This window comes from Engystomops pustulosus, chromosome 7 (assembly GCF_040894005.1).
Source record: "Engystomops pustulosus chromosome 7, aEngPut4.maternal, whole genome shotgun sequence".
Taxonomy (NCBI): domain Eukaryota; kingdom Metazoa; phylum Chordata; class Amphibia; order Anura; family Leptodactylidae; genus Engystomops; species Engystomops pustulosus.
In genome coordinates this window covers 143,030,145-143,318,502 of record NC_092417.1, presented here as the reverse complement: position 1 = coordinate 143,318,502, position 288,358 = coordinate 143,030,145, and the positions used below count along the sequence as shown (strand labels likewise).

The 288,358-nt window shown below is 43.0% G+C and overlaps 4 protein-coding genes across 16 annotated transcripts; 3 read left to right on the top strand and 1 right to left on the bottom strand.

The window, feature by feature from the left end:
* Positions 1-7,841: 7,841 nt before the first annotated feature.
* Positions 7,842-38,007, top strand: MOB2 (MOB kinase activator 2). Of its 4 annotated transcripts, none has more exons than XM_072118082.1 (5): positions 7,842-8,005; positions 34,758-34,918; positions 35,360-35,453; positions 35,647-35,771; positions 37,001-38,007. In XM_072118082.1, exons 1-5 carry the CDS (start codon positions 7,989-7,991, stop codon positions 37,291-37,293), a joined length of 690 nt encoding a protein of 229 aa, XP_071974183.1. In that variant the 5' UTR covers positions 7,842-7,988; the 3' UTR covers positions 37,294-38,007. The 4 variants fall into 4 exon arrangements, with proteins under 4 accessions (XP_071974183.1, XP_071974182.1, XP_071974180.1 ...); XM_072118081.1 differs by lacking the exon at positions 7,842-8,005 and adding an exon at positions 23,781-23,833; XM_072118079.1 differs by lacking the exon at positions 7,842-8,005 and adding an exon at positions 27,952-28,128.
* A 9,859-nt stretch (positions 38,008-47,866) lies between these two features.
* BRSK2 (BR serine/threonine kinase 2) lies at positions 47,867-183,951 on the bottom strand. 9 transcript variants are annotated; one of them, XM_072118068.1, is made up of 23 exons: positions 183,851-183,951; positions 147,533-147,627; positions 142,423-142,786; positions 99,317-99,411; positions 81,865-81,950; positions 80,123-80,263; positions 79,911-80,027; positions 78,342-78,375; positions 78,167-78,235; positions 74,527-74,673; positions 72,525-72,556; positions 72,009-72,173; positions 70,716-70,813; positions 70,473-70,623; positions 70,330-70,390; positions 66,395-66,905; positions 65,117-65,165; positions 64,723-64,761; positions 64,246-64,369; positions 63,956-64,136; positions 62,937-63,026; positions 57,604-57,651; positions 47,867-52,005 (listed from the first exon to the last, which is right to left on the bottom strand). In XM_072118068.1, the coding sequence occupies exons 3-23, from the start codon at positions 142,514-142,516 to the stop codon at positions 51,782-51,784; spliced, it is 2,556 nt and encodes an 851-aa protein (XP_071974169.1). In that variant the 5' UTR covers positions 142,517-142,786; positions 147,533-147,627; positions 183,851-183,951; the 3' UTR covers positions 47,867-51,781. The 9 variants fall into 9 exon arrangements, with proteins under 9 accessions (XP_071974169.1, XP_071974170.1, XP_071974171.1 ...); XM_072118069.1 differs by lacking the exon at positions 147,533-147,627 and having other exon boundaries at positions 183,851-183,950; XM_072118070.1 differs by lacking the exons at positions 147,533-147,627; positions 183,851-183,951 and adding an exon at positions 142,970-143,004.
* Positions 183,952-184,002: 51 nt separating this feature from the next.
* On the top strand, positions 184,003-213,666 carry TOLLIP (toll interacting protein). 2 transcript variants are annotated; one of them, XM_072118077.1, is made up of 6 exons: positions 184,003-184,160; positions 206,154-206,303; positions 207,450-207,632; positions 208,109-208,261; positions 208,839-208,929; positions 212,862-213,666. In XM_072118077.1, exons 1-6 carry the CDS (start codon positions 184,128-184,130, stop codon positions 213,071-213,073), a joined length of 822 nt encoding a protein of 273 aa, XP_071974178.1. In that variant the 5' UTR covers positions 184,003-184,127; the 3' UTR covers positions 213,074-213,666. The 2 variants fall into 2 exon arrangements, with proteins under 2 accessions (XP_071974178.1, XP_071974179.1); XM_072118078.1 differs by lacking the exon at positions 184,003-184,160 and adding an exon at positions 205,849-205,999.
* LOC140070948 (lamina-associated polypeptide 2, isoforms alpha/zeta-like) lies at positions 191,582-193,674 on the top strand. The gene is made up of 2 exons (XM_072118066.1): positions 191,582-192,289; positions 192,376-193,674. The coding sequence occupies exons 1-2, from the start codon at positions 192,248-192,250 to the stop codon at positions 193,672-193,674; spliced, it is 1,341 nt and encodes a 446-aa protein (XP_071974167.1). The 5' UTR covers positions 191,582-192,247.
* Positions 213,667-288,358: the final 74,692 nt, after the last annotated feature.

Sequence of the window (288,358 nt, the reverse complement as noted above, 5' to 3'; positions counted from 1 at the left end):
CATCCGGCGAAACACGTGTCGGGGTCGCACAGTGTATCCCTTTCCCTACGGTATGGTAATCCGATTATAGCTGACGTTTGTACCTCTTATTTACATACTTATGTGTGCAGTTAGCTGCATGAGGCCAGTCATACCCATTATGCTTCCCATACCTGTCTCCAGTGTCTGTTGTTGATACTTTTCTTTTTTCCATTTGGGAACACACTGTTTTTAATACTTGGTGTCCATTCTTTGCTACCTTCTGAATTTTGTAATTACTATTGTTTTATATGATGAATTAATAAAATACTTTTTGAATATGTGAAGCTATTTGTGTACGTTTAATATTCTTTTTGGACATGATACATTATTCATTGTAAAATCATCTATTCTTTATCATGTAAATGAGGCTGGTCACATGGTCAGAGGCAGTGATGTCACCTCTGTTCCCCCTCCCCTCTCCTCCCCCTGCTCAGGTCTGTGTGTAATGTATAGTAAAGCATGGCTAGTGTGTTTGCTGCATCTGCTGACATGCTGCATCCTCCTAATATACAGAGACGCAGACATCAGCTACACATGAATCTGACATGTTCTGCTGTAACATGGCTGTCTGGAGCTGTTGTATCCCTCCTATACACACACACAGGCTACAGGGGGCGCCAGCACCAGGAAGCACATCATTATACAGCCTCACATCATTATACAGGCTGTCAGTCATGCACTGGGGGTGTGGCTGTACCTCCCACTCATGAATAAGGTGGACCTCATTGCTTAGGCATGTCGAGGGACAATGAAGGGATAGAGGCAATGCTCTCTAATGGCAGTTTATGAAAATATATTTAGTTTAGGGGGGTTATTTTGCATGACAGGTTCTCTTTAACAAATTATGGCAAAACTTTTAGAGAATGAGTGGCCAATCTGTAACCCAAAACCCACTTATTTATCATAAAATGCCAACACAGCAATTAAAGCAGCAACTTTTTGCTAACTTATTGCTGTTCTTTGGAATGGATAGAATAAATTTCATCGGCGCACCCCTGCTGCTCTCCATAGTAATATATGGTCACAACTCCGTATTCCGGCGAAAGATAGTACATTACCTATCTTTCTCCCGGCTCCGGAGCGGTGCCAAACGTGTGTGGTACCGTACGGCTCCTGTAGGAGGCCGTGCACCCATTGCCGTGTGTGAGAGACGTATATACGTCCACCGTATATAAGTCCCCCATACGTTTGTGTGAGTGTAGCCTAAGTGCAGATCCCACTGTAGTGACTCACAGTGGCATCTAGTGATGGTACTTGATGGTAGTTGGCTTCCAGCAGTGAGCTGATGATATATATATATATTGCTCTCATCCCAATACCCACTGGGACCCAGGAGATGCATTAACCACCAAACACATTACAGAGACTCATCTAACAACAAAACCAAAGAATTGTTCCCTATAATATATAATGCAATGTTGTGCACCTCCTCATTAGCAAACAAAGATAGCAAAAAGGAAAAGGAGAGCTATGAATTTTAAGTAAAAAATCTCAATTTTATTACAGTTCAAATACACAAAAATTCATAAATATATATTACATTATTTGGGACAGTCTAGACACAGGAACAGAATGCCCCCCGTTGGAATAGGGCAACCAAGAAATACATAAGCCTCCCCTTGTATGGCCAAAAATGATCATATAAGCCAGTGATGGCTAACCTATGGCACTGGTGCCAGAGATGGCACTCAGAGCCCTTTCTGTGGGCACCCAGGCCATCACCAGAGATGACTCCTGGTATCTTCCTGCAGTCCCAGACAGCCCAGGACTTGCTGTGCACAGAGCTATATTAAAGTGACAGCTCTACCTGGGACTATTTTCTGCCTTATTGGTGTCCTCAGGGGCTGGTATCAATGAAAACTGTGACAGAGAAGGGAGTATAAATCACAAATTAAATTTCTGTGTTGGCACTTTGCGATAAATAAGTGGGTCTTTGTTGTAGTTTGGGCACTCGGCCTCTAAAAGGTTCGCCATCACTGATATAAGCCATATCATATCAGTCATATAAGTCAATGCTAAATATAGCAAGGTAATGCTGCCAAGGATGTAGTAGTTATTCAGCAGTGTATATAGAAGACCAGCGGTACCTTCCAGCTCCAATGTACCATTTCATCTGAAAACTCAAAGATCAAAGATGGTCTATGGACGGTCTTGGGGTCCAAATGTACACCCCGACGCGCGTTCCGCACTGATGCTTTGTCAGGTGGTGACTCATCTAACCAGGGTCGGACTGGGGTGCCAAGGGCCCACCAGTGAAATTAATTCTGGGGGCCCACCAGCTGCTTCATCGATATGTGCGAGCCACCCCTATGTATATTTTCATTGCGTTTCTGAACATGCTGCAAATGCAAGGTGTGAATGCAGCCTGTGGCCATGTTCACACATTGCGTTTTTTGTTGCTTTTTGAACGCTTTGGAAAGACGATCTGTTCCTCTTCCATTTGAATGTGTGAACGCAGCCCAGGCTTTCTGCACACTACACTTGCGCAGGCTCATTTGCATACAGGCTTTCATCCAGGTGGCAACATATTGCGATGCAGCTATATTGCTGTAATTGGTAGGACGAGAAGCCCGTGTGGTCTGCAAATACAGTAAAAGAAGGTCAGTGGGACCCCTCGTTTTTACAATCTGCACTGAGACCCCGATGATCAGTAAGTTATGCCCTATCCCGTGGATAGGGCCTAACTTGTCTTCGTGGGAAAACCCCTTTTAAGACATTTTTTTTTTTGTACCAAAGGTTCATTTTTTATATAAAAACTGAATAAAAGCTTTATGAATTTGGTGTCCTCGTGATCACACTTACCCAAGAAATTAAGGGGATGTATGATTTGGAGCATACAGTGAAAGCCGTACATACGTAGCCCACAAAAAAATGGCATAAGTATGTTTTTTTTGTCAATTTTACCCCATTGGGATTTTTTTCTGCTTTCCAGTACATGGCATAGAATATTAAATACCATCACTACAAGCCTCATACAGCTCTGTACATGGAAGTAACACAGTTATGGATTTTTAAAGACACATAGGTAAAAATGGAAAATCAAAGATGAAAATGGTCTGGCCTTTAACTCTTTAAGGGTTAATATTCCGTGCATTGTACTAGGAAGCTGGAGAAAAATTCCAAATGTGGTATAAATGACAAAAAAAGTTGCATTATTTTTATTACAGGCTCGGTTTCACACACCTCTTTTTTAAACTTTAATGTACGGAGCTGGAGAAGCTGACGTTTTCATTGATATCAGTTTGTGAAGTGAAGAACTTTTTCATCACTTTTTATTCAAATGTTTGTGCATTGAAATGGTGATGAATCTGCAATTTGGACATCATGATGGGTGTGGGGGGGGGGGTTGTTGGTAAAACTGAGGCTGCGGTCACACGTAACGCGGGGTATGCTGGTAATACTGAGGCTGCGGTCACACGTAACGCAGGGTATACTAGTAATACTGAGGCTGCGGTCACACATATCGCGGGGTATACTGGTAATACTGAGGCTGCGGTCACACGTAACGCGGGGTATGCTGGTAATACTGAGGCTGCGGTCACACGTAACGCAGGGTATACTAGTAATACTGAGGCTGCGGTCACACATAACGCGGGGTATACTGGTAATACTGAGGCTGCGGTCACACGTAACGCGGGATATACTGATAATACCGACGCTGGGGTCACACGTAACGCGGGGTATGCTGGTAATACCGAGTCTGCGGTCACACGTAACACAGGGTATGCTGGTAATACTGAGGTTGCGGTCACACGTAACGCGGGGTATGCTGGTAATACTGAGGTTGCGGTCACACGTAACGCGGGGTATGCTGGTAATACTGAGGCTGCAGTCACACGTAACGCGAGGTATGCTGGTAATACTGAGGCTGCGGTCACACATAACGCAAGGTATGCTGGTAATACTGAGGCTGCAGTCACACATAACACAGGGTATGCTGGTAATACTGAGGCTGCGGTCACACGTAACGCGAGGTATGCTGGTAATACTGAAGCTGCGGTCACACGTAACGCGCGGTATACTGATAATACTGAGGCTGCGGTCACATAACGCAGGGTATGCTGATAATACTGAGGCTGCGGTCACACGTAACGCAGGGTATGCTGGTAATACTGAGGCTGCGGTCACACATAACGCAGGGTATACTAATAATACTGAGGCTGCGGTCACACATAACGCAGGGTATACTAATAATACTGAGGCTGCGGTCACACATAACGCAGGGGATACTGATAATACTGAGGCTGCGGTCACACGTAACGCGAGGTATGCTGGTAATACTGAAGCTGCGGTCACACGTAACGCGCGGTATACTGATAATACTGAGGCTGCGGTCACATGTAATGCGGGGAATGCTGATAATACTGAGGCTGCGGTCACACATAACGCAGGGTATGCTGGTAATACTGAGGCTGCGGTCACACATAACGCAGGGTATACTAATAATACTGAGGCTGCGGTCACACATAACGCAGGGTATACTAGTAATACTGAGGCTGCGGTCACACATAACGCAGGGGATACTGATAATACTGAGGCTGCGGTCACACGTAACGCAGGGTATACTGATAATACTGAGGCTGCGGTCACACGTAACGCAGGGTATACTGATAATACTAAGGCTGCGGTCACACATAACGCGGGGTATGCTGGTAATACTGAGGCTGCAGTCACACTTTACGCAGGGTATGCTGGTAATACTGAGGCTGCGGTCACACGTAACGCAGGGTATACTGATAATACTGAGGCTGCGGTCACACGTAACGCAGGGTATGCTGGTAATACTGAGGCTGCGGTCACACATAACGCAGGGTATACTGGTAATACTGAGGCTGCGGTCACACGTAACGCAGGGTATGCTGGTAATACTGAGGCTGCGGTCACACGTAACACACTGATTCCTTCAGCCCTTGCATTTGGACAATACAAGACACTGGGTGCCGTTACCGATCGCATGCGTCTGCATAGAAGCCCACCCTGCCCCCGAGCGCTTTGATTCCATTTCTAAACACAGTCAGCGCGTTACGTGTGACATCACTCCTTATTCTACAGCAATACTTAATACAGTCAAAGCAGTACAACTTTCAGCATCTCATTCAACTGCTGGGAGTTGTAGTTCTTGAGTCCACTGTTATTCTCTATGTATGTACACATTGCAGGGATGTAATGAGGTGCACTGTGTGTGTGTAATGTGATGCACTTTTATTTTGTACCTTTTTCTTGTGCTGGAAGCCATCAGCAGCTCCTCATCCATCCTGAGCTCCTGCACATGAGGGCAGCCTGTGCTGTGCCAGGGGGAGGACACTCCAGCAGCAGCTCCTCATCCATCCTGAGCTCCTGCACATGAGGGAAGCCTATGCTGTGCTAGGGGGAGGACACTCTAGCAGCAGCTCCTCATCCATCCTGAGCTCCTGCACATGAGGGAAGCCTGTGCTGTGCCAGGGGGAGGACACTCCAGCAGCAGCTCCTCATCCATCCTGAGCTCCTGCACATGAGGGAAGCCTGTGCTGTGCTAGGGGGAGGACACTCCAGCAGCAGCTCCTCATCCATCCTGAGCTCCTGCACGTGAGGGAAGCCTGTGCTGTGCTAGGGGGAGGACACTTCAGCAGCAGCTCCTCATCCACCCTGAGCTCCTGCACATGAGGGCAGCCTGTGCTGTGCTAGGGGGAGGACACTCCAGCATGACCAGGAGGAAGGGGGCCCACTGTGACAACTAGGGGGCCCACGTCCTCTGGTCTGTAATTAGTGACAGCTCACTGTCTGCTCCTCCAGTGAATCAGGGGCCATGTTCTCCTGCAGTGACACAGGGGCTGAGGTGCTCAGTGCAGTGAGGAGGAAATGTCTTACTCACTGCCCCAGCGCTGCTGTGGGAAGAGCAGAGAACCTGTCTCTCCCTCCTGCAGGACGTCATAGTCCCCCCTGCTACCCCCCTCCTCCAGCCTCAGCTGAATGTGTCTGCTAGCAGACACAGGCAGGAGATGGAGACTTATGATAAGGGCCCACAGGGGTTTTGACCAGTATCCCATATCCCGGCAGGCCAGTCCGAGCCTGCATCTAACAATACTTTGGTCACAGTTAATGAGACCATATTGGGATTCCAGTATCCCGTACCTATTCATACCTGTACCCGCATTCCCCCTGCCACTATACTTCAGCTCCGATGGGGGTGGTAAATTCTTCTACCGTGGCTTGAGCTATTAGTTTATATTGCTTCAGATTTTCTGGATGTAACAGATTTATGTAGGTAATCACATTGTTAGATTTGAAAACAATGGTTTTGGGTGATGAGTCAATCTAAAAAAACAGAAGCAAGAGAGAAAAGGGCGACTGTGACCACCCAACTAGGCCTTAGCATCAGGACCACACGTTTTCTGGGCTGTAGGTTCACATTACCTGTATGGCCCTGGTGGGCACGCTGCACCGCCAGGTATCTTGTGGATATGTCATACATACCAAAGATAGAGATACCCCTTTAAAGGGGTATTCTCATCTTGGCATTGAAATTTCATTTAATTCATTTGCCTTATGTAAACATTTCTTCAATTGGATGTTATTAAAAAAATGTTCCTGTGTGAAGATAATTTCTCATAAATGTTGCCACCTCACATTTTGGCAGTAGTGGCCAGACATGAGCTATTGAACCCTGCCTGACCTCCTGGATTCAGCAATCATTACCACAGGACGGCTGTGGGACCTGCAGTAACTTCCAGACATTTCATATACAAAAACGTTTTGTGTCTTTGTGCAATCCCTCCAGCAGAGGTGGTCGTATCCAATGACACAGTCTTGGTTCTAAGGGACCATATGACTACATTTATGAGAAATTATCTTCACACGGGTAATTTTTTTAAATGACATCTAATTGTAGAAATGTTTATATACGGCATGGTGGCTGAGTGAGTAGCACTTCTGCCTTGCAGCGCTGGGGTCCTGGGTTCAAATCCCAACATCTGCAAAGAGTTTGCATGGGTTTTCTCTGGGTACTCCGGTTTCTTCCCACACTCCAAAAACATACTGTTAGTTTTAGATTGTGAGTCCCATGGTTACAGGGACCAATATGACATGCTTTGTGTGCTATATAAATAAAGAATTATTATTATATGGCAGATTAATGAAACTGAATGTGACTGTCCAGACAAGAATACCCCTTAAAGTCAGCTGATAGGGTAGTAATAACATGCAGAATACAGAGTGGCACATATTAGTTGGACCCTGTGCTGTCATATAGAAATATACCCAGCACCACAGACCAGAAATCAATATATAAGAATTAAAGGCACGCTCCAGTCACAACACAGATTCAGCTTTTACGTGTTTGCATTAATCATATTGGGAAGATGGAAGATGAATGTAAACAATGCATAACACATGTAAAACGCAACATGTAAACACAGCCAGATCTCAAAAAGTTCTGTAAATGATATTAACCCCAGATCAGGCTTGAAACGGTTAAGCATTTGTTATAATAAAAATAATGTAAAAACATCCATAATTTTATGTATGTGCGCACCTCATTCCCCTACAAAGTGATCTCTGTACCTGGGAAAGCTGGGTGACAACCAGCATTGTCCCTATGGCAACTCTCACAGGGTTGTCAGCCAGTTTCCGTGACTACTGCCCACAGAAGTTATGTTCATGGGAAAGCTGGGTGACAGCCTCTGTGACAACTGTAATAGTCAGGTTGGAGCCATGACTGTGCAGATTGTCATAAGACTACAACTCCCAGCATGCCAGTAGCTGAGGGGCCAGGGACAGGAGGCTCCGCCCACCTCTCCGCAGCTGTCACTGTTCTTCCCACAATGCACCGCGAGCGCTCTCGCCCACCTCCCATGCTGCACCGCTCGGTGACGTCGGACCCGGAAGTGTGCGTACTGCGGGCGGTGCTGTGTTTACTTCCGCCGGAGCCGGAGCCTGAGCCGGGGAGCGGGAGACACCGAGGATGAGCTGAGCCGGAGGGGAAGGCAGACATGGAGTGGCTTATGGGGTAAGACAGGGGAAGTCTCTTATGGGAGGGCACAGGTAGCACCAGAGGGATGGAGCAGGTGCAGGGGTAACATGAAGGGCATGGGGTGACAGGTGGCACTGGTGGCAGGAGCTGCACGACACAACCTATTGATGGTGGAGGGGGAACATGAGAGGTATGGACTGCTAGGAGGGCGGGAGGTGACATGGAGGGCAAACGGGTGACTGCTCCTAGAAACTTCATAGGGCGTCCTGACACGCAATGAGGCGGATAGGTTATGGGGGTAAAGAGGGGTGGAAAGGGCAAGATGAAGGGCAGGGCTATGATGAGGTGTGGATATGTCATTAGGGCAGTGGAATGAAAACTATTAAGGGGGCATAGGACATCATGGGGTGATATGGGGTGACAGTTGATGAGGGCTGTACAGGACATTATGAGGGTAATGATATGGCAGGTGATAATGGGGGGTGGATAAATAATCATGTGGGGTAGCAGGTTATAAGGGTTAGATAGGGCATCATGGAGCAGTGGGGTGATGGTTAATGAGGTGTGTATATTGCACTATAGTTGGTAATGGGTTGTTGGATAATGAGGTGTGTATATGGCACTATAGTTAGTAGTGGGCTGTGTATATGGCACTATAGTGGTAGTGGGGTGATGGTTAATGAGGTGTGTATATGGCACTATAGTTAGTGGGGTGTGTATATGGCACCATAGTTAGTAGTGGGGTGTGTATATGGCACTATAGTTGGTAATGGGGTGATGGATAATGGGGTGTGTATATGGCACTGTAGTTAGTAGTGGGGTGTGTATATGGCACTGTAGTTAGTAGTGGGGTGTGTATATGGCACTGTAGTTAGTAGTGGGGTGTGTATATGGCACTATAGTTGGTAATGGGGTGATGGATAATGGGGTGTGTATATGGCACTGTAGTTAGTAGTGGGGTGTGTATATGGCACTATAGTTGGTAATGGGGTGATGGATAATGGGTTGTGTATATGGCACTGTAGTTAGTAGTGGGTTGTGTATATGGCACTATAGTTAGTAGTGGGGTGATGGTTAATGAGGTGTGTATTTGGCACTATAGTTAGTGGGGTGTTAGGGCACCATGAGGGCAAGTGGGGTGACCAGTAATAAGGGTGAGATAGGGCATTGTGCAGGATGACTGGTAGTGGATGTACACGTCAGGGGGATGACAATGGCGGTGTCTGATCTCTCATGGTGGGCAGTGCGTGAGATATTGTAGTAGGATACCATGGTGTAGTTGCTTCATAGAGGCATGGGTGGCAGTATAATAAGATGCCAGCTTGGATTGTATTGTTGAGGGGCATATTACTTCTGGGTCATGCTGATAATAAAAGGGAATTGCTATAGATCCGCAAGAATATGATTTGTGGGTAAGAACTTTGCACAATTATGATTGGTTTCCCTGATATTTTGGTGTGATGTTGCTATAGGGGTAGCACTGGCAATGCAGGGGGCATTGTAGTGAGACCATAAGTATAAGCAGGGCAGCTGGTTTTATCATATTGTATAATCATCTTTCTTATTCGTCTGATGCTGCACTGGCACAACCCTTCTTGCTGCCAGAATAGGAGACAACTGGAAAGTTGACATTTATTTTTAGAAAAAAATCCTATTAATAATGCAGGCTGAGATGGGAATGGCATGACACGAGTGCTGCCAAGTGGCTGCCGGCTCCCTATGCTGTCAGCAGGTCGTGAAACTGAGGGGTCATTTGAGACAGACTGGTTGCTACGGATATACCACCAAACAACCAGAAGTAATGGTCTGTATAGGCTCTTCACTGAAAAGATGGCACAGATCCCAGGACCAGGATAGATACTTCATGATAACATTAGTAAAGTAAACCCTCAGCGGCTAAAACCTTCACCTCCTGCTCCTTGGTTGTCATTGGGCATCCTAGAGAATCCAGTAGTAGGATTAGTCCTTTCTGTCTAAGGGGACAGTAATGTGTAACATGCAGAGTGACACAGAAAGGATGCGTTTCCTTCCATAACACCTTAAACAACCCCCTGTGTGCGGGAACCTGAGGCTGTGGTATTATAGCAGGTTATTTTTCTATACTTGGCCGTTTCCTTCCTCATCCGCCAGACTTTAGGCTTTCAGTTCCATTATTTATGGAGAATGCAGAGGACTTGCTGATGATTGAGAATGAACAAGCGCCGTCGCTCAGGAAATACCACAGGACTCCACTGAGGATAAGAGCGGCACGTGCGGCTTTCAGTTTACTTTATGAGGAGATCTTACATGGAATATCATCCAGATATTCATCCGAGTATGGAGAAAACTCGCTGCAGTGCAGTACTATTTCATCCATCTTTACCCAGCACACAACATTGTGACAGGTGTGACCTTGTGTGTCCTAAGGCAATAAGCCTCTTGTCTCTTACCACCTTATGATTAAGGGATTTCCATTTTTATTTGTACATCTAAGATATTGACCTGTCTCATCTTAAAGGCTGCATGAGATAGTAGTTGCATACTTAGTATGGAAAGCTAGACATGCTTGGCATGCCACATGGTGGGGGTTGTCACTTCACATGGATTTAAAGAAATCTACCATCAAAATCCATCATGATAAACCAGGGAGACTTACTCATAGATCCAGGCACAGTGACTGTAGTAATCTTCTTATATTTGATATCCATGGCCTCCATTCTTCTAAAATCAACTTTTAAAATTATGGTCATGAGTCAGAGGAGGCAAGGGGGTTTTACCGGAGCCCCTTCTGGTTGGGGTTTCAGAGGATTACTATTTCATCCTCCCTCTGTAATATCAAATAATGGAAGAGCTCGAGCACAGATGGCTCTGGTAACCCCCACAAGAGCCATTAGGCTCATTAGCATCATTTTAAAAGTTGATTTTAGAAGGATGGAGGACATTGATAACAAATATAAGAAGATTACCACTATCACAGTGCCTGGATCTATGAGTAAATGTCCCTGTTTTATCATGATGGATCTTGATTGTAGATTTCTTTTAAAGGGAAGCATTTTCTTAGGACAAACTCTCTTATATTAGATAATTTGGGGCACCCTTCCTGGACGGCTGCTTGTAAATTATAAGCACTCGCCCTGAAAGTGTCTAACAGTATGTGGTGCCAGTAATGGCAATTATAGCTCTGTAATAGTTAGTACGTTGTGTATTAGTCCACTTTTTGAGTGCAGATAAACTAATTGGCTGTTTTTATCCCTGCCCTTATCCCTACTGCTCATCCAGTCTAGTAACAGCTCACCCCATTGTGTCAATGACTGTCTCTTTCCTTAGGTTTTGTATAAATGATGCTGTCACATGATGCTATAGGATGAAGGTGGTCATATTAAAGTCTTCATATTGCTCCATCCTTACAAATCCCATCTGTGTGACTACGTATATGATAACTAGCAGTCTGAAAGGTGTATTCTGGGATGTGTTTTTCTTGATCAGTAACTCCGTATACGTGATGAATGTCAGATTGTCCGATCTTCCATCAGTTTCCTCCATACTTTTACATTCTTTGTAGTATTAATGTGGTAATCCTTTGCCAGACACCTCCAAATGAACAGACATTTTGAAATCACCACCGACCCAGAGCCATCAAACACATCAGCTGGTTGGCTGAGGATTCCCTCCTGTGTGTGTGTGCACTCTCCATGCTGTGGGTGTCTTCTGAATCGTATCTGTTCAGAGTCACATCCTGGAGCTGAGGTGTGTACACGGTTATATAATGAGCTGTCTGCACATATGTCATAGACAATGGAATTGTACACTGCTTAGGGACAGGCTCTGTAATTTTTCCACCCATATTTAGAAGTTGATGATGTCCATGGATGTCAGTCTGGGCTGTGTTGAGAAAGAAACGTGTGGTGCAGATATTTCTTTGAATACTGAACTTGATTGTTTTTCCTGACCTGATGCTTTCATTTAAAGGGCTTTTACCCCCATAGATAATTATTCACAAACCACTGTGAGCAAAGGACGGCAATTGCCCCATGCCATGGGTTTCAACATGCGTTATCTGACAGCTAAATGAATCTACAGTGAATGTCGAGAGATGATAGTCTTTTCATATGATAGGTGGAGGTCTCCACAATCTGAAAGGAAACCTGTCACCCACGTTTTCACAAATACAGCGGCCTATTAAATAACAACCACCTTCTTTCCTTTACATCCCCATAAATCAACTTTATCTTGCATTACCTGGCATCAGATGGGGTGTGTCTTGCTCGGCTACTCTGTCACCTGTCCCTGCCTGACTACTCCTCCCCATGTCCCATTGCTCTTCTCAGCATGTTATGTGACTAGGATGATGTCATCTAACATTACATCTTACATTTGAAACTTCTACCCCATGTATGTTTCTAATCACTTGAAATCACAGCAGCCTCCATGGACTTCTACTCCTCCCCATCCTTCATGGAGGCTGCTGTGATTCATGCGATCAGATACATATATGGAGTAGAGTTTCAAATGTAACGGGACCTTAGATGACATCACCCTGTTCGAAACTCAATCCACACAACAGCATGTCCTAGCAGTGAGACCTGTCACTCAGGACTAAGGAGGCAGTGCCTCAGGTGATTTTTGTAACATTGCAGGCATGCAAAGGCAATGATTTTAATCATAGTTTTTAATTAAGTATTTATTTTGGGTGGGTTCATTTAAGTGACAGGTTTTCTTACAACCCATGGTAGGAGAGAAAAGTTTTTAGGACTCCCTAAAATGTATATCCTATACTTTTGGCACAGATGCCTTTACCAAATGTCAATTCTTTTCATATTCTGTTCCTGGGTTGTACTGGGGTCACTATCATACTGTATGTGTAGTGTGCTCTTAGGTTATACCAGGATCACCATCATACTCTATGTGTAGTGTACCCCTGGCTTGTACCACGATCACCATCATACTGTATGTGTAGCATGCTCCTAGGTTATACCAGGATCACTCTCATACTGTATGTGTAGTGTACCCCTGGGTTATACTGGGGTCATCATCATACTGTATGTGTAGTGTACCCCTGGCTTGTACCACGATCACCATCATACTGTATGTGTAGTATGCTCCTAGGTTATACCAGGATCACTCTCATACTGTATGTGTAGTGTACCCCTGGGTTATACTGGGGTCATCATCATACTGTATGTGTAGTGTACCCCTGGGTTGTACTGGGGTCACCATCATACGGTATGTGTATCCCTGGCTTATACTGCGGTCACCATCTTACGGTATGTGTATTGTACCCCTGGGTTATACTGGGATCACCATCATACTGTATGTGTAGTGTGCTCCTAGGTTATACCAGGATCACCATCATACTGTGTGTGTAGTGTACCCCTGGCTTGTACCAGGATCACCATAATACTGTATGTGTAGTGTACCCCTGGGTTATATTGGGGTCACCATCATACTGTATGTGTAGTGTACCCCTGGGTTATACTGGGGTCACCATCATACTGTATGTGTAGTGTACCCCTGGGTTATACTGGGGTCACCATCATACTGTGTGTAGTGTACCCCTGGGTTATACTGGGGTCACCATCATACTGTGTGTGTAGTGTTACACTGGGATCACCATTATACTGTATGTGTAGTGTACCTCTGGGTTACACTGGGGTAACCATCATACTGTATGTGTAGTGTACCCCTGGATTATACTGGGGTCACTCTCATACTGTATGTGTAGTGTACCCCTGGGTTATACCGGGGTCACCATCATAATGTATGTGTAGTGTACCCCTGGGTTATACCAGGATCACCATCATATGGTATGTGTATTGTGCTGAGCGCATCATTACTGCGCCCATCACTGGAGTATAGAAAGGATCAATAGTCACAAGGTTGGATGTTGCCGTAAATGCTTGTTATGGACTGTAGGCATTGATCTGCTGAGATCACCAGGATGTCTTCACACTCACAAAGCCCTTTCATGATTTTAAAGGGAACCTACCATTCAAATTATCCCACCCAAAATAAGTACTTCATAAAACTGATTAAAATTGCCCTTATCTCTAAATGGTTAAAACATATTCTTTGTAAACTAACAGGTATATGAAACTCTCCTGATGTCCACAGATACTGCTGCAGTCCAGCATATGCAGTGATCCCTGCTCTGCCTCCCAAGTATTGATTGATGGGTCTTATTGCTACCAGTACTTGGGCACCGTCTGCCAATATTCAACTACAGACATGTACAGCTCTGTGGTAAATACTGTCATGTTTTACAGTGTCTTCCTGGAACATTGAGAGAGCTCTATTACATCATTCAGGACCTCATCTAAGGTCCTTTACCCCCTAACATTTGCAAAATGTACCAGTGTTTGAATCTGATCACATGACATGGCATCCGCCTCCATGGATTTCTAGTTCTCCTCATCCACGACAGGGGCTGCTGTGATTTCATGTGATCAGATACATACATGGGGTACATTTTGCAAATGTAATGGGGTAAAGGACCTTAGATGACATCACTGGTCACATCATATTAAGTGCTGAATGATAAGGGGCATGGGACATGGGGAAGAGCCTCTGTACTCCGCATAGGAGGCCACACCCCTTTTGACTCACAGCTCTATGCTAGGTAAGACAACAAAGTTGATTTTACGGGAATGTGAGGGAAACTTTTCACAAGATGTATTTGTGAAAAATGTGGCAACAGTTTTTCTTTAAAGGGATTTTCTTAAATGATGAAATGTACCATCTTCCTTAGTGAGGTTTCCTTACTGTAGCTTTATGTTTGCAGCTCCAGGATATGTTCTACACAGACATGTGCGACATCTTATGTGTAGACCTCCTGTGTTTATTAGCTTGAGCGGATTAAAGGTGCTGATATATATTAGATGACTTGTACATTCCATTTAGGGATGTTCTGACCCCCTTGGTAAAAATAGAAGGGTTTGGCTGCTTGATTTTTGGCTGTCCATTTAGTTTAGATTAGTTGATATTGCAGGGTTGTACCAACTATTTGAATCATCCCATTTGCACAGAATAGGGCAACTGTGGTAGGGGGTCTGCCTGCTGGGATCAGGAAAACGGGGACCCCAAAAATCGCATTCTCTCCCTGTCACTCCTTTCAATACTATTGAAGCGTTGGAAACTGGAGAGCACAGGGCTCTCTCTGGCACTTTCATTGAAAGCTTATGTGAGTGCCAAGATACCTGAGCACTGTGCTCAGCAATTTCCATCACTACAATAGTATTGAAGGGAGTGAAAAGGCAACTATGCATAGAGGCCCCCTATTCCCGGACCCTCACCACTCAGCTGGCTATCCTCTATCCTGACAAGGGATCTAGAAGCACATTGCCTTGTCTACTATGTAACATCTATGGTGGATAAGCTGCAGGATTTACCAATCTGAACCATAAACTGCTGAACTGAACTTGACTCTTTTCTGGGATCACTGGTGTAAGACCGGCCTGCAGTAGGGAAACTGAGCTGCATGTTTTGCTTGGATGTAACATATTCATCGGAGGCTTCTACTTCTGGCCCCATTACCTGTAAAGGGCCCTGCATCAAAAGGTTGACTGATAGGGCGGCCCAGTTGTCAGACCCCCAGTGAGATGAGGACCTACCTTACTGTAATGATTGCTGCTTTATGGTGAAGAACAAATTATCCTGTGGTGTAGTGATCACACGCCTGACCTCTCAGTTATTAGGAAGGGCTCCCCATCTGCTATAATCAGACCTTACTACACTGATACAAGGAAACGCAATGGTGTAAACTAGATGTGTGCAGAACATGTTGAAACATAAATCCTATATTTCTCTCCTTATGATTATTATTTCTCTTTTAATTGACGGCATGTCACAGCCAAGGTAAGGTAGACCCATACCTGCCCTGGGCTCCTGCTTTATTTATTCCTGACTACATGGTATAGCTGAGGAGTACAGGCACGTGTACCCTGCAGCCCCACCTGCCTGACAAAATATTTGGACCTATCACACAAACCCATTTAGCTAGGGCTTGTGTAATCTGTCCCTTAAAGGGACCTGAGGTTTAGAAACCAGTGAGACACTCTACCTGCTCTTTCTATTAGACCAAGCAGATGGGGCAGGTTTCTTCTGCAGCAGGCGGCTCCAAAACCAGGCATCCGATTTTAACATTTTGGAATGTGTTGGGGGTTAAAAAAATTAAAGGGCCTCTGCAGACTCATTGAATGCACCATGTTATGCCTAATTCAGGGCCTAAGGGAATGGGGAATGACCCTGGTGTTGGCTGACACATATATACAGCAAATAATGGTTTCTTAGCAAGGTCCTTCTGGCACCATATTTACAAAGGCAGATGGCATGACAGTAGGGCATCACCAAGTGATTTGTTTGCTGCAGACCGGGACCTCCACAATTTTTTCTCTTGTTACATGGGCAGCAATGGTGCTGTTTTTGGGTCAACTTTTTCTATAGGCCCCACGTGTAAGCTGACTGCCTGGCCCCCAAAAAGTGCAGGTCCTACAGGAAGCACAGTGGCTCAGTGGTTAGCATTACAGCCTTGCAGCGCTGGGGTCCTCGGTTCAAGTCCCATCCAGTTCAACATCTGCCAAGAGTTTGTATGTTCTCTCTGTTTTTACGTGGGTTTCCTCCAGGGCCCCCTGTTTCCTTCCACTCCAAAACATACTGGTAGGACTGATTAGGCAAGCTCTGTGGGCGCTATATAAATAAAGGAATTATTATTATTATTCCTACATGACTTTGCGACCCAGGCAGTCTTTTTCTATTGTCATCGGCAGGACAATGGGATAACGTGTAGGCCGCATTCATATATATCTTAGATTTCCCCCCTGATTACTGGTTTGGCAGCAAATTATTGGGCCCTAGTAGCCGGGGAGTATGATGCTTGGCATTGTGTGACTAGAGGAGGATGATATGCACTTTGTATACTACCTAATCACTATTGTTTACTGATAGGTTTGTTATTGCAGTTATTCCAAAGACTTGCATATCTTTTAAAGGGGTATTCTCATCTTGGCAGTCACATTTAATGTAATTCATCTGTTATATACATACATTTCATAAATTGTATTTTATAAAAAAAAATGTACATGTATGACGAGAATTTCCCATGTTATCCCTTAGAATCGAGATTATTGTCCTTAGATATGACAAACGCTGCAGGATTATATGAGCAAAGAAATAGTTTTTACTTCGGGAATCTCTGGGAATTGCTGCTTGTCCCATGTCAGTCCAGAAGTAATGAACGACGAATCCAGGTGATCAGTCAGGTCTCCATAATGCATACCTGGCCACTGCTGCAGTATGGTGGTCATATCCAAGGACAGCTATCTGGTTTCTAAGGGACCGCATTTATGGAAAATTATCTTTATACAGGAACTTTTTTTTTTTTTTTGTTTCAACAGAAGTTTTATTATTAAAAGTAAACAGGACCTTACAGTAGGTCAAGGCGAAATATATACCCCCAATATTTGTAGAAATCAGTACAAGTCCAACAGTTGTAGCAATTAAAAAAATAAAACAACGGAGAGGGAAAAAGGTTGGCGGTCACAGGGTATTAGACTTTTTTTTTTTTTTTAAACCTTTACCAGTCATAACCTGTAGACACCTAGCCAAATATATTTACATGATCCAAATAAATAGCAAGTGTTGGATTCAGTCGGAGAATACTTAAACACTTTCAATAACGAGTGATCCCTGACAATCCACTGGGTTCCAAATTCTTCTGAATAGTGGGGGTGTGTCCGACCTAGTCCCCCCAATTCTCTCGGACAGCATTACATGGATGCCATAATCCTATTTCAACTGCGATAAAGGACAGGTGTGACATTCTCCATTTTCATGCTATGTGAATCCTGGTTGCTAAGGTTATGAACTGGACTAAAAGGTGTTCCCTATTCTGGACTTTTGCTGGTTTGTCTCCTAGCAGGAGCACAACATGGGGTCACCAATACTGCGCTTCCCAGATCTGAGCGTATAAGGGCTTTCACATTGCTTTAGAGGGATTCCACCAAATGTGTCACAGCGGACAGCGCCACCAAATGCATCACAGCTTCGGAAACAAGTGTTAGGCACATGCGTTTAGATATTAGCAAGGCGGGCGCATAATACTCTCTATGTAGTAACCTAAGAGAAGTGTGAGACCTGGTGGCTACCGTTTGATAATGTGGTGCAGCAATGTCAACGTCTTGCCAATGAGAGCTGACAACCCAGATTGGACTCCTACTGGTCCATGAGGCGGGAGGTTTGTAGAGGAAGAGATAATAAGGAATTGAGCTTCTTGAGCAGCTTTATAATAAAGTCGGGAAGTGACATCCCACCCACTTGGATGCCTGTACATGGTAGACACAACTTCAGAGAGTGGGGGCGTGCATAAAAATTTTTCTTCTGAGCCAAGAGGCTCTCCGGTGACGTAGCCCGGAGCACCTCCGCCTTTTTAGCATATTTTTATAAGTTCTTTTTTATGGGCATCCCGCAGCTCCTGGAGATTAGAAAACTTGTCCCTTTGCGTTTGTTGAGGTGTGGGGTGGGTTCTAGGCAATTCAGCTGCTTCTCTAGTGAATACTGCACCTGATTACGTTGCCTCTTATGTTGTGCCACTAACCTGTTTAGCATTTTATTTCATATGTTACAATGACCCAACCATCGGTTACCTACAGGTTAGTTAGATGTTGCAGTGGATCGAAAGTATGAATTAAGTTCTATCTGTGAATGGATAGATTGGTCCACTAGTAGCGATTTGTTCACCAACGATAAAGGGATAAGATTTGGGCGCCAAACGTAAAAAATGTAAAGTTTTATGTAGTGACCCTCCGAGTCAGAGTATGTGGATAGAGGCTCTAAAGGAAAGGATATTTTAAGGAGAATGCCCCCCCCCCCCTCACTTGTCTTCTGACCATATGAGTCTAGGTAAAACCTCCTGACTTGAGAATGAAAGTTTTTGGGGCTTGAGGTAGTGGAGAAATGTCTCTTGTAGACATATGACAACAGGCTGATGTTTATAGTAATCGGTTATGGCTCTACACCTTTTAGAAGGGGAATTAAAACTCTCTGCACATTAGAGTAGATATGTAGATCATCAAGGGTGAAATTAAGACCGGTTTCGTATCAATCCCTCCTGTGTGTATAAAAAAAACAAGGGAAACTTGGGGAATGAGGAGAAAATAACCGGGGAAACGACAGACATAGGAAAGACATACGAGCGTTTAGGATGTCAATCTCTTGTATGGTGCTGCAAGGCTATGGGCGTAGACATCTGCAAAGATGACTGAGGTATTGGCCCTTCAAGGGTGTTTCTGCAGTAGGGGCAGATAGCAGTGGTAACTGAAGGTCCTTCAGAGATGAAACGAGTCTCCCTGATGAGGTGCAAGATCCCTGGAGGTAGTCCTTATGCTGATGAAGGGTGTCAGGGCCAGCAGAGGAAATTGAAGCCGGGATTCAGCTGCAGAGTAGGCCTTCAGCAGGACTGCTTCACCTGGCACTTTAAGGGCAGGCTAGTGCAGCACTTGGGTGCGATAGGCCTGGATACTGTGAGTAGCTGGGCCAACGGGGGGAAAATCCATAGGCCAGCTGCCGAATGTATACTCTCTGGTCTGCCCCCCGGCGTTTTGGTACAGGAGCAATTCAAGGTCGGAGATTCAGGCCAAACCACAGGAACTCCTCACAGACGACTCCTAGGAAGAATGCAAATATATTTTCCAGGGTGGTAAATGAAAAATAATGCCTCCTTTTGCTACCTTGAAACGCAGCCCCCTCAACACCAAGTATGACCTACAAGAAGTTTGATAACATCTGGGATTCCACCAAACCAGTAAATTTATTCCAGAAGGAACAGACTCCCAACTGTAGACAGGACTGTTTCCACCTGGTTGGGTCTCCTCAGTACAGTGTAGGGAACTGGCTTGGCTGTGTGAGAGGCTATTGACTAGGGTCAGGAAGTTCTCCTTATGGAGAGGTTACCAATTAAGGCTGCCTTATAGGTATGTAGAGACTGCTACTAGGTTATCCTGGACCACCAAAACGGGATCTGGACAGGTGGATGGAACTTGAGCCAGGAAGCAGATTGCAGTGTGGTTGGGGCTAGGAAGAGCCCAAAGAGGCCGCAATGACCATTGTGCCCGGTGGGGGTCCCATTACACTGTGCTGGTAGCAGGAACATACCACCATGCATCTGTCCTGTTCAGTGACAAGCCACGCGCCCCCACCCCTCCCCCATAGGACTTTTTAAACTAGCACTCAATTGGACAAATGTATGCATATGGCAGATGAATTAGATTAAATCCTGAAATTTTTGCATCTGTGTCCTTGACTAAACTAGCATTTGTCCCACCTCTGTCTGATATGTGTGGTTTTCCTTACCAATCGGTGACACGTAGAGACATATAGGGTCCATTAATATATTTGACTGATGATACTGCCCTGGGCTTATAAGCAGGTCCGTACATCCCTTCTGGACCCCAGATCAGGCAGCAGCCCCCGTCGTCTTTGAGGTTGGAAGGAAGCCCTCTGCGGGCGCCATTGTTACTACACAATGCATTGTTTTTCTTTGGGTTTTTTTTGTGCTTCAAAGATTCAGGAAGGGCGGTGGATTCCCAAATATGTGGAATAACTTTGATTGTGTACACGATGGTCAGTAAGATGATGGGCTTAACGGTGATTTCTTGTACCCTGCCAGGTATATACATGTGCTGCCATGGCCACCTATAGACTTGTATTGTAATAGAGAATAGATTATATTCAGTATATACCTCTGATTAAAGTAGTAGTAGTATTGTTTGTTTCAAGGGTTATTCACCCCCCCCCCCATTGTTTCCATATGCCAACTCATTGGCTGTTGTGTAATTTGTGTAGGTTAAAGGGATTGTCCCATATTTCTATGTTATCTGCCGCCTAGGGGATAACGTGCAGCTGGCTGGGACCCCTAGTGGTCAGGAGAGCAGGGGTCTGATTCCCTCTAATACATGCAGTATGTGCGGCTGCTCCATTCCCGGTCTATGGGACAGGCAGAGATTAGACTACAGGGCTTGGGATGGCTGGGACATCTACCCCACATCTATAGAGTCCCATAGTGTGAGGCTTTTCTGGATCAGGAGTACAGGGTCTCCATACGGACATAACACTTATCCAAGACTGCTCTTCGTTTTAAGCCTCTGCCGGTATTTTTCGGGACTTGCAGTTGTAGCTGTATGGACTTGCCTAGGAAGGTAAGGGCTCTGCTGTCCTGCCTCTCCTCTCCATAGAAGAGAACAGAGGGTAAGTACACAATGTCACCTCTGCTCCATGTATTCTGGGGTGCGGGGAGAAGTCTCATGTATGGTATAGCTCCTATACGAGTAGCCTGCGCCTCTATGCAGGTGAGGCTCTCCATAGCAGAAGCAGCTAGACGCTATTTATAACTTTTCCTTGGCTTTATAAAGTCCTGACAGTGGCTGATCTCATGGAAAATTCTCCCTCACAACAGACTGAGCGGTGATTCAGAGATGTTTGTGCTGAGTGAAGGTGTTGAATAGAGCAGATTATCCTCCCATTTCCCCGCAGGTCTGTGTCTGCTGCGCTCACCCCCTGGCTCTGCTCTTCTATATTTTGCCTGCACAGTATTTATAGCAGGTGGGGTGTGGCGCCCTCTGCCTGGCACTGCCTCCCTCCCTCCTGCTTCCTGCCTCCACATATTAACTCTATGTGCCATGCCGTGCCCTCCCACACCTAGCGCTGCGCCTACTATGTAATGACTTGGGTGCTGAAGATGAGACAAAGAAGGGATTATAGGAGCAGACATTTCCAGGCAGACCTGGTGCCACTTAACCCATTGAAGAACGCTGCAGTCGTCCTGTCCTCAGCTTGAAGTGGCTGAAAACAGATAGCAATAGATTGCTTTTGGATGCACAGGAGATGTAGATGAAGCTCGATACGCACTGGATCTGAGACCTGTGCTATGGTATAGAATAGGAAAAGCTCCTGTTGTATATGTTTACACATAGATATATCATTAGCTTCTTCAAGCAGAAAATGGTTCACGACTCCCACTAGTTGCCTGGCAAAGGGTAGAGCCTGTATGTTTTTGCAGTTGTTGCATTAGGAATCCTACAGGATCTATAAAAACGTTATATTTTCTGCACAGATTACAGTAACTTTGAAGTAAATGAGATATTAAATAAGACCTTTCACCAGCTCACACGTGGACATGAGCACACCATTCTGCAGGGCAGTGGTGGCGAACCTATGGCACGGGTGCCAGAGGGGACACTCGGAATACTCTCTGTGGGCACCCAGGCCATCACCCCAGCACAGAGTTTCCAAACAGCATTCAAAACCTCCTCCTGCTGTCCCTAGACACCCAGGAAGTGCTATGATTAGTGCTATTTTGAAACTATACATCCTAAGCTGCCTGCAACTACACGGGGAGCAAGGAGGTGCAGCCAGGGCTGCGTTATTGTTGGAGCTTCTGCTCTGGGCCCCAGCGATACAATTAAAAGCCGTGACAAAACAGGTAGCAGCATGTTACTGCTTAAATTGCCATGTTGGCACTTTGCATTTAAATAAATGGATTTGGTTGTAGTTTGGGCACTCAGTCTCAAAGGTTCACCATCACTGCTGTAGGGGCTACATATCAGCTCACACACGGGGCCTTGTGCATGAGCCCTAAGGCCGGCGCCACACGTGACGCTTTGTCTGCGCACGCAAACGCAGACAAAGTCGCGCCCACCGGGGCGGGCCTCGGCCCGATCGCGTTTCCATAGAAACGCCGATGCGATCGGGCCGAGGCCCGTCCTGGTGGGCGCGACTTTGTTTGCGTTTGCAAGCGCAGACAAAGCGCTACGTGTGGCGCCGGCTTGAGGGCGCTGTCACACGTTGCGTTTGCAAACGCAGACGCAGACCAAACCGCGCCCACCGGGCGGTCCGCGGTCCAATCGCATCGGCGGTTTCAATAGAAACAAAGAGAAACGCCGATGCGATTGGACCGCGGACCGCCCGGTGGGCGCGGTTTGGTCTGCGTCTGCGTTTGCAAACGCAACGTATGACAGCGTCCTAAGGGTGATGTCACACATGTCGTTTTTAGGCCATTTTTAGTTAGTGTTAAAAAAAAAAAAAGTGTTTTTGACAGGTTTGACCAATTATCTTAATTCAAACTGGTGAATAACACATGCGTTTTTTACTATCTGAAAACACACTAACTAAAAACGGCCCAAAAACGCCATATGTGGCATCACCCTTGCACAGCCCACTTGGTTCTTTGTATATTGCCTTTAGTAGTTTGTTCATTTTTGCTTTGATTAGCTGCCATCGGCCTGTCACTTATACATTTCCTGTATTGCATTCACCTTGGTATTTACTGGGCAGTGTTTAGAGAGGGGTCGTACGGGGCGACAGCATTCTGGGATTATCAGGTGCCACTGTCCCCCCGATATCTTTACTATTGGGGATCAGTCAGGCTGCATCCCCTTTCTTTTTAAGTGTTTTTGTTGTTTTGTCCGATTAGCGTTTTTCTTATGTACTTGTATAAGTGATTAATGAAGATTTGTTTTTTTACTACTGGACACATGACTTTGTGTATCTCTTGTGTAGTTGGTTCCTCTATGTGTGTAGCATCCAATATTCAATTTCACTTTTTGTGCCATGGTCCCGTTTCCTAGTTTACATTCATATCCACTGCAACTGCACCAAAGACTAGTGCTATACTCAGCGTGTTCCTCCTTTCCCTGAGTCTTTGGTGTGCTTTTAGATGAGTTTTTGGCACTTTGCTCCCTCCCATGATCAGGTTGGTTCATTAAGCACAATTAGCGCAGCAGTGAGGACCTGACGTGGTGAGGACAGGACAGAAGAGGCTTTCACTCTGGATCTCCCAGCCAAGTTGCTTAGTCTTATTATGAGCATCAGGCGCAGCGGCTCCTATAACGTCAGCAAGTAAGAAGTAACCCGACTCATTCATTCAGCCTGATGATACAGGGATATAACAGGGCTGTCATTGTTATGTGTCACCGCTCAGATGTGATGGGCAGGGTCTTACACTGCAGGTGAAGCTAATATGAATCGCAGGTATTAGAGGCTTGTTCACAGCTTTTGATTGTAGTCAAGGTCCAAACCTCAATGAATTTCATATGGGGAAGAGTCCTTATCACCAAGCTAATAGTAAGATGCACATGATGTAGTGTTTGCATGAGATTTTAAAAATCTCCTCGCCCAAATCTATACCTAGTCCCTAGGGGTGATGCCACATGGCGTTTTGAAGCAAAACACATGCTTTTTGCTTAAAAACAGGCCAAAAACTGTTTCAAAACGCCATCTGTGGCATCACCCTAAGGAAAGGTTGCAGGATGACTTCTGCAGCCAGTGTACTGCATGCTCTGCAGCTAAAGGACGCATTCCTGCATCATGTTTCTATAGTGCAAAGACACTGGGGAAAAAAACTGCATGCTTTTAGGGTGATGCCACACCCAGCGCTTTGAAACTGTTTTTGGTCCGTTTTTAACCGTTAAGACCTGCTTGTGTGAAAAACGCATCCGTTTTCAAAAGGGCATACGGTTTTTGGAAACGCATCAGATTTTGTCTGTTTTTAATTGTGCAAATTTGTAAAACCTGTAAAAAAACGCATGCGTTTTTTTTAACGAACTGCTTAAAAACGGACCAAAAACTGTTTCAAAACGCCATGTGTGGTATCACCCTTAGGGCGATGTCCCACGTTGCGTTCGCAAACGCAGACGCATTCAAAACCGCGCCCACCGGGGCGGTCCGCGGTCCGATCGCATCGGCGTTTCTATGGAAACGCCTGCGATCGGGAACGCAAAACACCGGCGGCTCGTACCCGATCGCAGGCGTTTCCATAGAAACGCCGATGCGATCGGACCGCGGACCGCCCCGGTGGGCGCGGTTTTGAATGCGTCTGCGTTTGCGAACGCAACGTGGGACAGCGCCCTCAGGGTGAAGACACGCGTGGCGTTTTTAGGGTGAAGACACACATGGCGTTTTTGGGCCGTTTTTGGGCCGTTTTTACTAAGTGCGTTTCCACATAGTTAAAAACGCATGCGTTAAAAAACGCATCCGTTTTTTAAAAACGCATGCGTTTTTGTCCGGTTTTTCGAAATTGCGCAATGAAAAACGGACAGAAACGCATGCGTTTTCAAAAAACGCATGCGTTTTTAAAAAACGGATGCGTTTTTTAACGCATGCGTTTTTTAACGATCTGAAAACGCACTTAGTAAAAACGGCCCAAAAACGCCATGTGTGTCTTCACCCTTAGGCCGTTTTAGATCTTAAAAAACGCATGCGTTTTGGACAGGTTTGACCAATTATCTTAATCCAAACTGCTCAAAAACGCATGCGTTTTTAACGATCTGAAAATGCACAAACTAAAAACGGCCCAAAAACGGCCTAAAAACGCCACGTGTGTCTTCACCCTAAGGGTGAAGACACACGTGGCGTTTTTGGGCCGTTTTTACTAAGTGCGTTTTCAGATCGTTAAAAACGCATGCGTTAAAAAACGCATCCGTTTTTTAAAAACGCATGCGTTTTTTGAAAACGCATGCGTTTTTGTCCGTTTTTCGTTGCGCAATTTCGGAAAAACGGACAAAAACGCATGCGTTTTCAAAAACCGCATGCGTTTTTCAAAAACGCATGCGGTTTTTTAACGCATGCGTTTTTAACGATCTAAAAACGCACTAAGTAAAAACGGCCCAAAAACGCCATGTGTGTCTTCACCCTAAGGGGTGTGTGTATAACACCTTCATCATTTTCGGTGTTATACACTGAAATGTCGCCACTTCTTCAATAAAAGTTCACCTTTTATTTTGAAATTGGAACCACAGAGTGCTTCCTGCTTTTTACTTTATTTATCTACAAGAGGATCTAGCCAGAACCTTTGGGGGCGCTGCACCCCTCCTTGTTAGGAGTCTATAAGATTGTGCTGGCTTGGACTTTACTTTATCTATCTATCTATGCTGTTTTTCTCTCTTACATACATACATACATACATACATGTGCACGAAATCCACAATGGAAGTCTGTAACATACCGGATGTGCGTTGGATTTGGTAATATATCGTTGAACTATATACTGGAAATCTTATGCACCTAGCCCTGCAGTAGTAAATCTTCAGCATGTGAATATAACCTAAGCCCGTGTTCACACATTAAGTTGTCTTTTGAAAATCCATTCCAAGCACATCGGGGAGCAGTAGCCCCTGAAGTCCCACGTCTTTACACCTAGACGCTTGCAATCAGGAAGTAGCGTCTCATACTTTGCCTTGTTAACCCGCAAAACACGTGTTGCTTCATTCTGAGCGGAAGCTTTCAGGTCTAAACGCATCTCCGAGTAACTCCTCCCAGTTAGCGTTTCAGATCTTGAGGTGCGTTCGTACCAAGGGTGGTGCCACACGTGACGCTTTGTCTGCGTTTGAAAACGCAAACGCAGACAAAGCCGCACCCATAGGGGCGGCCCGCGGCCCAATCGCATCAGCATTTCCATAGAAACAATCCATGGCACCAACCTTGATGACATATTTCGGTAACATAGCGTTTCCTTCACGATTGCAGATACTAAATCCATTTGTGCTGCAGATTTTTTAATGCTTGAATGGGATTTGTATAGCAGCCTCCTGCAGAAGTCATAGAATCCTGTTCATCAGATATGAGTTTTTCTGCAACATTTTATTTAGTTAAGTTTTTTTCACTAAACACAGTGTATGGCACAAATTTCATCTTAACGCTGCAAAAAAACTCTGCAGCGGAAGGTAGTTTACAGGCTGCAGCTGTCAATTTTTTTTTGCTAATGCAGAATCTGATCTTTGCAAACCTGCGAAAGCTCAACATATTCGCTGTCGATGTCACCTGCTTTCTGCTGCGGCTGGCATGACTAATATGTAGATGAGACTAATGAGCTTAATAAGACTAATGACAATCTCCTAATGAGACAGTATTACCAGAGCCCCCCCATGCTGAAGATTCACAGGCTGTTACACTGTCTCCCGCAGCACTTCTAACTTCCCTCTACCACATATCTCACTGCAGCAGAGGAGGTTTTAGCACAGTGGGATGGGGCAGTGTAATAACCTGTGAATCGGAGGGTAACACTCTGGTGACACTGAGCATAAGTTGATTTTAGAAGGACGGAGGCCATGGATAACAAATACATGTGTCCTTCAAGCATTGCAGGGATAAGATCTCTAGTATGGAGGGCAGTAAGGCCTGTGTGAACTGAAGATACATTGGGGGAGATTTATTAGAAGTGTCTGGAAGCAGAACTGTTCTAGTTGCCCATGAAAACCAATCAGAGCCCAGCTTTCATTTACCCGCAGCGGTTTATAAAGTTAAAGCTGCGCTCTCATTGGTTTTTCATGGGCAACAAGAACCGCTTTACCTCAGACACTTCTGATGAAGATACATTGGGGGAGATCTATCAGAAGTGTCTGAGGTAAAGCGGTTCTTGTTGCCCATGAAAAACCAATGAGAGCTCAGCTTTAACTTTATAAACCGCTGTGGGTAAATGAAAGCTGGGCTATGGTTGTCATGGGCAACTAGCACAGTTCTGCTTCCAGACACTTCTGATAAATATCCCTACCATTATGTCCTGTTAGAATTAAGCTTCTGTATGGAAAACTGCGTGTGTGAGCACGGCCTTAGTGGTGAATTCTTGTCTCTGGGGAGCACAGGTCTCTGCACCTCAGTGTGAGTGTGAGCTCGGCAGCCAGCACTTTCCTTTACATAATGCTTTGTATAAGTGAGCGTTCCTGTGCATCCTGTTATTATACCGCCTTGTGTGTCTACACAGTGGGGAACATGTGTGTCCTCTCCACCTGAACACCGCCTCCCCCCAAACAAATATTACAAGTTGTCCCAAACTTTTTTTTGCCCTAGTGTTGAGAAGGGAGGGGGTGGGGGGGGGTCTTGGACGTGAGCTGCTTCTTCTCTCTATGAATAAGACCTTTCAGACTGTTTGTTTTCCTCCTCGCCTCCCTCCCCTTCTCCTCCTCACTCCGCCATTGGAGGAAGCTCTGGGAGGGCTTGGTTTTCCCCCTCTTTTGCTTAGAAGTTTTGGAGCAGGTCCTGTCACTGTGCTCATCCATCGTGAGGTAGAAGGGAGACCCTGATGTGAGAATGCTGGGGGACCCCGCACCGCTCTCTGCAGACAGGACCCTGCTTGTGGCCGGCAGCAAATCTGGATTTACTTGCAAGATGGTCCTGCAGGCGGTGGGCAGAGTGTTAAGGTAGGACGAGCGCACGTAGGTTTAGTTACATCGTCCTGTGAAGAATTCTGTGTACTTCCAGTCTTCAGTATTAACTAGTTACTCACTGTTCTGCTGGATCGTACATCTACAGTTCTTGTGTGTTCTCTCCTGGTCTGGGCTGTTGTTTTTTTCTGTGGTTCTTTGGCTACTGATGGCAGACAAGATCCATCATGTCGTAAACTCCTCAGTAATGGATAATGATTGACGATCGATATGTCATGACAGATCCTACATGATCCATCTGGAACGGGTTAAACTTTATAGGAGTTTATAGAACTTTATAGGAAACCGTAAACTGAAACTTTATGGTTTCAGTTGACTTTGTGATCTCGACTAAGACCAAAAATTCTCAAAAAACGTACAAGAAACCAGACAACGTGGTGATAAATCTACCCAAATGAGTTTACTCAACAATAGCAGATGCAGCCATGTTGTACGAATCACACAGTAGCTTCAGTAGTCAATCTACTTGGACGTTGTCCATGTTGGTGTCATATGCTACAAGCTTCTCTGATCTTGCAGTTCCTGCAGATACCCCAGGTCTGTCTATACGGTTTGTTGAAGCCTCTGTTAGAAATAGGCTATTACACTATTACAGGTCAAACAGTGGAAACCCGAGTAGTCCAGTCTTTATGGGTTGGTTGACGTTTGAGAAGTTCTTCTCCAGTTCCACAGATGTGGATGGGTAGGAGCTTGCGTTGTCCTTTGCGTCCTGAGGTCTAGGACACAACATCATGTCCTCAGATTAGAGGTTTTGTGGATCCTATGTTGGTCTCTACCATGAATTTTTTTAATCAAAGTATGTGCAAGGAGAACAAACCTGGACTTGTACTGGAAGGGAAAAGACGCATCCGGTCTTGTGGAGACTCTGTATAATGGACCTTGTGTGGAGGTACAGAGCTACTTGTACCCTGTGGATGTGCGCAGCACTGGACAGGAGTTTGTCCCTTCTATTCCATTTTTCTTCATCTTTATCCCAACAATGTGTAAAATTTGTCCCCATAGTATTAGAAGTGTAAAATCGTCCTGGTAGGAAACCAATCTGATAACATTTTATACCATGTATAGTATCATAAATTTACCTTCTTACGTTCTATGTGTTCTCAATAACTGTTTGATTTAACATAAATTTATCTTCTAAATGGAAATTTCTAAAAGGATTTGAAAATCTTGCTGCTCCCGTGATGCCAGGAAGCTGAAACAGTATAGTTGTAGATAAAGTTGTAAAGATCAAGTCTTAAACAAGGTGAGACATATGATGTGCCTGTACGCCTTGGAAGAATACAGTTGCCCATAGTGCCTTCAGTGGTGTCTTAAAGGGGTTTTCTACTTTCAGTAAAGAATTGATCTGTTTGTGTGGGTTTCCTCTGGGTCCTCCGGTTTCCTCCCACACTCCAAAACATACTGGAAGGTTGATTAGATTGTGAGCCCCATTGGGGACAGGGACCAATTAGGCAGCTCTGTGCAGCGCTGTGTAATCTGCATACTTTCTGTATCCATTCCTCATGGTTTTCTAGATCTCTGCTTGCTGTCATGGACTAAGTCTTTTGGATTTCAGCGGGCATGATCCATTGTTGTTACAGAAAATAGGATTAGATAGAGAATAGAATTGCCTATTGTCTGGCTAAATCATAGTTGTTAGTGATAAACTGAACACTGGGACTGAAAGTCCTCTGTACCCCTGGACGCATGGCCGCAGTATGGAAGGGTTGACTAGATCAGTGTTCAAGCAGGTCCAGATTAGATGGTCAGGTGGCTACCAGTCCTCTAAGCTAGTGCCAGCCCAGAGTGCCAACTTTAATCCTATATGAGGGCACCCTATCGTAGGCACAAGTATGCCCAGATGACTGAAGCATGCATGTGTATTTCAGTAGTGGTCAATATTATTTGACACTTGGTATTTGTATGGGCACCAATGAATAGACCGTGGCTATAGGGGAGATATGTTTTGATGATTAGAAGGTGGTACTCTATAATGGGTCGGACGTTGACTTACACGGCATAGGTGGCTTTCTTCACTAGTTTTCAAAGCTGATGGTAGGAAGCCAATATAGAAGAGGTCATGAAATGGAGACATGAACAGTAGAAGATGCGTAGGGGCCACAGAGGTGTGATACCAGCTTACTGCATGTAGTGGAAGTATGTAGCTAGATAGGGGAACACACAATACATTCACATTGGAGATGGTGACCTAGACAGAGGAGGATTACACCAAGTGAATATTGGTGAGAACTGAACCCCTTGGGGTAGTAAACCCCTGGAATACAGCCCTGATCTGTGAAGTATTACGTGACCCAATAAGTTGTATCGGGACAGAAGAATGATGTAGAGGAAGTGAGTAATGATTAGTAATGTTCATATACACACCTATTTATTTCTATAGAAAGGTTTGTAGTTCTCATCCTTCCCTGACATTCTGATATTATGGAGGGGAGAGTAGCCAAGCGCGGTGATATATAGGTCTATACGGGATACCTCGTGTAAAGCATGAATCCTGACAGGACTCCTAGGAGACAGAGTCCAGCTCTCCCTGGATCACTGTGTGGGTGCACAATGGGGGGGGGGGGGATGTATTCAGACTGGCACACTGTGTGCAAACTCCCCGCCCACCCGCTGGCAAATCAGACAGCCAGACTTGTAATAAATGTGGTGCTGCAATGTGCGCCAGAATGAGATCTGAAATGACTTGGGGGGGGGGGGTAGAAGCAGTAAAATAGTCGCCAAGTCTTGTGTAGTGCAAGAATTTGCTATTTTGATGGCGACTCCGCCACGTCTTTGCCCTGTGAGCGTACAGGGGTGCGGCGGGCAGCTCCCTTACAGTGCCTGCGTACTTTTGAAAAACCTTCAAATTGAAATTCACAGGGATTTTTTTACGCAAAGGTCGTTGTTTTGCCTGGCGGCCATGCCGTTCACTGGATACATAAAGAGGCTTACACCCCTTGGGGTATCCAGCAGGGCACAGGGGACTAGGGTGCTATCATACACCGATGCACAATAAATCTCCATGGACTCCACTCCAGTTTACCTTAGTTACTGTAAAAGGGGTGTTCCCATTTCAGCAAATGTTATTGTTTGTATTATAAAAAGTTATACAATTTTCCAATATACTTTCTGTATCAATTCTTCGCAGTTTTCTAGATCTCTGCTTGCTGTCATGCTATGGACAGCTTCTATGTTTGCTACCAGTGGACATAAATCTGACCATGGTCACATAGGTGCACGGCTCGTTACATCATAGAGAGTAATCAGAGCTGTGTGATATAACGAGCCGTGCACCTGTGTGACCATGGTCAGATTTCTGTCGATTGGATGCAAACACAGAAACGGCAAGCAGAGATCTAGAAAACCGTGAGGAATTGATACAGAAAGTATATTGGAAAATTGTATGACTCTTTATAATACAAACAATAACATTTATTTGCGGAATTGGGAATCCCTACTTAGGGATAATTCTGGCTATCAGGGCTGTGGAATTGGTAAGACAAGTTCCCTTACTGCGTCTCCAACTCCAATTTCCCTGACTGTGACTCCATCAAAATGTTCACTGAATCCGACTCTGCAACATTGGTCTCCTTGTCCCTCTAGCAGTAAGATACGGGCATCCCTTTCCAGCATCATTTTCCTCTGTAACGGAGGCGCTTCACTACTGAGCATGTACATAAAGTGCAGTACACATTCCTCTCAACTAAAAGCCTAGATCAAGGGTGCACAACCTGCAGGCAACAGGCCACCTGCACCGTGGGAGCGTTCGGCGATGCAGCTGAGACGTCCTCGCTGCTCCACAGTATTATCTGCTCTGAGGTCTCCAGTATTATTAATATTGTCTGGATAATAATGGGTCTCCACTATTATTGTCCACTCTGAATGCAGTATTTGGTTTCTTGGGTGGCTTTTTGTGCTGTAATGTGGTTGTTGGTGCAGGTTAATGGAGCAGCCCCTTAAAGTTGAGCAGTATTACAATGTGACCCTGGATATCTGTGCAGCGCACTTCCCATTGTAAACAGGGCACACAAAACGACCAGCCTTAGGGGAAATCAATGGGAGTCCAAGCAATGAGACCCACATTGGTCAGATGTTCATCTTGTGGTTGGGCGGTGATTCCTTGACAATGGAAAATTTCTTTTTATGTTGAATTCTGAGGTCTTGTTCAAAGTCCATTCATTGAGCAGGGAGAGATGTTCAGACGTGGATGGTGAAAAATCTACATCTGCAAGTGTTTCAAGGATGATCTCTCACCCCTGCGCTTTCTGGTCTGCACAGCCCCTGCCTCAGTGACAGCCCATGAGGCCAGTTGATCACCAATGATTGAGGCCACTGATTGTTTAGTAGTCATGTGATCAGTGCAAATTTAATTTTGAAATCTTTGAAATGTTCTTCATTTTTGTAGGGGATTGGCCGGTTTCAGAGAGATCTGTCTTGTGTTTATTGCATCCCCCTATTAGGACTGGTTTTGCCCACTATTCCTATAGATCTCCATAATGTGCTGGTATGCAGTGAGTGCTGGATACAGAAGTGTATAGGGAATAGGACTGGATGCTACAAACTTAGTAAGAGGGTATTATTATTTTGGGAGATTTCAGTACCTCTTGCTCATCTGCGCTCCCTTTTTTGGGAGGTAATGGAGTGTTAAGTCTATTGATCTTGTAAGGAGGTGGAATCCTTTTGGGCTTCCTGTTCTTTGTCCGTACCTGCCCCCGGGAGGAGGGCGCTGGGGTCCGGCTGCAGGTGTAGTGGAACGTTCACAGCCCTAAATTATTACATTGCAATATCAAAGTCTGTCTTCACTGTGGGTGGCGCAGTCCTGATAGTCTAGTAACAGTGTTCGGAGGTGTATCAGCGGCCACTAAATATCTGCACATGTAAAAATTACAACGTAAGAAAAAAAACTCAAAGTAAAAAAAAAAGTTAAAAATGTAGAAAGTGTCGCTTCTAAAGTTCATTTAAAGGAATTTCTCATACTGACTACAATTCCCTAGGGGCTCATGTGAAGATCCTGGAGCTGGAGGCGGGGAGGGGGGGTTTCCAAACTCTTCCTATATTACATGATTGACTGTAAAGCTGAATATCACACGTTCCCTGTGTATGGGGCGGGGGGCAGCGGAGGGTGACCCCCATCATTACTGTATGACGCACTTTGTTACAGACTCGTGAAGTTTTTTAGTTTTGTTAGTGTTAGTGGTGAGATAACATCTGCAGGATTTCTGCATGTGGCTCACACACTCCACAGACTTGTCCGTACTTGTAAGGAGACATATTTTGGAGCAAAGCGGCTAAATAAGAGGAGGATTGTTTGTGTAAAATTCTGTCAGTGAGTATTGCAGTCTTAAAGGAATACCTAGAATATAACATCCAATATCGTGCTAGTAGGGGCCTGATACTGAGCACCTGTACTCATAGACATATCCCGTCTGCCTGAGGAAACCTGGAGGGTTGTGGGGAAGCGCAGCTCTGTGGTACGTTTAGTGGCCAGGCCAGGTAACTGCGGCTCTTGAGGACCGGCTGTATTGGCTACTGCCATCTACTGGTCGATGATCTCTCGCGCTCGCGTCTTGAAGACTTCTTGAATGGTCCGGTTCATTGTCTGCCTATACACGTACAGGTGCACTCAGAGGCCAGAGCAATGGTGGCTCTGCTACGTACAATGTCTGTGTCACCTGTTCTCCACATGTCTACTAGTAAGTTATGCCAGGTGGACATGACTGGTGTAGATGCCAGGGAAAACCAAACATAGACATCACATTTCCCCATGAATTTGGTTTCCATCTATGCATTATAGTAAGACGTGGCATTGAGGGCCATTCATGCTATAAAATGAGGTGTAGTGTATGCCAGGCACATGGCAGCCGCCCGCCGGCTCTATTATTGTCTGTCTCCATTGTACAGGACGTCTGGTGTCTGGGCTGGCAGCGTCCTCCCTGCCCTGGTCCCCAGTGTCTGCCTTCCTGTTATCTGTCCACTTTGTTTTTCCTCTTTGTGACACTGGTGACATAGGACCCACCCTGTGCCAGTCTTTCCACCCTACCCGTCCTGTATCCATGCCCGTCTGTTTCCTGTGTGTGTTTTGCTCTAGCTATGGTATGTACAACATGCCTGGGCACTGCCCCTCGTCTCCCCGTCCTCCCCCTGTCTCCAGGATTCGGTGGCAGCTCGGGTATTCCTTTTAAGGCAAAGACTCCTCCGTGAGAACAAGAGCATGGGAAAGCCGGGCTGGCAAGGGATCTCGCTTTTCTTAACCCTGTTAGTACCAATTCCAAGGTGCAGGAGACAACCCAGGGAGCACGTCACCCTCTGTAGGGCAGACGGAGGTGGCATCATCTGTCACTGTCCTGATCCACCTTCTAGTTCCTAAATATTCCTGCTAGTAGATTCCCTAATATATTCTGCTGGGTGACAATTCGGCAGCCGACCCCAGACATCTTTGTAATGGTGCAGTTACCACATTGCTAGACTGACGTGGTATTCAGGAGCACGGGAAAGCTGGGTGCTTACTGGCGGCCATATTGGCTAGTAATCCTGTATATCTAACAGCTCCTGTGTCATATGGGTTTTCCTGTTTTCTGCTTTGTTGACTTTTTTAACATTTTTTTCCACCTCTTTATTTCTCATAGAAAATCAAAGACTAAGCCCAATGGTAAGAAGCCGGTGTCTGAAGAGAAGAAGTTGTACCTGGAGCCAGAATACACCCGCGTCCGTGTCGCTGACTTTGAATTCAAGCAACTAGTGACATTACCACAGGAAATCGACCTCAACGAGTGGCTGGCCAGCAATAGTGAGTGTCCTACCCCAACATCGGCGCCCTCCTGGACCCCCCAGCACAAGCTCAGTGGGCCGCAGGCGAGCGCCAGCGTAGGCTCTATCACCAGTAGTATGGAAGAGAGCGGCACACATGTTCAAGGCAAAGGGTAGACCTCTGTTCACATGTATGATGGGAGGTCAGAGCAGACACTCGCCTTCCAATCAAAGGTTTTCACCCCTTGGTATACGGTGGCATATCCCTGTATTCTTCATTGCGCGGCACTTTACTACTCATCAGAAGTAAGGAACCTTTCCCCTGTATTCTGGTAGTCCCAAGGGTCCGGACCCTCACAATCTTTATTAATCTATATCAGATGTTCTACAATCTCCCTAGCCCACCAGGATGATGAGTTATTACAGTGTTATAATATCCTCTGCACTCGGCTTATTCATCATCTCTCTGTGTATCTTTCAGTTACCACATTCTTCAACCACATCAACCTTCAGTACAGCACCATCTCCGAGTTCTGCACAGCGGAGACCTGCCAGACCATGGCTGCCTGCAACACGTGAGTACCCTGCCAGGTTACTAGATGCGTGTGGTGCCCTCTGTGCAAGTTGTATCTGTAGCTTATAGCGAGTCTGCTGTGTGCCAGTAGAGATTCATCATGAAGTCTGTACAGCTCATGCATTGGGTAGAGGGCTCCAGGACACCCCAGTGTATTGTCTTCTAAATCCCAAACTCCTGCTTTTCTGCTACAGACAGTACTACTGGTATGACGAACGGGGGAAGAAAATAAAGTGTACAGCCCCTCAATATATCGACTTTGTCATGAGTTCTGTACAGAAATTGGTGACGGACGAAGACGTCTTCCCCACCAAATACGGTAAGTGAAAGCTGCTTCTATTCTATAGATTTAATTACACTCGCCTGACTCAGGCCCCTGCCCCGTGTGATGCAGTGGGCTTCACATCCTGGTGGTTAAAGGAAATCTACCATCAAAATCCATCATCCTAAACCAGGGACACTTACTCCTAGATCCAGGCCCTGGGACTTTGGTAATCTTCTTATATTTGTTATCCATAGCCTTCTAAAATCATCTTTTACAATTGTGTTAAGAGCCATGAAGCTTCTGCTGCAGCTTCACAGGCTGTTATACTGTCTTACCTACTCTCTGCTCTGTGAGCACTTCCCCTCTGTGCACTCGAATGTCTCTGCTGCAGTGAGATTCTATCAGGCAGACGGAGCAGGGAAGTGCTACTTACACACTGTAACAGCCTGCAAAACTGCAGCATAGAGGGACTCTGGTAACACCCCCCCTAGAGCATTTGTGGCTTATCAGCAGAATTATAAAAGTTGATTTTAGAAAGAAGGCGGCCATGGATAACTAATATAAGAAGATTACCACTGTTATGGTGCCTGGATCAATAAGTAAGTGTCCCTTTAATGAATGGAGAAGTAGCTGCTTATTTCTGTGAAAGCTGGGGGAAATGGTTGCTTAGCAGTTTGTAAAATTTGAAAAGTATTGAGAGCGAGATTACCCCTGTCACCCTTGGGCTCCCCTCACATGGCAGTTTTTGTGTCTGCAGCCTCCTCTATGGGCTCCTGCATGGGGCAGTTGTTTCCATTGCCCTGTGTATGAGCCGACTGCCCTCAGAGCAAGTTGTATTCCTGTCTGCGTGTACGGCTCGGTGCTCGCAAGCCAAGTAATGTAGGTCTGCAGGCAATGCACAGTTGTTCGCAGCCGGAGACCTGCACACGTGCGCTTGGCCTTATTTTCCATCTTTTGAGGTGTCCAGGGTATTCATACAGGACATGAGTAGGAATATATTTATCCTGTATATATATGTAATATATTTAATAAACTTTTTGTCCTCGTTTTCAACTCCGAATAAGAAATGGGGAAGGAAAAATCATGTGTCATCAGAACTATATAGATTTAAGGAATTATTATTATAACCCCTCTATCTCTGTACAGTGGTCTGGTCTGCATCTACTTGGGCAGTGGAACAGACCACTACAAAGAGATTGGGGGGGGGATGTATAAATCATGTGGTGCTGATGCGTCTCTGTCCCAATATCTGCTGATGACTTGTTTCTTGTGTCCATTGACAGGCAGGGAATTCCCCAGCTCCTTCGAGTCCTTGGTAAAGAAGATTTGCAGATATCTATTCCATGTTACTGCTCATATTTACTCAGCCCACTTCAAGGAGATTGTCGCTTTGGAACTCCATGGACACTTAAACACTCTCTTTAGTCACTTCCTCCTCTTTATTCGGGAATTTAACCTACTGGACACCAAGGAGACGGCCATTCTGGACGACCTGTCTGAGATGCTCTTCAGTGAGGACAGCAGGGAGGCCGCAGGGGCCACAGGAGGGGCACAGAACCATGTAAAGGAGAGATGAGTCCCCCTCCGCATCCCCTCCCCTAAATGTCCCTCTTCCTCTCCTACCACCGCCCCCCTCCCAGCGTGCCCTACCCCCCTATAAAGAGCTGGCTGACCTACCAGCTCACAGCACAGGGGATATGGGGCTCTAGGAACTGCGCTGCCGGTTTTGGAGTAGGGGAGAACCATGCCTGTACTACCCCAGCCTGAAGGGGAGCAGACCTCGCTCTTATCTTTAGCAGGATGTTGCACCAAGTATCACCTTATTTTATTTGTGTCTTGAGATTTTTTTTTTCGTTTTTGTTTTCCCTCCTTTTTTCTTTTCTTTAATGATCTCCTACTTTACCTTCTTCTTTACGTCCTTTTCTTCTCCCCTTTCTTTTTATGGGTGGCACTGCCGTTTCTGGCTTAAGTCTATTATCCTATTGAGAGAAAATATTTTGCTTTTTTTTTTTTCTTTTAATTTTATTTTGCCGTGGCTTTGGAAGAATGTTAGTGGCACCTACAGTGGGGTGAGAATAAGGTGGGCTGGGCTGTCAGAGCATAGAAGAGGCCACCTGCAGCCCCCCGCTCTGGAATAAATCAAGGCTCCGTGGACGTCTGCTCTTCCCCTCTCCCTCTTCAGGAGGATTGCTGGGTGCTCACCCCTTGTTGGGGTGGAATGATAACGTTGGCTTCTTTTAGTTTATCTGTTAAATAATGATAATATTAATAATAAAACAGATTCTATCGACCTGAGGAATGGATTTGTGTGTTGTCCAATCAGCCAGTTCCAATGTAGAGTCGAGCAAGATTTGCTATTACATCTTCTCCATAGCATTCTCCTGACATTGGGCCTCGTACACACAGTCCTAGTCACAGGGTCTTGTCTCAGTCACAGCATCGTAGTGATCTGTGATTTCTATAAGGTTCCAGAATGTCTTCATATCTACTTGCAGGATTTAAGACTCTGAATCCAGCATTAAAGGGAACCTGTTAGCAGTTTAGATCATATAAAGCTGTGTTGGGTATCATCCCTAGTGATCCGAGTAATAATAGCTTGGTGTGTGTCGCTAGTAGTAGCAGGACTTTGAAAAAAATGCAATTTCCAGGATTGTAGCTGGATGCGGGGCACTCGTGTGCACTGGTGTGTGAGATCTCTTCAATGTACTGTTGTAGCAGTCAAACCTGCTATAGCACAGGAGGGATGGGTGGGTCCAGGACAGAGAAGGATTTACACAAACTTCTTAAATAAGGAAGAAAGGCAGAGGAAAAAGACACAGGAACACATTTCGATAGTAAAGTATATTACAAAGTTTATTAAAATTTGCACTATTCATTTATGAAATTTCAATGAGTGTCTGGTAGTCTGGACCTCAGATGATCAGCTGATCCGGTAGTGGCTGGTTCCAGGAGTATGAGAGGTTAGTAGACAACAGAGCGGGTCTTCATTATCTCAGAAAACTACTTAAAGGGAACCTGTCACCAGGAGACCCATTTTTAGCACTCCCCCAGTCCCCACAGAGCATAGTACATACACTGCCAAAGTGTTTTTGTATAAAAAAAAATAGGTTTTACAGAAAAAAAAGATATGTTTTATTGTACCTTTCATTAGCATCTGCTGTGTGACTAGGCAGTTGCCAAAAGGGAGGAGCTGGAAAGGAGCAGTCCCCTCCCCCACCCTTGGGAAACATGTGACCTTTTCAAATATATCAATAACTCCCCACACTCGAGATTGGCTGTAGAGGAGCAGGGGGCGTCACTAAGCCCAGTGATGGGTGTTTTCATATATTTGAAAAGGTCACATGTTCCCCAAGGGTGGGGGGGAACTGCTCCTTTCCAGCTCCTCCCAAAAGGCAACTGCCTAGTCACACAGCAGATGCTAATGAAAGGTACAATATAACATCTTTTTTTTTTTTTTTTTTCTGTAAAACCAATTTTTAATTAAAAAAAAACACTTTGGCAGTGTATGTACTATGCTCTGTGGGGACTGCTAAAAATGGATCTCCTGGTGACAGGTTCCCTTTAACACCTTGCCGACCGAGGACGAACTATATCGTCCTCGCGCGGCAAGGGGTGTATGGAGAGAGCTCACGAGCTGAGCTCTCTCCATACACAGCGGTTAACGGCTGTATAATACAGCCAACACCCGCCTGTCATTGCCGCGGTCGGTGCTGGCACCGATCGCGGCAGTTAACCTGTTAAGTGCCGCGGTCAAACCCGACCGCGGCACCTAACTTACAGTTAAATGGCGGCCGCCATCTTGGATTCCCGATCGTCGCCCCCTGGAACGTCATCGGAGGGCGGCGATCGGTTGCTATGGCAGCCTAGGGTCTCATTGAGACTCGTAGGCTTGCCAGGTGCAATGATTTCTAATAGCCACCAGAGGGCAGGCTATTAAAAATCATTGCAAAATAGCTATGTACTGCAATACAGTAGTATTGCAGTATATAGTATTAGCAATCAGACCCTGCAGGGTTAAATTACCCTGGAGGATCTAAAATAATGGTAAAAAAAATTATAAAAATTGTGAAAAAAAATATGAAAAAATAGTAAAAAAAGTAAAAGTTTAAATCACCCCCCTTTCCCTAGAACTGATATAAATATAAATAAACAGTAAAAATCATAAACACATTAGGTATCATTGCTTCCCAAAATGTCCGATCTATCAAAATATATTAGCGATATTTCCCAGCGTTTAACCCCGTAACAGAAATTGGCGCCCAAAGTCGAAAATGCCACTTTTTTGCCATTTTGAAAAATATAAAAAATTTTATAAAAAGTGATCAAAAGCCCATACAGTCCTAAAAATGAAAGCGTTAAAAACGTCGTCAAAAGTAGCAAAAAATGACACCACCCACAGCTCTGTACACTGAAGTATGAAAAAGTTATTAGTGCCAGAACATGGCAAAATGAAGAATTTTTTTTTTTGTACAGAAGGTTTTAATTTTTTTAAATGTATGAAAACATTATAAAACCTGTACAAATTTGGTATCCTCGTGATCGTACCGAACCAAAGAATAAAATAGACATGTAATTTTGAGCGCTCAGTGAAAGCTGTAAAATCCAAGCCTACAAGAAAACTGCGCAAATGTGTTTTTTCAGCATTTTCGCTGCATTCTGAATTTTTTTCCTGCTTCCCAGTACACGGCATGGAATAATAAATACCATCACTATGAAGTTTAATTTGTTATGCAGAAAATAAGCCCAAACAGAGCTCTTTACATGGAAAAATAAAAAAGTTACAGATTTTTGAAGGTGGGGAGTGAAAAATGAAAATGCAAAAACGAAAAAAAGGGCCATGTCCCTAAGGGGTTAAAGGACATCTACCACCAGGATGAAGGATTGTAAACCAAGCACATGGATATACTGGGTTCAAGTCACATCTGCAAAGAGTTTGTATGTTCTCTCCGTGTTTGCGTGGTTTTCTTCCGGGACCTCCGGTTTCCTCCCACACTCCTAAACATACTGGTACTGGATTACAGTGTGAGCCCCATGGCGACAAGGATTGATCTGGCAGCTCTGTGCAGCGCTACCTAATCTGTGTGTGCTATATAAATAAAGGAATTAATATTAATGTACTGACGTGTGCACCTTCTGGCAGGATCTGCTCTTCTTAAAGCTTCCTAAGCCCTTGTTTTTAAGAAACAAAAGGCTTTGAGAATTCTACAAATGAGCCTGAGGGGCTCCAGGCTTCATTTAAACCTTTGGAACCCGGCGCCTTTCAAGCTAATTTGCATAATTGTAAAATGCATTTTTTTTTTTGTAAAAAAAAATTTGCATAGAAAGCTTAAAGTTGTATTCCTACAAACTAGAGTTAGTCTCTATCCACGGGATAGGGCCGAACTTGCTGATTGGTGGGGGTCTCAGTGCTAAAACCCCCACAGATAGCGAAAACGAGGGGTCCGTCAGACCCCTCGCCACTCCACCCCTCGTGGTTAGGGCCTAACTTAAAAGGTATTTCCGCACAAACTAAAGAAGAGCAGATCCTGCCAAAGAGGGCACACACCAGTATGTATGTGTGCTTGGTTTACAATCCTTCATCCTGGTGGTAGATGTCCTTTCTATAACTTGGGAATACAGATTAACCGTTTTAGCATAGAGAAACAGCATAGCCCTATGAGATGAGGCGCAATACCAGGTAAAGTCCATGGACAGATACGGTAGGGAGAGGTACATTTTTATTTCCCCACTGACGTACCCCCATGACGACTTGTTTGTTGTCAAGTATATTTCAATACGGCCACTTTAGGACACATGTAATATTAGGAATCGGCTTTTATTATCTTCTGTGTGTGTTTTTTCTTCTTAAGTAGGAATCACTTTATTCTACATATCTTTATGATTAATGCAAGACCAATTTTTTTTTTTAATTATTTGAAAGTTTCAGGCTGCTTAGATTTTTTAATAAAGATGGACATCCCCTTTAATTCTCCCAATGGGCAGGAGTCTAGCCATTTTGCCCCTGAGCCACCAGGAGTTTGGAAGATGAGATTGTCTTATCATTTACATAATGGGGGTCATTTACTAAGGGCCCGATTCGCGTTTTCCCGACGTGTTACCCGAATATTTCCGATTTGCGATCGGATTGTGGCGCATCGGCACTGGCATGCACGCGACGGAAATCGGGGGGCGTGGCTGAACGAAAACCCGACGGATTCGGAAAAACCGCCGCATTTAAAACAAAAAAAATCGGTCGCGGAGCTTGCACTTACCTTCACTCAGCCTGAGCCGGTGAACTCCAGTGCGTTCCGATGCTTTTCAGCGCAGCAGCGCCACCTGGTGGACGGCGGAGGAACTGCCTTAATAAATCCCGGCCGGACCTGAATCCAGTGCAGAGAACGCGCCGCTGGATCGCGAATGGACCGGGTAAGTAAATCTGCCCCAATGAGTTGGAGCACATGGCTCTCCAGGGCGGATTTGCTGTAGGTTTCTGCGATTGTCCCAATTACTGAAACAGAATGCTATGATACTTGTCATGCAGCCTGTGCCTTATAGTATTGGAAACCAATGGACAGATCTTGGCAATAGCCCCTGGCAGTCATGGTAACCCATTAGCACCCGACAAATATTCTGTAGGGGTCATGTTAGATATTATAATTGATATTGAGGCACATGAGGGGCCCTTCACGTGTCCCATTTTGATGTAATTTTTTGTGACCTTGTTAGAAGTACAAGCAGTCCCGGGTTACATACAAAGTGGGGTCCATAGGTTTGTTCTTAAGTTGAATTTGAATATAAGTTGAAACTGTATATTTTATAATTGTAGATCCAGACAATTTTTATTTTTTTTTGCCGCAGTGACAATCGGAGTTGTAATAGGACCAAAGATCATCAATAAAACTTCATTACACTTTACAGCTAATCATTGCAGTCCAGATGCAGATGCTATAGTAAAGCATCCAGAGAGGTCACAGTGGGCAGAGGGGTCCGTATTTAACTCGTTTGTAAGTCGGGTGTCTTTAAGTAGGGGACCCCCTGTAACATGTAAGGTAGGTAAAGATGGGGACAAAGGCTAAAAAAGCAGCTTGAGTCTCTGTGAGCCTCTTGTTCAGTTTTTTTTTTTTTTTTTCCCTACTAAACCAAGTGAAATGTATGCAAAGAATGTAACAAACACGTGTGATTCCCAGCGAGGGAGAGACCTCCTGTGCAATATTCTCCGGTCAGAAGATGGTGTAAGGGGGAGGTCATATATACTGAAAACATTGTAAAGAAGCAGCACAAAGACCTTCACAGAACTGTTCCTATATAAGCTGAAATAATGTGTGAGATTTGTTCCCCTCTTCTAAAGCCCGATGCCCATTAGTGAGTTTGGTCTGACAAACACTGGGCACTTGCGCCATTTATCGGACGGAACCTAGAAGCACTGAAGTGATCAGACCTCCTGCGCTCACTCCAGTAAATCCTGCAAGCGCATGGAGACAGTTTTCCAGACCAAACCCCCTTGGGGGTAACAGTATCCTTTCATATCCCTTGGATACTTTATCCCCAGTGGACTGGTAACTGCAGTGGGTGCGCTGAAATTGGCATCAAAACTACTGCCAAGAGGTCACGTGACCAGCGGTGTATAACAAGTCATCTTCACCAATTCCCACTGTTCCTGAGAAATAACCAATATACCAGTTAGACTTTATTGTCAGATGGGTCCAGCCCACTTGTCATCTTTGGACAACTCATTCACTAATATTTCTGTATGAATATAAGGAATGTGTCCATCTGTGAGCAATATACTCCGTATCGTAAAAGATAATTATTTATTTATATAGCGCACACAGATTGCGCAGCACAGACCTTGCCAAATCGGTCCAGTGTAAGGGGGGGTTGCAAAAAAAAAAATTTGAACTAAAAGCCTTGATAAATATCCCCCTGTATGTGTATGCAGGTCTGAATGTAGAACTGCTGGACAGATCTCTACATTACACTTCAGTAGTGTGACATACAGACCAGTAAATCACACAGTAAATCCTGCACAATCACCCTAAAGTTATTGCTATTGGACAATTATTAATTATGATGCTGTGGATAATCCTGCCTTATAGAGGACCTGTGGTAGTCCATAAGAACCTGTGGGTCGTTTAGTGTCCCAAATCGCCCATTATTTAGTCCCTCTGCGGCCGCCAGTAAAATTTAAAAAAACTTACAGCGGTAGGGTGCATTGTGCGCAGGGAATCTGGCGAGCTACATCGCAGCTTTACAGTGTATAGTTGCTTCTGCAATGAAGTTGGGGTGTAGCGCTCCGGTTTCATTGAAGAACTGCAACGGCGCGGGACGCACAAGAGACAAATCCAATGCACCTCACCAGACTCGTCTCTAGGTAAGGATAAAGTTTGTTATTTTTTTTCATTGCGGCCACGGTGGGATTTGGAAAAGGGCGATTCGGGACACTAAAACACCGGTCCATGAGGAAGTGCCATGACAGATGCTCTTTAAAGGGAACCTGTCATTCAAATTCACCAACACAAAATAAATATTTCATAAAAAACTATGATTAAAAATCATTGTCTATAAATTATTCCTTTCCATGGCTGCAATCAGTTTGTAAAGTTATATGCAACTCACCTGATGGGACCAATGACAGGGATGACTGCACATGCTGGATTCCATTACTGCCTCCCTAGTCCTGATTGATGGGTCTCACTGCCGTCAGCCAATATTTAACTATAGACATGTACAGCTCTCAGCAATTCATTTCATGTGACCAGGGAGATTTCATCTGAGGTCCTTTTACCCCCTAAGGGCGCGTTCACACGTTCTGCTATCGTCTCGTTATGAACGCATGAAATCACAGCCTGCCCCATTGGAGGATGGGGAGAAATAGGACTCCTACATATGTGGGGAAGATTTTGCAAATGTTAGGGCGCGTTCATAACGTGACGCTAGTGCACAGTGGGCGGGGCTCGGGCCGATCGCATATGCGTTTCCCGGGAAACGCATGCGATTAATAACCCGATCGCATGCGTTTCTATGGAAACGCATATGCGATCGCCCCAAACTCCGCCCCCTGTGCACTAGCGTTGCGGAACGTGTGAACGCGCCCTAACATTTGCAAAATCTTCCCCACATATGTAGGAGTCCTATTTCTCCCCATCCTCCAATGGGGCAGGCTGTGATTTCATGTGATCAGATACATTTTGCAAATGTTAGGATGGGTAAAGGACCTTAGATGCCATTACCCTGGTCACATGAAATGAAGTGCTGAATGGTGAGAAGAGGCACGGGACATGGAGAGCTACACAGCCCCTGTCTCGCTGCAGATGCCAGATAAGAGATGGAGTAAGGCCTCTTCCACACTAGCGTTGCGTTTCACGTCAGGGTGCAATGCGTGAAAAACTGACGTTTTTGGCTGCGTTTTTGTTCCATTTTTCCTTGGAGTAATTAGCGTTTTTGCGTTTTTCACACGCATGTTGTTAGCGTTTTTTTTGCGTTTTCGGCGCATTTTTCACGCGCGAGTCAATGGGAGAATCGAGCATTTTTCAAAGGGACCATGGTTTGGGATTAAAATGGGTTATTTAATTAAAAAATAATGTCTTCTGATAAGTTGCAAACATCTGCGATCTATTCTTCACTGTTCCCCGTGTATATTATCTCCCGACAAGTTAGCAGATGTGAAGAACAGTGAAGAATAGAATAAAACCAGTGAACACAGTGAACACAGGATCATTTAAGAGAAAAACACAGTGCAGAATAGATTACAGATGTTCGGCACATCTGCTTACTTGTCGGGAGATACGCGCGGAACGGTGCGGCCAAAATAGCATGTGAAGAACAATATATATGTGTGTGAAGAACAAATTGCAGATGTTTAAATACATCTGCAATGTATTCTTCACACATATATATTGTTCTTCACATGCTATTTTGGCCGCACCGTTCCGCGCGTATCTCCCGACAAGTAAGCAGATGTGCCGAACATCTGTAATCTATTCTGCACTGTGTTTTTATCTTAAATGATCCTGTGGTCACTGTTTTCACTGTGTTCACTGGTTTTATCCTATTCTTCACTGTTCTTCACTGTGTTTTTTTAATTAAATGCTCGATCGCGAGCAGGGGAAATACTGTTATTCTGGTCACCTAGCAACCCTTACGTTTAAAACGCATTGCACTCGCATTGCACTTGCAATGATTGCGAGTGCAATGCGTTCTTGATGCATCTCCATAGACTTGAATGGGGCGTGAAAATTGCGCGTGACTCGCAAAAATAGAGCATGCTGCGATTTTGACGCGCGTGCAAACGAACGCAAGCACGCGCGTGAAAAACAACGCTAATGAAGAAAGAGCCATTGAATACAATGGGACAGAGTGCAATGCAAGTTCTGCACGTCAAATGCACGCGCAGAACTCGCGCGTGAAAAACGCCAGTGTAGAAGGGGCTTTAGTTGATTTTATGGGGAGGTGAGGAAACAATTTTAGCTGAAAGAAGAGTGGCATCTCGTTAATAGGGATCCTTGGGAACCTGTAACTAGCTGTATTTGTGAAAAATGTGGTGACGGGTTCCCTTTAAAATCACAGGTCGAGAACACCACTGTTTGGTCTATATTCTTCAAGTGTGTTCCTGCTTACAAACTATTAGGACATCCCTCCTGCATTACATGCTATACACTTCTATGTTCATACATCACTGTGCCTCCACTATTATCTACTCTGAGGTCACACTCCTAAAACCCTGTTAAACTTTGATTCAACTGTGCCACTGCCCCCTATGCCACCCCTCCTCCTACGGCCTATGGCACTATGAGGGAGGGGATGCCCTAATAATGGCTGGCGCATGTCTTCTGTATGAGGCGCTTTGTTTTTGGTTCTGTTACTGGAGGCAGAAATGCAAAGAACTGTAGAACCAGAAGTACTACTGGACCTTCTGACTGATTTTAAAGTTCAATAAACAGACAAGCAGCAAGGTATCTCTGTTAGGTCTTAGGTTATTTTGAGCCAAAACCAGTAGTAGTAGAACACACAGAATAGGGACAAGTCTTTCCATTACTGCTATGATCCCTGGGCTGTATGAATATTATATCCCCTACAAGTCTGGAATCACTTCCTACATATGGTACTAGAATCAGATTCTTGGGGATCGGAGGATGAGTCCCTTCTGCCTGAAAACAATCTTTGGTTTCAGCACCTTTGGAGGACCTTCAAAGGTCCTGTAATGGCTCTTGTGTACATGTATAGTATCACTGAATTTGCTGCAAACGGTAAATATTAGGCAATGTAAAACATAGTTTTTATTTGTTGATGAATAAGAACGATGCACAATAATTGTTAAAGCCAATGTATAGACACATAACACATAAATGACATATAGTAGCAGTGAGAGTTGCTCATACACTGCTATGACCTGACATATCCTTGTCTATGTTAGATCACAGAGTATGTATCAATGGGTCACCTGTGTGTACTGAGAGTATTAACAGATGTACTAGGATTTCATGGGTGAGGGTCCTTCTCAGTATAAAATTTGATGGATGGCTATGGACCCCTATAATCCACTACCTTCCTCTGTGTAGACAAGGTGTGACGGAAAGACAAGCAGCTGTTCTGTGTGTTCAATCACACCTGTCTTTGGCGCATAATAACTGAAGGCGGAAATGTGAATTGGCCCTAATTCGGCAACAATGCACGTTCTTTTAGGTGCAAACTGCTTGCAGAGGTAACCCTTAACCCTTTTTTGGCGCAGCTGCACTAGGCATCACATGAAACAGATTAGGTTCCTTTCCGCTGCTCAGTTGGACAAGACTTCAGATTTATCATGCAAAGTCCGACAGAATTGTGTTGCATGTTCTATGTTAAAGGTGCACTAAAAAAAAAGTTGAACTCTGTCGGGGAAGTGCAGGGGTGCCACATTCATGAAGAACATGCACCAGAAATGCTGAATGTGGCGCCCCCTGCACACTACACAGGACCCTGCACATAGTACAGACTGTACTGTGCCCCAATGACTACACATAGTACACATAACAATATAGAGAATAGTGTCTTTACAAACTTTTGTGTGCTACTATCCTTGTCATGTCAGGACTGGAGGAGTTTTACTTCTTTGTTGTAAAGTGAGATGTTCACAGTCCATGAACCTGCGTGACGGACCCACATGAAAAAAAACCACACCAGACCACATTGGGTACATACTGAACAATTTTATTGGCTGTTTTCAGACGTTCATTTTTTTTTTTTCAGAACGCCAATGCGGGTGGGTAACATGCCGCAGTGTGCGCTCACTGGCTTTACAAAACACACAAGGGGAATATTGCTGTCCAGATGCCTACCACCCCCACTCCTGCCCCGGAGCCACGAGTGTCTGGTGTCCGGGAGGTTGTGGGGTGTAATACTGTAAAATGTGCAAGTGTAGAAAGGCAGGAGGTCAACAGAACATTGGCATTAACTCTTTCAGTAAACGGGTAAAAGAGTTAGTGTGGGTCACATGCCCTGCCCTTACATCTCTCCTGCCCCAGGAATTCAGCACCTCATAGTACATAATACCCTCTGATCATTGTCATTTTGTTTGTTCCAACATATATACAATGGATTAGATATTAAAACAGTGGGGACAAGAGAGAACAAGGAGGGAGCTGGGTGGATACCAGAGATTGAGGCCTTGTTTTATTTCTGAACCTTGAGACGGTGGCAAGATGTGTTTTCTCCTGCTGTACCATAGATAAGTATTGTGCTGTCTCTCCCATTCACAGGACATATTCTCAGAAAATCTGATTATTTACATACCAATGGAATCATTCATTGCAAACATGATCCTCGTACAGCTAATAGCTTAAATATATATATTTATATTGTATTTATAAATAACAGAGACTTTCACACCACGCACTGTGCGAAAGGCCTGCGGAGCGGAGAATGCAGAGTGTGGGGCGGCAGGTATACGGGCTGCGGAGCTGTATACCATGCCTTTATAGCATTGCATTATTGTGTATATACATGCACATGGCTGAGCCCTGGGGGGGGGGGGGGGGAGGTTACTGGAGGATGATCCTATATTAGAGGTGCAACTCAGCAACCAATAAACAGGACCTTCTCATAAGTGGTTAATTCTTCTATGGCACCAGAACTGGGTCAATAAAGCCCTACATGGCACCCATTAAAATGACTGACTGCTCTAAGGCGTTCTATCAGCGGATAGCACGTGGTCCCATGTATACCTAAGGGCACATACACACAGACTGTGGTTTCGGCTATGTGTATGAACCTATTCCTGCCCGTGTCTTCACATGCCGATGACACGCGGTCCACAAACAACGGACCCCGGAGAGCAGCTTCTTTTTAATACAACCTCTCTTATATTACAGGTACATTCCACTACAACACAGTATTTAGTTGGGGGCGCTGTGAACTGTTGTGCCACCCTTTTAAACCTCTTTTTGAACTTTTTCCATAGAATTCCAGGGATTTCTGGAAACTCCTGAATAGTTTGCATTACTCCCTGTAGGGGACCATTCTGTTATGAAGCTCGAACAGATGAAAGTGCCTTTGTATCTCACAACAACCAATCACAGAGCAGCTTTCACTGCATATTCTACTCTAGGGAAATTGAAGATGTCCTGTGATTGGTTGCCATGTTTTGTGCCATAACATTACATTCACTATGACGGGCTGGTTTGTGATAGATATGATTGATTACTATGGCTATATGGAGGGTTTATGTGAGATGCTCCTATAATATACTTTTATCTCACTCACAGGTCTAAGGGCTCAAAAGTATGACTCTCCAATGAAACTAAAACCCCCCGGGGAGTGTATTTTATACAGCAGGTGGCAAAGACACACGGTTGGAATAGATATTGAAGGAAAATGATATGGCCGCATGAACATGAATGTGTCCATATCACGGGCCTCATGTCATGGCTGTTTTATAATAGGAGAAAAGGCAGGGGAGATATTTTGGAAGTTTCTGAGGTAAAACTGTTCTAGTTGCCAATGGAAACCAATCAGAGCCCAGCTTTAATATTATAAACAGCTGTGTGAAAATGAAAGCTGGGCTCTGATTGGTTGCTATGAACAACTAGAACAGTTTTACCTCAGAAACTTCTGATAAATCTCCCCCAGGGCCCATAGAAGAACATGGTGTCCCCAAACTACGTTCTTGTGCATGAGGCCTGTCTGTGTTACCACTAGCAAAGTGCTGTATAAAAAATGATTGCTATAGGCAACAAATCGAGTTTCCTAAAAAAAAATAAATAAATAAAAAAAAAAAGGATTTATCCCACCACACAATAAAGTAAAGTTTCAGATGTGGCGGTGTTTTGGCGCCACGTGTGGTGAGCCCCCCTACAGAGCGCTATGTGCGGATGCATATACATAGAGAAACATATGTAAACACTGTTTGCAATGCTTGTGTGCTGCTCGGCTCTGCACGTCTCCCCCTACCATCGGCGGCGGTCCACAGGCCAGTCTTGCAGTTAGCAGTTAATAATTTAAACACAAAGGATTAACACCCAACCCCTAAACTTACAAACCTTATAAAAATAGCCCCAATATTTCACATTATGCAACAGGACATGCCAAACCCCCCCCCCCCCCTTTGTTTACATCCCCCAGAAACCATTCCCCACCCCCCATAAGATGATGAAGAGCTGGACACCAGGGCACTGCCCTATATGGGGGGTTTGGTACAGAACGCAGCTCCTCTTTTAACCCTCTCTGGATGTAGCAGTGTGTTCTTGTGTACTTGTATGCGTGTGTCTACGTGTAAACATAATGAACCCCTTAAATACATTCAGCATTTAAAAACCCTTAATATAATCTTTTAACCCCTATTAGCCTGAAGAGCTGCACAAAACCATAGGCATTACATTATGGTTCTTGGTTTCTTAAGTGGTGCAGCTAAGCAGGTCTACAGGAGGAGGGTTATCATTAAGGTAATATCAGCTTGTATTTTTTTTTCTTTTGTTCCCATGAACAGCGACCTTGGAGTATTACAACTTGATGGTAACCCAACTCCTGCTCGCGTTATTGCCCATCTCAGTAGGAGAGAGGTCCCTGCCGCAGGCTTTCCGGGAGGATGGCGGACGCAGGGTTGAGTCAGGGTCATCTTCTGGCCAGGCGGACAAGAATAGGAGGAGATGAAGGGCGGCTGGTTAGCTTTTTGGGATAATTCCTGGGGGGGTAAAGTGAGGGAGAACACACATGCGAGAAGGGAAGAGAAAGTATGGCGAAAAAAGCAGAAAATGGTGGCAATTAAGTGACCAAAAATAGAGAGATGAAATGGGAAACAAACATACAGGACAGAGAAGAAAAGTCATTAGTTTGGGAAAGTTGAACCAAGCAGTCAGCAGCCAGCAATGATTGTGCTCCCAGCTCTCTATATACATATTTATAGCCGTATATACACAAACATTCAGTGTCCAGACTATAAAATGATGCACTGATAACTAGTCGTAATACTGATGTGTGCGCCAATATATACACACTTCTATAGATATTTACAGAGCAGAAGATACATACATACATATATATATACTTAAGATAAATCCTTGTTTCACAGTCCATTCCTATCTACATTCTGGTATAATGGAGGAGGGCCCATATCTCAGAGCTGTATTGTGTGAGATGGATTGATGAAGATGATGGTCTGGAAATGGTGGAGATAACAATAATGAGGCGTCACCCTGTGCCCAATGGATATTGCAGTGGTAGCTACTTAAAGGCAATGGCGCACGTCAGGGTAAGGCAACCCGTAGCTCTGGCAGCTGCTGCGGTACTAGAAGTCTGGCTCTGGTTGCTTTACTCGGGCACTTAGGTCATGCTTGGACTTGTGGTTCTACAGCAGCTGGAGAGCTGGATGGTGCCTGATGATGAAATCACAGCATGGCTGAATAATGTCACTGTGTGTACTACAGGCGTATGGGAAGTGTACATTCTCCATGATCATACAGAAGGTCCATATTCATTGTCGCTAGGTGACACTACAGGTTTTTCTTCATAGAGAAAATTCCTCTAGTATCCCTGGTGGTACATTGCAGGGCTTACTCCCCGTAGTATCATTGGGCTTTAGTGACATCTTCAGGTCACAGTAGGAAATTCCTCTGTTATGTGCCCTGTTTGCTGGGGGAAGCAGGGACGGGGGTCTCCTGAGTGATGACGGGGCTGGTTTTCCTGGCTCTCTCTTTCCCGCTGGCTCCCAGGGGCCCCTGCTCCTTATTATCAGTCGGACGCTGCTTGCTGAGGGGCCCGGGGGCGGGAGAAGCGTGACCATTCTTCTCGTCTGAAAAAAGTTGTTTAAGTACGTCAAAGAAGTTACTGATTGGGCGGCCTAGAGATAGAGAGAAAAACAGGGAAGGGAGAGAGGGGGGGAGGATAAGAGACAGGCAGAGAGAGAGAAAGAGACAGAGACAGAGAGAATGGGAAAGACTCAAAGTAAACCTATTGCCCATAGATACCGGAGGCAGCCATTTTGTCTTCCATTAGAGGTCATTTTCTTTATGCGAAGTAACTGGCTGCCTAATTCTAAGTGACATTTTTAATAGTCGTAACTGAAATCTCAAAATGGCTGCCACTGCTGTATGTTGGCAACAGATCCACTTTAAAGAAGAGAAATAGTAGGGAGGTAAGGTTGAAGGTTGGGATAAGATGTGTGTAAGAAGATAAAGGGACTGTTAGAGAAATGATGAAACAAAATGATAATTGAGGCAAAAAAAAAAAAAAAAATTGGGAATCAGGGTCTATTCACACTGATGTTTCTCCCACTGGTGTCCAATCTACTTCAAAAAGTGGAAATATACATGTCTCTTTGTGATCATCTACTACTGTGCCTGGTGCTACATTGACTCAGTAGTAGTATAAATTACATATGATGCCTCGGGCACTCTAAAGATGGGAAAATGCGCAATAATATTGCATTCTTCATCCCATTAGTTAGTAGAATATACAATCGGTGGGAAAAATGGTAAAAAAAAAAACAGAGAAAAAAAATGAAAGAATGAAACAACTACTATAGAGCTCCCTCACTATCCATCTACTGAAATTGCAACTAAACTTTCAACAAAATTGTATGAATGAATAGTGCGGATGATAAAAGTAAACTTTGCAATATAATTTATTAAAGAAATATGTTGTTCTGTCCTTCTTTTTCCCCTGCCTTTCTGTGCAACCCAAACTTCTAATTAGTGCAATGAACTCAACATGTCAGTTCATTCCAGTGATTAGAAATGAATGAAAAAATGCTTTTAATGGATCGTTTGCACAGCTGATTTTCACTTCCATTTGCATCTACACTAAATCTGTTCTGTTCTCTAGTGAGAGCTGACCTCAGAGAGCTACCATGTGAATCTACACCTCCTGTCCTGTTCTCTAGTGAGAGCTGACCTCATAAATATTCTCAAGGTGTGGAGTCAATGATTATCTGTCTGAAGTGGACAGATCTCAGATACATTGCTCAATGCAGGAGAAAGAAGGAGCAGAATCAAGGCACAGAGAAGTTGCTTAACTTAATAAAGTATATTACAAAGTTTACTATAATCATCTAATTCTGAAAAATTCCTATTAGCTTTAGTTACTCTTTAAACTCTTATTTGGTTCAGGAAATTAGATGCATTTCTTGTCAAATAAAAAATAAAAATCAAGCTAAGATAAAAAAAAAATCGAAGGAAATTGTAGGAGTATGAAATAGAGGGGAGAAGAAGGGGGAGGAGGAAGAGAAGGGACAGATAGATGCAGGAAGAACACTGATATGCAGAGACAGCCATAGACAGATGTGAGACAACATGGCACAAATCATTAAGAGAATGCTGAGCGTGTAACATTCTACAAGCCATCGTTCAGCTCTGTAGTCAATGGACGGTGCAAAATGCTGCAGCCTTTAGAGCCACTGAGCTGAATGACACATGGAGCGGATGTGACAGAGATGGCGGCATTATAAAGGAGGCAGGAGGCGCGTGGTGGCACAGGGAAAGAAGCAGCAAATGGGGTGAGGAAAGCGGAGCAGGAGCTGATTCTACAGTGTCTTGTCTATGTTTGTGGGATGCGGTTTAGGACTTCTGTTCCATAAATATCAGCAATCATTTTTTTGTATGATGTCTAGAATTGTCTGAATGAATCTATAACCTCTAGTAGATGTATTATGTGTTGTTTTTGTGAATGAGACATAAAACGTCAACATTTTCAAAGAAATCATTGGGCAAAAGAGAAATGTTGTAATGTCCAAGCCATGAACATGACCTCAGCCAATGCTAGGGGCACGAAGATCTACCTTGTCCATAGAATGGTTTATCCACGGCAACAGACTACATCCACACTATCACTTACAATGTAGTCTGTTGCTATGGAAACAACTGAGTGGAATGTACATCTATGAGCTACATCCTCTAAGAATTGTAGGGTCCTATTTTAGGTAGAATTGGTAAAAGTAACATTTACATAACTAAGCCAAATGTGCCTGTAGTGCATGTTATAATGTAGGGGAGATATGGTCCCTTGTTTGGAATGGTGACCCAATGCGGCCATTAGAATCATTTTGGGACGTGAATGATTTTTAAAGGGAACCTGTACCAAATTTTTCACAAATACAGCTATTGGCGGGTTCCCATAGAGCCCTAGTAACTAACTGACACCCTTCTTTTAGCAAAAATTGTTGTCCTCACACTCTCATATGTTCAACTTTATAATTTTGCCTGGTATCCAAGGATGTCTATAGCGAGTCAAGGTGGGCATGACCTCCACGGCCGGAATCCAGCAGCTCCTCTCCATGCTTTCACTGCATGCAGCAGTAATGTCATGTGACCAGGGTGACATCATTGCAGGTCCTTTAGCCTCCTAACATTAGCAAACTGTCTACTAAGTATATATCGCATGAAATCACAGAGAGAGAGAAATAGAAGTCCATGCAGACTGCTGTGATTTTTTTATGTGGTCAGACATGTGCATAGGGTACAGTTTGGTAATGTTAAGAGGCTAAAGGACCTGTGATGATGTCACCTCGGTCATATGAAGTTAGGTCATGCCCCTCAGCTCGCTCTAAAGATCCCTAAATACCCGGCAAGTTTATAAACTGATTTTATAAGGATCTGAGGTAAACTATTTTAGGTAAAAGAAGGAGGTCATATAGTTACTAGGGTTCTAGCTGTGTTTGTGAACAATGTGGTGACAGGTTCCCTTAAATATTGCTCCTGTATAAAGTAGTGTAATACACATTGAACAGATGGCTCTGTTTGTATGTAGTGACAGGTAAAATTGAGGCCTGTCAAGTGCTATGGGGCAGTTTTAGAAGAAAAGCTGTATGTGATACAACCAATCCCAGCACCTTTTTCATTTTTCATGCTATGAAAAAGACAGTGGAACAGAAGGCAGTAATGGGACCCCTACTTCAGATAAGTGTTCATTCCAAAAGTATGGCCTGCATTTATTATGCATTTATCGTATATTCTGTGGTCCTCCTGTGACCGCTTGTTGCTGCCCCTGTTTTCTTCTGTCAGTCATTCATTAAAGGTGCAGTCATAGGAGATGCTGGATGGTACTGGGCGGGACAAAGAGAAGGTAATCGCACCAGCAGATGCAGCTCCACACCTGGTCCACAAAGAAGCTTACTTGCATAAGGATAAAAATGGATATTCTCTGAAATGATACATCCTTGGAAAACAGGAAAGCAACTAGTATATTGGCAGGCAGTGTGATACCTTTCAGAGGTTTCTTGATGGCTCAGTGTGGTGGTATCATCAATTTTTAAGTGAGATGTAAATTGCTAGTATAGAGTCACAGAGACAGAGAATTTAGCACTGAAGTCAAGCTCTCCCCCCTTGTCCAGGGACATAAATTCTGGGCTCTTCAGAAGCCGCATAAATTATGTCAATCACAGCTGAGTGGTCATTCTGAAGCAGGGAGAGCTTGACTTCAGGGTTGAGCTTTCCTCCTCCATGACTTCATACAACTAATTTATATCTCACTTCAAAGTTGATTCTCTGGTTGATGACAACACACTGGGCCATGAAAGAAACATGGAATATCTGGAAGGTGTAACACTGCCTAACAACATACTGGTAGTGGTTTATTAAGTCTATGGCTGCTGACAGGTTCCTTTTGCATAGTGCCAAATGCAAGGCTGCTTCTATTTGTGTGGCTGCTGTGTGCACACCCTAATATTTAGAAAATAGGAGACCAGGAAATGGGAAGATGTGTAGATGTACCATAGACATAGGATTAGACTAAGACATTGTAAGTGTTCACAGAAGCCATGGAAGTCCTAGTAGATATTATCATGACAAATGGGAGATGTATGATCCAGTTTACAGCTTGTAATGTGGATTTCAGAGAAATGAAGCGACTGCCAGGAGCCATATGCAGGGAAATAACAGAAGATGGAGATGCCATCATAAAGGATGGATGGTGGGAAGTAATAAAAGAGGGTAAGAAGGAAAATGGATGGAAATAACATGAAAGCTAAATAAACAAAGGGACCAAGAGTGATAAATGGACAACATACGAAGATTGGAGAGAGAATGAGGAGTCAGATAGGGGAGGAAAGAAAGAGGCCAGGCACAGAGGGGGAGCCGCAAGTGTTACAACTACAAATGATGGATTCTTAAAGGGTCCTTGCCATAAGCAGTGCCTTAAAGGGTTTCTCCCAGAACTTTTTTGGGAGAAGAGCAATGGTTTCTTGTAACCAGCTAACGTGCCATATTTTGGACCATCCAGTCATGCAAGGGGCATGTTCAGGCTTCAGGGCATCTCTGGAGAAAAGCAGCTGGTGGCTATAGGTGGGAACAGGGCTATGTCACTCTGTAATGTATCCATCATATCTAATGAGTCAGTAGTAATGGCTTCCTCCACAAATGGCCAGCATGTCTTAAAGGGGTCATTGCCATGGATTAGACCCTGACCATCTCATTATTATAACAGATATTTGCAAGTTCTATAGACATACAGCTGATTGTAAAGGGTTATTGCCATGTGAATGAATTGCTTGGATATCCATTGGATATAAAGAGTATGGAGCATGCGCACCAGAGCTCCATTTATATGGGCCCCACATGGGGTCCACAACACTTACCCCATCCAACATAAAGTTTATATAGTGGGAAAACCTTTTTTCATTCTCAAAATCCCTACCCCAAGTAGTAATGGCTATCACATTGGTTGTAATCCCATGTTAGAGATCTTTATTGCATTCAGTGAATGGAAACATTCTTGTCCTGATCATGCACGGCTTAAGAGAGATCAGATAAATTTAAACATCTAAAAAATTTTGAAGCTATAGTGTAAAAGGATTGTAGCTGGACTTGGAGTACTGGTGGCACATCCTTAGATCACTGTATAGCTTAGTTCTCACAGAACCTCCACTTTGCTACTGTAAAAGCTGCTCCCAGTGCACTTGGATAGGCTACAATCTCCCCCAACAAGCTTTACTCGTCTATAGTTGATTGTTATAGGGACAGGGCTGGTTTTAGGTGAGGCATCTGTTGCCTCACCAGCAGATTAATAATTTAGTTTAAAAAACTATGTTTAGAGGGAAATATTTTTATTTATATATTTACACTTATTTTACTATTATTTAAAAGTCATTTCAATCTGCAATACATGTTATTACATTGACATTTCTGAATTTAGTGCATGTCCTTGCAGAGTGACAGAGCCCTTGTAAGTATCTGGCATGTGTTCCACTGGTCTGTATATGGGTCCAATGTGTATATATATATACATATATATACATGAGTGTTTGATGTATGTGTAGGAGTGTGGGTCAGTTCTGTACAGTGCATTACTCCAGGATGGGTAGGAAGGGATTTAAGGAAGGGAGCTGTCATGTACAGGTTGGGGTGGGGTAGGGGGTAGAGTAAGGGGTTATCTGCGTGGGAAGCAAGGAGGAGGGAGCGATAGCGACAGCAGCAGAGATATGAGCACACAGCTGTAGGGTCCTTACCACATTTTGAGATCTTCCCACTGAGATACTCCATACAGTTATTTGTGTCTGAACAGCACAAGGGGAAAAACAGGGTGGGGGGACATGAACCAAACATTCCCACACAAAACAACTGCCCCCCCGTTACACACACTCTGATTGTCATTGAAACTTCACATCATGTAAAACTGGTGTGACTGTAGTAAACCCTAATATAGTTTTATTACCTTCACAACTCTCTTAGGGGTCCAGGCGGCTGATATATAAAGCGCTGTTTGGTGTGACACTAGGACTTTAGGGGGCACTAGTATGTGAACAGAACCAGAATATTTTATTCCACAACTAAGTGATTAGGCAGGGGACAGTCACACAAACAGCACCTCATGTCTCAGCTACCTGGGGTTGACTCTAGCACACCCAAATTTTCAGATATTTGGGCTTTGAAGAGGTTATATGAAATTAGAAAACCCATGTCTACTAGAGATGAGCGAGTATACTCGTCCGAGCTCGATGCTCGTTCGAGTACTAGAGTACTCGAAACGGCTCGTTGCTCGGATGAGTATCTTGCCTGCTCGAGATCGAGCATTTACTTAAGAAAACACAGTGAAGAACAGTGAAGAATACAATGAAAACAGTGAACACAGGATCATTTAAGTGAAGAACACAGTGAAGAACACATTGCAGATGTTCCGTACATCTATGGAAACATCTGCAATGTGTTCTTCACACATATTGTTCTTCACATACTATTGTGAAGAACACCGTTCGGCGGGTATGTTTTCCGATAAGTTAGCAGATGTACGGAACATCTGCAATGTGTTCTTCAGTGTTCTTTCAATGGGAAAAGTTTGACTCGAGTAACGAGCACTCGAGCATTTTAGTGCTCGCTCATCTCTAATGTCTACCTACAACAGTGCCATAGACTGCGTTTATTATTGCAGCTCTTTGGAGTAAATTGGATTGAGTTGCAGTACCACATACAACCTGTGGACTGGTGGACCACTATTATCAATCATATTATCTAGGCAGTCATGTTTTTCTGCTCTTATATAACCTCTTTAATAAGGTTATGGTAATAAGTAATTTGAATAAGGCAAATTTTGAATAGAATTTTAGCATAAAGTGTACCTGTCACCTACAGTTGTCATGCACATGGCAAAGGCTTTCCCAGGCAGCTCTGTACTATGACGTACCATGCTCCACCTACAGCCTTTCTTGTTTTGTGCAAAAGATCTGCAAAAACTGGAAGAACTCAGAATGCCTCTGGATTAAAGGGGTTGACTGCTTAAAGAAAAGAGTAAGCAATGTCCTGCAAAAAATAATAATGATTTCTGTATATTTAAAAGCCAGGCCCCCTTATAATGGCAACGCCACGATCCTACTGCCTGCCTCTCCCAACCATAATAAGGACGTGGTCAAAGGAGTATATGGACATTGGTGTCACTGGCGTCACACTCGTATTATATATCATTTGTATAAAATATCATTTTCACAGTATATCGCTTTATATATTACTAAAGCAGCCCATCCCTTCAAACCTGAGGCTTACAGAGATAACGTCAAGGGCCTTGTACTTATTTTTGAGAGGCTCTTTATAAAAGACCTGGCCATGTGCAGGAGACCTTATACAGCGAGATCAAGTTTGGAGGACGCTGCAGCCCACCCAAGGTGGTGATGGCCTCCAATGTAAGCTGGTGATAGGTCCACTTTAGTCAAGTTGGTTTTCATGAGTTCAGCCGAATGGTCCAAGATTTCCGCCATTTGTAAACCTTTCGAGATACACAAGTTGTTGTTATTTTGTGGCTAAAGGCCTGTAACACACACAGAGTATGGGGATTGTGTGGTGTTTATGATGAGAGATGGATTGCCAGGTTAGCCAGTTGAAGGTTGGAAGCTACATCCAATCTTGGAGATTTATAGATGGTATGAATTTATATTTGAGGTTATATTTCTATCATTAGGTTCGTTCTCTCCACTTTACATGTATTATTAGTGGGGTTACAGATGAAGCTTTGCTTCTCTATTACTTATTTAAATAAACTGCATTTTGGGATATATATTTTTATACTTTCTGTAAAATTGCCCAAAACCAGGTCAACCTGTATCAGATGATTTATGGGTTAATGTGGGGTTTGCAGAGAGGCCCAAGTCCCTTTGCCTCATTGTAATAAGATATGAGAATGATGAGGGTAGGAATAGTAAAGGAAATATGTGTCTCCACACATATTGGGAGAAATCAAACTATGTTCAAATGGAATCTGAATGTCACTGGCCCTTTAAATGGCTCGTCTGGCAACACTAAGATGAGTTTTTACATTTATCACTAACAACTCTGTAGATCTTTAATGTTACCTCCTTACTGAAGTGAATACAGAGAAGTCTTTCCAATGAAAGAATTTACAGAATATAGTTTGCTGAAAGGAAGATGGAAGCTTAGCAGTGGTGTACCCCACTCACTGGAATAATCACATTAGAAAACATGTTTAAATCTTTATTAATAAATATATTACATGCGCACTGTATATATAATGTATTAATACATACATGGTTAATATCAGCAGATAATGGAGGTACAAAAATACAAAAAAACATTTTTATTGCCTATATCAAGCTTTCTAATGCTTTATATGTAGCCAAAAGCGGTGGGGATCTAATCATCATTAACGTGATGTGTTTTTTTAAAAATATTTTTGGGCATATACTTTTTACCTCCATTATCTGCTGTTTTTACCCATGTATTGTTTTCTTTATTACACTAAAACAGATTTAAACATGTTTTTCTAATATGATTCCATATCTGCAATTTTTTGGACAGCTTTGGCATTTATAAACATAACTGGTAATACCATTAGTTGCCCACACTCCCTAGAGCATTGTTTTGTTTGTAAAACACATTTTATATCAAACCTCTTCATAAAAAGTACCATGATCGGGACAGTATTCTTCCTATGGAAAGATCTCTTAAGCATGACTAGATCTGTTGTTTCCAAATATCACATTATAACCAAATATCAGCTCTAAAATCACATTAAAAGCTTTCAGGATACAATGATACGTGATAAAGTCAGATACTTATTGTAAGCTCTTGTGAGCAGGGTCGTCATGCCTGTCGTTGCATCTGACGATGTTATTGCTCCGATTTATTTGTCTTATTTTATTTGTATATGTTTCAAAAGATCAGTAAATATGAGGGCGCTACACAAATATAGATTTATTATTATTATTATAGACTTTATTCTTCGGTGTCTCCTATCTTTTAATTTGACCTTGGTCACATCTTACGTCATTCCTCTCCGGTTACCATCTTGTTACGTTTGGCCTTTTGCCAAACCTTTACCTCACTGGACGACCCCTCCTATCCAACCACAGAATACTCTTATATCCTGTGAAGCTTCCCTTCCCTCATGTCCTACTACATTCACGTCATGGGGTCTGAGCTGTGATAGAAGAAAGAATCTTTTCTAAACCACATGTTACCTACAATGGTTTCCACATGAAATCCACTTCAGTAAGTTAACACGTCATTTCTTATCTGTGGCAGAAAATTCCACTTCTATATGCACATGCAAACTTGCAGATATGATATTTATTTTGGTGCAGAATATTCACCACAATCCATGTGAAAATTCAGCCATATAAATATAGGTAATGGGCACTTAATGTCTGTTGGGTGTTTATAAAAGGAATGTCCACTTTCATAAAAATGCCTTACATTTCCAATACTCTGATTAAAGTGAATGGATGGCCATGTGCAAGCACGTGCTGTATCCTGGGTGAGCGCATGGCTAGGAGGAGGAGGAAGGGTGAGTGCTCCTCACCCCTCCTCTCTCCATAGAAAGGTGGGCGGCAAAGTGCTCACTGCACCCTGAACGGGTGCCATAGACCTCTATGGAGCTCATGATCTGGTTAGAAATTTTGCGGCTAGATCACAGCCCCCATGATGGTCGTGTGTAAGAGGCCTTATGGGTCTTAAAATCCTTACTACAGGCATACCTTTTGATGTATTCTCCTATTTCTGTATTCCACTGGAAAAGTATTTAAATAAGCGGTTCTCAACCTGTGGTTCGTGACCCCTTTGGGGGGGGGGGGTCAAACAACCGTTTCACAGAGGTCTCCTAAGACCATTGGAAATGAGACACTGCACACCGTCTGTCTTGGCTTGCTTCCTTAACATTCCCCCTGTAATTAAATTATCAAATGTACATGCTTCTTTAAGGTGCACTTATATTTGACCAGGGAAGTGCCGCTGCACAGTTACACACAGTAAAGACGCGTCTAAGAAATGGTACGCACTGCCAGCGTCACAGAGGAGAGCCGCAGAAGACCAGAGAGGGAGCGTAGGAAGATAAATACTTTCGATTTCTAGCTACTGGGGGCATTCCTGTGACTACTGGCTACTACAGGGTGGGGGGGGGGGGATGACAATGACTTCTGGTCACTATGGGCATCATTTTGACTGCTGGCTACTGTGGGGATCTTTGTGACAGCTGGCTACCAGGGGCATTCCTGTGACTGCTGGCTACTGGGGGCATCAATGTGTCTATTTGGGGCATTACTGTGACTACTGGCTACTAGGGGGGGTGACAATGACTACTGGCCACTATGGGCATCATTGTGACTGCTGGCTATATTCAATAGAGGGGGCATCTCCTATTCAGGCCTGAGTGGAGGACCTAAGGCTTAAGTGAAGTGTAAATCTGTTAAAAGAAAAAATTGTGCTCAGGTTTGCCTGTATTTTTACCATGTAAACTATAAAGTACTGACAGCTTTTATTGTGATTTTTTTTCACTTTTGCCCTTATCAATTTTTTGTTCTCACCATTTCTATCTGCTCCCCTAAACACAACGTTTTAACATGATTCAAGTGAACTAGAGTTATAAGAGCTTTTATTCTGCTGCTACTTCAGTGCCCTGGGATAGGCTAACAAACAAGCAAATATAATAAATATATATTATTATGCTGGCTACAAAATCATCATTGGCAGCACATCTACTGGTATAGACTGGGCATGTGCTCTGTACAATGATGGTTACTAATGAAAATGGCATCTATGGCACCTCAATAGTATCCAGGGGAAGGTTATCACCGATTCATGATATAGTACTGTAAAGTCTACTGATGAAATGGCCGTTCTATGGTCCTCAGGGTGGATGGCTAAGGTGCTTCAAGGGTCAGATTCGGTCTACATGTGTGTCAAGGACATACTTACCATACAGACACAGATAAGTGGAGGATTTCTATAGTATAGTACAAATGATGTGCACATTGGCCACATCATGAGACTAGAGTACATGTGTTTTATATGTGTTATTGAAGGGGTGATTATTCTTTCTATCCTCTTAGTCGAGCCTCACCTGAAAGCTGCAGTACAGACGGCTGCTCGTGGGAACTCAGGAGCTGAGTCTGAATTGTCTCCACAACCCGTTTGAACCTTCTGCTAGGACCTGACGCAAATATAGAAGATGAGACATGTATTACAACAAGTATATGGTCATAGTGAGAGTGAAATATTAATTGTCTTTTACTTTTGTACTATGACATCACAGGGAAGAAAAGGGGATGTAGCTTCCTGGGATAAGGCACATGCGCCAATATTATCCAACTATGTTACCATTCTGCTGCTTTGTTTGGGCTTAGACTTAGCCAACTAATAGGAGGCATACAATTACTGTAGGCTAGACAGCCCTTCAGCATCAGATACACAGCAGAAGACTGGCTAGTCTAACTTTTAGACACATTTGATATTAGATTTATCACCCACTCTTTGTAGTATCGATGTTCTTCCATGGCTTGTCAGATTTCTGTAACTCCTTATTCTTGATTGTATGATGAAAAGTTATAGAATTTCCCAATTACATTTCTATGTCTATCCCATGCACTTTTCTAGATCTCCGGATGAAAAACTAGTCCATGGTCATGTGATGGATACGCAGGAGCAGGAGTTGTTACAAGACACGGCTCTCACATTACTGCACTGTGATGGTAATTTCTGTGCCGAAATCTGCTATACGGGTTCCCAACATGGAAAGTGACTGACATGTCTTATATTTCTAGCAACTTCTAGTCAAATGCAGGTTCATATCGGAAACAACTTGGGACCCAGGAGCTGGAGCAGGGTAAGTATGTAGGTTCCCCCCACCCCACCTCAGCCCCCACGTTTTTTCATTTTGACTGATTGTTACCGAGCCCTACAATATTTAAGGTGTGTCTCTGCTTGTGCTTGAATATTCTTTTCAGGCAGAACCTCATGCCTCTAGTGTCTTACAAGAGTCGAATGAAATAGGCAAAATTGTTATTTGAGTGTCTAGAGTCATAAGATGTAGATTACTTATGGAAATGTAAGAGAAAATAAGAGTGTGAAGGGGCTGGATACCTGATAGCAGAGTAAAGGTGACTGAGTAAATCCCGCAGTCCTTCTGCTTTTCACAACTTTCTGTATATGTAATATCCACTTGAAACTTCACTGGCTTTTGGAAGACAGACGGACCCCCTGTGGATTTGTACTCAGCTCGGAAACTGGTTTGTGATATCACGCTGTGACTGAGACTTGGGATCTACAGAAGACACATTGAAAATGGATTGGGTGACTCTGAATAATACCATGCTAACATTGAGATGATCTCTTCAAAGGAAACAATACATAAATAATATAGAAAGTCTCACCGAAAGAAAGGCTTGTACTATGTCGGCTTTAATGGAGCTTAAAGGTTTGTCCTTAATGACCACAAAGATCTGATCTTCTTTCTCCAACGTGAGGAAGTTACCAAACCAAGACTTTTTGGCCAGTCTGCGGAAAAAAAAATGATTGTACTGAAAACTCCAATGAGGTTAACGGAGGAGAAAACATCTTAGCCCATAAGTTCTTTACAAAACGGACTCATAACCATCCGTGATCATAAAAAACTCATAAGAAAACCAAAAAATATTTTCATCTCGTGGGACCACACTCCAGCGACCAAATACCTGTGGATTTAAAGGGGTTATCTATAGGACAACTAAAAGCTAAACACTTGGGAGGGGTGGAGGCACATGCACAGTGCTGGAGCCAATAGGAGATGTTTTTTTTAGTCCCATTGACCCTGAATGGAGAGCTAAGGTTTACGCTTCTCCATTCGCACTTCTCCTCACTGTGGTACTCACTGTTCTGATACTGCAGCCATCAAAGAAATATCACTTATCCTGTAAATAGATGATAAATGCCAGTTGATGGACATTTCGATAATACGCTAATATTATAATCTACCACACTAAGGCTATGCTGTTGACCTATTCACATAATATCAGATTTGTGGAGCTACAAACCCCAACACACCTACAGATCAGCTGTTTACTACCAATATGCAGTAAACTGGTGAGAAAACCACACTGAAAACAGAGCTGTCTGCATGATGGTCTGTAGGGGTGCTGGGTGTCGTACCTCCACCGATCTCCTAAGGATAAACATTTTGTATGGATAGGTCATCAATAGTTTTTGCCACATTAAAGAAATGGTGATCAGAGTGGGAGGTTCAAAATAATATGAAGATGTACTTACTCTGGAGAGGATTCTGGTGTCAAGTTGGTCATTTCATCTGCTGTGGGAACTGAACACATAGAAATGATTTATTCATCTGGTAATTTCTCATTAATTTGCCTATTGTGTCTTTTATTCATAACATTTTAAGGATAAAGCTACATTTTTTTTACAAAATCCTAATCCTCTGTATTTCCACTGTAATTCCTCCTGTAACTGACTTTGGGATGTAATGATTCCTTTTGTCATCAGGATGTGTCTGGATAGCTGATCGTGTGCAAGTAGCCTTAACAGAGTTGTCCACTTTAAGCAGATTATAGCAAATTATTAATATTGTTTGTGTAACAAAAAGTTCCACTCTCCAATATATTCTCTGTATCAATTCTGCAAGTTTTTATAGATTTCTGCTTGTTGTCTTGCAATAGGAAGCTTCATTGTTCATCAACACCGGTCCCTGGTCATGTGATGTAACATAGGTGCGCTGTCACTACCATCACACAGCTTTGATTACACTGTGTGTTATAATGAGCTACGCACTGGTGTGACATCACATGAACATGGACTGGTGTTTATCCACAGGAAGTGAACAATGAAGCTTCCTGTTGAATGACAGCAAGAAGACAGCAAGTAGAGATCTAGAAAAGCTTAAAGACTTCATACAGAAAGTATATTGGAAAATTTTATAACTTTTTATTACAAAAACCATATCAATTATTGGCTTGAATGTGCTTAAAGTGGACAACCCCTTGAAAGTTTAACCTTCTAGTATTTTGTCTAAATGAAGCATCTGTAGGCATGCTTAGTTTGCTTTTCCACTCAGCAACCCCCATTCTCATACCTAATGGGGGTGCTAGTAGTTTGACCACTACCCACCAGCAAATTATCAAAGGGGATAACTTGAAATCTTGAGCCAACCCCCTTAAAGGGGTAAGACAAACATAGCAATATATCACCTACTCACATGATAGCTGAAAAGATGCTGGTATTTAGGGTTCAACTGCTGGGACCCCCACTGATCATGGGAATGTGGTCTTATTTTCTGCATGGGAATAAAACACTTGTCTACGTGTGGCATAGAAATGAAAGGAGCGGAGACGCAATCCATTCATAGAGTGAAATTAGCCCTCCATTCTCAGGACTGCTAGGTTTGCAGCCGCTAGTTCCCCACCGATTAGGAATCATCATCTGTTCTTTGAATAGCTGAAAGTCTACCTTACAATTTTACAAGCCAAAAAGTTTGCCATATCTTAACATCCTGAGCATGAATGATTTGTACTTATTCTAAGTATTTGTTCTCACCTTGAAGTTTGCGGCGATGGAACCTCGGTGAACCCAGGAAATTGTTCTTGATTGAATTCAGTCTTGTCCTCCAGGGCATTCCACCAATACTTGGGCTGGATGGAGGGGTAGGGGAAGGGGTGCCCGCCGGACTTTCCTTGGGCGTGTGAACAGGCGTTCCCTTGGGAGTAGGGAGGGGACTGCCACGGGGTGACGGATGAGGGGTAACCTGTATAAGGGGCACAGATTTGGGGGCCAGATCAGATGGGGGCAATTTGTTTAATGTTCTGCACGCATTATGCCCTGCAGGAGAGTTTGGAGCCCTTGACGGGACACTAGAGTTAGAAGGAAGTGGATTGGAGCGAGTTGTCTGAAGGGGCTTCTCTGTAGTTCTGGGTTTGGGTGGAAAGGTGTGGGTTTTGGGATGAGCTAGATTGCAATCATTATGCCCTCCAGGATCAGAGGTTGGTGTGGTATGAGGAGAGGAAGGTGGGGTAGGGGTCTGGGGAAGGGCAAAAAACCTCCTTATCGGCTGTGAGAGAAAACGTAGTAAGGAAGGCAAGAGGTAAAAGCAAAGAGAGGTAGGCAAAAGAAGAAGAAGGAGGATGCCGAAAAACCCAACAGAGAAAAGCAAGATATTGAAAGACGTGGAAACACAGTCATATAGAAATGGGAACATAAATAAGAGCACAACATGAAGAGAAGATGAAGGACAAACAGCAGGGAAGAGAAGTGAGACATAAAAAAGAAGCGGAAAATAAATAAGGACATTCATCACAGGGAAAAACAGAAGCAAGAAGGGAAAAAGTATGAGAATTTGAAAGCAACAGGAAAGAAGACGCAGAATGATAGATTTAGTGGTTCACAAAGAGAGACATTGAAGCAAAGCAGCCATGGGAGGAGGAACAATTTGTCAAATAGGGGTACAGAGGGTCAATGGAAGGAACGACAGCAGCCAAAATGAGAATGAAAAAAGAAAAAAAAAGACATGCATGTTAGAAGCAGCACCCCGAAACCGACCAAGGCGAGAGAGCAGTCCCGCAGCAATGAGAAAGCCATCAGCCATTTTACCTGCCAGCTTGTTACAAGAAAATCACAGATATGGATTAAATCAGCAATCCTACAAACCATATCCATTACTCCCACTGTATGCCGTACTGTGAAATCAATACTCACTTTGCAATGAATTATTAAAACTTAGAGACTGACCCTGAACCAGCGACACTATTCTACACAGAACCTCTATCGATAGTAATATGGTCATAGTAACAGAAGTAGAACCTGCTTTAATTATTCTCAACGTCCGGTTATGGCTTGTGTTGAAGTGCCCTTCCCAAGGGTGCGACTGTAGCACACATCCACGCTCAGGGACATATACAAATTCAGATTAATATAGGGCTATGTAGGGCTCCATCTATATAACAGGTCGGTTATATAGGGCTCCATGTATTTCAGTTGGGTCCCTCCCACACGACCATGGTTGCAATGGGCCACTCTGTGAGCCGGCTATCCCAGACACAAATTTTGGAGTGGGTCCTATTCCTGCCCACGTTTGCAGCTTGTGGTAACAGACCCGTGGCCCATTGCTTATGGTCCATGTGTTGAGGTCTGTTCACATACCAATGACAGCAGTAAGGACTTCCCAAGCTGCAAACATGGGTAGGAATAGGACCTGTTCCAAAATTTGCATCTGGTATAGCCGGCTCACACAGGGGGCCATTGCAACCATGGTTGTGTGTGTATGTGTGTGGCCATTGCAACCATGGTTGTGTGTGTATGTGTAAGACCCCATTGAAATACATGGGGCCTCTTTCTATCCATTAAAACAACAGATCGCACACAGCCAAAAACAGAGCACAGTAGGGATGCTCCTTCTCTGGCCAGTTGTCTTGTCAGAGGACAATGATGAGTAAGGTGGGCCACAGCTGAGCACTAAGGACACAGATAATGTACTACTGGCTAATGTAAGTAAATCTGACAGGGAGTCTATAGAGAAATGAGTAAGGAGGATTGCTTAGTATATGCCTTAATACATAGATGTAATGTCATAATGGAAGCATGTGCTGAATTACACAAAGTACAAAAACTGTGACATAGAAAAACAGAAATATGGATAATTTTCATTTGTCAGATGAATACAAGCCAGGCGTCCCATTATCAGTATAAAAGTAAATTCCGGAGTATCAATTCCAGCCTAATGACAACTATGGGGGATCCTAATTATATCACAATGTGGAATATACATTATTGATACATTGGGAATTCTACGTACACTGTGACCATAGCAAAACCTTTGTGTGAATAATCATAATTTCTCATAAAGAATTTTATTTTGCTTATTTATGAACAATGGCTCAGATTACAGGGAATATCACAAGGTAAACAATACTTTTATGTATAGTGACTGGAAAGAATATCAAACATGATCAATCACATCTGATCAAGATAATCCATTTTTTTTTTTACAAAATATTGGGGCATATGCTACTGGATGCATCTAGAGGAGAGTATGTTGGCATACAGGGCGGGCGTCAGCATCTGGTATACCTGGGCAAGTGTCGGGGCCCACGCGGTCACTAGAAACAAGCGGCACAGTGGCAAAACTGGTCACTCCCTGCTCTGCCTTTACCATCTCACATGGCTGTGTGATGGATCATACGTCTCCTGCCTGTGCAGAGGATGCCAGCAGTGAGGAGGTCAGTACTTTTTTTTCTTTATGGCTACCATGGGGACCTGTGACTATTAGGTATGGGGAGGGTCACTGTTACTATTGGTTTTGAGAGCTGTGTTAAAGTTAAAGACTATTGGCTATGGGGGGCACTGCTACTATAGGAAACTGGGGGTACTTTAAATATTGGTTATGGGGAACATTTGGTAACTGGGGCCACTGTTACTATTGGCAACAGACGGGACTGTGACTGTCTATTGGGGTTTTGTGGCTATTGGCTGTTATTATGGGGTTCTGAGGGCACTGTGACTTAGCTTCTGGGGCTTCTTAGGGGCCTCCTTAAACTGGGAGCCGGCCCTGTGCCATATGGAGGTATCAAACAGCAGCACACAGCTTTAGCATGTAAGTTGGGTAATAATCTAAAGACTAAGGCTCCATGGTTGGCCAAGATTGAACAGGTATTCATGTGTTACATTAGTGTTCCCCTGCTAGAAAAAGTGACCTGATTGCCTTTAACAACCTCCAGTATATGTATGGATGCCTGGCTAGTGTTTATATTATCCACTTTCTGCCATTATTTATGTCACATGGAGATATCACAAATACACACATGTAGATAGGACTTGAGTTACTGAGCCACATGAACTGTGTTACACTCTTATGGCTGAAATATAAATTTACTTCAGTAAAATTGCAGAAAACCTGGTTTAGTATTGCCATGAGTTCAATACATAGTCGAACTGGGGTACAAGAACCCAACAGATAAAGATATTCTGGGGACCATTACCCACTATAAAGTAGACCAAAATAACCCTCTATATTAACTCTGTATTCAGTATTGGGTTAGAGCTCAGGCCCATCGGATGATCCTCTGATTCTCTGGTGGGCCAGTCTGACACCGGTTCACTATTGCATATTTTCAGTGTCTAGTTACCCTTTTGCTAATTCTATATACATGTATATTACTGGTTAAAAAGCAGTGTCAGTATTTTATTCCGTATTATAATATTCATGACTTCACAGCTCCGTAACTCAAACCGCACATGTGTGCATACAGTATACATACTATATAGCATTATACATACATATTACATCAAAGGCATGTAATAGGGATGACTAGCACAAGCATGGGTTAATAGAAGAATGCCTCTAGTTATCAACCAGTCATAGAGATTGTGCACTTATATGATAGAACAGTTGTATGTGGGAGCAAAACCCTACTGGGTACCGAAAGAAGGAAAAGGGAGGGAATAAATAAGGAGTAAAAGAGGAGAAAAGGGTCACTTACCCTTGGACTACTAATAGGGCTGGTGGAAAGTCCTGAAGAAGCACCACTGATAGATCTCGACCTGAATGAATGTCAAAACATTTCCATTTCTTATCTGTTTGCACGCTTGCCATGTGTTGTATGGGGTGAGGGATGAGATTTACCTCTGCCCATGCTGTGCCATCTCAATAGCTCTGCGTGCAGGCACTGGTGAGCCACCATCAGTTCCACTAAGCACCTCCATAGATTTCCTCTCTGGCCTTCTCTTCCCATGACGGGTCAACATGGGAGAATCTACTCTTTTTCTAGGGGGATCTATAAAAAAAAAAAAAAGAGAATGTGAGAATTATGATAACATGAATTATGGCAGCGAAAATGATGAGAGTGACGTAATGTAGATATTTTACCAATGTCTGCTCTTGGAGGAAGATCTTCATCTTCTTGACTGGGATACCTCTCCTTACGATCCAATAATAAGAAATAAATCATCTTCTCCTGGTTCTCTCTGAATATAAGGCAAGGAATGGTTTAGACATAGTTTGTATGGCTTATATACTTACTACTAAAATGAAAAATGTGGTTTTATACAAAAGATATAGTGGGCGAAGACTTGTAGATTCATAGACAACTGGTTAGCCATCCCTGTGTCTTTGTAGCCACCTGCAGTGGGTAAATATCCCTGCATATGCTGCACTTGCCTTACATCACTCCAAGATCTAACTGCATAGCGGTTTTAATACATTAAACAACCTAATGTTGAGGCTACTAGGTTCTATTTCCTAGAGCAGTGGTGGTGATGGCCCAGGTGCCCGATGTTGCACCCAAAGCCCTTTCTGCGGGCACTAAGGCCATCACCCCAGCACAAAGTGAGGCAGCCCAGGGTGTGCGGTGTTCATAGTTAGTTTTAGGTGACACATCCTTGGCTGCCTGTAACGGCAGGAGGAGATGTGGAAAGACCAGTTCCAAGCCCCATGATCTGATCTGTTCAGGGAACCCTGGAAGGAAGCTACAATCATAATACGAATCTCTACTCTCTATTATATTGGTGTCATCTGATTGAAAGCTGGGACAGAGCAGGGGGCGATAAGTTACTGCTTCAATTGCTATGTTGGCAATTTGCAAAAATTAAGTGTATTTTGGTTGAAGCTTGGGCACTTGGTCTCTAAAATGTTCACCATCACTGCTCTAGAGGGTTACGGATGGATTTTATTTTTTGGGCCCAACAAATCCCATAATGAGCATCAAACACAGCCTTTTGGTCTCTTTCTGTGGTCTACTGGCTTTTGGCTTAATAGAAAATGTGGCTGAGGATGCATGTACCCTTCAATTCTCCTCTTATCTTGTATGAACAAATATAGGCATCAAATCCAAAATGCTTAGCTGCAATGCAAGTGTCCAAATGTCACTACATGGATAGATAAAATATTCTGTGTTCTTCATATATCTTTATAGTGGTTAGGGTGTTTACTGACGAAGAACTCCAATTCCCTATCACAAACATATATTTATTCCGGGTGCTTCCTTCTGCCACTAGGTGGGGGTGTTACTATTAAAGAGAACATTTCACCTTGTACAGCACCACTTTTCTATGGACTGTGTCCACATGTTCACCATTCCCATGAATTTACTCTGATATCAGACTCAGTCCATAAAAACAGAGCAGCACCCTTTTCAGAATACACAAAAGTCCTGACTCTTACTCTTCAGACAAGAGGTCCTGCAGTAATTTGTTGCGGTCTCTGAAGCAGCCTAGGGAATGCATACTATCCAACACATCGGGGTCCACATCCTCCAGCGATGGCAAAGACCCCATCTGTACCTTCCTGGGTACTGCCTGCTCTGGTTCTGGTTCATTCTTCCCCCCACTGTATTAAGAGAAAGGAGTCTGAACATGATGCATGTACACACAGCAATCATGTACACAGCCATCTGTCAATGTGCTATATGTATGCACCTCTGCCAACCATCGATCTGTCAGTAAGCTTAATATACACACACAGCAATCTGTCACTAGTCTTCATTTACATGCATATCCTATTTACAGACACATTTATCTGTCATGGACAGCACTTCCGAGAATCACACAATGCGGAGATTCCGGTCATATATGGACATATCACATACATGCAATACGAATACACATGCAGAACAATAAGGCATCTACACTATCCATACAGGTCACACGTATTCAGCGCTGCTAGGGTTTGTATACTCACATGTACCAGCTGTGCTTCTGAATGGTTTCTAACTGCAAGGGAAAAAACATACAACTAACACATACTGCTGTACGTCATCCAGACTAGGTCTAATAGCGACACTACACAAGGTACAGCACCCATTCTGTATAACGGAAGGAACCCTTCTCATCATGAAGAAGATCAGTTTGGTGTGACTTTGGGTGCTGCTTATTCAGTGTCAAATTAGAGTGTACACGGAAATCTAAGGTCCGATCAAGCATATATTTCAGCTATAGCCTATAATAAGATAATTGTAAATTTGGCTGGCCAGGGCATGTCTGCCATGGACCAACATATGCCCCTCCATCCAAAAGTTGCAAAATCTGAGATGTGCGCCTGGATTTGTGACTTTTTCTTGTACAGCAGGAAACCTGCATAGAAGGCCATACTAAGATAAGACCATCAATATCTCGGCCTTTCTCGCATAATACGCTATTTAAAGAGAATCCTTCATCAGGTTTTATACCGCTGAACCAGCAGCACCATCAGGGAGGGTATGACATGTCCTTTCTAGAATGCCCACTTTTATGTGAAATCTCAACCATTTACCTATAAAAAAATCTTATCCAAAGTCAAATGCAAATAAATAGAGAATAGTCATATCTACCTGAAGAGTTATTTTAAAAAACTGATTGGGGAGCATTAATTAAGGTATAACACCCATACCTTTGGCTCTATAGCACCTAGAACCATGTTTTTGGTGTTATATTAAAGGAAATCTACCATCAAAATCAGACACTATAAACCAGAGACACATACTCATAGATCCAGACACCATTACCATGTGGTAATCTTCTTAGATTTGTTATACATGGCCTCCTTCCTTCTAAAATCAACTTTTTAAAATCAAGCCAAAGAGCCAGAAGGGTTCTGAGAGCATAATCAGAGCACCTCCTTGTTGCAGATTCACAGGCTGATATACTGTGCAAAAGAAGAGTAAATAAATCCCCTCCAACTTTGTGCTGAATGGTCCTCTTCTGCGGTGAGATTACATAAGGCAGAGGGGGGCCTAATGTTATCTCTGCCCCCCGCCTCTCCCACACTGAATCACTGCTCCCCCACTGAAAGAACCAAAGTGGGGGGCAGTGTTACAGCTAGAGAAACTGCAGCATGGAAGGGATCTGGTAACGTCCCCATAGCAATTCTGGCTCATTAGGATAATTATAAAGGTTGATTTTAGAATGAAGGAGGCCATGGAAAACATATATAAGAAGTTTACCCCAGTCATAGTGCCTGGAACTATGAGTAAGTGCCCCTAGTTTATCTATGCCTGATTTCCTTTAAAGATAAGAATTTCCTCTTTCAGAATTATGCTACAGAAGCAGGGATACAGGCAGTTAAAGATATAAATGGTAATGTGAGCTAAAAATTAAAAATCAATTTCCATCCTTTATAACTGTCTGTATATCTACTTTTGCAGCTCAGAAATATATGAATAGAAAGCAGAAATGTTTAACTTTAAAATAACACCAAGCATGTTTCTAGTTATATAGTATAGTAGGATAAAAGCTGGTGACTCTGTTGCTCTAAAAAGGCATAATCTTTTTAGCCAACTGAGGACAGAACATCATCATCATTTTAAAATAAGTTGCCCATGTTTAAGATTTTTTGCCGGAGAATTCCTTGTCCCATAACAATGGGCTTATTGAAAATAACATTCCTTGAAGGATTGTTCATCCTTTACCCAGTTTTATTAGTAGTTTGCAAGTAGTTGATTCCTAGTGGGAATAATGGGCATACTATGGCAATGGTGATAATACAGCCTTCCCATTACAACTTGTCTAACTCTAGCAACGTGTCGTCCAGGTTAAAAAACTAATAATAGCCTCATATTGTAGACCAAATAAGCATCAGACCCGATTCACACAGAGTTCTTGTAGCAGGTTTTGAGGTCCTCAACCGCCCCCAAACTGCCTTTCATTGTTTTTGAATGAGGCTAAACCATATCAAAACAGGAGCAAGAAAGAAGTCAATTCCTCACCGTCAATCTCTTAATGGGATCCACCTCAATCATCCCACAAAGAAGGTTCTGACAGTCGGGGGGAATAAAATGTGGCATATGGAAGACCCCTCGTTTCACTTTCTCCAGGAGCTGCCTTAGGTTGTCATCATCAAACGGGAGCGCACCCTGAAATACAACAAGACAGATATTGACTTTCATTTCTTTGTATTATTATGGAAAACCCCTTTAAAGGGAATCTGTCACCTATTTTCATCTTTCAAATTGTATCAGGTATGTGGTTGTGATATTGGCAGATATTAGCAGGTAAAGTCATAGTTTGCAATGCGAGCTGCAGATAAAGATACAACTCAATATTATGCATTTAATCCCCTGTATGTCCTGTTATGTAACTCACAGCACCGTGCAGCATAGTTCTAAGTACTATAAAGCCCAATATATGGACATCTGAAATGACACCACCCTTCAATCCTCTCTGCCTCGGGTTGGAGCATAAGCATAACTTTAGAAGCCTCTATCTTTGGTTCTAGTGCAGCTAGAACCATCTGGTATCAGATTTGAGTTGTAAATCTCATTTTACAGACCCAGAGATTAGTCAGTTAAAGAAAAAGGAATTGGATTTTTATCTTCAGCTTGCACTTCCAACTATGGATCTCCCTGCTCATATCTGTGGTTCAATAGCTCACAATGAGGCAGGTTTAAAGTTCTCTTCTTTAAAGGGAACCTGTCACCAGGGACCTAATTTTTCACTAAAGACAGATTGTAAAAGCCCATGACACCTGCAGTGCAAATCTGCCTTTCTGCCTTTTCTAAGCATTTGAATTACAATATAATTGTGTGTTATAACTTACACTTACATCCTGACAAAATCCTGGGGTAGTCACAGGGGCTGGACTTTGGTTTGGATGCATTACAAAAAACAACATGTGACCTGTTTGAGCTGCAGGCTGTCTCCATGTTTGTGCTCCTGTACAGCTTGTCCCTCCCCCACTCATGCCAGGCTGACCAGGCTGTGACCTCTGAGAAGAAGCAGGAGGAGGATCTAGACAGGAGCACAAAGGTGGGGGCCAAGCTCTGAGGAGTGAGTAACAGACAAGTCACATGTTGTTTTTTGAAATGCATCCAAACCAAAGTCCAGCCCCTGTGACTACCCCAGGATTTTGTCAGGGTGCAAGAGTAAGCTATAACATACAATTATATTGTAATACAAGTGCTTAGAAAAGGCAGAAAGGCAGATTTGCACTGCTGGTGTCATGGGCTTTTACAATATGTCTTTAGTGAAAAATGAGGTCCCTGGTGACAGGTTCCCTTTAATGTGATACCAAATCCATCGTTATATCTGCTATAGAACCCAAGATATAGGTGTCCACATTGACGACTCCTCTGACCCTGACACATCTCAGGCAGTTTATGCTCATTTTCACACGACTTTGGAGGAGATATATTAATAGGTAAACGGATGACATTCCATATAAAAGAGGGAATTCTAGAAAGACTATATCACCATACATGAGGGGGCAGCTAGTTTAGAAAAAGTAGATAATAGGTTCCCTTTAACCTTTTCACTGTCCTACACTGCAATATGTAATGTGCTCTTGTAAAAACAATAAAATAATTTTTATTGAGACTAATATTGCGCTGTGCTCCAGGCTTCCTGTGCTTACAATAAACTCTCTATTGTAGCGTTTCCACGGGACACTTAATGAGGTCTTTCATTGCTGATAAAAGTTAGCGTTTACATCAGACAGACTAAAGATGACAGCAAGATAATAAACTTTTCAAACTTTATTGACAAGCCAGTATTTCTATAAAAGTGTGACATTGTGCTAGCCAGGGGTGTAACTTGAGGGGGTGCAGAGGGTGCGGCTGCAACCGTGCCCAAGAGGCTTGGGGGGCCCATAAGATGTCACTTTCCCATATGAGAAGACTAGAACTATAAACCATACGTTATAGTTGGGGGGCCTGACACCTTTTGGTCTCTAATTGAACAAAAATGTTGTGCATTTAAAGTTTTCCCATACTCAAAAAGAAGGCTTAGGGTATGCAAGTAGCGGCCGTCAGCTAGCCATGAAGACAGCAGCTAGCTCGTGGCCACCATAGATGCGTTGTGCACGGACACAGTGCAGTGAGCCATGCTGCTGCTCCCCAAAACATAGATCATGTCTCATTCCTGCCCTGAATTGTGGTATGTGGCCGCTCAGCTCCCTATGAAAAGCGGAGGGGTGAGCAGCGCAGGGCTCATACTTCCCCGCTCCTCCCGGTGTGTGGCTCACGACACCCATCTGCTGCTGCGGACATGTGCAGGTAGCCTTAGGAAATGTGTGACAAAGAGCCCCTATCACATTTATCATTATGAACTGGATTCTGACTGAAACCCAGGACAACTTAAGAAAATAAATACATATAAAAGTCACATGGACTGCCCAAGCTTTGGACCTAATTTATGGGGAAAGAGCCTCATCATTAATAAGGTGCATGGCTCCACCAGAACACAGATTGAACCCTGATAGAATCCTCTGTGTATTCCCAGGGGTTGGAATTTGGTTTGGTTTAAAAAAACAACATGTGACTTGTCTGCACTGCAGACTCCTCAGCTCTCAGCCCCCAACTTTGTGCTCTTGTACGGCTCCTCTCTCCTACTCCTTCACAGAACTCACTGCCTTGTGAGCTGACATCAGTGGGTGAGGGAGAAGCTGTACAGAAGCACAAAGGTGGGGGCTGAGAGCTGAGGAGTGAGCAGCACAGGCAAGTCACATGTTGTTTTTTGAAATGCATCCAAACCAAAGTCTATCCCCTGGAATACCAGAGAGCCAGGTAAATTAAAACATACAATTGTATTGTAATGCAAATGCTTAGAGAAAGCAGAAAGGCATCTTTGCACTGCAGATGTAATCAGCTTATGCAACTTGTCTTTAGTAAAAATTAGGACCCTTGTGAAAGGTTCCCTTTAATTTGTGTTCTGGTGGAGCCATGCACCTTTTTTCACACTCTGTGGTAGCCAGCAGGTTGATACGTTACATGATTGTGTTTATGCTTCATTTCCCCTGTAGATCTCTTCGAAATATCATTTAAAGGAAATCTACTTTCAAAATCAAGCATGATAAACCAGGAAACTTATAGATCTAGGCACCATGATTCTATAATTGTCTTATATTTGTTATCCACGGCTTCTTTAATTGTAAAATAAACCCTGAAAATTATATTAATGAGTCTGAGGGGCTCCGGTGGGTGTATCCAGACCCCCTCAATGCTGCAGATTCACATGCTGTTACAATGAGAAATACATGTCACTTGGATCAGCCCACTGCTCTCTCTCCCTCTTCCCTCTGTTTGTATAATCTAGCAGCAGCAGGAAGTGCAGAGGGAGGGGAGACCCACAACAACAAGTGAAAAGACATCACTGAGGGGCTTTGGAAACACCCCCTAAAGCCCATCAGGCTCATTAGCAACTTTTTAAAAGTTGATTTTCAAAAGGAAGGGTACCATGGGTCTATGGGTAAGTGTCCCTGGGTTATCATGGTGGATTTTGATGGTAGAATTCTTTAAAGTTTCCCAAATGCACACAACAAACTACTGGCAACTCCCTCTACTGGGTAAATTGGGGGCTATAAAAACGGGCCCTTGTGTACAAGGCTGTAAGAGTGTAAGAGTAAAATCTCACCACAAGTAAAGCAAACAAGATGACTCCACAGCTCCAGATATCAGCCTTTCTGCCATCATATTTCTCACCCTGCAAAGAATGGAAAGAGTTAATGGCATTATAATCTGGCAGCGCCCTCTAACCACTTATATGTGTATTACAGACTTGTTTACATTACTCGCCACAGAGGACTTACCCTGATCACTTCTGGACAAGCATAGTGTGGGGATCTGGAAGGAAGGAAGAATATCATTGCAATCTATAGGAATTCACTATATTTACAGGCTAATAATCAAACCACTCACTGCTCTTTGTGTCTGTTAAACTAATATCTAAAAACGGTCTACTATATCTCCAAAGGGTCATTGTGCTTTATCTAGGTGTGAGCTAAAGTTTTGTTATAAGCTATAATGTAGCATACTAAGGGTCAGTTCACATGTCGGTTAGGTCTTCAGTTATTATGAGCCGGGGGTTGTGGAGCTCAGAGCACAAGTGCCAGTCTTTACATTATACATTACCTCTTTTCTGTGTCTTCAAATTTCTGTAGTTATTATTCTAGTTTTACTTTAAAATACAGTGATGTTAATATAAAGGTTGCAGCTTTTACAATTTAAACATCCTAAATCCTTCAACCTTACTCTGTGCACTGAAATTTAAGATACAGCCTTCATGATCTGCCCCCATTTCTGGTTTCTCCTACAGGAGATCATAAACCTTTGATTGTCAGAAGCAGCAGTAGGTCAGTATACAGTGGTGTAACCATAGAGGTGGTACTAACTGATGTTTTCACTGGGACCTCAAGCAATGAGGGCCCACATGATGAGGTACAACACTAAAATCTCATTTGAAAACTTGCAATTTTAGCATTGTAAATCCTGCACTATTACCCTGTGCTATCTGGTTAGCTGCCAGATGTGCCCCCCATCTCCATACTTCCCATTGGAGAACACTAACCGTTTAATGTCATAAGTAGGTGTGGGTCAGTATGTAGTTAAGTGAGTGAGCCTGTACAGAAATTTGCAGCTGAAGGGGTTACATAATTCTCCTTCAACCCCATTCGCACTACAATCAGACAAAATATCACCAGATTTAACAGTAATGTTATCACTTCTCACTGTGTACATGAGACCAACAATGTTATAGAGGTGTCTACCAAAAAAAGAGCTGAGGCGCTGTATCTAAGCTGCTATTATAGAAATGAGTGACTGTATCTAAGGTGGCTTGTTAGAAAAGATGTATAATTAATGATGTACTTACTTTTATGTATTTAAAAGTAAATTTAAATATACCATATTTTTCGGACTATAAGGCGCACAAAAAATCCTTTGATTTTCTCAGAAATCAAATGTGCGCCTTATAGTCCAATGCGCCTTATATATGAACTCTACTTACAGACAGCAGCTGCCTTGAACTGTGCACAGGTCTGCCACCTGCTGGTCATTCATCCTTATAATCAGGTGCGCCTTATAATCAGGTGCGCCTTATATAGGAACCTAGACATTTTAGCAGGCATTTATTGATGGTGCGCCTTATAATCCGGTGCGCCTTATAGTCTGAAAAATACGGTAGATATTTTTTTAATGTGGTGGAAAAATGTATTTGGGCCTGCGTCTTTAAAGACCCTAGTAATGAACCTGACTGGAAGTGATGCAACAATGCGTCATGTTAGCACCTCAAAGGTACTGATGGACATGACAAATAAACGCATAGAGGCCCTAATCTCAACCTTGCCCTGGGGCCTGTGAGTCTTAAACAATATACTTACCCACAACTGGTCTCTAGCAAGCTGTCTCCGACCTGCAGAGAGGCCATCCCGAAATCCGCTATTCGGATATTGTTCTTTTCATCCAGAAGGAGGTTCTCAGGCTTTAGATCTCTGTGACTGATAAAGAAGGGGGCAAAATGATTGACTTTTTAGTCCATATTATGTCTTCCGGAGAACACAGTAAACTAGGTAAAGTTGCTAAATCCATTTACCAGATGGAATGACTATGACAGAAGTCCAAAGCTGAAATGATCTGACGGAAGAATTTTCGTGCTTCCTTTGGGGTAAGACGTCCTTTCTTTACCAGATAGTCGAAAAGCTCTCCACCAGATACATGTTCCAAAACCAAGTATCTAAAGGGAGAACGCAAAGACAAAATCAAATACTAGTAACAATTGTCAACAATTAGCAAAAAGACCTGTAATAGAAATACAGTAAATACTGTGAACCTATATTTCAAAATTCCTTAAAAGGAAATTTCACTTATCCAACAAAAACATTTATCTGCGAAGAGCATGGGAAAAAGGTACAAATACTGGAGGCGCCACCTATGGAACCCCTGCTATATGACTATGGAAATGCAAAGGATAAGTGGAACAGTGCGACCCAAATCTTGAGCATAGGTGATGTGATATAGGAAGATATTCGTGCGCACCTAAGCCCTATTCCCTCCCTACTGAGCACCTAGCCTATATGTGTCACCTCTGGATAAAAACAACGTGAAATATAAGTATTTGTCTAATAAATGCTCGTGATGCCACTAAGTTTCATGGGATCTGCCAACCAATCTAAAGATTATCATTCTTACTACAAAATTCCATGCTGGGAAGACACAAAAATCATAAAGTTTAACTTTTTTGTTCCTTTGTTATAAAATCTGCTGTTGAACCATAAATAATATAAACAACTGTATAAGAGAGCTTAGCTTCTCAACATATTTCATACTCTGTGGTCATAGGACAGATTCACTTTAACTCCTTTTCAACTTTTTTTCTTCAAAACAAGAGCTACCCCCCAAAATAAACTCTATTATGTTTTTTCTGTCTTTTCAGAGTATCAGTGAAAAAGAAGCTCCACGCCCATAAATAAGCCAGGGATAAAAACCGTTACAAAAACAGATCTGAACCCTTTTATATTGTACAAGGATTAAGTTTTTAGGTACCACAGGGGAAATCCACTCTTAAAGTTACAGTCAGGGGTGCAGTTTTCATATACAGCTTCCCACTCCCAACTATAACTTTAACTGTGGACATCTCCATTTCTGCACATACAAACACAATCCTTGTGCAATATTAAAGGGGAGATTATCTTCCTTTAGAAGTTCAGAAATTGTAGCCGCCCCCACTGGCTGGTTAGCTAAAAGCAGGGTGAAGAAGTAGGAAGAGGGGGCGGAAGGAAAGCAAAAGCTGACATTTGCAATGGTGGTTTATATTAGGAAAGTGTCATTGCTAGACATAAGAAATTGGGAGTAATGTAGGGGCTCATTCAAACGAAAGTATAGGGCAGTGAGCACACGTTGTCCTATATTTGATGGTGAGCTTTAGAGAATACTAGTTCTCATCGTCAGTCATGATGAGAAAGCTCACCATCATTGGAAAGATTTGCAGCATAGCCGCTCAGGTTCCTATAGAGAGAGGATGGGAAGGATTGCTAAATTCCTCCTCTTCTATACCCTAATGTATGATTTTGCATGGGATCCGACCTGGGTGAGCACACGGTCTTATGAATAAGGCTTAAGTGTTAGAGTTTTTGTTCAAGAATTTGTGGAATTTTTGTAAATGGAAAAAAAATAAGACATCCCCTGAAAATTAAACCCAATTTTAAAACAATAGAGTATACCAATAAGGCAAAGACTAAAAGACATAAAAGACCAAATGAATTGTAGAACTTTGCACTTGAGAATGTGGTATAATACAAAATAAAGAGCATAGGATGTACCATGTGATATACTCACAGATATTTCTTGTTCTCATAGACATCATGCAGCTTCAATACATGCGGATGTTCAATAAGCTTGAGTATAGCAATCTCCCGCTCCACCTGTGAGGAGGAAAAGATTGTCCTAAGTGATATTCAGGATGCATATTACATGTTTTATATACATTTAACACAATGCCACATATAATAAAACTATCTCATAGTACTACCCTTAAGTATATTTAGAGGGTGTCTTCCTGTGTGTAGCCACTTTACTGTGCACCCTGCTACAGGAGCAGTGGAAGTCCCAGCGGTTCGAGACAATATTACAAGAAATTACTTACATGTCGGAAATCTTTTAGATTGCAATATTTAGATGGGGTTTTTGTCAGCATCTTTCTGCCCATTAAACCCATTAGCATGCTGGGTGGTCGACCGAAACAGATGGGTATATATACTATTGGCAATGTGGAAGGAAGTTTAGTTGCTGAGAAAATGAAGTTGTACTAAGTAAGCAAATTAGGCGTCAAGTGCTCAGTAGGTGGTCCTGAATCTGGCAAGTGCTCAGGATCTCTTTAGTAGACAGGCCCCATGGCCCTGCTTCTCCTTCTGGGTGATAATTACACGCTCATGCCGCCAAATGTGTGTAGTTCCCAAAGTAGGGTCCCTCCTAATTCTGGGTAACCCATACAGGCCTGATCAATCCAATCCTGCCATTAACCTTTAGCACACCCAGTATATTATTATATTAAAGGAGTTGGTCCTTTTCCTCATGTTTCCTTAGACCTAGGAAGGAATTCTTTTTATTAACTTTTCGGTTTTCTCTTTAAGAAGGTTCTTAGTGGTCAGCAAACTAGGATGTCCGCCTGCTACCACGTGACAAGATTACATCAACAAATAGTAAACAAGAATAAACATGCATATTAAAATATTCTAATTAAATAAAATACAAACAATGGCCTATAGGTGGAGGTGGCACGCCACTTTGCTTATTCAGACAGGGCTTACAGGGGTTGGCCAATTCAAGTTTTTTTTTTACTGTGTATGTGGGGCAGGATAGTAGGTAATTTTCCAATACACATCTATGAAATTTACTGCACCGACCTCTGGATATGTAAAGTGAAGCCCCCCGGCTCCAAAATTTCTTTCGCCTCATCAGTCACCATTCCTGTTCATAAAATGGCCGGAGATGCTGGGTCATGTGATCTCTAACTGTCCAAGAGCAATCCCTCTTCCAGGACCTTTAGCTTGCATTTATGACAACAAAGGTCCTGGAAGGGAGATTGGTGAAGGACAGTAAGGATAATTTACATATCTTATATTTTGCGACACTGTGTGCTCACTGTGACTGGCTGCCATAGACCTCCATGTGCGGATATATCACCCTCTCCCCCATACGGTCGTGTGCATGGGGCCTAAGTCTATATTGGGAAACAGAAAGAAGGTATCCGTAGCTCAAGTACTGTTAACCAAACTGATCAACAATGTTTTAAGGTGCACAGAAGTTATTAGGGGTTGGTTATTTCCCTAGTAAGTTTGATCAGATACCAGTCCTATCTAAGTATCAATTTTTGTAGTCCGTTTTGTATTTTGTCTTCTTAGTTTTATCTGATTTTCACAGATTTGAACTACTCCCTTGAAACAGTTGCATTAGTTCTGTCCAATGTAGACTAGGACTGCACTCGTACGAGAAAATCATATGTGTGCAACTGGTCTAAGCGAAAGTCTTTCCCTTTTAACAGTCCTGCTGCTACTAACTACATACACAAAGGCATGGTAAGGGCTGTTACTGATAGGGATTTTTTATGCAGGGCCCCAACAGCCCTCTTGACATGTGTCTTAGTCTTTATGTTCAATCATGAAAGGGGATTTTTTATGCAGGGCCCCAACAGCCCTCTTGACGTGTGTCTTAGTCTTTATGTTCAATCATGAAAGGGTTAATTAGGACTCACCTTACAAAAGTCAAGAGGGCTGTTGGGGCACTGCATAAAAAATCCCTATCAGTTACCCAATACCGTCTGTAGCTTTGCCTTTCTGCCTTTCTTTTAAGGGGAAAGCTTCTTTGCAGCCACCTTTCATATTGACTTTAGGCTCCAGCGACAAGATTATATCCATGTTCCTTTTATCCAGGAATGTCCATATCCTGGGGTCACATTGGATCGAGTCTCTGGGATAATCTCATGTCACATTCCCTAGCAGCCCCAGACACCCCAACCTGATTAGCATCATTATCAGCCTAGCCTCGGGAGGGGACTGCGTACAAGGAGGGAATGATTACTTCCTAATCTTTAATTATCCACTTTCTAATGTACAGACACATCAAAGGCAAGGGGTGGGAGGGGGGGGGAGGGAGCAGGGAGCGAGAGAGAGGAAATATTAAACTAGAAAGAAAGGGGCTGCAATCTCACTGAGGGAAACTGATGAAATGAGGAGAGGGGTAATGTGAATTTAGGGAGAAGCATAATGATGAATAAGTATGTGTAAATGTTAATGTGTTTCTTCACTTGAAGGGAGTCTACCAACTGTTTTGACCATACAAAGTTGCGTATTTGTCCTGGAGATCTGTATAACCATCCCTTTGTGTGTACTTTAGTAGCAGCATCAATGTGGAAAATGCATTTATACTCCAGCATTGTAGCAGGACTTTGTTCACTGTTGTGTGAGATCTTACAGCACAGCCGTCCCCTCTGTGTAAGAGAAGCATCAGGATTCTGGTTAAATATTACAGATGTGGTAGGGGCTAGGGAGTAGTCTAATGCAGAGACTCTGCTGATGTGAAGTCCAGCTACAATCCTGGAATATTAATGCATTTTAATGCATATACCTCTGGACAGGGGCCTTGACCTGTCCAGAGGTATATGGCACCTGATCACGGTGCGGTGAGAACGCCGTATCTCATCACACCATGACCTTGCCGGTTGGCTTTCTATGTAGAGGGGAGGAATGAGGAGCATTAACCCCTTCTCCACACGGCCATGTGCTACGCCCAGGATGCGGCTTAGGTGAGCACATGGCCTTTGCAAGGAGCCTTAAATTCAGGTGTCATTCTACAGGATTGTACGGCGGATGTTGAAGGTACTTCTTCACAAGAAGATTGCCCCCAGCAGCAGCTGGTGTTTGGCACTGTTATCACAGCTGAGCACCGGCACTAGCACACAGGATTGGAATAGCTCCAGTCCTGGGTGTTTATCCTCTTAGGCACCGTGGACAAACACAGAATGCGGCGTCTAAGTGACTACAGAGGGAGGGGGCTCCCAATGTCTTCATCATCACCCCACAGCAGCCACCGTGGATCGCCGATGACATTACACGGCAGCTGAAGGTCCATTGAAGGATCCAAGGTCTCCCTGCAGAACGCTTCTACATGAGTAGTGCAGTGTATTGTATAAGACCATAGCACGCGAGTGTCACCTTGTGGGACAAAGTGATTACATACTGTTAAGAAAAGAAAGTTTATGTAGAAAATAAAGGTTCTAGCTGATAGAAGGCATTGACAATGAGAAATAGCTTGGTCATTAATGTGAAAAACACATCTGGTAGTAAGGGGTTATCTCTCTATATTTCCCCTGTATTTTAGGTTAATCACCAGCGGCTTTTATCAATGTGGATGCCCCGTTTGATTCCAAAATGTCAAACACCCTCAAGTCTCCCAACGTTTTGTTGCTTAAAAATCTGCGTATTTTACCACACTTAAATGACCAGGCAGACTTTGCCCAAAACACGTTTACCTCTCCTGGCATGATTTACTACAATTCAGGAGCAAATGTCTTTAACCTGGAAATTGACAAATGGGTTCCCCTACACAGCCTGAAATTGTCAGTAGGTGTTGATATTTGTAGGGATATGGATTTTAGAAAAGTACACCTTTACACCGCAAGGCAGGCTGTGCACGAACGTGTGGAGTCCATCTTAACAGAGCCGAATGTTGGTCTGTTCTCGCAGACTGCATACATTGTACTGGACGGGAGTCCTTGCGTCATATGAAATTATAATGCGAGAACTCCCTGCCTGCGAACCGAACTGCTGCGGTGGTACTTGTACAGTTCTTACAGTGTCAGCGCTTCAGTTTGGTCAGCAGACTGGGAGTCCTTTCATCATAAGTATGATGCAAGGACTCACATTCTATGCAATATATACAGTCCATGGGATCAGGCTAACATACGGGTCCATTTCCATGAGCTGCGCACGTTTGTGTGCAGGAAGCCTTAAACCCTTAGTGCTGTCAAGATCTAGGTAATATGTGTCTGTTCTTATCTATGATGTCATTATTGTTATCTTCAGTCAGAATTTGATTAGCACGGCACTAATGGATGTCCCCTGAGCTGTGTTCCTGATAATATTTCAAAGTCTTTACATTGGAATCAGTGTCGGATTGGGTCACCTTTGCCTATAATTATGAAGCAATGAATCCTTCATCTTATACTGCACCATAAGACGGCAAACTGATAATTATTACTACTTATTTATAGAGCACATTAATTCCATGGTGCTGTACAATCAGTAAGGGGTTCACATACATTACATTAAGCTGAGAACAAAGGAAAGTACAAAAGACACAAGACTGTGTCTTGTGAGGCAGCAGAGCAGTGCAGTCATTGGGCCACCTTTAACATGGGGCGTGCAATACAATTCTATCGGACTTGCATGATAAATCTGGCGCCGGAGCGCCTACTTATTTGTGTCGCATGATGCCTAGTGCAGTTGTGCCACAAAAGGGTTGCATGTGACACAATTGTGGTGCGGACACTTCTTAAATACCTGTGCGAGCAGTTTGACTAGAAAGAACGTGCAAAGTCAGACAGAAAACTGGCGCAGGGGCTTTAGTAAATGTGCCCCGATGTGTGCTGTAGGTGATCCTGAACTGGTGGGTTTTCAGGTTAGGGACAGTCTGGCACATTTTATATGGAGAAGACATGTTGTGGGCAGCTTTGGAAGCCATGGATAGTATTTTAAACTAAATTTGTTGTCAAAAAGAAGTTAGTGGAGAGAGTGGCAGAAACACTTAACACTTAAACCACGAGGGCCGGCCTATGGTAAATGACCCCAGATCGGCGATGCCAAGGGATGTAGCTGGAGAGAATACAGAATGCAGTATCAGAGGAGGACAGAGGAGTAATGTCGTTTGTCCTTGGATGACAGCAGGCCATGATTTTTAGTAAACTGGTGACTATCCCTATAGTAGCTGCAATATTGGTTGTTATCTATTGTTCCCATGAACCGTTATAGGGGGGCAGAGACAAGAATCATTTAATATTTCATAACTATAATGATTTTGTATTATTAGCTTTGTGTCTTGCTATGAGTGTGGCACTACAATGGTACTGCAGCAATCATGCCAACAACTGTCTCATTTTCATGTAACTCCCGTCATGGTCTTTGACAGTCCGATCTATTCTTATCCTCTTACTTGGAATAAAATAATAGGCGGTAGAAAATCTCACATATATTGAACTTGTGATTTAAGTAGTGGTACCGCAGGTAGCACAAGTGGTGGCACATCACCCTCCGTGTCAGGTGCCAATCAGGCGTCACTCCCATTTGATTGCTGGTTGTATGTAGGCTGCAGGCAGAATGATATATGCCAACCTAATAACAGGCGTGTGTACGTGTTCCTTCATTGTATGGGTATCCACAGGACGGCTATTATACAGAAGATTACATGGTTCTATCCCCAAGCTATTCTGGTCCCTCTCTCCTCACACTTGCTCCATACCAGGATTGCAATTCGGAAGTGGGTGTACCCATTTGTATTAAGAAACGGATTTCCTGTTACCACGGAAACAAAGGGTCCTGACTGACCCCGCAGTAAATAGGTTGGAAGGCAGGTACTCGCTGATGTATTGACTGATATACCTGTCTATCCAGATTCAGGGCTTCTAATTTCATAGAAAACATTAAGAGCCCATCATTATGAGCCGTCCAGCAAATGACAAACAGATATGTACAAACACAATGTAATACAGCGACTATAAAAACTATATTTCAATAAGAACTTAATAATAAGTTTGGGGGTGGGTTCGCAGTTCAGCAGGGGGGGAAAGGGATTTGCAGTTCGGGCCTTACGGGCCCGGTTGCACCCTCTGCGATCGTTATGCCCCTGGCACACGTATGCGATTGTGCCAAGGCCTGCCCCCTTGCGCTAGAGTTGTGTCGGTAAATGCAGCTCTAGCACCACATGTGATTGTATTTGGAAAACTTGAGTCATGCACCTCCTCCTCAAGTCCTGCCATAAGGATGGCAAAGTCTATCACTTGTGAGTATAAGGCCCAATTCACACCTGAGCCTGGGCTTTCCATTTCCTCTTTATTTAAGCTGAGCGTTACAGAAACTAAAAACAGAAGGTGAACGGAAGATCATTTGTTTACTGTCCGTTCCTCGTAGACTTTAATGGATCTTCCTTTATGCATCCGTTATTAACCCCTTAATGACGAGGCCTGAAAAGGCTGTAAAAACTAGGCATTTTTAGCAATAAAACGTAGTGGTTTAAGGGCCATAACTCCACTTTTTTGTACACTACCTTAGAAATTTTTGCTGTGTAGTTTTTTGTGACACAAAGGGCTGCTAAAATATAAACAAATGTTTACATTATTTTTTTCTTTTTAGTTTTATTTGGGGATAAAGTTGCAAAAAATGGGAAAAGGGCTTTTTTGTATAATAAGTTTTTTTTTCCTTAACCCCTTCACGCTCCGTGGCGGATATATCAGTCACGGAGCTATGAAGGGTGTATGAAGAAGGCTCACGGGCTGAGCCTTCTTGATACAGAGATGGGCTTTGCTTGCACCGATCGCGGGTGTTAACCTTTTCTATGCCGCCGGCACTGTAAGCATGGCAGCGCATGGGCGCCTCCAACTTACCTCCGACCGCCGCTCCCCCAAACGTCATCGGGGGGCGGCGATCGGTTGCCATGGTACCCTCGGGTCTTCGTTTGACCCGAGGCTACATGGCTTCTGCCTATTCATTACAATGAGCCTGTGGCTGAAATGCCATATACTGCAATACAGTTGTATTGCAGTATATGGTAGGAGCGATCTGACCATCTAGGGTTAATGTACCCTAGATGGTCTAAGAAATAGTGAAAAAAAAAGTTTAAAAAATGTGAAAAATTAATAAAATATTAATAGTTCAAATCACCCCCCTTTCCCTAGAACTGATATAAAACATAATAAACAGTAAAAATCACAGACACATTAGGTATCGCCGCATCCCAAAATGCCCGATCTATCAAAATATAAAAAACGGTTACAGCCTGCGGTGACCTCCAAGATGGGAAATGGCGCCCAAACATTTACATAAAAAATGTAAAAAAAAATTATCAAAATGTCGCACAGACCTCAAAATGGTAGCAATGAAAATGTCGGCACATTTTGCAAAAAATGACACCTCTCCCAGCTCCGTGCACCAAAGTATGAAAAAGTTATTAGCGCCAGAAGATGGCAATTTTTTTTTCTTTTTTGTACACATTAGTTTAATTTTTGAAAATGTATTAAAACGCCATAAAACCTGTATAAATTTGGTATCACCGCGATCATACCGAAGCAAAGAATAAAATAGAGGTGTTATTTGAAGCAAAGAGTGAAAGTCGTAAAAACTGAGCCCACAAGAACGTAACGCATGTGCAGGTTTTTTAAAATTTTTCCACATTTGGAATTTTTTTCCAGCTTCCCACTAGATGGCAGGGAATAATAAATAACATCACAGGAAAGTAAAATTTTTTACGCACAAAATAAGCCGTCACACACCTCTGTACACGGAAAAATGAAAAAGTTATGGATTTTTGAAGATGGAGAGCGAGAAATGAGCGGAAATAGCTTGCGTCCTTAAGGGGTTAATATTCAAAATAACTTAAAATTCCCATTGCAAAAGAATTAATAAAGTGCATTTCTATAAAATTATTTATATTTTTGAAAGTGTGTGTGTGTGTGTGTTTTTTTTTTACTTTACATGTTCTCTAAAAGAAAGAACCCTGGGGGACATTTTTAAAATTTTAATTTTTTTTCCTTAAAGCTTTCCACTTTAACTGGGGAATTCATAACTTCTTGTTGGACTGTGGTGCACTATAGTCTAGGACAGTGGTGGCAAACCTATGGCATGGGTGCCATTACTTATCCAGGCGATTCTTCCTGCTCAGGGGATCCTGGAGGGAAACTACAATGATAACCCTAATTTCTTGGCCTCCTTTTTACTGTGTCGATGTCCTCAGGACAACGATACGATTGAAAGTTATGAACAGGGAGCAATACATTACTGTTTAAATTGCCATGTTGGTACTTTTGATAAATACCTGGGTTTTAGGTGTAGTTTGGGCACTCTGGGGCACATTTACTTACCCGTCCTGTTGACACCGCCGATCCGGAATGTCCGAGGAAGATTCGGGTCTACCGCGATTCACTAAGATCGTACGTCCAATTTCCTGCATGTGTCTCTTCCTCCGCTGAGGTCCGCCAGAGTTCACCTTCTTCTTCCCGAAGAAGGCGACACAATTTGCTTTTTAAATTCTGCGGTTTGTCCAAATCAGTCGGGTTGTCCGACGTCCACTCCCCACGATTTGTGTCGCATGCAAGCCGGCGCCGCTGCGCCACAATCCGATCGCGTGCACTAAAAACCCGAGGCAATTCAGGCAAAATCTGAAACAAAAATCTCGAAACCCGACAAAAAATGCGGCATTCGGACCCTTAGTAAATGTGCCCCTGTGTCTCTAAAAGGTTCCCCATCGGTGGCTAGGATTAACGTAAGTAACACTAATAACACATTTAACCTGGACTGCCATCTATAGGGTTAATTCACATGCCACCGTCAAATCATGTTTATTTTGCCAGGACTTACGTAAAAAGGGCGAAAACCTGCACTCTGATATATTTCCCTCGCACTCTGAGACAAATGCATCAGACCCACTAGTAAATTTGATGCTATTTTCTACACTTTCCTCCTTTTCCCTTTGTTTCACAGAACTTTGCTATAACTTTAATGACTGACTGTGCATAAATAATCATGTGTAGCCCATGTTCTATATATGAAGCTGCCTCTAAGCAGGGCTCTGTTCTAGAAATGTATGCTAGAAGTGTGTCTATATGTCAAAGTGATAAATTGCTAGTACAGTCTCCCTCTAGAGGGTTGTACTTTGCTGTCCAAGTGACAATAAGGAGATGTACGGTATATATATGTATATATATATATATATATATATATATATATATATATATATATACTGAAAAAAGTTTTTTGAACTATAACATAGATAACAATTCTATGATTAATTTGATATTATTAATAAGAAGCAGCAACACTCATATCAGGTTCAAATCACAATTTAAACACAGCATGTGAACACGGCCTTACACTTTCATTCCCTTCTATTCCTTGGTTGAACTTGATGGACATGTGTCTAATTTCAACCGTACAAACTATCAAACTATTAGGTGAGCTGAACAGTTATTTTGGTGTAGAAATCGGGGGGCGTGGCCGAACGAAAACCCGACGGATTCGGAAAAACCGCCGCATTTTAAAAAAAAATTGTGTTGCGAAAATTTCACTCACCTTCATCCAGGATAGGCCGGTGTATTTCGAGGCATTCCAGCGGACTTCAGCGCAGCAGCGCCACCTGGTGGACGGCGGAGGAACTACCATCATAAATCCCGGCCGGACCCGAATCCAGCGCAAAGAACGCGCCGCTGGATCGCGAATGGGCCGGGTAAGTAAATCTGCCCCAATGTGCGTGAAATGGACTCAGGACTGAGCTCTATCTTTTCTATGGCAATTGATTAGTGAAAAACGCATTGCACTTGCATTGCACTTGCAAGTGTCTCAGAGTGCAATGCGTTTTTGATGCATCTCCATAGACCTGTATGGTGCGTTTTTCACGAGCGTGACTTGCAAAAGTAGAGCATGTCGAGATTTAAACGCGCATTAAAAAAAATGCGCGTGTGTGCGTGAAAACGAATGCAAGTCTGAAAAGACCCATTGATTACAATGGGCCAGAGTGCAATGCAAGTTCTGCACGTCAAAAGCACGCACAGAAAACGCATGTGAAAGGGGCCTAAGAGGTCGGAATCTTTTAGTAATTCCAACACGTTTGCCCAGTGCACCATTTATACCATTGCACAACGTGGCAATTTTAAAGGGGTTGTCCAAGGGTATACAGAAACCCTTGGGTGGCCGGGAAGTGGCAGGTTAAAAAAAAAATAAACATGTACCTACCTCTGCGGTCCCTCCCAGCATCCTGCGGTGCCATCTCTCTGGTCTGTGTCCGATGTAAACAATCAGGAGCACGGAAGCTGGGCAGCATTCAGCTTCTGGCTGGCGGAGGTGGCTGGCCACACCAACCCGTCCCCATTCCCAGCAGTGTATAAGGCGGGACGGGTGGGCGTGGTCGGCCAACCCGGCCCGCCGTTAGCTGAAAGCAGCGCGGCTTCCATGTCCCTGTTTGTTTAACTGGGGAACATACTGGAGAGATGGCATTGCAGGACAAGGGGAGGGATATGTTTATTTTTTTAAACCCCCTCTCCTGGCCATTATACCTTTGGGCAACCCCTTTAATACATCGCCCAGTACTCACTGATTCTGGTTGGATTGGTCCTATTTTCCTCTTAAGGGATCCAAAGGTTAAGCAAGAACAGGTAAAAATGAATTATACAATGCTTGATCCTATGTTGACCTGGGTATAGTAGCCACCAGAGATATCTGCCAGTGGTTTACTCTTCTATTCCCACTAAGGACACATTTATCCTCGCCTGTACCAAGAATGTTTTTTTTTGGCTTCTATTAAAGGTAAATCAACAACTTTACAAGGTCAGAAGTTGGACAATCACCCATATTATATAACAACCAGCACTAAGAATGACATGAGATAGCAGGATACAGACACTCTCAATTGGGTGCAATTTTCTATTATATCACCAATATATGCTGTGGTGTTGTACAGAGATTGCTGCCTCTCACATCCCAGTCTATAATCCCTATACTTAACAAGTATGAGGGACACTTCCATAGGAACACCAGTTGACCAATAGGGGAAATACTACATTTTAGTTTAGTTTCACTGAAATGTGCTTACTTTGTCCAGAACATTTAGTTTCTATGCTAAAGACATTAAGGACCATGGTACCTAGATTGTTATCTTTTATTATTTCCCCTTTTCATGGCTGTGGAAGCCAATGAGTTAAAAAAATGACACCTGCCTTTCACACCATTTGGTACCATCTGCTCCCTATCCCAAAACCATTAAACTTGACTGCTATATTGGACATCTGCTGCCTCGCCTCCCATCCTGAGCCCACACAAAGCCGGGCTGTCACCTTCACCCTTTGTCTGATCGCTCTAGGCATGTAACACCAATTTTGTTAAGGATAGATGGTACACAATCCAGAGCAATGTCCCTGTGATTAGGGGGCCATTCCTAAAATTTACTTTTAAAAGGATGGATTTCATAGAAAGACAATATGACAATATAAAAAGGACAATTTGTATCAGGAGGACAAACAAACAGCATCACAGGGAACATTTCCTTTTTTGTGTGTCAATCGAGTTCTGTGACAATTCTGATCTTCTATGATATGTTACATGACCACCTTCCCATATGAAGAACTTTCCCTTTATTCAACATGGCGGCGTTCAAGATAGAGGCTGTGCTCCGGACGTAACCCATACACTGCCCATGACTTGCTGGGGCATTCAGATATGTCATTTCCCTATAATTTCTAAAATAAAAGGGTGTCCTGTTACATTTGACTCACCGCGATTCTACTTTATTTTTATCTTTCCTCCGTCCTTGTCTTTTTGGGGGTTTTGGTGATACTTGGCAAAGATGTGATGTATGTATGCAATCAATTCCTCATTCATATGCCCCGAAATAAATGCACTCAGGATTCTTAAAGGGATTGGCCACTCATGTTTTTTTTGTAATGTGTGTGTAAGTGTAGGGAGCAGGATGTGAGGTAATTTACCAATGAACATCTATAAATAGTTCTACTCCACTTTCTGTGAAGAAAGTCCATTCCTGTCCATAAAATGGCCACAGATGGAGGGTCATGTCATCTCTATCTGTCCATGAACAATTGCTCTGCCAGGTCATTATTTTTATATTCATGAATACTATGACAAGGTCCTGGCAGGGTGATTGCTCATGGGCAGTTAGAGGTCACATGACCCTCCATCTGTGGGCATTATCAGCCAATCTTTAGGTGATGAGGTAAAAGACAGAAGGTTTCACTTTACATATCAAGAAAATGGTTCAGAACATTTATTAGATAAATATAAACATATGTAAATGACCTAATATCGTGCTCCCTACACTTAAAAACATACATCACGAAAACGAAAAACATAAAATAAAGTGGCCACCCAATATTCAGGATTGTCATGGATTAGAATCTGCATGAAAACAAATGAAGACAAAGCCGAGATGATGACGATGTCACTAACGGATGTGTAGACCTCAGAAGCAGATTTCAAAGATTCATCCTCATAAATTTTGTTTCTGACTCACTGAAATATCCTTGTCAAATCCAACGTATGTGAACACAGCCGGAGGGCAGTTTCAGATCTCTAAGAAAGGTCCATAAATCTCAATAATGAAATTTATAGTTATCAAAGAAAATGTCGTATAATCATGATTACAGTTCAGCGCTGCTGTTGCGTGATTGTGCTGTAAATCAGATTCCTGGATTCACTACAATGGGGCAGATTTACTTACTCGGTCCATTCGCGATCCAGCGGCGCCTTCTCTGCGGTGGATTCGGGTCCGGCCGGGATTCACTAAGGTAGTTCCTCCGCCGTCCACCAGGTGGCGCTGCTGCGCTGAAAAGCATCCGAATGCCCTGAAATTCACAGAGCCGGACCAAGTGAAGGCAAGCGCGTCCCAAGCGACACATTTTCCGTTTTTAAATGCTGCGGTTTTTCCGAATACGTCGGGTTTTCGTTCGGCCACGCCCCCGATTTCCGTTGCGCGCATGCCGGCGCCGATGCGCCCCAATCCGATCGCGTGCGCCGAAAACTCGGAGCAATTCAGGGGAAATCGGCGCAAATCGGAAATATTCGGGTAACACGTCGGGAAAACGCGAATCGGGCCCTTAGTAAATGACCCCCAATGAGTACAGTACAGGAGATCCAGAGATGGGTCTTAAAAACTTCCATTTAAGGGACTGGGAGACAATATTTGGGGTACCACTATTTATGGTCTTTAATGTGAAAGGTTTTCTGTTGAAGGCTTATAATTAGATGTGTCAGTTACAGTGTCTTGCAAAAGTTTTCAGCCCCTTGAACTTTTCTACTTTTTGTCACATTTCAGGCTTCAAACATAAAGATATAAAATTGTACATTTTTTGGTGAAGAATCAACAACAAGTGGGACGTAATTGTGAATGGGAATGAAATGTGTTGGATATTTTACACTTTTGTAATAAATAATAAACTGAAAAGTGGGGCATGCAATATTATTCAGCCCCTTTACTTTCAGTGCAGGAAACTCCCCCCAGAAGGTCAGTCAGGATCTCTAAATGATCCAATATTGTCCTAATGTCCTGATGATGAGAAATATAATCCCCATGTGTGTAATCCAGTCCCCATATAAATCCACCTGCTCTGTGATAGTCTCAGGGTTCTGCATCATGAAGACCAAGGAAAGCACCAGGCAGGTCTGTGATACTGTTGTGGTGCCAGATTTGGAGACAAAAAGATTTCACAAATTTTAAACATCCCAATGAGCCTGTGCAAGCAATCATATTGATGGAAGGAGTATCAGACCACGGCAAATCTACCAAGACACTTCAGGTCCTCTATACTGTTATCTCAAACAAGGACAAGATGAACAAAAAGAAAACAACAGAGGACGGCGCCTCGGGTGATATCGTTTGGTGGTCCGATAAGGATGTAGAAAAGAGATCAGGGGTGCTCACCTGCTTGGTTCTTGAAATAAAGCTAGTAAGATGGAAATAGTCAGTCAGGACTCAGTCAGGACTCCTTTGTAGCCAATTAGATGACAAAAAGATGACGGAAAAAGGTCCTCTAGGCTAAGTGTATTTGTAGGGAGTATTAATGTTAAAGCAGCTCCCACAGCCTTGGTACCCAGGAGCACCACTAGGGGTCCGGTATGCCATTAACCCGTGAATGGAAACCCGTGAATGGCTGTGTGCCAATGCGCATGCACGGACAGCCGGCTCCGGTGATTTGTCAATGCGCATGCGTGGTCAGCTGACCCAGACACTATTCATGGTTTTATTTAGTTTGTATTCTTACAAGATCATTAAAAAATTGTTTGTAATTTTGGCTAAAATTGTTGTATTTGAATTTTTGGGTAGTACACGGTTAGCGCCCCACGATAGCCCTGTTGTTTTTTCCTCCTCATCAATATCTCAAGCAAGGAGAAGACTGATCAGAGATGCAGCAGAGAGGCCTATGATCGCTCTGGATGAACTGCAGAGATCTACAGCTGAGGTGGGAGAGTCTGTCCATAGGACAACAATCAGTCATACACTGCACAAATCTGGTCAGTATGGAAGAGTGGCAAAAAGCCATTTCTCAAACATATCCATAAAATGTCTTGTTTAAAGTTTTCCACAAGCCACCTGGGAGACACCAAACCTGTGGAAGAAGGTGCTCTGGTCAGATGAAACCATGGAAGATGGTTGGAGCCAAATACAGGACCATTTTGGAAGAAAACCTCCTGGAGTCAGCAAAAAACCTGAGACCAGGACAGAGATTTATCTTCCAACAAGACAATGATCCCAAACATAGAGCAAAATCGACAAAGGAAGGTCCACAAATAAATGTTTCCAGGTGTTAGAATGGCCAAGTCACAGTCCAGACCTGAATCCAATCAAAAATCTGTGGAAAGAGCTAAAAAATTGCTGTTCACAAACGTTCTCCATCCAACCTCACTGAGCTGCCTCAGAATGAGCAAGAATTTCAGTCTCACGATGTGCAAAACTGATAGAGACCTGATACCCCAAGTGACTTGCAGCTGTAATCGCAACAAAAGGTGTGATTGCTAAGTGGGCTGAATAATATTGCATTTAAACTCTATTAACATCCTGAGGACAGCAATATGATTGAAAGATGTAAGTTATTGCTGTGTTGGACCTTTCTGATAAATAAGTGGGTTTTGGTTGTAGTTTGGACACTATGGGGAACATTTACTTACTCATCCCGTTGACGCCGCCGATCCGGAATGTCCGACGAGGAGCCGGAGCTGCTGCGATTCAATAAGATCGTGCGTCCAATTTCCTGCACGTGTCGCTTCCCCCGCTGAAGTCCGCCGGAGTTCACCTTCTTCTTCCCGGTGCATGTAAGTGCTGATCTTGCGACACAATTTGGTTTTTAAATTCCGCGGTTTGTCCGAATCCATTGGGTTGTCCGACATCCACGCCCCCCGATTTGTGTCGCATGCAAGCCGGTGCCGATGCGCCACAATCCGATCACGTGCGCCAAAAACCTGGGGCAATTCAGGGCACATCACGAAAAAAATCACAAAACCCGGCGGAAATTCGTCCAACGGACTCTTAGGCTATATTCACACTGCCGTTGCCCGCCCGTACCGTACCGTAGCGGGCAACGGCAGTGTACGGGGAGAGGAGGAGGAGGAGAGCGCAGCTCACCCCCGCCCCTCTCCATAGCAACCTATGGCGCACGGCGCCGTATTACGGGAAAAGATAGGACAGGTCCTATCTTTTTCCCGTGTACGGAACGGTACGGTGCCGCACGTGTGCGGCACCGTACCGCTCCCGTAGGGTGCCGTGCGCCCATAGAAGTGTATGGGGGACGTATATCGGCCGTATATACGTCGGCCGTATATACGTCCCCCATACGTTAGTGTGAATGTAGCCTTAGTAAATGTGCCCCTTAGTCTCTGCAAGGTTCCCATCATTACTGTAGGGGAAGGTGTTTCTATGACTATGAGCTTCAAAGGATTGGGTTTGGGCATTTTCATTATGGATGCTGTAATGCAGCCTGTTAATGTGTACCTTAGGATAACTGATGCCCATGCTGAGATGGTTAAGCAACCTACCAGTGGGCATGGACTGCTGGCATTACCGGTGGAATGATTGTTTTCCTGCTAAATCAAGTGACTGTTAATAGTGAGTAAAGGTGCAGACATACATGCGCTAAGCATTTATTCACACATGGCAGGAGTGTTTGATAAGCTGTTGATTCAACTTTTGCAATTTTGGACACAAAAGTGTATTTTAGTAACATGATAGTGGATATTATTTAAGCAAATAAGGTAAAACATTGAGATTCCAAAGTCACCATTTACACTGAAATTGACATTAGCTGGGGATTTTAACTTCATGTAGAATTTAATGTGACTCTATTCCCTTGCAAACAAGGAGACGTCCTTTGTATAATCCACATCTGATTCCGGATGAATAAGCAGACCCACTGTGGAATATACATCCGTCCTCTTTTGCATGAGTACAAGTAATGATACAGTTCTTATCTACTTTCTGGAGTGCCTAGATATAAGAGCTATTTATGTAACTGCAAACCTTAGTTTTTGGATTTGGTACCTGAACAATGCTAAATTTGTACCAAATTTTCAAACCAATGAATAGATTCGCTCATTTCTAATTAATAACAAGAGATAGCTAACCAAAGCTTTAACGTAATACCCAAGTCATAATCAAGCCTCCTACTAGAAAGAGGTCATCTAGTAGATATAAGCGCAGCTTCTTTCTTGTAGATTACAGTAATTTGCATTTTTCCTCTAAAGTTTCTACTGCCTCTCCCTTAAGAGAATGAGTGAGATTCCAATCAGACAGTAGCTACCATGGAGTGAATGGGTTAATGTATACGCTTCACATACTCCTATGACCTATGTCAGCTCCCATACTGATGTTCTGCTTTGGTTAAACAACATATGATGTTTGATGCCATGATGTCCAACTAGGATGGCCTGTGTCTGGTCTCCCATCTGTTCCTACCAGGGGAGCCATTAAGCAGCAGTGTCAGTGCTGATGTGTTAGCACCCTACATTCATGTTACTGCCAAGGATGATTACTGTCAGCAGAGCACCATACTGCATCCCAATAGGCACTTCTACCATCTGTGGACTACTACCAATCATCACTCTGAAGGCCCATATAAACAAGTGAACCGGTGTGCCTGATAATAGCAATCATCTGACTGTGTGGATGAGAAAAGTGATCAATCAGGGCAGATAAAAATGTAATTTATCATGTACCGGCCTCTCTCCCAAGGCCTGAAGGGAGGCCAGACGAGTATACATGAATATGTGACAACACAAGCTTCAAGGGCTTTTTTTGTATTTGTGATATTGATGACCCATCCTTTTATTTGGTATCTTTGCTTTAGAATTACTCAGTACAGAATTACTGAAATGATATAACTGGAGGGTAGATCGTTGTCCTTGGTCTTTCAATGGGGCCAATGAACTTTAATCTACATCTTTAGTTTTGCATAATTAACATCTACAGTATCAGGCGGGGTAAAACCCTATTAGATCACAGTGGGTATTATTTCAGATCTTTCAGAAATTACCTTCATCAACACAGACTCACTAAGCTTCTCCCGGTTGACGATTTTGATGGCTACTTTTTGACACGTAACGCAGTGGACCCCAAGTTTCACCAGACCTGTAAGTGAGATAGAAATATACATAAATACGGGTTCAAATTTGTGGTTATTTAAATGAAATAACAATATTCAAATGATATACTCAAGATTCCAAAAGGTAAGTGGTAGTAGCCTTACTTTATGTTAGAGCCTATGGACATCCTTGACTGGTACCGGTGATAGCCAAGACATTTAGAGTAAGAGTGACCATCTCATACAAATGCTCTACCCATTCTAGGCACAATCACCTGCCAGAGGAGATTAAGATACACACACATACATATTATCTATCCATATATATATATATATATATATATATATATATATATATATATATACACACACACTAGCTGTAAATCCTGGTGTTGCCCTTGATAGTAAATAACTGCTCTTAGCTATAACAAAATAGAATGGGTTAACAAAAAATATTTTCTATCTGTTTCTCTCTCCGACTGTCTCTGACCGTCTCCGACTTTCTCCGTCTCTCTCTCACTGTCACTTTATTTGTCTCTGATCGTCTTCATCTTTGACTGTCACTTTGTCTATGGGGAGATTTATTAGATGTGTCTGAGAGCAGAAGTGTTCTAGTTGCTCACAGCAACCAATCAGTTTCATTTTCTCGCAGTTTATAAAGTTACAGCTGAGCTCTTATTGGTTTCCATGGGCAACTGGAACAGTTTTACCTCAGGTATTTCTGATAAATCTCCCCCTATCTCTGTATCCCTATCCATTTTACCTCATTGCCCATAGTAACCAATCAAAGCTGAGAGCTCATATTAATGACCTGTGGCAGAATAGCAACCAATCACGTCTCATCTTCTAACTGCCACAGCAGCAGACAATGGTTCCAGTATATGGTGGTGAATAAGTGTATTTTGGAAAGCATGGGGTAAAAATTTTGACTAAAAACCTAGTTTATGACATTCCCTGAGTCACAGAGAGCGGTTGTGCAAAATTTGGTGATCTGATTTAGGAAAATCTGCGATGGTGCAGATTCCTTTAGTGGACATACGTATACATACCCACACATACACTCAGCTTTATATATTTATTAGATATGCTCATCAGAACTCACAAGTGTACCTATAATGATAGAGAGTAATCTGATCTTGGTATTATGAAGCTAGTAGCTGCAGGCATTTATTTACCTAGGGTCACCGGTGAGGGATAGCTCTCCTCAATATTCTTGGCTTTTATAACATATTAAACGTCTAGATCGTTATCCATCGGTCGGAATGTTGTTTCCGCATCTCAGTCAATATCTGTCTAAATGACCTATGGGTTAACCAAGGTAATTCAGATTTGCTTGAATGAAGAAATAAATGTAAAGAATGGCCTCTCACATACCTCCGAGGATGAGAGCTGACAAACCCATTAACTTGGTTCAATAGGGAGTTATATTATAAATATATATATAAAATGTACACCCTATGCAGTATACACATGCACCCACGGGCACAAGAAATAGAGTCATGGTAGCACTAATTGGCATGATTTCTTATAATGAAGACTCCAGGGATGGTGTTGGTTGGGGGCTGGAGGGAGTGGCGGAAGCTGTGTGTGGGAGGGGGTCCCATATCGCACTCTTTGAAGTTAGTCACAGGCGGCAGGACAGAAAGTGCTCCTGGGAAAGGAGTAAAGAGAAAGTAGGCCATGGAAAATGAAAAAGGAAGAGCAGCATAGAAGGATAAGATGGAAGCAGAAAATACAGGAAGGCCTTTGTAGTGAGAAGGTGACTAGTGTTAGAGAAAATGGTCACCGTGGAGGTGAAAGGTGAAGATAGATCCAAACATTAATATCCATCATGCAGATATCAAAGTATGGGATCACTAAGGAGAAAATGAAGGATCTAAAACCTGCCGCAGGCATACAACCATATCCCGGTTGAGTCTACCAATTAATAGATATTACTATATGTACTAGAGATTCCCCAGAACAAGAGACACAGTGATGATTATAGTATTTATAAGGCCAGAAAAGAAGGCTCCACTGCTTCTTTGATGGCTTCTCCTGCCTTGTAGTAGATGAAGGAAACGATAGGCCGGCCCTGCATTTGTGATGATTCACAAGCGATGGGGGGTTAATGCGGTAGAAAATACTGATCATTCTGTGTGTGATGCTCTCTCCTCCAGATGAAGGAGGAATCATGTTCCTGGCACTCCGAAGATGTCCCCTACAATCACCTGACTTGTCCCCACAGCTGTGAAGATGTAAGAGGCAGCACATACACAAAAGGGGGCAGCTGAGGTGATGGTGTATAACATGGCAACCACAGAGACGCTGGGCCCCCTATGGCGTGCCAAAGCAAGAGCCAAAGCCCGGAATACCTGCCCATCCTATTAAAGGAACATATGCTCACAGCTAGATAACAAATGCTGTCTTATTACCAGGAATTTCCAGTAGAAGCGTAGCCAATAATGATCCTTCGCAAGGACGTGTTAAAAAGAGGTCAACAGATATCAAGGCCCGAGCACATGATTGTTATTCTACCTACCTATGGCTCATTATAGGGAATGTTAGGGGAAAAAAAGACACCATAAAGTAACATAATATATTTTACTCCGATCACATTGGGTGCATGGGAACATAAAGGAAAGATATTAGAGATTTCAAGGTCCTTGCAAATTTTACATATCTGCTGTGTGAAATGAATGCAGATTCATTCACAAAGCGGATTCGGCACTGTAGGACTCCTATACATACAGCACCTTTAAAGAAAAAGCCTATTAGAACATATGATGGAGCAAGGATTCTGAGCCGTCACACGACCTGAGGTCTGCCGGCCCTGAACACTGAATACTCCTCTGTCAGTCAGATGATGAGTGATGAAATGCTGATGTAGCCGGATGCTGCAGAGGGTGCCATATAAAGCTGCCCCTGGGACACAGTAGAGGAGGAGGAGAGGAAGTGAGCAATGAAAAAATAATGGAAGATGAGACATGAAAAGTCCTAACGGGAAGCCGGGAAGGGAAAAAGCAGCAGCAGCTATAGAGGGGAATGAACAGATGAGAAAATCATGAGAGAGGAGGAAACATTATATGAGAATGGAGATCCGATAAGGGAATACCAGGGTCTAGAAGAGTAATAGAAAGAATAGATTGAAAATAGATGTGTTAAAGGGGTTGTCATTGAAAAAAATATCTATTGAAAATGATTCAACTGTTGGACACAAGGGCTAACTTAATGATCGTGGGGGTCTTAGTGGGGGGAACCTCACAGACAACAAGAAGAGGGGTCAATTGTATCCCTGTTACACCCACAAAGAACAGAACTGAAAGTTGTACATGTGTGGCTACTCCATTTATATACTTGTATAAATACAGTGCACACACATTTATATTTATACACATCTTAAACACACATACAGTATATTTACTTCGTATACACATCCACAGTGTTTACACATCAAATACACATATTATATACTATAACACATATGCATACACATATACAGCATACACACATCACATATACACACGTAAATACACACATACATTCAATACCATATACATACAGCAAATACACACATATACAGCATACACAGATCACATACACACACAAATACACACATACATTCAATACCATATACAAACATACAGCAAATACACACACATACAGTATATACACATCACATATACACACACATACAGTACCATAAACAGTCAAAGAGCATATATAAAACACATACAGAGTATACATAGTAGATGGCAGAAAATAGACATAAGAGATTACAGTCCTATCATTCTGCTGCCCCCTCCCCCAACATTTCTTGTCTGAGTTGCTGTGTTACTGTGGAAGATGTGCAATGTTATATACATATGCTGCTGTACAATGTGTTTCATATAATGGTACATCTCCATTTTTTTATGTAACAGGCATGGAAATACTTAATTAAGTAAATCAGTTTCTTTTCAGTCTTTTGTGCTTCTTTCTCCTGCAGTGAGCAGTGTATCTGACAGTTTTCTGAGGTCTCTTCACTTCAGACAGATAAGGAGGCTGACGATTAGTGCTTTCTAGGGAATATTTCCCTTGATTATTCATCTCTCTGATGAGATAAGGCTATCCAGACTGTCTGTAAACAGTCATTAAAACATTATCAGGCTCCTTTATCACTCAGCTGTCAGTGGCTACAGGACAGAAAGATGATTTACACAAACTGCTTAAATAAGGAAGAAAGGCAGAGGAAAAAGAAGGGCACATGAACAGATTTCTTAAGTATATTACAAAGTTTACTATTATCATCTGCACTATTTATGTTTTATTCTTTTTACCAAAAGTTTCGTTACGCTTTAAAAATCGGAATGCAGAACACGTTTTGGACCTTACTTTTCCAACAGTAAATGGTCTCCCTGGCAAATACTGTTGCCACTGATAAAAATAGACAAATATCACATTAATATTTAATCCCCAGAATCTGATGGGCATATTTATGAAACAGGCCTGGAGCTACAGCTTATTCATTAATCCCTTTCTGGGTGTAAGCAACATTCAAGAAGTTTCATTTAAGATAAGCTCTAGATGTTTTATTATAAGAAAGATTTTCCCAAAGTAGAAGAACCTACAACATTTCAGCCTTTCAAACGCCCCAAGGTATTAAATCCACAATTCAACATTGCTTACTATGGTAAAAAAAAAAAAAAAAACTACTCCGACTATATGGATTTCATATATAACAATACCCACACTGCATGACCTTTAAGCACTGTCCTTCCTGAGCATTCTGCTTTATGAATGGAATACAAGAGTAGCAGTAAAAACTGACACATTTAGAGGCAGATGAGTAGGAAAGAAGGACAACCCCATAACAATACTGATTTACATGTCACCGTGGAAAGATAGATGGCATTTACAATGTGGCCATTGCTGCCATCAATGGTTTTTGGAAATTCGAGCATCAAAAACAACAACATCTGCATAGAACTTTACAAGCTCTCACAGAGGACACCTCAAGGACTTCTTCCCTGGTTCTTGTTTTTATTTTAGGTGGCTATGCTCCCTGAATTGCTAACATGAAGTGTCTTGTACACTGTTATACCTAGGTGTTGTTTTGCTTTAGCTGCTTTAGTATGCACTGTGGAATAGTGAATGGCAGGATGACGCTAGGCACCATCGCCCGCTTGTTAAGTACACAGAATCAGACAAACCAGTCAGGCACATGCAATGACTGGGTTTGCCTTTGGCAAAATACACCAATAAAAGGATCTAATTGTCTAGAATTCCCATATCCAAGCATCAGCGGCTTTGAACCTCTTTGGTATACTCTAAGAGCTTTTACCTGGTTAAATTAGATAAGTTTATACTGGAACTGGATCTTTTCATCATATTTATACAATTAGCTTTTTTTTTAATAAGCCCAGTGCAAAGATCCCCACCCCACCCCCCACCCACAATTTAAGTCAGTGATACTGCAGACCACGACTCATATACAACACCTCTGAAGCTGGAGAATGTTCTTGACAGGACACTGTCGTCTCCCTTTGCATGTCTGTTTTACTAAAGAAATGTGATTCCTAAAAAAGAAAAAGAATTTTGGATTGTACAGTTCCTTTGTTCCTCCTAGAATTTGTGAAAACTGACAATTAGGTATAACCATCAGGGAAGAGGGGGATGTTGTCCTTGCACCCTCTGACATTGTACCACCTCTTTGACAATGATAACATCTTTATTTATACAATTTAAAGGGGTTGTTCCATTTGATGGGTGCGGTGGGATTAGATTGCTGGATTAAGAAATCAAACTCCTGACTCCTGAAAAACAGGGGTCAAGTTCTCACTAGTTGATGGGTGCTGCTCCCTTTAATTATGGAGAATGGGAAACCTATTCTTATGAACTGTGAGGGTCCGTTTCCATGATTGCTGGGGGTCCCATAAGGTCTTATGGAAAAATGAACAGGGGTTTGCCGCCGTTTTTGTCGGGTGGATGTTGTCTTGCGATACAATTTTAATGTTAAATACCGCGCTCAGTCTGAATAAGTCGGATCGTCCGGTGGCTCGCCCCCGATTTGTTGCATGAAAGCCGTAGCTGCGCCAAAATCCTATCGCGTGCGACACAATCCCCTGCTAAATACCTGTCACAGCCGTGCAATCCCCGAAAATGACGAAAAATCTGACGAAAGTGCTTAGTTAATAAGCCCCATTATGAAATGTACCGTATTTTCCCGACTATAAGGCGCACATAAAAGCCTAGGATTTCCTTATAAATCCAAAGTGCGCCTTATAGTCCGGTGCGCCCTATGTATGGCTCAGGGCAGCGGACCCTACTTACATAGGTCCCCGCTACCGGAGACAGCAGATCTCCAGCGGGAACTGCAGACCACGCGGCACGAACAACTTCTGCCGCGTCGGTCTGCAGTTCCCGCTGGAGATCTGCTGTCTCCGGTAGCAGGGACCTATGTAAGTAGGGTCCGCTGCCATCCTCCACCTGAAGGGACCCCCTTCCCCGCTCACCTCTCCGGTCTCCGCTCCGCTCTCCGGTCTCCGCATCTCCGCTCTGCCACACCCCCGGACCTCTGCCACGCCCCCGGCCACCCTGCGCCTTATAGTCCGATGCGCCTTATATATGGAATAATTCCATATATAAGGCACATCGGACTGATGCGCCTTATATTCCGGTGCGCCTAATGGCCCGGAAAATACGGTAATCTATTTTCTAGCGGCTTTCATCCCTGCAGTCTATATCTCTCGTTTGCAGTCCTCTATGTGCCGGAGGAGACCTTACTACTGTGACTCCCTGCTGTCCCTCACCTTTGCATTGAACTTCTACATCATATGACATCTCAGTGAGAATGTCCATCTATTCAATCACAGATTTGAAAAGCAGATTAGGAAGAAAAGAGGGAGGATGACAAAAGCCAAAGTAAGTGGATACAAGGGCACACACATCTCAGGAAGGTTATTATGTTCACTATTGACGTAGGCAGGGTTAAAAAATGTATCATTTAGGTTTCCAAACCTGAACAGAAGAACGTCTTTTTTTTTCTCTAAGCAGGCCCATTCTACCCCAGGCTTTGCCCCGCAACGCCCCAATGATATCAAGCTGACTTAAAGGGACCGCGGACGATGACGTAAGCTGACACCTGGGACCAGAGTCTAAGTGGCATGCAATGCTTCACCAGAGCCCGCCGTAATGCAGGTGGTCTTGCTGCGGCGTGGTACCACCAGGTCGTTCCACAGGCGCGACTTGTCCATGGTGGCAGTCAAGGTCGAGGTACACAATCGGCAGGCAATCTCGTGGTCGGGGACAAGCAGTAGGTCGATGCAGGCGGCAGAAGTTCAAGGTCAGAGATGAAGCAAGAGGTCAGGGCTGGCAGTGGGGGAAGAGGGGCACGGGTGAGCCCACGACCCGCGACATGAGTCGCGGAACCACCTGTGACTGGATGATAATCAGCACTGCACTAATTTCTGATAAATGTCCCCCCTATGTGTCCTCTATGTTGTTATCTTGCATTCATACTCCCATCAAGCATGTCCCTACTCTTTGTATCACATCTCACCACCTCAGTAGACCTCCTTCATGCACCTAGAAAGACCTTTTATTCATTCGGAGAGAGCCCGGAGGCTTGCAGCTGGAATTGTCAGACCAAGCAACTGAAAAAAAAGTCATCACTCACACATTGTGCAGGAAGAAAAATGTGTAATAAAATCATTCTCAGTATTAATTTAAGGCTTCTCTATGAACAATGTAAATTATTTAAGCCGCTATAATAATTGAATTCATAATTTAACTTCGTTTGAGAGTTTTACATATATATTATCGGGAAAAAAAAAAGATAATATATAAAATAGGAAAACATATAATCTAGAAGCGCTCACTGAATGATGTATTGTCTCTGTCCGGAGGGCAATGATTGAAATGCAAATTATCTCCCACCCAAACCCTTTATTCATCAGTGTTGACACATGTTATCCCTGGCCTGACATAAGTGGGTGGGAAAATGCCGGTCAATAATGGCTGCCTGCTCACAATGCTCCACGTATGAGGCGTCAGCTTCCCCTAGATACATTCCCACATACTGTATCCGTAAACGTAAAACGGAGTTTGTCATTTGGCGTAAGTCGTGACATCACAGGACTGCAGGTTTCCATACAAATGATGGCACATTTATTCAAACGTTGCGGTTATGTCGCAATTTTTGGAGTGATTTACCAACAGCAAAGCAAAAAGCAATGTAAAACCACAATGTGTGAATACACCTCAAAGCGGTAGTTTACTTTGTTCAAGATACCTTTGTCCCAAATGGAGTGAGGAGAGAAAGGCAGCCCAAACTTCACACGTTTCAATTGTGCTTTGAAACGCAATTCATACACAACGGGGATGGGCTTGGCCCGAAACCCAAATGTGTTTTCACGGAAAATCATGTGATCGGAAAAGAGCACCAGGCGTTTTCATGTAAAAAATGTGAGACATATGTTTCTCGTTACGGAAACGCAACCGACACGCAAAGAGTGAACACAGACTCAGGATAGGAGGATCGGACAGTCTGATAGATTAAAAATCAATACGGCTTATTTACTAAGGGTTGCGGATCGCACTTTTGGCGGACTGTGCACGGTTTTCGGGATTTGGGCAGCTTTGACAGGTATTTAACAGGGATTAGTGCTGGGATTGTGTCGCATGCGACTGGATTGTGGCGCAGCTGTGTCGGGTTTCATGCGATATTTCATGTATATATTTATACATATCAATAAGAGTAGGTTAGTGCAGGTGAATTATATAAAATGAGCAGGCGTCTGACACCCCTCACCCACCATTGATCAGCGGATTGAAGAAAACACAGGCTTTGGATGAGCACTAGCTTGTTCTCAGTTCAGTGCCATAGATCGTGTACAAGGAGGCCATGGTCTTGCTATCAGAAGCCTGTAAACCAAATGCAGGACTCACAGGAACGATGAAACTGCTTCAATGAGATGATCAGTGGGGTCACAAGGTGTCAGACCCTAGGCCATATCGATTGAATAGGTGATGAAACAATGCCTGGAATGCTGCTTAAAGGGAACCTGTCATCAAGAAGTTAATTTTTACATGATTACGGGTTCTAATAGCCTCTGGCATGTTGATTTAAAATATGCCATTGTCGAACATCTAGATAATTTCAGTGCTTTTTAATTGTTTCTTTAACATTACCTGGTTCCCTGCCAGCAGTGTGAGGTCCTGAGGGGATGGGTGGTGGAAGGGGGTCAGTTCAAATGGCACAAGCTACCTTTTCCTCATATTTCCTCCCTTCATCTTCACTCATTGTCCTCCCCCTCCCTAAGCCTCTCCTCTGCTTATATCAGCCACCAGAAATTCTCACCACACACTGCTGGCAAGGAGCCAGGTAATGTTAAAGAAGCTATTAGAAAGCAGTGGAATTCAGATGCATGACAAAGGCATTTTTGAAATTGGAACCTGTCATTGTGTAAAAATGACCTAACTGATGACAGGTTCCCTTTAATGTTCCTTTTTGGTAGGCCAGTCAACGACCTCTGTCTCCACTCTTGTGCAGTGGCATACACCCCTCTCCCTACTCAGAACACACAAGTAATTAAAGGGGTGTTTTTCGGGATAGCCTATTCCTTTATTATGGTCTTGTGAGGTATGAAAATAACATATTAAATCAGTTCAACTTTATTCAACTTTATTCTGTATGTCCAGTATATTGGAATTTACAATAACAGTCTTGCTTTATGCAATACAACAGTGAAAATTTCCAGCCAACCTTGAGACCAAGATGTCTAGAGTAACTCGTACAATACAACTTTATAATATAAGTCAGGGAAATGATGCAGACTGTATAGAGGTATAAGCTTGCAATGACTAAAGTCACAATTATAATTAGTATCAGAAATCATCAAGTGTTCTGTGGAAAGTTTCCACAGCTATACGTTATATATAGGTTTTCCAGGTAAACCTTGTAAGCTTGTACTATGCATTTTATATGGAGGGTCTGAGTGCAGTATATGACATGTGCATGAAATACATGGGAAGACAAGGGCAAGAAAGGAAGGCACAAAGGAAATAAACCTCTTAAGACATTGGATTTGTGGAGCATTTCTCAATAAATGTAAAGCTGACGGACGTCTTGTTACTGTGAGGCACTAAAGGATGTCGTATAGGGTGCCGATGACTTATATAGACGTCATTCACAGATAATTATTTCCAAGTACCGTATTTTTCGGACTATAAGGCGCACAAAAATTCCTTTGATGTTCTCAGAAATCAAAGGTGGGCCTTATAGTCCAGTGAGCCTTATATATGAACCGTACTTACAGACAACAGCTGCCTTGAACTGTGCACAGGACTGCCACCTGCTGGTCATTCATCCTTATAATATTCGCCTTATATATAAACCTAGACATTTTAGCATGCATGTTTTTTTTGTCCCAACCTGAGTTTGAAGAGGGATGACCCGACGCGTGTCGCCTATCAAGTAGGCTTCATCAGGAGTGAATGGGTAATGGAGGAGGACTGCCCTATATACCCGCAACTGCTCAGTGTGCAGTTCCGGTTCAAATTGTAGCGCATGCGCAGTGCGTTACTCATTGGTCGGAAGTGCGTCATCAGAAATTAGTTGCCTGCTATATGGAACGCAAGCTGCGTCTCACCGGACTGAGACGAAATCGGCGCATGCGTAATGTATTGCACCCTGGTCGCTGCGTGAAGCCTAGGTAATCAGGTAGATAAGGCGCGGTCTATATATCAGTAATACCATGTCGCAAAATCACAGGAACAGTAGCGCCAAGTATTAATAGCATAGGTAAGTATCCCATTATATCATTTTGCGTGAGAGAGCTATGGATTAACAGCGGTGACATATCCACAGAAAAATGTATGATGGTGAATTACCACGGAGCGATTATTACAGAGAGACTGGTTATTAGAGGTATTCTTTGGGCAATTTGCATCGTTTGAGCGTACCTAAGTTGTCATAAGGTGTAGATTCTGAGTATAAGGTCAGAAATATGTTAAACAAAGGACATATGGTGGTACAAAAGTCATACATCTTATATAAAGCACAGCCCTAACTAAAATATTCACAATAAAATGCCAGACACTACGTCTCTAAAGTACAGTGCAGCCCGATACAATTCATCCATCATCCATCCATTATAATCTGGTGCGCCTTATACTCCAAAAAATACGGTACATGAAAAACAGATTTTCTATGACACAGAGATTAACTTTAGGACAGACTATATATCCATGATAAAATAGCAATGAGCCCTGCAATGTATGAGAATTGCAGTCCCTGCAATTCTCATATTTAATGGTTGGACATTTATTGTCCCATTTACAGTTCCAGAATGAAGGGTCCTTCCTGTTTGGCTTTCATTTCAACCATTGGAGGACATGTATTGGACCCGGGCTGGAGGTTCCTCTCTTTACAGGGCAGTATCGAACATGACGTGTGAAAGGACCCCCAATTAGCCTTGGGCCCGGTCTGCCACTCCAAACCAACCATAATATAAAATACTACTGATAGTATCCATTTTGTACACAAACTTTGATTGAAAAAAATCCAACCATTCTGTGTCTACAGCACCTATGCAGAGAATGACGTATCTCTATGACTACAGACTACAAATCCTGACCCTGTAGTCAGGCTACTTTGTCTCTTCCTGGTATCTGCATAAGGAAAGGTGGTTGATCAAAGTTTAGGTGTATGAGCAGGATTCATGTAAAATAACACAACATGTTTTGATATTGGAATGATGTCATAATCTTTTCCTAATTTATGAAAAACAACTATCCAGCTTTAATTGTTCCCCAAGATGATGCGACCTGAAGAAGACTTCATTCTGATTCAAGCTCTGGGTAAGGCCATTGAGAGACAACAGATAGAAAAGACTGGCAGGGGACCTGCCAAATATCAAAGAGGCTCCTTATGGAAATTGCAGCAGAAAGTCTTACAGATACCTTCTTCCAAACATTTTCAGCTGGACTATAGCCTAACCAGTGTAACATAGAGCTCTCTGGATGCTTTAAAATAGTCCCAGACTGCAATAATCAGCTTAAAATTGTCTGCAATGAAGCTTTATTGATAATTCTTGGTCCTATTACAGCAAAAAAATTTGAAACTCCAATTGTCACTGGGGCAAAAAAAAAAAATTGTCGGGAACTACAATGATAAAATATACAGTTTCGACTTACATACAAATTCAACTTAAGAACAAACCTACAGTCCCTATCTTGTATGTAACCCGGGGACTGCCTGTAGTGCCTTTGGGTGCCACATGTAACCGATCTCTCTGGAAACTCTAGAGACATGAGACAAAGCCTCTCCCCGGCTACTGATGACTGATAACAGAAAACAATAAATTGTTCAGTACTTCATAGCAACTGCAGATGAAATGGATCTTAGTGAATGTTTGTATGTTAGTGTAATGTTCTCTGGATATTATGGGTATTGTTATAGTAACTATGAAGGGGAGAAGTGACACCATATACCTTTTATTTTTCTTTAGTATAAAGGTAACCTGACATTAGGATTTTGGACCACAAGCTGTAACCAACCTGTTATCCTGACCGTGGTCACAACGATGTCCTTCTATATTTTGGTAGATTCTTCATTTTGCAGTAATAGAATTTTGAATACTGAATAGAAATGAACTAAAGAATCACAGAGAAGAGAAGTCTCACCGCTTCTGGTTTAACTAATGCCCAAGTTAGGACAAGTGTATCTGTACGGGACTCCGCCCCTGTGACTACTTACAGGTCATTAGTATACAGCAGGGGTGTCAAACTCATTATCATGGGGGGACCACATCAGTATTGTGTTTGCTTTCAAGGGGTGAGCAGAATGTAATTTTATTACTGTATAAATGCATCTGCTCAAGATGTTCACTAGTTACATTTATACTGAATAACCATTACAACCAACCAATTTTGGGTAACCACAAAGCTGAACTTATTGTTAAATTACCTGAGACGTTGCCATGGCAAGTGTGCCCCCCAAACATTGCTCCTCATAGTAATCACAGTGCCCCCCACAGCTGCCAGATTGCCCCCTTCAGATGCCTGAGTGCCCCCCCCCCCCCGTGTTCACGGTTGTCCCACAGCTACCAGAGTGCCCCCCCAGCTGCAGGAATGCACCCTGTAATAGTCAAGGTGCCCTCAAAGTTGCCATTGTGCCCCCCTAAGTAGTAGTTAAAGTGCGCCCACAGCTGCCAGAGTGCACTCGATAGTAGTCACAGTGCCCACCACAGCTGCCAGATTGCTCCCCATAGTAGTCAGAGTGCCCCTTAGCTGCCAGAGTGCACACCGTAGTAGTCATGGTGCCCTCACAGCTGCCAGAGTGCCCCGCATAGTAGTTACAGTGGCCCAGAGCTGCCAGAGCGCCCCCACAGCTCCCAGAGTGTCCCCATAGTGGTCACATTTGTCACAGTGTACCCACAGCTGCCAGAGTGCCCCCCATTGTAGCAGACGCTGCCCCTTCCCTCGATACATGCCCCTGTGCAAAAAAAACTAAAAACTTTCCAGCTCCCCTAAAGCAGAGGCCGTCAGGAAAGGTGAGTATCGTAGTTTCCCTCCCCCTTATGCTGCATTCCTGACTACCGCAGCATGGGGCTAGGCAGCTGTACCTGATAACACAAGGCAGGGGGTCTTGACACCTGTGGTATACAGTGTCCAAATATCTATTCCTATGTAATGCTGAATCTTCCAGTATATAGAAGGACATCATTGTGATCCTGTCACTGTCCTGCATAACAGATTGGCACCTAAATCCTCATGACAGGTTCCCTTTAATATTTCACTGTAAGGGCCCTTAATCATAAGCATCATTAGGAAGGAAGGACTGTATGATACATTTGGAAGATGAGTATAAGGAGGTATATTTTTCTGGTTTCAGCACCCTGGATAGAGCTGTAAATACATGGACCTGCAGAATATTCCACATTACACCCACTCCCAGCCTTCCTCCTCTTCAGTCCTATCAGCTACACCCTCCAAGCTTCCTTCTCCCGTCTTTCCCTGAGGCTCCTGCTGACTCAGTTCAGGCTCCAGGCTCTGGTGGCGGTGACAGTATAGTTGGTCCCCGTCCAGTAGCCAGAAATAAAATAATATACAAGAAAAAAAAAATAGAAAACCTAGGGCCAGGCAGAGATGATGTATAAATCAGATTGCCGGCTTGTGGAATTAGATATATTTCACATTTCATCAGCTGCTATGGATTTTCAATAAGTCAGTGATATTCGGCTATAGCGACCTGGTAATGATTTTCTCTTTAGTCCTGAGCTCAGAAATAGAAATATGCTCCATGAAAACGCAGATCATGATTTATCAAGCTTCAACTGGACATCATAATTCAGAAGAGAAGAAACAGAGAAATTGCAGACTCTTATCAATGAGGGCTGCGTAATAAGATAGTGGTGGTGGTGGGGTGGTAGCCCTTTTTTGGACTTCCTCATTATATGCAAACCTACAATTTTGTTTGTGGAGTGGGGGTCTAATTGGATAGAAAATTGGGTTTCATCCAATATGCAAATGAGGGCAGAAGTGCACAATGGGTGATCCCGATCACGGCAAGTGCACAAGTTCTCTTCCATCTCCTCCTATACCTTCCCCATGTGTTGATTGATGGCCCCTTTAATTCTGGAGTAATGCTCTGCGGCGCTCACTGACACCGGGGTGGAGCTGTCAATCAAGACAGAAAGGAACTCCGTAATGAAAAGAAAGGTTCTAATTGACTACCTTCAAATACAATAGATTGTAAACCCGTGTGCACAGGACACTCACTTCAAGTGATTCATCTGACCTTGTAATTGCTCTGCAATGTGTTGTATATGTACCACATGATTTGTAAAATTCAGCAGAATATGATGGTGCTATAGAAACAAAGATTTATTATTAATATTTACAATAAACATAGCAATGGAAGTTTAATAAGAAGGGATCTATAGGTTCACTAGAAAAATTTATGCATTTAGCTCCCCCTAGTGGAAGCTGCAGGCTGGCAAATACAGCTCTTTATTGTCAGATGTGTGATCCTGGGCTGAAATGGACAGCTCGAGGACCAGGGACCTGACAGTAGAGAGCTTAAATGGCATGTAGGGTGCAGAGAAAAATATAACAAGAGTAAGGTGGCGAAAGGTCCTCTCTACGGCTGTGTAATGGATATTTTATTAATGGAAAAAAAGTAAAGTTTGTATTATTCATTCGAATGGCATGATGTAGATGATGCAGACTCCCCAGTATAATTAATACAGAAAATATAGATTGGGAAGATAAAGAGGGAGTATGGCAGACATTATGAAGACAACCCCCTAGAGATTGGCGGGTGTAGCAGTTCTCATCTAATGGAAGGCATGTGCTTTACGGCATCTAATTATAGGGCGAACAATACACCCACACATGTATGCAAATGCAGAATTTTATTCTTGATCCTGGAAGATTTACCATAAGTGTATATAGCATGGATATGGGGAATTCACTTCTATATACTCATATCTGTAGGATCCTCACACGGGAGGCAGATATTTTATCTAGGCTGAAGGTAATTTATGTTTTCCATTTACTTGTAAGTGGGTTGACAAGTATAAAGCTTCAAACAACCTACACCTTAAAAATTGCTGACTATATCTTAAAGGGAACCTGTCAGGTGTTTTTTCCACCCAGTACTGGTCTCAGCATGTTACAACATGAAGTAATATGAATTACTATGGAGAAGCTTTATCCAGTCTACAGCCTAAATAGTGTCCTGTGAGGCGCAATGACATGTCACTGCGTCCATCTTACAGTTCTACAATGTGGATCTGCATAATTATCCATTTAAGAATGTGTATACAGATGTTTATAATGATGATAGTTATCTCCCCAATTTACTCTTAAAAAAGAGCTTAGACCGAGAAAACTAAATGATGTTGAAGCTAAAGATACATTTAACTCCTTAAAGCGGTTGTAGTGTTATATGTTATTAGAACAACAGTTGTGTTCATGTTCTTTTACAAATGGACAAAACAATATATGTGAGCATAAAGTTATTTGGGGGTCTGGGTTTAGAAATTACTGAAGACAGCGGCTCCACTATCTAATGCAGGACATGAATCAAAAGTCATAATTTGTGCGTGTGTGTGATGATGTCCCCATCCCTCTGGTGCCGCCTGGTGTAGAATAGCCTGCAAAATTTGAGGCCTTAATGTTTGCAAACTATAGCCAGTGTTCTGGCCAATGGAGTGGCAGGACATATGTTTGCCCTGTCACTCCACCCATTAGAACGGGACTCCTGTTATCTGGATTGCTTGGGGTTCCATTCTCTCGAGCCTTGGTGGTCCCCGTGGTGTACCCCCATCAATCAGATTGTTATCCATCCATATTATACATGTAGCAGATACCTACATGAGCGCCTGGGCAACAATACTAGGGGTTGAACTGCTACAATCAGAGTAGCATTTCAGTGCTGGCACCCAACTTATTTTAAAGGACATCTATCATCAGATCAAGGATTGTAAACCAATCACACTGACATACTGGTACGTACCCCCTCTGGCAGGATCTGCTCTTCTTTTAGCTTCTTATGCCCTGGTTTTTTACAAAAAAAAAGGGTTTTAAAAGTATGCAAATGAGCCTGAGGCCTTATAAACAAGGGCATAAGAAGCTAAATGAAGAGCAGATCCTCCCAGAGGAGGCGCACACCAGTATGTCTGAATGTTTGGTTTACAATCCTTGATCTGGTGATAGATGTCCTTTAACATTAACTATATTCTCTGAACAGTAACAGGTTAATAATTTATTCCATTTTATATCCTACAAATGAATGGAAGTTCTAACTGCTGGAACGCCAACCCATTGTCTGAATTAGTCTTTTTTTCATCCTTTAGTTCCTCTCGCCCAAGAGGAATTTAATAGCTGGATCTTAAAGCTGGCATGTGGCATTGTACCAGGCAAGGAGCAGAAACCAAAGGCAGTAAGTGCTCAGCAGACATCATCTAGAAGAAGCGTGTGCACAGCCTTTAAACTAGCGGCGTGCCAATCACAGCAACTCACACTTCTGTCAAAAAATGCAGATGCTGCAAAACAGGGAGAGATGAAGTCTTCCATCCTACAATTATTTGTGAATTTCCTACATATGTCTGTATGAAAGGATAGCAAATGTGATGAAACAGAATGTATGATATTCAGTGCCAGGCTGGAAGAGCTGCAGTACCAGCACAAATGTGTTCTGGAATAATTCACCCAGCGCACATACAGGGATGTTAGTGATTTTAACCACTTCAAGACCAGTTTTTGTTTTAAAAAAGTGTTTTTTTGTCTCTGTCTTAAGATACTAAGAGTTTTTTGCATTTTTCGTAAGAATCGGTCCCAACTTTAATTGTCGTGGTATTTTTCAAAATTTTTTAAAATAAAAAGTTCCTATCAGGTTTTGGAAATTTGAAACAACTTCCAGTTTTCATTAAACCGATAAAAAAAAGTGGTGGGATCTGACACTCACGGAAATCCATTTTAACTGATCCATTGGACTTCTGTTATTACCGTATATACAAGTTGTCTGCAGAGATGCGGTTCGGATGTGGTGCCTGAAAATGGGCAGATTCCTACTGAATCTACCAATTAATTTGCTCATCTCTATGTGAGGGCTTGTTTTTTGTGGAAAAAAATGTAGAGTTCGTTGGCACCATTTAGGGGAACATTTAACTCAAGAGAGTCCACATGGGATTAATATTGTCATGGCTGTGTAGTGTGGGCCATCACAGCCAAGGCTATACCCTAAACATGTTTTTATTTTCTAAATTTGTGTGTGAAGGTGGATAATTTTTTGTGGGAGGGGGCATATTTCTTTTGTAATCTTTTATTAATCTTTTAATTTTATTATATCTTTTATACTGCACAAATCAGGCAGAACTGGGGACAATTTGGGCTCCTTCTAGCCAGATGTATAAAGTTTATGGGCAGTATGGAAGTGGTTATAGAGAATTTTTTCTCCTGTGGACAGTCACCTCTGATTGTTTCAGTAACTACTTGTATGCTCTATAGAAAAATAAAATTCAGAGATGTCTTCGTCCCTGGTCGTCATAACTCTCAGACAATCCCATGCAAGAAGGACAACGCACACCAAGGAGCTTCTGTTCCTTCATTCCATCAGTAAGGATCACTGCACCCAGACCCCCAAATAACTTTATGCTCACATATATTGTTTTGTCCATTTGTAAAAGAACATGAACACAACTGTTGTTCTAATAACATATAACACTATAATGAACAATTCTAAGGATGACATTAGCTCAAGGTTGTATCTACCCAAGCCTAGATAATAGTCATCTACTGCTTACTCATTGCTATTGTCCATGTCAAGGACGTAAAAATGCCATACCAATTTAAGAATACAGCATGAACAAGGGTCGTAGGCCTGTTTTACAATGTTGTCATACAGCTTTACTGAAAGATACTGGAAGGGAAGTGCAATCCGGATTATCTGACAGCAAACAAATTGCCCAGTGAGATTAACGGGAAGGACACAGAGAAACCGAGCATGGAAGGAGAACAGAATATCAGCAAGGGTAAAATAGAAAAGGAGTAATGGTTTTATCATAATACCTATAATCATAGTAGTCCTGGAGCCTGGAGATAATATACCAAAAATTAGGAAAATAGTTGAATGGCCTTATTATAGATATATCTGTGACTTGCTATTATCATGACTGGGTGCACAGCGCATGAGTCATGATACTTTCCTTTACCAATGTGTCAAACCGCATTCATATTATGAAGTTCTGGCTTCTTGGTACCGGGATTAAAATAGTGCTATAACTATATCCTTCCTGGTGCAGGCTATAGTTAATGTGCCTCCCCTCGCCTGCTCATGCCCACTAGGCTTGGAGGTAGCATGAGGGAGAAAAGTTATAATTCCTGTCTGTGTGCCAGGAATTGCCACTTTTTCATGACTTGTATGCCAGAAAACTTGTGTACAAGCCAACACTTTATAATATCACAAGTATTACAACTTTAAGATGTTGGTCATCTATTCATTGTATAGGTCATTAATATAGGAGTTGATTTCTGGAACACAATGAGAAGATATCACCTCTCTGTGTAGAGGCCGACACTGGACAGTTAAGCTCCTACTAATAGGAATAGTTGGACCTCCGTTTGCCGCTGAGGTCTAAATTGTCTACAACCATAAAGGCATATAACTGAAGATAACTCTTTCAGCTTTGAACAAAGACCAATGGCAGGCATACTGTTCCTCCTGAACCTCCATACATATGCATTCTGCCTATGAAGGGGATGAGGGGAATAAGCCACTAACACATCTGGCACCAGCTTATCTTCTATGAGTAAAAAGGGTCAGACATGCTGAAATCAACTGCCCAATCCTTCTTTTCTCCAGCATCTTCCACTGGTAGAGAGCTGTGACTCTCACGTACATATTACCTGAATGGCCACTAAAATTACTGGATGGGCATTCATTTCTGAGAAAAAAATCACTGCCAGGTTGCCCCCAAAAAGCTACAGGTCAAGTCTGTGATCCCCTGCAAAAGAAATTTGTGATTATGGCAGAATTTTTGTTATGTATCCAAAGTGAGGTAGGTTTATGAAGAAGGGAATTTTAAGTCCACTTTGGTGCAGGGATAGGGATTAAAAGCTGTGAGTGTGCGTGCTACAAAATATTACTGTTTACAAAATAAATCCACAACATGTCAGTTTTCTGCTGCATATTAACAGCGTATCTCCCCTTTTTCCATGGAAGAGGTGAATTTCTCAAGGAATCCTCTGTGAAAACTGACATGAATTGGGATATTATAAAATACAGATTCAATACAAATTTTGGCAGGGGCAGATTGATACGGCAATGAGCCTTGGGCTGTATGAAAATTGAAGGCCCCTCACAAGTGCAATTCTTTGGTTTGAGATATTATTCCTATATCAGAAGCCGAGTATAATGGATCCTTTCCTTCTGGGCCCTGTAGAATCCTTGGGCCTCAGGCCGCCACTTTGGCTCGGATTTAACATGAGTATTGGGTGAGCATGGATTTGCATGTATCATTATGCACGGTATAAGTCCTTGCCAAAGTACAAACTTGTCTTTAAAGTAAAGATTAATCTGTCTTCAGCTAAACAAACTCTTTAACATATACATCCCTATTGAAGATATAGTGACAATCACAAATAAAGCCGAATTATTCTGAGTGGCTAGAAACTGGTAGTAGGAGACCAAGAAGAAAAGGATCACGCAGACATCGTGGTCTCGAGATGTGTAAGGAATATTTGGAACAGTAGTGAGTCAGATGGGAAAGGACTGCGTTTGGAACAGGACGAGAGAACATGAAAGGAGAGGAATAACATAACAGAAAGCTTTGAGGAAGAGAGAGAATGAGAAAAGACCAGGCATAAAAAGAGCAGAGTTGTGAGTATGGAGAGACGAATAAGCAGGCGGCAGATGGAAGAGGAACCTATAGGGAAATTGCAAGAGATTAACTTTCAAAGCCGGTGATACCAGTCGAGGGTCTGGATTTATCAAAGACAGTTCTGTTTTTTTGGAGTGCATTCCTTGGTGTTAGCATTCATACCAAAGCGCGCGGCGCTGTATTACTGCACCAAATTGTGTTACAAATAAGCCTTACAAACACACAGCATGTCCATACAACAGAGTAAACACGAGCGTATAAGCTCGCTGCATATCCCCGCTTAATGAAGCCGCGCTTCTCACCTACCTAGACAACATCCGCTCTGCGTGCTACTTTACATTCATGAGAATATATAGTGCTTTTACAAACACCCTGGTGAATTAATACGCTCTGTACTAGGGCCCACTAATCTTCACGTGGCAATGATATAGGGAGTCGCTACGCACTTGCTTATCTTCCATTTCTAATCATTGTGAGTGGGAAAACCGTATCGTGGAAGACGTCGTGGTATTATTATACAAGGAAATATGCTGCATACATTTTTCGTATACATATTTTTCCTGATGCTGGACATGGCTAGAGGACATGTAACTGACCCATCAAAAGGAATAAAACCCTTCACATTCTTAAAACTGGTTTGCGCCACATTCTGTCTAACTTTGCATTGAAAATAACTGCTTGCACATGTATTTAACAAGTGACTGCGACACATTTATGTGCCTGACAGGACACAAAATCCTCCACAATTCCGCTGCAAAGTCACAGTTTGTGACACTTTTATCATGCAGTGTCCGACTCCCCATGTTAAAGGTGCACCAAAAAAATGGTGCATTCTGCTGAAGCAGAGCAGGGGGCGCCAGATTCATTAAGACCATGTGCCGCATTCCATGAATCTGGTGCCCCCTACACACTACACAGGCAAACTGCACATAACAGTTTACACTATTTTTTATAAATACAGGCAGTCCCCGGGTTACATACAAGATAGGGACCGGAGGTTTGTTCTTAAGTTGAATTTGTATGTAAGTCGAAACTGTATATTTTATAATTGGAGATCCAGACCAAAAAAATTTTGGCCCCAGTGACAAATGGAGTTTAAACATTTTTTGCTGTAATGGGGCCAAGGATTATCAATAAAGCTTCATTACAGACACCTTACAGCTGATCATTGCAGCCTGGGACTATAGTAAAGCATCCAGAGACCATCACCATAGGTCAGAGGGGTCTGTCTGTAACTATGGGTTGTCTGTAAGTCGGGTGTCCTTAAGTAGGGGACCGCCTGTATGGACCTGTCTATCTACTACTGTATAGATTACAGAACATCTACAGCCCATATGATGTTTCTCTGTATATAAAGAGTATCTCACCTCAGTAGGCCCTGAATATCAGTGGTACAGGGTGTGGCAATGAGGAATAACACTACATGACTTGTGTTCAGTATTTCCATTAGCTTTCCCCTATACAGTCTACAGCAGTGATCGCGAAACTTTTAGCAGCCGAGTGCCGAAAAAGCTAATTAAATTAAAGCAGTAACTTATTGCTCCCTGTTCTTTAACAATCATATTGGCCTCCTGAGGTCAGCAACACTGTAGAAAGATGGAAATTTTGCATCATTTTAGCTTCATCCCAGTGTCCCTCTGTAAACAGAGATTCATGGGGCCAGCAGTTGGTCCTCCAAAGATAATTCGGCCCTGTCTATTTATTCTCCCTCTTCCTACACTCCCAAATAGCAAAGTAAGTATCCAAATATGACTGAAAGCAGCATTTTTTAAGTTGCTTGGAACTGCAGGAAGTCCTGTCTGGTGTGCTGGGGGGATGGCCCGGGTGCCCACAGAAAGGGCTCTGAGGTTCTGAGACCATAGGTTCGCCACCACTGGTCTATGGGTAAAATTTATTATAAGTGTCTGAGAACAGAACTGTTCCAGTTGCTCATGGTAACCAATCAGAGCCCAAGCTCTTGTTTTTGGTCATGGAAAAATCACATTGAATATTTATATCCCCAGGCACTGGCCCAATGAAACCTCTCTGTACTATGTTATAGTCTTGGTAACCTGAATTTATGTTTCATACAGTGGGTATGGAAAGTATTCAGATCCCGTTTAATTTATCACTCTATTATTTATCAGCTAATTGGTAAGATCAAAAATGTCCTTTTTTTGCTCATTAATGTACACACTGCTTCCCATCTTGACAGAAACACAGAAATGTAAATATTTTTGCTAATTTATTAAACCAGAAAAACCAGAAATATCACATGGTCATAAGTATTCAGACCCTTTGCTGTGATACTCATAATTAACTCACATGCTGTCCATTTCCTTCTGATCCTCCCTGAGATGGTTCTACTCCTACATTGGAGTCCAGACATATTTAATTAAACTGATTGGACTTGATTAGGAAAGGCACACACCTGTCTATATGAACTGCCCAAAGAGCTCAGAAACAGAATTGTGGAAAAGCACAGATCTGGCCAAGGTTACAAAAGAAAAGAGCACAGTGGCCTCCATAATACTTAAATGGAAGAAGTTTGGAAAAAACAACAACTCTTACTTGACCTGGACATCCAGCCAAACTAAGCAATCATAGGAGAAGAGCCTTGGTGAGAGAGATAAAGAAGGACTCCAGCATTGTAGTGAGAAAGATCCACAAAGTCAACTAGCAATAAGCTAGCATTTGCCTGGCACAGAAGCCCTAATAAATACCCCACTTTCAGCAAATATTTGAATTATTTAATTTTCTCATATTTTTTTTAAGTCTCCTTTATTTTTTGGGTCAGTACGATCATGGAGACACCAGTGACATCACTGGGGAAAAACTCTAAACATTGGCAGCAGCCAATCATTGACTGCTGCCGAGGTTCAATCCTCCTTCCACATTCAGGAGGGAGAGGATGGAACCTGAGAACACATCCCTAACACATCATATGAGTATTCAGTAGGATAAGTCATAGCCCTCTGTTGTAAGGGCACGTCAGGAATCCACCCAATATATGTTTACAACAAAGTGCTACAACATGGTAGGAATATAGTTATTAAGTTATAATTTCAGGAATACTCTTAAAAAGGGGTTTTTCCCCATACAACACATACATCTCCTATACTCAGGATAGGGGATACATTTCTAATTATGGGGGCCATCTGCTGGGATCCCAAATATCACTTAACGACCCTATAAGGAATAAGACATTTAGGACAAACGGTGCAGTAGTGGGCCGATTTCTTCTGTATTTCTGGGATGGCTTACAAGATCGCTGGTCCTGAAAGTCCAAGGAAGCTTGGCGGGACTTCTAGAACTTCAGTCCACAGTTCTGCTGATCACTAGTGGTCCCAACGTAAAATATGCTTGCGTCTAATCAATATTTATTGATTTTTTTTTTTAATATTGTGCCATAATATTTGCAAATTGAGACGAGATGGGAAATGGTTAATAAGTAATTATCATCTAAAAGCATTAGAAAAAGAAATCTGCTTCCTAAGATATCAAATTTTAACATGAAAAAAAAAATCCCATGCATAACTGTGTGACCCAAATGCTAGTGTAAGGCTAGAATTTGGGGAATCTTTTGCCTGTATACTACTATTAGTGGGCAAAAGCCACTAATAACATGACGAGGACCCATCTCATCATTATTACAGGCCTCTATGGGTAATATTTCCATTTTGTGCATTCAATTATCTGCATATTCAGAGAAGTGAATTACAGCAGATAAAAGAGGAAGCCAGACAAAGAGGATGGAGTGAAAGAGAGAAAGGGATAGAGAGATGAAGTTTGATAGAGCACCATCTGCCCGGCCCTCCGTCCTATACAAATACCTCCCCCTGTAATCTCCCCAGCACAGCTTAGCCCTGATCTGCTCAGTATCCATCTGCTTTGTGATTTCTGTGGATTGTAAATGATCTGGGGAACATGGGACGCTGTGACGTGCGAGCACCGTGTTTCGCAGGTATCCTTCCTTCCTGATCAATACTCACCTTGACAGGAGGCATGTCTAAGAATGAACGACTGGCGTGATGGCGCTGCAGCCATGATAATAAACAAGAAACCTGCGGCCACAATCTCTACAGGCGGAGGAGAAATCCCTTGCAGTTACAAATCTCTTTCTCTCTATAATTTACCTTAGAACCCATTGGAATCAATAGGTGGTATGGATCTTCTGACAGCGCAAGCCATGGCATCCCAATGAGGCACGGCGATAGGTGTGTACATCAAAAAGAGACCGTACGCACAAGTGTTACTACGCCATATGGTGACTTTGTATAACCTATCATTTTTATAATGAATTTGGATCTTCGGGTGAAGAGGGTACTTCTGTTTCAAAGTATTGACCAATTGAGACTAAGATCAGATGTACACTAAAGTGAAAAACGGATGTTTCTCATCCGTTTTTTGGACAAATGGCACACAGCTGCAGGAAAAGCAATACGTTTCAATGGATTTAGCGCAGAGGTCCCCAACCGCCGCTGACAGCTAGCTCTGTGGTCCTGCGCCTGGTCAGAGCTCGCTCTGTGTGGATCTATAATGTTTTCTGCCATAGCCGTGACAACTCGCAGCTCCTGGCAGAGAACATTATGCAGGATGGGGTGGGGCGTCGGGCGGGTCTTAGTGACGCAGCCCTCCACAGCACAGCATGGTACCTGTTGTACGTCACGGGGCGGGTCTTAGTGACGCGGTCCTCCTGCACAGCATGGTGTGTTCCTGACGGGGTGGGGGGGTGGCAGGCTCTCCTTACTGACACGCCCCCGGCAGAACATGTTATGTGGGGCGTGCTTGGGCAGCAGACTGGCTTCAGTGACGCGGCTCCCGGTACCGGTGTTCAGTGTGTAGCGCTGCTAAGCAGCAGCGCTGTATACACTGACGCTCAATGTACAATGCTGCTACTTAGCGCTGTACACAGAGGTCCCGCCAGTATCCTCCCCATACAGTGGTGTCTGGTGCATATAGCAGTGCTAGTAGCAGTGCCGTACACTGAAACTGGGTTTTCTGCCATGACAACAGCAAAAACGAGATTACGGAGTAGACTGGACATAAGGAACACACTTCGGGTTTCACTGTCTCCCATCACCCCTAGATGGGACCGTCTTGTTGCAGGAAAACAAGCCCAGTGCTCCCACTGATTCAGGGAAACAAGCCTGGTGCTCCCACTCATTCTGAACCTATGGTAAGTTGAATCACATTCTCATTATAAATGTCATAATTATATGATAAGTATGCACTAAGCTCCACCCCTCCATAACCCCACCCAATATGACCAAAGCCCCGCCCCCACCGGACCATGGAAAACTGGTCTAGCTTAAAGCCGGTCCCTGGTGCAAAAAAGGTTGGGAACCTCTGATTTAGCGGACTGTCTGGCAAATAGTAGAGAATGGACTGTTCCAGGGGCAGATTAAGACTGCCATGGGCCCTGGGAATATTATAGCCCCTACAAGTCTGGAATTCACTTCCTTCATATGGTACTAGTATTAAGGGCCTTTGGAGAACCTTCAAAAGTGACATGGCTCTTGTATACATGTGTCCTAGAACCTGAACAGAAGTACCAGGATTTTATGGGTGAAGGTCATTCTTAGTATAAAATTGGTAGGTGGTTTGGGTGATCATGGGCCTAGTAGGCTTGGGCCCTCGGCTACCACCCAATTTGACTATATTATAATCCTCTACAGAACTTGTCAGATTGTTTTAAAGGTTCTGTTCGTCCAATAGAAGTCAATGGGCCAGTAAATTAAAAAAGACCAGAGACGGATAGCATCCAAGTGCTATCTGTTAAGTAAGGATGGTTGCTTGGAGACACTATTACATGACTGAAAAAATCTACAGTTCTGAAGGATTTGTTAAAAACCAACGGATGAATTTGAAAAGGAAGATAAAGTGATTCAAATCAGCCGTGAAAAATACTAAAGGAAATCTAGCATGATAAACCAGTGGCACTTACTTATAGAACCAGGCACCGTGACTGTGGTAATCTTCTTATATTTATTATGCATGGCCTCCTCCGTTCTAAAATCAGCTTTCAAAATTATGGTAATAAGTCAGAAGGGCTCTGGAGTGCATTACTGCAGCTTCAAAGACTGTTACACTGCGCAGGATCAGGTCTTTCCACTAGCTTCCTCAACTCTTCCCCCTCCCTCTGTCTTCAGTAATCTCATACAGTGGGTGGAGGAAGTGCTACTGCACAGTGTAACAGGCTGTGAAGCTGAAGCATGGAGGGGCTCTAGTAATAACCCCAGAAGCCCTTGTTCCTTTAGCATAATTTTAAACGTTTATTTTAGAAGGAAGAAGGCCATGGATAACAAACAAGTGTAAGTTTCTCCGATTTATCATGCTTGATTTTGATGGTAGATTTCCTTTAAAGGTGTGTCTGATGAAATCATACTTTGACAACTGCTTTAAAGCTCAACCTCCAAACCACATGAACACTCAGTTTGGCTAAGAAAAACGTGGATGACATCTCAAGTATAAATGTAATTTCCTGTGCCCATTCAATAAGAACGTCAAGGTAATGTTGTCATACATTCACATACACTAGTTGGTCAGGTTCTAGTAGTGACAATAATATCTAATCTGTACAACACCTCTTACCAGCATATGACATATGCCACAATGTTAAAAGTACATAAATCACGAAGCATATTATTTTTAAAGTGAAGACCCCTTGTAGAGGAAAACACAGACTACTATGCTGTAATATATAGTAAGAGAAGAAATGGAGTATCCCAACATTCATCTCAGGTGGCAAAAGTACATGGAAGCTTTTGGATACATTTAATATATACGCCAGAAATGTTTCCATGACAATACACAAACCATGACACTTTATTGTATATAGGACATACCACAGGGATCTACTGACATTTCAAAAAGGTTAAAATACTGCAGCAAAAGCCAACTTAAATGATTGCTAAGGCCCAGTTCACACCACTGGTCATGGTGCTTGTTTTTCCATGAGTTTAAACAGCAAAAACAATGCTGAAACGCTAAATAACGGAGGTGTGGTGGAACTGAAACTTGCTGACATGCAGGTCAATGGAAATGGATGGTAAATGGAAGGTCTTTGGTTCACCATCACTTCTAAGAGTGTGTTATTCTATTCCAACACAATGGATCAATGGACACCACAAACTGTGATGCAAACTTAGCCTAATGCAAGTATAAGTTATGAATCCTGGTTCTCCGTTTTGTTGTATGCCATGATGGCTACAGAGACACTGAAACCTCTACTGGAACCACAAGGTAGATGGAGACAATCACAGAAATCACGTGTATGCCCTTCAGAATTCTGAAAGCCCAAGGAAACACTGCGTTTGTCAGGTTGTTTCCCCCTTTAGTTATGGAAAGGTGAAGCAGTCTGGGTCTTACTGATAATGGAAACACCTTCTGTTTTTACTTTCCGTTACCCTTTCCTAAAATGAGGAGTGCAACAGAAACCCCCAATCCAGGTGTGAACTGAACCTGATGTCAAAACCTATATGCAATGAAAGTTTGATATAAGTTGTACATACTCTAAGGCTATATTCACATTAACGTGTGCCCGCTGTACCATAGTACAGCGGGCACACATCGGCGCCGGGGAGAGGAGTGAGCACTGCTCACCCCTGCCCCTCTCCATAGTGATATATGGCGTACAGTGCTTGTGTTGCACCGTACCGCTCCTGTACAGCGATGTGCTCCCATTGACGTATGTACGTCAACCATATATACAACCCCCATACATTTGTGTGAATACAGCCTTAGGCTACATGCACACGATGAATGCCCGCCGTACCGTAGTACAGCGGGAATACATTGGCACTGCGGAGAGTGTGCTGCACCGTACCACTCCCGTACAGGGCCGTCAGCCCATAGAAGTGTATGGGGGACGTATATCGGCCGTATATACGTCCCCCATACATGTGTGTGAATGTAGCTTTAGAGTGTGTATCCACGTGGTGTTAACACATGCGATTTGAAACGTAATACAACATGCATGCATCAATGCATGTGTTTACCCATCCGTTTTGTAAACACAATGTTAACAGCAATGTAATTGGGCAAATCGTCTATTCTCCATACATTAACGCCAAGTATGAACGTGCCCTAAAGGGTTTCTCTGCTTCTGGACGACTCCTGTTCTAGTTGCCTGTGAATATTAAATTTTTGGTTTCTGTGGCAAAGGCTGTTATATTGAGGGCAGATAGAAACATCTCCATGTGTTCTTTTAATATTGCACCCAGAATTCTGTCATAACTGGTACAGCCCCCGCTGTCACCACTGTAAGAGAGCACAGCAAAATCCTTGTCCAAAGTCATTAAAGAAGTGTGAGCATCTGTATCCATCTGTGACCATTGTGTGGTGCATTTCTATACTAGTACATGTAGATATAGGGAATAAGAAGATATGGTCTGGTCCACACTTCTTATATGACCGATGCAGTCCTCTCCAGGTGACTACACCTTTGTACATTGCTGTCCAGGGTCCTGAACTCAATTCTAGTTATGTAGCGCTACAAAGGTAGGTTTTTTTACCCCTCTTTCATTCATTTCCATGTTTTTTTTCTCCCTGACCTTTAAGATGATCAACAAAAGAAGAATCAGTGCCCCCTGAGACCTTCGCCATGTCTCCATGGGGTCCACCCAAACGTAGGATTTACTAATTGCCTGTTTAACCCCTGCTTTCCCTCCCACCACAAAGCTCCAATTACAATTAACACATTCACCGTCATTAGTCCTTATATTTACAGTGGATGGATGCTAGAAAAAAAAAAAGGAATAGATGGAAACAAAAATGGAGAGTGTGCAGTTGTATGGACTAGTAGGAGTTAATGCTGCTTTGTATGATCCTGACCTCCATCGGTCTCTGTAATCCTAGTGCACAGAGGCAGCACTGAGACTGCAGATACAGGCGCTATATATAACTCTGCAGTGCTGAGCAGTGACAAGGACCCGTGCAGGCACCGCGCTATAGACACACACTGTCTGCATGCTACACAGCCACTGGATATAGCAAAAAGCGCCTTACCCCTTGTCAGATACACAACTTTCAGGATTGTAATACAAAAAACATACAATGTCACGTCGTGTTGGATAGAATAAAATAATTCTACATTGTATTTACCATAGAGACAGATTATTTGTCTGCTATGAGACCCTTTAGAACAGGGGCCCTAAATTTGAATTGGTCAACGTTTAGGGTGTCACGACTTATAAGGAAGCCCCCTCTCCAGAGATACGATCAGGAAAGAAGAGCTCAAGGGTAAGTGAAAAAGAACAAGGTGAGGAAACCAACACCGCCGATCGTAACGAGGGACCCCTTTTTATCTATATAAGCTGCTGTCAATAAATATAATGTATGTATTCACATTGTTTATTGTAACCAGGGTCCCATCATTCATGAAACTAGTAAACTGGCAGATCCAGGGAATCGGCGTTCGTCCCTCTCGTTTATTCCCACGTATCACGTAATGTAATGGACCGATTAACGTTTCCATTAACGTTTAAAAATTAAAGTAAAAACTAAAAACCCTGCCCCGTCTGCTGCTGTCAGTAATGGGAGGCCTGGAACAGTGATTTACGCCTCCGTAGTGAATTCTCCTCTCTTCTGCCAGCTCCGCAACTTGATGGAAAGCTGCGTAACGGAGCGCTCTCATTGGCTGTAATCAGCTGCTATGACATCATAGAGCCTCTTACAGTAAAAGGCAGATAAGTGGGCGAGAGATTTAGAAGCAGATTTGCCCCTATACATTTCTGGTCAGTGGAAGGGCACATATGCCCTGCACTTTACATGCTGGGATAGAGACCCCCCGTATATCTGCAATGTGTCCCCAGATTATCTCCTAATCTGAAGTCAGAAGGTCACCGCCTGCACAACTCAACTTGCCCTCGGTATTATGCAGTAATTACACCAAAACCAGGCCTTTCCGACTCTGTCCTCCACTTAATCTCCTCTCAAGAGGTTCCCCGGATTTCTTACTTCTAGTAATCTTCAAGCCGCACTCATGTTCCTTCCATTGCTGCATTAGGGAGAAAAAAAACCTATAATGTATTGTGGCTCGCCTGTCCGAGGGGGAAAAAAATGGAAATTGCTGACACTCCCAAGATTCAAGATCTAAACAACCGGCGTCATTTCTGGGGGTTGTGAATATTGTGGGACATAAAGGGGGGGGGGGGGGTGTGAGGAATACTGATCCTTCAACATAAACAATGGTAGCTATTGTGATATGGGCTGCAGCCGGAAATTACCCCGTGGCACAGACAAGTATGTATGGCTCAGTGGCTTGAGGCTTAAAGGGCAGCCAGGGTCCCAGAAGGGCACCAACTTATTTGGTAACATCCTGTTTGCTCATGAAAGATGATGAGACCAGGCAAAGGCTTTCCTATTGCTGCTTCAGCATAAGCTCGGCAAGTCCCCTCTGCTTGTGTTACCATCATCATTAACAGGGAACATGATCCGTCTGCCAAACAATGACCCAACCGCATGCTCTGAAACCAAACATATCGCCCTTAATACATTTCATGTAAGCGACAGTCATTTTTTTAATGGTTCTTAGAGGAAAAACACACGCCAGGGCCATGTATGATGGCTGCACGGTGATCCGCTATGACATGTGCCTGTCAGTTCATAATGGCTGTAAAAACGTGCAGTTTATTCACGCTGGAGCCTGAGGAAAAATGATCAACGAGAGCGGGTGTACATAGCATGGAGAGATGATGGCCCCGGGTCACACTGGTGCCCTCCGCTAACCCCGTGCTTCCCCCTCCCTCAATGTTTTATCAGTCGTCTTCTCGCCCTGATTGTGGGGTCAAAGACTGAAGCAGAAGAGAACAGCATTGTAATACTTGCTATAGATGCCATTATACATTAGATGAATATAAAGCCAACGTAAAGATTTCTGTATGACCAATATGTGGTAAAGCAACTTGTAGGATGAGAATTCGGGGAAGGGAGGGGGAGGCAAATATATTGAATTTTAACATGATCAATCCTGATCAATGTATGGAGGTGAGAGGAATAGCAGCAAAATTAAGTCCCCTGAGGTATACGGCTACGTTAATTTGATTTCATAAATTAATCTGATACCCTTGTCATATTTAAAGTTGTGCTGAAGGAAATCAAAATCAGGCATGATAAACCAGGGACACATTATCAAAAATCTATAGCGGAGTCCGGTAATCTTTTTATACTTGTATCTTTGGCCTCCCTCCTTCTAAAAATCAACTTTTAAAATTATGCTCATGAGCCAGTAGAGCTCCAGGTGGTGTTACCAGAGCTGCTATTACTGTATCCCCCTCTGCTTCCTTTGGCACTTCCCCCTTTCAGAACATGGTGGGAGGTGAAGGGCTCTGCACAGTGTAACAGTCTGTGAAGCCGCGGTACTAAATGACTCCGGTAATACCCTCAGGAGCCCTTCAAGCTCATTAGCATAATTTAAAAAGCTTATTGTAGAAGGAAGTAGACCATGGATTACAAATATAACATTTCCCCTTTAAGATACCAGAGACCCAATGCAAATGTCTGTCCCTAATCTAGCAAGCGCTTTTCTTTCTGCTAAATCTATTTCATGTAGCTGTGCCAGCGGCAGGACATCCCCTCAGTTGCTAGGAGAAACCATCTAGACTGTAGCAAGCGTGCGACTATGGGAACCCCTTGCGTCATTCTGCCAATGTCAATCACGGTGAGCGTGGCCTTTAATGCAGACGTCCATATCATCCATAGGAAGTGGTGATTCTACTTAGCATATTTTCACCTAAAAGAGTAAGGCCTAATTTTTGCCATTTTGGACCTTCGCCATTATCTTCTGTCAGTAAAAGTATAATAACATAATAAAATGTCCATTGATCTCCGTTTGCACAACCTCCGTTATTTGAGATGGAAAAAAATGGTGTGAAGACTCCATCCAATTTTCCACTCAAATAACAGAAGCATTAACATACATGGTGCCATTGAAATCAATGGGCATTATCCCTTAGACTTCCATTTTTGATGCTCTAGCGACAGGAGATGTTAACAGTATGTTGTGTTTTTTTTGTTGTCAAATAGCTAAAGAAAATCTACCACCAGGATGAAGGATTGTAAACCAAGCACACTGACATACTGGATCCTCTGGCAGGATGCGCTTTACTTTTACCATCTTCTGCCCTTGTTTTTAAGAGAAAAAAAGGCTTTAAAATTAATGCACATGAGCCTGAGAGGCTCCAGGCTCCATTAACACCTGAGGCTGATTTGCATTATTTCAAAAGCATTTTCCTGTAAAAAAAAAAAAAGGGCATAAAAATATAAAAGAAAATCAGATCCCTCCAGAGTGGGCACACACCCGCATGTGCTTGGTTTACAAGACTTCATCCTGGTGATAGATGTCCATTAAACTGAGTGCATCCGACCCGTCCATACAGTATATTAAATATATTAGGAGGAAATCCATGACTCATCTTCTGAAGCAAGAACTGGGTCAAACATCTGATGGTTGCACAAGCATAACTGGGTTGTTCACAATGAGAAAAACATGTCTGATCTTCCAGAATCATTCTACACCTGTCGTGAAATATTACAATTTCTTAACACTGAAGTGAATAGGGCTGATCCGCAATACCACTCACAACCAGCGGATAGGCATGACAAGCTACAGACGTCTTATCTACAGAATTAGGGGCAGGTGTCTGAATGGTGAGAGGCTGGCCCCAGGGACACCTATTGATCTGGAGAACAAGGGCCTTTTTTCCCCCTTTTAAAACTGAAGCAAACTACCAGAGAGAAGCATCTCCAAAAGTTTTGCCTTCTCTGATGAACTATATGTACGATTCAATCCTCTATAATTGGGATTGTTCCTCAGAATGGAATTGACCCAGTAAAATACGAGTGGTTGTCTATGTTTATTGCGGCCAATTTTCTGCCATCAGCTGAGGTAGACTACTGCATTTTTACTGCTCCTTCATAGGGTACTAATTAAACATCAGCCCTTAAAAGGGAACCTATCACCAGATTTTTCCCTATTAAACTACTAGTCCCCTCAGGTAGGGTATGAAAGGTCCTTTTAGAATTCCCTCTTTTATGTGAAATTTCACCTGTTTACCTATGAAACAAGTGAAAGTGAGTAGAGAAAATTTTGGTTCTATGTGAGATGAGTCAAGTTTAGAAGGGGGAAGGAAAAGTGTCATTTCAGATGCCCTTTTCTACTGTTCTATGGTACCTAAAAATATGTTCTGGTGTCATATTAAAGATAAGAATCTCATCGTATCGCATCAGGCTTGTGGTTCTGTGATCTACAGAACAGGTGATACCGGGAGCTTAAAAAAGGGCGGGAATGGGATCTTTATTTGAAGCTTTCCAACAATGGCACACTTTCATCAGATTTTCAAAGTTTTCAGGATCTGCACCGCTGTAACAGGTTTAAGTGAGGATTGTGTCGCACGCGATCGGATTGTGGCCCAGCTGCGCTGGCTTTCATGCGACAGAAATTGGGGGGGGGGGGGGGGGCGGTCTGTCAGACGATCTGACTGATTCGGACTGAGCGTGGGATTTAAGATTCAATTAGTGTCGCAAGACAATGCACTTACATGGAATGGGAAAAAGAAGGTGAACTCCGGCGGAACTGAGCGGGGAAGTGACAGATGCAGGATATTGGGCACACGATCTTTGTGAATCGTGGCAGTTGTGGACCATGCACTTTCAGGGATCGCGCAGGACGGGTAAGAAAATGTGCCCCAATGTATTTAGCTGCCTTTATCTATGGTTCTGTAGATCACAGAATCAGAAGCCTGGTACAATCTGAAAGATGAGATTTGTATCTCTAATATGACACCAAATCATGTTTCAAGGTACTGTACCGAGGATAGGGGGATGCTCTCCCTGCGGGCTCTATACTTGACTAATCTCAGGGAGATATTAGTCCTCTATACTCTTTTTTTTTTTTAGGTAAAAGGGTAAAATTTCACTTAAAAGCTTTCATACACTACCTGAGGGGGCTGCAAGTGTAACAATGTAAAATCTAGTGACAGGTTCCTTTCGAGATCTAGTAATGGGACCACTATATCAATACTATTAGACTGCCCATATATTACAGCGTTATTAATATCCCTAAAACATTTTCAGAACTCAATTTTAAAATGTAGTAATATATGAACCATTTAAAGCAGATCTGCGGCCGGCTTTTAGTCCAGATGGGAAATCCTACAAAAGACGCTTCCTTGCTCACTTGGTAGCTGTTTAGGCATTAATAGTTTCTGATTTCTGCATAATACAAATGTAGCCGTCATCCCTCTAAAGGCAGAACCAATTTAGTGCATTGATTCAGTACAGATGGGATGCAGCAGGGGTCTGGGGCCATAGAGAGCTACAAACACCATGGAGGTATAGGATAGAAGAAGGAAGAGTGGCTTGGGGGCAAAAATGTAAATGTGAGCTTTTACATCCCCACCGTGGTGGAAGTAATCAGCTTTTTCGACTAATGTCAACAGAATTCCTTCTGCTTCATCTGGGTGAAATGTATACGAGTATTAATATGTGAATGGAAACAAACATGGTGAAATGTGACATTTGAGATGATGCCAGCGCTTATTTCTCTGCGCTGCCTGATTCTGATAAACAAGGATTTACTGCGATAAAAAAATTAAAAAAAATTGGGGGATTGAAAACCAAAGGCTATGGTGACAGGAAAAGGGCAGTAAAACATATATTAGTGAGCGCAGCCTGGCTCCTGGCGTATGGGCTCCACTACGCATCAGCTACAGGAGGAGCACTTTAATTACCAAAATAATATAGTACAAGTGAATCAGCAATCAACCCTAATAAGTAAATACGTAGCTTCCTGTATATAATTAGAGGAAAATCATCCGTACAAGGCCGCCCTCGTACAGTGGGTGAAGACGTGCGCTCCTTAGACACCCGACTAAGTGTTTCCCATCTTACCAAGCTGATATCTTTTATGCTATTTACAGTAGCCACAAACGTGACCCCAGAAAAACATTGTACGGCATAACAAAGCACAGTATGCCCGTATCTCTAGGGACTAGAGGGACGCAATGGCTGCAACTCACCCCAGCACAATCACACGTTGTAACATTAGCCTTGGACTGGCCACACTCAGTCCATACAACCACAACGCCCTATGGGCGCATGCACACGACAGTGAAAGAAAAACGGACGGCACACGACTGCACAATATGCAATATCCTTTAAGGGATCCGTTCCAAGTGCTGGGGTCCAGAGCTTCTGAGGGCCTACATAAGGGTGCACATAAAAAAAACATGGGGGTGAGGGGGGCTGTATTTAATGAATCTATAAGGGTGCAAGGGGGACTTTATATAAAATAACTATGAGGGGGCTAGATGCAAAATAACCATGGGGGCTGTTTGGGACGATAAACTAGTGAATATTTTAGGGAACAGGAGACTGCTTTAGTTTCTGAATTTTTAATGGCGCCATGTGAGTTCACTGCAAAGGGGTCACTGAGGCTGTGTCGCCCAGGGGCCTAGTGAAATCTGGAGCCTATCCTGCTTCCGACCCATCAGTTATAAATTAGAAGATGTCCCTGTCAGAACCATTTTTTATGTATCACTCATAGATTCGTAAAAAAAAAAAATTGAATGCCACAGGTCACAGGTCATTTTTGAAATGCTCTAAACCTGATGAAGGATGATCACCCCAACAACAAAAGGATTGAACATGATAAAGTCACTCCAACTAATCACTAACAGTTTTCCCCTTTAATAATATCAATCAATCACAGATGGTCACAGATAAGTATGCATATTACTCAGTTTCAGTTAAAACTTCTCTAAACTTTGGTTTAAAGGAAATCTACCATCAAAATCACGATAAACCATTTTAGAATCCTTCTAAAATCGACTTTTAAAATTATGTTAACAAGCCAGAAGGGCACCTATGGGCACCAGAGCCCCTCTGTGCTGTAGCTTCACAGGCTGTTACACTGTGCAGGAAAATGTCTCTTTCATGCTCAGCACTTCTTCCTCTACTTGATGTAGTGTCACACAGTGGGAGGGGATGGAGAAGTGCTCCTGCACAGTGTAAGAGCCAGCTGTGAAGCTACAGCACGGAGGGGCTCTGGTAACACCCCCAGAGTCCTTCTGGCTTATATTAAAAGTTGATTTCAGAAGTAGGCCAAACATAAGAGGATTACTACAAGCACGGTGACTGAATCTATTAGTAAGTGTCTCTGGTTTATCATGCTTGATTTTGATGGTAAATTTCCTTTTAAGTGGTACTTGACTTTGGGTCCACATCCCTGTTAGAAGTGTTCCTTGACAACAATCTGATCAATTAATCCATGGCGGATCCCAGCAATAAGATCTATTGTGTAAAGCGACCTGTCAGTAAGGATTCAATTTCCCTGCAGTGCCTCCACAGGCCAATATACACATTACATGGCGCCTATTCTGGTCAGGTTGCCAGTTTAATGCACGACAGGACAGGTCCTCCAAGAAGACATTTCATGTAACTGCTATCCTCTCTGACAAGTAGGAGGATCCTCAACTCTATTAACCCCTAAATTAATAGAAGTTCAAGTACGTAGACAATATATTTTAGATGTTTCAAGAATGTTGGCATATTACTCGGATAATAATAATTCCCATCCGGAGAGAATGAGAATAACCATCTGCAGGGCAGACGTGGGTTTTTTTTTTAATCAGAAGGTCTTTAGAGAATCTGTAGACAAAGGTAGAGGAAGGTAATGGATATGTGCACAGGTGAGAATGTTTCCAGGAGGTCATTCTTAAAATAATATTACGCAAGGACAAAAGTCGAAACTGCAGTGATGGCTGCACCTGCTGAGGAGCGCTCCAATATCAGACACGGTACCTGCACACACAAGGCTTTGCACACTGTTTTAGGACATTAAAGGTCATAGACATAACCGAGCAGCATATTTTGAAGCACTTGGGTAATTCCTAACCCGTTTTTAGAACTTGTGCTAAGATTCAGTGAATAAAATCCCATAGATTTGTGTAGCCACTGTATAATGGCTCTACTGTATAACACAGGGCCTCATTCCTATTGTTTAATATGACTATATTTTTACACTGTGATGTCTTATTTTGTTTGTATATGCTCCCCATTATCTGTAAAGCACTACAGTTTATGATGGCGCTATAGAAATAAAGAATTATTATACTTATTATATTTTTATGAAATTCTGCAAAATAATATTGTCCCATAGACATAAATGGAGAATGATGACTGTACACACAGTCATCTCTTTAGCCCCAGGATCTACTACATTTACAACTTGGATTTGTAATATAGGAAACATCTGATTTGGCTTTGGATCTTACTGGTTTTACCCTCACTGATCAAACAATAAGGATTTCATGGGCCGATATAGTACCAGGGATGGGACATAGCGATATATGATGCAACGAGTCTCTGCTTCCCCACAAAACAGCAGCACCGTTCTGTGATCATTGTTTGGTGCTGCTGCTCCTTCAGCAAGAAGGGACTCCCTGCATCAAATTGCACCTTGATGCATGGAGTCATGTCCGCCACACCATTCCGACTATGAATTCCAGCCAGCATATGGTCTGCTTTTCACAGACTGATCCAAGGCTTTACAAACTTGCCACAAACTTCATAATATTATAGAGCAGTAGACAGAAATTTCGGACTGCTGCCTTGCTGTAAAAGTGAAATCACTGGTCTGCTTGGTTTTCTAGTATGCTAGGCCATCATGAAATACTACAATAGATTTCCAAAATGTCCATAGGTGACAACACTGTAACATAGCAAAATGTTGGCTGATTTACTTAAAGGTGTTGGCCACTTTACCTCATGTATTTTGTTATATGTATAAGTGTGGGGGACAGGATATTAGGTACTTTATACACACACACACATACATACATACAGGCGGTCCCCTACTTAAGAACACTCGACTTACATACGACCCCTAGTTACAAACGGACCTCTGGATATTGGTAATTTATTGTACTTTAGTCCTAGGCTACAATAATCAGCTGTAACAGTTATCAAATGTTTATTTTGTAAATATTAAAATTGCAAGGTCACATCCTGGCATATCATCCAAAAAAGAAAAGATCTACGCGTTTCGGACTAGTGTGCTTGCGTCCTTATTCATGATCATGATCAGATCATGACTAAGGACGCAAGCACACTAGTCCGAAACGCGTAGATCTTTTCTTTTTTGGATGATATGCCAGGATGTGACCTTGCAATTTTAATATTTACAAAATAAAAATTCAAATATTTTTTTAAAGAAGATTCTGAGTGCTGGAATACCTTCGTTTCATTGTGCATCATTCAGTCAACCGGCAGGACTGCCTTTCCGTGCACCGAGAGCTAAGGAGGAATAGGACCTCGTCTATATTGAGGATGCAGCTTATGTGAGTGAGCGGTGGCTTTCTTTCTATTGTTAGTTATCAAATGTGTCTGTAATGAAGCTTTATTGTTAATCCTGGTTCTTATGACAACCCAACATTTTTAAAATCACAGAGACCAAAAAAGTTCTGGCTGGGATTACAATGATAAAATATACAGTTCCGACTTACATACAAATTCAATTAAGAACAAACCTACAGACCCTATCTTGTATATATATATATATATATATATATATATTTATGTTCTTCTCCAGTTTATTGATATGTAAAGTGAGGCCTCCTGTCTTTTACCTCATCAGCCAGAGATTCCTGTCCATAAAATGGCTGCAGATGGAGGGTCATGTGATCTCTAACTGTCCATGGACAATCGACCCAATTGTTCATGGACAGATAGAGATGACATGACCCTCTATCTGCAGCGATTTTTAGGACAGGGATGTCCTGCTGATGAGGTAAAAGACAGGAGGCTTTTCATAGATGTTTATTGATAAATTACCTCATATCCTGCCCCCCCCCCCCACACACTTATACACACATTACAAAAAACATGAGGTGAGATATTTGTATACAGTCAGTAAGTCAATGAGACTCATATTTCCAGGATTTATTTAAAAATTGTCTAAGGAGGGCCTGGACAGGTTTGATGATAACCTGCTCAATCATTGGGATAAACCATGAACTAGCCCATCCATACATGCAAGTATATAACTATCTCAGTCCAATGGCCACCTTTTTAGACTTAACTAGATGTTTGTGTGTAATATATGTACAAAAAAAATCCATTCTTTACTTTTCTCATGAGCAGAGAGGTTGTATTTTCCGTGTACAAGGTTTCTGTATTTCCACTAGTGGTGCATAGAGGGACCCATAAGATGGGCAGATGTCTCACCTCCTGCTGATGTTGGTGAAACATCTGCGCATTTATGACCTGTCTAAATATTTAAGAAGCTTATGAGAATGAAATATATCTGAGGTGAATTTGTGATGGTGGAGGGAGCTATACACGGCAGACTTCCGGGCATAATTCAATCGACACGTATACCAGTAAGAGGCTCCTAACATGATTTCAGTAAGGCAGTGGTCACACTTTCTTTAGTTATTTTCCATCCGCTTTATGATAATCTTTTGGTTGGAATAGTTTATTTGACGGTCCTGTTTTATTGAGTAAAATGAAGGCAACAAGGTACATCACAATAATTTGTAAAAAAAAGTGTAGAAACTGAAGACGTTACGCCAAAGCATTCAGCATGGATGGTCTACTCGCTCTTCTATGAGACCCATAGCTGTAGTGACATCAACACCAAAAACAGACCAAAAGCTTCTGGCGCTCTTCCCCGTCTTTACGCCATGCCAAACAACCAATTACAGTGCATCAGGCATCCCCCCTCCTATCTGACATCTGACAACGTACTCATACGTTGAGTTTCAATTGCGTTTTTGAAACAAGTGTTTCTTGTTCCTAAACACAAGAGTTTAGATCTAAAGCCATCAGCGTCCGGGAGTTATTCTTCCCTTATGCGCCTGAGTTGTATTTCAAAACACAATTCAAGTGTAACATGTGAACGCAGCCGGATGGTCTATTCTTCAAGTAGGTCATCATTGCTAATATCTGGACAACCCCAGAGTCTATACTAGGTATCTATCTATCTCTGTCTGTCTACCCTATCGTCTACTATAGCTCTCATTCTATGTATCTTTCTATATCTACTCTATCAACTATCTCTGTACTTATTTCTCAATAATCTATCTACGTTATGTATCTCTCCAATATATTTATGAATCTTTCTTCACCACACGTAGATAGTAGGTATCTATCTATCTATCTATCATCTATCTACTCTTGCTATCATTCTATTTATCCATCTACTTTAGCTATCTCTCTGCTTTATTAACTATCTTTCTATCCTATATCTATCTATATTCGTCCATCTACTCTATCATCTTTCTCTGCATCTATTTATCTATCTATCCTTCTAATCTATCTATCATCGATCTCTGTATATCTCTATGCTATTTTTCTCTTCAATATATTTATGAATCTATCTTAACCCCATGTAGATACTTGGTATCAATTTATCAATCTACTGTATCTATGGTATCTATGTCTATCTACTCTTATCACCTATGTATCTATGTACTCTATTTATCTATTATGAATCTTTCTTATCCCCATGTGTCTATAAGTAAATTTTAAATCTAGGAAACTAACTATAAATCAATTTATGATTCTATACATGAATCTATCGATTTATCTATGAACATATCTAATCTGTCATCTATTATTTAGCCATCATTTATCTATCTATCCAGTTACTATTGTATGATTCACATAAATATATATACCCTGTCCCTGTGTATTGTGCAGGGTTTATCTGAGGTGTAGTAGGTCTGGGGTAGTACCCAGGCCTTTGTGTGTATATTCGGCAGAGGTGAGAGGTGTATCTCCGAGGCGCTATGTCCTGACATATTGTCTGTGTGTCTTTGTGCGGGGGGAGTGGGTCATCTGCCTTTGTGTGTGCACTGACAGAAGGGGGGCATATGGATCATTTTCATGTTGCCTGTAAGTCTCTGAATAATTGCCCCCGGCTAATTACACACCGGTCAGTCCCAACACCTGCCTCTCCTTCCACCAAATAAAGGGCTGGATCCTTCTACATCCTAACCCTCCATGGACACAACACATTCCCCCCTCCTCCAAGCCCTTGAGGATCTGAGCGGTGGCTATTGTTCCCCTGTATGACGGATGGTAAGACGCAAGCATGCACGCTACCAACGCTGCCGAAATGGGAATTAACCCTTCCACCACCACTGTGTATGGAAGCAGGTTCAGCCTCTGATCTGAAATGACAAGATCCTCCAGATTTATCTTGAAGAGCGGGGTGACCATATTAGAAGTGAGCCTAGGATTGACTAGTGCCCTGCACATCTGTAGTCAGGAGATTATCTATCCTCATAAATGGACTAAATGCTTGTTAATGCTGGAAAATTCCCTGCAATGGGCAGAAGCCAAGTTATCTAATGATCCCTACCTATATCTATACCTGGAGTCACCTGAAGGAGCACTAGATGTCAAGTCAGCACTTTCTAAAAGTTTAGTTTGTGTCCATACACTAGAGTTTTTCCTGAAATGGTTGATAACAGCGAGCAAAAGTGTGCATTCCTTAAATGTTAATAATACAGATAATAGCAATGATAAAAGCAATACACTCAGCCCTCCTATACTGCTATAGTCAACCTTTGCTCAACTTTAAATGGCTGATAACAGGGGACAAAAGCTCACATTCAAATATATGTAATAATAATTATTAAATGTATGTAAGAACATTTGCATATAGTGTTTCTTTAGTCAGGTTTTGAGCTCAGGGCTTATTCAGATGAATGCTTTTTTTTATAGCATACTGATCCATGATTTAAACAGGCCATGCTGGGAGTTGTTGTCCCGTAATGGAGAACATAAGGGGAAAGTGAGGAAATCTGTATATAGTGAGGAAATCTGTGTTGTATACAGAGCAACATATAGATAAAAAGTTGACGGATGGGGGACAAGTGTTAATTATTAACTCTGGCAGTAGAATTACCATGAGACTTCCTTAAGAAACAAATACTGGTACCATTAAAGATTGGCACTGTTGTCAGGTTCACTCTGACCCCAAATCTGACAAGCCCCCAGCTCCTGTACTGCCACTACTCACCACCAAAAAGCCAACAAGCAAACAAAGGCAGTTGTGAGCTCTCTCCCAGGTCTATGCCCCATCTCCCATCCCATGCACCAGACCTGTGGGATCTAGGGACCCTACTCAATGACTGGCACCACAATCCTCCATTACAGTGGACCCTAGAACAGTGCAGGACCAGGCAGAAATCTGGGAGATAGCTGTATAATGCTGATAAATGTCATATAGTGTAACTACAAGACATGTAATAAGTTATTACACACAACATCTGTATTCACGCACGGCAAAGTTTACAGTAGCGACTGCAAGCATGAAGCTCTCTAGGTGCAATGACAGTGCACTTCCATAGATGTATCTCAGGACTTCTGTGCATAGTGGGGTCCAAATGACGTGCCGGCCGGGGAAGTGTCACTGCCCCCACTTCTAGAGCAGCTCTGTCCTCTTATGACACCCTCACAATACTACTGTCCTTTCGACAGGAACATCTCAGAAGTTGCTATATATCTTCTGATGAAATATTGGTTGTCTCCACCCCACTCCAGGCCCGTAAGCCTCCACCGGCTGCCTAGGGATCCCAGCCTGCAGGATTTTATTGGTTTATGTAATAGGGCATTTTCCAGCACCATGAAGACTGTTTCTGATCCCAGGTCCTCCCACAGAATCATGGATTGCTCCCAGCCCGTCCTCCCTGCTAGATCTTTGTTTCCGGCAGTACTCACCTGTCTGCCCCTTTCCCAGTGTCTTCTCAAGCCGGTATGGCCCAACATACTGCATGTGCGGTGTTCCACCACCATCTTTCCCAACCGTGGTCATCTTCTCTTCTCTCTTTCCACTGGGATCCAGATGCAAGGAAAATCCTCAAGAGAGAAGGGGGGGAGGAGGGCTGGGGATGGAGAGGGAGGGGGGGATGGCTGTCTTTGCTTCTTCTCCCCCCCTCTCTTGCTGGATAAACCTGTCCGTTCTTGTGACGCCCAATTGAGATCCTTGTGGTCCTTCACCATCAATAAAGCTTTGCTTTTTTTCCCCTCTCCGTCTGCTGGACCTTCTGTGTACGTCCTGTCTCGATGCAGAGTTCCGGTGAGGCTGGATGGAATGAATGAAACAAAAAGAAATTAAAAAAAAAACACCCCTATGGGGGCAAAAAAACAGTGCACCCTCCCCTTTTTATGAAAGGAAAATATATAATGCAGCCGTGATGAAGGTAGGCTGGGGGAAGGGAGTGCTAAGGTGCAGGGTGCATGGTGTGGATGCTGCCGTGTTACATACAAGCAGCTCAGCAGGGACCTGCTGATCAATCCTCACGCTCACTGCTTAGAGGTGGGGAGTGTAGGGGGGGCCTGCAGCCCTATGGAGCCGGGATGTTATCCAGACAACCATTGGCGGATGCAAAGCTGTTTTCTGGTTGGTGGCAGAAGGATGCATTTTAATTGGACTGAGGAGGGGGGTTACCTTGTGTGTAGGGATGTGTGACTGTGATTGCAACATTGTAGCTTAATGTGTTTTGTGTGCAAAAATCTGTGCAATTAAATTTGTGGAAATAAAATAAATTGAATCAACCAGAACGAGAGGCTCGTCCATTATCCTGCTGTAAGGAGTAATGACCGCTGCTCACAGTGTGGAGTGGAAACACTTCACTGGTAATGATGTACGATATTCATTCCACAAATACAGAAAGGAGGGAGGCAGCCCCACCCCAGCTATTAATATTATTATATATGTTATATATGATGTTTTACCCTCAACATTTTAATAAAATCACATTCAACTTTAACAGGATACATAGATTTTATTCAGATTTGATCGCTTCTGTCCTATACTTATAAGCAGTGTGTATTGATTTTTCAATGGAAAGAGGCCGAGTCGCGGACACACATATTAATTCCATATCAGTGACCTCGATACAAATGTTCCTTACACCTCCCTCAAGTGCTCTGTGCTGCTGTGACCCCGCTGCTGTACACATGAGCTGGTTCCTGTGTTACAGCTGCGGTTTCGGAACTTTGATTTCAGTTAATGAAAGTATATGAAGTGCACAAAAGGTCATTTACATCGCGCCTGACTGATCGTTCAATGGACCATAGATGTAGCGATTTTTCATAGTAATGACAAATGACCTGAAATTGTTTAGACTGGTAGATGATGATTCAACCAGAAGCAAATATTTCATCTGTAGCCCTGAAATAATATATTGTCTAGGCATGGAAAAGAAAGTTTGTTGCTGAACCCCCTTTGCACTGGAGGCACATAACCCACATACTCCTAGTATACACAAAGTAACAATGTGAGTGATGTGATCAACATTATATAGCATATATTAGGGCAGCACGGTGGCTGAGTGAGTAGCACTTCTGCCTTGCAGCGCTGGGGTCCTGTGCTCAAATCCCACCCAGGTCAACATCTGCAAAGAGTTTGTATGTTCTCTCCGGTTTCCTCCGGGTACTCCGGTTTCCTCCCACACTCCAAAACATACTGTTAGGTTGTTCAGATTGTGAGCCCCATGGGGACAGGGACCAATTTGACATGCTTTGTGCAGCGCTGCGTAATCTGTGTGCGCTATATAAATAAAGAATTATTATATATTCAATCCACAACTGCATTTCAAGGAGATTTGGGATCCTCAAGATGCAGCTTTGGGACCGTCTACTTCATCTGAAGAAACCACATAGTTTTGACCCAACCTATCCGGGGGATTTAACCCCTTTGCATCACAGCCTTTTTACATTTATCTTTTGCTCCCCATTGTCAAAAAATCTCACTTTTATGATGATAAGTCTACTTTTTTTTTTGGTTTGGCACGATCACAGTGATACCAAATTTATATAGGTTTTATTGTGTTGCTCATTTACTAAGGGTCGCGCTGCTCACTTTCGTCGGACTGTGTGCCTTTTTCGGGGATTGCACGGCTTGGACAGGTGTACAACAAGTGTCTCTGCTGGATTTTGGCGCACGCGATCCTTTTGTGGTGCAGCTGCGCTGGCTTCCATCGACACAAATCGGGGCCGTGCCATCGTACGATCTGAATGATTCGGACCGAGCACAGGATTTAACTTAAAAATTTTGTCGCAAACCAACGCACTTACAAGCACCAATTAAAAGATGGTGAACTCTGACAGACCTGAGTGGGGAAGCGACACATGCAGGATATAGGGCGCGCGATCTTAGTGTATTGCGGCACATTGCATTATTGTCGTAAGTAAGCGTGCCCCTTTTATGAAAAATAAAAAATAATTGTTTCGCTACATTCTGACGCTAATAACTTTTTCATACTTTGGTGTACGGACCTGTGTAAGACTTCATTTTTTGCAAGATGAGCTGATGTTTTCAATGCTACCATTTTGAGGACTGCGCGACCCTTGGATCACTTTATAGTAATTTTTTTAATTTGATGTAAATTGACAGAAAAGTGGCATTGTGGATATTTGGGCGCTATTTTCCGTTATGGGGTTCCCCGCATGGAATAACCGTTTTTATTTTTTCATAGATTGGGCATTTTGTGACTCAGCAATGCCTTACATGTTTGTGATTTTTACTGTTCATTGAGTTTTATATCAGTATCAGGGAAAGGGTGTGATTGGCACTTGTATTTTTAATTTTTACTATTTTATAGACCCCCTAAAGTACTTTAACCCTAGACAGTCTGATCGTTACTACCATATACTGCTATACTACTGTATTGCAGTATATGGAGTTTTTACACATGATTCATTACAACGAGCCACTGGCACATTGTAACGATTCTGCAGAAACCATACGGCCTCTGGTCTTACAAAGACCCGATGTTGTCATGGCAGCCAATCGGCACTCCCCATGACGTCACGGGCAGCGATGATAGCAAACAAGATGGCGGTCCCCACACACTGCGATCCTTAAAATGCCACTGGCAATGAAACAGCTACCACCAGCAATTGGTGCTACAACCGATCACATGTATTAGCAATGGGTGTTTGCTGCAATATGCAGCAAACCCCACATCTGTATGACGAGGGCTCACCCCTTACTATTAAGGCTTGGAGTAGTCAGAGGTTAAAGGGAACTTGTCACAAGTTTTAATCACCTATTAAATCACTAGTCCCCTAGGGCAGTGAAGGTGAACCTTTTGGAGACCGAGTACCCAAACTACAACCAAGACCCACTTATTTATCGCAAAGAGCCAACACAGAAATTTAATTTGTGATTTATACTCCCTTCTCTGTCACAGCTTTTATTAATACCAGCACCCTGAGGACACCAATAAAGCAGAAAATAGAAGAAATTTGGATGGAGCTACAATGATAATCCAGATCTGTCCACACCTTCCCATCCCTCCAGTAGTCCCAAGTAGCACTGTCACTTTAAAATAGCTCTGTGCACAGCAGGTCCTGGGCTGTCTGGGACTGCAGGAAGATACCTGGCACCAGTGCAATAGCTTAGCCACCACTGCCCTAGGGTATGAAATGTCCTTTCTATAATTCTCTTATGTATGTGAAATATCAGCCATTTATCTATAAAAGCAAAATCTCATCCAAAGTCATATGAAAATGAGCAGAGAAGTGTCATATTTGCTTGAGATAAGTCAAGTTTAGTAACTGCATGGGAGTGTCAATTCAGACGCCTCTATCTTTGGTTCTAAAGTACCTACAAACTTGGTATTGGTGTCATATCAAGGATAAGAATCTCATCTTTCACTGCTTTGTAGTTTAGTGATACTCGAGTCAATGGGAAAAAAAAGATGGAGCCGAAGACCGAAGAGGACCTGCGGGGGGCATCGGAAAGGTGAGTACATTTTTTGAGTTTTTTTTTTTAGGCTGTGTAGGGGGCTGCTGGCTGTATACGGTGGGGGCAGGCACTGGCTATATACGGTAGGAGCAGGCACTGGCTATATACGGTAGGAGCAGGCACTGGCTATATACTGTGGGGGCAGGCACTGGCTATATACAGGGGACTGGCTGGCTATATATTAGGGGCACTGGCTGGCTATACACAAGGGGGCAGCTGACTATATGCTACAGAGTTATAGGTTGCTGGCTATATACTGGAGGAGGAGGCTACTGGCTTTATACTAGGGGGCAGGCACTGGCTATATACTAGGCTAGGTGGCTGTCGGCTATATACTGGGGAGGTTGTGACCAATGCATTTCCCACCCTCAGCTTATACAGGAGTCAATAGGTTTTCCCAGTTTTTTGTGTTTGTGTTGTATCTTTAATATGAGACTAATGTTTCTAGATACTATAGAACCGAATATACAAATGTCTGATATTATAACTATAGCCTCTACACTTGACTCATTTCAGGCACATATGACTCTTTTCTGGTTATTTTCACATAAATTTGGAGGAGATTTTTTTTTATAGGTTAACTAGCAAGTTTTCAGATAAAAAAGGAAATTCTAGAAAGTTAATTTCTTCCCCAACCTGAGAGGATTAGTAAATTTATGGAGATACAATCTAGTGACATGATCCCTGTATGGGTAGTAAAATCAGTCAATTAGTTTTATAAAGTATTGGTAGATAAATTGACTTGTCAATAGGACATCTGCTTACATAGCCTTACAATATTAAGAGTGTTAGGACAAATCCAATCAATAAAGAAAATGGTAAGTCACTGTTATTCATTTACTGAAAAATTTCCAGGAAGAATAACAGAGATACAACTCCATTCAAAGTTGTTATTTCATTGGGAATACAAGTCTCACTATGGATTACTGGCTCTTTAAACCAAGTGGTAGCATTAGTGTCCAAGATGGATAAAAATGGCCCAACAATGTACAAGAGGATCTTCTAGTGGACTCTGGAGGACACAATATAGATCTACGGAAGATTTTTGTATGGTTTGTGTGCAGGTAGCCTTACTCTGTTTAGAAGCTCCACCTTTGGAAAACTGCCTTTAGCCATGAGTGAGTTTTGATAATAACCTGCAGGGTTAATTCATCAATGGGATACCAGATCTGCAAGGCAAAACAAAATACATGAAAGTCAGGTGTGCTGTACATCTAATGTACAGAAGAGAACATATGATATGTGAGATCAAGTTTTCATCATGGACTGGACATGTTTTTGGTATGTATTGACAGTGACAACCCCTTAGTTTAGCGGGCCCATCTTTTATACTCAATATCTATCCACCTGGAGTAATCCTATGTTTCCATACCTGACCTGTACACTGGACTAATCCAGAAGAAGAAGGGTCTGTCCACTATATATCAGAGTCAGGGAGCTGCAGCTCAACTCATGTTCCTTAGAAGAGAGAGTGAGCTGGAGCTCCTCTCCAAAGCCTCTAACACCGTCATTATTGAGGCATCAGGGGCAACTTTTACATGCACTGTAACATCACTGTATTATCCCTGTACTAGGACATCACTGTGTGTATTATCATTGTACTGTGACATCACTGTGTGTATTATCCCTGTACTAGGACATCACTGTGTGTATTATACTTGTACTGTGACATCACTGTGTGTATTATCCCTGTACTAGGACATCACTGTGTGTATTATACTTGTACTGTGACATCACTGTGTGTATTATCCCTGTACTAGGACATCACCGTGTGTATTATCATTGTACTGTGACATCACTGTGTGTATTATCCGTGTACTGTGATATCACTGTGTGTATTATCCCTGTACTAGGACATCACTGTGTGTATTATCTCTGTATTGTGACATCACTGTGTGTATTATCTCTGTATTGTGACATCACTGTGTGTATTATCCCTGTACTAGGACATCACTGTGTGTATTATCTCTGTATTGTGACATCACTGTGTGTATTATCCCTGTACTAGGACATCACTGGGTGTATTATCCTTGTACTGTGACATCACTGTGTGTATTATAATTGTACTGTGACATCACTGTGTGTATTATCGCAGTATTGTGACATCACTGTGTGTATTATCCTTGTACTAGGACAGTGATGGGCAACCTTATGAGCTCGGTGTGTCAAAATTCGCCAAAAAAACGAGCATAAATCGGGTGGTGTGTCACCTTGACAAAAAAAACATAATTTTGTGATATTTATAGTTTAAATAACAAATATGTAGAATTATTTAACTTCTAGGGTAATTTAATCCTAGGTTGTGTGATTGATCCTACCATGTACTACAGTATGGCAGTATATGGGGATTTTCCACATCATCTATTTATTACAATGTGCTGGACAATCTCTCAGCCTCCCGGCTACTGCACCTGGCTGTGTAGGAGCCGAGGATGCAACTTAACTCTCCGGCGGCCGCGTGTCACTGAAAATGGCTATGCGTGTCAGCACTGACACGCGTGTCATAGGTTGGCCATCACTGTACTAGGACATTACTGTGTGTATCCTTGTACTAGGACATCACTGTGTATATTATCCCTGTACTAGGACATCACTGTGTGTATTATCCCTGTACTAGGACATCACTGTGTGTATTATCCCTGTACTAGGACATCACTGTGTGTATTATCCCTGTACTGTGACATCACTATGTGTATTATCTTTATACTGTGACATCACTGTGTGTATTATCCCTGTACTAGGACATCATTGTGCGTATTATCTCAGCACTGTGACATCACTCAGTGTATTATAATTTCAATGTGACATCACTGTGTGTATTATTTCTGTACGGTGACATCACTGTGTGTATCATCTCTGTACGGTGACATCACTTTTTATATATAATATTATAATAATAATATTCTACTTATTTTATCTTCTTATAACACTTATAAAAGCCTTCAAAATTTCCATGGCAGATTATACATCTATAAGAACTTGTATGTTCATGTAAGAGTGGCTTTGGAATATTCTTGTCATGTCATGTCTGTATCTCTGTAATTTTATCTTCATGGTCAGTAAATGTCATCATAAATACTGATTCCCAGCGAGTCTCTTCAGAGGACGGCTGCCTTACACACGTCATAAGTGATATCGATACATTATACACAACAAGACCCCATTCATCCCGTCTGAATACATGTAGCCGAGCCTTAGATGAAATTCCACCCCCTGATTTCCCTACAATATTAGCTCTCTGGATACATGGGACATTCTTCCTCTGAATTCCTTGCTTTCCACAATGAAGGAGGTCTAGTAACTCCTTTCTGTTATCACCGCTATAACAGTGACATCAGAATTATACATTTTCGTTCTAATCGGTTCATGGAGATTGATCTCTTGTAGGAGCAGATTCCTGAGATTCCTCCATTTGTGCTGTTAGTATCCACATTAGGCTGTATGGGTCATATACTCCTTGCTCACTGGCATAAGAATTTTGATGGCCTGGACTGTGCCAAAATAACTCTTATAAAGTCGGAGAGAATGAAGCTACTGCGCACTACCAAGCAATGTTGTATGGCACATCTCTACCCCCACAATGCCAAAGATGGAGATCATCACTGCCAAACTGCTGCTAACACAGAGTCATTTCAGACTGGTTACTTTGCATATTAAAAGACAGAGGGGCACATTTACTTACCCGGGCCATTCGCGATCCAGCAGCGGGTTCTCCGATGCTAATTTGTGTCTTCCGGCGATTCACTAAGGTAGTGCGCCCGATGTCCACTAGGTGTCGCTGCTGCGCTGAAGTCCGTCGGAGTTTACTGGAGTTCACCAAGCTAGCCTGGGTGCAGGTAAGTGCATGTTTTTTAAAAAAAAAATACGTTGGTTTTTCCGAATCCGCCGTGTTTTCCGACGGCCACGCCCCCTGTTTTCCGTCACGTGCATGCCGGCGCCGATGCGCCAAAAACCCGGGGCAATTCAGGGAAAAACGGTAATATTCGGGAAACACGATGGAAAAACGTGATTTTGGCTCTTAGTAAATGTTCCCCAGAAAGTATTAAGTAACCAGTCCACAATTTCGAATAATAGTAGAGAATCTCTAAATGTGCCAAGTTCATGCCAGTGCCTGAGGCCAGATGACCGGGTTTAGCCTGGTATAAATTATACCCTACCTATAAGTTGGTTTCCTTATTAACCAAACATGTACAACGTTGCCTACGTAATTATGGAGATGGTTTATTGCTGAGCCTTCTCCATACAAGCTGAGAGTTTACTACATATTGCAGCAAACACCCACCATCAACACCTGTGATCGGTGCTAGTACTGATCACAAGTGTTAACCTTTCGATTGCTGTGGGCGCCGTCTTTATAATACCTGGTGCACATTGGAACAGGTGATGTACATAGTCCCCAAATACTGCCATACTGTATGTAGTATGGAAGTATATGGTAGGATCAATCAGATAACCCAGGCTTAAAATACCCTAGGGAGGTGGGGGTCTGAAAAATATTTCAAAAATGTAAAGATATATAAAACCTAAAAGTTCAAATCCTCCTTTCCCTAGAACTCATAAATTAGTCAATTATTGTCATGTCCCAAAATGTCCGATCTATCAAAACATAATAATGGTTATTCCCGGCACTGAAACCCGTAATGCAAAATAGCGCCCAAATGCACGAAGCGTCACTGTTTCGCCATTTTGAAACATAAACTTTTTTTAATTAAAATTTTCTAAATGTTGTACTGTCAACAAAATATTTTGAAATATATTAAAACACAATAATATCTATATAAATTTGGTATTCCTGTGATCGTACTGAGCCGAAGAATAAAGGAAATGAAAATTTGGGGAGCACAGAGAAACCCATAAAAAAAAACAAGCCGAGCTTACAGGAGATACAGGAGAGTGGTGCAAATGTATTTTTTTTAACCGCATTTGAAATGTTTTCCCCATTTCCCAGTACAAGACATGGAATATATTAAAGACATGAATGGGACATCACACAATTTGTGATGCAGGAAACAAGCCCAAACTCAGCTCTGTACATGGAAAAAATAAAAGAGGCATGGGTTACCTTATCCCATCCTACAAAAATTATTTATATATTATCCCATGGTGTCAATGGCTATATATCTCCATATGCCTGCAATGCGGCCTTAATTGGCAAGGTCTCCGTAAGGAGAGCTCTTACTATCCGACCACAACAACAGTTAATAAATGTGGTGTGAGACACGATGGAGGGAAGGAGGGGTGACCCGACCCCACTCCATTGAAAAGCACAGCATACGGGCCGTAACACGGGAAAAGATAGGATAGGCAGCACCTTGCGGCCATACATACCCATTCGGTGGTGTGAATGTGGCCTTACTCTTACTTCCATTCTCTAGTCAAAAGCCTCTCAGTTCCCTACATTGTACTGAACAGATGCAACCACATCGAAGTAGTTCTTTCTACGGTTGGGAATCTGTTGCTTCTGAAATAGATGTACTTGATTGGCTTAGATCATACATCATGTTATAAGGCTTCTCTAAGGCTTCTTGAAGTCAAGGGAGCTGACTTACAGGGTAGCTAAAAGGGGCAAGGTGTTCCTTATGCCATCCTGGAAAATTTATCTGCATATTTTCCTGGACTCCGCTAGTAGAGGGTGCGTTCACACGTTGCAGTTAAAACTGCATCGCAATCAGCTTTGTGTTGGTTTTAGGTGCAGTTTTGTCAATTGAACAGGGGAAAGACATGAACTGAACGAGTGAATTTGATTTTGAAGGGGAAACCTGCTCCACAAATGTCATTCACTCGTTCAGTTCATGTCTTTCACCTGTTCAATTGACAAAACTGCACCTAAAACCACCTCAAAGCTGATTGCGATGCAGTTTTAACTGCAACGTGTGACTGCACCCAGAGCGTCAATAACTAGAAGCCTCCACATGTCTACAAGGCCTTAAATGACAAAATCCCTGTAAGGAAAGCTCTTACTTCCCAACCCCAATAAAGGTTAAGAAATGTGGTGTGGGGCACATCCAACAATTTTTGTGCAAATTGCTCCACAATTTGGATTCATCTGCAACAGTAAATCTGAAAGCACTTCTTAATTCCCTTGTCCAGGTTAAAAGACTAATGGTCTATATTTTGGACTAGAGATGAGGGAATTCGGTAAAAATCAGCAATTTTCTGGACACTGAATACAAATCTTTTCTGCTTAGCTTCGGAGGAAATCCCATTCATCCCAAAGCTGAGGAAGGCAGGATAGGTGAGGAAAAAAAGAAAGAATTTGTAGAAAATTTTCAAAACAAGATTGGACCTTTCTTAACAAATTTGTGCTTTAAAGCACTAAAGTGGATTATCTCACAATTCTCAGGACAATTGAACCTGAACAAATCTTTTGAAAAATTCTAAGAATCTTCCACGAATCGAAACTTAGATGATTCGGTCATCTCTATACAGGCCATCAATATCCAACTGTGGTGGTGTGATATCCAGCATTACCAGATCTTAGTGTACAAGGCTGGAATCAGACTTCTCTGCATTCTATGCAGTGGCCATGCTGGGTTACTGGGACCCTCAGAGACCATGATACCAGGGATCCAGTCCCATAAAGTTTACATGAAGTCGCAGTGCTTCTATTGCAATCCAACTGTGGAAATGGGACAACCAATTTTTCGCTCAGACACTTACCTATCATGTGGACAGCAGATACACTGCAATTTTAGGAAAGCCTCTTGTAACCCACATAGTGGGGCACATTTACGAAGGGTCTGCGGACCGCATTTTCGTTGGGTTCCCGACTTTTTCCGGTTTGCGTGGCACTTAACTGGGGTTTTTGGCGCACGCAATCGGTTTTTGGCGCCGACTTTCATGCGAAATCCGGGGACGTGGCCGTCGGACAACCCGACTTATTCGGACTTAGCACAGGATTTAACATTCAAAATTGTGTTGCAAGCCAGACAAAATTGTGTTGCACCGGGAAGAAGAAGGTGAACTCCGGCAGACATGAGCGGGGAAGCGACACATACAGGAAATTGGACGCACGACCTTAGTGAATTGCGGCAGCTTGTCGGACAACGCACCTCGGGGATCGCGACGGGACGGGTAAGTAAATGTGCCCTAGTGAGTAGAAACAATGTTCAGCTCCTTATATAGGATAAGTGGTGGCCATTGGTAATTTACTCTTTCAGGATTTTAGAGACACAGGAGGTAGCGGGGCACTGAGGTACTGCCGTCTTTAAATAGAAAACCATGAACAATTATTATGGAAGGTGCTCGTACCGATGCCATTAAAGAACTGTTCACCCACCCGTGATATGATCCACATCAGCCGCATCTAGTGCAGAGTGAACACCGCTGAACCAGATCCAGATATAGGGTTCATTGAATCCTATGAGAAACAGACCAGCAATAATCATGAGTATTCTTCGGTATGCTTGGCGGAACTTGAACATTGCTGCATTATATTCAGTCATCAACTGTTTTAGTTATAACCAGTGTCAATTTTAGCATAAGAGATCACATTTTACCTGTAATTCCACACACACCTGTACACTACATGAGCACAAATTGCTTAGTTTGCTTGCAATTGCTTACATATAGTTTTCCTTTAAAGGGGTTATCCGGGTTTTAAAAATTTCTTATGGCTGGGGAGGGATATTTAAACATAATAAACATGTACTTACCTCCTCCCGCGCCGCCGATGTCCCGCGCCGCGGTCCCTTCGATCCGTGCCCCTGTTTGTTTACAGGGGCACGGAAGCCGTGCACAAGGAGCTTGCGGTCCGCGATGTGGACGGCTCCTCCTATCCGTCCCTATCTCTCAGCGTTGTAAGCGCTGAGAGATGGTGTCGGATAGGAGCTTCTAGCCGGCCGGAAACTCCCTGTGCGCCCCTATAATGAAACCGGCGCACAGAGAAGACTGGCCACGGAGCGGGACATCGGCGGCACCGGACGAGGTAAGTAGATGTTTGTTATGTTTAACTATCCCACCCCAGCCCGGATAACCCCTTTAAGCAGAAACAACTTTAAAGCAAATCTACCACAAAAATCCAGGGGGAGAAATTTTCTGCTCATTGTAATAACAAGTGCACAGACATCACGGAGAGGCTCTGGTAACAACCCCTTCAGACTCATTAGCATAATTGTAAAAAAGTTTATTTTAGAAGGAAGGAGGTCATGGATAACAAATATAAGAAGATTGCCACAGTCAGTCTCCGGATCTATGAGTAAGTGCCCCTAGTTTATCATTATGGATCTTCATGGTAGATTCTCTTTAAAAGTCTCTATAGCACCGCCCCCAATGCACCTGGACAGGACATGTTGCTGCGTTCAAAGACGGCATGGATGCGTGGGCTCTGCGGTGGCTACTTGGGCAATGGAGTAGCCTTAGCCCCGGGAGCTCACAGATTCTAACAGCCTCTGCAGATAAATAGCATAAAAATAAAATAAAGTATAAAATCAGATAGGTTAAGTTTTAGTAACTGGGTGGAAGCACAGAAAGCAGCCATTTTATTTAGCCGTTGGTCATTGGGTGAATTTGGGGTTACACTAATGAGGACATTGGAGGCCAATGATATTATGAAGAACTTTCACAAGCACATTGTGGCTGGTTGAAAAGACTTAGGCCGGCGCCACACAGGGCGCTTTGTCTGCGCTTGCAAACGCAAACGCAGACAAAGTCGCGCCCACCGGGGCGGGCCTCGGCCCGATCGCATCGGCGTTTCTATGGAAACGCCTGCGATCGGGAACGAGCCGCCGGTGTTTTGCGTTAAATTAACGCAAAACACCGGCGGCTCGTTCCCGATCGCAGGCGTTTCCATAGAAACGCCGATGCGATCGGGCCGAGGCCCGCCCCGGTGGGCGCGACTTTGTCTGCGCTTGCAAGCGCAGACAAAGCGCCCTGTGTGGCGCCGGCCTTAGGGGCAAACTTTGGCTAAACAGTCTAAAAGTTTAGCACAGGGGTCATACTGTATCAATTTGGTGCATATGTTGACCAAAATTTTACTCCTCTATACGTGTGCTGGCTCTCAAAACATGTTTCCTCCCCCACTCCAAAACATACTGGTAGGTTGATTAGATTGTGGGCCCCATGGGGACAGGGACTGATTGGGCAAGTTCTGTGCAGCGCTGCGTAATCTGTGAGCGCTATATAAATGAAGGATTATTATTAGAATTACTCCTATCCTGTATATATATTCAGCACAGTACTACTACTCCTATCCTGTATATAGACTCAGCACAGTACTACTACTCCTATCCTGTATATAGACATAGCACAGTACTACTACTCCTATCCTGTATATAGACAGAGCACAGTACTACTACTCCTATCCTGTATTTAGACTCAGCACAGTACTACTTTTCCTATCCTGTATATAGACAAAGCACAGTACTACTACTCCTATCCTGTATATAGACATAGCACAGTACTACTACTCGTATCCTGTATATAGACATAGCACAGTACTACTACTCATATCCTGTATATGGACTCAGCACAGTACTACCACTCCTATCCTGTATATAGACTCAGCACAGTACTACTACTCCGATCCTGTATATAGACTCAACACAGTAATACTACTCCTATCCTGTATATAGACTCATCACAGTACTACTACTCTTATCCTGTATAAAGACAAAGCACAGTACTACTACTCCTATCCTGTATATAGACTCAGCACAGTACTACTACTCCGATCCTGTATATAGACTCAACACAGTAATACTACTCCTATCCTGTATATAGACTCATCACAGGTGAAGCATAAAGAAAGGTAGTTCCTGCTCACCTTCTGGCACGGTATAGTCCCCAGCGCGATGAACATCCAGTAAGACCCCACGGACCAAAGGCACAAAATTCACAATAGAAAAAATTCACAATAGAAAAAAGTTTGATGTCCGCGCTTCAGGGGATAAGTATTAAAATAGCATTTCTTTATTCGAGTATTCATATAAAATCCAAAAAGGCAGATAGCAAAGGTGTAGTGGTCTAAGCAAAAGACCTACGCGTTTCGCCCTCTCTCAGGGCTTACTCATGGTCTGTGACTGTGACAGACCATGAGTAAGCCCTGAGAGAGGGCGAAACGCGTAGGTCTTTTGCTTGGACCACTACACCTTTGCTATCTGCCTTTTTGGATTTTATATGAATACTCGAATAAAGAAATGCTATTTTAATACTTATCCCCTGAAGCGCGGACATCAAACTTTTTTCTATTGTGAATAGACTCATCACAGTACTACTACTCTTATCCTGTATATAGACAAAGCATAGTTCCACCACCCCTATCCTGTATAAAGACAAAGCACAGTACTACTACTCCTATTCTGTATATAGACTCAGCCCAGTTCTACTACTCCTATCCTGTATATAGACTCAGCCCAGTTCTACTACTCCTATCCTGTATATGGACTCAGCACAGTACTACTACTCCTATCCTGTATATAGACATAGCACAATACTACTACTCCGATCCTGTATATAGACTCAGCCCAGTACTACTACTCCTATCCTGTATATAGACTCAGCACAGTACTACTACTCCTATCCTGTATATAGACTCAGCACTGTACTACTACTCCTATCCTGTATATAGACATAGCACAGTACTACTACTCCTATCCTGTATATAGACAAAGCACAGTTCCACTACCCCTATCCTGTATAAAGACAAAGCATAGTACTACTACTACTATTCTGTATATCGACTCAGCACAGTTCTACTACTCCTATAATGTATATGGACTCAGCACAGTATTACTACTCCTATCCTGTATATAGACATAGCACAGTACTACTATTCCTATCCAATATATATAGACAAAGCACAGTACTACTACTCCTATTCTGTATATAGACTCAGCACAGTACTATTACTCCTATCCTGTATATAGACAAAGCACAGTACTATTACTCCTATCCTGTATATAGATTCAGCACAGTACTACTACTCCTATCCTGTATATAGACAGAGCACAGTACTACTACTCCTATCCTGTAAATAGATTCAGCACAGTACTACTACTCCTATCCTGTATATGGACTCATCACAGTACTACTACTCCTATCCTGTATATAGACATAGCACAGTACTACTATTCCTATCCTATATATAGACAAAGCACAGTACTACTACTCCTATCCTGTATATAGACTCAGCCCAGTACTACTACTCCTATCCTGTATATAGACTCAGCACAGTACTACTACTCCTATCCAGTATATGGACTCATCACAGTACTACTACTCCTATCCTGTATATAGACATAGCACAGTACTACTATTCCTATCCTGTATATAGACAAAGCACATTACTACTACTCCTATCCTGTATATAGACTCAGCCCAGTACTACTACTCCTATCCTGTATATAGACTCAGCACAGTACGACTACTCCTATCCTGTATATAGACTCAGCACAGTACTATTACTCCTATCCTGTATATAGACATAGCACAGTACTACTACTCCTATCCTGTATATAGACAAATCACAGTACTACTACTCCTATCCTGTATATAGACAAAGCACAGTACTACTACTCCTATCCTGTATATAGACAAAGCACAGTTCCACCACCCCTATCCTGTATAAAGACAAAGCACAGTTCTACTACTCCTATCCTGTATATAGACAAAGCACAGTACTACTACTCCTATCCTGTATATAGATTCAGCACAGTACTACTACTCCTATCCTGTATATAGACAGAGCACAGTACTACTACTCCTATCTTGTATATAGATTCAGCACAGTACTACTACTCCTATCCTGTATATGGACTCATCACAGTACTACTACTCCTATCCTGTATATAGACATAGCACAGTACTACTACTCCTATCCTGTATATAGACTCAGCCCAGTACTACTACTCCTATCCTGTATATAGACTCAGCCCAGTACTACTACTCCTATCCTGTATATAGACTCAGCACAGTACTACTACTCCTATCCAGTATATGGACTCATCACAGTACTACTACTCCTATCCTGTATATAGACATAGCACAGTACTACTATTCCTATCCTGTATATAGACAAAGCACATTACTACTACTCCTATCCTGTATATAGACTCAGCCCAGTACTACTACTCCTATCCTGTATATAGACTCAGCACAGTACGACTACTCCTATCCTGTATATAGACTCAGCACAGTACTATTACTCCTATCCTGTATATAGACATAGCACAGTACTACTACTCCTATCCTGTATATAGACAAATCACAGTACTACTACTCCTATCCTGTATATAGACAAAGCACAGTACTACTACTCCTATCCTGTATATAGACAAAGCACAGTTCCACCACCCCTATCCTGTATAAAGACAAAGCACAGTTCTACTACTCCTATCCTGTATATAGACAAAGCACAGTACTACTACTCCTATCCTGTATATAGATTCAGCACAGTACTACTACTCCTATCCTGTATATAGACAGAGCACAGTACTACTACTCCTATCTTGTATATAGATTCAGCACAGTACTACTACTCCTATCCTGTATATGGACTCATCACAGTACTACTACTCCTATCCTGTATATAGACATAGCACAGTACTACTATTCCTATCCTATACATAGACTCAGCCCAGTACTACTACTCCTATCCTGTATATAGACTCAGCACAGTACTACTACTCCTATCCAGTATATGGACTCATCACAGTACTACTACTCCTATCCTGTATATAGACATAGCACAGTACTACTATTCCTATCCTGTATATAGACAAAGCACATTACTACTACTCCTATCCTGTATATAGACTCAGCCCAGTACTACTACTCCTATCCTGTATATAGACTCAGCACAGTACGACTACTCCTATCCTGTATATAGACTCAGCACAGTACTACTACTCCTATCCTGTATATAGACATAGCACAGTACTACTACTCCTATCCTGTATATAGACAAATCACAGTACTACTACTCCTATCCTGTATATAGACAAAGCACAGTACTACTACTCCTATCCTGTATATAGACAAAGCACAGTTCCACCACCCCTATCCTGTATAAAGACAAAGCACAGTTCTACTACTCCTATCCTGTATATAGACAAAGCACAGTACTACTACTCCTATCCTGTATATAGACTCAGCACAGTACTAGTAATCCTATCCTGTATATTGACAGAGCACAGTACTACTACTCCTATCCTGTATATAGACATAGCACAGTAATACTACTCTTATCCTGTATATAGACTCAGCACAGTACTACTACTCCTATCCTGTATATAGACTCAGCACAGTACTACTACTCCTATCCTGTATATAGACATAGCACAGTACTACTACTCCCATCCTGTATATAGACATAGCACAGTACTACTACTCCTATCCTATATAGGGACTCAGTACAATACTACTACTCCTATCCTGTTTATAAACTCAGCACAGTACTACTACTCCTATCCTGTATATAGACATAGCACAGTACTACTACTCCCATCCTGTATATAGACATAGCACAGTACTACTACTCCTATCCTATATAGGGACTCAGCACAATACTACTACTCCTATCCTGTATATAGACTCAGCACAGTACTACTACTCCTATTCTGTATATAGATATAGCACAGTACTACTACTCCTAACTGTATATAGACTCAGCACAGTACTACTACTCCTATCCTGTATATAGACTCAGCACAGTACTACTACTCCTATCCTGTATATAGACATAGCACAGTACTACTACTCCTATCCTGCATTTAGACATAGCACAGTACTACTACTCCTATCCTGTATATAGACAAAGCACAGTTCCACCACCCCTATCCTGTATAAAGACAAAGCACAGTACTACTACTCCTATTCTGTATATAGACTCAGCACAGTTCTACTACTCCTATCCTGTATATGGACTCAGCACAGTACTACTACTCCTATCCTGTATATAGACATAGCACAGTACTACTACTCCTATCCTGTATATAGACATAGCACATTACTACTATTCCTATCCTGTATATAGACAAAGCACAGTACTAATACTCCTATTCTGTATATAGACTCAGCACAGTTCTACTACTCCTATCCTGTATATAGACAGAGCACAGTACTACTACTCCTATCCTGTATATGGACTCAGCACAGTACTACTACTCCTATCCTGTATATAGACATAGCACAGTACTACTATTCCTATCCTGTATATAGACAAAGCACAGTACTACTACTCCTATTCTGTATATAGACTCAACACAGTTTTACTACTCCTATCCTGTATATAGACAGAGCACAGTACTACTACTCCTATCCCGTATATAGACTCAGCACAGTACTACTAATCCTATCCTGTATAGAGACAGAGCACAGTACTACTACTCCTATCCTGTATATACTCAGCACAGTTCCACCACCCCTATCCTGTATAAAGACAAAGCACAGTACTACTACTCCTATCCTGTATATAGACAAAGCACAGTACTACTACTCCTATCCTGTATATAGACAAAGCACAGTACTACTACTCCTATCCTGTATATAGACTCAGCACAGTACTACTACTCTTATCCTGTATATAGACAGAGCACAGTACTACTGCTCCTATCCCGTTTATAAACTCTGCACAGTACTACTACTCCTATCCTGTATATAGACATAGCACAGTAATACTACTCTTATCCTGTATATAGACTCAGCACAGTACTACTACTCGTATCCTGTATATAGACTCAGCACAGTACTACTACTCCTATCCTGTATATAGACTCAGCACAGTACTACTACTCCCATCCTGTATATAGACATAGCACAGTACTACTACTCCTATCCTGTATATGGACTCAGTACAATACTACTACTCCTATCCTGTTTATAAACTCAGCACAGTACTACTACTCCTACCCTGTATATAGACTCAGCACAGTACTACTACTCCTATTCTGTATATAGATATAGCACAGTACTACTACTCCTAACTGTATATAGACTCAGCACAGTACTACTACTCCTATCCTGTATATAGACTCAGCCCAGTACTACTACTCCTATCCTGTATATAGACTCAGCACAGTACTACTACTCCTATCCTGTATATAGACTCAGCACAGTACTACTACTCCTATCCTGTATATAGACTCAGCACAGTACTACTACTCCTATCCTGTATATAGACTCAGCACAGTACGACTACTCCTATCCTGTATATAGACTCAGCACAGTACTACTACTCCTATCCTGTATATAGACATAGCACAGTACTACTACTCATATCCTGTATATAGACTCAGCACAGTACTACTACTCCTATCCCGTTTATAAACTCCGCACAGTACTACTACTCCTATTCTGTATATAGACTCAGCACAGTACTACTACTCCTATCCTGTATATAGACATACACAGTACTACTACTCCTATCCCGTTTATAAACTCTGCACAGTACTACTACTCCTATCCTGTATATAGACTCAGCACAGTACTATTACTCCTATCCTGTATATAGACATAGCACAGTACTATTACTCCTATTCTGTATATAGACATAGCACAGTACTACTACTCCTATCCTGTTTATAAACTCAGCACAGTACAAATACTCCTATCCTGTATATAGAGTTTTAACAAAACTAAATTTGGTTCTGATAGGGGGGGGAACCTTTGTTCTGAAGGAAGGACTACAATGACCTACAATCTTTATAGAGGTAACAGAGAACATCACTCTAGGGCAATGTTATAGGCAATATATTGCCTGTAAATGGGTTTGCTGGCCTAAAATATTAATAGCATATCCAAGGATTAGGTCCTTACTAGAGATGAGCGAGCACTAAAATGCTCGGGTACTCGTTATTCGAGAAGAACTTTTCCCGATGCTCGAGTGCTCGTCTCGAATAATGAGCCCCATTGAAGTCAATGGGAGACTCGAGCATTTTTCAAGGGGCCAAGGCTCTGCACAGGGAAGCTTGGCCAAACACCTGGGAACCTCAGAAAAGGATGGAAACACCACGGAAACAGCAGCGGCAGCATGCATGGATGCCTCTGAGGCTGCTTAATCGCACCATTATGCCAAAATTATGGGCAACAGCATGGCCATGACAGAGTGACAGAATGAAGCTAGATAGCATCTAAAACATCCAATAATTGACCCTGACACTATAGGGGACGGCATGCAGAGGCAGCGGCAGCATGCTAGAGAGTGTCATGGCGACATACCCTAAATGGACTCAGGCTTCAAACCAATGGGTGGCAGAGAGGAACCAAAGGAGGTGAGCAAGAAGCGCTCAAATAATATCGGTACATGATAAAAGTTTGCCAGTATATTTTGTGGATAACACAGCAGGGTGGCGACAAAGTTAACAACTTTGATGTGGAATCCATGAAAACAACCCAAATTTGTGCCTGACACACCTCGTTTGATAAGGGGACGATGTATGGAGGTAGCTATATGGACGACTTTTGGAGGTAGCAATGGAGACAACGTGTGGAGGCTGCTATGGAGACAATTTAATTTGGATAGTGCCTGTATGTGGCAGTCCCAAAAAGTTTTCAAACCAGAGGAGCAGGTAAATGGCCCTGCAGAAAAATGGAATAGATTGAGTGCCTGTATGTGGCAGTCCAAAAAAGTTTTCAAACCAGAGGAGCAGGTAGGTGGCCCTCCAGAAAAATGAAATAGATTGAGTGCCTGTATGTGGCAGTCCAAAAAAGTTTTCAAACCAGAGGAGCAGGTAGGTGGCCCTCCAGTAAAATGGAATAGATTGAGTGCCTGTATGTGGCAGTCCAAAAAAGTTTTCAAACCAGAGGAGCAGGTAAATGGCCCTGCAGAAAAATGGAATAGATTGAGTGCCTGTATGTGGCAGTCCAAAAAAGTTTTCAAACCAGAGGAGCAGGTAGGTGGCCCTCCAGAAAAATGAAATAGATTGAGTGCCTGTATGTGGCAGTCCAAAAAAGTTTTCAAACCAGAGGAGCAGGTAGGTGGCCCTCCAGAAAAATGAAATAGATTGAGTGCCTGTATGTGGCAGTCCAAAAAAGTTTTCAAACCAGAGGAGCAGGTAGGTGGCCCTCCAGAAAAATTGAATAGATTGAGTGCCTGTATGTGGCACTCCCAAAAATTGTTTAAAACAGAGGACCGGGTAGGTGGCCCTCCAGAAAAATTAAATGCATAAAGTACTATAGCTAGAGCCAGTGGGCCCTGTCAAAAAATAGCCAGTTTCCTCTGCTTTAGTGTACAAAGAGGAGGAGAAGGAGGAAAATGAGGAGGAGGAGGAGTGCATAAATTATTCAGGTTGAGCTTCCTTCACCTGGTGGAGATTGGAAATTATGAGAAATCCAGGCTTTATTCATCTTAATAAGCGTCAGCCTGTCAGCGCTGTCAGTCGACAGGCGTGTACGCTTATCGGTGATGATGCCACCAGCTGCACTGAAAACCCGCTCGGACAAGACGCTAGCGGCAGGGCAGGCAAGAACCTCCAAGGCGTACAGCGCCAGTTCGTGCCACATGTCCAGCTTTGAAACCAAGTAGTTGTAGGGAGCTGTGTGATCATTTAGGACGATGGTATGGTCAGCTACGTACTCCCTCACCATCTTTCTGTAAAGATCAGCCCTACTCTGCCGAGACTGGGGAAAGGTGACAGTGTCTTGCTGGGGTGACATAAAGCTGGCAAAAGCCTTGTAAAGCGTACCCTTGCCAGTGCTGGACAAGCTGCCTGCTCGCCTACTCTCCCTCGCTACTTGTCCCGCAGAACTACGCACTCTGCCGCTAGCGCTGTCAGAAGGGAAATAGTTTCAGCTTGTGCACCAGGGCCTGCTGGTATTCATGCATTCTCACACTCCTTTCCTCTCCAGGGATGAGAGTGGAAAGATTTTGCTTGTACCGTGGGTCCAGGAGAGTGAATACCCAGTAATCGGTGCTGGAATAAATTCTTTGAACGCGAGGGTCACGGGATAGGCAGCCTAGCATGAAATCTGCCATATGCGCCAGAGTCCCAACGCGTAAGAATTCACTCCCCTCACTGGCCTGACTGTCCATTTCCTCCTCCTCCAACTCCTCTTCTTCTGCCCATACACACTGAACAGTGAAGGTCTGAGCAATGCTCCCCTCTTGTGTCTCGCCAACATTCTCCTCCTCTTCCTCCTCATCCTCCTCCGATATGCGCTGAGAAACAGACCTGAGGGTGCTTTGGCTATCAACAAGGGAATCTTCTTCCCCCGTCTCTTGTGACGAGCGCAAAGCTTCCGACTTCATGCTGATCAGAGAGTTTTTCAACAGGCCAAGCAGCGGGATGGTGAGGCTGATGATGGCGGCATCGCCACTGACCATCTGTGTTGACTCCTCAAAGTTACTCAGCACCTGACATATATCAGACATCCACGTCCACTCCTCATTGTAGACTTGAGGAAGCTGACTGACCTGACTACCAGTTCTGGTGGAAGTTGACATCTGGCAGTCTACAATCGCTCTGCGCTGCTGGTAAACTCTGGATAACATGGTTAATGTTGAATTCCACCTCGTGGGCACGTCGCACATCAGTTGGAGGCGGCGCTGCGCTGCCCTGAGAGTGGCAGCATCTGTGCTGGACTTCCTGAAATGCGCACAGATGCGGCGCACCTTCGTGAGCAAATCTGACAGATTGGGGTATGTCTTGAGGAAACGCTGAACTACCAGATTTAACACATGGGCCAGGCATGGCACATGTGTCAGTCTGCCGAGTTGCAGAGCCGCCACCAGGTTACGGCCGTTGTCACACACAACCATGCCTGGCTTCAGGTTCAGCGGTGCCAGCCACAGATCAGTCTGCGCCGTGATGCCCTGTAATAGTTCTTGGGCGGTGTGCCTTTTATCGCCTAGGCTCAGCAGTTTGAGCACCGCCTGCTGTCGCTTAGCGACGGCTCTGCTGCTGTGCCTAGAGCTAGCGACTGATGGCGCCATGCCCACGGATGGTAGTTCGGAGGAGGAGGTGGAGGAGGGGTGGGAGGAGGAGGAGGCATAGTAGGCCTTTGAGACCTGGACCGGGGTAGGCCCCGCAATCCTCGGCGTCGGCAGTATATGACCAGCCCCAGGGTCAGACTCGGTCCCAGCCTCCACCAAGTTAACCCAATGTGCCCTCAGCGATATATAGTGGCCCTGCCCAGCAGCACTCGTCCACGTGTCCGTGGTCAGGTGGACCTTGTCAGAAACGGCGTTGGTCAGGGCACGGATGATGTTGTCTGACACGTGCTGGTGCAGGGCTGGGACGGCACATCGGGAAAAGTAGTGGCGGCTGGGGACCGAATACCGAGGGGCGGCCGCCGCCATGAGGTTGCGAAAGGCCTCGGTCTCTACTAGCCTATAGGGCAGCATCTCCAGACTAAGCAATCTGGAGATGTGGACATTAAGGGCTTGGGCGTGCGGGTGGGTTGCACTATATTTTCTTTTCCGCTCCAGCGTCTGGGGTATGGAGAGCTGAACGCTGGTGGATGCTGTGGAGGATCGTGGAGGCGACGATGGGGTTTTTGGGCCAGGGTCCTGGGCAGGGGGCTGACTATCAGCTGACACAGGGGAAGGAGCAGTGGTGTGCACGGCCGGAGGTTAACGGGCTTGGTGCCACTGATTCGGGTGTTTAGCATTCATATGCCTGTGCATACTGGTGGTAGTTAAGCTAGTAGTGGTGGAACCCCTGCTGATCCTGGTTTGGCAAAGGTTGCACACCACAGTCCGTCGGTCATCCGGTGTTTCCTTAAAGAACCTCCAGACTTCTGAAAATCTAGCCCTCGCCGCGGGAGCCCTCGCCACGGGAGCTTCACTACGTGACACATTTGGCACTGATGCACCTGCTCTGGCCCTGCCTCTCCGTCTGGCCCCACCACTGCCTCTTCCAACCTGTTCTGGTCGAGGACTCTCCTCCGTCTCAGAAGCACTGTGTTCACCCGGCCTCTCAACCCAGCTTGGGTCTGTCACCTCATCATCCTCCGATCCCTCAGTCTGCTCCCCCCTCGGACTTCCTGCCCTGACAACAACTTCACCACTGTCTGACAACCGTGTCTCCTCATCGTCGGACACTTCTTTACACACTTCTTCCACTACGTCAAGAAGGTCATCATCACCCACAGACTGCGACTGGTGGAAAACCTGGGCATCGGAAAATTGCTCAGCAGCAACCGGACAAGTGGTTTGTGACTGTGGGAAGGGTCCAGAAAACAGTTCCTCAGAGTATGCCGGTTTAAATGCCAAATTTTCCTGGGAGGGGGCAGACTGGGGGGAAGGAGGCTGAGGTGCAGGAGCTGGAGGAGTGCCGATTTCGGTGACATGGGTGGACTGCGTGGAAGACTGACTGGTGGACAAATTGCTCGAAGCATTGTCGGCAATCCACGACATCACCTGTTCGCACTGTTCTGGCCTCAACAGTGCTCTACCACGAGTCCCAGTAACTTCAGACATGAACCTAGGGAGTGTAGCTCTGCGGCGTTCCCCTGCTCCCTCATCAGCAGGTGGTGTCTCACCCCGCCCAGGACCACGGCCTCTGACCCCTGCAGTAGTTGGACGCCCACGTCCCCGCCCTCGTCCTCTACCCCTAGCCCTCGGGTTAAACATTTTGAAAATGAAAGTTATAACTTTAATTTTTTTTTTACTTTTTTTTTGTGTTTTTTTTTTTTTTTTTGTGTTTTTTAGTTTTTAAAACCAAACGATGCTATCCTATTGCTATGGCTATTTTCTAGCCAACTATGAAAGCACACTGCTATGCCAGATGAGATGACGCTGAGTTATGAAAAAATAAACGTAAAATAAAAAGTAAATGGCAGACTGTGCCTAATTTCAATCAAACCCCTAATAAATTATCCCACTTCGGTCTTTGCGATGGATATGTGCGTCACTAAGCGCTAAACACAGCGGTCGCAAGTCTCACTCCAAATTCCTCACAATTGGCTAGTATATGCACTGCAGCAAGGAAAGCCACCTGCAGATCAACCAGAAATAAAATATATATAACGCTATTGTAGGCGTAAGTAAGCCGTTTGGATTCTCCTTTGGCTATTTTCTAGCCAAGTATGAAAGCACACTGATGAGATGACGCTGAGTTATGAAAAAATAAACGTAAAATAAAAAGGAAATGGCAGACTGTGCCTAATTGAAATCCAACCCCTAATAAATTTTCCCACTTCGGTCTTTGCGATGGATATGTGCGTCACTAAGCGCTAAACACAGCGGTCGCAAGTCTCACTCCAAATTCCTCACAATTGGCTAGTATATGCACTGCAGCAAGGACAGCCACCAGCAGATCAACCAGAAATAAAATATATATAACGCTATTGTAGGCGTAATAAGCCGTTTGGATTCTCCTTTGGCTATTTTCTAGCCAAGTATGAAAGCACACTGATGAGATGACGCTGAGTTATGAAAAAATAAACGTAAAATAAAAAGAAACTGGCAGACTGTGCCTAATTGAAATCCAACCCCTAATAAATTATCCCACTTCGGTCTTTGCGATGGATATGTGTGTCACTAAGCGCTAAACACAGCGGTCGCAAGTCTCACTCCAAATTCCTCACAATTGGCTAGTATATGCACTGCAGCAAGGACAGCCACCAGTAGATCAACCAGAAATAAAATATATATAACGCTATTGTAGGCGTAAGTAAGCCGTTTGGATTCTCCTTTGGCTATTTTCTAGCCAAGTATGAAAGCACACTGATGAGATGACGCTGAGTTATGAAAAAATAAACGTAAAATAAAAAGGAAATGGCAGACTGTGCCTAATTGAAATCCAACCCCTAATAAATTTTCCCACTTCGGTCTTTGCGATGGATATGTGCGTCACTAAGCGCTAAACACAGCGGTCGCAAGTCTCACTCCAAATTCCTCACAATTGGCTAGTATATGCACTGCAGCAAGGACAGCCACCAGCAGATCAACCAGAAATAAAATATATATAACGCTATTGTAGGCGTAAGTAAGCCGTTTGGATTCTCCTTTGGCTATTTTCTAGCCAAGTATGAAAGCACACTGATGAGATGACGCTGAGTTATGAAAAAATAAACGTAAAATAAAAAGAAACTGGCAGACTGTGCCTAATTGAAATCCAACCCCTAATAAATTATCCCACTTCGGTCTTTGCGATGGATATGTGTGTCACTAAGCGCTAAACACAGCGGTCGCAAGTCTCACTCCAAATTCCTCACAATTGGCTAGTATATGCACTGCAGCAAGGACAGCCACCAGCAGATCAACCAGAAATAAAATATATATAACGCTATTGTAGGCGTAAGTAAGCCGTTTGGATTCTCCTTTGGCTATTTTCTAGCCAAGTATGAAAGCACACTGATGAGATGACGCTGAGTTATGAAAAAATAAACGTAAAATAAAAAGGAAATGGCAGACTGTGCCTAATTGAAATCCAACCCCTAATAAATTTTCCCACTTCGGTCTTTGCGATGGATATGTGCGTCACTAAGCGCTAAACACAGCGGTCGCAAGTCTCACTCCAAATTCCTCACAATTGGCTAGTATATGCACTGCAGCAAGGACAGCCACCAGCAGATCAACCAGAAATAAAATATATATAACGCTATTGTAGGCGTAAGTAAGCCGTTTGGATTCTCCTTTGGCTATTTTCTAGCCAAGTATGAAAGCACACTGATGAGATGACGCTGAGTTATGAAAAAATAAACGTAAAATAAAAAGAAACTGGCAGACTGTGCCTAATTGAAATCAAACCCCTAATAAATTTTCCCACTTTGGTGTTTGAGGTGGATATGTGTGTCACTAAGAGCTAAACACAATGGTAGCAAGTCCCCCTGCAAATTCCTCACAATATGGTACTAGCTGCACTACTAGTGCCAGCAAGCCCAGCCACAAGCAAACAAAAAAAAAAAAAGTATAACGTTATTGTAGCCCTAAGAAGGGCTGTTGGGTTCTTGGAGAATCACTCCTGCCTAACAGTAATCTACCTGCACACTAACGCTAACCCTGACCAGCAGCAGCTCTCTCCCTAGCGGCATCCAGACACAGAATGATCCGAGCAGCGTGGGCAGCGGCTAGTCTATCCCAGGGTCACCTGATCTGGCCAGCCAACCACTGCTATCGACGTGTAAGGGTACCACGTCATGCTGGGTGGAGTGCAGAGTCTCCTGGCTTGTGATTGGCTCTGTTTCTGGCCGCCAAAAAGCAAAACGGCGGGAGCTGCCATTTTCTCGAGCGGGCGAAGTATTCGTCCGAGCAACGAGCAGTTTCGAGTACGCTAATGCTCGACGGGCATCAAGCTCGGACGAGTATGTTCGCTCATCTCTAGTCCTTACAATTAGATTGGTTTTAGCAACATCCAGTACTTCTACAGATCGTCTGTTCTCAGCAGCTGATAAACAGAGAATATAACACAGAGTAGACAGCACCGTTCTCAGTGTAGTGGCTGAACTGAGTCACCACAGTGTAGCCCTCACTGCAATGCACGAGAAACGATCTGCAGTAACATGGTCTCACCACTACTGAGACAATGGAGCCGTCTGCTACTTAGCAGTCGGGTGTATTCAACTCCATAGGCCATGCCCGCCCCCTCATGTATACGCCCGACCACTTACAGCGCGGTCCGGCGTTTCTATTGTACACCGCGGCAGTGTCTGCTAGCGGTATCGGAGGTTTCTGATAAGGCTCGCAGTGTAACACTGCTGCATCTGTTGTAGCACCAGGAGCTGCTTACTTTAGTAAGCAGCTCCTAGTGCCTTTTATATGGGTGACAGGTCCTCTTTAAGGTCTTATTTTATCAATATAATATATATATAGGCGCGGGTTATCGTCTTATAACGGGTGCCATTGTGTGCGCCCCCTCTATTTCTCTTTATACACACATTTATCTTGCTATATTTTATATTACAGCTACCACCGTCTACTTTGAGATGCCTTTTCCCCATTCTTACTATTCTTGGCCAATATAACATTTTGTGGGTGAACCTTATTAGATTTCTGACACGTTAACATGGCTGTCAGGCTCTTCATGAGCGATACATGCAGTATATATTCATGGCCTCAGCCCCAGCTATAGTATAATGTCACACAATGTAATTTATGGGGCAGAAAAAAATCTTCTGGATGTCAATTCATGCTCGTGCAATACCAATAAAGACACATATTTTAAGATAAAGACCAATAAGACACGGTTGTTACTGCAAGTGAACCCGACCAGAGTATAAAAATTTAGGGAGACGATAAAAGAGACCCTGCACACAAAGCTATGCAAACAGAACCAGCTAACAATATAACAGTGACAGATACGATCTAACAGACCTTGTGCAGGCTTTACTAATACTAATATCACTGAATGTGATCCCGGGAAGATATTTGCCATATAAAGAGAGAAGAAAATCTGAGATTCTTCCATATTATCTATTTTTAATTTGTGTGCCATCTGTTATGCACAGGCTAGTCACTAAACAAAGTGAATGCCAGGATATTAATGCTACATAAATTAAAAACCTGCAGCAATTTTATAGATATTGGACAAAAATAAATCTTTTCAATAGAATCTTGCAGAAAAGTCCCAATTCCTGCCTGGAACAGCCCCCTCCCCACTTCACACTGGAGTTGTGATAAACGAAGTTGTCCGAGTGGGTAACATTTATAAGGAAAGGGTTAAATATAGGATAAGCTTCAAGTCAGTTTCGTATGGCAGTACTATGGGCGGTATTTTGCATTGGTATTTGTAAGCCAAGATCTGGAAATATAAAATTATAATATATATAATATAATATAATATAATGGAAAGATCTGAACATCTTCTGGATTTGGCTTAAAAATACTGACCAGAATACAGACCTAAGTCACCACAGCCACTCTTTGCTGCTGCCCTCCCAACACTTATACAACCCCGCTAGTCTCCTGCCCAAACATACAGGATCTAACTGTAAATGCCCATGACAGCGGTCAATGTTGTGGCCAGTAATGGGTTAAGTGGGTTAAGAAGGGACCAGCAAATTACAAACCAGTCAGAGCGGATATCCTACTAGAAAAAGCCCAAAATTTTGTACGGCCGACATACGTACGGATCACATTGTTGAGACACAGTTTGCCTGTGAAGTGTTCAGGGTGCACCAGATTCATGAATTGTGGTGAACATTCTTCATGAATCTGGTGCCTCCTGCACTGCCCCGACAGAGTGCACCAATTTTTTTTTTTTTGCTCTTTGCTCATACTGAAGAATTGTGGCGCACGGTCCGACTAATCACCAACAAGCCCCTTTTGGTTCACATTTTTCTGTCTTGTCGGACACAGTGCAGCCACGGCACAAAACTGTTGCAAACACTTTAGTAAATGTGGGCCACAGTGATTATGTGCCACGGTTCTCTATGGGGACCATGATCTGGCCACAAATTCTGAGGCCAGATCATGGCCCCCATAACGGTTGTGTGCAAGAGGACCAAAGCAAACATACTAAATAAGCTTTCAACAAAGTTTTATAAATCATTAGATGTTAAAGGAAACCTACTACCACAGAGCTACCTATTACAAGAGGCTACATGGACGTGGAGTAGCTGGAGGCTACACAGCGCAGCTACGGTAGCCTCTTGTGTTCCACCTACTAATCCATCTTCAGCGCACAGCTCCTCGTAACACTTCTCCATGAAGCCAGGTTCTGCGCTTGTGCAGAGTGCAGGCCAGCAGCTGCGCGGCCTATGAAGCTGGAGCTACTGCACATGGGCAGATTTGGCTTCGTGGACTGGGAGCTGCGCTGGGTTCTGCTGAAGATGGATTGTTAGGCGGAATGCAAGCGCCTTGTAGCCTCAGCTCTGGTTACTCCATACCCCACTAGCCTCTTTTTCATATTAGGGTCATTAAAAATTATAAAAGATTTGGGGGACTAAAATATTAGCCTAAAAAGGGCTATCTATCCTACTATAGATTAAATGAACCTGCCGCCGGATGTACCTTAATAGGTAGATTTGTGGTGGTAGGTTTCCTTTAATAATTAACTTTGTTAAATACTTTATATAATGATCATGCTAAATATGCTCATGTGTCCTTCTTTTTCCTCTGCCTTCCTCCTCATTAAAGCAGCTTTCTGTCCTGTATCCACTGACAGCTGAGAGATAAAGGGGCACGTTTACTAAGGCCCTTTCGCCATTTTTCCGTCAGACTTTGCACATACTTTTTATTGCAATCAGCTTGCACAGGAATTTAAGAAGTGCCTGCACCACAATTGTGTCACACCCGACCCTTTTGTGCCACTAGGCATCTTGCGACACAAATTAGGGGGCATTCCAGTGCTCAGTCAGACCGTGCGCCAGATTTATCATGCAAAGTCCAACAGAAATATATTGCACGCCCCATGTTAAAGGTGTATCACAAAAAAGGAGCTGTGCAGTCAGCACCAGATTCATGAAAAACATGGGCCAATCCGGCGCAACCTGCATTATACACTGTTCTTAGTAAACGTGCCACAATGGGGTAGATTTATCAAGTGTCTGAAAGTCAGAATATTTCTAGTTGCCCGTGGCAACCAATCACAGCTCCCCTTTAAAATATTCATAAGCACTTACAAAATGAAAGCTGAGCTGTGATTGGTTGCCGTGGGCAACTAGAAATATTCAGACTTTCAGACACTTGATAAATCTACCCCTATGTGTCTAACAATAGAACTCTTTACAGATCCCTTGATAGATTAAATTACTCAGAGAGCGGACTCAGCAAGGGCAATATACTCTAGCTATTGAAAAATGTCATAATTAGCCTCCTTATCTTTCTGTACTGGACAGATCTCAGTTTTAAATAGACTGCTCAGTGCAGGAACAAGAAGCAGTAAAAAGAGTGAGGTGCTGCTTTGCTTGATGTATACTACACAGTTTACTATTATCAACGGCTCTATTCACTTCTGAAAAAATATATATCTTCAAAGGCCTAAGTTACTTTCAGTTAACTCTAATGATGAAATATGACATTTCTGACAGATTATTTTTTTTTTCATATTTCCCAGGTTGCTAATATCAGTGCACTTTTTTCCTATACACGTCCTGTCTACACAGCAGAGTTCACAAACTGGAATAATCCATATATCTCAATCTAGTTTGTGCAGGATATGTATTACCCAAATTATTGATGAGGCCTTTAGAGGTACTGGCGGTCCTTGACTTAAGGACACCCGACTTACAGATGACCCCTACTTACAGACAGACCTCTCTGCCCACTGTAACCTCTGGTGAAGCTCTTTGGATGCTTTACTTTAGTCCCAGGCTGCAATGATCAGCTGTAAGGTGTCTGTAATGAAACTTTATTGATAATCCTTGTTCCCATGACAGCACAAAATTTTGAAAATACTAATTATGGTTGGTGCTACAATTATAATAATCTGCCTGTTCCGACTTACATACAAGTTTAAACCTAAAGAACCTATCTTGTATGTAACCTGCATAATCTGCCTGTACATATATTTTTAGAAAGAATGTATCTATATGAGACATACATCTGTCCAAAGATATGAAAGCGGTAAATTGTTTTCTGTAGTAACTTTAAATCACTCCTACAATCTCAGCTTGTGTTGACTGCCTGCTGCTATGATCTACTTCAAAGTGGGCAGAATCATGCTATGCATGCTGCGAGCAAAGACAATTGTATAATGATGTAAATGTCCTCTGATTGTCTATTTCTTTTAACCTGTTCGTCCTTGGACAATACAGTTGAGTTGTAGGAAAGGTAAAGTTTACTGGATCCAAACAAGAACACATACCAGTGTCTCTTCTGTCAAACCAATACCTGCAGCAGTCTCTGTTATTGTGACTGCTACATTTTCATACCATAATTGCTTCCCCATATGTAATGTAATGTGCTCACGTAACCTGTATTGTGCTGCAACCAAGGAACTAGCAACATGTAAGAACGCGCCTTGCTAAGTATTTATGTAATTGCATCGTTACAACTGTCTAACTGTGTAACAATCGCCGGAACGCTATGTACAGAATAACTTCCCCCTCAGGGGATCAATAAAGTTGTATTGTATTTATCTGTAGTGGGGCAAAACATCCAATATCACCTTTTTACCCTTATTAACACAATGGATCATCAAACAAAACGTCCAGATATAAGATATAGAATAAGCAGTATTCTCCTTAGTAAACCATTAATAGTAGATTAATGGGGACTTACACCAAGCTCTCCCCTTGGCTGCAGTTATTGGGGCAGATTTACTTACTTTGCGATCCAGCGGCGCGTTCTCTACACTGAATTCAGGTCCGGCCGGGATTCATCAAGGCAGTTCCTCCGACGTCCACCAGGTGGCGCTGCTGCGCTGAAGTTCCCTGAAATGCACTGAAGTTCACGATCCTATCCTGGATGAAGGTGAGTGCAAGCTCCGCGACACAATTTCCTTTTTTAAATGCAGCGGTTTTTCAGAATCCGTCGGGTTTTCGTTCGTCCACGCCCCCCGATTTCCGTCGCGTGCATGCCGGTGCCGATGCGCCACAATCCGATCGCTTGCGCCAAAAACCCGGGGCAATACAGGTACAATCGGCGCAAATCGGAAATATTCGGGTAACACGTCGGGAAAACGCGAATCGGGCCCTTAGTAAATGACCCCCATTGTATCTGCACAGTGAGGAGACAGAAGAAGATAGCGTCATGAATAAAAATTAAAACATTTTATATGTTCTATCATTCTAAGGCCCCTATAAAAATCAGTGACACACAGTAGGGTGTTTTAGTGGCTATAGGCAATGGTGAGGATCTCTTACACCGGTCTTGATACCCCCCTTTCCCCAGGCCTTGTCATAAATTAGGTGCACAGCTCACTACAATCGACTCCAGTAGGGACTGCGAGTCACTTGTAGCATACTACACCCCAGAAACCTAGTGTGAAAGTGAGTAGATCTGGCAGAGCATGTTGGCTCTATCTTTTTCCCACCATGCCCCATCTTTGGGAAGTGGCGAGGATTGGCAGAAAACTCCATTTGCACAAATTGGGTAGAAAAAGATCACCTTTTTCCACACCAAATAGAAATTGATAATTTCCCCTGCTCAATATACAATATGAAGATCAGGACCAAGAAGAGAGTTCCCACATACAAACAAATTCATCCCGACGAGAACACAGCAAGTAAATTTCAGCACAAGTTTTCACTTGCACTAATATAGTTTGAGCAATTTGAGAGTTCGTCAAAGCTATCAGTGCAACAAGCGATTCCTGTGTATCCTGTCAGGTGTTGTCCGTGTGGTTACTGCTTTGCCACCAACCCAAGATAGTATTGAGAGGTTCTTCTCAGATCTCAAAATAATCAGATTTGAGGGCGTCCATAAAGGAGGATCATTCAGAGGCATTATTAAAGGGAACCTGTCAGCAGAAATAAATCTAATAAACCACAACGAGTACAAGCAGATGAAAACCTTTCAGATCATGCTCCTTTTATGGACCAGCGTGGTGATATCATTAGGGAAATCAACTTTGAAATAATATGCTAAGGCTAAGGCTAAGTTCACACTTCTGCTCAAAGCTGCGTTTCTTACCGCCACTAAAAAAAACGAAAGAACATATAATTAAAAATCCTATTGACATAAATGTAAATTTTATGCCATCTGTTACATTTCCTTTAGGCAGGTACCCGTTATCTATGTGGTTTTTGGCTGTAATACTTTTCTTCCATTAGAAAAAACTGCAAGGATAATGGATAACTGCCTAATTGAACATAACGGATGACATAAAATTTACATGAATGACAATGGGTGTTTTAACTGATACGTTAAACCTCCGTTGTTTCCCTTTTTTTAACGGAGGTATGGAACAGAGAGTGTGAACGGTAGTGTGAACTTAGCCGTATATGAATCTTATTTCAAAGTTGATTTTCCGGATGATGCCCCCATGCTTGGCTATGAACATGACCAAGATGTCTTTAATCTGCTGGATAAGGTACTGCTTTCCTATTAGGTGCCCCAGAAGTTCTGTAGAAAATCTCATAGTGAAATGCTTCACTATGTTAATGCACTTCGAGGGACTTTAGTTCTCCGTTCTTCCAATCATGGGGGAGTTCCAATGTTTGAGCCTGCAGTGGTCAGACATTATGTAAATTGGGGACAGATGTTTTTCAAAGGTAAAATACCTTTTACCTTTTACCAAAAACCTGTATATAGTAAATAGAAGTCAGGGAGGAGGTACAGCTGAGATTTAACTTCAGCAAAGAAGAAGCACAGAAGTATAAAGACACAGAATAAGAATTGAGCATGGAAAGGGATAAACCTTTTTAGGGCTATACAAGTGATGGTATGTAGATCAGGCAATAGGCATGAGAAGTGTGAGCCTGGTTGTGCCAAAATGTTACCAGACTGGTTCTGAAAGATCGGGGTGTGATGACTATTGGCCACATTTAAAATAAAGAAATCTTCTGTACGACAGAATTTAAAACCACCTTTTCAGAATAGTTTTAAGTTGCATCCAGTAAAATAAAAACCCCACAAAATTGCATAGATGTAGTTCAACATAATTTGTAGCTGGGTTTCTTCTTGTAGAGACGGCAGCTGACATAAGGTGTCATACAGGGCCGGGCAATGCTCCTTGGGGAAAAGGCTATGCAAATAAGCCTCCATTCATCAAAAAGAAAGCTGCTTCTTTAGTGCCACCTATTGGAAGAAGCTACAATATTATTAGTCATTTTGCAAGGCTTTACTGAAGGGACGAGCACTGACCTATAAAATAGATCCTTTTACTAGGTGGCAATGGAGAGGAAGCAATCTTGCTCCGGGATATAGATTTATTGAAAAGGTCAGTGTTCTTGCTCTCACGACAGCTGAGGCCAACAAATAAATCAGAAAACCCTCTTTAAGATATCCTTGGCTTCAGCCAACCTTCTAATATCTATGAAGCCTCTTGACTCCCCTCCAAAAGCAGGAACTTTTTAGTAGTTCTCCATTTAATACTCATGAACTTTCAGCAGAGAAAGATGACTAATCTCTAAAGTTATCATATAGCAAACTACCCCTATACTAAAAACATACAATAAATATTTCCCAAACTGGCCACATATGTAGCCCCTTTACCAAGGACCTCTTCATAAAACTGTGAGCAGCATTTTGTTCAGCTCAGCAACAGATGAACAGATTGCAGCTCGGGGAAGGATGTCAGTCAGGCACAACGCCCATTCACACAAAACGTAGTTGGGACAAAACTAGGAAATATGTCTACTGTAATCTGCCCGTTTTCTGTATATATTACGCTTGGAACAGAAATAGCTGAATTCAGTCCTGAAAGAATTTCAGGCCGTCTATAATAATGAGCAAAATACATTCTCTATTTCACAAAACAGGCAATAAAACCGGCATGATCACGGAGGGATTGCATCGGAAGAGTGTAAAATATGCATGAGCATGGAGGGATTTTATAAGATTCCACAACATGACGCTAGTGGTCTGGGGTCTTTTTTGCACAAAGGGACAATGTCAGGCGTAATTCTATGACAGTATAGACACAGTATAGACACATTAGACCATGGGGATAAGGGTCTCCATTTGCACTGGATGACTGTTCAGCATGTATTATAGTAGAGGAGATAAATGGCTGCCACAGACTGCTTATCTCTCACGTAAACAGAAGATAACGGTGGCCAGTAGAGGGAATCCACATAAACATGGCAAACCTTTAGCTAAATTAACAGCTTTTTACAATTTCAATCAAGATTTGCCCCCAAAATCCTGATGAAGCTGTCGATTTACTTAAATATTGATAGCCTACTGTTAAGATAGGCCACCAGTTATTGATGGTTGGATGTACAACATCAACACAATGAAAGGTCCATGCACAAAAAAGGAGAAAGGAGTTGGTTTAGGTTTCAGAATAACAAAAGCTGATATATAGCACAAGAAAGGAGTTGCAACCATAAACAATGAAGAGGGCAAAGTTGTCATAGAAGGGTTATCCTGAATTCAAACTTGGGGCCGATATATACGCCCCCCATAGACGGCAATGGCCACACGAGTAAAGGATAGAACATGTCCTACCTTTCCCTGTGTTATGGCGCTGTGCACCATGCATCTCTATGGAGAGGGGAGGGGTCACCCCTCCTCCTCTCTATCGTGGCGAACATATTCAGCCCGCCCGCCATACGTTTGTGTGAATGCAGCCTTAGAGGTCTTTGCCACTGACTAAAATGAGAAGAGTTGTATAAAGGATTTTCTCTTTTCGCATCAGGGACAGCACAAGAATGTTTAGATCTACAGGTTGAGGCTCTCATAGTAATCACCAACGTCAAACAAAGGCAAAGGCCAAATCCTTGAAATTAAATGAACCAAGAAAGACAAAACCAGAAGGAATAAGACCAAAGCACGTGCCTGAGTTATATCCACAGGAATATGCGGCTGGCAACAGATCTGAAACAACAAGTTAGGTCCAATGGGTTGTAGTAGCAACAACTGATAATCAAGCAGAAGGGAGACCTGTTTTTGCTTAAAGCCACCATTGGTTATTTACATTTGGTGAAATCTTAGGTAAGTTGCGTTATATCCATGTCCATTTAACATGTCAATGAAACACATAGAAACGATGGAGCTGGGCGAGTTGTGTAATAGTATACCGTCCACTCCTTTCTAAGGTACCCATTACACCATAACATTTTAAAGTATCCCAGCAGAGAAAGATTTCATAGAGATATTGGCCCAGGGATCAGTATGGACTGGTTTAGGTTTAAGAATAACAAAAGCTGATATATAGACAGATCCATATCTGTGCAGGTTGAACAGACTGAAGACTGTAGCATCTGGTCTGGCATGTAGACACTCCCACGTGAACTACAATAGATGAGGAATTTTTACTGCGTAAAACAACCCATTTATACATCAGATGTGGAAAAAGATAGGGGATCTATATAGTTCTTATGATCCATGTATAGTGACGATACATTAGGCCTCTCCTGCAGATGTTACCACCCATGCAAACCAGACTTCATCAGAAAGCCAATTAAATCAGCCAATTTTGGAGAACATACGATGCAGTAGGTGTCATTAATTGTCAATTGGATTAGTGGACATTTAGGAGAGGCATCTAATTTGTCCAAGAAAGATGTGACTTTATCTTGGTGACAAAGGACCACCACAGGTATGAAGCAAGGTTAGTCAAACAAAATCATCAAATCTTAAAAACCCTAAAACTGTTGGAACTAAGGACTTACAAAACAAACCCCTCTTTATGATCTGGAGTTAAAAAGGTCAAGGCGATGGTGGAAGAGAAACCAGAGGAATTGAAAATCACTGAAAGCTGATTTTATTTCTTTGGAGATGCAGTCCATGATGATTTCTCTTGTCATGCTTAGGCTTCCCATCTCCAAAGGTCAGACAGATCAGAAGCAGGTGACCTTCTGTGTAACGTAAAGATGCAAATCTCCAGAAAGCTTCCTCAACCTTCCTTCAAAAAGGGGTTCATCCAACTTGAATACATTTATCAGGGATCGATGGTACAACACATATAGAAATCAATAGGGGCATTTATGAGTGCTTCTATGCTAGAAAACCCTGTGTAGAAGCCCTGAAACTGTTGCAATGCCTTGTGACCGCCCAGGCATTGCGATTATTATCCCCTTTACACCAGCTCCACACCCCGGGAGTTTGCAGGGGTGTGAGTGGCAGCAGAATGGGCCTAGACTATGTTCACCTTGAATGTTTGCATGGTTTTTGTGCAAAACTGGACCACCACAGGAATACAGGACCGCCACAGGATTGGAACACGGGAACACCACAGGAACACAGAGGCGTATGGAAACGCTAAGGAATCACGGAGGCGTCTGGAAACGCTCAGGAAGGCTTTCACTCCAGTAGAATGACCTGAAGATCCGGCAGGGGATGCTGGGAGTCGCCAGACTATATAGCCGAGCCGGGAATGCCAGAGCCAATATGGAGGATGCTGGCCCTTTAAGGCCAGTAGGGGGAGTGCGCGCAACTGCAGGGAAGAAGCATGCGGCCTACAAGCCAGGAGCCAGAGTACAGACCGGAGCCAGGAGAGGTAAGTGAGGGAAGGGGGAGCGGGGACCGCGGCTGCAGGCACGGGTGCACCCGCAATCTGTACCGAGGATCGCGGGTGTAACCGTGACAGTACCCCCCCTTAGGGCCCCCCCCCCCTTCAGCCCGCTGTTCTTCTTTCTTCGCCTCCTCCAATTCTTCTTGGTGATGAGACACCTTAGGAGGAGAGCAGGCACCGGGAAGACTTGGGAAGCCGCAGGCTGGGTCGGCTCTAGGCACTTCGGAGCGGCCTCAAGGGAGGCCGGTGGAGACTCTGGAGCGGCCTCAGGGGAGGCCGGTGGAGACTCTGGAGCGGCCTCAGGGGAGGCCGGTGGAGACTCTGGAGCGGCCTCAGGGGACCGCCACAGGATTGCAGGACCGCCACAGGAATACAGGACCGCCACAGGATTGGAACACGGGAACACCACAGGAACACTAGTGGCGGGAGCGCGCAACTGCAGGGAAGAAACAATGGGGCAGATTTACTTACCCGGTCCATTTGCGTTCCAGCAGGGCGTTCTCTGCGGTGGATTCGGGTCCGGCCGGGATTCATTAAGGCAGTTCCTCCGACGTCCACCAGGTGGACCTGCTGCGCTGAAGAGCATCGGAACGCACTCAAGTTCACCGGCCTATTCCTAGTGAAGGTAAGTGCAAGCTCCGCGACACATTTTTTTTTTTTTAATGCAGCGATTTTTTCCGAATCCGTCAGGTTTTGTTGTTACGACCCCCGATTTCCGTCGCGTGCATCGGAAAAATTTGGGTAACAAGTCGGGAAAACGCGAATCGGGCCCTTAGTAAATGACCCCCAATGTGTTCAACATTGTAGTGTTAAGGAGATCGCACTGGTTTCGGACGCGTACTGTCAGCCATGTTAGATCAAGCAAACATGTCCAGTTAAATGTCATAATTCAGCCATTTTTATGTAACCTGCTTGTAAAAGTTTTTCCTTTGCACATGTGAGAGAACCAAAATCCTGAAATACCGTATATACTCGTGTATAAGCCGAGTTTTTCAGCACAAAAAATGTGCTGAAAAACGTCCCATCGGCTTATACATGAGTCACAACGAGTTAAAAAATACTTAAAAAATAATAAACTTATATACCCACACTTCGGTGGCCCCGATCTGCAGCGCTGCTCCCCCGATGTCCTCTTCTGGCTTCCCGGCGCCGCTGATGACGTCATACTAGGCGCCGCCCGGGAGACAGCAATTGCAGCGCCCAGCGCAATGTACAGGAGACGGGCGCGGTAGCCAGAAGAGGACCCGCACGGACATCGGGGGAGCAGCGCTGCAGATCGGGGCCACCGGAGGGTGAGTATATAAGTTTATTATTTTTTTTAATGCTGGTCTGGGCTGTATACTACTGGGGGCAGGCTGGGCAGTGCTGTATACTACTGGGGGCAAGCTGGGCTGTGCTGTATACAACTGGGGGCAAGCTGGGCAGTGCTTATACTACTGGGGGCAAGCTGGGCAGTGCTGTATACTGCTGGGGGCAACCTGGGCAGTGCTTATACTGCTGGGGGCAAGCTGGGCAGTGCTTATACTGCTGGGGGCAAGCTGGGCAGTGCTGTATACTACCGGGGGCAAGCTGGGCAGTGCTGTATACTACTGGGGGCAAGCTGGGCAGTGCTGTATACTACTGGGGGCAAGCTGGGCAGTGCTGTATACTACTGGGGGCAGGCTGGGGTGGCTGTATACTACTGGGGGCAGGCTGGGGTGGCTGTATACTACTGGGGGCAGGCTGGGATGGCTGTATACTACTGGGGGCAGGCTGTATACTATAGGGGGCTAGCTGGCTATATACTGGGGGGGGGGGGTCTGTGACCAATCCATTTCCCACCCTCGGCTTATACTCAAGTCAATAGGTTTCCCCAGTTTTTGGTGGTAAAATTAGGGGTCTCGGCTTATACTCGGGTCGGCTTATACTCGAGTATATACGGTAATTTGAAACATGAAATTGTCTTTTTTTAAACTAATATCAGAACCGTGGTTCTAAGTACAACAAAGCTCAATATACGGGCATCATAAATGACCCTTCCAGTTTTGCTCATTTCAGGCAAAGACGAGCCAGGCTTAGGGGCTGGAGAAGAGCGTCACATTAGACGTCCATATCTGAAACTCATGCTGTAGCAGCGGTGCGACTGTGGTCTGGAAGGCACTGCCGGCCTTCATATAAGAACACAGGCCACTATTGACAAACTGAACAGTAGAGCTACAGGGGGCATGTATAAGATTTATTTTTTATAAAAGCCTCCTCTCCCCAGCCATATATATCTTTTAATCTCAAAACAGGAGAGGAACTACAGGGGTAGCAGCCATAGCAGCTGCCATGGGGTCTGCAGTGTAAGGAGGCCCAGGCTTCCGACCTAAAACACTAAATAATAGAGAATTTGCACCATTATACAGGCGGTCCCCTACTTAAGGACACCCGACTTACAGACAACCCATAGTTACAGACAGACCCCTCTGCCCACTGTGACCTCTGGTGAAGCTCTCTGAATGCTTTACTATAGCCCCAGACTGTAATGATCAGCTGTAAAGTGTCTGTAATGAAGCTTTATTGATAATCCTTGGTCCAATTACAGCAAAAATTTTGAAACTCCAATTGTCACTGAGACAAAAGAAAAAAAATTGTCCAGAACTTCAATTATAAAATATACAGTTTCGACTTACATACAAATTCAACTTAAGAACAAACCTCCAGACCCTATCTTGTATGTAACCCGGGGACTGCCTGTAAATATGTTATGCTGCACATTGTACAATATAGGGCACATTTACAAAAAACAGTGCAAACTACACAAGGTGCAGTTTGCCTGCGTAGTGTGCGGGGTCCGTCAGATTCAGGATTTGTGGCGCCCGTTCTTCATGAATCTGCCGCCTCTGCACAGCTCAGACAGAGTGCACCAACTACTTTTTGGTGCACCTTTAACATGGGCCGTGCAACACACTTCTGTTGGACTTTGCATGATAAATGTGTGTGTGGGGGGGTGGTAGTGCGTTCACACGTTGTGGGTTTTTTTTTTTTTTTCCGTTTTTTAAGCATCCAAAATCCATGCGTTTTAGGCAGAGCAAATGACCAGATGTGATTTATAATCCTTATCAGGTTAGAGCAATTGTCTTCTGAACCCTTGAAAAACGCATAAAAGTTGGGACTTTGATGAAAATTTTAAGGAAAACTGCTTCTCAGCGAAACACAAATGAAAAAACGTGACGCAATTAGAAGTTTATGTGCTTTTTAAAAACGCAATGCAAAGGCAAAAACGCAACATAGAGACAGGAGGGCCGCAAACGCAAGCGTTTAAATGGAACAGGAACGGCAACCGCCCTTCCAAATGCGCAAAAAACGCAACGCAACATGTGAACGCGGCCTGCAGTTTCCACCATGATAGATGCTGCCAAGGTAGTTGTCTTTTTTGCAGTGAGAGCATAACCTCATAGAGACCCTATGGCATATGTGTATCCATGAAAGCTGCCATATGTTCTGCTGGAATTTTCCATATTCCTGCACACCCCTTATGTATCACCTCATGAAGCAGCCAGCTGTTCAGTACATGCATATGGCCACACTCAGTGCAGAGGCGCATTGCATTTCCGTCCCAGCAGTTCAAACATTGTTCTCCCGGTGTCACCGCAGACGCCGCTGTCCGTGCACATAAAGTTATTGCAGGTCCCTGCCGCTCCCGCTTTGCGCCTGCGCACCAGGCCGGATCATGTGACCGTGTGTCAGACGGCGCAGGCATAACAGGAAGTGTCCGAGATAGAAGAGGAGAGCGGAGTGGAGTCAGGAGCCGCCCGACAACCATGGCGACCAGTGTCAGCACACACCGAGGACCGGTGAGGGGGCGTCATTAAAGGGGAGGGCGGGCTGGGCCAGGAGAGAGGCTAGCTGCTATGGAACTACAAGTCCCAGCATGCCTTTCATGACAATGAGTTTGTGTCTGCGGTGGGATCTGTAGTTCGGCAGTGCCTGTAAGGAGGGAGGATACAGAATGGAGGGACCGGTGCTCCAGCAGTGTCATGGAGGGGGCACAGGGTACATCTGATGTGTCTCTCTGTCATGGAGACCAAGGCAGATGCAGACTGATTGAAGAACATGTGGTCTCCTGCCAGAGTACAGGATGGGTCATTGGATCAGAACCCTCAGTTCTAAGCATGTGATCCCAGAACTAAACTCTAGAAAAAATGTCACCTATGAATAGTGCAGATGATGATGGTAAACTTTCCTATATTGTAGAAATGTTTCTTTCTTTTTCCTCTCCCTTTCTTCTTTTTTTTTAAAGAGAACCTGTACTTTTTTAATTTTTTTAGGCAGCACCCTCAGCGAGGGTAAGAAAGATCCATTCTACAATTCATTCTTTATTGTGAATTTTCAACGATTTATATACGGTATATATATATATATAAGTTTTCTCCAAAGTCATGTGAAAATTAGTTGAAAACTGTCATTTTCTGCCAGAGAGGAGTCAGTCGGAGGCTTATATCTGATTATGGCACCATGTTCAACTGGCACGTGCCCGTACCTGGGCATAGCACCCGGCCACGTGGAGATGGGAGGGGGAGTGACTATTCCTTACCCATATCAACAGCCCCCATACATATGTGCGCGTGGGGCCTAAAGTCAAGAAAATCAGTAACCTCAGTCTTGTGGGTTATGTGAGCTACAGAACCAGGGATATGGACAGGTAAAGACTAGTAGGGGGAGATTTATCACAAGTGTCTGAGAGCAAAACTGTTCTAGTTGCTCATGGAAACCAATCAGAGCTCATCTTTCATTTTCCCACAGCTGTTTATTAATAGAAAGCTGAGCTCTGATTGGTTGCCATCAATTCTGCTCTTAGACACTTCTGATAAATCTCCCCAATAGTGGGTCATGAAAGCTGCAGATAGAGATCCAGTTCCATACTATGTCTTTAACTCCAGTTGTCTCAGGTTCTGTATCTCACAGGATTTGAAAGATAAGATTCTCCTCATTAATTTCATACCAGAAAAATGTTTCTTAGCACTGTACAGCCCAAAATATAGGTAGTGAAATGACGCCACCCTTTCAGCTGCTCAGCCTGACTCACCTCCGTCAGAGATGAGTCAGTGTGAGAGACTAGAGGGGCGGTTCTCTAGACTCCTCTATCTTGGGTTCTTTAGCAGCCAGAACCATGGTCCTGTTATTAGATTAAAGATGAGAATGTCTGATTGCATCAGTCCTGTCCTGTCATTTAGGGAACTGGAGATACAGGTAGTTAAAAAAAGGTGGGAATCAGATCTTTATCTTTCCTTAGCTTGTGTTCCCAACTATGAATGTACCTGCCCATATCTCTCTGTTCTTATGTAAATCATCTTGTCAGTGTGTATGCAAAGTGTTGAGTCAATAAAGTCTCTGATTAGTCTAATGTCCGTAAAGGGAAATATTCTCTAGGTATGGGAATAGTTAATCATTAGCCTTTCTCTCAGTATTGTAGGCAGAAGGCTTTTAGATACATTGCTCACTGCAGGAGAAAGAATGAGAAAAAGGGCACAGAGAAGCTGCTTTACTTAATGAAGCATATGGCAAAGTTTACTGTGATCACCTACGCTATTCATTTCTGTAATAAAAAGATAAGTCAGAAAAATCCTGAGAATTTTTTTTGAAGTGTGGGGGATTTCTGCAGATTTAAAGCAAACCTTTTAGAAGAAAGTGTTTGTTCTCACGCCGTTCAACACCTTCCAGATCATGTTTTGATCATGTCCCAGTGTGGTGGCATCATTCAGTAAATGAGCTCTGAAGAGAAGTGTATAATGGATGGATAAAGTTATGGAGACGGAGAGTTTTTAGCACTGAAGTTAAAGGACATTTAGTATCTACTGGGATGAGACTGTATGCAAATGAGCCTTAGGGGCTCCAGGCTCCATTAACACCTATGGAGCTTGGAGCCCCTTTAAGTTTAAGTTTCCCTGACTTTCCTTACCCCGCCCAGATGCAATTTATTTAATGAACCAGGTCTTTTTAAAATTGTGTAGCTTGCATAAATCTAAGCACTGCTTACCAGTTTTCCAACTGAAATGGTACAGACTCCTCTGTACATGGTCTGCTTGGAAATTTGACCAAAAATCTGCAGTTAGGTTACAGGTTACACGTGTGGATTTATTGTCTTCCTTTTAATGGTGGCCAGAGATTTTAAACCATAGGCTCATATGAAGCTGTAAAGGGTCATTTAAGAGAGACTTTTATCGATGTCCCAGTCACGGAGGCGAGCTGCTGTCAAGCTGCCCCACTTCTCCTGCTAAGGCTGAAGAGAATTCCTAGGGGTGGGGAGGAAGGTTGATATATATATATTTTTTTTTCTTTCTTTCTCTCCATGCACCCGTAGGGCACCGTGCGCCCATTGCCATCTATGGGGGACTTATATCGGCCGTATATATGTCCCCCATGCAGCAGTGTGTATGTAGCCTTATTAAAGCGTTTGCTGCAGTTTTCTGTCTGACTTTGCACTGAAAAGAAGGAGCAAACTGCAGCACATGTATTTATGAAGTGTCTGTGCCAGTTTTGTATCGTGGCTGCACTTTGTCCGACAAGACAGAAAAAATGTGCCCCTAAATGTGCCAGGTTACTGCTTAGTCGGGCCACGCACCACATTTATTACTGACTTGCGTCACAATTCTGCTGCCTGAACAAAGTGCACCAAAAAAATAATGGTGCTGGCTTCCATAGCAGTGCAGGAAGCACCAGATTAATGAACACCGTGCGCGAGTAGTAATTTATCTGGCGCCTCCTGCACACTCCGCATGCAAACTGCACATAGTACAGACAGCTCTAGTTTTGTTAAATGTGGCGCAGTGTGTAGTCTGTGACTGTAATGTACACTCTGGCCCATAGGGCATGGGACACATTGCCCTTCTATACGGAAACTGGTAGGGTTCCTCAGTTTCAAACTTCACCACATTTTCCTGTATATTTTGTATATCGTGTGGTTTACAAGTCCCCAAAATGATATTCTAAGTCCGGTAACCTCCCGTCCAGGTCCCATAAGGGCTCATTCAGACTGCCGTGGTCTGGTCTCATGATTTGGCCACCAATATCACGTCCGCCATAGACCTCTATGGGTGACGTTGCAGTGAGCATTTGGTGTGTCACCGCAATGCCAGCTAGGCTGATGGCTGCTCATTTGTCTATGGAGGGCAAGCACCTGGCTGTCTAAATACATCCTAAAATAGATGTCTTTACAGTATACATGGGATGTTCTGCTCTAAGGAACAAAGAACCAGTAGGGGTTTTCCTGTGTTAGAGGGTGGGAATTCTGGCACCACTTGATGCTGCGAGCAAACACTACACAGCACAGAATAACATCTATGTGTGTACCCTCAAGAATACAAAATGTGACATTCCAGCTTCACATGGAAAGTAGAGCTGAGGACCTCAATGTTGCCCTCTACTAGGAGGAAGTGCTGATACTTGTCACAAGATGCTCTATAGCCACATGACAACTGGGCGACCTGCTTATCCTGTGATCTATGGCTTGTGTCTATACAGCTTCATGTAATTACCAGGAAGGAAGAGGCCAAAAATATGGTTAGAAGACAGGAGTAAAAATAATAATAATAAATCTTATAAAATACAGGAAAGACACGCCTTAAAGGGAGTGCACCTCAAACCCTTAAATAATCAGTAACTTTACAACAAACATAAATCTGTAGGACATATGACTACAGGAAACGGTAATATATCAAATCCGAGCAAAGTGCCTTTTTCTCTGCTTTGGCTCATGTACTCGCAGCATCCTTCTTCATCTGCTTTTTTTTAAATGTCATCACACAAGGAGCAAGACAGGAGCTGTACAGCCCAGTACTCAGCTACATCACATAGAAGAACATAACAAACTAAATCCGGGTGGTCTTCCAATAAGGTTCCAAAGCTCCTTTCTTTTGTGTTGCCGTCATCATAATGGCAAAAATGTTGTAGGCGCTGTACTTTTTCTGCACTATGGGTAACTTGGCCTTCAATGACATAGAAGCTGTGTTACTCCTCATGCACACACATACACAGGACAATGGAGTTTTGCAAAGTTTGTTAAAAAGTTAGATAGTTTAGGGTTTACAGGACATCTACCACCAGGATGAAAGACAGTATGCAAATGAGCCGGAGGGGCTCCAGGCTCCACTAACACCTAGGAACCTGGAGCCCCTCGGGCTCATTTGCATACAGTCCTTCATCCTGTTGGTTTATGCTCTTTAATATTCCTAAAAAAAACTGGAAACTTTCAATTGCTTTTGGTGTCTACTTTGTGTCACACAAAAAATATAGAAATAACCCCATTGAGTACTTTTCCAGCAGTCTTGGCAGAATACATCCATTAGTGACACGGAGCATATTGTCGCATTTCATGGTCTGTACACTGCTCCAGGGATGGGAGTCCAAGCATCACAGTTAGGGATGAGTGGAACTGATGGTTGGGTTTAGCTTCCGAGTCTGTCTGAACAGCCAATGCAGCAAATTGACGTCCCCAGCAACCTGATCCCGAACCCGTCCATAAGGTCCTCACATCTCTAATCGTAGTTTTACATGATGCAAGAAGTTGCCACATTTTAGACTCCTGCTCAATGGCCATCACTGGATATGCTAGTATCACTGTCAAAGCCATTGATTGGCTGCAGTGATAACATGAAAAATCCTGTCAAAAACTAATTTTTCACCTGCTTTCAGGCCTCCGTTATTATCTTCAGTAACTAACACAATTATAAACGGAAATGTAATGGATCCGTTAGAATTCTTATTGATTTTATTGGCTATCATTAGTATCGGTTTCCGTAATTTGAGCAAAAAATAGCGCTTCAGCTTTTTTTCAATTTTCGGTTTGAATTTTGGAAATAGTGAAAACTTAATAGACAATTAAAATCCATGGACTATTTAATGGATTGGTTAGACTTCCATTATCGTTTTGGTGAAAGAAGGTAATAACTAGCAGGGGTGTAACTAGGAGAGGCAGGGCCCCACAGCAGACTTCTGAATGGGGTCCCCCTTCCTGCTTAAATGTATACATATTACACATACATATATGGAAAGTCCAAGCAGCAAGCTCAAAATAATATCGAGGTGGGTGCAGGTATCACAGTCCTCCAATAATAAGTGTTAGAAAATGAGCAGCACTCCAATTGTAGAGGTAAACCAAGATGGGGTCTTCTTTATTCCATAGCTATTTGTCACAAAAGCCACTATTGTCACTTGCTATGGAATAAAGAAGACCACATCTTGGTTTACCTCTACAATTGGAGTGCTGCTCATTTTCTTTACATTTATATACCTATATACTGCACATACAGTTCTCCGTTCATAAACACACATTTACTCTTACATATGGAGCATATACACACATACAGTGCCATATACAAACAGTATATGCACACACATATGCAATGTGTAGTATAATATGTATATAATGGTGCACATTGTCCTCCATTCTTTAATGTCTGCTCGGTTGAATGGGGGGCCCCCCTGACACTGCGGGTCCCATAGCCCGTAGTTACGCCTCCTCAGGAGGGCCATATGCAGGTGTGAACTGAGCCTTTGCTTACATGCATTTACAGAAACTGGAATGCATGGCGTTGAATTTGCATGAGAGAGGAGAAATTATCTTCTAAATCTGTGGCCAAATGCCCAAGCTAATTTTGTTAGGGGTTGACCTCGGTGAATTACAATTAGGGTGACTATCACAATTCCGTAATCCTCATCCATTTCTGTTTAATGTTAATTGATCATTTTGTAGAAATAATCGGCAACATTTGTGTTTGGCGATGGGCGTTATAACATGAATTCTGACTGCTCTGTAATAATGACTTTCGCATATACAGGACATTACTATGGAGCATTTAGTGCAGAGTGTCCGGCACGTCGAGCCAATATAGGTGGAGTGAGCATGAGTGAGCCTCTCACCCTCGACACGAGTACTGTAGGGTTATAGCATAAAGTGACCACTACCTACTTGTTTCTGTATTTTTACCATCTAAATAAGTGCTACATATGTTTACGACATCATGAAAACATACATATAGATAATGCAGGAAAGCTACCTCAGCATAGGGTATATATCCCATTCCTGACCTTTGTAGTCTATCCTTGAAGGAACATCATCGGCTCCATTTCCAATGATATACCCAAGGATTAAGGGATTTTCATCCTGGAAGTTAATGATGTTTAACAAACAAGCAGAGCTTTACCAGCGTCACATTGAGAAGAATATTAAAGAGGACCTGTCAGTACTTCAGACATGTCTGGCCTCACAATTTCCTATATTCTTCAATATATATGAAGCATTTTTTGCAGCGCTTTCCCCTATAGCACTATTTTTGGCCCTTTTTTTTTACCCCGCTACACTGGCAGCCCCATCAGGTAAGGTATAAAATGTCCTTTTTAGAATTCATTATTTAATGTGAAATCATTTACCTATATAAAAAAAAAACAAATTCTCCAACCAAAGTAATGTAAAAAGAGTCTGTGCCTGCAGTGTCCCTTCAGACTCCTCTATACTCTTGTTTTATATAGTAATTAAAAAAATGTTTTTTGGTGTCATATTAAAGATAACAATCTCATCAGATTGCATCAAGCTTGTGGATCAATAGAAGATGAGGATTAACTTCCTGCCTATTTTAAAGCGTAAATGTAAAGGTTAGATAGAGCCTTTGACAATAATTCCAACGATACCCTTTATCATGCTGCTGGCTTCTTCCTATCCTGAGATCCAGCCCGATATATCTATCATCCCAATCTCTAAAATCCTCTCCAGCTTCTCCTCAAGTGGGGGCTAGCACTTCCTGGTTGTGACATCAGGTAAGGGCACTGAGGCCAGAGCATTGAGGGCATTCACGTGAACGTGCAAAGGAAGTGCAGAATTTCCAGCCAGCTCTTCTACATGCGTGCAGTGCACAAGCAGCTCTTCTACATGCCTTGTCTTAGAGCAGTGTGAAGAGACTTCCATCCACACTGCAGCTTGTTTGATCACATGCTTTTTATTGCTTCTGGCAATAGTCAAGACTGATATCCTCCTGCAGCTACAGATCGGGAGCATGCACCTCTCCTAAATCTGCTCCCAACCAGATCCATCCATCCACCCTCCACTCGTGTCCAGCGTCAAGATAAGAATTCCCATGGCAACCAATCAAAACAAAGGCAGGGATAGCAGCTAGGGGGACAAGGTAAAACCTCTGCTAGTATGCTGTAGATGGCTAATAAGAGTAGATTAGAGAATTGCTTATTTCCACCACGTTCCATGACGGCCCCCACCTGGAGGATGCTCCTATATCCTGTAGGGACAGGAAGCGCAAGAGATTAAAAGCTCCTCCCTAGCACCCAACACCAGTGCTTTCCTGTCCCTTCGGGATATAGGATGCAAGAGAGTCTCCCTAGGGAGACACGAGATTTCTTTTTACTTTTTACTTTTTACTTTAATGGGTTCCGCCTCACAACCGAGTGGGGGGAACACCAAAATGTACCTCCTCCCCGCCCCCCGTTCTGCCAGCCCAACCAACGGTCCTGCGAGACCAATGCTGGGTGGTTGCGGGGGGGACATGCAGCGGTACCTGTGCTGGGGCCCTTTTCTCTGCTGGAGGACCGGTGCGTGAGGGGCATCGGTCCTCGGCGGTGAGGGGTTCCGGCTCCGGTAGGATGTTTACGTGCGCGCGCGCACGTGCTGCTTGTGTGCGTGGTCCGGGATGGCCGCGTACCGGAAGTCGGCCGCAGACGCGACTTCCGGTATACACGTCAGAGCGACAGGGTCGCGTCATTGGGGGTGGACCCGAAAGCCGGCTCCGTGGACGCATGCGCAGTCCAGGAGCCCAATCGCTTCCGGTTTGAACCGGAAGGGGGAGGAGGGACGAGCCTCTCCAGAACGCGGGAAAAATCAAATTTAAGCGTTCCTGGAAGGGAAAACCTAGTCAGTGGCTCTGGTGCTTCCAGCAAAATGGCTGATGACGCATCCAATCTGTTCCAGGTCCTGGTACCCGTAAGTACAAGCCCTGGGCTGTCCTCTTCTCTCTCATCATACATTTCATACCTGTTATTAACTGTTATCATGTATGCTTCTCTTAGGGAAAAGAGCAGAAAGAACCTAAAGAGAAGGAACAGAGAGAGAGAGATAAACCCCTTAAAAAACCCTCTAAAAGATGTGGCTTATGTAGTTCTAAATTACCAGAGGACTATAGGAAAAGCCTGTGTTCAGATTGTCTGACCAAAATTTTAAAAGAGGAAAGGTCGTCATTAATGGACGAAATAAGGTCCGCAATAAAGGAAGAAGTTTCCTCCTCTATTGCTGCTCATTTACCCGAACCACCTAGGAAAAAACCTAGATACGTTCAGTCTTCCTCTTCTGATCAAGACTCAGATTTTCCTTCCTGTTCTTTAGATGATAGACCGGAAGAAAGTCTAGAAGGGGGACATTCAAAAGATCAGGGGCACACAAAGTATTTGTTTGCGTCCGAGGATCTAGACAGCTTATTAAAAGCCTTGAGAAGCACACTAGAAATAGAGGATGTGTCTGAACCAACCTCGGTACAGAGTGATCTCTTTGGGGGACTCAAATACAGAAAGAAAAGTTTCTTTCCTGTAATTGACACATTAAAAGACTTAGTGTTATCTGAATGGAAGGAGCCAGAAAAAAGAATTTCTATCCCCAAAGAATTCCGAAATAGATTACAATTTGAGGACAATACTTTATGGGAAGAAATACCTAAAGTCGACATTCAAGTGGCTAAAGTAGTAAAAAAGACGGATCTCCCATTTGAAGATAGTGCCCAATTAAAAGACCCCCTTGACCGTAAATCTGATGCCTTACTTAAAAGGGCTTGGGAGACGTCTTCTTTAAATATTAAGACCAACATTGCCTCCACTTCTGTCGCCAGGACTTTATATTTTTGGTTGTCAGAATTGGAATCACACCTGGTAAATAAAACCTCTAGGGATTCCATTATAGAGTCTTTACCCCTCCTCAAATCTGCCACAGCCTTTTTAGCAGATGCTTCTGCTGAAGCTTTAAGGTTTTCGGCCAAAGAGGCGGCCTTAACCAATTCTGTCCGGAGATCTCTCTGGCTAAAACAGTGGGGTGGGGACACGAAATCTAAGTCTATGCTCTGCGGTATCCCATTCCAAGGTGAATTTTTGTTTGGCAGCGAATTAGATTCTATACTAGAAAATGCTGCAGACAGAAAAAAGGGGTTTCCGATTAATAGAATTCCCCCTAAAAAACCTTCCTTTCCCTTTCCCTTTCGTTCCTCCAGGGAAGAGAAACCTCCCTTTAGGGGCAAAGGAAAGACAGGTAGATGGAGCTACACAAAAGGAGGCGCAGGTCGGGGGTTTTTCTCTAACCCAGACCACAAGCAGAGGAAACAATGACGTACAGGTGGGGGGGAGACTTTCCCATTTCAGGCCCGAATGGGAAAAAATCTGCCAAAACCCTTGGATTCTCCAGACCATCCAGTCAGGTTACAGGGTAGAATTTCTCCATATTCCCCCACAACATTTTCAGAACCCAAATCTACCAGAAAGTCAAACTCTCCATCTCTGGACCAACATCCAACAATTGCTTCGGATGGATGTGATTGTTCCAGTCCAGGAGATAGAAAAAGGGGAAGGATTTTATTCCCCTCTTTTTTTGATAAAAAAACCCAATGGGTCTTACCGTCTAATTATAAATCTAAAAAAACTAAACAAATTTATAAAGTACAAACACTTCAAGATGGAGTCGATAAAGTCAGCGACCCCCTTGATAGGAAAAAATTATTTTCTTTGTACGATCGATCTAAAAGACGCGTACTATCACGTCCCTATTTGCCAGGATCACCAAAAATACCTAAGATTCACAGTTCGTTCCCCGGGGGGAAAAATACTTCATTTTCAGTTCAAAGCCCTACCATTCGGGATCTCTTCGGCACCCCGTATTTTTACAAAAATTATGGCAGAGGTAGTGGCCCACCTAAGATTGAAGGGCATAATTATAGTTCCTTACCTAGACGACCTTCTTCTAGTTGCAAAGACCAAATCAGACCTAAAGACCCACCTTCAGTTAGTCATAGGTCTCCTCCAGGACTTAGGTTGGGTCATAAACAGGAAAAAATCGGATTTAAAACCAGAGATGGTGAAAAAATTTCTAGGGGTAAAACTAGATTCCGTGAAGCAGAGTTCTTTCCTACCGTTAGAAAAGATCCAAAAAATAAAGGAAAACATAAGTCTCTTCCAGAGGAAAGAGTCGTGCAGCATTCGAGCAGCTCTGAGTCTTCTGGGCCTTCTGACGTCCTGTATCCAGTGCGTGTCTTGGGCTCAAAACCACACAAGGACTATGCAGGCTTGGACTATCCGGGTGTGGGACAAAAACCCTCTACATCTAGACCACAAGGTAAAGATTCCCCTTTTAGTCAAACATTCACTATCATGGTGGAAGAGTCCCATAAACTTAAAGAAGGGAGTTTGGTGGAATCCAAACCCAATCTTAACAATCCAAACAGACGCAAGCCTGTCAGGTTGGGGGGCTGCGTTGGCAGGCCACTATTTTCAGGGTCAGTGGGACAGCCAGACTTGTTCTAGGTCCTCAAACTTTCGGGAGTTAAAGGCAGTCCTAGAAACATTCAAAAAGGGCCACTTGCACATAAAGAATCAACACATAAGAATCCTCTCTGATAACACTACTACAGTAGCTTATTTGCGCAGGCAAGGGGGCACAAAGTCTAAATCTTTGTCTGAGTTATCACATCAAATTTTTAGGTGGGCAGAAACACACTTTCTATCCCTCTCAGCTATCCATCTCAAAGGTACAGAAAATATAGAAGCAGACTTCTTAAGCCGGGTTACATTAGATCCTCATGAATGGTCTTTAAACCCACAAACTTTTGGGGAAATCTGTCATATCTGGGGGACCCCAACCTTAGATCTTTTCGCAACCTATCTAAATAATAAATCCCCTAAATACTTTTCTTTAGACCATAGGGGCTCTCCTACGGGGTTAGATGCCTTCAGTCATACATGGGGGTCGGGGTTAGTCTATGCCTTCCCTCCCATACCTCTAATTCCCAAAATCTTGCAGAAACTAAGATCAGAACGGGCATTATTAATCCTTATTGCTCCATTCTGGCCAAAAAGAAGTTGGTTCCCGGTTATTCAGGAACTAGCTATAGATAATCCTGTTCATCTTCCTTATCGTCAGGATCTTCTTCTACAGGGTCCACTGTTTCATCAGAACGTGCGACATCTAAAGCTCACGGCCTGGATCCTGAGAGGGCATACCTAATGACCAAAGGCCTTTCTACCGGAGTGATCGACACTATTCAAGCAAGCAGGAAACCAGTGACTAACGCTATTTATGCCAAGATCTGGAAAAAATTCTGTACTTGGTGTGGGGATTATCCTCCTTCTCCAGAAAATCCAAACTTAGGCCAAATTTTAGATTTCTTACAGGCCGGGTTTTCTCTAGGTCTTAAACCAAGCACCCTTAAGGTCCAGATTTCGGCTTTAAGTATATATTTTGACCTTCCCTTAGCAGATCACAGATGGATCAGGAGATTCATTAAGGGCTGTTCCCGTATTAAACCACGTATACACAACCCAGTCCCTTCTTGGGATCTCTCTCTGGTCCTGAATAGTCTCACAGAGCCCCCCTTTGAGCCTCTGGATTCTGCAAACATTAAAATCCTCACATTTAAAACTATCTTCCTGATAGCAATTACCACAGCACGCAGATTGGGTGAAATCCAGGCCCTCTCTCGCAGAGAACCCTTCTTAAATATCTTAGATGACAAAATAATTCTCAAACTAGATCCCCTCTTCCTCCCTAAAGTTGTGTCTGAATTCCACCGTAAACAGGAAATTATTCTTCCCTCCTTCTGTGCTAATCCTAAATCTGAACGGGAAAGGAAGTGGCAAACCTTAGATGTTAGGAGATGCGTTCTCTTTTACTTAGAAGCAACAAAAGAGTGGTGTAAAGATTCCAGTTTACTAGTTAACTTTGGGGGAAAGAATAGAGGGTTGAAAGCCTCAAAGGCAACCTTAGCCAGGTGGATAAAATCCACTATATCTCTCTGCTACAAGACCACAAACACTTCCCTTCCGGGGGATATTAAAGCCCATTCCACTAGGGCCATGGCGACATCCTGGGCCGAAAAAAGGGGTGCATCTCTGGACCAAATATGCCGAGCAGCAACGTGGTCAAGTTCCTCGACATTTGCAAAGCACTATCGGTTGGATATTGCCTCCCAGGAGGACCTGGCATTCGGCAGGAAAATCCTGCAGGCGGTGGTCCCTCCCAAATAATGGGGTAATCTGGTAAGTCTCCAGGTGGGGGCCGTCATGGAACGTGGTGGAAATATGGAATTAGACTTACCGGTAATTCGGTTTCCACTAGTGACCATGACGGCCCCCCATTATTTCCCTCCCTTTCTTCCTTCTTGGAGATGGTTCTATGTGAAATTCCTCGCACTTGCATCCTTCCGGGTGGTACTTTGGTAGACACTGGTGTTGGGTGCTAGGGAGGAGCTTTTAATCTCTTGCGCTTCCTGTCCCTACAGGATATAGGAGCATCCTCCAGGTGGGGGCCGTCATGGTCACTAGTGGAAACCGAATTACCGGTAAGTCTAATTCCATATTTTAGCTTGGTGCAGAGTTAAGCAAAAGTTTTTATACTTTTACAGTTGTTCTTTAAGTACTTGTATCTCCAGTTCTGTAGTTTATAGAACCACAAGCTTGATTATTTTCTTTAATTTGATACCAAAACCATGTTTCTACGTACTACAGCAGTGGTCCTCAACCGCCAGGCCGCAGCCCAAAACCAGGCGTGGAACACACCATGCCCGGCCGTGGTCGAGCGGTTAAAAAAATACTCTCCTCTGCTTCACCCCTGCGGCTTCGTCTTTATCTCTCCTCAGATTCCCGGCAGTGCGGGCAGAACCTCTATGTTCTCAGCTGCATGCACCCGCTACGATGATGATTTTTTTTTTTTTTTATCTGGCCCTCATTGTGGGCATGTAATTAGTGAGTGGAGCCCTCCAGGGGACATTTTATTTTAGGGAAAGCACCGCTGGAGGCATCTTATAGGGGGGGGGGGGCTCTGCTGGACATGTTGTTGTTAGTCAGGGGAGGCCGCCCCTGGACGTGTTGTTGTTAGTCAGGGGAGGCCGCCCCTGGACGTGTTGTTGTTAGTCAGGGGAGGCCGCCCCTGGACGTGTTGTTGTTAGTCAGGGGAGGCCGCCCCTGCACGTGTTGTTGTTAGTCAGGGGAGGCCGCCCCTGCACGTGTTGTTGTTAGTCAGGGGAGGCCGCCCCTGGACGTGTTGTTGTTAGTCAGGGGAGGCCGCCCCTGGACGTGTTGTTGTTAGTCAGGGGAGGCCGCCCCTGGACGTGTTGTTGTTAGTCAGGGGAGGCCGCCCCTGGACGTGTTGTTGTTAGTCAGGGGAGGCCGCCCCTGGACGTGTTGTTGTTAGTCAGGGGAGGCCGCCCCTGGACGTGTTGTTGTTAGTCAGGGGAGGCCGCCCCTGGACGTGTTGTTGTTAGTCAGGGGAGGCCGCCCCTGGACGTGTTGTTGTTAGTCAGGGGAGGCCGCCCCTGGACGTGTTGTTGTTAGTCAGGGGAGGCCGCCCCTGGACGTGTTGTTGTTAGTCAGGGGAGGCCGCCCCTGGACGTGTTGTTGTTAGTCAGGGGAGGCCGCCCCTGCACGTGTTGTTGTTAGTCAGGGGAGGCCGCCCCTGCACGTGTTGTTGTTAGTCAGGGGAGGCCGCCCCTGCACGTGTTGTTGTTAGTCAGGGGAGGCCGCCCCTGCACGTGTTGTTGTTAGTCAGGGGAGGCCGCCCCTGCACGTGTTGTTGTTAGTCAGGGGAGGCCGCCCCTGCACGTGTTGTTGTTAGTCAGGGGAGGCCGCCCCTGCACGTGTTGTTGTTAGTCAGGGGAGGCCGCCCCTGCACGTGTTGTTGTTAGTCAGGGGAGGCCGCCCCTGCACGTGTTGTTGTTAGTCAGGGGAGGCCGCCCCTGCACGTGTTGTTGTTAGTCAGGGGAGGCCGCCCCTGCACGTGTTGTTGTTAGTCAGGGGAGGCCGCCCCTGCACGTGTTGTTGTTAGTCAGGGGAGGCCGCCCCTGCACGTGTTGTTGTTAGTCAGGGGAGGCCGCCCCTGCACGTGTTGTTGTTAGTCAGGGGAGGCCGCCCCTGCACGTGTTGTTGTTAGTCAGGGGAGGCCGCCCCTGCACGTGTTGTTGTTAGTCAGGGGAGGCCGCCCCTGCACGTGTTGTTGTTAGTCAGGGGAGGCCGCCCCTGCACGTGTTGTTGTTAGTCAGGGGAGGCCGCCCCTGCACGTGTTGTTGTTAGTCAGGGGAGGCCGCCCCTGCACGTGTTGTTGTTAGTCAGGGGAGGCCGCCCCTGCACGTGTTGTTGTTAGTCAGGGGAGGCCGCCCCTGCACGTGTTGTTGTTAGTCAGGGGAGGCCGCCCCTGCACGTGTTGTTGTTAGTCAGGGGAGGCCGCCCCTGCACGTGTTGTTGTTAGTCAGGGGAGGCCGCCCCTGCACGTGTTGTTGTTAGTCAGGGGAGGCCGCCCCTGCACGTGTTGTTGTTAGTCAGGGGAGGCCGCCCCTGCACGTGTTGTTGTTAGTCAGGGGAGGCCGCCCCTGCACGTGTTGTTGTTAGTCAGGGGAGGCCGCCCCTGCACGTGTTGTTAGAGTTGCAGTTGCATTTCACCACTTAAGCGTGTACTCCAGGCCAAGTTTTCCCAGTTTAGTGTAAACGGATCATCTCTTTCTTCCTTTTCTACAATGAAAAGATAAATTAGGGAAGGAAAAATTGCACACTGCGGCAGTAATGATCACTGTACGGCTTCCCCGTTACATTAACCAATTAGAGCGGATTGTGTCATAATTACGGTGTTTGTCGTGCACCGATTCAGGGGAAATGATGTAATTTAGCAGACTGTAAAATGCACCGTCTGCAGTGACATGCCATTAATACGTCACTTTGAAGCAGAAAGCTCTGTCCCTGGACTTGTATAGTAGGAGGCTGATACCAGACCCCATCGCTGGGCTCCGCACTGTACCATCAGCAATACATAACAGGATGGGCCCTAAGATGTATTAGCTGTTGGCTGAATATATGTATTTGCCAGCACTTTTGGCTTTGGAAGCTGCTGGCAGTCCTATGTAACAGCAGGAGAGGGTCGTGTGCTACTGACTACATATGAGCACAGGTGAGTTCACACTCAATCTAAATAAAAATTACAATTTCCCATTGTTCAGGGTGTAGATGGTTATCATGCAGGGCACTTCACCTACATGGCCCCATGATACGTTTTATGACCCATAAGGGGACTGATCCCTGGGACGTGGTGGTCGGGGAGAAGGGGTTTGGACGACAACTAAGAAAAAAGTTTGGTCCTACAAACTCTCTCGTTCTGCCTGCAGGGTTTACTGGACCAAATCTAGAATCGCTGACCTGACCATGTCCATCCAGTAAATCCTGGAAGCACACGAAGATTGTTGTAGGACTGAACTTGCATGTGCACAGAGGGCTTTACCAAGCCCCTTATGCTCCTACATTAATTTTCTCGCTGGTCTATACTTCCTTGTCCCATTCCAGGTGCAGGGTATAGCCGCTCCTAATCGTAGGTCATATATATGTGACCTTCCATTTTATTTAGTAGTTTATAGGCACCATGGGAGAAACCTCAGCGGGAGTGGCATGAAATTGGTAAGGGAATATAACTTATTATAGTTTTTAGGTGTCTCCCCAACATCAAAGGGGATCTTCTGTCTGCTCCCACCTCTTATATAGAATAAACATATAGCCATGTAAGTGACGTGTCCTGCAGCATAAGCTTGACTTTCTTGAGTATATCTGTATGTAGTAGCGGAAGGGTATTGGTCAAGGGAACATCACTGTTTTTAATTTTTCTACCCCCGTTCTTAAAGGAAATCTACCTCTGGGATAGGGCTGTATTCACCATTAACTCTACTGGGTAGCTCCCATCAGGGTGAATACAGCCTATTATGGGGATATCTATTATGGGAATCGGTACTATAATTGTATTAAAAATTAATTTAGCATTCTTCTGGGCATTTGCACTTGATTTAAATAAAAATTAAATTGCCTTCATATTTAAAAGGAATTTACCGTCAAAATCCATTGTGATAAATCGGGGACTTGCTCATAGATCCAGGCACCGTGACACTGGTGATCTTCTTATATTTGTTATCCATGTCCGACTTTATACTCTGTATTCTAATGAGTGTAAAGGGCTCTGTGGGGTTCTGTAGCTGTTACAAAGAGAACAGTGGGTCCCCCCTGCACTTTTTGTTGCTGCTAGAATACAGTGCAGGAGGGACCCACTCTTCTCATTGTAACAGCTACAGGACTGAGGGGCTCTGGAGAAAACCCCACAGAGCCCTTTACACTCATTAGAATACAGAGTATAAAGTCGTCAAAGGAAGGGAGTTGGGTGAGACATGTTGTGCTCATTATAACAGCAGAATCTGCAGCACTGAGGGGCTTTGGTATTGGGCCCAGAGTCCTTCATGCTCTTTTGCATAGTTTAATAATAAATAAAAGTTTATTTTGGAAGGAAGGGGACCGTGTATAACAGATACAAGACTATTACCTCAGTCACAATGTGTCCCTGGTTTATCATGCTTGAGTTTGATAGATTTCCTTTATGAAAAGTACAGGACCAAATAACCTAATATAGACAAGGCTTTTAGTAGGAGCTTTTTAGCAGCAATAATGGTGAGTACAGCCCTATAGCTGTGGTAGATGCCCCCCGCCCCACTGCGCAGCCCCTTTTATGCTGTAGAGCTGTTTTTGTTTTGCTGTGGTTTGGATTTAGTTTATTTTCCTTTGCCATGGAGCGGGTAAATATTCTGGAGGGAAAAAACGGGAACCGGCTTTATGAATGACCTTCATGTCAAGTGTATTTATTGCCTTTCCGGGCCTCCGTAGCGAGTGCGCTCAGAACAAAGGCGCACAAGCCAGTAAGTCTTTTCTCCCAGCAGGTAGAGCTCAGTCCATTGTAAAGACGTCTCGGCGTTTAGCCTATAACTAGTCCTAAAAGAGCTGGCAGTGTCGTCTCCGCGCCGCATTGAATAGTGTCAAAATGTGTCCAAAAACTATTTCTATTTCCAGCAGCTAAAGGCTCCACTATCTCCAGACAGCGTAGCGGAAGAAAATGGAGACTTGTCCTGCTCAGATAGGGGGAAAGTATTGCATCTAACCCCTTTTTATAAAGCCCCCACCCCCTTCCCGAAACCTCTAACATGAAAATTGGCTTTAGCTTTTAGGTGAAAAGTGTGTACATTTTATTGCATCTAAATTGATGTAAGCACCCACTATCGCCGGTTCCCCCGATTATTGCTGGAATTTATTTTTTTTATTTATTTATTTTTAGAAATTGTTGCTAAACTTAAAACCTTGTAAGGGCAGATTTACCGTATATCTTGTTTTGTGCATATGCTCATCGTATATGCCAGGATAAAGCTCTTGACGTATACAATAAACTTGTCCATGACCTTATAATGGCAGGCATAGACATCCTTTTTGCCCCCCTCTGCTCTGTATACATCGCATTCAGCAGGATTCTTTGGCAAAATAAATGCAGGAAGTGACAAGGCCATAATAACAAATGGGGTACGGATGCCATTATATTGCATCCATTTCTGGCCTCCACTGAGTGTATGCTCTGGGAGGGCCCCAGTGATGTCATTGGCCATATAAGGTCAGTTAAGTCATTCGGGAGACACCAGCCACGTTGGCAGTAGCCAATCACTGTCTGGGACCGATGTTCACTCCTCCCACTTGAAGGTAGGGGAGAAGGGGGCATAAACAGATGCAAAACCCCACTGTCTGAGCACACAGCAGGATATGTTGTAACACATTATCACATGCATTAAAAAACAGTGAAGCGTGTTGCCCTATTCATTCCTATGTTTAATGGAATCTGCAATGGAGGCCACCAAGAGATCATGTGATGGTTGTAATGTGTACACGAGTGGGGGTACGGAAAGGATGGGGCACTTAGAGTGGGCAGGTGAAATCCATTTGTTGAGAGGGAGACCTCATCTGACAAGTTCCTCCCCCAGCCATGGGCCATCTAATTTTATTCATTTCACTGGGACAGAGTTGTAGTGATTCAACCAATGGACACACATGGAGATGTTTCTGAAAGAATAAAGCCATGTTTTCCTCATCTTGGACAACCCCTTTAAAATCTCCTGGCCTAAATGTTATCACCTCCAGCAATTGCGTAGTAATAATTACACCCCGGTGAGTAAAGGCCTCAGTTTCAGTGACTTTTTGTGACATTTGTGTACTTGAAAAACCACTTCTGGCATAGTTTTCTCATAAACCACTAAGGCAGATGTAAACTGTGCGTCCACACCTTGGGAGACATGGTAGCGCTGCATTCCTCTCCGACGGGGACTGCAGGGGTGAAAGGATTTTTGCTTACAGACGTCTGTGTGTAGAAGAGAAGACATGGTATAGGAGTCTCTTCTTACTTTCCCGTAGCCCAGCAGTCTACTTAACCTGGAGGAGCAGAGCAGCTGAGGGTAAGGGTGCATTATGGGGTATTTGATCGTTGGGTGCTGGGCTGAGAAGGGTGGGCACCCACATGTGCTTTTTGTAATGTTCAGTGTTCTTGATAATTAAAAGGTCAACTCTTGAAGACAACCCAATGCTTGTCCTATGATGGCAAGTTAGCTCCTATCCACAATAAGGGTCTAACTTACTGATTGGTGGGGGACTTTATGTTATGACCCCCACTGATCATGAGAATGGGGGTCCAGTTTACCCCAGACGGACAGCAGCCAGTTGCTCTCCATCTCTATGGTACTGGCGGCGAAAGTGGCAACCAAGTACAACACTTTACTATTGGCACCATAGAGATGTATAGAGCAGTGCGACTGTCTGCCCTATTGATCTGGGGTACTACACAACCCAAATAAACGGTGATAATCTCTGTGAAGGTTTTCTTATGGCCGGGTCTTAAAATTATTTTGTGGGTGAAATAGTGAATTGGTGCTCTGTGGCCAAAACCTAGCCAACCCGTGAGATCTCAGACTTTACCCATTCATACATCCATGGGGCTTCAATGTTTTTCCCCCGGAAGTTTTACTTCAAAGGGATAGTCATCGTTTGTAAATGATCTGCAGTGTTTATAGAGGTCGTAAACCAAAAACCTTTAGTACAAAGGACTAATTGTCCATCTGCCAATTACTTTTTGACTACTTTTTTTTTTTTTTTTAAAGAGGGACTTGTCTCTGGCCCGCCAAGATGGGTCCCACCTGTTGTAACTTGTTTGAGCCCCTTGTAAATGTAAGTTCTGTACGTACATAGATAAGCACCACCTTACTGTGTGTACGCGGGTTTGTTGTATCGTCATGGTGTTATATCTTCCATATATTATTATATGGGGATTCCTCTGTGTAACTGATACATTAAGGAGATAAAGCGGCCGCTCGCTATCTGAGCTGTAATGATCTACACAGAGACCTTTGTACCAGGTGACAGGTGGGTGGATTATATGTACAATATTAACTATAACAGAGAATCTGACTCCTGGCTGGTTTCCCATGATACATTGTAAACTGCTGCTGATGGATCCCTTTAAATCCTTTTAGGATCTGGTTTCCTGATACCAAAAAAATACCGGAACCATGAAAGTCTCACAAGTGAATGGACAAAAAGACGGGGACAATAGAACGACACCGTGCTTCTTGTACTAGTTATAGCCATCAATTGCTCACCCCTGATCTATATAGTGCAGTACTAAGTTTCCCATGGGGCCACATGAGAAATTGGAATGGGTTCTCTCCAAAAAGGAAATTCTACCACTTGTTTTTATGCATTGTGAACCAAACAAACATTGAGAATGGTGTATATACACTGATGCAGAAACATATCTTGTTTAAACCCTGAACTGAGTGGTTTTGCCCAAAAAACTATTAATTTAGACTATTATAATTTAAATTATAAAATTTGGGTGAAGGCTGGCTTTCGTACATAAAAGACCTATCTGAGCTGGATGTCTCCTATACAGCAGCTTGGGACTGGTGCAGCGATTGATTACTTCTGCCTGATAGGGACAACGCAGTGATGACATATTCTCCGCTTATGCTGGGCAGGATAAGGCTTAAGCAGTGCATAATTGGGGTGAGAGGAGAAGCGCCGAGCCTCATTTTCATAATTGTGCAATTGTGTTTTTTTTTTTTTTTTAAATAGCAAAACCACTCAGTGCAGGGATCATGATATGTTTCTGCATCAGTGTAGCTACAGCAAGATATGTTTGCTTCATAATGCATAAAAGCAAATAGTAGATTTCCCTGTATTCTGTATATAACCTAACCCCACATAAAAAACGTGGGACCTAATTACATCGCCATTATGTAATGACTGGGAGGGATGCTCAGATTTTTCAACACGCAGGCTGGTCAGAAGATAAATCCAAGCTATAATGCCCCCTGTGCCAAAGTCAGTGTGTGTGTGTGTCCCCAGGCTGGACTGGGCCCGTAGAGCACCCATTGGAGGGTGCGCTTGGCTCATGGCACTGGAACCAGTTCTAACATCAGGTTCTGCACTGCCTTGGTTCTCATTTCTGATATATAGCCATTTTGATCAATAATCAAAGCCAACGCTTCCCATTTCATTAGCCGCAATTACACTTCTGCTGCTGAAACCACAGTTTTATTGCTGATCATATCAGAATCTGTAGTGACAGTAATTTGCTACATCCACAGTCTCTATCATGGAACCGGCAGCTTCTATGTTGCCTTGAATTTTAAAGGGGACACCGCCTCTTACCCCTCCTGACTTGTTTTGTAATGGAGAATTCACGGGGTCAGGGGAATCTTTCCAGATGTCGCCTATTGCGTTGTTCCTCTGTTATTCTTCCTGGAAGTTCCTGGGTTGCATCATGTTGTTTGGGAATTAAATTAAAACAGGCAGTGCTATTCTTCATATCTACATCAGACACCATAATGGAACTAACCCCATCATATGTAAGTTGGATCCATTAATCTCTTGGGTATATATTTTGACATATAGATGACAGGCGGAGGATTAGTCTGGTGATGTGCTCCCATTGGGGAGATGCTTCATGTATTGGTAAACTAGGTGGTTTGTCATCAACATAGTAGCTCAGTGCCAGGGTCTGCTTATGTATTTCCAACTTTATAGATTATTCCCTGCAAGTATGTCACCGTGACGCCGTGTTCACACCCACAGCTTCAGTCATAGGATGGATGACGACAAAGGTGAAGCAAGAGGTGCAACCGATCAAAAGGATGGTATTTCGTCTCTGCTCTTTAGATACAAACACAACCATACTTTCAACACAACAGAATTTTTTTGATCCCTGTATTTTTAGAAATTGTACACCTATTTACTAATTCTCATTTTCAACCTGTGCTGCCATATGTGTCTGCATTACAGTTGTGGGGTCTGGCTTTGCAGGTGGAGAGTGACCTCTAGTGGTAAGATGGATACTACAATGTTGTTTGCTATAGGCTGGGTACACACATTTTAAGACGCCATTCATGCATTCTCTGCTCAATCTGCTGCACATCTGGTTTGGCTGCAGATCAGAGCAGGGATGTTCTTACATTTTCGGTAGCCATGTATTGTATGAAGGTGGAGGCAGCCTGGACCGGTAACATTTTGGGTGTTGCCGCTATTCCTTTCCCTTATCTGCAGACCTCGGGCACTTTGATAGGTATTGATATATATTCTCACATTGGAAATGGATAGATGCATCTGCGTGATGAGTGGTCAACATATCATCTGGTACCCAGCAAATATCCTACATGAGTCCTAAACTGGGTGTTCCCCTTCTTGTTCTTGTAGTAACCTGTGTCTCTGTCTTGCAGGTGTTCATCGGTGATCTACCCCAAGACTTCCTGCGCATCACTCCCACCCAGCAGCAGCAGCAGATCCAGCTAGACGCCCAGGCTGCACAACAGCTCCAGTACACGGGAAGCATGGGCTCCATGGGCAGGCTCAGCATCACTGTAGTGCAGGTAAGTGACCTCTTCGCTGCTGGGCATGTTTTACACTTTCTGCACTTTACCAACATTGCTAGAACATTATACATATCAGACATAAGAGATGGGACTGAGAGGGGAAAGGAAGATTTACAGGAACAAGGCTTTATGAAACTGATACTCTCAGGGCGAAGGGCGGGACAGTGTGTAGTCCTTTTATTATTCCTATTTCATGACCAAGCATTTCATGGAAGATGAAGCATCCATTAAAGGGGTTTTTCCATGAAGCAAGTTAGTCTCTATCCACAGGATAGGGCTTAACTTGCTGATTTGTGGGGACAGATCACTAGAACAGGGGTCCGATGTACCCCCCCTCACACCACCAAGAAGGCCAGAGCAGCCAATTGTGCATGCCTGGGCTGCCCTGTTCATCTCTGTCTGGGGGAGATTGCTGAGTACAGCGCTCGGCAATCTCTGTCAGCTCCATAGAGCCGACTGGGACAGCCCATGCATGCGCGACTGGCTGCTGCAGCCATCTCGGTGGTGCTATGGGGGGGTACATCTTACCCCTTTTCTAGTGATTTGTCCCATCACTGAGAACCCCACCTGTAACCAAGTTAGGTCCTTTCTACAGGATAGGGCCTAACCTGCTTTGTGGAAAACCCCCTTTAATTCATTATTGGGCTTCATAAATAAACTGCGGTGAAATCAGGGCTTCTATTATGCATGCACCATTTCTCGCTATACTGTGAACAAGTTAAGTGTCTGCAGTCACCTCCTATGGACACCTAGCCGGGGTGAGGACCTACAGGCTTTAAACATTGGATCACTTTCCCCTGCTTTCGTCTCAGAAAGTGCACACGGTCCCGTGCATGAAGCCCTTGTGGGTCCCAGGGTCTTATCACTGGGGGCCTTCCGATGTGGGCAGTGGCAGAAAATATGCCACAATGTTTTCTTAATCTGCTGCTGGAGTAATGTATAGTCCCAAGGGATGCATGAAAATTCTCAGAGGTAGATTCCTTCTGGCCATCATTGTAAGGTCTCTGTGTCTTGTCTCCCTGCTAGAAGCCATGTGTCTCCAAAGAGCTTCATCTGCATCAGCAAGCAGCACCAGAAATTAGTTTGCTTGAGTGTGTGATCTAAATAATATTTTAGTTATTTATTCACTTTTTTTTTTTCTAGGCCAAGTTGGCAAAGAATTATGGCATGACCCGGATGGATCCTTACTGCAGGATACGTCTGGGATACGCCGTGTACGAGACTCCCACGGCACATAATGGAGCCAAAAATCCTCGATGGAACAAAGTCATCCAATGCACCATCCCGCCAGGAGTAGACTCTTTCTACTTAGAAATTTTTGATGAGGTTAGTAAAGAGAGACTTGAGCGGCCCTAGTGGGATCTTCTGCATTCACAGGATGCTCTTCTTAAGTCCTGATATCCATTTATAGAGGAGAGTTGAACTTCTCTTTTAAAGGGAGTGTTCTTATCACAAGCTTTTCGTGTTCATGTAAAGGATATGTCATTATTTCTGATGTAGGTAACAGACATTAGACATTAGACACAGACATTAGTGCATCCTTTATACAAAATTGTAACACGCCTGGAAATCCCATCACTGCAGGTCTAATGACTCAAACTAACTGCCCCTTATATCTCTGTATGGCTACTAATTCAGATCATTAGACAAGTGGTCAGGTTGGGATATGTGACCATAGAACGTGTTGGTCAGGGGACTCCAATACTATCTATCTGTCTGTACCTTCCCTTTTCCTCAAGCAGCAGTGGTAAATCTTGGCAGAGATTTCCCATAAATTGACATCACACTGTTGTACTCCACAGAGGGCCTTCTCCATGGATGACCGCATAGCTTGGACGCACATTACTATACCAGAGACCCTAAAGGAGGGAAAGGTGGTGGATGAATGGTTCAGCCTGAGTGGGAGACAAGGAGATGACAAGGAAGGCATGATAAACTTGGTGATGTCCTACACGGTAAGAGATCTTTGTCCGAAAAGTTGATGGTATTCAGCCTTGGAAGCCTAACATCATGTAGTGACAAGACATAGTAAATCTGAATGATGAGCAGATGGCTGCACATTGTATATATTGCGCCTCCTGTAAGGCCAATGACTTTCTACCTGAATCACTTGCTTAGATTCCTGTTTTATGAATAATGTAGGTAGTAAGGGCACATATTAATGGTTACTTGTAAGGTCTGCAGGGCACATGAAACCGTTATAGAGTGTCAGACTGAGTATGTGAGCACTTATGTTTGACACACATAAGGTTGTATCTGCTCATAGATGGGCTAAGAATCTATGGTTCACATTTCCATTGCCCATAATCGGCAGCATATATAAATCCTTTCTTGACGCTATATATTGTCTCTTATTCACAAATTACATTTTTACAGCATTCAGTTTTTGTACAAAATGACAGGTTTACTTTATATTTCATGCCCATGCAATTCCAGTTATACCAATGGTGTCTCAACGTAAAGTTTCAAAAGTGTTTAAAAATTCATTTTTATAAACTTGGAACTCCCTTACATTGACTTATTCTCTTGCAGTCTCTGCCTGCAACAATGATGATGCAGCCTCAGCCTGTGGTGTTAATGCCTACGGTGTTCCAGCAAGGTGTCGGCTATGTACCAATTGCAGGTGAGTGGTAGTAAATCTGTGGGGACCGGATATTGTGATGATGGATGTATTCTAGAGGCACGACGGGACACAAGGTTTGAGCTTCAAAATAGGAATGGACTAGGAATTGCTTTATAGATCATTGTGGAGTACAGACATGTTGGCATCAGGGGCTCCTTTTCACTCAGTTTCAGGGTTCTGCTTGTTGTCCTGGCTGAACTTGTATTGATCACTCTTTCTTAGGGTTCATCTTTCATAGTGTTGAGGCAGTGATCTATAATCTTCATGTGTCCAGTATTCGCAGTTACCATGTGATTATTATTACTTGTTGCTCCTATATATGACTATAAAAGTGTACATTTAGATTGTATATAGTGCATTGACACTGTCTCCACTCGTTTCTATCTCTCTATTGCATACATACCCACCCAGGACTTGATTACTTGTCTCTGGGTAAGTCTGTATAGCTCACTGCATGATCTGAACTCCTTATCCATGTGGTGCTATTTGCTTGTATCACACTAAATAACATGTTTATAATTGGTCATATTTTATTATGGCAAAAATCATGAAAGACGCCCAGATGTCTTATCCTGGGTTATGCTGCAAGAATAGTGCATTACGTGTCCAAGAGCTGCCTGTGTGCCACACAATACCATGATGATTGGGCTACCGCCACAGTTTAACATGTTGCCTCATGTGAGCAAATGTTTTCTGTCTGCTACCTATTGAGTCAGATATCTTTGCACCTATGCAAGTTAAAAATGGATCCAAAAATGTATTGCACCATTTCATTCACTAGTTTAGAGTTTAGACTAGGCAGTTTTTCGGGCTTATACACACCATGGGGTTTTACACGAGTGCTAGCTGTATTTTTTTTCGACACCACTTATTTTTATTGGCTGATGCACATGGCCTTTGACAGTCCCTGTGCATGAGCCGTCTGCCCGCAAAAAAAATATGGCTGATTCTAATCCTTCCCGTATTGAGGGCCCAGGCAGTCTTCTAGAAGTGACATTGTACCCAGCCCAAAGGTGATACATCGCATACAAACAGCTGACCGCAGGACTGTTGTTTGTGTGCTGTGAGCATGTAGCCTTCACCTGCACCTGCTCACCCCGTGGACCTTCATTGGCAGCTACTGCAAAGACATTCAGGATCAGCACCTGCCCTATCTTTTGTGGTGCAGGCCGTGGTCATGGTCCTTGTGCTGTGAGGCAAAAAGTATTGCATCCTTCCCCTGGCCTCTTCAAGCATATATGTCACTCAGCAGGAGGGAGGTCCAACGGTGATGTCACAGTCCATAGAAGAACAACGACATCTCTGTGGAAACACCCTCTAAATTCACTGAATTCAGTTGGAATGCTCCCGATGTTCACATCTCCTTCTGCTTTCAGGGGGTGAACAGGATAACGTATATCCAGCTGTATGTACATACCGTGTGATATGTCCTAGCTCCCCGTTCTAAGGGCAAGTCTGGAATCCTTCCGGTGTATCCTTACATCCCAGGGCTCCAACTCCGGCCTGCTTTTAGACCGCTTATTTTCACCTTTGTTCCTGTAATCTTTAGCTTAGTTTACAAACCAAGAGTTGACAAAAAATTGCATCAAGGTGTTTCGTGTGTCTTCATTTTTTTACTAGTATAATTGTTTGTGCATATCCCGGCGCAGCCCTCTCATTTTTTTTACGTTTTCATTTTTCACTCCCGCCTCCAAAAATCTATAACGTTTTTATTTTTCCATGTAAAGAGCTGTGTGAGGCTTGTTTTCTGCGTAACAAATTACACTTTATAGTGATGATATTTAATATTCCATGTTGTGTACTGGGAAGCAGGAAAAAAATTCCAAATTCCCATGAGCTCATGGGAAGCAATGAGCCTCCTGATTTGCCATTGGCGATGGATGGGTTAACACCCAGCAAAATACAGCAAAGACTTACTGGCTATGGAGAGGGCTTAGCCCGTGAGCCCTCTCCATGCACCCGACGTGTGACGTACTATTGATTCACATGTCGCCAAGTAGTTAAAGTAAACCTACCATGAGGAATCTACTATCAGAAGTAGATGTGATGGTAGAGTCGTCCTGCCTCTGCCCTAATCTGTAATCTTATAATCCTGGATCTAACCTAACTTGTTAAACTTAATTTACTTATTACTAAAATATACTGCAGAGGCTACTGGGGCGTGGAATAGCCTTACCTACCAGTGCCCGGCCAGGCTAGGACACGCCCCAGTAGCCTCTGCAATTCATTAACATATTACCAAAATTGAGGTTTTTTTTTAACAAGTTAGGTTCCAGGATTATTAAATTACAGATCAGGGCAGAGTCGGGCAGGAAGAATCTACCATCAGTTCCACTTCTGATAGTAGATTTCTCATGGTAGGTTTCCTTTAAATGTCTTTGCATACAGGTTATGTAATTGTTAGATCTGTATACATGATGGCAGTGTATCTATTGTAGAATATTACTATACAGGTCTTTCCTGTTGGATGAGATCTTTTGCCAAGAATACTTCCTTTACATACATGTTTGCGTTCTCTAGTATATGTCTGGATGCATTGTATAGAGAACTGGAAATTGTATAGTAGCTTTATTTGTTAGGATTTTCTGGAATAAATATAATATAATTATTTTGAAGGAGCTAAGGGCCTGTGAGCTCTGTCTGTGGTCTGTAGCTAAAGCGACGTATGCAAAATGTATGGGTTTTTTTTTTTTTTTTCTAAATTTAATTTTACTTTAGAGCAATAAAAGTTGCCGCAAAGGTTGACGGACCATTAAACAATCACACACAATGTACATATATTTTTTTTACGATCAATCCATTGATTGTGAGCGCTGGGCTAAGTCCATGGAGTTTCTAATGTAATTTTACATTTTGGATCATTGTTGGCATCATCAGATATATAGAGAGATGATCCAGATTTTTGTTTTCGTAGTATTTAAGGACTTACTTTTTTAAATTTCTTTCATAAGTTATTTCTAAAAGGGGGTGCACAACCTTTATCGGCCCGAGGGACACATTGTCATACCACTCAACTTCATTGGGGCCGCACTAGTAACCAGTACCCTAGATGCACAACCACCATACAGCACAAATGCCACCCCAGAAATCATAAATACCACAGGACTTAATATAAGCCCAGAAAGTAAATGTTGCATTTAGATAACGAATGCAGACCCCCAGACCGGCCCGTGTGCAATGCAGATCATCAGAACCAGATAATAATGGAGGCCAACACCCCCTTCCCTTAAGAGCAGACACTAATAATGGACTGCTACTGCAGTCCCTTCCCAGAGCTGAAAAAAGGACACACAATGTACACGTCCCCTGGCTCCCGTTTCATGTACCATCCTGTAGCTTCTTCTCTCCTCCATGTGGCCCAGAGCAGGAGAAAACCCCAGAACGGTGAGTACTACTGACCTGTACTTACTGCCGAGTCCTCTCCCGCTCTGGGCACCACTCTGATGTGGGTCTTGCAACAGGAGACATCCCAGGTGAGGTGAGAACCCACATGTATTCACCACTACCCGACCTCTGTGCTGGAAACGCTCATTGAACGTGTATTGCGTGCCCCTGGTCCAAAGGACTATGACTTGCTAAACTCACCAGGGTCCCCATTCCATGCACATTTTTTTGATTTTCTCACTTTTTTTCTTTTCTCTGAGAGCCTGCGAACTCCTTCATGTAATGACTCGTTGGTTTCAGTGCATTGTACAAAGCCTCCTCATGGAGTCGCCTGTTTTGAAGATAGAGCTTTGTTGTTTCATTAGGACTTGTGACGACTAATAAGAAATCTTTTCTGGAAACTTCTATGGAATAAAAGCTGCTGTTTTGTTCTTCATTTTGACACATCAAGTGGATAAACTTTTGATTCTATCGTTAAAGTTGGATCTATAAAGAGAATATATGATAACTAATGACTGAGGCTCCTTTTGTTCTTCTTCTTCTTCTAGGTATGCAACCTGTTTACAACCCGGGAATGGCAATGACTCTACCACAACCTGCTGTAAACCCACAACACCAAACACGGGAAGAAGATCTAAAAGCCATCAAAGATATGTTTCCAGGAATAGACCAAGAAGTCATTAAGTCAGTTTTAGAGGAACATCGGGGCAACAGAGAAGCTGCAGTCAACTCCCTACTCCAGATGGCCGAGGACTCCTAGTGACAATCCCACTGTGCCGTTCCCCTCTCCCTGCCAGCGTCCTATATGACTTGCCAAAATGGAATCTCCTTTGTTCTTTTCCCCACAACTCATGAATTGTTATGTTTTGGCTTTTTATAGTGAGTTCTGTCAATCTTCTCAACCCCCAAGGGATGGATGGATTCCCTTGCATTATGATTGACCCTACATTCAACTTGTACCAGGTTATTGGGAATGAATGAATGAATGAATGAATGAATAGTATCAAATGAATTTCCCGACTATAGGGAATAAGTTCCGCTTTTTGCTGTCATCAGGGATAATAGAAGATGGTAATAATCCACCAGAAGACCACTGATGGCCACGTGTAGGGTCACGGGTTACAGTGGACATCTGTCGTGGTATTATCGGTGCCGTAGAAGAAGAAACTAAAGGGTTTATATTGATGTCTATTAAGTTTGTTTGCTGTAAATAACAACCACATAATCGCTTGAGTAGGGGAATCCGTAGTCTTGCTGTGCATGCAACGCTAAACTGGAATATAAAAGCCCACATAAAAAAAAAAAAAATCCACTGCATAAGGTTCTGACAATCTTTAGTTAAAAGTTAAAGGTGATCTCCAGACAATCCCCTCACTATTGATCGACAGTGATCTGGGTTACACTCATATCTAAACATCAATGTGTATGGCAGCTTCTCATCGTCCTCAAGGTTGAAAGTGCAATTGCGCTTCTTCAGAGGAGCCCAAGGGAATGCGACCAGAGTGCGTCTGTGAATACGGATTTCACAGAATGACCTCCGTGCAGAGGACGGGACTCTGAGCTACATTATGATGCAAGGAATCCCGTTCCTGTGAAATCCAGACAGTGCACTGTTCTGATGATGTGTCGTTGCTGGAGGTTCCATCCATCTATTCCATTTATATGCAGCCTTGTGGCAAGAACTGCTGATCTCTGGGTTGCTTTTGTGAGAAACAAGTTCTCCAATGAGACCATCACCAATATTATTCTGGCTTTTAATGACCCCTCCTATAGTAGAGTCAGGCCAAGACCATGACACCACTGGGGTAGCAGGAACCTAAAACCGGACTGACCCGTGACTTAAGTTGCAGCATCCTTATCTGTCTTTTATAAGTCATTGAGCCTTCTTAGTGACTGACCGACACCTCAGGCAATGCCTTCTCCTAAGAGAACAAAAAGTCGGGGCATGTTGGAATCCAACATCCTAAATTGTTCCCCAGTTATCTACATGGTTGATTATAAATGTCAATATATATCCAGCACAATATGTGAGAAGTGAAAAGCTTCATGTCCATAAACCATTCTTCCCTCTGAGTCTACGCAGCAACGTTCTTACCATCAACAATGCAGACTATTGTGGAAATCCATTAAAGAAAACCTGACAACAAGGACCTTATTTTTACTAACGACAGGTTGCAAAGGCCCATTACAGCTGCACTGAGAATATTCCTTTCTGCTTTCTCTAAGCATTTGCATTAAAATATAATTGTGTGTTATAACTTACCTTGCCTGACAGAATACTCGGTGTAGTCCCAGGGGTTGGGCTTTGGTTTGGATGCATTTCAAAAATCAACATGTGATTTGTCTGTGCTGCAAACTGCTCAGCTGTTGGCCCCCACCTTTGTGCACCTGTATAACTTCTCCCTCCTGCTCCTTCACACAGCAATCAGTGGGGGAGGGAGGTGCTGTACAGGAACACAAAGGTGGGGGGCTGAGAGCTGAGGAGTGAGCAGCATAGGTAAGTCACGTGTCGTTTTGTGAAACCATCCAAATCAAAGCCCAACCCCTGGGACTAAACAAAGGATTCTGTCAGGATGCAAGGTATGTTACAACACACAATTATATTGTAATGCAAATGCTTAGAGAAAGCAGAAATACTTACTTATTTACAATGAAGGGGTAATGGGCTTTTGCAACCTGTCTTTAGTGAAAATGATGTCCCTTTTGACAGGTTCCCTTTAAGCTCTATGCAAGTCATTGCAGTCTATAATAGGGTTCCATTGCTACATGCAAGTTATACAGCAGAGTTCAGAGGGGGGCATCTGTTATGGGCTGCCCTATCCAGTCCTCTGCAGAGGACGTGAATATTGGCAAAACAAAAAAAATCAAAAATGGTTTTATGAATTTAGAATTTTATCACCATATTTATTGTATTTTCTTGCTTTCTTAAAGTATTGCTGATTCCTGGCAGGGAATATGCTTCTGGTAGCTTGGTTATTTTTTGCCACTGTTCAGTAGTAGAAATGGTTAAGTCCAGGGAAATTGTACATAAGGAGTTCCCTTTGAAGACTGTATATTGAGATGCACATTAATTGCTTTAAAATGGGGGACACAGGATGGTTGAATATATTATATTGTGAGAAATCTCTGTAATTAACGTTAGGACAGTATTAGTTATTATAAGTGCTAATAAGTCAGTGGACTGCTAGAAGATGGCAAGTCACCTGAAATGGGGGGGCTACACCCATCATCCATTACCAACTAATGACTTGTATGTGATAAGTTGTACAATGTTGGTGGAAATCTTCATCAGGAATGAGGTCCACTGGACTAATGATAATAGTGACGTGGATCTCCACCCTATAAAATTATGGTGACCTATGACTAGGTCTATGTGGGCATTTTAGTGCTAAAGTCCTTGTGTACATGACTGTATTTGGGAGTGGTACAACAAGTCCTGAACATACCTCCGGTCTGAACATGGCGATTTATAATGTTTTTTTTTGTTTTTTTTTTTCATTTTTATGCTACAATGGGCGCTAGAGATTTAATTTATGTAAGGGTAAAACCTGAATATTCTGTGAATCTTAGTTCAGGATAGTGCTAGTACTTCCACCCTTCCACACCTATTTAAGATAAGTCTTTATTAAAGGGGTTTTCCTGTAGATTGGGCCCAACTTGCTGATCAGTGGGGGTCTCTGTGCTGAGACCCCCACATATCACGAAAAACGAGGGGTCCAATGGGGTCCCACGTACCTCCATCGGACCCCTCGTTGCTCAGTCAGATTAATGGAGCAGACGGCCGCACATGACCGTTCTGCTCCATTAATCTCTATGGAGTTGACGGAGATGAGCGGACCCCTAATTTTCGTGATCTGTGGGGGTCTCGGCACTGAATGGGGCCTAACTTTTCTTTGTGGGAAAACCCCTTTTAAAAGAGGATTCTGGTTTTACTATACCAATGACCTGTCATTAGGATTGTCTATTAGTATAATATTGTGTAAGTGGGGGTGTCAGTATGGGGTTCTACTCTGCGTCTCTTGCTGAGCTGCTTAAAGGGGCTTTGGCCCTTGGTTGTAGGAGTGCAAGGTATTGCAGCATTTGTACCCTACTTGTCCAAGACAGTGTGCCCAAAAGAGGATGTCTATCCTAAAACCTATACATTCTATAGTCTAATCCTGGAAATCCCCTTTACATCTACATCTGCCATAAACTCTGTCCAAAGAAGTGCTCCCTCTGCTGGCCATCCATCATGTGATTTTTTTCTGCAAATGATAGAACTGTTAGAAAGCAAAATCCAGTTATTCCATACAAGAACCCCAATTACATAACAAGGAATTTGTAATGAGCTGAAACATATTTTTGGGGAAAACTTGCTCTTTTAACGTGGTATTAATGGACTGGAAAATTTTTAGCAGCAACAGAATTACATGTGTCCGTTATATACACGGGTGTGTACATGGCAGCAGCCCCTTCTTTTTTTTTTTTTTTTTTTTTCTCCACTCCTGGGTTGTCACTTTATGGTGATATTTTAAACCCGTGTGACTTTATGAAGCTAAAATTTGCTTTACGGCCGAGCTCCTGGGTTTTCCTTGCTGCGTTTATAGAACTATACAGGAGCAGATGTCTTGTGTATGCCTTATTACTTCTAGAGAAATATATATAATTTTCTAGGAACGCTAGTGTATGTAGATTGGCCAGTGTCCACCTGGTGGTCAGAAGAATCGGACCAGCCCTGTGCACCCCCATCATAGTCTCCGTCTACCTCTGGACAGTCCTGGCTCCCAGAGGTTCTGCAGATACAGGTTGGATCAGTATCGGGCAGGGTCTCGTCTCCATCCATTGTATACTCCGCATTATGGCCTCTGCTCTGTTCTGTATAATGCCGTCTACAGTCCACTGTATACTTCGATGTGTTTTGTGGCGCCTACATCTGTATCATATATAATGTTGTAAAACCTCATTTTGAGCATTTACATTTAATTTTCCAGTTGTAAATGGATTCATATTGTGCTGTTTACCTGTCTGTCATTTTAATTCACTGTCCAAGGTAATAAATGGATGATTATACTATACATTAACCCTAGCAGTATTGCTGTGTTGGTCAAAAAGTACATGGTAGACCTTGGCTTAGAAGGGGATAAAGGGTTAAAACGTCCACCTTTTGTTTAGGATCTATTTGTCCATATGGGCATCAGAGAAGCCATTGCTCTGTAACTCTATTTTCATTTGAATGGTCACCTTGTAATACCGTATTACACCATTAGTGGCCACTGCAGCAAAAAAATGCTTGGTTTGCCTAGTTTTCCAAAACCAAAAAGTAGAAGTGAATGGTGAGGGCTATGAACACATAACCACCTCTCCATTCACTGCAGCCATGAGATGCTTGCTGGTCCCAGTATTCTAGCATACCATTTTTTCCATCATAAGATACGGAATTCTGTATATATTTAATTTACCATTTCTGGCCATTCATATTACAAAACAAGGAGATGGGGCGGGGGGTACAATGTATTTATGTCTATGTTGAAGTAATCAATCACACAAGAATTAATTTGATACTTGTTTGTTTTTTTTTTTTTATCAAAAAAATACAAAAAATGCTGCTTAAAGGGCTCATCCATCAACCTTCTGGTTCTGTACCACCGTTTTCACATAAATGGTTTGGCTTAATTTGCAACAATGCACACCAAATTTCACCAAATTGCTTTGTGTAACATTGGCCATCTTGGGCAGAGATGAGTGGGCCCGACATTCCGGTTCAGCTTCCTGGACGTATTGTAGCATTGGCAACCGAACAGATAATCGGGCAAATTAACGACCCTAGCGAATAGCCGTGGCTATGATTGGCCAATGGGAGGCTAGTAGCTTGGGGGGTTAATTTGCCGGAATGTCTGTATGGCCGGCAATACGTTTAGGTCTGGCTGCCAAACCCAAAACTGAAAAACATCACTTCTCAGTTTGGTCGATTGCAATTATTGCGAGACAAAACCAGGTTAGGCAAAACATGCCAAACAGACGCAAGTCTCCCCAGATACTATACAGTGGTAAGTTGTCATGGCCTCACCTGGTTTTGACTCACAATACCTCATGCAAATTACTGAAGACCTAACAGAGATTTGAACTGTACCTTAAAAGAAACCCAATACCCAATAAAAGTGTAATCTGAAGGCAGAAGTTAATCAGAAGGATATGCTGAGCCGATTCATTCCTAGTTTTGTGTCTGCCTAGAATTCATTGAGGTTGGTTAATTGACCAATATCTCTATAAATTGAGAATTGACAGTGGTAGGACCTCCCCCGTGACCTCTCGGCACAAAAAGAACAGGGAATAAAGGGGTATTCTCATCTGGACATTCACATTTATTATAATTCATCTGCCATATACACACATTTCTTCAATTCAATGTTCTTAAAACTTTTTACCTGTGTGAAGATAATTTCCCATAATTGTAGTCATATGGTCCCTTAAAAATTAGGTTGTTGTCCTTTGATGCGACCACTGCTTCTGGAGTGATTGCGCAAACAATATGCCTGGGAGTTACTGCATGTCCCACATTTGTCCTGTGGTAATGAACGCTGACTCAAAGTGGGCAGGCCTCTCAATAGCGCATGTGTGGCCACCAATGTCCGAGTGCTGTGGTGGTCATATCCAAGGACAACAATATTGTTTCAATATAGCTACATTTATGGGAAATAATCTTTACTCATTTACACTTTTGTTTTTAGAAACAGAAGAAAGGTCTCTCATATATTTCAGATTTATTAAATTAATTGTGAATACAGCTCAAAGAGTTGACTCGCTCGCGCACACACACAGTGCTGTGGAAACCACGGCCATGTGTATTAGCCCATAGTGTGAAAGCTGTTGAATCAATGGTAAGTACCTGTCCAAAATATGTTTGTATGCCTGTAACAGAGTCTCCTCCTACAAAACTGTATGAGTCCTTGAAACTCTGCAATGTGCTGCCTGCAGGTAACACTGTATTTTCCTGGTGACACGTTCGTGTACATAAAATGTGGCTAGCCTTCTGAAGAAACCATGCCACTCTTGTCCATGAGCTTGACTGCTCTTACAACTCAGTCTGTCTAGCTTGAATGGGACTGAGCTCTGATACCAATGACTAGACAAAAATGATGTCTACAAGTTTATTAATAAATCATTCCAGAACCTTCTTCCGTGCTATTAATCACAGAATAACCCCTGGTAATTGCTGTGCTGTCCGTAGAGCCTTCCTCTTCATATACAGGAGTGATCTGGTATTCATCAATCCGTTCTGTTCCATTACATTGGCCATTGGAACAGGTTATCGTCTCTGCAAAAAAAAAAAAATTGGAAATAGGCATAGTACAAAAATAATGAAATACATAAATGTAGCCTATATCTTGCAAGCCCATCTATTTCCTGCCACATTTTGAAACTGTTGCACAATAATGAGCCTGAGACACACAACTCCAAAGTAGAATATATGGGCTAACCATCTCACCAAGTCAGGGTCGGACTGGGGGGCCCAGGGCCCACCAGTGAAACTGATTCTGGGGGCCCACCTACTTAAAATTGACTTATTGAATGTCGAATTTTAGACTTCATACATATGGACACAATAATACAATACAACTACATTGTCCAATGCACTATAGAAGTTAGTATTTTTTATGCAAACGTGGCATATGGTAGAGAAAGCTTATATATTTAAAGAATTGTTCCATAGAAGAAACTATTTACCATATAGAAGAAAATTTTGCACCGGGCGAACTGCATACTCACAGAACAGCAGCGTCAAACTGTGTTCATATTACATATATCGTCATTATGAAAGGAGTGCAATCCTTTGTCCTGGATTCATGGACTGACATGGACATGTCCTTCTAGCCTAAGGCCTCTTCCACACTAGCGTTGCGTTTCACGTCAGGGTGCAATGCGTGAAAAACTGACGTTTTTGGCTGCGTTTTTGTTCCATTTTTCCTTGGAGTAATTAGCGTTTTTGCGTTTTTCACGCGCGTGTTGTTAGCGTTTTTTTGCGTTTTCGGCGCATTTTTCACGCGCGATTCAATGGGAGACTCGAGCATTTTTCAAAGGGACCATGGTTTGGGATTAAAATGTGTTATTTAATTGAAAAATAATGTCTTCTGATAATTTGCAAACATCTGCGATCTATTCTTCACTGTTCCGCGTGTATATTATCTCCCGACAATTTAGCAGATGTGAAGAACAGTGAAGAATAGAATAAAAACATTGAACACAGTGAACACAGTGAACACAGGATCATTTAAGAGAAAAACACAGTGCAGAACACAGTGCAGAATAGATTACAGATGTTCGGCACATCTGCTTACTTGTCGGGAGATACGCGCGGAACGGCGCGAACAAAATAGCACGTGAAGAACAATATATATGTGTGTGAAGAACACATTGCAGATGTTTAAATACATCTGCAATGTGTTCTTCACACATATATATTGTTCTTCACATGCTATTTTGGGCGCACCGTTCCGTGCGCATCTCCCGACAAGTAAGCAGATGTGCCGAACATCTGTAATCTATTCTGCACTGTGTCCGCGCCACATTTGTGGCATTCTGGTGCTGAGTCAGACCGTGCGCCCCATTTAACATGCAGAGTCCAACAGAAGTGTGTTGTACACCCCGTGTTATAGGTGTACCAAAATAAGCAGTGTCCACTGTTAGGCCATTGCAGGGGGCGCCAGATTCATGTGTAGTGTAGTTAGCACTGTTCTTAGTAAATTTGCCCCAGTGGGGCAGATTTATCAAGTGTCTGAAAGTCAGAATATTTCCAATTGCCCATGGCAATCAATCACAGCTCCCCTTTAAAATATTCATGAGCACTGCTGAAATGAAAGCTGAGCTGTGATTGGTTGCCATGGGCAACTGGAAATATTCTGACTTTCAGACTGCTTGATAAATCTGCCCCAGTGTGTTTTGAAACACAATACAACAGCTATGTACAGCTGCATATTGCAGAATATGGTATGAACAACCAAATACAATCCTAAACATATTAAGTATCGCTGCATCCCAAAATATCCGATCACTATATAATAAGTTATTCCTAGCAGTGAACCACATGACAGAAAATAACACTGAATGTCTGAAATTTTACTTTTCTGCCATTTTTCAACAGACAAAAATTTAATAAAAAGTTTTACAGTCCCCAAATTGGTAACATAGATACCGCCATCACGTGCTGCAAAAAGTCACAGCTACGTACAATGAATTATGAAAAAGTTATTAGCGTCAGAAGATGGCGAAACAAAGAAAAATCTTTTGTACCAAAGGTTTTAAAATTTTTAGATCTTTCAAAGCCCAATAAAACCTATATATAGTTGATATCTTTGTGAACGTAGCAACACAAAAAATTAAGATGAGGTGTCATTTGGAGCGCACAGTGAAAGCCCACAGTGAAAGTGGTGCAAATGTGTTTTACCGTCAATTTTACTGCATTTGGAATTTTTTACTGCATTTGGAATTTTTTTCTGCTTCTCCGTACACGGTATGGAATATTAAAAATCGTCACTAGGAAATGCGATTTTTGCTATGCAGAAAAAAATCCTCATGCACATAAAAATAAAAGAGTTATGGAGTTAAAAATGGAAACTTTAAAAAGGCTCAGTTTTATTACAGGCTCCGCTTTACCATATTTACCATGTTAACCCTAACACACCTTTTTTATACTTTGATGTACAGTGCAGGACATTTTTATTACTATCAGTTTGTAACATGTACAATCACTGTTTATTCAAATATTTGTGTGTGTGTTGAAATCTGCACTGTGGGTGCTCTGACAGGAGGTTTGTTGGTAAAAGTAAATCTACATCAATACAAAATGCAGTCCTTTGAAAACCCACAACATTCAGCAGCTCATTCAACTGCTGGGAGTTGTAGTCCTTTAGCTCACTGCAATTTTGTATGAATGTAGATTTACTTATCAGGGTGTACAGACTGTAGATATGTTTGTGAATGTAATGCACTTTTACCTATTTTTTATTCAGGAACATGTCACATAAGGGCAGCAGAGCAGCTCCTCCAGTCTCTCCTTTTCTGGGGTACATCAGGCGGGGCCACTTTATGGAGGGCAGTCTAATCCTTCAGCAGCTGCTATTCCATTGGTGCCCCTGCTGGCTGTCAGGAACAGGAGGAGGGCCCACAGTGACATTCAGTGGGCCCATATCCTGTATGCAGGGAGACCTGTGGCCGGAGTTCATGCAGTCAGCTCACCTCGTGTGGGAGCAGCACAGTCACACAGCAGGGATGAGGTGCTGCTCGTGCAGTGAGGAGTAAATGTGAGTGGTTACTCCTCACTGCCTGAGCGCTTCTGCGGCGAGAGCAGAGACCTGGTTCCGGCTCAGTGAATCTGTTTCTCGCTCCCCGCACAAAGTTCACCTCCCCCTCCTCCTCCTCCAGGCTTCAAGGAATGTGCCTGCTACCTTGTACTTCTAGCGATCTAGGAAGCAGGCACATATGGGCTTGTACAAGTGCCTGGTAGGAGGCACTGCATGTCGCAGTCTAATCAGGGGGCGGAGCCAACAGGCGTCGGGGCCCACCGGGGATTTCACCGGCACCCCGGCGGGCCAGTCCGACTCTGCACCAAGTCCTTACCTATTAAACTAAATCTACCGAATAATTCATACCCTATAAAGCAGAATCCACTTTGATAATGAGCTGCCAGTGCTTCAGGGGGCGTCACCAGAGCCCCTCCAGACTTCAGCTGCACAGGCAATTACATGTCCCATTCAGAGCAATTTTAGGAAACCATAAAAAGGGATTACATGCCAGACCAGGGTGCAAAGAGGATTCTGTCAGTGTGAATCATCTGATAGATTTCCTGTAAATGACATCTACCACCAGGATTAAAGACTGTATGCAAATGAGCCTGAGGAACTCCAGGCTCCATTAACACCTATGAAACCTGGAGCCCCTCAGGCTCATTTGCATACAGTCCTTCATCCTGGTGGTAGATGCCCTTTAAATAACCTGCAACACTGGTATTAAATGGTAGACCCTGAAACAACCAAATTTATCCTTTACTATTAAGGAAATGCTACACAAATTTCTGTATATAGATAAAAAACAGAAAAGTCCATTGATTTGAAATTTAAATTTATCAGTGTCTAACAAATTACCTGTTGCCATCGGTGTGGTTGGTTGTGGTACTTGATCACAGGTACAACAGAGGAACTGCACTTCAAAATCTGCGCACGTGCGTTCGTCGTCCTGGTTGAGACAGATGAGTCCTGTCTTCTTGTCGCACTGGATGTTGTACTCTTTCCTAGCCAGCTCAAATGGGACAAACGGAAAACGGGAGGAGCGACAGTTAATGTCTTTCGGTGCTTGACACACATTAAACCCGCGAGCTGTGATATTACTCAATGTTTCCCAGTCTCCACCATATGAACCGATGTTCGGATGGTCAACGTTAAACCACTGTGTCCAGTCACATGAACATGTGGGATTTTCAGATGAAGCTGGAACCTCGGTGGTTGGAAGGTCTGGAATATGTGGCACTTGATCACAGGTACAACAGAGGAACTGCACCTCAAAGTCTGCGCATGTGCGTTCTTCATCCTGGTTGAGGCAGATGAGTCCTGTCTTCTTGTCGCACTGGATGTTGTACTCCAGGCTAGCCAGCTCAAAGGGGACAAACGGAAAACGGGAGGAGCGACAGTTAACGTCTTTCGGTACTTGACATACATCAAAACCACGGGCTGTAATGTTACTCAATGTTTCCCAGTCTCCACCATATGAGCCACTGTTAGGATGGTCAACGTTAAACCACTGTGTCCAGTCACATGAACATGTGGGATTTATAGATGAAGCTGGAACGTCAGTGGTTGGAAGGTCTGGAATGTATGGCACTAGATCACAAGTACAACAGAGGAACTGCACCTCAAAGTCTGCGCATGTCTGTTCTTCATCCTTGTTGAGGCAGATGAGTCCTGTTTTCTTGTCGCACTGGATGTTGTACTCTAGGCTAGCCAGCTCAAAAGGGACAAACGGAAAACGGGAGGAGCGACAGTTAACATGTCTTGGTAGTCGACATACATCAAACCCACGGGCTGTAATGTTACTCAATGTCTCCCAGTCTCCACCATTTGACCCATTGTTTGGATGGTCAACATTAAACCAATTAGTCCATTGACAAGGACATGTGGGGTCTTCAGTTGGCACTGTAACCGAAAAAAAAATGAAAATTATAATTTGTAACCAAAGTGAAGGAAAACAATATACAGACAGCCCCTAACTTAATGACACCCGACTTACTGACATCCCCTAGTTACAAACGGACCTGGCTGCCCACTGTGGTGAAGCTCTCTGAATGCTACTAAGTTACTAAACCAACCACTGTGGTAGACATGATTTTAACTAAATACACTTACAGGTGGGCCTGGAGTCCAGGAAATATCTTGAATAATACTGAAACACCTTGATTTTGCAGAAACATTGATTTTAAAAATATGCTAATTAGCACCGGTCACTCCTTCCAGCTACTGATTATGCACGCTTACTACTTGCTAACATCGCCACTCACTCCCATCCCCCTGCCCGAGAGCTGGTGACGGCACCTGGCTCTCCGGAAGTCCGGTGTTCATGAGACCTTCTGAGACTTGCGAGACCGGCTCTCCGAAGGGCGGTAGGAGTGGGTGGCTATATTAGGATGCAGTAAGCGTGCATAATTAGTAGCTGGGCTGCCTCTGGGACGCCCACAGGAGTGTCCGGCACTAATTAGCTAATTTTAAAAGTTTATTTTTCTGCGGAATCAAGGTGTTTCAGCAATATTCAAGATATGTCCAGGAGTTCGGGACAGAAGCGTAACAAGTAAGTGCATTTGGTTTAAATTTTGTCTATCGCAGTGGAAGATTTCCTTTAAGTAAAAACCTAAAGAACCTATCTTGTACATAATCCGGGGACTGCCTAAATAAGGAAACTAGGATAATATACATTTGTATTATATCATGTGGTCTAAGTCCTGTAGCACTTGCCCCACTCATTTACTAATTATTAGATCATGCACAATGTTAACCTTTTCTCCTGGATCTTGATGTTCCATACTATTATGAGTAATAAAATCAAGCAGCAGGGGACGTCATAACACTGAACACCAGTATCCAAACGATTGAAAACTTTGGGTTTTTAAAAATTGTAATTCTAGTACAACCCCTAAAGTAATTATACATGCCCTATATGTCTACCAAAATACATTGACCAACCACATATGCAAATCTGATAACTGTGCTACACATTGTATTACAGTGCCTTGCAAATGGACCAATTTTTGGAGAAACCTACAGATTTAACACATAGATATGCTTGTAATATATTTAAGCAATGTTTGGGCTCTGTTATACACTGCAGAAAAGATGACTCTATGTTGGGCACAGCCACGGAAACTGTAAACCCTAAAAGAAACCTAGAATTTGTCCATTAACATCAGAACATTTGGTCTAAAATTCCCTTTTTATAAGAAATCTTACCTACTAACCTATAAATAACATTTTCTCCAGTCATGGGAAAATGAGCAGAGATGAATCAACTTTAGAGATAGTTAGGAGAGGGCAAGTGCCCCTATCTCTGGTTCTGTAGCAAGTAGAAACATGCTGGTGCCACATAGGAGTTAAGAATATCAGCTTTCAGCTCATATCAGGTGTGTGAATTACAGAAACGGAGCAGTTAAATACATAGCTGAAAATTCGAACTGCAGATAAAGTTCTGGACTATTTCTAACTACCCGGATCACTTATGCCTCACAGAACCACAAGCCTGATGTGACCTGCAATATTAGATTCTTATCTTCAAAAAAACACCAAAAACAGGTACTATAGTGCTGCTGATAGGAGTGTCTGAAGTGATACTCCCCTTTAAGCCTCTAAACCTGACTCATGTCAGGTAAAATATGACTCTCCTCATTTTTACATGACCTTGTAAATGGGTAAGATTTCACATGAAAGATGGAATTCTAGAAAGGTGTTTCCTACCCTACCTGGGGGGTTCTATAATGGGGTATAAGTCCCTTTATAGAAAATCAGTTTGTTGCTAATGTACTATGGCAGAATCATCTAGCAAGATGAGTATACAAAAAGCCTATAGTTCTCATTTATTGTAGCCATGGTTTAAGCATAAAGACACAGCTGGACTTACCTGGAGATGAGAAGATCTGACTGAAGCCACAGATGGTGAAGGTGAGTAGGACAGTGATCTGCATCATGATTGTCTTCTCGTCTTGAGTTAAGAAGTGAGGAGGACATTTCAGAGACCTCTTTATTTAAAGTCCTCCTAAGGTTGGGGGTCTCTACAATGTTGAAGACTCCTCCTATCTTCACACGATTCATGGTAATCACATTATAATGTCAATTGCTGGGGTGGTGCTGGAGGAATGTGTGTTACATAAGTAGTATAACAATGGACAACGCACCTTCTTCAGGTCCACTTATGGTTTTCTTTTCATTGTATTTTAAGTCGAACAACATTTGTCTGGTAGATACAGGAATTTAAGGTAACACCTTATGAAAAGCTCAATCTGAAAGTTGGTGAATATTGATTATTAATATACTTTCGGTCTACCATGATAAGGTTTCCTTCAAAGTGAGATCCACCCATTGAGTACTGTGTGGATTCTTTACTATACAGTGTATCTACATTAGAGGATTCTATACCTTACACTGTATGTACATTAGAGGATTCCATACTATACAGTATGTATACATTAGATGATTCTATACTATACAGTGTATATACATTATAGGATTCTATACTATACAGTGTGTCTACATTAGAGGATTCTATACTATACAGTGTATCTACCTTAGAGGATTCTATACAGTGTATCTACATTAGAGGATTCTATACCTTACAGTGTATGTACATTAGAGGATTCTATACTATACAGTATGTATACATTAGAGGATTCTATACTATACAGTGTATCTACCTTAGAGGATTCTATACTATACAGTGTATCTACATTAGAGGATTCTATACCTTACAGTGTATGTACATTAGAGGATTCTATACCTTGCAGTGTGTGTACATTAGAGGATTCTATACTATATAGTATGTATACATTAGAGGATTCTATACTATACAGTGTATCTACATTAGAAGATTCTATACTATACAGTGTATCTACATTAGAGGATTCTATACCTGGCAGTGTATGCACATAAAAGGATTCTATACTATACAGTATGTATACATTAGAGGATTCTATACTATACAGTGTATCTATATTATAGGATTCTGTACTATACAGTGTATGTACATTAGAGGATTCTATACTATATAGTATGTATACATTAGATGATGCTATACTATACAGTGTATCTATATTATAGGATTCTGTACTATACAGTGTATGTACATTAGATGATTCTATACTATACAGTGTATCCACATTAGTAGAGGAAATATCATATGCAGAGATTATCTGTGTTGTCCATCATATTTGTATGAAATTTCAGCTCCAAGTGGTAGCCATTTCTGGAACTTTTGGATATTTTATGCGATTGGAATGATATTCATGGGCTTTAATGGAGGGGTATTAAAAAGTAATGTATGAATCCATCATCTATGACACTGTTGACTTCACTTCAGCTGGTAAGGAGTTAGCAATTAACATAATAAACCTTTTATTTTAGCTGATGGTCCGAGATATTGTAAACTGCTGTAGAGACTTGTGAATTTGTGATATACACTGGTTTCCGAGACACAACTGGTCTTGGATCAGATGTAGAGGGAAAAGGTGTCTAGGTAGATTTTATTATAAGAATCAGAGAATAGGTCCAGTCCTTTGTGCACTGGTCTAAATTTTTAACTTTTCTAGGCAAGGCACAATTATATAGAGGTTTCACTCTTACTTGCAGCAAAATTGAAAGTTATGTGAGCATAGGTCAGGTTATAGTAAATCTGCCAGGTCTAGGTGTTCCTGCCTTGTTCCCCAGCTTGCTCAACTTTTATATTTTCTTAAATTGGGGATCAAAGTCATTATTTTGGTGGCATGCACCAGAAATGTTTGCACCAAAACTCTCTGGTGCCTTGTGCTACAGAAAGGTATGATAAATCAAATGTGTTTCGACGTTGTAATGATGTCTTCTTCAGGGGTTCAGGCACAACAATTAGGCATGTAATTCTCCAGAACTTATATTTACACTTGCTTATAATAATTCCTTTATTTATATAGCACACACAGGTTACACAGCGCTGCACAGAGTTTGCCAAATCAGTCCCTGTTCCCATGGGGCTCACAATCTAATCAACCTACCAATATGTTTTGGAGTGTAGGAGGAAACCGGAGGACCCGGAGAAAACCCATGCAAAAACGGAGAGAACATACTTAGAGAACATACAAACTCTTTGTACTGGGACTTGAACCCAGGTCCCCGGCGCTGCAAGGCTGTAATGCTAACTAACCACTAAGCCACCGTGCCTCCCCATATTGCTCTTTTCGTCTGATTTACTGTAAATGTATTTTGTTCTGTTCTGTTGTTGAATATTTATTCTATCCACCACCTTATGAAGCACAGGGTGAGTAAAAATGTCCCAGGTCACTCTTATATTTCAGAAACAAAACCTTAAACCAAAACAAAATGACATATCTGTAACAAGTAATGGGCTAGTGCCTATTTTTTAGGCTATGTGTGGAACAGGGCTGCCATATTGAAAACCACCATATTGAGCAAGATTTTACAATGGGAAGGCGCTCATGTGGCATATCAAAGAAAACCAGAAGTTTCTCGGAAATTGATTGCAATCACATTTGAAATATCTCATTAGTTTAGTCTGATAGGTTGAAGGACACATATACAAATGATCTGATCTATAATTCCTTGGCCACAACGTGGGCAATCTAAATTTTCGGTGCATGCCCTGCTCACAATAAAACCCCCTCTGATGGTGACCCTGGACCAACCACCATAAATATAGCAAAAACTAGATTTTTGTATAATATTTTGTGTGCCCAATATTTTCATTTCCTTCCTTAATTTAGTTGAAATTATTGTCAATAACATGTCCATGATCCGAGGTTTTATAGCATGATCAGTGGGCAGTGATTGGAGATGAACATTGGCCCTAACAATCATTCAGGAGAACATTGCCAATAAAAAAGGCCCTAAAGGACCACCAGAAGAAGACGAGAAGAAGACTTTGATTCAACAGGTTCTACTTGCAACACAATTAACCTTCTTCTACTGAAATCTACATATTAATGGAGTTTCAGCAGATATTGCGGGTCCTTTGAAAAAGGCCTTCCTATAGTAAGTGACTGTATAGAGTACATTTACATGTGTAATACCCGGGGTCTGATCTGAACCTGGACCTTAGGGGCTGCAGACACTGTCTATTATCCCCTTGTAGGTAAAACTATAAGTATGTAAGAAGCACCAATGTCATTGTAATGTGGAAGGAGTCTCTGTGTCTTGTCATGCTAATGTGAACATTCCTAGAAGCTGCTATATAAGATAATACAATCTATTATGTTTGATAGTTTCTATGTTACCATGATGGAATCTGTCGCTATTACCCCATTGAACTATCAGCCCCTCCAGGTGTCATATTAAGGATAAGAATTTCATCTTTAAGATTGTATGTGGTTCTGTGATCTAAATAGCTGAAGACACAGGCAGTTACAGAAATAGGTGGGAACTGGATCTTTATCTGCAGCTTACATTTCCAATGCAATTTGAAAGATGAGATTCTTATCTTTAATATGACACCAAACGTTATTTACTAGGTTCTATAGAACCAAAAATAGGGAGATATGAATTGACACTCCCCCTGCAGCATCTAAACTCGACACATCTCAGACAAATATGACTCTTCTCTGCTCATTTTAGCATTATTTTGAAAGAGATTTATTTATAGGTAAATGGGTGAGATTTCACATAAAAGAGGGAATTCTAGAAAGAACATTTCATACTATACCTGAGACAGTGCCCTCTTTGCCCTATACAATAATCTCATAGTACTGTAATAATATTATAACACTGTATGTGATATATATGACTATTGGGTCACTGGGCAGAGGTTAGAGGTGGCACTACACCTACTATGGCTACGCCTGTGAACATCCCTTACATAGTGCCATGAGACTTCAGATACTTTTTATCTAAGATATTAAGTAATAATACCACTATAGCTGCAGAAGGGGTTAATAGTCTGTTAACCCTCAATGTCATAAAGAGTATTGCTGCAAAAATATAAGCCTTTAGATTGAAGATGTTTTCTGGGAAATAAATCCAGACAACTTATCCTTAGGCCCCTTCCACACTTGCGTTTTTCACACACGTGTTCTGTGCATGCTTTTGACGCGCAGAACTTGCATTGCACTCTGACCCATTGTAATCAATGGGCTTTTCAGACTTGCATTTTTTTTTCACGCACACACGGGCGTTTTTTTTAAACGCGGGTTTAAATCTCGGCACGCTCTACTTTTGCAAGTCACACACGTGAAAAACGCACCATACAGGTCTATGGAGATGCATCAAAAACGCATTGCACTCTGAGACACTTGCAAGTCCAATGCAAGTGCAATGCGTTTTTCACGCATCAATTGCCATAGAAAAGATAGAGCTCAGTCCTGAGTCCATTTCACGCGCATTTTCTGCGCGTGAAAAACGCATTGAAATTGCATTGAAAACGCACGTGAAAAACTGAGACACTCAACAAACTCTGACTGAAAACTGATTGCACTCTGATGCAAAATGTGCGTTTTTAATTGACCAAAAGCTGATCGCACCCTGATCAGAGTCTGACGTGATCTGCAACGCAAGTGTGGAAGGGGCCTTAGGATTGGTCATCAATATCACATATGTGGTGGTCCGACGCCTGGTACTTACCAATAAGCTGTTTGAAGAGACCAATACATTAAAAAATGTCTCTTTACTGCTCACCTAGCACAGCGCCATACGTTGTATAGAGGTTATGGTTAGTATTGTAGATCAACCCCATTTACTTGACTGGAAGTGAACCACAAACGGGCTACATAATTAATGGATGTAACATCACAGACTTGGGAAGCAGAAACTGCACTCATCGGACTACATTCTTCTCATAGAAGCTTATCGGAAGGGGGGACAATTAGATCTACCCAAATCTATTGTCTGAAGGATAGGTCATGAATATTCTAACCCCAGGATAAAACCTAGAAAGCAATAGGGAGAGGCCAGCAGATACCTTGCACCTTGGGTAATAACGTTCCAGATGAGCAATAATCTGCTGACCTGGTTACCCCCTTGGGTATGTGCATTTATCATATACCGCTGCTCGCCGGGTGACCCCATGTACCACAGTGGAATGTAAAATTCATATGTATCTGAAGAAGAGCAAGATGCCCAAAATGCATCATGCAAGCATTTGTTACTATATGTTTTATCAATAAGTTAGTCAAGTCCTTGCTCTTCTTGGCTTTGACTGGATTTTATAGGGACAGCAGCACCAATCGGTATTGGTCTGGGATTTTTGGATTTTTCCTTGATAAGACAGGACAATGCCCACCCATATCTATAGCACCACATATATAACTGCATTCTGGAAGTCAATGTATGAAGGAGTATATGTTTTTTGTGTGTGTAATGAGTTTTAATTTTTAATATTGAAAATATTTGGGGTATATTTAACTTATTAATTAACTTTTTGTTTAACGTAGAAAAAAATAGGAAAAAATATCTCACATACCCTTATATCCAGAAACTTGCTTTGAGGACAGTGGAGGCTTGTTTGGAGTACCCACGTGTTGCTGACTTGTTTGTCCAAAAGTAATCCAAGTAAACAAGAGTATACGTGGCACATCCCATAAAACTTCAAAACTTTATTCTTCTTACATTAAACAAGTGCAGGAAAAGTGACATGTAGGTAATCCACCTACGCGTTTCAGCTTGTTCTCAAGCCTTAGTCATGGTGCGGGCATGGTGTGACACCATGACTAAAGATTGAGATCAAGCTGAAACGCGTAGGTGGATTACCTACATGTCACTTTTCCTGCACTTGTTTAATGTAAGAAGAATAAAGTTTTGAAGTTTTATGGGATGTGTCACGCATACTCTTTTTTACTTGGATAACTTTTTGTTTAGTTTAGATAGTTGGGAAAAAACAGCAATTCCACTTTTCTCTGTTCATTCAGTTTTAAATGTTGCTCCATCCATAATGTGGTAAGATAAGAGCTCTGAATGGGAACAAAAGGGGTATGAATGAGCTCTTCAATAGATTCTCGGATGGGTACTCCCCAGAGAAAGCAACAGACCACAAAACAAGTTTTTTGAGGCACTAGCACTATGAGTTATTACTATGATCCACTATTTATGCTATCTAATTGCTATAATGTTTGGGAGCATAGAATTATGAAGCACGGCAGTGAGACTATCTTGGATTTAGAGACTAGCACTTTTTAGTTAATAGTATGATTTACTGATGCTCTTAGATAGCCTAATACTATATACCTATGAAGTGTTTTGTGGTGTGGTTTGCATGAGCATTTGGAATCTAATTTATGATTTTTGTTTGCTATTGTGGTGTTTTTTTTATTATAACCTGTCAATAAAGTTTATTGTTTTTTAATTGAGGTATTATAAATATTTTTGGACCAATATGCGCTCATGTTTTCATATTGCTTTGGATTATTGTTAGAGTGGGTTCAAATTATAGAACTAGTAATTTGTGCATTCTGCTTGAAACAATGGGGCACATTTACAAAGGGTCAGCATGGCACATTTACGTCGGGTTTCCTGACTATTTCCAATTTGCGCCGCATTTAAGTGGGGTTTTTGGCGCACTCGATCGGGGCCCCGGCACCCCTGAGGACGTGGCGAAACATGTCGGGGGGGGGGGGGGGGGGGCTTTGGTGTATTGATAGGTTTTATTTAGCAGACTTAGGACTCTACAATGAGTTTGAAGAATTAGTTGCAGCTTAGTGGCAGAATCTTGTGTGATTGTATGTGTGAGAGAGGCATGAGATCTTGTGCTAACTGAAGTGATTACTGTGAAAAATAGAAAGTGGCATCAATTTGGAGATGAAAATTACGCCTAATAACAACTCTGTAATATTGTAACAACTTGAAACAACTTAAAACACTACCAACTAGTGACATCTAGTGTTGAAAGGAAGCCATTATCTATCCACTTGTGACTAAAAAGACACTGGATACTTTGCGTACCACCTTTGAATGGGGTAAAAAGCACCCTGACTAACCCCTTAAATTCTAAGGTGATACCACTCCTTTGCCATATCATGCCAGATACAAACAGTGTGGCTATACATTATATGTATACAAACACAACACAGAATACTTAAGCCACAAGAAAAATTCCTATAACTACTCTGCCAGACATGAGTCCCTGTCTGTAGATTTTTAACTTCATCTTTGTTAGTGTCATTGTTCATTTCCAATTTTAAAGACAATAAATAAAATGTATTAGTTTTATGGGAAACAATAAACTGCTCCCAAGTCACAAACGTGAGTTATCAAAAGTTCTGATCTATTAATATTTAAAAACAGTTATTCCTGGCGGTGCACCCTGTAACGGAAAATAGCAACCAAATGTCTGAAACTCCACTTTTCTTTCATTTTGCGACTCATAAAAATTTAAATAAAAAGTAATCAAAAGGTCGTACAGTGCCACAAATAATATCAATGTAAACGCCATCACATCCCGCAAAAAATGACATCTTACATAAGTTATCAGCAACAAAATATGGCAAAATGAAGATTTTTTTTTTTGTACAAAAAGTTTTCATTTTTAAAAATGTATTAAAACCTAAGTAAACCTGCATACATTTGTTATCCCCATAATTACACTGACCCAAAGAATAAAAGGGGATGTGTCATTTGGAAACCACAAGAAATTGGTGCAAAGGTGTTTTTATGTCAAGTTTATTGCATTTGGAATCTTTTTTTGTTTCCCAGTACATATAGCATGGGAAATTAAATGCCACCAGGAAGTACAATTTGTTACACAGAAAACAAGCACTTATAAAACTCCAAAAAGTTATGGATTTTTAAAGAAAGGAAAGAAGGGGTGCACAAAATGGTAATGGAAAATACTAAAAAGGACATCAGTAGAACAGGGATAAATACTGGGAACCTAGTTGTTGTTATAAAAGAACCTTTTCCTTTTTTCTTTAGCCAATAGGTGGCGCCATTACTATATGTGATCCTAATGCATCTTTCATGTTGGGCGTACTATTCACAACTGTTGATCTAGTGACTTTCATTCTCTTCTATCTTTTACTTAACCTCTCATATTTTTACATTTAAAATGCCTTTTCTAGTAGACATTATATTGGTAAAGACAGTGCCCGCGTTACGTACAAGATAGGTTCTGTAGGTTTGTTCTTAAGTTGAATTTGTATGTAAGTCAGAACTGTATATTTAATCATTGTAATCCCAGCCAGAACTTTTTTGGTCCCTGTGACAAAAAATGGATTAAAAATGTTGGATTGTCATAAGAACCAGTATTAACAATAAAGCTTAATTGCAGACACCTCTGATAACTGTTATAGCTGATTATTGTAGCCTAAGGCTAAAGTACAATAAATTACCAATATCCAGAGGTCCGTTTGTAACTAGGAGTTGTCTGTAAGTCGGGTGTTCTTAAGTAGGGAAACGCCTGTACTTACTTTTCCAGTCAGTGAATGTTTTGTACATGCATTAATGTGCTGCCTACAGTAATTTTAAACTCATAAGTGACATGTACATCTAGCAGTACATTTATATATAGGATATGAAAAACATTATGGTCTACGTTTTTGAAAGTCTCTATTTGGGAGATGTCCAACTCCATAAATGTGATGCCTAAAATCATATTCCAATATTAGACATAAACTGAACTAATAAGTAAATAAGTAAATGCTGTAGCTACTGTTAGCTGTACTGCACTGGTGAGACTGCACAACCCGCGGGCTGCTTAAGCCGGGGGGTTGCAGGACTGGCCGTGCTCAATAGCTTTGGAGCACAGCCCGCCCCGCAATCCCTCCCACCCGGCAGCTTTTTTGGGCCAGCGCTTCCGCAGGTGCAGGTCCCGGATATTTATGCCCGTGTGCGGAGCATCCCATCTTCTTTCAGGACGGCTCCGCGCCAGGAAAGATACTGCCTGCCCTCCCCAATTTGGTTTGTATTTTTTGTCATTGTTTTTGGGTTTGTATTTATTTTCCAAAATATGGTTATTACATTTCATTGTTTGATTACTTGTTGGAAGTCACAGTTTGGGCCTATGGCGGAATCCTTGACCCTCTCTGGAATTAGCACAAAATCACCTGACGAATCAACGAGGACATGCCCTCGCGGAGGCGGGGCCTGGCATGCTAGGTGGTAGTCGGAGGGTCTCTGGTTCCCCATTTGGACCGATGGTTATTTTGTTTAAAGATTAAAGCTGTGGCCGACCCCCCACATTTTTATCCCAACATAAGAGTCTGTGTTTTGTTTTCTAGCCGGGTGGGAAAGCTGGGTACTCTGACGTCAGTACGGCCAGTACACATATGCAGTGCAAATTTTGGCACCACAACCAGATGTATTGTAGATGTATTGTAACTATGAAGAAGTGCTCACTGCTCAAGTGCTGAGAAAGCAGGAGGAGGGTGAGACTGTGTAAGAGTTTGCAATGCCAGGTCACAGAGGGGCTAGTCTAGCCCTAAAGGCTCATTAGCATAATTTTAAAAGTTGATTTTAGAAGGAAGGAGGCCACGGATAACAAATATAAGAAGATTACCACAGTCACAGGGCCTGGATCTATGAATAAGTGCCCCTGGTATATCATGATGGCATTTGATGATAGATTTCTTTTTTAAGAAATAGATAACCCTGCCCCAGTAACTGGAATATCAGGAGAAAAAAGCCACTAATTATAAACATCTGAAAGTTACAAAATACTAATGTGCATATATATATATATATATATATATATATATATATATATATATATGTGTGTGTTTGTTTATCTGTGTTGTTTCTTCCAACGACAGTGATTGGCTGATGGGAATTTTCACCATCAGTCATAACCTATATAAGACATCTTCTCTATTGAAGATTGTTATCACTATGACTATATCATGTACTGGGTATTGCTAGAGAAGAAGTCACATTGGGGCACATTTACTAAGAATGTCGGAAAATGAACTAAAAGTGCTATTTCCATGTATAATGTTTGGTGCAGGGATGCACTAAGATCGTGAACCAGAAATCATGAATGTGTCGCTTCCCTGCACTGGCCCGACAGAGGGCGTGCGTCACAATTTGCAAGTTAAATACGACGCTTGGTCCGAATCAGTCGGACCGGCCGCCGCCCCCCCCCCCAATCTATGTCACATGCAGACCAAAAGGGTTGTGTACGACACAATAGCGGCACATACACTTCTTAAATACCTTTGCAATCCATTTTAGCCTGGAAGAATGTGCACAGTGAATTATTTTATTATGTGCCCCATTATTTTATGCTATGGCTTATGCTTTGGTATAAATAGGAGTGGGACAGTGTAAAATAGAAACTTTATTTATGGGTAGTTTTCATGTTTAGTGCAACTTTTGTTTACAACGAATATAGATGCTGATAGGAAAAAAAAACGGGGCAGTGTAGGACAACCATGAATGCCGGATGAGATAAGGATACGTTTTTTAAAATAGTTTTTACAACCCCCTAAGGCAGGATATATATTTTTTTCAAGCCAGACAACCCCTTTAAATGGACACCAAAAATCTGCTATGGGTGTCTGACTGGGTGTCTATTTTTTATTCTTTGTATGAATGCAACACTTTGTAATTATCTGCTTTGGAGCAGAAGTATCAATATATTCAGGACAGCACACAGGTTTTATGTCCATGGAGCCACTCTCTCAGGAGGTATGAGATGTGTTTCTTGGTATGAAAAGGGGTTAATTTCCTTGGTGGAAATAATCTACACTCTTGCCAAGTCCAGCTGAAGATAAATCAACTTGTCTGAATGGGCAGCAAAATGCAGTCACTAAATATACTATGCACCCTCTGCTCCATAGACTAGAATCAGTGAAGATGGAGGAGGCTACTCTCTTCCTGTCACAAAGGGAAGGGGAGGAGAAAATTAAAGACATGAGTGAAGAGGTATGGCTCTTAATAACCTTTGATTGATAGAAGCATTTAATTGGTTGGTTGGTTGTTTGACACATATTCTCACAGAATGGCATTTTGTGACACAGAATTAACTTTTCTGTGGTCAACTTATTGACTTACTTCTAAAATCACTTGTGCCCCCTCGTACACAAATTTATTTTTGGGACTCTGGGAACATGAGGACGTTCAGTATGCCATGGACATATCAGATGGCCTTGTGTTGTCATGGATGCGTTTCATTGACGACATTTTGTTTATCTGGCAGCGCACCAGACTTTTCCTTGCGGGCATTGTTCTATCTGCAAGGTGATGATAAAGACTGATTTTTTTCTCTGATCAATGTGGGGATAAGACTTTTCAAATTGTACATTTTATCAATTGCAGCACATCTGGTGTGGTGTATCAACTATCATGCCCATGTGGACTCAAATATTGGGATTGGGATGACCACTAGGGAACTTAGGATCAGAATACAAGAACATCTGAGGGATATATTCATGAAGCGCTTTCAAAATTAAAATCCATTCCGAGGCATTTCCATGAATTTCACAATGACAGATGTCAAGATGTTCGAGTATGTGGTATTGACAAAACACTTCTGGGATCACGTGGTGGAAATGCATTCACGAAATTGGAACGAATTGAAACAAAGTGGATTGTGAAACCTTTAGACTGTTTCACCGCAGGGCTTGAACGAGAAATTGTCTTTTGGACTTGTAGGGGGTCTAGCTGTTATAGTATTATGTGTATATGAGTACAAATATTATAATGTGGTTAGATGCCTATTATTGTATGGTGTTACATGTGGAGGTAGGTTATACGCCTATTCATTTGTAATTTAGTTTTGGCCACATATAAAAAGATTTTTGGCCTCATTTGCAATATATTTCTACACTATTTACATCTGCTTAATATTTATTTTTGGCATATTTACATTCTCGGCACTGTTATTTGTAATATCAAGTCTATGCTTGATAGATTATTTTATTGGCACAATATGAGCCAGCTCGTCACAAATTTGGGCGTTGAATAACCTTCTATCCAGCTATTCATATTTGGTGACATGAGCAGAATTAATGTCACTATATATTGTGTTTAGTATATTATACACTTTGGCTATCTTGCAACTAATATATGTATTTTAATATTGTTTTTGTGTCAGGTTTTGTTTTTTTCCCCCTTTTTTTGGTTTGTTCCTTTTTGTTCTGTTTTTTTCTTTGTCGATATATAGGTGTGTGTGCTATTCAGCAATCAATTCATCCCGTTCTTTTCATTAAGGTGTATTTGAACAGTGATGACAGGTCAAGTATTAAAATTCATTATTGCATCGTCACTATGTCATATTATTCACTTTGCATTGTGCATTTTATTTTGGCACCGGGCACTTTCACTTTGCACTTGGTACTTTATCCTTCACTCTGCACTTTCATCTTGCCTAGCATGTTCCATAATTTTTCCTATTTTGAGCACAATGGGGCACATTTACTAAGGCTCCGAATAGCTCTTTTTCGTCGGGCTTCCCAAAAATTACTAGTTTGTGCGGAATTGCGCCAGGTTTTTGGCGCACGCGATCGGATTGTGGCGCATCGGCGCTGGCATGCATATAACGGAAATCGGGGGCGTGGCCGCCGGAAAACCAGACGGATTCGGAAAAACAGCGGTATATAAGAAAAAAAATGTGTCGCTTGACACGCACTTACATGCACCAGGAATAGGTTTTTTGAACTCCGTTAATCAGTGAAGATGGAGGAGGCTATTCTCTTCCTGCCACAAAGGGAATGGGAGGAGTTAAGGACATGAGTGCAGCGGTATGGCTTTTAATAACCTTTGATTAATAGAAGCATTTCATTGGTTAATTGGTTGGTTGTTTGGCACATATTCCCACAGAATGGCGTTTTGTGACACTGAACTAACTTTTGGACGATAGAAGGGCATTTTGTAATAGAGAATTGAAGTTTGTGGTACAAAACTGAGTTTTGTGGCACTAATATGATTTTGTTGCAAAAGATGCAATTTGGTTATACAGGGGCACATTTACTAAGAGTCTGCGGACCGCATTTCCGTCGAGTTTCCTGACTATTTCCACATTTAACAAGGGTTTTTGGCGCACACGATTGGATTTTGGCGCAATTGCACCATACGGCACAAATTGGGGGGCGTGGACGCTGGACAACCTGACTGATTCGGACTAAGTGTGAGATTTAAAAGTCAAATTGTGTCCCAACACATGCACTCAGATACACCGGGAAGAAGAAGGTGAACTTTGGCGGATCTGAGCAGGGAAGCCACTCGGGCAGGATCTTGGGCGCACGATCTTGTTGAATCACGGCAGACTTCATCCTCATCAGACAATGCACCCGGGGATCGCGCAGGGACCGGATAAGTAAATGTGCCCCAGAGAGTACTATTATGTGGTGCTTAACCCCTTATCACCGACACTAGTTTTCAGCTCAATGACCAGACTCGATTTTTCAAATCTGACATGTCTCACGATAATTGGTTATAGTTTGTAAAAATTCTTCATTTTTCAAGTTTGAAATGTTCTGGTTTCCAGACAAGATGTAAAACTACCGAAAAAGTTTGATAATTAACATTTACAGAATGTCTGTTTTATGTTGGGATGATATTTTATTAGAGATGAGCGAGTATACTCGTCCGAGTATACTGCTCGGTCGAGTATTAGCATACTCGGACCGGCTCGTTACTCGGACGAGTATCTCGCCGGCTCGAGATCGAGCAGTAAATTAATAAAATAAATTGAATAAAAGTATTTTTATTGTAAAAAAAAAAATATTACACATGTTTGCAGATGTTTTACTTGTAAGAACACATTGAAATAACACTATTCTTCACTTTCCAGGTGTTCGCGCGTGTCTCCCGCTAGGTTCAGAGATGTTCAGAACATCTGGAATGTGAAGAATAGTGTTCTTTCAATGTGTTCTGCACTTAAATGCTCCTGTATTCACTGTTTTTAATGTTTTTATTCTATTCTTCACTTTGCAGCTGTGCGCGCGTATCTCCGAACCTATCGGGAGACACGCGCGCACACCTGCAATGTGAAGAATAGAATTAAAACATTAAAAACAGTGAACACAGGAGCATTTAAGTGCAGAACACTATTTTTCACATTCCAGATGTTCGTGCACATCTAACTTAGCGGGAGACACGCGCGAACACCTGCAAAGTGAAGAATAGTGTTATTTCAATGTGTTCTTACAAGTAAAACATCTGCAAACATCTGGATTTTTTTTTTTGCACTGTTCTTTTACTGTTCAGTTTTATTAAAAAAATGCTCGGGTCTCCCATTGACTTCAATGGGGCTCGTTATTCGAGACGAGCACTCGAGCATCTGGAAAAGTTCGTCTCGAATAACGAGCACCCGAGCATTTTAGTGCTCGCTCATCTCTATATTTTATGCTTCCGGTCATTTTTCTAGGATGTTATGAGGCGCAGAACTTTAGGTGCGATTTTTCTTATTTTCATGAAAATTGCCAAAACTCACATTTTGAGGGACAACTCAGCTTCCAAGTGACTTTGAGAGGCCTAAATAATAGTAAAACCACATAAATTACCCCACTATAGAAACTTCACCCCTCAACGTATGTAAAACAACTTCTATTAAGTCTATTAACCCTTTAAGTGTTTCACATGGGTCAAAAAATATGGACCTGCGATTTAGAAACTATAGAATTTTTTGGGAAAATACATTCATTTAGGCCAAAACTGACATTTTCAGAATAAATTAAATGATGAAACGCACTGCAACGCTTGATGCCCAATTCCTCCCGAGTTTACTGATACCCCATATGTGGGGGTAAACTTCTGTACGGGCGTACGGCCGAGTATAGAATGAATGGAGGCGCCATTCACAGATGTGTATTGTCACATTGTACGACCTATAAATTTTTTTTTTTTTTTTGGTAATGCGAACATATGAGGGCTCATTATGTACGGGATTATTAAAGCTTATTCATGAGATTTTATTAACTATTTCAAGGGGGAAACAAACAAAATCATCAATTTTTATTTTGGATTGTTAGCATTTTTTCCCCCTGCTCACCGTAACGTAAAAATAATATTTTATCTTTATTCTCTGGTTCACTACGATTGCGGTGTTACCTCATTTATATAGTTTTTCTTATTTTTGCTCAATTTTCCTGAGCAAAACCAATATTGGAGAAAATCGCATTGTTTTTACTATTGACAACTTTTCAGGGCCATAACTTCTGTATTTTTCTGTTGTCAGATCTGGTTGAGGGCTTATTTTTTGCGAAAACAGTTGTTCTTTTCAGTCGTATCATATTAGAGAACGTAACTTTTTTCGATCACTTTGTAGAACATTTTTTGTGATGGTGTTTGATGGAAATTTGTATATTATGGGAAGTTTTTCGAGTTTCTTTTTTACGTAGTTCACCAAGCGGGTTCAATATTGATTTAGATTTATTGTACAGATTAATACGGATGCGGTGATACCAAATATGTGCATGTTTTTGTGTTTTATTTACTTTATTTGCATTTTATGTGTTACTGGGGAGATTATGGGACTTTTATTTTATTTATTTATTTAATTATATTATAAAAAGATTTAATTTTTTTAAAACTTTTTTTACATTTTCTACTTCTTGGCTTGAATAATCGATCATCCGATCGCTTATTCAAGCCTTTACACTGCAATACACTTGTATTGCAGTGTATAGTGTAAGTAACTGAGCATGCTGAGCATGCTCAGTTACACACAGCCGGGTCCTGCCAGTAGGCGGAACCCGGCACAGAGAGGAGCCGACAGCCCCGGGTCACTCGTCGGAACCCGGGGCAGCGGCAGGAGGGATCAGATCCCCCAGTAAGCACACCGGGGGGTCCGATCCACGGGGGACACACTTGCACGCCGCGGTCATTCTTGACCGCGACGTGTAAGGGGTTAAACACCCAGGATCAGAGTTTTTCTGATCCCGGGTGTTAGTGCCGGGTCTGGGCTGTGATATCACCGGCACCAGCGAGACCCGGTGTCCCGAAATCTTCTTCTGACGCACCGCCGTAGAAAGGCGTACGCGTCAGAAGAAGTACCCTTAATGACCGCCGTAAAAAGCCGATACGTTGGTCATTAAGGGGTTAATAAAATTTTGTCACACAGAATGGCATTTTGTGGTACAGCATGGAATGTTGTCACACAGAATAAGATTTTTTGCAAGCAGAGTGCCATTCTGTCCTAAAATTGGACAAAAATCTTTAAAAGGATCTCTTTACAATGTTCAGCCAAGATAAACCATAAACCATTAAAGATCAATATGGATCAGCCAGCAATGTGGCCGCCAACTGGAAATACATGCAAAGGAGAATTCTTCCCCCCTCCCTTTTTTCTCTTCTCTCTTTATCCTTTTTCTCCATTTGTTTAGGGCTATAACTTATTTAGGCTTTGGCAAATGTCTTTAACCCCTTAAGGACGGAGGGTTTTTCGCCTCATTTCTCGCTCTCCAACTTCAAAAATCCATAACTTTTTCATTTTTCCGTGTACAGACCTGTGTGAGGGCTTATTTTGTGCGTAACAAATTTTACTTTCCCGTAATGTTATTTATTTTAACATGCCGTGTACTGCGAAGCTGAAAAAAAATTCCAAATGTGGAAAAATTGAAAAAAAACCGCACGTGCGTCACGTTCTTGTGGGCTCAGTTTTTACGACTTTCACTCTTCGCTCCAAATAACACGCCTACTTTATTCTTTGGTTCGGTGCGATCGCGGTGATACCAAATTTATACAGGTTTTATTGTGTTTTAATACATTTTCAAAAATTAAACGAATGTGTACAAAAAAGAGAAAATTTTTTTTGCCATCTTCTGACGCTAATAACTTTTTCATACTTTGGCGCACGGAGATGTGTGAGGGGTCATTTTTTGCGAAATGAGGCGACGTTTTCATTGCTACCGTTTTGAGGTTGGTGCAACATTTTGATCATTTTTTATTTCATTTTTTATGTTATGTAAAAAGGTGTAAAAGTCGCATTTCGGACATTTGGGCGCCATTTCCCGCCTCGGAGGTCACCACCGGCCGTAACCGTTTTTATATTTTGATAGATCGGGCATTTTGGGACTCGGCGATACCTAATATGTCTGTGATTTTTACTGTTTGTTATGTTTTATATCCGTTCTAGGGAAAGGGGGGTGATTTGAACTTTTACTATTTTATTAATTTTTTTTATTTTTTAAACTTTTTTTTTTCTTTTTTTTTCACTATCTTTTAGACCATCTAGGGTACATTAACCCTAGATGGTCAGATCGCTGCTACCATATACTGCAATACTTCTGTATTGCAATATATGGCATTTTTGCAGCACATTCATTACAATGAGCCACTGGCTCATTGTAACGAATATGCAGCTGCCAGATAGCCTCGTGTCAAAAGAAGACACGAGGCTACCATGGCAACTGATCGCCGCCCCCCGATGACGTTCGGGGGCGTGGCGATCAAAAAAAAGATGGCGGCGCCCATGCGCCGCCGTCTTTTAAGCGCCGCCGGCGACTTTGCCGGCGGCGTTTAGGGGGTTAATAGCCGCGGTCGGTGCTTGGTTATTAGCGGTGGGGGTTTTATGCATTATGCAAAAACCCCCACCTCTGTATGAAGAGGACTCAGCCCGTGAGCCCTCTTCATACATTCCTTATACCTCTGCGCCGTAGAGCTACGGCGCAGAGCGTTAAGGAGTTAAATAAATGTATGTTTCTATATGATTGTTATGTTCTGAAGATTGTACAAAATGGCATTTTGTAGTACAAAATGTAATTTTGTGGCACAGAGTATAATAATAATATTATTTAGTATTATTATTATTATTTTTTAGGCTTGATTCAGATTTAGACATAATTAATCATGTAAACACAAATAAAATTATGGGTCGCTTATATCATAGATTTTACCGTAAAATAACAAGCGTACAAGCCATGATTTGGTCCCAATTTCCGGTACAGAACACAGAACTGCAAATTCTCTGCCGTCTATGCCTATTGGACCGGACGGATGGTGCCTGTACATGCAGTGGGGCTGGTTCGGAGTATTGTTAACCTGACCTGCACACTGTCTGTTCTACACCATATCAGACCTGGTGTAGAATTGCCCTGGTGGCACGGCATATTGCTGCGAGCTGCCATGATTAATCAGGAGGCCGGAGCCTAATGTGCAGCTATAACTTCACTAAAATTCGATGAGTAAGTGAATAGGAATGTCATTTGTATTCATGTAGAGTATTTTGTGATCTCAAAATTCATAGTGCTGTGTTCTGAGCTAACAAAATGGATTCCATGCCCCAAATGGGCTGTGACCAATGGGATCCTGGGCAAATATAAGAATTCTGTGGTCTATAAAGACCAACTACAAAAAGCTTATTTTACGCTGAGGGCCAGGAGAAAAATATCAAAATAAGGAATTCTGTGGAACTGTTACATGACGCGGTACATGTGCGTAACAGCTATTAATTTTGCTTTTAGCAAAATACCTGTTTTTTTTTACCTCTGCTGCTTTGAATTACCTCTTTATTAAGGTCACATTACAACAGAAAGATCCTGCTTCACAGCATACCAGTGTATGATAGCCAAGGGATCTAAATTCAGGTTTTATGACTACACCACTTCCCCCAGGGGAAGCTCTAAGTGTGCGCCAAAAACAGAAAATGTGTCAAGGTTTCACAGTCTGATTTTTAAAGAATATATTTGTGAATTATGGTGGGAAATAAGTATTTGGTCAATAACAAAAGGTCATCTTAATACTTTGTTATACAACCTTTGTTGGGAATGACAGAGGTCAAACGTTTTCTGTAAGAACAAGGTTAGCACACACTGTTGCTGGTATGTTGGCCTATTCCTCCATGCAGATCTCCTCTAGAGAAGTGATGGTTTGGGACTGGCGCTAGTCAACTCAGATCTTCAACTCCCTCCAAAGGTTTTCTATGGGTTGAGATCTGGAGACAGACCATATGACATTCTCCCAATACTTTTCTGGAACCTCCAAATGCTCTGTAGCAAACTTCTGGCAAGCCCAGATATGTACTGGCTTAAATGACATGTACCACCAGGATGAAGGTTTGTAAAGCAAGCACACTGACATACTGGTATGTGCCTCCTCTGGCAGGATTTGCTCTTTTTTTTAGCTTCTTATGCCCTGTATTTTTACAAAAAAAGGCAAATGTGCCTGAGGGAATCCCAGGAACATTTGCATAATTTGTCAAGCCTTTTTTTCTTAAAAACAAGAAGCTCAAAGAAGAGCAGAACCTGCGATAGGGGACACATACCTTCATGTCTGTGTGCTTGGTTTACAATCCATCATTCTGGTGGTAGATGTCCTTTAGGCAGGGGGACACGTCTGGCACTGCAGGATCTGAGTCCCTGGTGGCGTAGCGTGTTACTTTGTTACGTTGGTCCCAGATTTCTGCAGGTCATTCCCTAGGTCCTCCATGTGGTTCTGGGATTTTTGCTCACCGTCTTGTGATCATTTTAACCCAACGGGGAGAGATATTGCATGGAGACCCTAAACAGGGAAAATTATCAGTGATCTTGAATGTTTTCCATTTTCTAATTATTGCTCCCACATTTGATTTCTTCACACCAAGATGCTGCCTATTGTAGATTAAATTCTTCCCACCCTGGTGTAGGTCTTCAGATTTGTTTCTGGTGCCCTCCGACAGTTCTTTGGTCTTCATCATAGTGGAGTTTGGTGTGTTTGGAGAGTTTGGAGTGTCTTTTATACTCATAACAAGTTTAAACAGGAGCAGGTAATGAGTGGAGGACATAGGAGCCATTACTACAGGTAATGAGTGGAGGACAGAGGAACCATTACTACAGGTAATGAGAGGAGGACAGAGGAGCCATTACTACAGGTAATGAGAGGAGGACAGAGGAGCCATTACTACAGGTAATGAGAGGAGGACAGAGGAACCATTACTACAGGTAATGAAAGGAGGACAGAGGAGCCATTACTACAGGTAATACGAGGAGTACAGAGGAGCCATTACTACAGGTAATGAGAGGAGGACAGAGGAGCCATTACTACAGGTGATGAGTGGAGGACAGATGAGCCATTACTACAGGTGATGAGTGGAGGATAGAGGAGCCATTACTACAGGTAATGAGAGGAGAACAGAAGAGCCATTACTACAGGTGATGAGTGGAGGACGGAGGAGCCATTACTAAAGGTGATGAGTGGAGGACGGAGGACCCATTACTACAGGTAATAAGTGAAGTTCAGAGGAGCCATTACTACAGGTAATGAGTGGAGGACACAGGAGCCATTACTACAGGTAATGAGAGGAGGACAGAGGAACCATTACTACAGGTAATGAGAGGAGGACAGAGGAGCCATTACTACAGGTAATGAGAGGAGGACAGAGGAGCCATTACTACAGGTAATGAGAGGAGGACAGAGGAGCCATTACTACAGGTAATGAGGGGAGGACAGAGGAGCCATTACTACAGGCAATGAGAGGAGGACAGAGGAGCCATTACTACAGGTAATGAGAGGAGGACAGAGGAGCCATTACTACAGGTAATGAGAGGAGGACAGAGGAGCCATTACTACAGGTAATGAGAGGAGGACACAGAAGCCATTACTACAGGTAATGAGTGGAGGACAGAGGAGCCATTACTACAGGTAATGAGGGAAGGACAGAGGAGCCATTACTACAGGTAATGAGAGGAGGACAGAGGAACCATTACTACAGGTAATGAGAGGAGGACAGAGGAGCCATTACTACAGGTAATGAGAGGAGGACAGAGGAGCCATTACTACAGGTAATGAGAGGAGGACAGAGGAGCCATTACTACAGGTAATGAGGGGAGGACAGAGGAGCCATTACTACAGGCAATGAGAGGAGGACAGAGGAGCCATTACTACAGGTAATGAGTGGAGGACACAGGAGCCATTACTACAGGTAATGAGAGGAGGACAGAGGAGCCATTACTACAGGTAATGAGTGGAGGACACAGGAGCCATTACTACAGGTAATGAGAGGAGAACAGAAGAGCCATTACTACAGGTAATGAGAGGAGGACAGAGGAGCCATTACTACAGGTAATACGAGGAGTACAGAGGAGCCATTACTACAGGTAATGAGAGGAGGACAGAGGAGCCATTACTACAGGTGATGAGTGGAGGACAGAGGAGCCATTACTACAGGTAATGAGAGGAGAACAGAAGAGCCATTACTACAGGTGATGAGTGGAGGACAGAGGAGCCATTACTAAAGGTGATGAGTGGAGGACGGAGGACCCATTACTACAGGTAATAAGTGAAGTTCAGAGGAGCCATTACTACAGGTAATGAGTGGAGGACACAGGAGCCATTACTACAGGTAATGAGAGGAGAACAGAAGAGCCATTACTACAGGTAATGAGTGGAGGACGGAGGACCCATTACTACAGGTAATGAGAGGAGAACAGAAGAGTCATTACTACAGGTAATGAGTGGAGGACGGAGGACCCATTACTACAGGTAATGAGTGGAGGACGGAGGAGCCATTACTTCAGGCAATGAGTGGAGGACGGAGGACCCATTACTACAGGTAATGAGTGGAGGACAGAGGAGCCATTACTACAGGTAATGAGAGGAGGACAGAGGAGCCATTACTACAGGTAATGAGAGGAGGACAGAGGAGCCATTACTACAGGTAATGAGAGGAGTACAAAGGAGCCATTACTACAGGTAATGAGTGGAGGACGGAGGAGCCATTACTTCAGGCAATGAGTGGAGGACGGAGGAGCCATTACTACAGGTAATGAGAGGAGGACAGAGGAGCCATTACTACAGGTAATGAGAGGAGGACAGAGGAGCCATTACTACAGGTAATGAGAGGAGGACAGAGGAGCCATTACTACAGGTAATGAGAGGAGGACGGAGGAGCCATTACTTCAGGCAATGAGTGGAGGACAGAGGAGTCATTACTTCGGGTAATGAGTGGAGGAAATAGGAGCCATTACAACAGGTAATGTTTGGAGGACACAGGACCCATTACTACAGGTTATAAGTGAAGTTCAGAGGAGCCATTACTATAGGTAATGAGAGGAAGACAGAGGAGCCATTACTACAGGTAATGAGAGGAAGACAGAGGAGCCATTATTACAGGTAATGAGTGGAGGACAGAGGAGGCATTACTACAGGTAATGAGAGGAGGACAGAGGAGCCATTACTACAGGCAATGAGAGGAGGACAGAGGAGCCATTACTACAGGTAATGAGGGGAGGACACAGGAGAGATTACTACAGGTAATGAGTGGAGGACAGAGGAGCCATTACTACAGGTAATGAGAGGAGGACAGAGGAGCCATTACTACAGGTAATGAGAGGAGGACAGGGGAGCCATTACTACAGGTAATGAGGGGAGGACAGAGGAGCCATTACTACAGGTAATGAAAGGAGGACAGAGGAGCCATTACTACAGGTAATGAGAGGAGGACAGAGGAGCCATTACTACAGGTAATGAGTGGAGGACAGAGGAGCCATTACTACAGGAAATGAGAGGAGGACAGAGGAGCCATTACTACAGGTAATGAGTGGAGGACAGAGGAGCCATTACTACAGGTAATGAGTGGAGGACACAGGAGCCATTACTACAGGTAATTAGGGGAGGACACAGGAGCCATTACTACAGGTAATGAGGGGACACAGGAGCCATTACTACAGGTAATGAGAGGAGGACACAGGAGCCATTACTACAGGTAATGAGAGGAGGACACAGGAGCCATTACTACAGGTAATGAGAGGAGAACAGAAGAGCCATTACTACAGGTAATGAGTGGAGGATGGAGGACCCATTACTACAGGTAATGAGTGGAGGACGGAGGACCCATTACTACAGGTAATATGTGGAGGACAGAGGAGTCATTAATACGGGTAGTGAGTGGAGGACACAGGAGCCATTACTACACGTAATGAGAGGAGGACAGAGGAGCCATTACTACAGGTAATGAGAGGAGAACAAAGGATCCATTATTAAAGGTGATGAGTGGATGACATAGGAGCCATTACAATAGGTAATGAGTGGAGGACACAGGAGCCATTACTACAGGTAATGAGAGGAGGACGGAGGACCCATTACTACAGGTAATAAGTGAAGGACAGAGGAGCCATTACTATAGGTAATGAGAGGAGGACAGAGGAGCCATTACTACAGGTAATGAGAGGAAGACATAGGAGCCATTACTACAGCTAATGAGTGGAGGACAGAGGAGCCATTACTACAGATAATGAGAGGAGAACAGAAGAGCCATTACTACAGGTAATGAGTGGAGGACACAGATGCCATTACTACAGGGAATGAGTGGAGGACAGAGGACCCATTACTACAGGTAGTGAGTGGAGGACATAGGAGCCATTACTACAGGTAATGAGAGGAGTACAAAGGAGCCATTACTACAGGTAATGAGTGGAGGACAGAGGAGCCATTACTACGGGTAGTGAGTGGAGGACATAGGAGCCATTACTACAGGTAATGAGAGGAGTACAAAGGAGCCATTACTACAGGTAATGAGTGGAGGACAGATGAGCCATTACTAGGGGTAGTGAGTGGAGGACATAGGAGACATTACAACAGGTAATGAGTGGAGGACACAGGACCCATTACTACAGGTAATGAGAGGAGGACGGAGGACCCATTACTACAGGTAATAAGTGAAGGACAGAGGAGCCATTACTATAGGTAATGAGAGGAGGACAGAGGAGCCATTACTACAGGTAATGAGAGGAAGACATAGGAGCCATTACTACAGCTAATGAGTGGAGGACAGAGGAGCCATTACTACAGATAATGAGAGGAGAACAGAAGAGCCATTACTACAGGTAATGAGTGGAGGACAAAGGAGCCATTACTACAGGTAATGAGTGGAGGACAGAGGAGCCATTACTAGGGGTAGTGAGTGGAGGACATAGGAGACATTACAACAGGTAATGAGTGGAGGACACAGGACCCATTACTACAGGTAATGAGAGGAGGACGGAGGACCCATTAATACAGGTAATGAGAGGAGGACAGAGGAGCCATTACTACAGTTAATAAGTAAAGGACAGAGGAGCCATTACTATAGGTAATGAGAGGAGGACAGAGGAGCCATTACTACAGGTAATGAGAGGAAGACAGAGGAGCCATTACTACAGGTAATGAGAGGAGGACAGAGGAGCCATTACTACAGGTAATGAGAGGAGGACAGGGGAGCCATTACTACAGGTAATGAGTGGAGGACAGAAGAGCCATTACTACAGGTAATGAGAGGAGGACAGAGGAACCATTACTACAGGTAATGAGGGGAGGACACAGGAGCCATTACTACAGGTAATGAGTGGAGGACAGAGGAGCCATTACTACAGGTAATGAGTGGAGGACAGAGGAGCCATTACTACAGGTAATGATAGGAGAACAGAGGAGCCATTACTACAGGTAATGAGAGGAGAACAGAGGAGCCATTACTACAGATAATGAGTGGAGGACACAGGAGCCATTACTACAGGTAATGAGAGGAGAACAGAGGAGCCATCACTAGAGGTAATGAGAGGAGGACAGAGGAGCCATTACTTCAGGCAATGAGTGGAGGACAGAGGAGCCATTACTTCGGGTAATGAGTGGAGGAGAGAGGAGCCATTACTACAGGTAATGAGTGGAGGACAGAGGAGCCATTACTACAGGTAATGAGTGGAGGACAGAGAAGCCATTACTTCGGGTAATGAGTGTAGTACAGTGGAGCCATTACTTCCGGCAATGAGTGGAGGACAGTATATAGCCAGCAGCCCCCTAGCTATATATATATTACCTTATATACTCGAGTATAATGTGCTGAAAAAACCTAATTCAGCTTTTACTATACTAGTCTGTACTCTTTCCGACACCCCTGCTCTTCTTTCTTATGATGGTCCAGCTCCATGTCCCTTATTTCATCATAGTGGGGCAGATTTACTTAGCCGGTCCATTCGCGATCCAGGGGCGCGCGTTCTCGTGCTGGATTCGGGTCCGACCGGGATTTATTAAGGTAGTTCGTCCGCCGTCCACCAGGTGGCGCTGCTGCACTGAAAAGCATCAGAACGCGCTGGAGTTCACCGGCTTGGGCTGAGTGAAGGTAAGTGCAAGCTCCGCGACAGATTTTTTGTTTTAAATCCGGCGGTTTTTCAGAATCCGCCGGGTTTTTGTTCGGCCACGCCCCCGATTTCCGTCGCGTGCATGCCAGCGCCGATGCGCCACAATCCGATCGCGTGCGCCAAAATCCCGGGGCAATTCAGGGGAAATCGGTGCAAATCGGAAATATTCGGGTAACACGTTGGGAAAACGTGAATCGGGCCCTTAGTAAATGACCCCCATTGTTTGTGCTGCCATCAGCTGAAAAACTGTCATCCACTGAAAAACTAGGCTTATACTTGAGTATATAGCCTATATAGAGTATATCTTTTTTATTTTTCATTACTACTTCCACCAACATTCTTACATCATGATATGATCATAATAGAGAGCCTCCTGCTAAAACTGCCAGTGATCAACAGTGATCTTTTGGGAAATCCAGAGAGTAAAGCCGGCTGTAGAAGAAAGCAAAAAAGGAAGGACTGATCACCATGCACAGGAAGGGAGTCCTTGCATCATAAAGAAATATCTGCCGGTGGAACTGCAGTGTCGCTATTGTAACAGTTCTTACTGTAGTGGTGCTGAAGTGTAGCCAACAGACAGAGAGTCCTTGAATCATGCAAGTACTTCCATCCTGTGCAATGTGTACAGTCTGCATTCAATGGTAAATTATCTACATTATTACACATTATGGGGCATTTACTTACCCGGTCCCTGCCCGATCCCCGATCCGAAATGTCCGCCGGAATGCACATCTGCCAAGATTCAAGAAGGTCGTGCGCCCAATTTCCTGCTTGTGTTGCTTCCCTGATTAGGTCCGGCGGAGTTCACCATCTTCCTCCCGGTGTATGTAAGTGCATTGGATGCGACACAAATTTAAATGTTAAATCTTACGCTTAGTCTGAATCCGTCAGATCGTCCGACGGCATGCCCCCCCATTTCTGTGGCATGGAAGCCAGCGCCGATGCGGCAAAATTTGATCGCAATCCCTGGGGCGATCCGCGAAAAGTATGAAAACCTGACGAAAATCTGGCCACGGGACCCTTAGTAAATAAGCCCCTATTTATTCAAAGTAATGGGCTGTTTGATTAATGCAGAGCACAGGTCCTCCAGAGCAGCTCTATGTAACAGCTCTCTATTCCAGTCTAGAGATAAAGGTTCTGAACAGAAGTACATGGCATTGAGTTTTCTAAACTTTTATCATTTTTTTTTTACATTTCAAATTAAAAGAAATCTGCAGAGCAGTTTTTAAAATTTTATATTGGAATTTTTCATCAATATCTCTCTAAAAAGAAACAATTTACAAACTTTGGCCATTTGGTAAATGGAAATAAAATTATATTTTGACCCCCTCTAACCACAAAGGAACAACTAATACAACACCTTAAAATAGTTTCCAAGATTAGAAAAACAGGTTCAGTTATTTATTGTTTCAAAACAGCAAGAAATTTATTTTTTCCTCGTCTTGGACAACCCCTTTAAATATTATCCTTGTCCATGGTTTATTTATGATTGACATATAGCAAAGGACATAAATGAAAAAAAAAGATGAGAATATTCTGGTTGCGCTGGTATTAGGCTTGATGGTGGGTGTATTTAATGTATGTCAGAGTATCCCATGTTTTTGCCTGGCACAGAACTACCTTTTATATACTTTATCCTTGTTGTATAAGCCATAACACAGCATCATCTATTTTAGGTACAGGCTTAGACGTTTTCCCATTTTTGTGGTTTGTGGCAGATTCAGCTGGTCCAAATCCGGAACCTGATCCAAGATCTTCATCAGGAACGGTAACTGGTGATCTTGTGCTAGAGCCCTTACTTTGGTCTTGAGCCTTTAAGGTTTGTTCATGACTAAGAGTTGTACCCAAGTCTTGTTTGGGATCTTCATGGTTTTTCTTTTCTCCAGAATTCAAGCTTTGGTTATCCGCCCCCTTTGCATCGTTCGCACTGTTTACGTTAGCTGAAAGACAGATGAATTATATGATTAAGTGATTTATTTAAAATTGTCAGTCACAATTACCAGTGCTGACCAAGGTTACTTCAATCCATTGATAGGGACATCCATACTGTACTTACCCAAATTTTGGCCTTCTGTCAGGATAAGCTGTGGGTCACATGACCCACTGGCAGCTGCATTTGGGACTTCCCTCATTGTCTCATGTCCTTCTGGCGGGTCTGGATACTGAGCACAATCCGCTTATTGAAGGGGCCTGATCCGCCCGAAGTACTGCAGGACACTAGATATCACCAGAAGTCCCAAAAGTTACCAACAGTGGATTACTTGACCCGCAGCTTGTCCTGGCAGAAGGCTAAAACTTAACTTCTAAAAAATGGGAATTTGGAGGTTTAGTATGAAAAGAGTTCTAGAAACAGTGTTGATAAATCTGCCCATTTAATTTTAAAACAAAAACACACCAAATAGTCCCCAGGTTTTCTTCACTTTACATTGCCCATACTTCTTAGGATGGTTGTCTAATAACATCAAAATGTTTTCTATACATCTACTGCTGAGACCAGTTAATGAAGACTTGCTACTTGAATACTAACGGATCCTCCAATGGACCCAAGCTTTGAAATAGAAAAATGTATTATGTATGATCTTGTTGAGTCCGTGGACCCTCTGGACCACCGCGGGAGATGGTACTAGCCGACACCTGGGACTGGAGTCTAAGTGGGACCTGGTCTCCACCAGAGCCAGCTGCAAATTGGGGTGGTCTTGTTGCGGCGGGGTACCACCAGGTCGTTCCACAGGAGCGACTAGCCCATGTGAGCACCCAAGGTAGCAATGCAGGAGACAGTCTGTCCCCAAGGTGACGGCGGGAGAACAGCACAAGAAGGCACACTAGGACTCGCGTCAGGAATCGCAGGAGCTGCACGCAGATCAGGAACAAGGGAGCCAGGCCCGGCGCCAGCACCCGGCTAACCCGGGCAAGTGCCGGGGCCCCGGGGTACTGGAGGGGCCCACGGATCTCCTCGGGTCAGCAGGACATCTGCCCCGCTGCCCGGGAGATTCCTTTCCTCTCTCATTGCGATCTGTGTCCTCCGGACACAGATCGCGATGAGAGCATTTGCACTCACTGCTTTCCCCAGCATTTGCACTCACTGCTGAAGGCTGAAGGACCTTTGATGATGTCATGGTCACATGACATGCCGGGGAAAGCAGTAACAACACGGAGAGAGCTGCATCAGGTGAGGGGGAGACATGACAGGAGCCAGGGAGGGGGTCAGTGTGTATACAGGAGGGGGTCAGTGTGTATACAGGAGGGGGCAGTGTGTATACAGGAGGGGGTCAGTGTGTATACAGGAGGGGGTCAGTGTGTATACAGGAGGGGGCAGTGTGTATACAGGGGTCAGTGTGTATACAGGAGGGGGTCAGTGTGTATACAGGAGGGGAGGCAGTGTGTATACAGGAGGAGGGAGGGCAGTGTGTATACAGGAGGGGGGTGGCAGTGTGTATACAAGAGGGGGTCAGTGTGTATACAGGAGGGGGTCAGTGTGTATATAGGAGGAGAGGCAGTGTGTATACAGGAGGAGGGGGTCAGTGTGTATACAGGAGGGGGCAGTGTGTATACAGGAGGGGGTCAGTGTGTATACAGGAGGGGGGCAGTGTGTATACAGGAGGGGGTCAGTGTGTATACAGGAGGGGGTCAGTGTGTATACAGGAGGGGGTCAGTGTGTATACAGGAGGGGGGAGTGTGTATACAGGAGGGGGGGCAGTGTATATACAGGAGGGGGGCAGTGTGTATACAGGAGGGGGTCAGTGTGTATACAGGAGGGGGTCAGTGTGTATACAGGAGGGGGCAGTGTGTATACAGGAGGGGGTCAGTGTGTATACAGGAGGGGGTCAGTGTGTATACAGGAGGGGGTCAGTGTGTATACAGGAGGGGGCAGTGTGTATACAGGGGTCAGTGTGTATACAGGAGGGGGTCAGTGTGTATACAGGAGGGGAGGCAGTGTGTATACAGGAGGAGGGGGGGCAGTGTGTATACAGGAGGGGGGTGGCAGTGTGTATACAAGAGGGGGTCAGTGTGTATACAGGAGGGGGTCAGTGTGTATACAGGAGGAGAGGCAGTGTGTATACAGGAGGAGGGGGTCAGTGTGTATACAGGAGGGGGGGCAGTGTGTATACAGGAGGGGGCAGTGTGTATACAGGAGGGGGCAGTGTGTATACAGGAGGGGGGGTCAGTGTGTATACAAGAGGGGGTCAGTGTGTATACAGGAGGGGGTCAGTGTGTATACAGGAGGGGGTCAGTGTGTATACAGGAGGAGGGGGGGCAGTGTGTATACAGGAGGGGGGGCAGTGTGTATACAAGAAGGGGTCAGTGTGTATACAGGAGGGGGTCAGTGTGTATACAGGAGGGGGTCAGTGTGTATACAGGAGGGGAGGCAGTGTGTATACAGGAGCAGGGGGGTCAGTGTGTATACAAGAGGGGGTCAGTGTGTATACAGGAGGGGGTCAGTGTGTATACAGGAGGGGGCAGTGTGTATACAGGAGGGGGGGCAGTGTGTATACAAGAGGGGGTCAGTGTGTATACAAGAGGGGGTCAGTGTGTATACAGGAGGGGGTCAGTGTGTATACAGGAGGGGGTCAGTGTGTATACAGGAGGAGAGGCAGTGTGTATACAGGAGGAGGGGGGCAGTGTGTATACAGGAGGGGGGGTCAGTGTGTATACAAGAGGGGGTCAGTGTGTATACAGGAGGGGGTCAGTGTGTATACAGGAGGGGGTCAGTGTGTATACAGGAGGGGAGGCAGTGTGTATACAGGAGGAGGGGGGCAGTGTGTATACAGGAGGAGGGGGGCAGTGTGTATACAGGAGGGGAGGCAGTGTGTATACAGGAGGAGGGGGGCAGTGTGTATACAGGAGGGGGGGCAGTGTGTATACAGGAAGGGGGGCAGTGTGTATACAGGAAGGGGGGCAGTGTGTATACAGGAGGGGGGCAGTGTGTATACAGGAGGGGGGCAGTGTGTATACAGGAGGGGGCAGTGTGTATACAGGGGGAGGGGAGGAATGTGTACACGGGGATGGGGGGGGGGGCAGTGTGACTTCTTGGGGGCGGCCCATAAAGGGGCCCACTAGGGCTCTGTCGCCCAGGGGCCCACTAAAGCCTGGAGCCGGCCCTGAAGGGAGCGCAGGATACACAGCAATGCAGGATACAAAGGAGGGCTTTCTCTTCAGGGAAATGGCTTGAAGAACCAGCAGGGAATGATGGGAGCCGCCAGATTAAATGCATACATGGAAGTCGCCAGGGCCAATCACCTGTGCGCTGGCCCTTTAAATCTTGAAGCCCCCGAGGGGCCTAGTCTGGACGGGAGCGGGGCAAGGTAAGTCCATGGCAGCGGGAGCAGGCTGGGACGTCCATTTTTCTTGGACGTACACAAGCCATATAAAAGGTAGGGTCTGAAAAACAACGCTGTTAGTCCGAAGGTACCTCAGTCCGATACTCTAAGCAGGTCACCCTTGAAATTGGCAATTGGCAGCAGTGTTGACCTCAGTACAAGTAGGCAACCTAAGGAGGCCTCAGCTAAAACATAAACCTACAATGAGCAACCATTTACAAACATTGGTCTATATTATTTTTTACTTATTTATAGGTAAATAGAAAAAATATTGTTTTCATTTGCCAGAACATTCATATGCCAGAACCCAGACTTTAGTTGTGAGCCATTCATGTTGGTTCCATGACAGAACCAAGACCATGTTCATTACTAAATTCCATACCTGAATCTTGTTTTTCATCCTTATGGCTTTGATTTTCTACAGAAGTCACACTTTGGTTTGGTTGCAGTGAAGAATTTATATTTTTGGATGGATTTTGTTGTTTTTCTTGAATATCGGCCACCTTTGCATTGGGTGCACTGTTTGCATTATCTGAAAAACAGACGGATCATATGATTAAGGGATTTATCTAATGGGGTTAGTGATAATAACCAAAGTTTAGCAGAGTATGAAGAATCCCCTTAAAGGAACACTCATATTGTACTTAACCTGACAAAGTCACATGACCCACTGTTTCGGAACTACTGGTGATATCCACTGTTCTACAGCGCTACCGGCTGGCCAGAGGGCCAAGGACATCGGCACACCCCTCCACCCAATGACAAGGTAGTGGTATCGATGGAGGATGCATGCGTACAGTAATGAATGCCTGTAAGTGTTTAGTCCCCGGAGGACGCTTTATGGTATTGTTTGGGAGTATTGGGGTATAGATATTAATTCTCTACAGGTTCTTTCTGGTTTTCCAGTTCTATTCACTTTTAACAATTTTCTAGAAACACAACCTTTATCTAGTTCAGCTGATCCAAATCCTGAACCTGATCTGAAACCTTCATCATGACCCTATTCCAGAATCCTGCTCTTGGTCACAATACCTATATATTGGTCTTCAGACAGATCCCAGGCCTTGTTCATGTGCAGAATGTAACACACTTTTAGCACCATTGTGTGCAAATCAATTTTTTTATGTAGAATTATAGAAAGAAATAAAAGATACTTCAAAAAACTAGACATAGGCTCCTAGTTTAGAAAATGAGAGTTCTCTCACCGATTCTGCGTAGCTTTATTCCCTACACTGCTTGGGTCCTGACCGGTCTTAGCTTCTAAAAGTTTACCACACAAAGGGGCAGATTTATCATCTCTTTTTGCGACTTTTTGGTGTGTGTTTTTGCAACTTTTTTTTAGCACAAGTATGTGTTTGTGCCATATTTGCGTCTTTTTTGAGACATCAGAGATATTGAGACATTGGGGCTCATTTACTAACTGGCCAAACGCTGCACTTTCGTCGGGTTTCCCAAATATTTGCGTTTTGCACCGAATTGCCCCGTTTTTTTGGCGCATGCGGTCGGATTGTGACATATCGGCGTCAGCTTGCACGCAACAGAAATTGGGGGGCGTGGTTGTCGTACAACCCGACAGATTCGGAAAAACCGCAGAATTAAAAAAACTAATTGTGTCGGAAGATCAAGCACTCGCATGTACTAGGAAGAAGGTGAACTCCGGCGGACCTCGCCTGCAGAAACTTGAGCGCACAATCTTAGTGAGTCGCAGCAGACCCGAATCCTCGTTGGACAACGCACCACGGGAGTGCGACAGGACCGGGTAGGTAAATATGCCCCATTGAGATATTTGAGACATTTTTGAGACTTTTCTAAGTAAGCGGCACATAAATTTTAGGTCACGTACATCTTATTTAACTTACGATTCCAGATGTTTTTCCTAATTTATGATATGCAACTTTTTTAAACCCTTAACGACTTGGCCATTTTGCACCTTCGTGACACGGCCCTTTTTTAAAAATCTGACCTGTGTCACTTTAAGTGGTCATAACTTTGGAACGCTTTAACATATCCAGTTGACTTTGAGATTATTTTTTCATGACAAATTGTACATCATGTTGGTTGAAAAAGTTAAGCAATATATTTAGTTATTATTTATGAAATAAATGGAAATTTGGTGAAAATTTTGAAAAAAAAATGATGTTTTCCAAATTCTAAATTTTCTACTCTTAGAAAGTTAGTCATATCACCAAAGTAAGTTGATAACTAACATTTTCCATATGTCTGTTTTAACTTGGCATCATTTTTCAAAGATCTTTTCCTTTATTTAGGATGTTAGGAAGCTTATAACTTTAGGTGGAATTTTTCTGATTTTCACAAAAATCATCAAAACCTACTTTTGGAGGGTCAGTTTAGTTAGAAGTGACTTCAAAAGGCCTACATGACAGAAAACACCCACAAACAACAGATATTAGAAACTGCACCCCTCAAAATATTCAAAAACAACCTTTAGGAAGTTTGGTAACCCTATGAATATTTCATGAGGGTGAAAAATAAATGAAAGTGAAATTACAGAAATGTAATTTTATCTTACAATATATTCATTGAACACTAAAATTTTTTACCCCTAATTTTTGTGAGCCACAAGGGATAATAGCTGAAATAACCCCCAAATATATGTAAAACTATTTCTTTAGAGTTTAGAATAGCCTCACATGTGCATATAAAATGTTATATGAGTAGGGCTAAGAAGGGAAAGAGGGGCGTTGGCCTTTTAGAAACCAAAATTGACAGAAATTCTTTACATGTGTCAGGATGCATTTAAAAAGCCCTAGTGGTACCAAAACAGAGGGGAACCCCAACAAGTGTCACCATTTTGGAAAGTACGACCCTCGGAGAATTTAGCAAGGTGTAATATGTGTATTTGCCCATAAAGGTGTTTGATTTGTACAGCATCATGTACAATGTATATGGCCAGCGCTTTTGTACCATATCTTCATTTTCCGTAGGGCGTTGTACGGTCTCAGCACCTGATCTGACAGATCAAACCCACCCATGTATTTATTGTGACTTTATGGCAAGCAGTGGAGTTACCTAGTACAGGGGTGAGGGTGCTGGCAAGACATTTTTCAGAATGTAGGCATCATGTATCTGACTTGAGATGGATGGGTATAGAAGAAGTGGAAGATGTTGACAGTGAGGAAATAACATTACGTTTATTACAAAGAGAGGTTTACTGGATAGATAGACTGGAGTCCTTGAGTCCGAAAGGCTTAAATGAAGATTGTAATTTTAATGTATTTTTGCGGTAAATATCTATAGAAGTTCAAAATATGACATATCCGGAAAATATTACCGATATAGATATATCTATTAGAAATTTTACTCTTTACACATGAATAAATTGTTTCCCTCAACGACTGGTTTATAAGTTGGTTTTAGAATAAAAAGGTATAACTCATGTTTAGATGCCATTTAAGTAATAATGCTAACCTTGTACTTGTAGTACTTACTATAGACTTCCTGGAGGAGGGATATAATTAGTCCAGGTGTGTGCCAGGTATGTCTGAGGAAGGGGGCGTTCCCCACGAAACGTCACATCATGTGGCTCATACTACTAGCGGTCTTGTGAGTATGGGTCTCTGCCCGAGGTTTTGAACTTCAAGTGAGTGTCTACACTATAATTACCTAATTACGCCGTTTTTGCGAATGAAATATTTTTTGTATAGTGACACTTTCTATGCTAACACCATGTAACAAGCCATCATTGCTATTGTGCATAAAGTCATGAAGATTACAGGCAGTCCCCTGGTTTGTTTTTAAGTTAAATTTGTATGTAAGTCGGAACTGTATATTTTATAATTGTAACCCCCAGCCAAATTTTTTTTGGTCTCTATGACAATTGGATTTTAAAAATGTTGGATTATCATAAGAACCACGATTAATAATAAAGCTTCATTACAGACGTCTTTAATAACTGTTACAGCTGTATATTGTAGCCTGAGGCTAAAGTACAGTAAATTACCAACATCCAGAGGTCTGTTTGTAACTAGGGGTTGTCTGTAAGTCGGGTGTTCTTAAGTAGGGGACCGTCTGTACTGCAATGGAATTGTAAATAATGTATACCTGTGAATATTGAAGTAAAGAAAATATTTGTGTAAAAGAAGAAAACGTTATATATGGTCTATTATTGGACATATTTCATAGATGTGTTTTGTGTGAGGCTTTGGAGGTCCTCTAGTCCTGGACCAAGTAACTGTTTATTTCCCTCTACGTATCTTTGTCTGTTGTTTTTCTGGAGGGTGCTGGAGTCCCCATGAATTGTGATCATATTTGACCAACACCGACCAACACCATGTTCTGATTGCTGAGTGCCTTGATGTCCCCCCTTTCTAAGAAGCCACGAAACAAGAGTTCCAGGGGACCTCTATGGTTTTTGCGTACAGTGCCGCAAGCTACAGAACCTCTGGAACTGAGGGATTGGAATAGGGGAACGCTGGAATAAAAGTTACCTACATGAAAGTCGTAACCCTTATCCAGCAGTGGGTGCAAAGATTGGTCAAACAGAACTCTCTGGGAGAAGGCATGGTGCCACCAGATATGGTCTTTCCTGGACAGCAACGATAGTAGCTCTCATTCACCCCAGCGATGCCTATTGTGATGAATATTGCTGCTATTGGCTGGTCCAGATCGACCAGCCAATAGCAGCAAACATGGACAGAGGGGGGCAGCTAAACCTCTCTGGACCACAAGGCAAAATTGGTTACTGTCAGGAACAGCCGCCACCCTGCCCCGATCACCGTGTCTACAGACATGGTATCGGTATTGGTCTGCATTGATGAGCCAGTAGCAGCGATAATGAACTGGGGAGCAGCGAATCCCCTCTGGTCCATGGGACCAATGTCTGAACCATGTTGGCGAGTCACTTCCCGCCGCACCGTTCTATGACAACGCGAATCAGGAAGGGGTTTATATGCTATACAATTTTTTTTTTGCCAATTTGGACAAATAAGGGCTTATTTTTTGTGAGACAAGGTGCACTGTAAAAAAAAACCCCTTCATTTTAGTGGGTCTTTAGCTTATTGATGTTATTTTATTAACTCTTTACGTGTGGAGGAAAATAAAATTATCAATTCTTGTGTCAGATTTTTTTTTGGGGGGGGGGGGGTGTTCACTGTAGCATAAAAATAATATATTATCTTTATTCCACGGATCATTATGATTACGGTGATATCTCATTTATATAGTTTTATTTATATTTGTCCGATTTTATTGAAGAAAAACTAGAATAGAAAAAAATTGCATTTTTTTTAGTATTGCCATTTTTGCAGCAGCATAACTTTAGTATTTTTTGGTTGACGGAGATGGTTGTGGGCTGGCTTATTTTTGTGTGACAAGTTGTTCTTTACAGTGGTATCATTTTAGTCCTTATAACTTTGTTGGATCACTTTTTTGAACATTTTTTGTAAAGCAACTTAATAAAAAATGTACATTTTTGGCAAGTTATTCAGTTTTTTTTTACTGGGTTCACTAAGCAGGTCCAATTATGATTTATTGTACAGGTTGTTACGAAAGCGGTGATACCAAATAAGTGTTTTTTTTTTTTTTTTTTTGCGATTTAGTGTTTATTTGTACTTTACTACTTGTGTCCAGGGAATTGTGGTGTTTGGGGGACTTTCACTTTTGTTTATTATTTAATTTTATTTTTAACATTTTTTATTGTTTTAACATTTTTTTTATTTTAGTGACAATTAAGCTTGAACAAGTGATCTTCTGAGGGGGCGCTCGGCGATCTCTGTCAGCTCCATAGAGATTAATGGAGCAGAACGGTCATGCTCGGCCATTTGCTCCATTAGTCTGAGGAGCGGCGAGCGGTCCCTCGTTTTTATGATCTGTGGGGGTCTCAGCACTGTGACCTCCACTCATCAGCAAGTTAAGCCCTATGCCGTGGATAGGTCCTACATGTCTTTGTTGGAAAACCCCTTTAATCTGCCCATGTCTACTTTGTATTGTTAATACTGATTTTAAAAATAAATCCTAAAGTCATGAAAAGATTCTGACAAATGGAAAACTACTCACCTTTATCTTTTGGGCCTGGAACTGTAAAAAAAAAAAGAAAAACTCTTTTAATTCTCAATAATAGTTTCTTACAATGCGGTGTAAGGTGAACATGTTATAGGGTACATGTACCTGCAGTTTTGACCATACAAAGCTGTGGGCAGTGGTAGGTAGTAGCCATTGAAAACTTGCTTGTGCATTTTAATGGCTTTTAAGTATATTTGATTATATGTCTAATAAAGATCCTTAGTATGGCAATTTCTTGGATTTATTTCTCCGTATTATCAGGAGATCTGTGTAACCAAATCTTTGTGTTATAGTAGCAGCAGGACTGTGAAAAATGCTTGTATATTCATAGTTGTAGCTGAACATGGAGCACAGCAGTATTTCCATATTTGTAGGACTGGACACTTCAAGTAAAGGCAAACATCCAGCACTCTCTGTGTTAAATAAAATTCTTCAAGCTTTATTAAAGGGAACAAGTCATCAGAAATTGGCCTAGTAAACCACTACCAGTATGTTGTCAAGCAGTTGAACAGCTTCTAGATCATGTTTCATCTATGACCTAGCTTGGAAGCATCATCCAGAAAATCTTTGTATAAAGGGAGGTGGAGAGTTTAACATTGAAGTCAAGCTCTCCCTGCCTCTAAACACCTACTCCCATGTGATTGACATCATGCAACAGACTTCAGGATATCTGATCAATGATGTCTCTGGACACGGGACCATGAATTACAACTAAGGTGCATTTCATTTCTATTATAAAATAGTAGGTGGAGATTTCAATAGAGTCATTGATGATAGATTGGATAGGTCAGATACCAAAAAGACTAGTAAGAAAAAGGGTGAGGACGCGATAATGTTTAACATCTTGAATTCAGGATCACTGGTAGATCCCTGGAGGATACAAAATAGAAAAGAGAGGGAATATACATATTTTTCAGGTCAATATGAGACATGGTCAAGAATAGATTATGTAACAATTTCGTCCTCATTGGCGAGAAATGTGAAATCCACCAACATTTTTGACATTATTATATCCGATCATGCCCCTATCCAGATCGAGTTACAAATGTGGGAGAAGAAAAAAGGAATAAATTTATGGCGTTTCCCGGGTAGGTTATGCAAGGAAAGGGAATTTCAAACCTTGGTCCTGGAAAACTGGGACAAGTATGTGAAGGAGAACAGTAAGTTAATGAAGGAGAACCCAATTCTCTTTTGGGAAACAAGCAAGTTATTTCTGAGAAGGGAAATAATGTCATATGTAGCAAGCAAGAATAAAAGAAAGAAACTTAAGTACGTAGAGATGGAGAGAAACTATAGAGAGGCAATACAGAAATATAGGCTAATACCTAATGCTGAAAATAAAGGAAAGTTGACAGAGAGTAAACAAATTTTTGAGCAGTATGTGGATAAGATTCAGCGGGATAATATGAAAAAGGGAGAGAAAAATCTCTATCGTTTTGGTAGTAAAACCGGGAAAATGTTATCAGGCATGATAAAGAAGGAAAGAGGTGAAGGTAATATTGAGGGGTTGCGGAATGAAAAGGGGGAGATTATCAGAGATAAGGAGGGGATAAATGGGATATTGGCAGAGTACTACAGAAGGCTATACGAAGGAAGAAAAGAGAGTGAGGAAGAAATGGATAACTTTTTGTTAGACCTCAATGTACCATACCTGTCCAAAGAACAACAGGAATCTTTATCAGCCCCAATTAAAGGAGAGGAGATAGTGGGTATTATTAAAAAAATGCCAAAGGACAAAGCACCAGGCCCCGATGGATTCACCCCAGAATATTATAAATTGGTAGCTCCACAAATTACGGAAACATTAGTACAGGTGTTCAATTATATGTATCGGGAAGGGAAGACTTTAATGACAGGGAATCTGGCATTTATTAAGGTAATACCAAAAGGGAAAGGGGAAAAAATGGATCCAGCATCCTTTAGGCCAATTTCATTAATTAATGTCGACACTAAAATATTTTCACGGATACTAGCAAATAGATTAGCTGAGGTAATGCCTGATCTGATACATCCCTCTCAGAATGGGTTTGTGAAAAGAAGAAATGGGGTCAAGAATGTGCGCTCAGTAATTGCCACGCTGGATTGGGCCAGGGCACGACCACAGGATAGGGAACATGCGGCAATTATATTAGTTGATGCCGAAAAGGCATTTGATGCCTTTTTGGCCTTGCCCTGGCTCAAAAAGGTGATGAACAAAATGGGAATAAATGGGTTGTTTTATAAAGCAATTGACACAATGTATAGAGAGCCACAAGCACAGGTGGTGACACAAGGGGAGATTTCACAAAGATTTACGTTAGAGAGAGGCACTCGTCAAGGGTGTCCACTTTCACCTCTGTTATTTAACCTCACAATTGAACCACTAGCAAGGAAAATTCATCAGAACACTATATACCAAGGGATAACTTTGGGGAGAAGACAATTGAAAATGAGTTTATTTGCAGATGATTTAGTCCTATATATGAATAATGTAGAAAGAGATATACAAGGGGTTTTGGTTTTTTTAAAGGAATATGAAAAAATATCGGGTTATAAGGTAAACACTCACAAAACACAGATTTTGCTATTAGATAAGAAAGCAAGCACAAAGTGGAATCAACAGTGGGGATTGAATATAGTCAAAGACAAATTTAAATATTTGGGAATATGGTTAGGTAGAGAGAGCACAGGACTGTACTCATTAAATTACACTCCCCTAATTGAGAGGATTGCTACTGATATTAGGAAGTGGATGGAACTCCCCTTGTCACTGTTTGCAAGGAAAAATTTGATAAAAATGGTGATTATCCCAAGACTGATGTACACCATGCAGTACCTTCCTCTTTTAATAAAACATGACGATATAAGGAAAATAAACAGTCTCTTTCAGAGATTCTTATGGAACAGGAAAAAAGTTAGGGTAGCAATGTCCAGTACACAAAAACCATGTGCAATGGGGGGTCTTTCCTTTCCTAATTTGAGGGAATATAACATTTCTTGCATAGCTAGGATAGCAGCCCAATGGATAAATGGAAGGGAGACATTGGTAGACAAGAAGATAGAAGAAAGTTTAGCAGAACCTTGGTCATTGAACCTATTCCTACATGAGAAAACAGGAAATTTAAGTGGAAAGGCGAAGAGCTCAGTATTATTAAGGGACACAAGAGTGGTATGGAAGATACTGAGGAGAAGATTTGATTTACCAGTTGAGACATCAGAATTCTTAAAGATCAGTGAAGTACTGGATTTGAAGAAATGGGAAGGGCCTAGAGCATTTATTAGGGAATGGGAAAGGAAAGGAATCATTAAGATGGCAGATTTAGTAGATAGCAAAGATAAAAAATTTAAAACATTCGGTCAGTTGAGAGCGGAGTATGGGTTGGGAGAAGGCCAATTTCTATGCTACTTACAGCTCGCAAGTGAACTGGGGAAGAAAGAGGATCTGTGGTGGTTAGGGAAGGCGACCCAAAAACGGTTTGCGGCAATGATAACAGATAACAATGGTGACCCTTCAATAGCCAGCATAAGGAAAGCCATCACCCCCAGAGTTGATGACGTTTTTGAAGGAAGACTAGCAAAAAAATGGAAAGAGGATATAGGGACGTCATTGACAAGCCAGGAAGTGGGTAGGAGGCTCTTGAGGGGATGGAATGACACACAGAAGGCCACTATATCTGAAAATCTGAGAGAAATGCAGTGGAAGATCGCATTAAGAGCTTACTGGGCCTCGACAAACCATTTCAAAGCAAGTTCCTGGACTATAAGGCAGAATGTCCTAAATGCTAATGACCTAATGCTAATCTCATACATTGTCTATGGTTTTGTCAAGCGGCCAAAAAACTATGGGGGTCAGCGAATCAGTTAATTGAATATGTATTAGGAGAAAGAGTAGAGATGGATGTATGGAGAAGTATCTTTCAATATCGTGAGGGAAGGCTTGGAAGGCAGAAAGATGAAATAATAGATTTGCTGATATTGGCTGTTAAGAAGGTACTACTGACAGAATGGTTATCTTCACACCTACCCACACTGCTGCAAGTAAGAAGAAAGTGGAGGGAATTTTTGATGTTTCAATGGGTGGAGAGAAACAGTAGATATAAAAAGAACAACGGAGGGAAGTGGAGAGCAGTGTGGGGACCTACAGTTAGCAGGATCTTCTCAAGAGAGGAAATAGACATACTCTATGGTGGGACCTAACTAGAAATAAGAAGATAAGCGAAGTTGGAAGCCAGTTGCATCTCAGGGAGGGAGGGGGGGGGGGGCGAGTAGGGAATAGGGAAATGTATGCAGGCAAATTTGATAATTGTAAAAAGTGTATTTTTTGTATCTTTTGTAAGAGTACATGCAAAGCTATGAACATGTGCCCTGTGAAGGGCCATGGATGTGCAGAACTGTTTTTAAAAATGTTGAAAACCTAATAAAGATGATATATAAAAAAAAAAAAGGTGCATTTCAAGGCAGTGACAGCTTAAATTCAGTGTTAAACTCTCTACCCCTTGACTTCATAAAACCAATTTACATTTCACTTCAAAGTTGATTTTCTGGATGATGCCACCACACTGGGCCATGAAGAAACATGATCTAGAAGTTGCTCAGCTGCTTGACAACATACTGCTAGTGGTTTATTTGGCCAATTTCTGATGACAGGTCCCCTTAAAATACTCCAGTGGCTTTCGTCTTGATCAGACTAAAGGATGACTAAATTGCGACTTATGTCAATTTGGCTGAAATAAGTTGATAATATACTGATGGAGTTTTAAAGCATTTAATAAAGCTTGAAGAATTTTTTATTTACCCCGGGGAGTGCTAGATAGTTTCCATTAATCAGAGAGCTGAATTTGCTTCCTCAGTAGAGAAGAAGTGAAAGAAAACAAAGATGTGCTAGTGTAGAATATAGCCAATATAGCCAATCTGCGCTAGGATTCTGGGGCAGGATATCGTAAATTCATTCCTGCCCCTCCACACTGACCTTTCAAGAAAGTGGCATGGAGATGGTGAGAAATGGAAAAGAAAGTCACAACGTCTGCTCAAGTACTAGGAATTGAGACTTTTCTATGCCTTATATGGCATAAAACTGGTATACAATGCATGATATATACCCCCAAGGAGTCCAAAATTGACTATAATTGACATCGCAACAAGGAAAATGCAACACCCATGCCAATGCATAGACAAGGTGGTAGTTGTTAATAGTGCCCTCTCCATGTCGGGAGCTGTTAGGGAGACTGATTACCTCTGTGTTGCCCCACTGTTGAATAAAGAATTGTAAATTGATTTGCAAAGTGTTGCCTCCGTCTAATCCCTGGATCCAGGCTGCTTACCACCACAGGCTTCCCCATCCATCACCCAGGGATTCATCCTACAGACACCTCAGGGGTTGCCCCTGGGAGAAACCATTTTATCAGCCTCTCCCTCCATATTTCCTGCACATAACACCTGCTAGACCTCCAGTCCCCATAGCAAGCACCGTGACCAAGGCTGCACTAGCCAGCCACTCCAGTATTCTGGGCCCTGACTGCCTCCAGGCCACCAAGAAATGGCTAGGCCCCAGCTCAATATCTGGCTAGGCTCCAGCTCAATATCTGGCCCCTAATCACTCTGACATGCTAACATACACAACCCCTATAACATTTTATTGACTCCTGCAGTCATATATATAAAAGACATAAACTATGTGTAGTATGTATGACAGCCACAGCTACAAACAGCCAGTTCTTCAGGTCACACCTGTTGTTACACTCCATGAACTGTGACACTAATGTCCTCTGCTATTTATCGCTCTGTTAAATGCTATTTAGCACCCTTTTTAATGATTTATTGTTGGTCCAGTAGTTGGACATAAGGCAGATTATCTAATATACGAAAGCAGACTGGGCTCCAGGTTTCAGTAGGCTCCTGCGTGACAGAGGCACAGTGGTCCCCTTTGCAGTATACTCACATGGCGGCATTAAAAATTCAGAGACTAAAACAGTCTCCTGTTCCATAAAATATTCCCTAGTTGATCATACCAAACAGCTCCCTTATGGTTATTTTATATACAGCCCCCTATGGCCTCGGGCAGCAGCCCTGCTGCATTACGGAGTAGGTGGCATCTTGGGGCATCAATGCTCTCTCTCCGTAAAATACCTCCTGACCGTGACCCAGGAACACCAAGGCCGTGGCCAGATAATTTACATGTTATACGCACCTTCGGCTTCTTCTCCTCATGGCTCCGTCTTCTTACCAGCCCAGATGCAGACATAATGATGTCATGCGGTGTCGCGGCTGGGTGACATCATAGTTTGTGCGCTCTTGGGCCAGAAGGAAGATGGGGAGAATAAGCCAAAGGTAGAAGCCAAAAGGAGAAGAAGCCGAAGGTGAGCATAGCGTTCTTTCTTTAAGGGGCCCTGCTATGGACATTACATTATAGGGGGGCCTCTGCAAGGGAGATTACATTATAGGGGGACTCTGCAGTGGATATTACGTTAAACGGGGGACTCTGCAGTGGATATTACATTAAAGGGGGGACACTGCTGTAAACATTTCAGTAAAAGGAGGCTCTACAGTTTACATTTCATTAAAGGGGGGCTCCGCTGTGGACATTACATAAAAGGGGATCTCTGCTCTGGATATTACATTAAAGGTGGTCGCTGCTGTAGACATTACATTAAAGCGGGGCTCTGCAATAGATATTTCATTAAAGGGGTGCTCTGCAACGGACATTACATTAAAGGGGGGCTCTGAAGTATACCCTTCATTAAAGGGAGGCACTGGAGTGGACATTATATTAAAGAGGGGCTCTGCAGTGGACATTACATTAAAGGGGGGCTCCGCTGTGGACATCACATTAAAGGGGGTGGACATTACATTAAAGGGGGGCTCAGATCTATCACTAACGATTCCCTATTACTTCCCTCTGGAGGCTGAATATCCACTGAAAGGATAAAATATTTCTGTGTTGTATAAAACATGCATGTTATATATTGTATATAGTGATATATTGCTATATGTAAAGCTGGTATAACCTGGGGATCTCCTTTATATATTAATAAATGTACAGCTGGTATAACCTGGGGATGTCCTGTAAATAATGATATATGTACATTGTGTATAAAATGGGACTCTTCTGTATATAATGATAAATGTACAGCCGGTATAACCTGGGGATCTCCTGTATATATTAATATATGTACAGACGGTATATCCTGGGGATCTCCTGTATATAATGATATATGTACAGCTGGTATAACCTGGGGATCTCCTGTATATAATGATAAATGTACAGCCGGTATAACCTGGAGATCTCCTGTATATAATAATATATGTACAGCCGGTATAACCTGGGGATCTCCTGTATATAATTATATATGTACAGCTGGTATATCCTGGGGATCTCCTGTATATAATGCTATATGTACAGCTGATATAACCTGGGGATCTCCTGTATATAATGATATATGTACAGCCGGTATAACCTGGGGATCTCCTGTATATAATGATACATGTACAGCCGGTATAACCTGGGGATCTCCTGTATATAATGATATATGTACAGCTGGTATAACCTGGGGATCTCCTGTATATAATGATATATGTACAGCTGGTATATCCTGGGGATCTCCTGTATATAATGATACATGTACAGCCGGTATAACCTGGGGATCTCCTGTATATAATGATATATGTACAGCTGGTATAACCTGGGGATCTCCTGTATATAATGATAAATGTACAGCCGGTATAACCTGGAGATCTCCTGTATATAATAATATATGTACAGCCGGTATAACCTGGGGATCTCCTGTATATAATTATATATGTACAGCTGGTATATCCTGGGGATCTCCTGTATATAATGCTATATGTACAGCTGGTATAACCTGGGGATCTCCTGTATATAATGATATATGTACAGCCGGTATAACCTGGGGATCTCCTGTATATAATGATACATGTACAGCCGGTATAACCTGGGGATCTCCTGTATATAATGATATATGTACAGCTGGTATAACCTGGGGATCTCCTGTATATAATGATAAATGTACAGCCGGTATAACCTGGAGATCTCCTGTATATAATGATATATGTACAGCCGGTATAACCTGGGGATCTCCTGTATATAATGATATATGTACAGCCGGTATAACCTGGGGATCTCCTGTATATAATGATATATGTACAGCTGGTATATCCTGGGGATCTCCTGTATATAATGATATATGTACAGCTGGTATAACCTGGGGATCTCCTGTATATAATGATATATGTACAGCCGGTATAACCTGGGGATCTCCTGTATATAATGATATATGTACAGCTGGTATAACCTGGGGATCTCCTGTATATAATGATATATGTACAGCTGGTATAACCTGGGGATCTCCTGTATATAATGATATATGTACAGCTGGTATAACCTGGGGATCTCCTGTATATAATGATATATGTACAGCCGGTATAACCTGGAGATCTCCTGTATATAATGATATATGTACAGCCGGTATAACCTGGAGATCTCCTGTATATAATGATATATGTACAGCCGGTATAACCTGGGGATCTCCTGTATATAATGATATATGTACAGCCGGTATAACCTGGGGATCTCCTGTATATAATGATATATGTACAGCTGGTATAACCTGGGGATCTCCTGTATATATTAATATATGTACAGCCGGTATAACCTGGGGATGTCTTGTAAATAATGATATATGTACAGCCGGTATAACCTGGGGATGTCTTGTAAATAATGATATATGTACATTGGGTATAAAATGGGACTCTCCTGTATATAATGATATATGGACAGCTGGTATAACCTGGGGACCTCCTGTATATAATGATAAATGTGCAGCAGGTATAACATAAGTGGACATTACATTAAAGGGGGGCTCTGCAGTGGACCTTTCATTAAAGGGGGGGCTCTGTGGTTGACATTTTATCAATGAGGGGAGGCTGCTGGACATTTTATAACTGAGTAGCGGCTGCATTTCCCTCCCTAGGCTTATACCCCAGTCAAGAAGTTTTCCCATTTTTATTTTTTTTTGTGGTATAACTAGGCGCCTCGGCTTATACTTGGATATGTACTGTATGTTTATTTTTTTTCCTCAAAGTGAAAAGGCCAAAGACAAGGGGTATTATAATGTGCCTTTTTCTGTAGCCCCTGATCAATTCGTTGATCCATGGGTACCCCAATTGATTATTACTACTAAGCCCAGTATATAACTCTTTGACCGTTCGGGGGGGGGGGGGTCTTTTTATAAATCGCCTAAGGCAGCAGACAGGCTAGGTACTCCCCTGCCCTCAATTCTATGGATTCATTAGATACAGCCCCCTTTAACCTCTTGGAATACTTATGTACAGCCTTAATCGGGCCCCCCCAGCAGCTCTGGGCCCTGGCACTTTCCCCGGTATGCCCAGTGCTGGCACCGGCCCTGTATGGAGGTATAAATGGTGGATATCATCATTGTGTTGTAGTGTGTTGTTTTTTTTATGTGTGCTTTTGGTTGATTCATTCTATGGGATTATACACAAGGCTGTAATATCCGTATGTGTGAGCTGAGTGCTCGAGCCTCAGAACAGGCAGTCTTTTCTACTGTCCTCAGGGTGTGGGTGGACCGTACATGCCAATGATACACTGGCTGCAAAACGTGAATTGCAGATATGTAACCCATAAAATTCACATGTTCATGAGCCCTAAGGTCCAGGTTCTCATTACCTATAACCTATAGACTTTCTGAGATCAGTATAGAATACGGACAAAAACCCAGGCACCTACCTATATCTATTTATCTGACATTGGATTATCAGAATATATTACAGTTTAATTATCATGATGGTGATAATGATCATTACCAATTATTTTATTTTACCAATAATTGGTAATGATCATTATCACCATCATGATAATTAAACTGTAATATATTCTGATAATCCAATGTCAGATAAATAGATATAGGTAGGTGCCTGGGTTTTTGTCCGTATTCTATACTGATCTCAGAAAGTCTATAGGTTATAGGTAATGAGAACCTGGACCTTAGGGCTCATGAACATGTGAATTTTATGGGTTACATATCTGCAATTCACATTTTGCAGCCAGTGTATCATTGGCATGTACGGTCCACCCACACCCCGAGGACAGTAGAAAAGACTGCGTGTTCTGAGGCTCGAGCACTCAGCTCACACATACGGATATTACAGCCTTGTGTATAATCCCATAGAATGAATCAACCAAAAGCACACATAAAAAAAACAACACACTACAACACAATGATGATATCCACCATTTATACCTCCATACAGGCAGAGCCGGATCATCATTGGCGCTATTGGAGCGCTAGCGCCGGGCCCCCGTATCCGGCTTTATTGGTTGGGGGCCCCCGGCCTGGCGCTCCAATAGCGCCGATGTTCATGCTCCTGTTGGGGCCCCGGCGGGCCCCGACACTCGCCTCGGCAGTCGGGCAGGGGCCTCCGTCAGTCCGGACCGGAAGCTCCTGCCCGGCCCTGTATAGCGCCCGATGTGGCCGTTTCCGCATCGAGCACTATTACTGGAGCGATGTGGCCGGAAGACCACCCCGGCGCACATCGCTCCAGGAACTTGGATGCGCGGCCGTGTGATGACGTCATCATGCTGCCGCGCACCCCTTCCTGTCCTCCCGCGGCAAGAAGAAAGAAGACGCGGGACCCGAGGTGAGTATAAGGTTGTTTTTTGTTTTTTTTTTTAAATCAAACAGCATTCAAAGATGGTGGGGGACAGGATATTTAAAATATCAAAAAGTTAACAGTGGGGGAGAAGCAAATTAATTAGTTAATTATGAGGGACAGCATATTAAATAGTTAATCATAGGGGGGCAGCATATTAAATAGTTAATTATCGGGGGAATTATGGGGGACAGCATATTAAATAGTTTATCATAGGGGGCAGCATATTTAATAGTTAATCATAGGGGGCAGCATATTTAATAGTTAATCATAGGGGGCAGCATATTTAATAGTTAATCTTAGGGGGCAGCATATTAAATAGTTAATTATCGGGGGAATTATGGGGGGCAGCATATTAAATAGTTAATCATAGGGGGCAGCATATTAAATAGTTAACTATGGGGGGCAGCATATTAAATAGTTAATTATGGGGGGCAGCATATTAAATAGTTAATTATGGGGGGCAGCATATTAAATAGTTAATTATGGGGGGGGGGCTGCATAGTAAATTGTGTGTGTTTGGGGGGTACAATATTAACTCCCCAACGCTCTGAGGCTTACATGTACGGAGCAGAGGTGCGGGACCTGTATGAAGAGGGCTCACGAGTTGAGCCCTCTTAATACAGAGGTGGGGTTTGCTGCATATTGCCGCAAACGCCCACCACTAATACCCGCGATTGGTGCTAAAGCCGACCGCGGGTATTAACCCTTCTGATGCTGCCGCCAACCTTTAAAGGACGGTGGCACATTGGCGCCGCCATCTTTGTTCTGATCGTTACTCACTCCCTGGGATATCAGGGGGGGGGGGGTGATCGGTTGCCATGACAGCCTTGGGTCTTTGTCAAGACTGCATGGCATTTGCAGTTTCGTTACAATGTGCCAGTGGCTCATTGTAATGAAAACTGTGTAAAAATTCCATATACTGCAATACCATAGTATTGCAGAATATGGTAGGAACAATCAGACCATCAGACCATTAAAGTACTTTAAAAACAATAGTAAAAAAAATAAATTACCCCCCTTTCCCTAGAACTGCTACTAATTTATTAAACAGTAAAAATCACAAACACATTAGGTATCGCCGCATCTCAAAATATCTGATCTATCAAAATGTAAAAATGGTTATTGCTGGTGTTGAACCACATAACGGAAAATAGCGCCCAAATGTCCGAAATTACACCATTATACATAACATCAAAAATGTGATAAAAACTGATCAAAAGGTCTCACAGTCCTCAAAATGGTAGCAATGAAAACATCGCCTCATCCCGCCAAAAAATAACTCCTCACGCATCTCAGTACCTTATATACTCAAGTATAAGGCAACCCTTATATAGCCCTGCCCCCGAATATAGCCAGCCCCTGCCCCCGAATATAGCCAGCCCCTGCCCCCGAATATAGCCAGCCCCTGCCCCCGAATATAGCCAGCCCCTGCCCCCGAATATAGCCAGCCGCTGCCCCCGAATATAGCCAGCCGCTGCCCCCGAATATAGCCAGCCGCTGCCCCCGAATATAGCCAGCCGCTGCCCCCGAATATAGCCAGCCGCTGCCCCTGTATATTGCTAGCTCCTGCCCCTCAATATAGCCAGCTCCTGCCCCTCAATATAGCCAGCTCCTGCCCCTCAATATAGCCAGCTCCTGCCCCTCAATATAGCCAGCTCCTGCCCCTGGTAGCAAAAGAAAGTCAAAACTCACCTTTCCAGTGTCCCCCGCAGGTCTTCTCTTGTTCCGTCGGCAGCGTGTACAGATCTGCCGCTGCCGATGGAAGAAGAGAAGACCTGCGGGGGACGCTGGAAAGGTGAGTTTTGACTTTCTTTTTTCTCTTCACTTCAGTATAAGCCAAGTTTGAAGTTTTTAGCACATTTTTTGTGCTGAAAAAAGCGGCATATACTCAAGTATATATTCTATGAAAAAGTTATTAGCGTCAGAAGAAGACAAAACCTCTTTTTTTTCGTGCTGAGGTTTTAATTTTTGTATTAAAACTCAATAAAACCTGTATAAATTTAGTTTCCTTGTGATCATACTGAACCAAAGAGTGAAGTGTACAGAATATAAAATAATTTACAGAGGAAGCCAGTGTATGAAGTTTATTGGGGGTGAGGCCTAGCATGTAAAATAGTTCATAGAGTCGGGTGGGGGTGGGAGCAGTATATCATATAACTAAATGGGGGGACAGTATATTAGAGGCCAGCCTCTAAAATTCATGTGGCACCCCAGTATATTATAAAGGGCCAAAAATAGGTAAATTAATTCATTAAACGGGGCAATATATAAATGAAGTCATGGGGGAACCATATATTGGGTAATTGGTGGGTGACACATATAATTAGGGGTACAGTATTACTCAGGGTCTGTAGAATAGTAATATATGCAGGGGACATAGAGGTTTTATTATGGGGTATATTTTGGGGGGGCATATTTCTGTTATCCATGTGATATTATACTGTGAGTAACTGTGGTATTTTTAGTTTCACAGTGTGGGGAAGGTACAGTGTGGTCAGTTGTGGTGTGAGGGGTATATATGATATATATGGGGAACAGTGTGGTCAGTTGTGGTGTGAGGGGTATATATGATATATATGTAGGGGTACAGTGTGGTCAGTTGTGGTGTGAGTGGTATAAATGATATATGTGAGGGGTACAGTGTGGTCAGTTGTGGTGTGAGGGGTATATATGATATATGTAGGGGTACAGTGTGGTCAGTTGTGGTGTGAGGGGTATATGTGATATATGTGGGGGCACAGTGTGGTCAGTTGTGGTGAGGGGTGTATATGATATATGTAGGGGTACAGTGTGGTCAGTTGAGGTGTGAGGCGTATATATGATATATGTGGGGGCACAGTGTGGACAGTTGTGGTGTGAGGGGTATATATGATATATGTGGGGTACAGTGTGGTCAGTTGTGGTGTGAGGGGTTTATAGGATAAATGTGAGGGTACAGTGTGGTCAGTTGTGGTGTGAGGGGTATATATGATATATATGGGGAACAGTGTGGTCAGTTGTGGTGTGAGGGGTATATATGATATATATGTAGGGGTACAGTGTGGTCAGTTGTGGTGTGAGTGGTATAAATGATATATGTGAGGGGTACAGTGTGGTCAGTTGTGGTGTGAGGGGTATATATGATATATGTAGGGGTACAGTGTGGTCAGTTGTGGTGTGAGGGGTATATGTGATATATGTGGGGGCACAGTGTGGTCAGTTGTGGTGAGGGGTGTATATGATATATGTAGGGGTACAGTGTGGTCAGTTGAGGTGTGAGGCGTATATATGATATATGTGGGGGCACAGTGTGGACAGTTGTGGTGTGAGGGGTATATATGATATATGTGGGGTACAGTGTGGTCAGTTGTGGTGTGAGGGGTATATATGATAAATGTGAGGGTACAGTGTGGTCAGTTGTGTTAGGGGTATACATGATATATGTGGGGGCACAGTGTGGTCAGTTGTGGTGTGTGAGGAGTATTTATGATATATGTGGGGGCACAGTGTGGTCAGTTGTGGTGTGAGGGGTATATATGATATGTGGGGGCACAGTGTGGTCAGTTGTGGTGTGCGGGGTATATATGATATATGTGGGGACAGTGTGGTCAGTTGTGGTGTGGGGAGTATATATGATATATGTGGGGGTACAGTGTGGTCAGTTGTGGTGTGGGGGGTATATATGATATATGTGGGGGCACAGTGTGGTCAGTTATGGTGTGCGGGGTATATATGATATATGTGGGGGCACAGTGTGGTCAGTTGTGATGTGAGGGGTATAAATGATATATGTGGGGGCACATTGTGGTCAGTTGTGGTGTGAGGGGTATATATGATATATGTGGGGGTACAGTGTGGTCAGTTGTGGTGTGAGGGGTATGTATGATATATGTGGGGGCACAGTGTGGTCAGTTGTGGTGTGAGGGGTATATATGATATGTGGGGGCACAGTGTGGTCAGTTGTGGTGTGCGGGGTATATATGATATATGTGGGGACAGTGTGGTCAGTTGTGGTGTGGGGAGTATATATGATATATGTGGGGGTACAGTGTGGTCAGTTGTGGTGTGGGGGGTATATATGATATATGTGGGGGCACAGTGTGGTCAGTTATGGTGTGCGGGGTATATATGATATATGTGGGGCACAGTATGGTCAGTTGTGATGTGAGGGGTATATATGATATATGTGGGGGCACATTGTGGTCAGTTGTGGTGTGAGGGGTATATTTGATATATGTGGGGGTACAGTGTGGTCAGTTGTGGTGTGAGGGGTATGTATGATATATGTGGGGGCACAGTGTGGTCAGTTGTGGTGTGAGGGGTATATATGATATATGCGGGGGCACAGTGTGGTCAGTTGTGGTGTGGGGGGTATATATGATATATGTGGGGGTACAGTGTGGTCAGTTTTATATGTGAGGGTCAGGTGTGAGGAGAATATGGGACGATGCCAACCATATCTGTTTTATAAACCCGCAGAGAGTCATGGATGGAAGAAATCTCCTGGAATATCAGACAGATTAGAAGAGACAACATCAGGGACGTCACCTGTAAGTCATTGGATTACACTGCAGCCTGTGTATAGGACTGGTATCTACTACTATATAGTCACTATATGCTGGTACATGTGTGTAGGTTATTATGTAGTATTGCAGTATTATCCAGTCATTATGTAGTGGTGATAATCCTGATATAATGTTATTATTTGGGCCTAGTACAGAGGTGTCATTAGTGATATTGCCCTTTGCTCGGTGATGTTTGTATTATAACAATATGGCGGTAAAGATCATCAGTAAATGGAGTTTATAGTTGGTAAATTATTGGTAATACTGGTCATGTTGTGGTAATCCTATGGGTCAGTTTCGAGGGATCATTTGTAAATTGTAGCGCTATTGTTTGGAATATTGGTCTTATGGTCCTTTTATTTGGTAACAGTATTGTGGTATCATTATTCAGTAATAATATGGCGGGAGTATTTTTTAGTTTGTCATGGAACAAAATTGGAAATGGTTTAGTAAGTAGGAATTTATCTAAAACTAAAGATACCATTGTTTCTAATATCTCTAGAGCTTTGGAACTGTGTAACTATGTTATATCTTTTTACATATATTGTTGTGGGAGGGGGCCCCACGTTGGCTGCCGAGCTGGGGGGCCCCATCCTAAATGAGGTGCTCCATACCACTGGGACCCTGTATGCAGGGCCGGTGCCAGCACTGGGCATACCGGGGAAAGTGCCAGGGCCCAGAACTGCTGGGGGGGCCCGATTAAGGCTGTACATAAGTATTCCAAGAGGTTAAAGAGCCCCCCCTTTAATGAAAGGTCCACTGCAGAGCCCCCCTTTAATGTAATGTCCACTTATGTTATACCTGCTGCACATTTATCATTATATACAGGAGGTCCCCAGGTTATACCAGCTGTCCATATATCATTATATACAGGAGAGTCCCATTTTATACCCAATGTACATATATCATTATTTACAGGACATCCCCAGGTTATACCGGCTGTACATATATCATTATATACAGGAGATCCCCAGGTTATACCAGCTGTACATATATCATTATATACAGGAGATCCCCAGGTTATACCGGCTGTACATATATCATTATATACAGGAGATCTCCAGGTTATACCGGCTGTACATATATCATTATATACAGGAGATCCCCAGGTTATACCAGCTGTACATATATCATTATATACAGGAGATCCCCAGGTTATACCGGCTGTACATATATCATTATATACAGGAGATCCCCAGGTTATACCAGCTGTACATATAGCATTATATATAGGAGATCCCCAGGATATACCAGCTGTACATATATCATTATATACAGGAGATCCCCAGGTTATACCGGCTGTACATATATCATTATATACAGGAGATCCCCAGGTTATACCGGCTGTACATATATCATTATATACAGGAGATCCCCAGGTTATACCAGCTGTACATATAGCATTATATACAGGAGATCCCCAGGATATACCAGCTGTACATATATCATTATATACAGGAGATGCCCAGGTTATACCGGCTGTACATATATTAATATATACAGGAGATCTCCAGGTTATACCGGCTGTACATATATCATTATATACAGGAGATCCCCAGGTTATACCGGCTGTACATATATCATTATATACAGGAGATCCCCAGGTTATACCAGCTGTACATATATCATTATATACAGGAGATCCCCAGGTTATACCAGCTGTACATATATCATTATATGCAGGAGATGCCCAGGTTATACCGGCTGTACATATATTAATATATACAGGAGATCCCCAGGATTTACCAGCTGTACATATATCATTATATACAGGAGATCCCCAGAATATACCAGCTGTACATATATCATTATATGCAGGAGATCCCCAGTTTATACCGTCTGTACATATATTAATATATACAGGAGATCCCCAGGTTATACCGGCTGTACATTTATCATTATATACAGAAGAGTCCCATTTTATACCCAATGTACATATATCATTATTTACAGGACATCCCCAGGTTATACCAGCTGTACATATATTAATATATAAAGGAGATCCCCAGGTTATACCAGCTTTACATATAGCAATATATCACTATATACAATATATAACATGCATGTTTTATACAACACAGAAATATTTTATCCTTTCAGTGGATATTCAGCCTCCAGAGGGAAGTAATCGGGAATCGTTAGTGATAGATCTGAGCCCCCCTTTAATGTAATGTCCACCCCCTTTAATGTGATGTCCACAGCGGAGCCCCCCTTTAATGTAATGTCCACTGCAGAGCCCCTCTTTAATATAATGTCCACTACAGTGCCTCCCTTTAATGAAGGGTATACTTCAGAGCCCCCCTTTAATGTAATGTCCGTTGCAGAGCACCCCTTTAATGAAATATCTATTGCAGAGCCCCGCTTTAATGTAATGTCTACAGCAGCGACCACCTTTAATGTAATATCCAGAGCAGAGATCCCCTTTTATGTAATGTCCACAGCGGAGCCCCCCTTTAATGAAATGTAAACTGTAGAGCCTCCTTTTACTGAAATGTTTACAGCAGTGTTCCCCCTTTAATGTAATGTCCACTGCAGAGTCCCCCGTTTAACGTAATATCCACTGCAGAGTCCCCCTATAATGTAATCTCCCTTGCAGAGGCCCCCCTATAATGTAATGTCCATAGCAGAGATCCCCTTTTATTCTTATGGAACTGATGCCAACTGAAGCATAGTGTAATTGTTTTTTCTCTTATAGACATTAACAGTGGAGGGTAAGGCTTTCTTCACATTAGAATTTTTTTCACTTTATGTCAATATTTCTGAATTAAAGGAAATCTACCATGAAAATCAAGCATGATAACCCAGGGTCACTTAACCATAGATCTTCTTATATTCTTCTTAAATGTCATCTATGTCCTCCTTCCTTCTAAAACCATTTTGTTAAATTATGCTAATGAGCCAGAAGTACTTTGGGGGTGCTGCCAAAGCCCCTCTGTGCTCTTCATGGGCTTTTAAACGGTCTTCCCCTCACCCTGCTCTATCATCTCTTTGCTCTCTATCTGCCTGATGTAATCTTCCTGCAATTTACAGCACATAGTGTGAGGTTGGTAAGTTTAACAACCTGTGCATCTGCAGCATGGAGGAGCTCTTGTAAAAACCCCAGAGCCCTTCTGGATCATTACCATATTTTTAAAAGTTGATTTTAGGGCTCATTCACATGCGGCCGCAAATTTGTGTCCACCTGTACATCCCCATAGATGGCAATAGCGGCACGGCGCAGATACGGTGCCACACGTGTGTCACCGATCCGGGTCGCACACCGCAAAAAAGATACAGCATGCTCTATCTTTTGGCGTGCATGCGGCCGTATGCCGCTATTCTCTATGGAGGGAGGAGGGACCACCTCCTCCTCCTCTCCAGCACACGGCGGGCATACCGCGTGTGAATGTACCCTTAGAATGATATATCTACCATGGATCATGGACTATGGATCACACATATAAGAAGATTACCACAGTCACGGCACCTGGATCTATGAGTAAGTGTCCTTGGTTTATCATGAGCACTGCTGCTCTACTATTTTTTTCAAAATTATCAAATTTCTGAGATAAACCTAATGGACCTAATTACAAGCCAATAGGATACATCAGAATTTGCTACAGCTATGTTCTCTCTATGATACGGCGGTCTGTTGTTATAATGAGTCATGGTATCAGAGCACAAAAGTTGATGCCTACAGAGTATCAGAACACTGGACCGCTAAAGGTAATGAGAATTGGGTGCTATGATGCTTCCCATTATGTGAATGGACAGCATGGAAATAGTGTGAACATACTCTATCATCCAGAATTCATAATCTTTAGCCATATTGTCACATCAGTATTTTATGCCACAGTACTAAGAATGTAAGCAAAGAATTATATATATTCTGGGTTTTTTGGCTATGAGATTATTTTCACAGTCTTTTGGAAGGTCATAGAAAGTCATAATAAAATGATAAAAATAATAAAATAAAAATTGTAACCCATATACAGGCAGTCCCCGGGTTACATACAAGATAGGGTCTGTAGGTTTGTTCTTAAGTTGAATTTGTATGTAAGTCGGAACTATATATTTTATCATTGTAATCCCAGCCAGAACTTTTTTGGTCTCTGTGACAATTGGATTTTAAAAATGTTGTGTTGTCATAATAATCAATATTAACACTAAATCTTCATTACAGACACCTGTGATAACTGTTACAGCTGTTTATTGTAGCCTAGGACTAAAGTACAATAAATTACCAATATCCAGAGGTCCGTTTGTAACTAGGGGTTGTATGTAAGTCGAGTGTTCTTAAGTAGGGGACCGCCTGTATATCTATATATATAAATACAGGCAGTCCTTGGATTTCCTACAGGATAGATTCTGTAGGTTTGTTCTTATGATGGTACCTGAAAGAACAGAAAACAGAATCGTACTATGCAATATATATCAAGTATAATAACTGTACCTGGTGCAGTGAGGATCTGGTTGAGGCAGCAGTAAATGATTACGAAGGTGGTCAGATACATTGTCATTGTCCTGTCAGAAGAAAAAAGGTGACAACCACCTGAACCTGCTTTTTATTATATTAGGCTGGTGCTGCACTTGGTGAGGAGGAGTGGTGGAGGTTGTAGGTGGAGTAACACAATTGTATCATCACATTCCTGCCTAAATCATTCTACATAGTTTTTGTTGAATGGCATTTCATGTAAATTATTATCATTTGTCTATTCTCTTTATTTGGGTGCTAGCATTTCTATCAATACTTTCTGTATTTTTTGGGTAAATAAAACCTAAAAAAATCTAAAAATTAATTAAAACACCTAAAACATTATTGTGGCCCAGACCTTAGAGAGGTCTTTCCCTGCTTTAAAGTACCCTGCTAGGGCATCCTGGGTACAAGAGGCACTAATTCCAAAAGAACAGTCATCAGGAATAAGCAATGGGCACCAATTGATGCCTCATTCTCTTTGCTGTGATGTTTTAGGCGAATTAAAGGGGTTGTCCTATTATAGCAAGTTAGGTCCTATCCACAGTATAGTGCCTAACTTGCCTAACTTGCTGATCGGTGGGGGTCTTAGTGATGGATCGCGAAAACGGGGGTCTGATGTACTCTCCCATTCATCAGTATGGAGCTGATGGAAATAGCCGAGCACCGTATTCCATAGAGATGAACGGGCAGCATGCTCCGGTCATCTTGAGGCGCGACAGGGGTACTTTGGACCCCCTTTTTCGTGAACCATGAGGCTCGCATCACTGAGACCCCCACTGATCAGCAAATTAGGCACTATCCTAATTAGCTATGATGGGCCTACCCCTTTAAACACTTGCTGCCATGTTATCTCACAGATTATATCAGATTTAAGCCAGTGGTGTTGAACCTATGGCTTGGATGACAGAGTGGCAGCCCATGCAGTTGTCAGTGTTTGCCAATGAAAGCTTCCTGGTACTGCAGGACGACCAAGGAGGTGGGGATAGAGCTAGATTATACTCCTGCTCAGAGCCCCACAATTCTTCATGTTTAGGAGGACCCTGAAGGGATACTACAATGATAATCTGAGTTTCTCTTCTTTCTTTTGATGGTGTTGGTGTCCTCAGGATTCTGATAGGATTGAAGGTTGTAGTAGCGCAGGGAACAATAAGTTACTGCTTAAATTGTCTTGTTGGCACTTTGTGATAAATAAGTTGGTTGCTCTAGATCTCTAAAAGGGTGTCCATCACTGGCTTTAAGCAGTGGTCCACAAGTATAATTTTGGTGCAGAGAAGTAAAAGGGAGGGCCGCCACCCAAGAGATCAGTAATACATAAACGTTCATGTTGTAAATTTTTCAAAGGAGCTTGCAAATATCCTGTATCTGTAAACCTTCACAAAAGTGAAGATTCACTCTCTGCCATGTTCATGTCACAAATACTCCCAGCAGGTTCTACTGGTCCCACCTTCTGCACCATTCAATGACCTGTGACACCATTGTCCATTACAGTTTACAAGACTTTGTTCTGATCTTATTGCTTGGACTGATGATATATGAGTCAAACATGTAGCTAAAGGAGTCCCAGATGCTGTAGTAGTGACAACACCCCTAGGGCCACTTCTCCACATACTATGTACAAACCACAGTCTATCTCAGACTTTGTTGGACTTTGACAGTGACTTGAACTCCACAGGGCATCAAAAAACATGAAAAAACACTCACATTCCAGCTCCAACAGCCAGGTGTTATTCTTATAGAGGGGGTCAATAACTGTGATAAATTAGTTATTTTGTTCTTCAGTCACCATTGAAGCTGACTAGCAATGGCCTTTTCTATTGACACAAATTGCACCCAGCTTCTAACAAATTGGGGCTCATTTACTAAGTGTCCGCAGACCGCATTTTCGTTGTGCTTCCCGACGATTTCCAATTTGCGCTGCATTTAGAAGGGTTTTTTTGGGCGTGCATCGACTTTCATGCAACACAAATTGGGGGGCGTTGCCATCGGACAACCTGACGGATTCGGACCATGCGCGGGATTTAAAACTCAAATTGTGTCGCAAGACATGCACTCACATACACCGGGAAGGAGAAGGTGGTTCAGGTTCGGGCACCGTACAGTGAGAAACCGTGTGCTCAACACACTGGGGCAGATTTATCAAGCTGTCTGATGGCAACCAATCACGGCTCAATTTTAAACTATTCATGAGCCCTGGTAACATGAAAGCTGAGCTGTGATTGGTTGCAATGGGCAACTAGAAATATTCTGACTTTCAGACAGCTTGATAAATCTGCTACAATCTGATCTGCAGACAAAGTGCAATTTGTGCAGCCAGATCACACCCTCAATTATGGCTGTGTGAATGGTGCCTTAGGCATAAATTCATCAGCTCTAAAATCAAGTCAAGTTCTTGTCAAGTAGTAGTTTATCATTGTCTACTAATGGCCAGGCTAGGGATGGATGGACTCGCTGTGTAATACAGAGAATCTAGAAATAGCAAGTTTTTCTAGAATCTCAGCTGTCCTATATTTTGTCAACCTTTTGGGCAATATTTCAGTCACACTTGTAACATTCCTCCCGAATGATAGTCTTGCAATTATGTACAATTCTTTGTATTGGCTAACAAATACAATATATATATATATATATATATATATATATATATATATATATACACACTAGAGATGAGCGAGCACTAAAATGCTCGGGTACTCGTTATTCGAGACGAACTTTTCCCGATGCTCGAGTGCTCGTCTCGAATAACGAGCCCCATTGAAGTCAATGGGAGACTCGAGCATTTTTCAAGGGGACCAAGGCTCTGCACAGGGAAGCTTGGCCAAACACCTGGGAACCTCAGAAAAGGATGGAAACACCACGGAAATGGACAGGAAACAGCAGGGGCAGCATGCATGGATGCCTCTGAGGCTGCTTAATCGCACCATTATGCCAAAATTATGGGCAACAGCATGGTCATGACAGAGTGACAGAATGAGGCTAGATAGCATCTAAAACATCCAATAATTGACCCTGACACTATAGGGGACGGCATGCAGAGGCAGCGGCAGCAGTGGCAGGCTAGAGAGTCTCATGGCGACATACCCTAAATGGACTCAGGTTTCACCAAAGGAGGTGAAATGATTTCCTATGTGAACAAAAGGTTGACGGTATATTTAGTCGATAACACAGCATGGTGGCGACATAGTGACCAAGTTCCATAACGTATCTGGTGAAACACCCGAAAAATGAGCCTGACACAGCTCTTTTGATAAGGGGACGACATGTGGAGGCAGCCATGGAGACGACTTCCATGATTAAGAGCGACAGTATGGGGCATTCATATTGCGCTGCTATGATTGCAACTTCAGGTCTCCAGCATGGCGGCGACAGATGGGCCGAGTTCCACTATGTATCTGGTGAAACACCTGAAAATTCTGCATGACACAGCTCGTTTGATAAGGGGATGATGTGCTGCATATCCTCTCGTGCTCCAGCGTCTGGGGTATAGAGAGTTGAAATGAGACATTGGTGGACGCTGTGGAGGATCGTGGAGGCAAAATGGACAGGAAACAGCAGGGGCGGCATGCATGGATGCCTCTGAGGCTGCCTAATCTTGGGATGGAGCTGGCGGTCCACTGCCAGACGAGCTTTCGCCTGTCCAAGCCCCTGTCTCTCGGCTCCTCCCCACCCAAAATGGGCCTGGGGGCCAGAAGCGTTTACTTTGAAAAAATTATAATTTTCAAAGCAGGCCGGGTCGTTTGAATATTTCACCAAGGAATAATGGAATAGCATAGTGGTTCTATTTTTAATTGTTTTTAAGGAAATGGTTCCATGATTAAGAGCGACAGTATGGGGCACCCATATTGCGCTGCTATGATTGCAACTTCAGGTCTCCAGCATGGCGGCGACAGATGGGCCGAGTTCCACTGTGTATCTGGTGAAACACCTGAAAATTCTGCCTGACACAGCTCGTTTGATAAGGGGACGATGTATGGAGGCAGTGAACTAGTAGTAGATTAAAGGTGCTGCAGTTAAAACTATGTTAGGTGGATGTTGAGATGGAGCTGGCGCTCCGCTGCCAGGCGAGCTTTCGCCAATCCAAGCCCCTGTCTCTAGGCTACTCCCCAAACAGCACTTCTAAGAACCTTTTGTATAAGATCAAGTGTAGTAGCGTTCTTATAAGTTTAGGATATGGTGGGTGAGGGGAATGTAAACAGATGCGCAACAAGCGCTGAAATAATATCGGTAAATGATAAAAGTTTGCCAGTATATTTTGTGGATTACACAGCAGGGTGGCGACAAAGTTAACAAGTTTGATGTGGAAGCCATGAAAACAACCCAAAATTCTGCCCGACACAGCTCGTTTGATAAGGGGACGATGTATGGAGGCAGTGAACTAGTAGTAGATTAAAGGTGCTGCAGTTAAAACTATGTTAGTTGGATCTTGAGATGGAGCTGGCGCTCCGCTGCCAGGCGAGCTTTCGCCAATCCAAGCCCCTGTCTCTAGGCTACTCCCCAAACAGCACTTGATGTGGAATCCATGAAAACAACCCAAAATTCTGCCTGACACAGTTCGTTTGATAAGGAGACAATGTATGGAGGCAGCTATATGGACGACTTTTGGAGGCAGCTATGGCGATGACGTGTGGAGGTAGCAATGGAGACAACGTGTGGAGCCAGCTAAAAAGACGACATGTGGAGGCTGCTATGGAGACAATTTAATATGGATAGTGCCTGTATGTGGCAGTCCAAAAAAGTTTTCAAACCAGAGGAGCAGGTAGGTGGTCCTCCAGAAAAATTAAATAAATTGAGTGCGTGTATGTGGCAGTCCAAAAAAGTTTTCAAACCAGAGGAGCAGGTAGGTGGTCCTCCAGAAAAATTAAATAGATTGAGTGCCTGTATGTGGCACTCCCAAAAATTGCTTAAAACAGAGGACCGGGTAGGTGGCCCTCCAGAAAAATTAAATACATAGAGTACTATAGCTAGAGCCAGTTGGCCCTGGCAAAAAATAGCCTAAGCCTATGCTTTAGTGTACAAAGAGGAGGAGAAGGAGGACAATGAGGAGGAGGAGTGCATACATTATTCAGGTTGAGCTTCTTTCACCTGGTGGAGAATGAAAATCCGGAGAAATCCAGGCTTTATTCATCTTGATAAGCGTCAGCCTGTCAGCGCTGTCAGTCGACAGGCGTGTACGCTTATCGGTGATGATGCCACCAGCTGCACTGAAAACCCGCTCGGACAACACGCTAGCGGCAGGGCAGGCAAGAACCTCCAAGGCGTACAGCGCCAGTTCGTGCCACATGTCCAGCTTTGAAACCCAGTAGTTGTAGGGAGCTGTGTGATCATTTAGGACGATGGTATGGTCAGCTACGTACTCCCTCACCATCTTTCTGTAAAGATCAGCCCTACTCTGCCGAGACTGGGGACAGGTGACAGTGTCTTGCTGGGGTGACATAAAACTGGCAAAGGCCTTGTAAAGTGTACCCCTGCCAGTGCTGGACAAGCTGCCTGGTCGCCTACTCTCCCTCGCTACTTGCCCCGCAGAAGTACGCCCTCTGCCGCTAGCGCTGTCAGAAGGGAAATACTGTTTCAGCTTGTGCACCAGGGCCTGCTGGTATTCATGCATTCTCACACTCCTTTCCTCTCCAGGGATGAGAGTGGAAAGATTTTGCTTGTACCGTGGGTCCAGGAGAGTGAATACCCAGTAATCGGTGCTGGAATAAATTCTTTGAACGCTAGGGTCACGGGATAGGCAGCCTAGCATGAAATCTGCCATATGTGCCAGAGTCCCAACGCGCAAGAATTCACTCCCCTCACTGGCCTGACTGCCCATTTCCTCCTCCTCCAACTCCTCCAACGCTGAACAGTGAAGGACTGAACAATGGTCCCCTCTTCTGTCTCGCCA

Coding starts and splice junctions, on each gene's coding strand:
- MOB2 (XM_072118079.1), top strand. CDS start 28,019: ATGCTGGGGGACCCCGCACCGCTCTCTGCAGACAGGACCCTGCTTGTG. Junction 34,919..35,359: donor CGAGTGGCTGGCCAGCAATA/GTGAGTGTCCTA, acceptor TGTATCTTTCAG/TTACCACATTCTTCAACCAC. Junction 35,772..37,000: donor CGTCTTCCCCACCAAATACG/GTAAGTGAAAGC, acceptor GTCCATTGACAG/GCAGGGAATTCCCCAGCTCC.
- BRSK2 (XM_072118068.1), bottom strand. CDS start 142,516: ATGACCACGGTTGGGAAAGATGGTGGTGGAACACCGCACATGCAGTAT. Junction 80,264..81,864: donor TATGAGAACAAGAAATATCT/GTGAGTATATCA, acceptor TTCTCCCTTTAG/ATACTTGGTTTTGGAACATG. Junction 70,624..70,715: donor TCCTCCAAGAGCAGACATTG/GTAAAATATCTA, acceptor TTTTTTTTATAG/ATCCCCCTAGAAAAAGAGTA.
- TOLLIP (XM_072118077.1), top strand. CDS start 184,128: ATGGCGACCAGTGTCAGCACACACCGAGGACCG. Junction 206,304..207,449: donor TCAGCATCACTGTAGTGCAG/GTAAGTGACCTC, acceptor TTTTTTTTCTAG/GCCAAGTTGGCAAAGAATTA. Junction 207,633..208,108: donor ACTTAGAAATTTTTGATGAG/GTTAGTAAAGAG, acceptor TGTACTCCACAG/AGGGCCTTCTCCATGGATGA.
- LOC140070948 (XM_072118066.1), top strand. CDS start 192,248: ATGGCTGATGACGCATCCAATCTGTTCCAGGTCCTGGTACCC. Junction 192,290..192,375: donor TGTTCCAGGTCCTGGTACCC/GTAAGTACAAGC, acceptor TGCTTCTCTTAG/GGAAAAGAGCAGAAAGAACC.